This window comes from Dicentrarchus labrax, unplaced genomic scaffold (genome assembly GCF_905237075.1).
Source record: "Dicentrarchus labrax unplaced genomic scaffold, dlabrax2021, whole genome shotgun sequence".
NCBI lineage: Eukaryota > Metazoa > Chordata > Actinopteri > Moronidae > Dicentrarchus > Dicentrarchus labrax.
The window spans coordinates 18,838,627-19,076,834 of NW_026136718.1; the positions used below are offsets into that span (position 1 = coordinate 18,838,627).

At 40.4% G+C, this 238,208-nt stretch overlaps 14 protein-coding genes and 1 long non-coding RNA gene across 24 annotated transcripts; 5 read left to right on the forward strand and 10 right to left on the reverse strand.

Moving 5' to 3' along the window:
* The first annotated feature begins 9,204 nt into the window (after window positions 1–9,204).
* On the forward strand, window positions 9,205–24,426 carry erich3 (glutamate-rich 3). Of its 2 annotated transcripts, none has more exons than XM_051378018.1 (14): window positions 9,205–9,399; window positions 11,214–11,307; window positions 11,914–12,039; window positions 12,134–12,205; window positions 12,427–12,555; window positions 15,034–15,192; window positions 15,509–15,718; window positions 16,222–16,402; window positions 16,684–16,870; window positions 17,478–17,710; window positions 17,797–17,946; window positions 18,294–18,656; window positions 19,844–19,978; window positions 20,070–24,426. In XM_051378018.1, exons 1-14 carry the CDS (start codon window positions 9,380–9,382, stop codon window positions 23,543–23,545), a joined length of 5,535 nt encoding a protein of 1,844 aa, XP_051233978.1. In that variant the 5' UTR covers window positions 9,205–9,379; the 3' UTR covers window positions 23,546–24,426. The 2 variants fall into 2 exon arrangements, with proteins under 2 accessions (XP_051233978.1, XP_051233979.1); XM_051378019.1 differs by having other exon boundaries at window positions 18,312–18,656.
* Window positions 24,427–24,488: 62 nt separating this feature from the next.
* Window positions 24,489–37,587, reverse strand: tnni3k (TNNI3 interacting kinase). 2 transcript variants are annotated; one of them, XM_051378029.1, is made up of 25 exons: window positions 36,806–37,587; window positions 36,306–36,414; window positions 36,107–36,192; window positions 35,725–35,822; window positions 35,327–35,437; window positions 35,131–35,229; window positions 34,864–35,002; window positions 34,486–34,630; window positions 34,302–34,406; window positions 34,094–34,188; window positions 33,847–33,996; window positions 33,681–33,764; window positions 33,541–33,597; window positions 32,906–32,998; window positions 32,743–32,800; window positions 32,209–32,403; window positions 31,156–31,260; window positions 31,011–31,063; window positions 30,195–30,247; window positions 29,538–29,670; window positions 28,721–28,830; window positions 27,653–27,712; window positions 27,167–27,336; window positions 25,447–25,526; window positions 24,489–24,900 (listed from the first exon to the last, which is right to left on the reverse strand). In XM_051378029.1, the coding sequence occupies exons 1-25, from the start codon at window positions 36,843–36,845 to the stop codon at window positions 24,821–24,823; spliced, it is 2,508 nt and encodes an 835-aa protein (XP_051233989.1). In that variant the 5' UTR covers window positions 36,846–37,587; the 3' UTR covers window positions 24,489–24,820. The 2 variants fall into 2 exon arrangements, with proteins under 2 accessions (XP_051233989.1, XP_051233988.1); XM_051378028.1 differs by having other exon boundaries at window positions 28,721–28,848.
* Window positions 37,588–37,720: 133 nt separating this feature from the next.
* On the reverse strand, window positions 37,721–41,401 carry fpgt (fucose-1-phosphate guanylyltransferase). 2 transcript variants are annotated; one of them, XM_051378035.1, is made up of 4 exons: window positions 41,232–41,401; window positions 40,923–41,090; window positions 40,707–40,799; window positions 37,721–39,333 (listed from the first exon to the last, which is right to left on the reverse strand). In XM_051378035.1, exons 1-4 carry the CDS (start codon window positions 41,302–41,304, stop codon window positions 37,919–37,921), a joined length of 1,749 nt encoding a protein of 582 aa, XP_051233995.1. In that variant the 5' UTR covers window positions 41,305–41,401; the 3' UTR covers window positions 37,721–37,918. The 2 variants fall into 2 exon arrangements, with proteins under 2 accessions (XP_051233995.1, XP_051233997.1); XM_051378037.1 differs by lacking the exon at window positions 41,232–41,401 and having other exon boundaries at window positions 40,707–40,819; window positions 40,923–41,009.
* Window positions 41,402–44,063: 2,662 nt separating this feature from the next.
* On the reverse strand, window positions 44,064–54,011 carry acot11b (acyl-CoA thioesterase 11b). The gene is made up of 16 exons (XM_051378034.1): window positions 53,210–54,011; window positions 51,880–52,137; window positions 49,938–50,007; window positions 49,712–49,772; window positions 49,524–49,625; window positions 49,297–49,432; window positions 49,050–49,203; window positions 48,247–48,366; window positions 47,929–48,067; window positions 47,745–47,800; window positions 47,045–47,111; window positions 46,863–46,946; window positions 46,342–46,475; window positions 45,409–45,540; window positions 45,128–45,254; window positions 44,064–44,998 (listed from the first exon to the last, which is right to left on the reverse strand). The coding sequence occupies exons 2-16, from the start codon at window positions 52,067–52,069 to the stop codon at window positions 44,789–44,791; spliced, it is 1,782 nt and encodes a 593-aa protein (XP_051233994.1). The 5' UTR covers window positions 52,070–52,137; window positions 53,210–54,011; the 3' UTR covers window positions 44,064–44,788.
* Window positions 54,012–54,423: 412 nt separating this feature from the next.
* On the forward strand, window positions 54,424–68,228 carry ssbp3b (single stranded DNA binding protein 3b). 2 transcript variants are annotated; one of them, XM_051378050.1, is made up of 18 exons: window positions 54,424–54,604; window positions 55,405–55,477; window positions 55,619–55,680; window positions 55,769–55,853; window positions 61,955–62,044; window positions 63,159–63,233; window positions 63,463–63,525; window positions 63,622–63,685; window positions 63,789–63,862; window positions 64,086–64,150; window positions 64,250–64,298; window positions 64,571–64,606; window positions 64,719–64,773; window positions 64,863–64,927; window positions 66,091–66,169; window positions 66,351–66,379; window positions 66,488–66,589; window positions 66,832–68,228. In XM_051378050.1, exons 1-18 carry the CDS (start codon window positions 54,549–54,551, stop codon window positions 66,859–66,861), a joined length of 1,152 nt encoding a protein of 383 aa, XP_051234010.1. In that variant the 5' UTR covers window positions 54,424–54,548; the 3' UTR covers window positions 66,862–68,228. The 2 variants fall into 2 exon arrangements, with proteins under 2 accessions (XP_051234010.1, XP_051234011.1); XM_051378051.1 differs by lacking the exon at window positions 63,159–63,233 and having other exon boundaries at window positions 54,425–54,604.
* A 3,557-nt stretch (window positions 68,229–71,785) lies between these two features.
* On the reverse strand, window positions 71,786–78,621 carry dio1 (iodothyronine deiodinase 1). Of its 4 annotated transcripts, XM_051378070.1 has the most exons (5): window positions 78,258–78,621; window positions 78,029–78,172; window positions 77,206–77,405; window positions 76,325–76,864; window positions 71,786–72,080 (listed from the first exon to the last, which is right to left on the reverse strand). In XM_051378070.1, the coding sequence occupies exons 1-4, from the start codon at window positions 78,592–78,594 to the stop codon at window positions 76,799–76,801; spliced, it is 747 nt and encodes a 248-aa protein (XP_051234030.1). In that variant the 5' UTR covers window positions 78,595–78,621; the 3' UTR covers window positions 71,786–72,080; window positions 76,325–76,798. The 4 variants fall into 4 exon arrangements, with proteins under 4 accessions (XP_051234030.1, XP_051234031.1, XP_051234029.1 ...); XM_051378071.1 differs by lacking the exon at window positions 76,325–76,864 and having other exon boundaries at window positions 71,786–72,613; XM_051378069.1 differs by lacking the exons at window positions 76,325–76,864; window positions 77,206–77,405; window positions 78,029–78,172 and adding exons at window positions 72,956–73,155; window positions 73,654–73,797 and having other exon boundaries at window positions 71,786–72,613; window positions 78,258–78,527.
* Window positions 78,622–84,402: 5,781 nt separating this feature from the next.
* LOC127350939 (zinc finger protein GLIS1) lies at window positions 84,403–154,736 on the forward strand. Of its 2 annotated transcripts, none has more exons than XM_051378021.1 (11): window positions 84,403–84,553; window positions 84,705–85,031; window positions 111,769–111,961; window positions 113,288–114,845; window positions 133,201–133,362; window positions 136,021–136,119; window positions 138,919–139,060; window positions 142,465–142,639; window positions 151,692–151,828; window positions 152,687–152,842; window positions 152,939–154,736. In XM_051378021.1, exons 2-11 carry the CDS (start codon window positions 84,752–84,754, stop codon window positions 153,073–153,075), a joined length of 3,039 nt encoding a protein of 1,012 aa, XP_051233981.1. In that variant the 5' UTR covers window positions 84,403–84,553; window positions 84,705–84,751; the 3' UTR covers window positions 153,076–154,736. The 2 variants fall into 2 exon arrangements, with proteins under 2 accessions (XP_051233981.1, XP_051233980.1); XM_051378020.1 differs by having other exon boundaries at window positions 84,404–84,553; window positions 136,021–136,131.
* Window positions 139,365–144,078, reverse strand: LOC127350968 (uncharacterized). Its single transcript, XR_007880675.1, has 3 exons — window positions 143,964–144,078; window positions 142,551–142,677; window positions 139,365–141,179 (listed from the first exon to the last, which is right to left on the reverse strand). It is a non-coding gene; the product is annotated as an uncharacterized LOC127350968 (long non-coding RNA).
* Window positions 154,117–158,127, reverse strand: elovl8b (ELOVL fatty acid elongase 8b). The gene is made up of 8 exons (XM_051378066.1): window positions 157,885–158,127; window positions 157,706–157,763; window positions 156,932–157,119; window positions 156,683–156,763; window positions 156,432–156,488; window positions 156,237–156,351; window positions 155,221–155,348; window positions 154,117–155,125 (listed from the first exon to the last, which is right to left on the reverse strand). Exons 2-8 carry the CDS (start codon window positions 157,761–157,763, stop codon window positions 154,961–154,963), a joined length of 792 nt encoding a protein of 263 aa, XP_051234026.1. The 5' UTR covers window positions 157,885–158,127; the 3' UTR covers window positions 154,117–154,960.
* A 2,388-nt stretch (window positions 158,128–160,515) lies between these two features.
* Window positions 160,516–165,336, reverse strand: mutyh (mutY DNA glycosylase). Its single transcript, XM_051378039.1, has 15 exons — window positions 165,112–165,336; window positions 164,498–164,628; window positions 164,155–164,194; window positions 163,999–164,072; window positions 163,873–163,914; window positions 163,719–163,790; window positions 163,452–163,565; window positions 163,201–163,298; window positions 162,715–162,859; window positions 162,472–162,559; window positions 162,212–162,394; window positions 161,529–161,674; window positions 161,260–161,409; window positions 160,966–161,016; window positions 160,516–160,860 (listed from the first exon to the last, which is right to left on the reverse strand). The coding sequence occupies exons 1-15, from the start codon at window positions 165,230–165,232 to the stop codon at window positions 160,732–160,734; spliced, it is 1,584 nt and encodes a 527-aa protein (XP_051233999.1). The 5' UTR covers window positions 165,233–165,336; the 3' UTR covers window positions 160,516–160,731.
* Window positions 165,337–165,818: 482 nt separating this feature from the next.
* On the reverse strand, window positions 165,819–170,259 carry armh1 (armadillo like helical domain containing 1). 2 transcript variants are annotated; one of them, XR_007880674.1, is made up of 11 exons: window positions 169,795–170,259; window positions 169,225–169,293; window positions 168,950–169,116; window positions 168,612–168,808; window positions 167,960–168,044; window positions 167,712–167,822; window positions 167,371–167,449; window positions 167,082–167,228; window positions 166,692–166,769; window positions 166,509–166,590; window positions 165,819–166,403 (listed from the first exon to the last, which is right to left on the reverse strand). XR_007880674.1 is itself a non-coding variant. In XM_051378045.1 (11 exons), exons 1-11 carry the CDS (start codon window positions 169,998–170,000, stop codon window positions 166,381–166,383), a joined length of 1,227 nt encoding a protein of 408 aa, XP_051234005.1. In that variant the 5' UTR covers window positions 170,001–170,208; the 3' UTR covers window positions 165,819–166,380. The 2 variants fall into 2 exon arrangements, 1 of the variants encoding a protein (XP_051234005.1); XM_051378045.1 differs by having other exon boundaries at window positions 167,082–167,211; window positions 169,795–170,208.
* A 1,610-nt stretch (window positions 170,260–171,869) lies between these two features.
* Window positions 171,870–175,978, forward strand: LOC127350947 (galectin-3-binding protein B). Its single transcript, XM_051378038.1, has 6 exons — window positions 171,870–171,994; window positions 173,134–173,206; window positions 173,564–173,752; window positions 173,842–173,973; window positions 174,058–174,322; window positions 174,449–175,978. The coding sequence occupies exons 2-6, from the start codon at window positions 173,149–173,151 to the stop codon at window positions 175,476–175,478; spliced, it is 1,674 nt and encodes a 557-aa protein (XP_051233998.1). The 5' UTR covers window positions 171,870–171,994; window positions 173,134–173,148; the 3' UTR covers window positions 175,479–175,978.
* A 1,646-nt stretch (window positions 175,979–177,624) lies between these two features.
* Window positions 177,625–184,012, forward strand: mpnd (MPN domain containing). The gene is made up of 13 exons (XM_051378042.1): window positions 177,625–177,835; window positions 178,355–178,557; window positions 178,740–178,961; window positions 179,744–179,843; window positions 179,929–180,007; window positions 180,099–180,195; window positions 180,286–180,358; window positions 180,464–180,540; window positions 181,666–181,834; window positions 182,402–182,472; window positions 182,609–182,698; window positions 182,801–182,893; window positions 182,988–184,012. The coding sequence occupies exons 1-13, from the start codon at window positions 177,832–177,834 to the stop codon at window positions 183,072–183,074; spliced, it is 1,365 nt and encodes a 454-aa protein (XP_051234002.1). The 5' UTR covers window positions 177,625–177,831; the 3' UTR covers window positions 183,075–184,012.
* Window positions 184,013–185,180: 1,168 nt separating this feature from the next.
* sh3gl1b (SH3-domain GRB2-like 1b) lies at window positions 185,181–201,537 on the reverse strand. The gene is made up of 9 exons (XM_051378052.1): window positions 201,135–201,537; window positions 194,591–194,659; window positions 193,268–193,340; window positions 193,045–193,188; window positions 192,557–192,690; window positions 192,315–192,473; window positions 191,017–191,120; window positions 190,702–190,835; window positions 185,181–188,054 (listed from the first exon to the last, which is right to left on the reverse strand). Exons 1-9 carry the CDS (start codon window positions 201,177–201,179, stop codon window positions 187,861–187,863), a joined length of 1,056 nt encoding a protein of 351 aa, XP_051234012.1. The 5' UTR covers window positions 201,180–201,537; the 3' UTR covers window positions 185,181–187,860.
* A 1,436-nt stretch (window positions 201,538–202,973) lies between these two features.
* On the reverse strand, window positions 202,974–217,307 carry rorca (RAR-related orphan receptor C a). Its single transcript, XM_051378040.1, has 10 exons — window positions 216,926–217,307; window positions 210,794–210,879; window positions 210,468–210,609; window positions 209,874–210,314; window positions 209,620–209,741; window positions 208,797–208,929; window positions 207,231–207,338; window positions 206,978–207,088; window positions 206,541–206,653; window positions 202,974–206,421 (listed from the first exon to the last, which is right to left on the reverse strand). The coding sequence occupies exons 1-10, from the start codon at window positions 216,930–216,932 to the stop codon at window positions 206,260–206,262; spliced, it is 1,425 nt and encodes a 474-aa protein (XP_051234000.1). The 5' UTR covers window positions 216,933–217,307; the 3' UTR covers window positions 202,974–206,259.
* Between the last annotated feature and the right edge of the window lie 20,901 nt (window positions 217,308–238,208).

Genomic DNA, 238,208 nt, shown 5'->3' on the forward strand with positions numbered 1-238,208 from the left:
TTATATTTAATAGCCTACTCGAAGTACATCTTGCTGCTGATACTTCTTTACTTTTATTTATGTAAAATGTTGAATGCAGGATTTACTTTAATTAAGAATTTTCACAATTAGTTACTTTTTCTCAGGAAGGAGATCAGAATACTTATTCCACCACTGGTAATTACCCCAACATGATACCTACTCTATATCTCTGAGCAGCATGTGATCTGTTTATTGAAGGCTGTCAGTACCTGACCTGTAGGATACTAATATTTATGTTTAATTTACAGTTTGTGCAGATTAATCTGTTACTTGTTTCGTGACCCCTTCAAACACGGCAAAATCTACTTGTGACCATTTCAAAACACAAGTGACTTTTAAATATATATTAATAATTTTCCAAAGGCCAGAAGAGATCAAATAATTTTTAAGCAAACTTTATAGTAAAAGCAGAAAAAAAAAAATTTATGCTGCAGAAATATGTTTTGTTTTTGCTTCTTTATCCTGTCTCCTATCACCTTGTGACCCCATAAAATGTATCTTGTAACTCCAATACTCCCCCAGACTGGGAACCTCTTTGTTAGGGGTCACTAAGACAGCTGCTGACACCCTCACATTAAATTAAATGCCAGTACTGCTATGTTTTTGTTTTTGTTGTGTATCAGGGATTTTGGAGCCCCTCTGGATCTGTTGGTTATAATTATGTTAATGAATTGTGTTATGGCCAGTACTCATATTCACTGTTGGTTTAGCATGAGTATATATACTATATAGTATATATAATATATACGTTACCAATTTATTAAGGATTTAAGGTTATTTTATTGTCATTTACAACGCAGGGTTGTATAATGAAATTCAGAAATAGTTTTCTTCATGCTACTTGTAAAACCAAATAAAACCGGATTAATAAGTCATAAAAATAAATATAAATATAAATATGTATGATGAAGTGCTAAAGGATGAATTTAGCAGTCTCACAGACTGAGGGAGGAAGCTGTCTTTATGTCTGATGGTACGACAGGCTCTGTGCAGGCGCCTCACCTCACCAATATTACTGATGCTGGGTAGCTGAGTAGCAATGATCTCCTGGGCGGTTTTATCATCCACTGCAGAGTCTTCCTGTCCTGGGTCGTGCAAGAACTTGGCACAGGAATTTTGCTTTCACAAGTGTCCTTAAGAAATACAGTTGTTCCTATGCTTTCTTAACCAGGGTGGAGATGTGAGATGACCATGACAGGTTCTCTGTGATCTTGATTCCCAGAAACCTAAAACCTGCTCCAGCTCAGCTCCACTGACGTAAACAGGGTGTGTGTCTTTGCCTCTTTTGTCCTATAATCAACAATCAGCTCCGTGTTTTTTGCTAATGTTGTGCAGGTACACTTCGCTAAAACTAATGCAGTCTAATACAACAGACCTGCAATAAATCCTTCCTTCATGAAGGTTATAATGTTCAGTTTTTGTTCTCTTAGCGAGGCTGACCTGATGCAATGTTTCCATCCATTTGAATCATAAAGCACAGTAAGAAACTCTAACCTTAATGTTATTTTTACTGTCATTTACATATTTTGCCGCCTCCATTTTACACATTGAGTTTTAAGGTTTTCAGAAAAGAAAAACTTAAACTAAAACTATTGGTTGATTTTGCAATTATTATTGTTTTTACACATACAACCGTGCAGTCTCCATTGTTAACGAAATACAAGGGCAACATGTGCTTGAGTAAATGTACTTAATCACTTTCCACCTCTGCTCTTTTGCCCTCTAGTGTTTTTGCATCTTTAGCCACATCAAGCTGCGTTCAAAATAGAAAATCAGGCAGCCCACCTGCTTTGAGTCTGTATGCAAATTATGGCAACTTTCAGTCTGCATCCAGGCAGTGACATGAGACACTAAATATGGTGTTTAAGAAGCAGCGCAGATGCTTTACAAGGATTAGATGTATAGGAGTGACAGGAGTCTCATAAACGAAACACAGTTGCCTACCTGTTTCTTTTTATCTTTTTTCACTCACTCATTCAACCCAGTCGCTCACGCAATCCCACCCATCCCAGCCACCAACACACACACCCTTCCATCCCAGCTGCCACACACACACACACACACACACACACACACACACACACACACACACACACACACACACACACAACAAACAGCAAAAGGCCACTTTCTGTTCTGACGGGATAACAGTCCAACCTGCACCGGCATGAGTCTGCATCCGTATCGCACCATCGCAGAGGGATAAAGGAGTTAGCGTGCCTCCATCGTGATGTGTCCTGTTCCACCTGGTGGAGATGAATGCTCTTTATCAGATAACACATCTCAAGCATTGCAAGCTGTGGAGCAGACAGTTCACCAAAGCAGCCTGTAAGGCCACCACTCTTCCCTGAATCCTCATTCCTGCAGAACTCTGTGAGAACTGTGAAAAAAGTCCTGGAAAGCTGCTTTATTTTAGTTTCTTGATCATGATTTCAGATGGAGAGGTCAAAGGTGAGAGGACAGATGTAACGCAAACAAGACATTGTTACAGTGAAGAATAATACCAAAACAAATAATACTGAGCTATCGAGCATTTTATCATGAAAAACCAAATCCTTTCTCAGACATGAAAGTTTTTGTAGAATACCTGATAGGACCACAGATGTTGGGAAAGATGTAAATCTGAATGTGTAACAGTTGCATGTTTTCATTTTCCACATTGCATGACTGACTTCGTAAGTGTTTTGTGTGATGTGGACCAGACAAAAACAATGTCTCATCTTTCAACATACTTGCAAAAGTGTTGTGCTGCTCTGCTGCTTTACGCCTGTGAGGCTGCTGCGGTATATACACTGTGATCTATAAATACTCCATCATTAGGTACGAGAAATAGAAAGTAGGCCAGCGATTTGCATGCAAAATGATTTACAGGAGCAGACTTAATACATTTAACAAAAGCTAGTTAATCTGTGAATCTTATTACATTTATTCAGAAGTCTTTTAGAGAGATAGTGAATATTAAAATGATGATAACGATAAGAACCTTTCTTGACCTTAATGTTCAGTTTGGGGTCCTGGAGCCCCCGTTTAGCAACTTCATGATCGTGAGAACTGCTAATAAACATGACTGAGTCAGTTCAATGTCATCAGGAGTCGTCTACAGAAAATGACTCATTTCTTCTGTTTGAAGTTATGTTTAAAAACAACAGAGTTCTGTTTCTGTGATTGGTCCAGCACTACAGCTCCCAAATCACAAAAAGGTCTATTAGGATTTCTGTTATTGGAGTTTCATCCTCTATGAACTGACCCCAGTAAGCAACTGGTCATTTGGGAATTTGTCTGCAGGATTTTTGGCAAACAAATGGCAATACATTTGGTCAGGATGAGTTTCCTACGTTTTAGCTTTTAAAAAGGTCAAAAGAAAAAAGATATATTAGTAAGAAAAGAAATGGTTAATTTCACACATACAACAGTGGAGTCTGTGAGGCCCCAAACAAAGAGGAAGTAAAGCCAATGTCAGCAAAACACAAGGGTTCACATAGTTACATAAATGCTTAAACAAGGAACACAACAGGCTTATTAAATTAAGAAGCAGAGCGCAGTGCTTTTGACAGACAGAATTACTCTCACTAATCCACAAAACCACCACCTCCTCATTTCCAGATAGGAAATGTAGTGAGGATGATTGTTGGTAATACTGAAACATGCTTGGTTCATTGCATCAGCAAATTTGTGTCCTTACACGATTTAAAATTGGCACCGTTCAGCATGTTTCTACATCCAAAGTGATCTCGTTTTCACTTTGTAAAAGTTTAATCTAAGAAGACACACAGGAAACCAAAATACAGTAAGAACCAGGAATGTGGGAGACTCTCTCTAAGGGAAGCGATGAGCGTTTGGCCCTGACTTGCCTCTGTGAAAATCTCCTAATTTGCTACTTCCACATGGACCTTTGCTTTCTTTGGGGCTGCACCTACTCATTTATTTCATTGAAATCAGCGAGAATTGGGGTGGTTTACAATTGACACAACGAGTTTGGCATGACCTTTTCTCCTTGCTGTAAATGGGTACTCATCGAATCTGAAGGGGGAGGTGGGAAGCTGGAGGAGGGATGGGGTAGGGGGGGGGAGTTGCGTTGGCTGGGGGCCAATGGGGGGATTGGGTGGAAATCACAGCAGTGAAAATGGCAGTGCAGTGAAAGAGGGGCCTGATTGCATTGGGACAGCATGCGAGAGGGAGCAGCATGCTCAGCCCAATCAGAGCGACATAAGGAAAAAGTGCTCTTATCAACGAGTAATGGCCCACTTGACAATCACACAGGCACAAAACTGCTCTATTTAACGCTGATTGCAAAAACTGCTGCCCCCCCATCTCAGAGCCGCATGACTCCCGACATCTCCCTGCCACCTCCCAGCTTACAGCCAAGACCCTTTCCTGAATGGAATTTATAATCACCCCTCCTCTATTTCTACGCTAATTGTTATTTTAAGACTTTGTGTGTATTAGGCATTTAGTGCTGGTGAAATGCCTGCTTTGATTACTGTGTTTATTGTGAGCACTGAAGGCATATCCGTCTCAATTCCACCAGCTTGACAGGTAGTGAATTTTTAAACAGGTGTCCTCTACCTGGCTGTTCACCTCCATGTTCACGTCCACTGCTTGGAGCGAGAGAGAGAGCTGCGGTGCACAGATATGTAAAGGCTGGACATGATTAAGCTCTGCAAAGCATGTTCTGTGCAGCTTCGGTGATTAATGAAATGCTCTGACAATCAATAGCCATTTTAATTTTAGTCGCTATTAATGAGATGGGCTGAAAAACAACATTTTTGAGGATCTTGGTGTATTTCACATCCTCATACACACAGTATACCACATGTGTATCTTGATTTGGCAGCACACCAGGGGCAGAGCTGCTGCCCCTTAAAAAGGCCTGGCCACCCCAGTTTGGTTTCAGTTCATTTAGATTAATTTAAAAAAAGATAATGTGTTAAACATGGAAATCAATTTAAGGATATTTTATGGTCACATTTCTGACTAAGTGATTGGCTTAAGTTCAATGAAAAAAGACAAAACAATTTATTTCTAATGCCACCTTTGGATATCTTTATTCAATGCATTTCTAATGTGACACAGGAATGTAATGTTTTTGAGTTCAAATATCTTCATTTGGGCAGTTTTCCAAGCAAATATTGATATGATATATGTATCTGACCCTGCAGCACACACTGTTACATCAACCTGCTCTCACCCTGCTCTTGTTTCATTAATACTTACAGTATTACATTACATTATCAGTAGTAGTAGTAATTGTATATTTCTCCATTTTGTTTTTTTCACTGTAAAAACTTTGCTTATTTTACTTTATAGGTATAATAGAACCAACCCTGACAGTTATTTAGCTCATCTCTAAAGACTTCCATTTTGTAAATTAGTAATTGAAAAGATCTTTATAGTTTTCTCAGCATGAATACAGTCAGATATCTTATAGGTAAAACCTTTGTGGCTACACACACACATGCACATTGATTCACAGCTACACATCTCTCAATTTTTTATCTCTCAGTCTTTTAGTTTTTTCCTTCTGGGTTGTGCAGCCTGGTTGGCTCAAATGTCCGCAGGTGTGTGTTGGCGTCCTGGTGTGAAACAAGAGGGATAGAGAGCAATGCAGAGATGCTGGTAGGCTGTTCTGAGTATCTCGCAACCATCATGCAAAGCTCAGCCAGCCACAAGAGAACAAAGAAATGGGGTAAAAAGAACATTTCAGTTTATTATAATTAATGATATTAAGCTCTCTTACTTGATATATTTCTACTTGTATATTTGTGGGATTTTTTTCGCATTTTCCATATATGCCTCCAGAACAGTGGTTCTCAACCTTTGGCATCAAGGACCCCCAGATTGAAACACATCAGTCTCAGGGATCCCAGTCTGATAAGATTTAGTTATTCCATGACTGTTTATACTGTTGACCTATGAACAGTCATTCCTATACATTCCCTCATTGGGCTGACTTCTAGTAAATGAAATAATAGTGAAATTAAAATCTTTTGGGGCCCTCTGGAAACTCCTGAAGGACCATGGGGGTCCCTGGACCTCTGGTTGAGAACCGCTGCTTTAGAAGATGTTTGTAACTTTGAAGCAGGATAGCATTAACAAATGGTAAAAAAAAAAAAAAAAGTCAGCTGTATTGCTTAATCACATAGTTTGATGAAACATGAATCCAAATCATTGTTAAAAGTTCAAGAAAGTTTCAAGACTTTTTTTCTTGGAGGCACTGCCGCAGAGACTTCAGATTACCGTTTATGTCTCTGTATGTTGGTTGAAGTAGTTCAGTGTAATTCTGTTGTGTTTCTACCCTCTAGTCTTTCTGCAAGAAAAACCTCAACCTTGTGTGTTTTATATCAGAGAATGTCTACAGATGCAAATAGTTATGAGTCCACAAAGGATACATTCCTGCAATACCTCCACATGTCAGCGGCTAAACTGACCATCATGTATGCATACACGTTACTATACACAGTACTATAATATACCTTGCTGGATTTTGATCCACTGCGTAATTTGTATACACTGCATTAATTCTGCATAATCACCAATATTGTCCACTTTATAGCCTCCATATCTCACTTTCTTTAATAAAAAACTGATAAAAAAAAAAAAACCTTTCTTTCTCTTGGGTTTGTAGGAGGAGGGCTGGTTAGAGTATTTGAGGTCCAACTTTTGCATGATTTGAAATGTCAAATTACTGTCTCCGAAATGTCCAAATAATGAATGTTTGCACACACAAATTTGAACCAACTGACAAATTTCTTTGTGGCAGGACAGTTTGTTTAGACCCGGGGTTCAACCAGACCTTGAATCACTACCAGCTAAAGAGAGGCTGTTCTCCAAGTGCCAAGTTTAACTTCTGACTCTGCAGTAAGTTTCACTTTATATGTACTGTACGTTATATTACATGTTCCTTTGAAAATGATCAGCAGTTTCACAGTTGTGTATCTGCGTCTCCTGTTGCATATTTGAACAGGAAAGTTGTCCATCAACAGACAAAACAATCTTCTCCTCTTCCGTCTCAATGTATTCATCAGTGATCCTCAAGTGGCAAGATTCCAGATTGCATCTTGAGACAGAAACATGGCTCCTCCTACTGGTCAACTCTGGTACTGACAAAACACTTGAAAATGAGCTGCACTGTTCATGATGTGTGATACCTATACACAACAACAAGACGAGGAGACATTGGAAGATACAGAGCTGCAAGCAAAGCCACCAGTTCGATATCATAAATATAAAAAGATTTGACCAAATATACCATCATAATTATCTGTTGTATGGACTCAGTGTAGCAACAGGTAGCTTGTTTATTGTCCATAAAATCTGAAAATGCTTCTGTGTCCTGACAAAAATAATTTCCCACATTTCCACAAGAGGGCCACAGAGGACCTGCAGCTGGAGCTCATCCTGGTAAACTGTGAATACACTCTGAGGTGAAAACTGTGGGTTTCTGCCACTGACTCAGTGATGTCCTCATTGAGATTCACATATTTTATAACCTTTAAAATCAGGCTAAAACAGTGATTGGATGTGATTCAGTGAGAGCAAACAAATACTGTATATTTATTTTATTTAAACTTTATTGTTTTGTAGTAGATTAATTGTTTGAAGATCCTACAGTTTTATGGATATTATACGGTGACAACATACTATATGAGTACTCCCACACAGCTAGTTTACCACACACACACACACACACACACACACACACACACACACACACACACACACACACACACACACACACTAACAATTGCATCAATCAGCAGTACTGTGCCAGTTACTTTCCATTACAAATCTCTCGGGATAGTAATCACTATTCCGCCTGCTTTCATTTTGCTGTTAACTATTGTTGTTCACGGTTTCTAAGACGCTGACCAATAACTATAGTAAAATATATTATATAATATATTACACCAATAAAATCCACTTTAATCCTCAGTGGGGAAATTATTTATTCACTCAATGTTTTTACATACACGTAGGCCCAAAATACAAACACACTGGGTTTATAGACATGCAAATGCGGAGAGATGGTGGGGTGAGCAGTTAGGGATTCAAGGCCTTGCTCAAGGGCACCTTGGCAGTGCCCAGGAGGTGCATCTCTCCAGCTACCAGACTGAGCTACTGTTGCTGCAAATGTATGGTTATGTATGATACATTTGATGACATTTTATTAGACTAAACAGTGAAAAGTCATAAAAGCCTGTTATAGAAAGTGGATTTTCGAAGCACCTCTGGATTAAATTGTAGCCAGTGGTAGAAAGTAACTAAGTACATTTACTTAGGGGAAATACTTGAGTACAGTTTTGAAGTAAATCAACTTTGGCAGAATATTTCCAGCTTTAGTACTTTTCAGATTATACTTTTCATTCCCTTCCTGTCCATCAGAAAATCTAAATCACCAAATTTGGAGATACGTGGTTTTCACTGAACTGAAGAATTAAGTGTTCCTTTAATGGGTTATATATTAGATATTATAGAATATGATGCATTGCTGTGGATTCAACTATCCAACAGTATATAAAGAAGTATAAGTTACTTTAACCTTAAACAACTACAGCAATTCAATGCAACATATAACAGTAAAACACTGACAGGGACCAGTTTACTGCATCAGGAGCAGGGTTGGGAGGGTTACTTTGAAAATGCAATATGATACAATTAATGTCAATAAAAATTGTCAGTAACGTAACTTGATTACTTTACTTTTGGATTTCCTCAACACTAATTATGCAAATAAAAACAAGAGAAAAGAATTGTCGATCAGAAGTATTGATGCATGTGGATTCAGTAAGACAACAGAACAATTAAACCTTTTGAAAAGAAAATGGAAATTAAAAAATAAAAACTGATTTTATATTTATAATACCACTAAATAATCTAAATTTTTGGGTTACTAAACTGTGATCTAAAAACTTGTTTTTTTCCTGCAACTGTAATGGATTGCAAGTAATGGATTACATCTTATTTCGTTACTCCCAAACACCTTTCTGAGAATACTTCTACATACTTCCATGCTCTGTACTTACAGTGGATTATTTCCACAGTGGGGCTTTTGCTACTTTTACTTAAGGATCTGAACAGCTCTCCCTCCACTGCTCAGATGTTGGTGGGACTCTCTGTAAGTGGAAACCAGCCTCATTGGCAGCATCGTCACGTGATCTCCCATGGCAACCGGCGAGTGTCATCAGTTCCGCTCTGAGAGAAGTGCAGCCTCAGTCCGACTCAACTGAATGTACTGCTGCACTTTATAACAACATTTGACTCTGCATTGGCCTGGACGTCTTCCAGAGAAGTCCACGACCTTTCTTACCTCAAATATTTTTTTTGGGGGGAGGTTTGAAGAGGGGGTGAGCTGAAAACCATGAGTCACCTCAGCCCAGGGTAGGTGCAATTACATGTTTTATATTCAAGAGTGGAGGGAGCTGAGATCCAGCTTTCAGTTTTACTGTGCTATTGTCTGAATGATATTTTTCAGCTGGTTTGTACATGTATGTCAAAGTCATGTGTTTCGTTTTCTTGTTTTTCGAATATCTTGAAAACAATGAAATTAACTACAATACAAATATATTATTGGTGTAAAATGTCTAGCAATATAATCATTTCAAAGGCAGAATTAACTGCTTGCCCTAATGTTAATACTACTGTTAGGCTAGTCTAGGCTAGGCCCATATGAGTAATTTAAAAAAAGACTTTACATACAGCAGTTTCATTAATGCTACTTTTAGGCTACAGCACTGTAAAACTTTAGAAACATAAGTTTGTGTTTCACTGTGAACAACAAATGACATTACACAAGATGTAAAAACAGAAGAATAAACAGCAGAAACAAAGACAGAGGGATGAAAAGTGTTGCTGAAGAGGTTTTTCTTTACATAAAAAAATCAACACCACAATGCAAATGTACTCTGTTGCCAGTAGTGGAATGTAGATAAATACATTGGACTTTTTTATTCCAGTTAAATGCTCCTTCATACTTTATACTCCACTGTGTTAATCTGACAGCTATAGTTCATTTATAGATTAAAATTTTACATTCAGAGCAGTTCATTAAATGAGGTATTGTTCTGGATTTCACTATTAAACAGTATGAAGTTGTTAAAGCTTTTATTTGTATAGTGCCATCTCATAACAAACGTTATCTCAGGACACTTTTTAAAGAGAGTAGGTCTAGTACTCCTTATACAATTATTTACAGAGCCAAAACAGTTCCTACAACTTACACATTAAAAGATAAATATTAATGATCCAGTAATATAATAATATAACACTGTGGTCATTCTGCATAATTAGTACTTATACTTATTATACTTTAAATACATTTTGTTTCTAATATTTATATTCTTGTATTTTTTCTAAATAAAGGGCTTTATTTGTAAACTTTAGAAACCCTGTTAGCTTATTGAGACAATATATTATTCTAGAAGTACTATGTACAGCAGTATAGCCACCACTGACAGGCATAATGAACTACTTTTAATGGACTCCAAACATGGGCCAATGCCAGTGTTTGGCTAGTGTACGATGAGGCCCACTAACAGACAACAACAGAGGCAGAAACAAACATACCTCTAGGAGCCATACATGCTCTCCTTTTTGTCTTTACTGCTTTCACACATTAGCACGATATATAAAGAATTTCTGTGCCACGTGCCTCCTCAAAGTATCACTGTTCAGAGAAACTCATGTATGATAAATGATGAGTGATAGTTAAACCACCATGTTGTGGTTCAATGAGAAATCTGCAGCCAAAGCTGAAGAGCACCAGAGACAAACGAGCCATGTGCACAAAGAGGAGGCAGACAGGGTTAAGTGTGCCATCCCCTCTAATTCCTGCGCGTAATCAGACACCGGTAACAGACTCTATAGTTGTAAGATCCTGTTGTCTCAAACACAAATGCTGGAGGAAATCAAATCTGTGTTGGAAAAACACTTTCAGACGAGCCTGGCTGTGGACGACCTGATGTCTCGTTAATGAGGACAACAAACAAACATGGTGTTGTGCCCCACTAAACCATTTGATTGAGATTCTGGTTTTCTGTGACTGTAATCAAGAACTCTCGAGTTACTCTTGTGTAAGACAAAATCGAATGTCTGGGTGTTCTTCATTAAATGAGGCCTTTTTTTCTAGAAAAGAAACATTTCTGGGATGAATTAATTTAGTCTTGTTTGTGTTTTTATTGGTGTTGTTTCTGTAGACTTATTTCAGCCTACAACAGTCTCACAGACAAACACCTCGCTGGATACTTCAGCAACACTCGAATCAGGAGACATCTGCAGAGAGCAGGACTGGTACGTCAACAGGCTGATGATGATGATGATGATGATGATGATGATGATGATACAGTGAAAACTGGCTAAAACTTCTGATAGCTGCTAATTAAAGATCCACACTATGGATAGTTTTTCGATCTATTGAAATAACGATACCTTCACAGTCGACAGTCATTATGTCTGCTGGTAAATGGGTCTGTTAACATTTATGAAAAAAAATCTTTTAGTAGATATTGACATTGAGGTGAAACATAAAAGCTTCAAGGAAACTTACTGTATCTGGTAGGTTTAGAAATAAAAATCTTAAGTTCTGAAATGTTCAGTGTGTAACATTGAGGAGGATTTATTGGCATGGTGGAATATAATATTCATAGGTATGTTTTCATTAGTGTATTATCACCTGAATATAGGAATCCTGTTTTTGTTACATTACAATGAGCTGTTTTTATGTACAGAGCGGAGTTCAGTTAGCTGCAATCTACAACTTCACCACTAGATGCCACTAAATCCTACACACTGGTCCTTTAAGTCAAAAACTCATCTTATCGTTACTCATTTTTTTGTGACCCCAGTTTGAAAAAAACCCATGTACTAGATTAAACCCTGCTCACGCTATTGTTGCAGATCACCAGGAGTGGGCGTATTGTTCCAGACAAGGAGTACAGACACAAGCTGATCCAGAGAGCCCACCAGAGACACATTCGAGAATGCCTGGCACAGGCCATTTTCCACAAGGTGCTGGAGATGGAGGTAGGAGGAACACAGTCGAAAACACTGTCAGCTAATCTGTGCTTCTCCTTGCATAATAAAGGATGCTAATTTGCTTTGTGCCCACCCCATACAGCGTGTCCATCAAATAGAGATCAAAAGGAGACTGGAGGAGTTTGCAAGAAGGGAAAGAGTGCATAAGATCAAGGTACATCATTTACATTTAAACACTACTTTGCTTTTGTAATGACTCATGATCCATTTTTATAAACTCATTCTCAGTGTGCAATTTTTATTTTCCATTATTAGCATTTACCATTGTTTATAAGTAATTTTATGCAAATGTCTCTCACTTTGGAACAAAACTCTTCACTTAAAGCTACACAAAAAAAAATAGCAACAATATTGATTAATGGTCTTGTTTGGAAGGTGGAGCGCTCTAAAAGGTATGAAGAAGACATTATCCGCATCCTGTCTCCACGGCCACCTACGGGTGCCAGGGGCATCAGAAAGCAGCACTCTGGGCCGGAGGGGGAGCACTCTGAATCCTCTGAGTCTGTGAGTCAAATCCTAGATTGAGTGGCTATAATATCACATTTATTAGGTTGCCACCTGTGAGTGATAAAGGAGATCCTTCGGCCAATCAGGAACGCCACAGCTCCCAAGTTTTTAATCAAGTGCTTTTGGAATTTGACTTTTTATTATAGCACCTTCATCATGCAAAGAAGGTTTTCTTAAATGCCTTGACCTTTAGTAAAAGAACCTTTATCAGGCCAATCAGTTTAAGATGAATACGTCAATCCTGTGTTTAAAAATAAAAAAAAGATAAAAACATAAGGTTTTACTTGAATTGTAATGCCCTCATCAGTAAGAATTTTTATTGCCTGAAAAACACAGTCAACATGCATCACCCCCCCTTTGGTTAAAGGTTCTATAGTAACTTTCAGAAAACTGCTGTTAATAGTAGTAAGTAAGTAAATTGTCTATAAGACCAATAGCCAAGCGCCAGGAACAAAAACACTGAATTTGTCAAAACAGAAGGCTAGTAAGTATGTGTGATTGTTAAAAATACATATTACAGACAGAATTGTTCCCTAAAAAAGTATCCAAAACAGGAACAACTCAGAATTAATCCAAATCACTCATTTTACAAACTCCTTGCAGTTACTGAGTTCACTGTTTGGGTTAATTGTACAGTTTTGAATACAATATGGAATATCCATTCAAATGTGTCACTTAAACGGGGGTCGTCAGTTTACTAAATGATAGAAAAGGGATCCGTTTGAAAAAAGGTTGGGAACCACTGCTGTATCCTGGGCATGAGCCAGAAGAGACATACATGAGACTGAACGTTAAGATAAACACTAAAAATAAATTACAGTCATATTTAGAATAATGTTACTATCTGTAATGTTAATATATTTGATATTTGGACTCCATGATACTTAACTAAGTTGCCATTTGCAAATCACCCTATAAGCCAACTCCACAAATCAATCAATGCCAGACCCACACCGCACAGCCAAACCACAGCCAGCCGGCCAACTCCAGCTTAGCTTATAGGCTCCAGTTACCTGGTTGGATGCAGCTGCCTTGCATCGCTCATTAGTTACACATCTTTGTTTTGTACCGTTTATTGTTGGCTAATATCAACATTGTTTTGTCATAATACATAAGTTAGTAACATTATCAGGGATCATGTTAGCTGGTGAAGTCATTTTGCAAAGCTAACATTAGCCAACTAACATATCCACTTGAACAGTATTTTGGTAGTGATAACGTTAGCGAGCAAGCAAGGTTAGTTAGTCGAAAAAAAGTTGAGAAACCATTTCATACAAAGTCCACAGGCTGTTGTAGGTAACCAGGGAAGTCAGGGAAGGTTACGTACCTGTTCACAAATTGGCAATAAAAAATTAGTAATGTATAAAAATAATATGTAAAATGGTTCAGCTGATGTGTGAGATATTGGATTTAAAATGTTGATGTTTAATTAAAGTAATAGTTATATAAATATTGGGAAATAGGCATATTCACTTTCTTGATGAAAATTAGATGATTAAACTGAGACATCATGGACAGACAGACAGTTTGATCTGCAGCCAAACACCCACAATTTTAATTTCAATGGACAAAAAGATAAAGATCAGTTTTAATCCCTCAAACTCAGTCACAGCCCGGTGGTGTCTAAAACATCCTGTCAGGTGAGGAATGTTTGTAATGAAAATCATTATCTGTGCATGTTGACACTTAAGTTTGAAGAGCTGTCTCGGCTGCTGTCTTTGCTCTGTGTGCAAACAAGAGAGTTTTAAGTGAAGTCGTGTGTGATCTTTTAAATATAAAAAGTCACGGGCCTTGATGCCAGAATAAATAGAGCTGGTAATCCCAGCCTTGATCTCTGTGTTTATCCTGTGAAATCTCTCTCGTCTAAAGTCTACAAACATCTTACACTTCAGCGGGCAGAGGCTTGTTTGAAATACATCAACAGTGATATGTTGGGAAAAATGTCAAGGCACTTCTTGGATTACTAATGTTAATATTTGCAGATGCTAATAGTGTTATTTATCATGTACTAAAGCAAAAAGAGCTTTCTGCATTATGATATAAATGAGAAATAGAACAAGCTACAATTAATTGAAACACTGTGTGTATGTTGACTGTGTGCCTCAAACACCTTTTTACATTCTCTGTAGCAAGAATAATGAAATAAAGAAAAATATAAATAGCATATAGCAAGTAGATTGCATTTAACAGAACCCAACCTAAAATAAAAAAAAAACATATTAAATCACGTTACAACATGTGGTCCAAAGAAACACTTTATTATTCTGAATTATTTATGAAAATAACATATGTTCTGTATTAATTCATTTCAGTTCAGTTTCATTTGTATAGCACTACTACTTCTCAAATAGAGCAGGTCTAGACTGTACTCTATAAAATTAACATACACTTTACTTTATTGGTTTCTATAGCGATTCATATACAGTGTTTGTAGTGAGCAGATTGCCAACTGTATGTGTGTTATGTCCGCTGCAGCCGGGCTCGTCGCGACCCAACACGGCTCCAGGGAAGATGCAGAGGCCGGTGCGTCTGAAGCCGATCCACAGTAACAACACCACGGCTTCGCTCAGACGCAGCTCCCCTTACAGACTCCTCGAGTCCTCCAATGACAACGACCAGCACTTCAACTGCACTGTGAGGCCATGACACACTCATTCATTTATTCTCCCATTCATGTATAGAGGGTGGTGAAGGACAGTTTTTCTATACAGACAAAATCCTTTTTATTTTTGATTAAGCACTGGAGTGAGATCAAGATTATGTAAATCAGTGTTTCCACCGTACTTCTAGAAACTGTTTTCACAGTGTTGAATATTCACTCTGTAGCTCTATGCAGTAAATGGACGACAATAAACTTTCATCTGCACTGAAACTGTTTTTACAAGCACAGACATTGTCACACACACTGACTTTTTTTCCCACAACCTCACTTCGTTAACTTCTCTCCCAGATGGACAAGGAGTCCCGGAGACGTTTGACCGCAGTGGAGGCCTCCCGTGGCATCTCACCCTACTGCCTCCCAGTTATCAACAACTTTGTCACCCCAGTACCTCCAGCCACGAAGAGGAAAGAGAGGGGGGTAAAGGCCACTCCCAGCGGCACGCTCAGAGGCCGCAGACTGCGTCCCACCACTGCCTCCAGTGGAGCTGACGTCAATGAGGTCTTTATCTGTCTTTCTGTTTTTCCCTGGCAACGAAACTTTCCACAACAAACTTATAAACTGCAGTCTCTGTGGATTAATTAGGAACAACACTTAAAACTTAAAGGGAAATGCATTGATTTTTGCACAACTTTGCAAGGCTGAGGTTAAATTATGTCTTTCTGTGTGTCTTTTATGAATTTGTATGTTTAAAAAAATTCCAAAATGCAAAAACAGAACAGCATCACATTTTTTATTACTTCATGTGTAGTCCCAAATTATTGTCAGCTGAGTCCGATTTAACTGGTCATGCTGTATTAATCAGGACAATATCAGAGGTGAGACGACATGAAAAAGTAAATATAATTCAATATGTTATTTCCATTATATATCATTATAGAGTAAATGTCATCCAGACCCACATAACACTCATCTGTGTAGTAGGCAGGTCATATTACATGTGGCATTAGGAAGTTAAAATAATTGGATTAAATTATCAAATTTGACTTGACGTTTCTATCCAGGACCCCCCTATGCTGAGGAGCTCTGTGCACCAGAGCCGAGTGTGTGTGAACATGATGTACTTTGGCAAAACGGTGCATCTCTCTCATGACCTGACCGACATGAGGGATGAGGTCAAAGTGTTTCAGCAGCACTGCGGAGGAGAGAACCTGTGTGTTTACAAGGGCTTGCTCCGCGAGGGAGGTCAGTGTGAGGATCTGTGGCTTGTTTGTTAGATATTGTTTGTGTACACAAATAAGAGCAAACCCAGGGTGGGAGGTCATTTAGATAATGTAAGTGTGTGCAACAACCTTTGAGCAAACAAACCAACTCTGATCAGGGGTCACCCAGTTCATAGAATACCTTTAAATGGTTATTTCAGTATAATTTAGTTGTGTATCATGCAATGCCAGGGTTACAGATTTTATGTTCTTGATCTTGAAAATGTTCTTCTTTCACATCTACATCCTCAATCTTTCCTTTAGAGACTTTCCAGTTCATTTCAAGGCGACACCGAGGTTTCCCCTTCAGCCTTACCTTCTTCCTGAACGGGCTGCAGGTGGAGCGGCTGAGCTCCTGCTGCGAGTTCAAACACAGGAAGGGCTCCAGACTCGGTGGCAGGCACGGACACTTCGGCTTCTCCAGCGTAGAAGGGGCCTCTCCCTGCTACAAGTAAGGTCTCCTTTTAAAGGCACACTGCGTCTTTAAAAGGGGAACTTTAAAGGGTTCATGTCTTGGGGAGTACTAACACACACGTAAAAAAATGTTGCAGACAGCCTTTTATGGCTCCCGAAGCTGACATTAACATAACACACTTGAATGTCTGACTTAGATGTCAGCAGTCACGTTGCATTGTGGGTAAAGGAGAGTAGTAGGCAGGTTTGGTTTCTAATATAACACAACTGTGTCAATAAAAGACAGAAACATAGGTTCACTACTTTACTGTTTTGGGTCACTCTCACCACTCACCCTTTTGCCTGCAGCTGGTTTCAGCTAAAAACTCTATAAACTGACTGTGTTGAGTGGCTAATGAACACAGTGGAGCATTTAGCAGCTGAACAGCCAGATATTTCACTCAGAAATTGGTGCATTTAAAAAACAGTGCTAACAGGAGAGTATGCATTGGACTTGCATTCATCAGGTGGCCAGAATCAAGAATATTAATGTTGCTCTTTGTTTCTGTAATTAGAGTGGTATCCATTTTCTCATCTAACTCTTGACAAGAAAGAAACCGTATTTCACAGAATATCAACCTATTCCTCCGTGCTCATTTTTTCAGGTGCATCATAGCAATGGGATTGGACAAAAAGCCCACTCCTCCACCAAAGAGGGTCAAAGAGGATGGAGTAAGAGAGGAGTCAGTCATCAGCCCAAAGGATGCTCCAGAGATGGAGAGAGAGAGGACTCGAGAGAACGCTGCATCCCATTCAGAGTGTGAGACCAGCCAACCACAGGACATGGAGACTCAAGTCAAAGAAGAAACCGCAGCCGAGGAGGACAAAGTCAAAGACGGTAGGTATAAAGACTAAGAAATAAATATCACAGATCTCTTTCATACAGTATTTGTCAATTCATTTTCTGTACATCTTCCTCCTCAGAATATGAAGAAGACTTTGAAGCAGATGATGAGGGGCCTGCAGAAGATGTCGAGGCAAAAGAAAAAAAATCCCCATCCCCGTCCGGTGAAACTGAAAAGCAGGTTGAAGAGAAAGACGCCTCGGAGACTGAAGACGACGAGAAGGAGGACGGTGGGTGAAATGTCTCATTTGAACATCTTTAAAACACTGCATGGGAAGAAAAATACAGAGAGTAAAAAGCAACATTTATTCATTTGACACCTGCTGTTAACACAAAAACATAATCACTCAGTATCTTTTCCAGGGATTTCAAACCCTCATTTCTGCTTATACATGGAGCCTTGATTTCAATGACTTTATATACCTAAATAACAATGTGTCAGCTAAACCAGCAAACCATCTTTTGAAAAGTTTAATGATGTAAATAAATAAATAAATAAAACAAAAATTGAATTGGAAGTTTGGAGAGGGATTTTCTGTGTTGAAGAATTTAATTCTTCATCTTTCTTGCACTGAAGACATAAAGTCTCGTTCAGGCTCCAGCTCCTCAGGCAGTGACCGGGAGGAGAGTGACGCTGAAGCAACCAAAGACTCCAGAGAGGATGAGAAAGCAGAACAAGCTCAAGAGGTCCATCGAGAGGACACTGCTGTTCCACCAGACGAAAAAGACAAACCAAATCCAGAAGAAGCCGCAGCCACTGAGTCCACTGGGCCTAAAGACTCGGACATACCGAACAGTGCAGGGGACAGCATAGAGATAGACATCTCTGATACCAGTGTCCCCTCAGGGAACGAGAATAAACAGAGTGACGACACTTCGGGAGACAAAGAGGTTGAGAAAACGGTAGATGAGAGCAAAGAGGGGGAGGAACAGGAGAGGGGTGAGTATAAACCTACAAATACAGCCCTGGAGCTTTCACCTGAGTGAGAAAATGGATCCATCTTGTATGGAGGTTTTTCCACTATTATCACAAACAGTGCTGTAGTCAGTGCCAAGAGACAACAGACAAATAATTATCACAGTACTGTCAGTACTGTGTTGTCAGTTTGTGATATTACTTTAAACGTTAAACAACTGAGTAGTGGAAAAATTACTTGTGTGCTATTACTTTTTTTTTCATTATTTTCTTTCGTTTCTTTTGTTTTCGTTGTGTTTGATGATTTTCTGTCTGTCAAAGTTCAGTTTATTCAAAATGAGTATCAAGACTTATTAATAAGAAATTCTCACCTATAAGAGTATTTCGATTGGATTTTTATCACTCATTCAATGTGTGTAGCCATTTCAACTTTAGGTTCTTCGCACTATGTAGTTCTGGTTAAAGCAAAAAAGAATGTGTATCAAAACATGTGAAATGAATAAACATTTCAAAATATAGCTCAGAAAACAAAAGGAAAAGCCTGTGGGGGGTTAGGGGAGTGGGGGTGAAAATGCAATCAGAAGAAAAGGAGGAAGTGCACGTCCCAGTATTTCAAAAAACACAAAATATGCAGCTGTGAAGAGCTACTGCATATTCAAGTACAGAGTGCACAACTCACACGTGTTTAGAAAATGTATTATTAATGAAAGCAGAATTGTAAACAGACTTCCTCAGCCACAGTTATTCCCACATTCCCACTGTGCTCCTGGGATCCTGAAATGTCTTCGCACAAAACACCTCGGCGCCAAAGTTTAGTAATTTTCTTTCTTCCTTTTAATTTTGTATCATCTAGAGTTTAAAATTTACATACAGTAGGTTTAGGCAGTCTGTATTGTGTTTCCATTTTGGTTGTGTACTGAACGATGCTTGTTTATGTGTTGTTGTTGTTGTTTTATTCTGTGCATGTTAATTATCTTTTTGCATGTTGTGTTGCTGTTGTTGTTTGCACCTGGAAAGATTAAAGACAGTTTTTTGTTCTGTTTATGGCTGTATGTTTCTTCATTGGCTCAGTTATCTCATTTCATTTGCATTGTTCAAATACTACCTCATTCCTTTTTACACTCTGACATCGTACATCTCTAATAGAAGTTCATCACATGCTTGCTTAACTTATATTGCTGTGTGTGTCCTGTCTCTTTTTGTTCCCCAAGCCAAATCTGTGCAGGATAAGCTAGCAGAAGCCATACTGCAGGAGTCCCAGTGCAGCTCTGAGCCCGAACTGAGCGACACCAGCACTGAGGAGGAGGAGGAGTCAACAGATAAAAGCCCTGAACAGGACAACAAAGGTACCAGACTCATTTTCATTCGAATCAGCATGAGACAACTTGTAAACTAAAATACATATTTTCTTCAATAATCTCGAAATTATATTTGCAGATGCTGTCCAACAGACCCAAGCTGAAGAAATTAAATGTGAGGAAGGGGTCGTTGGGGAAGCTGAAGTGGTACACGATCAGGAAGAGATGTCTGAACCAAAAGGACAAGAGGACGAAACTGAACAAGAGCCCCACGAGAGCAGTGATGGTACTAAAGATGAGGAGGTTAAAATAAACGAAGAAGATGAAAAGGCTGCATCAGAAGAGGACAGAAATACAGCTGAGAATGATAAATCAGAGGACACAGGAGATACAGCTCTGCATCCTGTATCTGAAGAGGAAATGGCTGAGGATGACAAGACTTCAGAGCCTCAAGAAGATGCAACAGCTAAATCCACTGATGCTGCAGAGAAAGACGAGGAAAGCGAGGAAAACACTGCAGTGGAGGCTGACACACAGCCCAGCGAGATGGGGCAAGGGGCAAAAAGCACCGAGGAGAATGAGTCATCAGTATCAGAGTCGAATAAAAAGACTGATGTGACAGCAGTGCCCGATAATGCAGAGGCGGAGGCGATGACAGCGAGCGAGACAATGGAGTTGAAAGCAGAGCCCTCTGAGGAGCGAGAGGCCCTCAACTGTGAAGAGGCACCTGTACCCGACACAGAGAAGAGGCAGCTAGGAGACAGCGAAGGCAGAGAATCAGAAACAGAAGTCACAGCAGAGAATGCAAGCAGCTCGCTGGAGGGGAGCAGAGGCACCGCAATTGAGAAAACAGCAGAAACAAGCGAGGGCAATTCAAAAGATGAGAACGATAAAGGTATTAAAGGAGAGCAAAGAGAGGAAGTGTCAGCAGTAGAGGCTAGTGAGGATGACAATCAACAAGAAAGGTGTGATATGGAAGAAGAGCAGACAGAAAGATCTGTGGAAATAAATGATAAATTAGAGGAGAAACCTGAAGAGGAAGCTAAGGAGGAAGAAAAGCCAACCAATACAGATGAGATAACAGAAGGTGACAATAGTGAGGAAAGCAAAGTGGATGATAAGGATAAAACAGAGGAAGCAGAGAATAACGAGAGTAAGACAGAAGAAGGTATAGAAAACAAGGAAAACATTACAGAGCAGACTCAAACAGAGTCAAACACTGAAGGAAAATCGAATGAAGAGGAAGCTGAGAAAACTCACAGCGAGGATGATAAAGTTGCAAATGAAGAGAAGGCAGACAAATCAGAAAAGACAGAGAAAGATGAAGACAGTGAGTGTGTCAAGAATGAAAATGACGAGGGAGAATCTGAAGAAAAGGGAGCCACAACTGATAAAACTAATGAAGGTGAAAAGATAAGTGAGACAAACACAGTTGCTGATGAAGAAAAGGACCCTGACGCTGAAAATGAAGAGAAGGATCAGAACCAGAATAAAGCTGAGCAAAGTGAAGTTGTAACGAATAAAGATGACGGAGAAACTGAAGAGAAAAAAGTTACAGAGGGACAAGAAACATCTGAGACTGCAGAAGAACCTGAGAAAAGTGCAGATGCAGCCTTGGATAAAGACAATGTGACAATATCCGAGGAAAATATTGTTGAGTCAGAAGATGTCGGTGACAGTGAAGCAGCAAATGTAGCACACGAGAATAAAACGACTGAAGAGGCACTGAACAACGCGATGGAGCCTGAAGATGTGAAGAAAGAAACTGAAAGGTTTGAAGGATGTGGAGAAATTGATGCTGAAAATGGAGAGATTTCTACTGGAGCAGAGACCAAAACTCATGAGGATGAGGGAGAGGCTCAAACCGAGGGCGAAACTGATGTAAAAACAGCAGACGAGATAAAAACTGAGGAACCTACAGAAGATGAGAGCTCAGACATGAAAGAAGTAGGTGTGGAGTCTGGCGATGGTGCTGAAAAACAGGAAGACAGCGAGGCTGATCAGGTTCCTGACACCGATGTGGTAGAAAGTGAGGCTAAGGTAGCGGACAGAGGTGTGGAAAAGCAAGATGAATCCACTAAAAACTCAGAGCCAGAGACATCTGGTGCAGAAATAAAAGCGGAATCTAAATCAGATGACAGAAAGAACAGTGAGGAAACAAAACAAGATGAAAATGGGAACATATCTGACCCTGATCATGAAAACAGAGATCCAGATTTGATCAAAAAGAACGATAACGTACAGAGTAATGTCATCGTGGTGGTAGTTGCTTCTTCGGCTGATCAGGAGCAATCTGCGGCACCCATAGCTGTGGATTTAGTCCTTACAGCTCACGAGTTAGATGAATCCTCTGCACCGACTGACTCTAAAACAGACAAACATCCACACGCTGATGAAAACGCTGCTGACCTCTCTGCTGCCGATGGAGACAATGGAGACACAGAGGAGGCGAGCAAGGCCTCGGAGGAAGGAGCGAGCGTGCTGCTCAAACCACAAGCTCAATCAGCACAGCTTACAGAAAACAATGAGGCTGAAAACAAAGAGGAGAGTGTTGCTGTAGGCGAAGAAACCCCAGAGGCCTTAGCAAGAGAAGACCTGGTGACAAACTGGGTGAACATGCATCAAACATCAAAGTTTTTTGAGACATTTGTCGAACCTTTAGAGGACTTGAAGGAATCAGACTCTGAAGTATCCAACTCTAACAAAGAAGCTACACAATCAACAGAGCTGCCGAGATCAGCAAGTCCACTTAAGGAGGTGAAGATGTCTGAAAATGCAGAACAAGAGCACATGCTAAAAAATGCAAATGAGGACAAAATCAAAGAGGAAGCTGTAGAGTTAAACCCTGAGAGCAATCACTCTGAAGATGGCGAACAATGTGAGAAGGACCCTGCTGCAGACACACTGCAAGTTGAGGAGGAGACTGAGGTGAAAGACTTAAAACCAGAATCAGAGAGTGAACAAAATGATAAAGAGTCTGTCAAAGGGCAAGATATGAGGTTAGAAGAGCGCAAAGGAAGCAGGGGGTCTCTAGAAGAAGACAAGGTTCAAGAGGGTTTAATGCAGGATCACACTGAGCAAACTGATGTTTCCAAAACTGAAGTGGAAAGCATTGCAGGTACTCATCATTCAGTAACCAGTGGCAGACCTGAGAGCGTCCCTGAGAACCAGAATGAGGAGAAAGCTACTGGTAACGCTCCAGACTTGAATGAAAAACAAACAGCAGTTGAAGAGAACAAAGATCCTCTACCTTCATCCGAAACAGATAAGCATCGTGAGCGTTCACCGAGTCCAGCAGGCCTCTCTGAATCAAAGGCTAATGAACCGAAAGATGAAGGGGAAGCATGGGAAAAAAGTCGAGAAGTTACAGAAATTACTGATTTTACAGAGTCCAAGTCAGAAGATGGAACTCCGGAGGAGTCCCATTGTAAAGAGACTCAACCCAAACTGTCAGACAAGAGCGTCAGCGGAGACAGAACGGATGTGCAGAGGATCCAAGACATCCAACACACTCTCAGTAAAGACCGGTTGAGCACTTTCTCAGTGGATGAAACACTGTTTGGTCGAAGTTCATACCCTTTGCTGACTGCTGCAAGGACAGAGAGTGGACATTAGAGCTGCACATGAGTGGCCCTAGGGTACAGTGGTGATTAACTTGCTTTTTTTAGTTTTACAAGAAAACATATTTAAGAAGCGCAGAAGTGAATATAAAAAGCTACGTTCAAGAGAAAGCGCTTTAGCACGGCGATGAGACAATCAGATGGCTACAATATTTGTAGTGATCAGGAAATGTAATTTGATTTTAGTTTTGACAGAGGCCCTCAAGTGTCTTGTGGTTTCTGTGTTTACATTACAGTGACATCCAAGATAGTCTTCATCCTTCAGTCACCAAACAGAAAAAGCTGCATAATGAGTTTTGACTGCTGTATAAAATGTTTACAATAGACCATCTCTTCCTATTGTTGGTAACAAAGAGGCATAGTTTGTGTGGGGTATCAAGTACAGCTGCTATCACCTATTACGTGTAAACAGATACTCTTCCACTCACACTCACAAGTGAGTGAATAATTCATAGTTGTTGGACTCCCACAGCTTATTTAGCACACGTTACATTTCCACCGACTTTAGCAGTGATCAGAGATCTGTAATTGCACTGTATCTGCGTTAATGACAATTTTAGCAAGAGCCTCAACGTGATTATTTGTTTAGAGTAGACAGAAATACAGCAGGAATGCTAACCTAAGCTAACATGGAGAAATCCTTCATCATTTGGCTTCTAATTAGTTAAATAAACGTAGGCACAGATTTGTGTCATTATTGCTGCTAACACTACCTCTTATATAAAAAAATATACTTAATATTTATTTATATTGCTGGTTCACTTGATTTTAATGGCTGATGTGGGTTTGTGAGGCTTCATCTTTTAATTTGATATTTGTCAATGACTGAACCCTTGTGTGATTTGGCCACTTAAAAAATAAAAACAGTGATATGAATAGTGGCTTTCTGCTTTTCTCCCTCAAATGAAGATGTGTGTACATTCAATCAATGCACCAACTGACTGGCAAAAGCTTGTATTTCAGATTTATGCAAACCATACACAGAAAAACATATGCATACAGTATTTACAAGATCTAAAAGCCCCAGCAAAATATAAAAAATGTTTATATAATATAACAAATACACCTAAAACTACAAGACTAGATATTATATTGGGTGTATACTGTACACAACTCACCCATATACAGTATGTTACAACTAAATACATTTTAGTTAGCAAGTAAGTGAGCAATATCTACTTCTACCATCTATTTAAACAATTTTAATTCAAATGAATTGAGAAAAAGAGGCACAGATGTATGAATCAATATGGTAATAATAAAGAGGGTTTTAGTTACTGTCCTCGAAGCTGCCACTGCTGCTGAAAGACGAGCAGAATCTCATGGTGCTCAATGGATCAGACACATAGCCTGAAAAAGAGACAAATCAATGACAACTGTAACACTCACGGTGGTCAGTTTCAGCTGTGAATAACAATATTTCTACTGCTAATGAAATTCTATATTATTTATACAGTAAATATTCCATGAAAAGACAAAAAACAACAATGTATTGATCCTCCTAACAAAAATGGGCACTATAGTTTATATACATTGTCCTGGAGAACCACCAAACGTGTATTCATCCACTGCTGAAAATAGTCCCTGACAAGTGCACCTTTTACTCCTGTTTAAATAACGTTTGGTTGTTTTTGAAAATGAACCTGTATATTTGTGACTGAATGCCACAGAGTAGGGGAATTATTATTAATAAACGATTCCATCAGGTAAAAAGAAAACTGGACAAAATCGACATTGCATAAGAACAACACGTCAGAGGTCGGTCTGAAGATGATACTGAATCTGTATGCCTACAGTATCTGATCTTGCCAGTAGTGTAAAACTACACCAGCTTTACTTTCAAAAGCAATTACTGTCACTATACAGCACCAATCCCCATGTATTCTGCAAACCAACCATTTCGATCTATAGGAGAAAACTGCATGTTTCTTCTGAGCTCCTCCATTGAAAGGCCTCCCGACGCACGGCGACGCTCACTGAAAAATAAAATGGATAAAATCAACCCTTACTCATTAATCCGCTGCAAAACAACACCGGTCCAGGAATATATACTGCTTCGTTTACATGGAGAAAGATAAGAAGGAGCCAGATAGAAGCAGAGGAAATTCAATATGTATAATATGTCCAATTGAATACCAGGCCTCTCTCACTTCCTTCGTAGGTCTACAAAATACAAAATTGATGAACACAGACGCCTTCATAAAATGAAAGAAAATAATGTTTTAGTAATGATCAATGATATTTATTTAGATTGAATCTGACTGTTTTCTTCATTTGATATTTGGACATCTTGTACCATATGTTTTAAGTCTTTTTTTTTAACATCGAGAAAGGTTGTGTCTAATTTTTGAGTGAGTGCCAGGGAATTACTGAGAAGTCATTGGCACACCACAATAACCCCACCTCCTGTTTCTGGCTTCATGGTGACTGTTACCAGGCTCCAACTCCACACACACTGAGACACACACAGCACAGAGGCTCAAAGCCAGACGTCTAATAGAGGCCTTCCTCCTTGGTCAGAATGCCATGCATGTTTTATTGCATTTGCTTTCCTTTGTTTCCTGTTCAGTATCCGAGCAACTCTGATCCTCACTGTTGCAGTAAGTATCTTAGCTGGTCTACATGTAATGGGCAGTACAATTGTTCAGACGGTGTCACTTCTACAAATTAGGGCAAGCCCAGAAATGATGTTAAAGTGAAAACATTTAATTTAAATTTCTATTGTAAAAAAAAACAACTTCTGATTTCTTGTTTAAATCTTTTTTTGTAACTACTTTGTGAGGCTTATCCACATGGTAACTGTAGAGATAATTAACCATGTAAATCACTTTAAGACATTTGAACATCTGCATTCCTTCTGCATTGACTATAAAACAACATCTGTACATACAGTTTGATCTCAGATTGATTTGGCTTTGGAGAGAAACTTGTTCAACCAATCGAATGTCTGAGAAAAGATCTCTGTAGTTGACTAAAGTCTTATTTGTCTGATATTGCTGTACTAAAAATACTTGACTCATTATGGCTAAAAGCCAGCGATTATGTTGGGTGGGGAATTTGCCAGATCAAATAAGTGATTTAAAGCTAATAACTATGGATCAGTCCATTCAGCTATCAGGATGCCCGTCACAGATAATAATATTGATATGATTTCACATAAATGTTATGTGGGCCACAGTAGGTTTGTTTTATTGTACGTCAAATACTTGAATTGTAGGGAATTCTGCATCGCATGCTGTCCCACCATTTTAAAGAACTATCTGGCAGAGCTTTGGCTACATTAGACATTCTTGTCTTCCAGTTTTGTGTTAAAAAAACATTTTGCATTTTCAAAACTGCCCTGACCCAACTGCCCAATGAGAGAGCACTGTGGTTGTTTAATTGTGTCCCAATGAAGAACCAATGTGTTCTTTTTCTGTTGCTAAGTCATTAAACTAGAAAGACTCAACAGCAGGGTTATCAAAGCATCTTGCAAACAACTTAAGATGATTAAAACTCAAATTCGGCCACAACCAGCTGGGTTTATTGTGCAACTGTGAATGTGGCCAATGTGCAGTAAATGACTGTCACCCTCTCGACCTTCACCTGTCTGTGGAGGTGCTTGAGTTTCTCTTACCTCTGTGTCCAGAAGGCGTAGGCGCGAGTGTTGAGAGCGTACTCAAGCTCAAAGCGGGAGCGCAAGGCGGCCACGTGGCTCCGACCAGGTCCTCCTCGCCCGAGCAGACAGTCAGTGGAGGAAGAGGGTGACAGGGAACCGCTGCTGTTACTGGAAGCTGGAGACATCAGCTACCACAGCAGTAGGAATATAGTTATAATGACAGAATTTAATTTTCACAACATATATGTCTTCAGGGTGTCTGCGGGGTCCTAAATATTCTTAAAAAGCCCAAGTTCCAATTATATGAATTTTTCAGTCTTACGTGTTTTGGGGAAGAAAATGTATTGATCATGCTGTAACAACTACAAAACAAAACTGACATTTTTCCTTCATATCTTTGCCAATCTGGACATAAAATAGGTATTAAATTGCCTTTATAATGGTATTAAAAAGTCAAAATTGAACCTGTTGAAACCTGAAGTGTTAAACATTTAACATATATACCTCAACGTTGCACAAGCATTCCTCCAGGTTGGACACCACCTCAGAGAACTCTGGTCTGTCCTGGAAAATGCAAACTATAATTATTTCTGAACAATCAGAGGCATCAGGTACAGACAAAAACACGGTCCTGTATGTTGTGCTCATTTTAGTCCACCCACACACAAAGCAAAGGTGAACTCCGCTTCAAAAGCAGTCCTTAGATCTCGTGCCTCACTGTAAAAGAACAAACACCGCCACCCCAGAGCTGTTCAATTATACATCACATCCTCAGATAGACGTCTGTTTGAGTACTTCAATACATGAGACCAAGAATATTAAGACAACACAGTAAACAATTTTAGTAAATACTTTTCAGGTGATATGGGTGTCACAGAAGAAAATGTGTTTAAATCTGCGTACACTGCAGCGTTCATTCTCTCAGGCTTTAACGAAGACATTTTACAGTACAAATCCTGTAAACAATGCAGCGTGTCCAACTTTTAAACCCTACAGGAGCTGGTGTACTGTACAGGCGAGGCACCATGGGAGATGCATAAAAGTTTGTGACGGCCTGTTATGGTCACACTCAGGTCCTCAGCTTGCAAAAAGGAAGGAGATGCACCACAGACGGTGTTATAATGTATCCTAATGAGGCCGAGAAAAAAACACGCCTGGCTGATTATTAATATCACAGCACTGAGGGAGGATCATCCAGGCCATGTGTTGCTGTGCAATAATGTATCATCTGGGGATGCACCGCTGCCTTTCATTACTGCTGCACATGTTTGCAGCAGCAGCTGACTCAGCATCAGTTGCTTCTCTCAGTATGTCTAAACAGCTAATGACATGGATTTTTTTTATGGACACAGGATTTTATTTGAGATCGTTTTGCAGTCCGAAATTACAAAGCAATCCCTGTTTGAGTATACGCTGGACAGTACAGCACAAAGTGGATATAAACTACATTGTATAAAGGAAAAGTAAGTAAATAAATGTAGAAGTTGAGAATTAATTGAAGTTATAAGTTGATTATTTTCTATAAAAAGAGCTCAAATTAAACTCAAGAAGAGGTGAAACAGGGTTATTTACCTCTGGGCAGGCGTACCATCCTCTCATCAGAAGTGCAGAGATGGGTTTGGGGATGGAGTAGCCAATAGGAGGACGGATGTGATGGTAAGCCATGTCTGCTGCTGCAGCGGCTGAGGACGGGACGACATCTTAAAATTAAGTTGCAAATTATCTATTATGGTCTGACAGCTTTTTTGTTCTGTGTTTGATTTTTCTTGTATTATTTTGTATTTCTTTTCAAAATATTCTGACATTAAAATTTAAAAGAAGAAAACATTCCTGCTAAATGTCAACACGTTAGCATTGCCATTTTAAGTTAGCATGCTGATGTTAGCATTTAGCTGAAAGCACCACTGTGCCTATACAGCTTGGAGCTGCTAGCATGACTCTGGACTCATTAAAAAATGATCCGGTTCTGCCTTGACAACTAATATACATTTTCAAATGAGGGCCACTCATCCTCAACCGGCTGCATTTACTGCATTCTCAGTGTGGGGTTTCTAACGTGTTGTTGCAGGCCAATGCTGAAGCCAATTTAAAAAAAATAAATAAATCAGAAAATGTTCTCAATAAATGATTTAACAACTTAAATCCAGCTCTATTCAAGCTATGACAGCGTGACAGCGAACCAGCATGCACAATACTGGGACCCTGAAACTGAAGCAGCTAAAAGGAATTCAGCCTTCATTAAGTTCAATTTTACTGTGCTTTTCCTTTTGTGTCAAATTGGCCTCTGTGGAAAAAGGTGCATTGTGTCAGAGGTCTCTTGTGGGCTCCCCTCTAAGTTTGCACACTCAATATCACCATTTGAACCCACGACTGATGTGAATAAGAATACCAGGTTTCAAGTGAGCGAAGGGAATTTCTCCAGTCAGCAGCTCCCAGAGACAGAGGGCGTAGCTGAACATGTCTGCCTTCACTGAGTAGCGCGTACACTGGGTGAACACCTCAGGAGCCATCCAACGCAGGTTCTGCACACACACATATACACACACATACACATACAGTTAAGGCAGTGAGGCTTTCAATTTAAGTGAAACCTGTATTGCCTTGGAAAGATTTTTGATTTTTAGAACGATAATGCTGTGGTGCTTCAATACATCAAGCCATCATACACACACACACACACACACACACACACACAAACAAGGCCCAATTACTGATATAAACACTGTGTCCCAGCAAGGGCAAGTAGTTCCTCACAACAGGCAGCTCCCGAGAGATGTAACACACTTAACACCAAACTGCAGGCCAAGCACTCTGGGTAGTGCTGAGTCAGCACATTGAGACAAAATCTGCATGATGGCAGTTTTTTTTTTTTTTTTTTTAGCTGGTGGGTAATTGATGGCAGAAGCTAGCAGAAGCTCCGGCTTGAACTCCCGCAAAAAAACAGCATACACCTCAATACAACGTGCCGTATTCTGTGTTGTTCCAAAAGTGTGACTGCCTCTTGCGTGTGTCAGCAAATAAATCAAAAAGAGGAGACAGCACTGACCCCCGGCTGCTTGGTCATGTTATCCTCGTCCATGGATTGTAGAAATCTGGATTCTGCAGAGGAAGGAAAGGACATGCAGTGGTCAAACAATGTACATCCACTAGCAGTTAAGTCGTTTAGCTGTATTTTCATTAAGACTCACTCACACTGATCTGAACCAGTGAATAAAATCTTTGATTTACCTTATTACAAGAGATATATAATGGTATTATATATAACTAAAACTTTAAACTATATCACAATATAAAAGTAGTTGATGCTGTTTACACTGAGCTGCATTGTAATGGCACATGACAAAAAAAACTAACAAAAAAAACAATCCAGAGTCTTTAAGGTGGTGAGATGCAGAAGTTGTGTTGCTCAGGACATCCATTTTCAGTGTAAAAAACTCTCTCTGTGTTGCAAAGTGATTCACTATATCTTCAGTTTGTTTCACTACGAAGGAGAATCATGGAGAGCACTGTTTCAGGTCAGGAATGTCCTTAAAGCCATGTAAGCAAATACTTTTTTCATTTAGAAATCCCAAGACAGTTCTGTGTGTATGTCACTGATACACCAATATCTATTCAAAGTTAGCTAACTTTAGCCACCATAAGCTACTGGTCATACCAGACCAAGTGAGGCTGTAGCAGCAAAAGTCATAAGTGGATTTAAGTGAGCAAGGTTGAGTTTTACTGCAATCAACAAATTGTATTTCTTTCAAAAGTTTCTTTCAAAAAGGTACATAGTTTCGTTCATTTCAATTCATTTAATTCAATGTTATTATAAAATGTTTAGTGCAGCTTTAATTGTCTTAAAGCAAACATACCACCATACCTCCAAAATCAGCCACCACTGCGTGTCCGTCCTCATACAGCAGAATATTGTGGCTGGGGGAAACACAGGTATCATAAGTGATCACAACAGTATTTTCAGCCTGCCAATATCATCCAACCACATACTCTGCTACGGTGGCACCCACCTGTTGAGATCCCTGTGGATGATAGGCTGGGTGAGGTTGTGCAGGTACTCCATGCCCTTGGCCACATCGATGGCAATGATGAGCTTGGACTGCAGGTCGATAAGCCTGTCCATTGACACATCATTAAAGCAGCAGCCACTTAGTGCCAGATCAATGGTCCCTGCCAATCACCTACAGCACTTTACACAGATCAATAGGACAGTCTATAAAGACAGCACCTGGCCACACAGTTAGCGGAACACTTCATCTGGATCAATGATGATCCCGGCTGAGGGGGAGAGATGGGTGAGGGGACACTTCCAAGGAGGATAATGAGAACTGAAACAGTCGGTTGGGCTGTGCAAACATGTCTTTGTCAGACACTGAGTAACTCCTTAAGGTAGTTTAAGATCTTTTTCAATCAGGATTTTAGTCACTATCAAAGTGTGCAAGGAATCAAGCATGACATCAAATGAACTGATGTTAACACATCTTACTTACCAGAACAAATGGAAGTGCAACAACATCAAACTGAGTCAATAATGACCACTGACTTGATCGAACACCATTCTGCCACCGTGAGTGTGACAAAGATTTATGACATAGCAGCAACTGTTATTTTCATTATCAATTAATATGGGGATTGTTGTTCGATTCCTTGTTTATATCAGGAAATAGTGAAAACTATCCATCACCTTTTTTTTTCTGATCAAAAGTCCAAAAGCCAAAGATAGTCAATTTAATTCACTTTTTAATCATAAACATAGAAAAGTAGGTCATACTCAAATTTGAGTAGCTGGAAACTGCAAACGTTGACATTTATCTATATATTTTTCCATCCATTGAATAAATTCATTTTCTAATCGTTTCACCACTTGGTTTATATTTTTCAGGTCAGTCTGTTTAAATCTGATGTTGCTGCCTTTTCTGTGTTTACAGTTGTTAGAGGAGATCACATCACATGGAAGTTCTGAAGTTTAGTAGATTATCTGAGTCCGTGGGCCTTAGATGGGGGTCTGTTACAGACAATATGACAAACTGTGAGCTCCAGGGCATAGATGCACCCTTCCTCACCTCTTCTGCTCGTGCAGCAGAGAGAACAGGGAGCCTCCAGAGACGTACTGGGTTACGATGGCGAACTGGCTGGGGTCGTCCAGACACGCCCCCACAAACTGGATGATACAGGGATGATTGAGGCGACAGAGGATGGAGACCTCTCTGCAGAACATGTCCACGTCTGACTTCGAGCAGTACGTGTTGGCTCGATAGCTACAAACGACAGCGGACGTTGAAGGAATCGTCAGTTTTTCCCCATTACCAGAGATGGAATGCAAAATGTCACATTCAGAGGTATGTTATAGGACCAGTGTGTAGGATTTAGTGGCATCTAGCGCTTAATTTGCAGATTGCAACAATTTCAATACAGCTCAGCCTTCCATGCGTGTATGTGGGTATGGTGGCTTTAAAGCTCATGAAAAATGGCCCTCTCTACAGTCAGTTTTTCAGGTGACTATACACTAATGAAAAGATAGCTATGAATATTATATTTCAATCGAGCCAACAGATCCTCCTAAATGTTACACACTGGACCTTTAAATTGACAAGTACCGTTTTATGGCAACTATTTTGTTTCGGCATTTGCCTCTGTAGACCCTTCCAAAGGAGCCTGAGGGGGAAACAGATTTAAAGCTCAATAATATTAACTGATTACCTGAAGCACATTATTTGGAGAGAAAAAAAACCCTAAAACCAAACATGAGAACAGAGTTACCTGATCCAATAATTTCATTAAACTCCAGCTCAGACAGCTGAAGATGGAATTGAGATGGGAGGCTGGCCCTGAGCAGAAGAACTTCAGCTTTCTCTAAAAAGAGAGAAACAATTTCAGAAAACTCTATCTCATTGATGAAGAGCTTTACAGGTGTGTAATGCATCAATACCTCACAAAGAAAGTTGTTCTTTTTAATTTAGTGCCCCCTTACTGAATGCAGTTAAACTGACTCACTTTATTTTTTATATTTTGTATTATTTGAAAAACATGGCTGATGATGGTTATAGTCATATTTAAAGCATAATACAGATTTTTCATCTGAAGGTACTACAGATGTTATTTTTTTCAGGGTAAGTAATTAAAAGTAGAATTAAGGTGCACCACATTTTAATTATAGCAATAGTGAAAGCCCTGTAATTTCCTTTATACTTGTTATAGGCCTCTTTATCAAATAGCTCAACAGATGATTCCTTATCTGAGAGGCTTTAAACGCCGGTTTCATGCTATTCAGATCAACCGTTTCTTAGATCTAAGTATGAATATCACACAGACAGACTGACAGTGTGTGCTGTCATGTCATCTGACACTGATGTGAAGTGTGGGAAAATCTGCTGCGCTCCACTCCACCTCGCTACCTTTAGTCATGCTTTTGATCTTTCCCAGAGGAGAAGGGACAGAAACGTAGGACCCATCTGGAAGAGAGCAGACATGTTCAGACAGATTAAAGGATAAGGGACTTATAGGACAGATAATAGTTTCTCGAGGGGTGACTCACCCCCTCCTGGCTGGGAGTACTCGTTGCAGGGGGACTCATCTGGACGTTTGTAGTGTTTCAGTAGGGTGACGATGGCATCGTGACCTGAGGTGGAAAAACACAAGAGCTAATATTAGCTTTCATTAGATCTTTCCTGACAGCTTAGCTCATCATCATACAAACAGACCTTTTTCATAAGCCCACATCAGACAGGTCTGCTCATCCTTCTCCCCGCTGGACCTGCTGGGGTCACAGGCAACCAGGTTCATGTCTGCGCCACCGTCCAGCAAGAACTGCACCAGGCGGATGTGGCCGTGAAAACAGGCACTGTGCAGAGCTGAATAGAGCAATAAAGGGATATATATATATAAACACACTTATAATTAAAAATACAACTGAACATGTGAGTAAAGGAGTTTTAACACATGAGTCACCTGTGTGTCCGTCTCGGCCCTGATGGTTGATGCTCATAGCATTCTGGCTCAACAAGAACTTCACCATCTCCAGGTCTTTACCATAGGTGCACGCACTGTGACATGCCATATGTACTCATTATCACCTCAGAGCAACATGAATCACAGGTTAAAAGTGATGCTCATAAATCAAACATGTTAAAGCACAATACAGTGTGTGAGACAATACCTGTGAAGTGCTGTCTCGCTGAATATGTTCTCCTTTGACAGACTTTCTGTGCCAGAAAGCTGTATGATCACCTTCGCTGCTTCAAATTTCCCATTATAGCAGGCCCTGAAGAAACACAACATTCAATACAGCACTTCATGACATCTAGCAAAAATGCATAGAAGCCTACTGACACTCTACTTACAGGTGTAAAGGTGTGTCCCCATAGATGTTGACAGAATGAGGCTGTACGTCAAAGTTGCCCTGCAGGAGATAGCGCACAATGTCATGGTGACCAAAGCGGGCACAGAAGTGGAGAGGAACGTGATCTTCATTGTCCTGGGCATTCACTGAGAGAGAAGAAAAGTTAGAAAAAGAATTCCCACCATCATTTTCAGCTATAGAACTGAAGTATCTTCCCTGTGGCTTTTTAAGAAGGAAATCAGTAGGTTTGGCAGTGTTGAAGCAGTGCGTAGTAAGTAAAGTATATAATAACCTGTGCTATTATGTTTAATCCACAGACGATTGACTCAAGTGAATTTTAACTATATGTCGGGGTGTACTCAGGAGTCTCAGGTCTCACCGTTAGTTTTGCTCCCTTCCCCCATCAGCAGTTTGATGATGCAGAGGAAACCTTTGGCTGCAGCCAGATGCAGCGGCCGGTCACCTACCTCACCACTCGCATTCACATCTGCCCCAAACTTGAGCAGCAGCTTTGCCACCTGAAAAGGTAGAGAGAGAGAGAGAGAAGTAGAAACATATAGATTCAGATGAGAAAAGTGTCACTTTTCTTATCAGATTGTTCCCCCATAAGTTATGAATGCAGAAGTGATGAAGATGAGCAACTTACCTGCTCATGACCATTATAAGAAGCAATGTGCAGTGGAGTGAAAAACACAGCATCCTGAACATTCACAAAAGCTCCGTGCTGCAGGAGTATATCTGCTGCCTGGTGGGGAAATATAGCAGATTATAAACGTGCAAAAGCAATGAAAAGTCCACAGGTATTTATCATTTAAAAGACCCAAAGAAATCCCAGCTCTCACCTCATGGTGCCCAGCCAACGTGGCCACGTGCAGGGCAGTGAGGGCCCCGTAGCCCACCTGCTGCACGTCTGACCCTCCGTGGAGAAGTGCAGTCAATAGCTCTGCATTATCCTGTGGTACAGACACAAACAAGGAACACATCCAAAGACAGTGAGGTGAAAGCATAACTACTGTATTACTACCAAACACTCACTTTATATAGCCATGATTGTTCAGCTTTTTCCACATCCCACTTCAGAGATAGTCATGCTGGCTTAGTGTGTACTTGCACTCCACCATGTGGCAAAACATAAGACAGCTCTTCACCGCATGACAACACAAGCAAGACAAAGACATAGATTACACTTGGAAATATATTTAGAATATATCTGTATTTAATGCTCTTTAATTCTCTTCACCTTGTAAGCAGCAAGGTGGAGTGCAGTGAATCCATTCCTGGACAGTCTGGAAGGACGCAGGCCCTTGAGCATCAAGGTGCGGATATGGGCCTTGTTACCTGGTCAGAATATTACATACTGATATTATTAGCTGGTAAAATATTTCACTAAACTAAACATAATGTTTATTGTTAATAACATAACAAGATGGAATAATATACTAAATCTAAGAAACAGGAAAACTGTTAACTCTTTATGTACAATTTATTTCTGTTTACTTTTGTGTCTAACTTTGAGGTTTAAGGTCATCTTCAGACAATAATGTCAGTCAGTCCATAGTAATCCCTCCTTCCACTGTCACAGTTTGTTGAGGTTATTAATAGACCCTAGCAGTCATGCATACCTCCACATACGCAGCAGAGATGCAACAGCGACAGCCCCTTCTCTGTTCGGTAGCTCACGTTCACCTTCTGAAAAGCCTCATCAGAGCTGAGTCACAGAAAATCAACATCACCAGCTTGTAAAAATTAAAACCCCTTGTGTTAAATTACACATGGTATATACTGTGAGTCACACACCTTAAATTCCAATTTAAAACTCACCTGAAAGCCAGTTTGAGATCCACGAGCTCGCTGTCTTTGAGCTGAAGGTCGTCTTCCAACTTCTCAATGATCACGGCGTACGATTCCCCGACTTTCTTCTTCCACTCATCTTCACAACAACATGTCACATCAAAGTCAAATTTTATTTATGTCACAATTTTGGGTTTACAATCTGTACAACAGTCAACACCCTCTTTCCTTTGTGCCTCGTAATTGGCCATAATGTGAACTTATTGTTGCCCATGTGCAGAAAAAAGGCACCTTTTAATTAAATTGCGATAAAATTGAACAACTGTATATTGCACTGTGTTCGGGCACTACTATATATAACTGTCAGTCACTTACTTGTTCAACTTGTGTACATCTTGTGATAGAAAATGATGGCAGCTAACAGTAAAACCCTCCCCTCCAGGCCTTCCTTTTTCCATTGACACCTCATTCTCACCCTGTCGATACATCAGACATTAAAATATCCTCCCACAAACACACCAAGCCATTACCTGTACACGTCTGAGATGGTCTTGATTTGTAATTTCCCATTGATAAGGTCCTGCTCTGGTAATATGTTCTGTGCAGTTTGGTTTACTTGAGTAAAGCAGTAATACAATCTCTCACTCTGCCACAATTGCACAGGTCCAGATAAAGGGGGATCATGGGCTGCGGGCTAAAAATAAACACCTTTGAGTGGAATGCCTAACAACTACGACAACTGATCTCCCTCCAAATACAAGCGGGCGTGTATCAGTGTGACCCAAGTGTGTGTGTGTGTGTGTGTGTGCGTGCGTGCGTGCGTGCGTGCGTGTGAGAAAACAAAGCAGGTGATCAATGCCCTGCCACTACAATCAGTCTGTGATGTATGAGAGGCTGATTGATGGACTGAAATTGAAGTACATGTATCTTTTTTTTTTTTGCCTAATAAACAACGAGCTCAGTGGTTCCCAACTGATTTATGTCACACACAGCAGACATGTTGACTTGTCATACCAGGAAAAGCAAAGTTGGAAACCAGAGGATCTGTAGCATTATTTAAACCGCCCATCTATGTTTAAATTAATTTTATTATTACAATCAGATAAGCCTAAAGTTATTTGTAAACTAGGCTTTTTGCTCTATATTGTGTTTATGCTCCATACCATGTCATCATGGTCCTGAGTTGCAAACAAATTAAATTAAATGAAAAGAACTTTAAGATTAACTGTGCCCTTTGCCTCACATTGTTGTTATAAGACAATGGACATGTCCATGTAGAGACAGATGCTCCAAATACTGACGTACCTCTTGTCGTGAGCAAAATAATTACTGAAAGCAAAGCACCAGTTAAATGCTGTGAGTGAGATCAGATGAGGTAAAAAGCAAAATGCTTCTATAAGACACCAGAATGTTATATTTTAGATTACAAAAAATGTACAAAAACATTTTTAAAAAATTAAGAATGAACTTTATGAAACATTATACCACAATGAATCAGATGACAAAATCCATATCAGATCTTCATATTGCTGACAAAAGCTAATAGTCCTGATGGTTGAAAAATGATCATACAATATATTGATGATTTATAGCACAATGTATTTGATTTCTTACTTTAACAGCATAAAACTGCTTGCATGATCTCAATTGTTCGATTTTCTCCGTGTGATGTCTTCATATAGTCCCTTCCTGAACTTCAACATCTCCTCCAGGTTCTTACACTGTAAGCACTCTTGCATGGACATCAGCTCTGTGTCTTTAGGTAAGGTGAATGTGGACCCACTCAGGACGGCCTGCAGCATTTCCAGAGACACTGAGAATGAGCTTTGTGGATCAGAGCAAACAGGAAACAAACAAGCCTTCCACAAACTACAGCTGGACGCATCGCCCGAGAACCTCAGGACTTCATTTTTCAGCCCCCAGTGGGACAAACACTCTGCCAGGCTGAAACCAAAAAGCTTCAGCTCTTCCATGTACGCAGGGGCTTCCACACTGTGCTTTAAGTTGTCATTAATCCCAAACACGACAGTCACAAACCTGGTTTGGTGCTTGTGATTCACACACAGTGAGTGCATGAAGACTCCATCAGGCACAGAGAGGGCTGCGCTGACCCGGCAGCCGCTGACGATGGAGCCCCGACCTACAGAAACTCCTGCTCCCAGTCTGGAGTACTCCACCACTGATCGAGCTCCCACAGTGCAACTGGAATCGAGGACGCTGTACATAACGCAGTATCCCGGGGAGTCGTCTGAGTTTTCATTCATATGTACACTGAAGGCAGATGACAGGAGACCAAGCTCCCTGTGCAGCGCCACATCCTCAGTGAGGTGAAAGAGGTATTCTGATGTGGTTCCAATGTGATAAAACTTGGAGTTGTTCAGGAGAATGACATTCAAGGGAGTCCCTTTTAGAAGATGGAAGATCTTTTGGCGGATTTGCACCAGACTGCTCTCCTCTTTGGTGACATTTGCGGTGTTGTTGGTGTAATCTATCGTGGCTTTAGAACCCAGTGCTTGGAGGAAGTCCCCGTATGCGTCTATCTCACAGTCCAAGGGGCCCAACTCTCTCAGCAGGTTAAGAAGAGACTTTGCGGTATCAAAGTCGATGTAATAGGTGCTGTCTGTGTAGACAAACTCAGCATCAGGAAGAGAAAAACAACCACTCTGTCTTCTACAAACAGCTCCACTGTCTCGCATCTTATCAACGCTCGGCTTGTGCAGAAAGCACAGGCAGGAAGTGTTCTCCATCTCTGAGTAAGTAGGCTTTTCATGTGAATCCAACACAAACACTCCGTGGGTAGTCCCAATAGACAGTGAGGAGGGGTGTGCTAAAGCTGTAAAGCCAGGTTTGTCAAAACGGACATTTTCTTCCTCTGCAATACTGTAGAGCTCTATGTCATCAGCACAGGTCACCAGTACACCGGGCTTCATCTGGGACGGGAACTCCACATACATGGCCAGTTTGAGCTCCAGCATCTGGTAGAGAGGGTCACCCAGCGGCACAGCGGTGAAGATCTTCCCCAGGGCGCTGGCACTGGGAAGACGCTGACTCAACCCACCTGGATGGATGAGAAGAGAAATACAAGTGGGGAAGATACTAATAGAGATAATAAGTTTTTGGAATTGAAATCGGAATCTGTTGGGGTTAATTAGACAATGATGATATGCTGCTGTGCTGTGGGAGGAAGTGGAAGTTTAATTGAGTAAGGATAAAGCTTGTAGGGAGTGTGTGTGCAGTTTCTAATCTAATGTTCTCTGCAGTGTTGACATATTTTATTTGTTATGCTTAAAAGCAACAAGAAAAGAAAAATATAATAATAATGATAATAATAATAATAATAATAATAATAATAATAAAAAATAAATAAATAAATTAGCCGACATGGATGCAACAGTAATTGTGTTGTTGTGATTTGGACTGTGTGTGAGTCAACAAGCGGAGCCCTTTGTGGTGGTAAAGTTTAAAGACAGGCCATAATATCATGGTAAAGTATTGTTGCTTATTTTTTTAGGGCAGTAATACTGTCTGGAGTCTGACTTTGGCAAATAGCCTTAATAACTCAAGGGCAATAATGGATTTACTTTGATAGTATATAAGCATGCAATCCATCTATCTATTTTCTGCAGGCCCTTATTTGTAATCAGGGTCATAAGGGAGATGGAGGTCATCACAGCAAGTACCTGTAGTGCTGAAACTATCAGTCAATCAATCAAAGAAATTCACTGACTGTAGCTTTTCATCATCAGTTCATCGTTTCTGGGGTTTTTTTTAAGGAAAAATGCCAAAGCTTTTGTAGTTCCAGCCTCCAAAATGTAAACATCTCCCACTTAAAAGGGCCAGTGTGTAGTATTTAGTGGCATCTAGGTACAGATTACAACCCCTTCACCTCACCCTCCCGTTCCAAACCTGTAGGAGAATCTAAGGTGGTCCCATCCAGAGCCACTGTTTGGTTTGTCCATTGTGGACTATTGTAAAAACATGTCGGTTCAACGTGTTGGACTCAGTAGTAGTAGTGGACCCGCTCCCTCTGCAGATAAAAATGCTTTCAGTTTCGCAGCCAGTGGTTTCTGCTACATGCTTGGAACGGGGAGTTGTATTGAGTTTGTTGCTATGTGCAACTTTAACGCTAGATACCACTAAATCCTACACACTGGTCCTTTAATTTAGGCCTGTACGATATTAAAGTGAATCCCTTTGGTTTTGCTTATAATTGTGAACAAAACAAGTCACTTAAAGACGATGTATCAGCTTCTGGAAAATCGTAATGGGCATTTTTTACTACAGTTTTCTGACATTTTATCGACCAATAATTACACAAATACCATCACTGAGAATACCGTATCAGCATGAATTGGAAGAAAAGCAGTGGAAGACATAATTGTAATTTATTTAGACATCTAAGGGCAACAAAAGGTTATTCAAATCTCCAACCTGCATGGATGAGGATGACTCTCAGTCTGCTCAGAGTCTTCCCATAGATGTCATTCAGCTGCTGCAGCGCATACAGAGTGGAGCCCCCGTTCCCTTGAAAACACAAGGTCATACTAGTAATAATTTATAATAATGTGGTGCTTTGTTGATCCCCCTTCAACAACAAACAGAGCCCAGTTAAAATGAAACTGGAGAGTGTCTGTCTGACTCACTCACCTATTTTAGACCCAGGCGGATCTGAGAAGACCTTGTAGTGAATTCCAAGGGGAAGCTCTTTCCTGTCAACTTTCTGTGTGATCTGCAGCTCATACGCTTCCCTCTGGCTCCAGTCTACAGCAGTCACAACCACCACGTCCCAGAACTCACCCGGCTGCACTTCTCGCTCTTCACATGAACAGAAAGGAGACAGTTATGAGGACAGAATCCAGGCACGTTTTAGCTTAATATTTCACATGCTTTCACTGACCTATACTTCAGACAGATACAGATATATAGTATAAGATAGATATATGATATAAAACTCACCTCGCAGAGAGTTAAATTTCCTCAGTTTATCTCTTGTTGCGGTTTTTAACTTTGTGATGTATTCCTGACTCATGCTGTCGCCTCCAATGTCGATTGCTATAGTTATGTTAATAGTTAAAGTGCAGCAAACCTAGTTCAGATCGTCTCCTACTTCCGGGTGTTGTCACGTGGTTACGTTGCCGGCGAGTAAACGGAGCACGTGGTCAGGGTTGACCTGCAGTTTTGTTTTGGTTTTGTTTACGTTGGAAAACAGCCATAGATATATATTTTTATATTTAAGCACGTAATAAATAAAATAAAATAAAATGTAAATATTAATGTTATATTGTCTGTGAGTGAAACAGTTCACAGAAAGAAAATTACTCCAAAAGTATTTCCCTGAAAGATCTTAGTGTTTTGTTTGTGTTATTAATTGGTTTCCATATTGTTTTGTTCTGTGTTCCATAAATTATGTAAAATTGCCTCTCTTTTTTAAATTATTTGTTCATTTAATTATGTTTTCTATCAATTTAGTCTTCCCACATGATGCTCTGAAGAGCCCTTGCTGCACTCTCTCTGGATATATAAATATTCGGGTGGAGAAATACTAAATTACATTAAAATCTTTTGCTGTTTTAATGTAATTTAAAGGCTCTGCACACCCACACAGGTGTTTTCACTGTACTGGATGACTGGCCTCTGCTCAGGCTGAAAGTATGCAGAGCAATGCTGGGAGTTGTGTGTATAGGAATGGCTGAAATAAGTGAATACACCAGTGTGGGTTTATCTTGGGTGTGTACACCATGAAAGTTCATTCTTGACCTTGACAGTAGTTTGACAAAAGAAACTAAGTGGACTTTGAGTATGATTTAATGAACAGTTTTATTGTAATCTATTTATGTTTCTTTTTAATTGTGTTTTTTAACCTAACCTTTAACCTAGTCTAATTTAGATGTATTGAGAATCAACCTTTTATCCCAATTATAAGAATATATTTATTTTTATGCCACATTTCTGAACAATGTTACAAAGTGCTTTACAAAAGAAAAATAAAACCAGACAAGGATGATCATCATAATTGACAGGTCCATGAAACTCCAAATTCCCAGACACAATAATGAAGTACATGACCATGATATCTTCAATAGTGGCTCTGGACCTGTTAACTGCCCTTGCAAGTACTAATGGTGTTTTAGTGGTTTTACTTTACCGCAGTGCAGACAACCTCACAAACAGACCTACAACCTGATGTAAACTAATGAGTAAAATAAATCATTTATTTTTCTGAACATAGCTAAATGCCTGCTGAATAACCTTTGATAATTAATTGATGACAAAAGTGCACTTTACTCCCTGAATGGAGCCTGTTAAATTAATTAATCTATTACGCTAGCTTTTATAATCAGAAATAATCATTTTTAACAAGGTTTTCTGTCACTGTTCACATGTCACCATGGCAACAGATGCTCGACAACATCCTCAGGCTACATGTTTATTTGCATGACATTAAATTGTATATTGTTACAAAGTGTATTCTCTTTCTCTTACACCACATTTCTGGTGCTGTGGTTTAAGAAAAAGCAGATGTAAGGGTCTTAAATCTCCATGACAACAACATGTGGAAATGTCCAGGGATTGGTTGTCTGCTAAATAAACCCTTTGACATCTCAGTGGTGCTAAAAAGGAAAGTTAAAGACACTTAGACACAATAACAGATACTCGAGGAGCGAGCTGGATTGGAAAAAAAAGGGTCTCTTTTGTTTAAAAAATTGGAGGAAGAATTCAGACAATGTCAACAGCCTGGGCTTTATTTAACTTTTAGAGTCTGCGACATAGGCTTTGCTTTCAGCTGTGGGTTACAAGCCTCAAGTGAAATATTTGAAAATGAAAAAAGATAAAAGAAACTGATCCAAACAGATCAGAGATCTTTCTTTAGACCTTGTTCAACATCCACTACTTACTGCTAGTATTTCATATTTGCTGTAAACGTTTTTGTAATAAGCGATTATATAAGACTGTGCAATTCTGCTGCACTGAGAACAAACAACTTTGCCACCTTTAACCACATTTATCCTTCCAGTACTACAAAGATAAGGATAAGCAGTTTCTACTGAAGCTCTCAGAGCTCTGTCAACAAGGCTGCCTTCCAGATGACAGCCAACAGTTTGCAGGCAGACTTTGAGCAGAAGAAGTTGGTAAACCAGCCTATGGAGCTGGATTGTTGAGATCGTTCACAAAGCACTTTGGCAGAGGCAGTAGTTGCAGGACGCCGGGCAGAAGTATGCTGCATTTTTAAAACAGAGGTGAAAGAGGAAGGCTTGGGAGTGGGCACTGATCGAGGCTTTTCACAAGAATAGCACAAATCAGACGCTGTTCAGTGACCTGCAGAGTGGTGTGAACTGGCAACGGGCGTCCAGCCGCAGGCCAAGACACGTAATCCAGTCATCCAGGGATGCTTTGGACAGATTTATTTCACAGGATTACCGACTGGCCTGTACCTGACAGTATTTCATTGTTTTACCTGAAATTTCACACTGTACTGACGATCACATACACTATATTTTTTCATTACAGATGCTGCTGTTATTCGTGTTTGGCTGTCCGGGAAGCAGTGTGAGTACAACAGGATGACCATGGAACAAGCACAATACCTGGAAAGCAGACAGAGCTACGAACTCCTTTAAACCCCAGTCAGAGGCAGCCAGCACAACACTAAAATCACAAGTTACAGTGGGATACAACTGCAAGCTGTGTTTTTCCTTTCTTTTTTCTTCATGAAAAATGGTTAAGGAATGTCAGGAATGCAGGGTGAGGGAGGTGAACACCAACACAACAGCTAAAATGAACATAATCCACTGGTCTATTGTGTTTATTGTTTCAGTTTAATCAAGAAAACAGCTTGGCCGTCGAGTGTCAACATGTTATACGATCAGTGCAAGAGTTGTCCTGTATAATCATTGTCTCACAATAAAAACAGCATCATGACATACTAAATGTACAATTGGCTTAAGTCTTAATCAAATAGTTTAAAAACTTTATTTAGGAGGTAGAAAATATACTATATAAAAAAAAAAGCTGTTTCAAACATCCCAGCTTAGACTAATTTTATCCTCATGTTAGTTTCTGTAAAGACTGGCAATACCATTTAAAATATTGCTTTCTCAACATAATAGATTTCTGTTAAATACTTAAGAATATGTACTAAAATTAATTGATCTATAAATAAAATTGCACAGGAAGTTTTCCATACTATAGCCTAAGAGGCTTAACATATGAGAGACTCTTGCTTCATACCTATTAATCTTGCTGAAAACATGTAGCAAATTCTTACAAAAACCTATACAGTGCATTTCTTTATCCTTTCTCTCTCTCGCTCTCTCTCTCTCTCTCTCTCTCTCTCTCTCATTTACAGAATAAACAAAGTCACCCAGTGCAAACTGAGGTTTAAAGAAAAAAAACAACCACAAATCCATTGAAAAGACGTCTGCAATCTCCGGGTGGGATACTTCTTCAAGAGCACAGCACCTCCACAACAGAAGTGCCATGGAATCAAGACAGAGAGATTATCCTAATCCCTCCTACTGATGCCACTGCTCCTCTTGTGGGGAGACCATGGCGCCACTGTTATGTCTCATTGCAGAGGGTGGCAGAGCAGCCAGGCTGTCCTTGTTGGCCTCCAGGAAGTCGCTACAGGCAGAGAAAGCGCTGTAAAAGCTGGAGGAGAGGCCAGCGATGTCTGTGGAGATGTAGGGGAGGACACCCGGTGTGGCCTGGTTGTAATAGGTGATCTGAAACAAAACACATCACGTCTTGTAACTACTTTTGCTTTAGTTTTAAAGTTGTGAAGCGTTAGGCTGCAGCAATGTCCTCATAGAAAGCGTGAATGCTGAACTGCGTGTCCCTCTCATTTGGCCAACCTTGGTGACAGTACTGGACTCTTCCCAGATTGTGAAGCCAGCACAGAGCACCTCTCCCCTGGTGTAGTCCTCAGTGGGAGGGTGAGTGGGCAAAGTGACAGAACGCAGAGCTATCAGATATGGGTCCCTGAGAGGGACAGAAGAGGAGGGCATCATGAGACTTTATGAAAGAGCAAGTGTTAGTGGCAGTAATGCAATAATTGGTTGCATAGAAATATAATATAAAGGTGTAATAGGAAATCGAGAAACAAAAGGTGAAAAAGTTTATTATGTTACCACACCTGGCATCACATGGCTTCCTCCTAGATGCCAGCAAGATAAAGTCCTTGCCTTTGCCCCTTTTACTGACCGACGGTGTGGCTACGCGATAAAGTGTGTCTTCCTCATCCGCTTGGTTGATCACTTCACATTCCCTGCAGTGGCCACAAAGCAATAAGCATGTGATACAATGCAGATGTTAAAGAGTTAAATAAACTGTATTTCTCACAATAAATTAAGACAAATAACTGGAACCTTTTGATTATTTTATTTGTTACTCATTTTGTACTGTATTAATATGTGCCAACATATGTCATGCAGAACTTTCCCCGTATGTTTGTTTTGTTGGTTGCTGTAATAATATAATACAACTGAGGAATTTAAAGGATAAAGCTGGTGATATTCCACATTTCTCCTGTTGTCAACAAATCGCATGAAAAGACCAAAACCAACAATTAATGTATCCTTATACCTCTGTGCCATAGACGTCCATTGTTCAAAAATAACAAGCACCACTGTTGCACTGGGTAACATGTTGCTTCATTACCATGAATATAGGCACTGTAGTTTATTTTGAGTGCATCCCACATACACCTTCCTGTAGCTGTAAATACTCACTAAAGCACCAAATGTGTATTACTAGCTGAGAAGAGTCCCCTAAGAAACACTCTATTACCATTAATTCCTGTGGCATTTGCTAAAAACTACAATGCCCTGCTGTTTTATGAAATTACTGAGCCTTTTTAAAAAATAAAACTGCATATTTAAAGATTTACATCTTCTATAGAAACAAACTGGCTTGGGGCTGAGCACCAAAGACCTAAAGTATTGAGAGACAGACAAAAACACTGTTTTGGTGTTTTTATGTGATTTTCTGACAAAAATATAGAACAACATCCGAATTATCCTTTAAGCTTACTCTTATGCTAAATGCCAAAAATGTAGACGTTACTGACTCATAGTGCTGGTCCCACTCCTTTCTCCTCCTCAGGTCTGACAGTAGGTGGAACGTTTGCTCTGCTGGTACGCCGACGTGCATCTCCACCTTGAAACACAGCACGTGATTTTCCTCCAGTGTGTACAGCCTGACCTAAGAATGGAGCACATCCACAAAGAGGAAGTGGGCTCTACATGTATAAACAGGTTTTGTTCCAGTTATTTTAATACGCACACAGTTTGACAGCTGTCACGCTGATTGGTGGGTGCATGAGAGATTCTACATATATTAAATATTTTGAGGATTGACTTTAGTCTGAGCTTGTTCTCTCAATCTCTGAAAATTACTTTAGACAAAGTTTTCAGACTTGTTCTGCATTATTCCACCATTTAATTAAAGCAGTATGGTCCTACTTCCAGGACAGCCACTGTGACTGTGCAGCTTCTTCAATATAATACGGATCCAAATGTACGGTGCAATCACAACAGCTGTAACTATTTAACAAGCTATATCCTGGATGCTAATACAAACAATACTGACCTTGTTTTTCTCAGAAGTTAATACCCAGTTGTTTCTGGTATCCATTAGTTTCAGTGCTGATACATTATTGTAGCTCAGGTACATCTGAAAAACAAAGGGACGTCTGAACTCTTGACCACAGTGACAATATCTAATAAGCCTTCCTAAGCATGTGTGCCTCTGTTTGCCAGAAATTGCAATACCTGGTTACTTGGATCCCAGGGAACAGACAGAGGCACTTCAGTTTGCTTGCAGGAGATAATGTATTTCCTGTAAACAGGTAGGGCACAATGATTTACATTCAGGGACAAAAGAAAGATTTGACCGATATGAACCTTTTTTCATTCTAGCAATGATACAACACATTTGGTTATCAAACAGTGGAGTGAAGATTATACTGGAGGCTGGGTATTTTACAGTTGAACAATGAACTTATTATGCTTGACAGACTCTGCACCAAAGTCTGCTCAGCTGTGATATGCTGCTCTGCCAAGTCATGTGCTGCTGCAGAGAATTGTAAACAATAGACAAACTAAGCAATGATGACTCCCAGTGCTTTATACTGCATCATGTACTATAATTTGTTTTTTTTCTCCAATGTATTTGTTGGTTTTGTCATGGTTAATGAGAATCCATCTTGCATACAATGTTGGTTTGTGGTGGACTATTAGTATAATTTCTTCAGTGACAAAAAAACCTGATTCCTCTGTAGCTACTTTTGGCTCAAAACATACGTTTCCTTATGTAATAAATAGGAAAGTAAGCAGATAACAGTGTTAACTAACTAGCTAACTTTTTTCACAGACAACATACAGATCTGCAACAAACCATGTCAGCACTCTATAGATTTATCAGCAGGCTGTACAAAGAACAAAACCTGACAGTTCACAGGGAGATACTAACCTATCCAGGCGAATCTTCTTTCTGGCAATAGCTTCTTGATAACGTCTTTTTCCATCCTGTAAAACATGGTAAAACCCAATGCTGAAATTCTCACAAAAGGATGCTCATTTAGCTTTTTTTGGCTCCATACTTATATGTATATTATGGGCTCCCAGGCACTGACAGGACCCCTAAAAAAACTCACCACAGGCTCAGGTCGTATCCGTGGAAGCGTGCTTGGTTTCCTGTCACTGTCCAGCACCTCAAAGGTCATAAAAGCACTATTTATATGGCGCAGAGGTTCTCCACCCTGGTAGGCCTCAGCACACACTCCCACCTCCATGCTACAGCATACCATGTACGCAGGCGCGTGGGTTCACAAAAGATATGCATTCACACAGACGTATAATGTAAACACACTTAGACTGTAAATGTTAACGATACATTGCATACATTTATTAGATGAGTTGAGAGTTGTTTGTCCCTTGTGCGATAAGAAATCCTCATTATGGGTAGTACTCACCTGTGCTTGAAGGAATTGTTAACAATGGCTTTCAGCACTAGTCGGTCACCAATATGAGATGGGCCACGGAAATGGAACATGTCTATGCTCCTCAGGGTTGGGTGAGCGTTGCACAAGCGACTAGATCAAAATATGAAGAAGAAAGAGCAAAGTGTTTGTAGTTTCTCTTAAGTGTTGATGTTTTTTAACCATTAGCCTCATTACAAATAACATCTTGGCAAATTAGGAATTATTAGGAGTTACTAGGAACATGTTTATTTGTTTTCTTGCTGAGAGTTATGAGAAGATCACTCTTATATCTGCTGATTATTTATGAAGCTACTGCCAGAGCCTGTTATCTTAGCCTGGCATAAAGACTACAAACAGGGAGAAACAGGGTAACAAAACCCATCAGCGATTACCAGGTTTTATCTTGTTTGTTTAATCCATACAAATACTGGAGTGTAAAATAGACTATTTTGTGGATTTATGAGGGGTTTTTCTGTAGGACTATATTGTGGCCGGGTGCAGTGATTTGAGTCTCAGGTGGTTTACTGGCAACCTCAGCCAAGAAATAGTCCTGCACCACTCCGTATAAAACCACAACTTGTCATATTAAACCAATTAGATATAGTGTTTTAATTAGTGAACTTCAGAAGTGCTGGTACTAGGCTAGCCCTTCCTCCTGTATTCACTTGTTATGCTAAGCTAACTGACTGCTGGCTGTAGCTTCATATTTCAATATTTCTTTACATTTATTTTAAGCTAGTTTAACAAAAAAAAATATATAATAACAATGACAAACAGAAAAACTACGTCCACACCTTGCTGCAATTGTAGCCACATTCTCCATCCAGGCCATGATCTGACCCCCAAAGGTGCTGACTTGATGGTTGGCATGTGGCGGTAGCACCAGCTCCACGCTCTCCACTCGTGTCCGCTCGGCTGGCACAGCATCCTGATACTCCTGGCATTCTCCTGGTGAGAGCGCACAAACAAGGAGCTTTAGTCAATCAGACTCCAAATGGTGCCAAGTGCTGTGTTATAAAGCCCTATGTCTACTGCCTGTACTCAGTTGAGCTGTGCTGCTGCTCAGTAGGTCTGTAATGATCTCAGCGTGGATGAGCCTCATCCTCCTCCGCTCTGCTGCCAGGCTGTACTCCATCTGCTCCATTTGTGTGTGAGGAATCACCTGCTTCAGCTGTACCTGTGCACACAAAACACACACAGAACCAGAGGATGTTGAACCAGCTTTAGTTAAATGGTTTTGTGTTCATATTTTGGTTATTGCCCCTTACCTTCCCAGCTTCAGTTCGTCTGGCCACAAAAGTAGCAAAGGCATGGCAAACCTTCCACTGCCTGTCAGTGTAAAGGTCCTCACAAGTGACCAATATACCCACCTGAAAGAGAATCGCCACATTTATTTAATTACTTATGAAATAAAATGAATGCTCACATGCTGAAATCAAAAACAATGTCCACCAACCTCCATACTGGACGTGAAGGCTCTGTTGACCTTTGCTATGATGTTTACAACCTTTCCAACCCTGGAGTAGACAGACACAGATGCTTCTCTTTACTATCAACATGGAGCAGTGATTATAGTATCAACACATTGTGAACCTCTTAACTATGAGACGTAATGTTCAGTTAGTGTCAGGAATGAGTTGGAGATACACCACGGTAGAGCAGCATTAAGGTTAATACCTTACCCTATGGTGTGTTCAAAATGGATGTCGTCCACAGATGCAGTGATACAGGAACAACCTGCATGTCTCTCGGCTGGGAGAGAAGAGATATGCAAATATTTAGGTAGTGCAGCACAAAATCACATCTGTGAACTGGGTCACTGATTGACTGCGAAGACATCATCATCTTCAGACCTAAAAAATAAAACCATTACTCTTAGGGGATTCCTTAAAACAAAATCCTCTCAAATTGGGGTTCTGTGGTCTAATGTGCATCTCATGAAAAAGTTTGGGCCATTTCTGGATTGTTTGTCTGTTTGTTTGTTGTTTTTATAATATATTGTTTGTTCGATTGTATTTTTCCTTTCTTTTCTCTCTTATATTGACATTGTATATTGTTCTGGAGTGGCGACACTCTGTAAATGCACAATCTGGTTAAAAAAAAGAAAAAGAAAAATGAAGAAAGAAAACATTTGGGAACCTCTGATCTATCACACCGAAAGGTAGTTTCAAATTTAAATGCATAAAGTGTTATCTATTGCTTGTGAGAGAGAGTGATTTTGAACCACTCTGAATCAATGAATTGCTGAACAAAGGGGTTAAAATAAAAGTAAAAGCACATTTTACCTTAAACAGTTTCACTATTTATTTTCCAGAAAATCCTACTACATATACATTAATACAGAATATATAAAACTGTGTAGGATTTAGTGGCTCTAGCACTGTAGTTGAAGATTGCAACTAATTTGCTTCACCATCCCTTTCCAAGTGTGAGGAAGAAACTAAAGTGGCTGTAAAATGCACGAAAAACACAAATGCCTCAATCTAGAGCCAGTGATCAGTTTGTCTGTTCTGTGCTGGAGGTCTAACGTGGCGACTGGCTGCATCTGTAGTTATAAATGTCTCATTCTAAGGTAACAAAAAACACAATAATTGTATTTTCAGATGATTATCCACTAATGAAAAAATACCTATAAATACATTATATTCCATATCTGCCTATAGATCCTCCTAAATGTAACACACTCAACTTTTAACTACCTGGCCTCAGGTCAACCAGTCTGTAATTAAACCCATAGTGTCTTTATAAGTGGGCCTTGAAAATCTTGGACAAAAAACAAATAAAAAAGGTAAGAAATATGTGCATTTTATTTATGTAAAGCTGGTTTTTAACATGTTTACACAGACTTACTCCTCAGCCTTTCTGCAAATACATCAAGAGACTACAGAGCGGCAGCAGATCCACCAGAGATCCACCAGAGATCCACCTCCAGCTTCAAGTGGCAATTGCAAACTTCCATTCTGTCGACCATTTTTTGCTCAGACAGCTTTTTCTGTGAGAGAAGCAAAGTCCTGGAACTCGCAACCCGATCACTTGAAATTTGCAACTAACTTCACCACTTTTAAGACGAAAGCTACCAAATCCAACAAATCTGTACTCATGTATAGTTTTTAAATGTGTATTGAAATGTGTTTTATTCATTGTATCCTGTACCCTCTTTTTAACTTACTGTCTTAATATTTTCACAAAGGCCCTTCTAGGGTGATACATGTTAGCATCGGACTGTTTTCAGTCCGTCTGTATCAGTCCCTATTAAATAAAACATAAATAAATAATACTACAAGTGTTACATGAATGCATTTTTTCAATCATGTATGTTTAACACAAACACACATTGGTTTATCTACCTAGCTTAGTTTAGGTATGTAAAAAAAAAAAATCATCAGGATATAATTTTAAATGTCAGTTCACTACTTCTTGCTAGAATATTTCAGCAATGGGATATTCTTGGATAACCATGGTGCATCCTCAGAGTTGCAGATGCTTGAGAATGTTTAAGGCTTTATAATCTCCTGGTGAGCTGTTACATGCTGTGAAGCTGAGACGTAAGAAAACTACTGAGAGTTTCAACGTAACACTTGTTATTCATTTAGCTCATATTGTAAAAGTGAGCAGTTTTCCTACCAGACAAGCAGGCTGTGGAGTCCATCCATTTCAGCAGCTGCCCGACACTCAGCTCTCCACAGTGGTTGGCATGGCATGGCAGCACGATCTGGCTCATCTTCACTTCAGTGGGGTTTCTGTACCCTTCCTCACTCTCCTCAATGAACAGAGGGTCCAGCACAGTGTCTGCATGTTTCCCCTCTGACGTCATAGCTCACAACTACAAAGATGGGAAACACAGGAACCAGGACACTGTCCACTTGGATTTGGACTCACGTACTGAAAGAAAAATATAATGATTACAGCCACATCACCACAAAACATATGATTGGAAGTTGCATCACTTCATACAGCGAAATCAAAAAAATGGACGAATCAGTTGTAAAAGGAGTTAAACAGGGGCCCTTTCTGCACCAAACGTGGACCATGTCCGGATGTAAAAACATTCTGTAACCCAGATAGTAAAAGTACTTCTTGGAGCGAGCACCAGTCTTCTATTTTAATTATGGTTAAGAAAAGCACACTTTATTTGTTATTTATACATTTTGGTCCCTTAAAACACAATATAATCTTTAAAAAAAAAAAAAAAGCAATGAAAACAATAATTTCAGTTGTGATGGAGAGTTGATTCAGCTGACAAACAATCAATTTTGAGTTTAAAGGGGCTGCCACACAGGTGTTTACACCCACATCTAACAGTAATTTAAGTGTTGAGTCAGAAGCACCACTAACAAAACACAGACATTTCTAATCGCTTAATATGCCTTGATTTTGCTCCCCTACTGAACATGAAAAATGCATTCATCATCATTTGTGTTGCAACCTAAGACGCTTTAAATAATCTGCAACTCAAGTTTGTGAGAAATTGCCCAACATTTATCACACCCCCCCAAACACCACTGGAGGATCAGGAAAAACCTGAAACGCCTATTTATGTAATCAAGTATTTGATGGTGCAGCTTCTACACTATCAATGAATGCAATTATACATACAACCTTTGTAAGTGCAGGCTGGGTCCTGTCTTTTTAGAGCGGTTTTAATCATGCTGAGACAGAAACTATTTCAAGACACATGCAAACTATTTTAAGGCATGCCGCTAAATGGGTTACTCATGGAAACTATTTGTTGGGATACAAGTGTTTGCCCATAACTTTTGCTCCAGTGGGACACCTGTCTTTCCTGTTATCGATGACAGGAGCTGCGGTGACCTTTAAATTGACTTTAAAAAAATGAGACATTCACTATTAAACTTCTGTTGCCAAAGCATACGCACAAAAAAATAAAGCCGTCACTGGTAAACACGGCCATGTATTTCACACTGAGAGCAAATTAAACTGGAAAAAGACTCACCTGATTTTAAAAGTCACTGCTGGGGAAGTGGAGATAAAGTCCTTCACGTGGTAAAGACTGTCGGCTGGGAAACATTAACACCGGCTGAGACAGTGCAGCCTGCGACCGGGGCTCTTAACCATGTCACCCACCCGCTGAACAACACAACAACTTGCTGAACACACACATACACACACACGCCATAGATTTACTAAAGAGTTTCACCACTGGAGGGAGAGAGAGGGAGAGAGAGAGAGTGAGAGAGGGAGATCCCCCTGTAGTTGCAGTCCATATTTTTAAGGTGGAACTGTGGTGACCTCATATTTAAGGGCTTTAAAGGCGATATTTAATAGCAAATCAAACAGGAAAAGTATTTGTTCATGCACTTATTTAAAGAAATACAAAATATAAACTCTAGAAATGTTATGGATACTAGAAAAAATTTGTTTCAATATGTATGTTAAAGCTCTTCCATACTCAAGCACCGTTTAAAAGTTTATTAAACTCCAACAATGATCTCTTCAGAGGAACCCATTTATCTTTACGCTTTTATTGATTCGCTATGTATTGTAGGGCCTGCATATTTGCTTCTGTACATGTTAATTTCTTATGTAAGGGAAAAAAGGGCTTATTCTATCCCATATCATCATTTATTTGCTCCTGATGAGGCAAAACTTTATTGTTATTCCTACAGTATAATGTGCCGTTAATTAATATACTTAAAAGCCCATAACATATAGAAATATAAGGCTCTTTTGGTATGGAGCCCACATAATAAAAGTAATACTAGAAAGAGTAGTAAATAATTAAAATGAAGGGTCCAAAGAATAATAAACTTTGCCTTAAAGCTCCATCAGTTTTCAGAGCACCATATTCTGGAGATTTTATTTTTATATTTTCTATAAAATATTTTTTTATTAAAAATATTTCTTAGATATAGATACTTATACATACATTTTATTGTAAAATCTGTTTTGAGAAGGAAAAAATGGTTGAAATGGTTGATTGTTCATAACCAAAATAGTTAATTCATGTCAGAATCAAGTCTTGTAAACAATTACAGAAGAACTATCAATTTCTGCATTAAATTACGCTCATTGATATCGCAGCTATCAACGTCAAAAACAGCAAACTGAAAGCACGAAGAGGCAGACCTTAAGGCGAACGGCGCTCTCTCATTGGCTGCCGGGGGCGTCAGTCACGCCTGGCCCCGCCTCTTCCCCCCGCGGACCAGGCTCGGTTGAGTCGTCGGGTTGAGCAGGAGTGCGGTTGGAGTGCGAGAGGGTCGCGGCCGCGATGATCTGACAGATGAAATAGCGAAAAAAAGAAAGAGAAGGCGGGCGTCCTCCCACACAAAACAATGTTCCCCAAAGGCAAAGGCACCCCGGTGCCCTCGGACGGCCAAGCGCGAGAAAAGTAAGCTCAGAAACGTTTTTTATTGTGTGTTTTTTGCCTCGTAAGTTTTTCCCTCTCGCTCTCTGTTGTTCGCTGGACAGGGTTAGCAAGAGGCGATTTCCTCCTACCGAGAATGCAATTGAATGAACCGCCTTGTCTGCTCGCCATTCCTTCCCCGAGCTTGTGTTTCTCGCTACCTCTGGCTTATTGCTGCCTCTTTTTTACACCTCTACGCACCGATTCCGAGGGCTTGTGTGTGTGTGTGTGTGTGTGTGTGTGTGTGTGTGTGTTTTTTTTTTTTTTTTTAAACCGGCGGTTGTGTCTCATATTTTGTGCGGTTATGTGCAGTCGAGAGCCCGGAGAGGAGAAAACAATAACATCGCCTTGCCACACAGTACATTGTTTTCTCTGTTGCGCTCTGGATAGGCTCCGTTTTTATTTCCCTCAGCCCCATCAGTGCCACCAGGATACTGTACCTAGCTAATACACTGCAGGCTGGTGCTGGGGCTTTTATTTTTTATTTTTTTACCCTTTCACATCACGACGTTAAATTACACTGTTGCTTTAGCACTTTCTTGTGAGCTCCTCATTGTAGTGAATCTAACCAGGTTTTGGCTTGGTTACACAGTCCCCATTTAATTTTTTGGCATAGGCTATTTGGCAGCCATTGTTCAGAGGGCCTGTACGCGACTCTAGTCACTCAGTGTGCCCGTTGAAGAAGATTTAACCTCGTGTTTTTAACGTTTATTTGTTTTTTTTTTTGCCAGTTTATTAAATTAAATTTAAAATCTTGATGTTGTTTTTTTGTCTCCCCCACACAGGTTGGCTCTGTATGTGTATGAGTATTTGTTGCACATAGGAGCACAAAAGTCTGCACAGACATTTTTATCAGAGGTATGTGGAATTTTGGAAAAAAGTTTGTTATTATTAATATATTTAAAAAAATATATAAATGTATCATACATGCTCTTTTAGGAACAACAATATTACCATGTACGTAGTTGACACATTATTAAAAAAAATCCCCTTTCCTAGATCCGATGGGAGAAAAACATAACACTCGGAGAACCCCCTGGATTCCTACACTCCTGGTGGTGGTGAGAGATAATGTTCCTGTGTCCCTTTAAACATGTCCAGGGGTTGGTTGTGTGGTTTTGTTTGCTTTATGACCTGTCTTGTCCACAGTGTATTCTGGGACTTGTATTGCGCTGCGCCAGAGAGGAGAGAGACATGTGACCACTCCAGTGAAGCTAAAGCCTTCCATGATTACGTGAGTAGTGCTTACACGGGGAACTGTTGCACAGATTGTTCTGTCTTCTGCTAAAGAAGACAACAACTTTTCTGTCAAGGCTAAGAAGCGGTGTAAATAATGCGCCTCTAACTCGGGTTGTGCAATGAGTCAGACTTTTTTTTTGGTGGAGCTATCAGTGCAAAGTCCTCATAATCTCTGTTTGTCAACACTCGAGTCCTGACAAAATCTCCCACAATCCCCTTCAAGAGTGATACAGCTGCCATACTTCAGGTTATTGTGATTCCCTTTAAGCTTGAGGAATTGTAATGATTCACCCCAACAGGCTGTCTGCCTTTTTGTCTATGTTTCGCACATTATTTTAGAGATGAAAGTCATTTGTTCCACTGCAGCTTTGTTGCAGTATTTAACTACCTAATGCAAATTAGGACAGTATTTTTTTTTTTTCTCCCCCTGAATTTACGATCGGTCATCTTGCCCAGTTGGTGGGTCGAATGATGCGCCCAACAATGAGCTTTATAGGCTTCTGGGAAAATGATGCTGATGTCAGCATGTCCTGATTCAGACCTGTCGAGTGCTCTCCCTTATCCACGCCACACTAAGGCTCCCTGCCTCAGCTGTGAAGACGAAAAAGAACCTGGTGTGTGTGTGTAGAGCACAACTTCCAGACACTTTATACAAACAGCTTGATATTTGACAGACCTCCAGCAGACCTGATGTGTTGCAGTGTGATAGTACACACTGAAACATATTACCTGAAATGATATGATCCCAATGGAATTGAAACTGAAAACTATAAAGGCAGTCTCGGATCCAAAATCTATGAAATGTCACTGAGTACAGGTGCACCCTCGTATGACAGCACTTCCACATTTGCATGGTATGGGTGTTTTGCATCCTGATAATTATGCCATTTTAGAGATGGGGTGTGTTTTTTCTTCTCTGTGTGCTGCATTGTTTCCTGCTTTGAGTCAGCATTCAAAAGCAACATGAAAAAGAGCCTCATGAGGATCAAAGGAAGTGTGAACTGCTTGTCAGTGGCTTCTGCCGTTCTCATCCTTGTGCTTCTCCGGCCTGATCTGAAAAGATGAGACAGGCATCTTGCAGCTGATGTAAATAAAAGAAAGATACTTTTTCAGGTTTTGCTGTATCAGCACAGCCAAGGAAAGACATTAGAGGTTAAGGATTCCTCTGTGGATGACTGATACACAGAACCACAGTTTGTTGGTAGTTTGGTGGAGTTAAAACAGAGATGCTGGTCCTGCTCTTGGCAGAAAGGGTTGTCAGGGTAACCGGCCTCCTGATCTGGCAGGTGACCTGGGAGCTGGGCTACAGCGTGGCTCTGCCCTTTCAATAACCACATTCCTCATTATTCTAACTCACACAAATAAAAAAGGAAGGTTTTTTGTTTGAAACCAGCCATTATTCACCGCCTGCTTTATAGTAATTGATCGTAATATCGTTGATTTCTTTTGTGTTTTTTTTGTTGTTTGGTCATATCAGTGACGCAGATTTCAGAACTCTTTCGGTTTTGAAGAAATCATATTTCTAAACATTAATTACATACCTCATATTAATGTATTCTTAAAATGTTCTGTTTTTAGCAACAGTGTAATAACGATTTAACTAATTTGTCTAAAATAATTTAGCAGTTTCTCTGGTATTATAATGGGGAAACCACCTCAGACAAGTTTTGAAAGATTAAACAACACAAAATAAGCTGTTAAATTGCAGCCCGTGGTTTGACTAAGACCATTTTCATAACATGGAAAACATTAAGCAAATGAGGGAACAGTGAAACATCAGTCTGGGCAGTGTGCTGCTGTGGTGGGGAGCTTTGAGAGTTTCTGTGTGGTTGGCTCTCCCCGACATCTTGTGGTTGCCCTTCGCTCTGATGTTGGTTCTCCTTGTGTTCATTTGTGGATGTTGGGGGTCAGGCCAGTGTGTGTGTGTGTGTGTGTGTGTGTGTGTGTGTGTATATATGTGTGTGGACAGTACTAGTCCTTGGACCCCCTTGCCTTTGTCTCTAGGTGTGGGGGAGGTGAGTGCAGCTCTGCTAGCCGGCAGCGCTCGTAAAGCCCCGGCATATTCACGCTGGGCCTGATGAACGCTCCCCGAGGGGGCCCCATCGCCATGGCGTCGGTGGCTGATTGATGGCTGTCACGGAGCTGAGGGGCAGATTGGAAAAAAAGAAAGGGGAGTGGCACTGTGGCATATGCCCGGCATCCACCACCGCGGAGGAGCCGAGGGAATAAAAAGAGGAGGGGGTTGGGGAGGAAGAAAGGAGCGAGATGAGAAGTGGAAGGGACCTGCTAGAAGTAACTAGAGAGGGAGAGAGAGAGTACCCAGTCAGGATCCAGAGTGGGTTTTATGATGTTGATTGATGGTTAAACATTTACAAGCTAAACATAGGGGCTGGTTTCTTTTGAGCGTTGGTTCCAGTGGAAGAAGTGAGGCTGTTAAGAGCACGCTAGGTCAGGAGCCGGCTGTTGGGTGGTCTGTGCTCCAGCCCAACCCCCCACACACACACACACATCCCTTCTCCTTCATCCCAATTTAAATATTCAATTTTTTTCTTCTTTCTGTTTGTGTCTCTCTCTCTGCATATACCCTTGCTTTTTCACAGTTACCCCAGTCAACCTCTTAGTGATCCTCACCCCCCCCCCCGCCCCTCCATGTGTTCCCCCCCCCCCCCTCTCTCTTTGTTTTTGTAAAGAGAGCACAAGCACATCCGCCGCCACTCTGGCCTTTTGTAACCTCTTTCAGTGATTCAAGAATTCAGGGAAAATTTGTTTGGCTGGGATTGCTTGTGTGTTCGTAAGTACACACATATACACGCTGAATCATGGTGATGGGGGGTGTAGTAGTCTGTCTTAAAAGAGGTCCCCTGGGGAGTTGTAAGGAAGGCCCCAGACAAGAGCCTCATAGCCCGGGGCAGGGCTGAGACATCTGCCCCTTTCCTGTACCAGTCTGTGGAGAGAGAGACGTGTTTCGTTTAGACCAAAAGCAGCATCAGGCAGTTTGGGACAGTCCAGCAAGCACAGCTGTGGGCTTTAGTGGGATATGATAAAGATCTAACACAACATGCCTGGGAACCCACCATGCATGTTGCTTTTCAGTCTGGCAAACAGTTTTTGACTTTTACAGAGCGGTGTAGATTGTTGACATTGTTTATTACTTTGTGGTCAATACCTTAAATACAGCTTTGCTTTACTTCACTATTTCTTTGCAGGCCTCATTCCAGGAATGAGCTACGTAAGCGTAGAGGAACAGAACAAACTGCAGTTGCTGTTTCACTAGGAAGGGGCCAGACAATGTGGTTACATTATTTGAAACTAGCCATAAACTGTAGATCAATCTAGGAGTAACATCTTCTTCCTCAATGTCCGAATGTCTTTAGGTTAAAATAAAACACACACTGTCCTGAAGTCGAAGAATTCATTACACATCTTGATTTTAAAAAAAAAAAAAAAAAAAAAAAGGGTGAAGTGGTTATTTGTGTGCTGTTTAAATGCTATCAGAACATGGATCATTTGAACTTTAAAACATACAAATGCTAGATGTAAATAAATTCTCTGCGTCATAAAGAAAATGAGATCACTACGACGGCAGGTTTGCTCACCAGGAAGTTGCAAGGTACTAGTTACCATGAATTGTGAAGATGTCAGTTCTCAGAACTATGAATAAATGTATAGCCTTTGTACCATATACTGCAAATGGTGCGAGTGACTCATGGAAGGCTTAGGCTTTGGTGTAAACTTTATGCTACATTCAACAGGGTGCAATGCAAACGGTTTACTGTTGATGAAGTTGACTTCACTGCAGAATAAAGGAAGACCTGTGAAGCACCAGCAGCTCCAAGAAAAATAGACGTTACGAAGGCATAGGGAACTGATCACAATACTTACTTTTATGTATGCTTATCAAAAACGTGTTCCTTTTTCGCAAAAATACTATGACTGGTTTCCCAGTCCCCGACTCTATGATCTAAGAGCTTTTTGTTGCTGTCATAAACCATAAAGCAGTATATAATAGTATAAAACTTAAAGCATGCGAGCACGGCAGAGTATGTCCATCACTACTGTTAAGGAAATCATTCTTAGATATTACAATTCCCCCTGTTTGTGTGCTTCTAAGATGCTTTTCATGGTTTGATTAAATAAATCATGAGTACAGTTAATGTTAAAGGAAATATCTATATATTCAGCCAGAATCTTTGTGTGGTTGTATACCTGTCAGGCCATGCAAGTCAGATGGAGTAATTTCTGGTGACTCCTTCCAAGTCAGTAATTGTGTCAGAAGGCAAGACGGGATCTTTACTTAACTCTTGTTTAACTTGCATATGGATTACTAGTCTGGGTAGTTCAATTCTTACTAAGAGCAGAGATAAGCCTAGTGAATATATGTGCAGATTGGATAAAAGAAAAGGCATAATTGATGTACTGGGAGAACCTACAATGACAATGTGACAATGCTTTATTTGGCCAAAAGAGTGTTGCATCATCCCAGATTCACCAAAATAAAATTCTGGTGTTGACTGGATAGTGGAGGGGACACATTTAAAATCTGTCATCACTGATGACAGTCCTGCGATTCTTGTGCCTTGGTGGTTCACACACCGGTCAGGTCACTAAACATGTACATGTTGCATGCACCTCAGTGGGATCCCATTTTAAGGTTTCATGGTATGTGAGCTATTTTCTTATAGTAGGCACTCAACAGGTTGTGAATTTGAGGGAGTCATTGCAGGTCTAGAAGTATGTGCTGCGTGACATTTGCATCTTAAACTCTGAAAATGAAGTTAGTTAAAATGTATTTTTATACACTGATTTACCAAATTCTAGGAGCAACCAGTTTTACTTGAATGGGCTGGGTAGTTGAGAGTAACTGGTGAAAATGGGTGAGGAAGTACATGGAGTACAAATAAGGTCTGTGGAGCTACTGAGATCTCCAGAAAAGGTTGCCTTGTACACATTTATAGCAGGATATTTTTAAGAACTCCGATGTTTGCTATGTTTGAGGATTTCTCACTCTTGCATCTTACTGATTTTTCTACACCGTCCTATGACACACCACCTAGTAAAGACATGGGATTTACAGGCTGTCTGTGTCTCTGTGTCCCAGTGGTGGTGGGGCCTGATGAGACGTGACTTTTCCCTGTGGCCTCACTTCTCTCCCCGCTGAGGTATTTCACAGTGGCCCTGCAGTGGCAGCCTGAGCAGATATAATTAGGGGAGGTGCAGTCGATACCAGGGAGTGTGTTGGCTATTGACCAGTGATGTCTGTTGAGGTCGAGCATAGACGAGGCGTGTTTATGTGAGTGCGGGTTCTGGTACATCCATCCCCGTTGTAATCATTGCTTGTTTGCGTACATCTACACTATAAACGTAAGTGTGCTTCGCATTAACAAATGGGCTGATGAGCTTCTCTTGTTCTGTAGCTGTTCTTCGGAAGCTAAACCCCACAGCTCTGAGGACATTAGCCCATCTCAGATTGCTTCAGCTACAGGGAAGAAAAACTCAGTCAATTAGGAGCGTGTGACCGAAGCAAATGGCACATTAGTGAATTAGGGCTGCGGTTTGAGCAGGAAATCGGCCCAGCAAGCCCCTGCTGTGCAGAAGCACTTTGGAGCCACTGAGTCAGTGAATCTTACTGATACTTATCTGATCCACTGGATCCTGGATCAGCAGGGTGCAGACCCCCCCCCCAAATAAGGTCTCCATTAACACCCCTTACATACTGGAGACACACAAATGATGCAGGTCTGCTGTTGGTGTTCTCCATTTCTTTTCTTTTTTAGGATGAGTCGAGGATGGGTTAAATGATGTTTAAACAGCAATCTGGTGTCACATAGTGCACATTAACCCATTCAGCTCAAGCTAATATAGAATTAGCTTGCAGTTTAAGAGACTATTTGATTCCTCAGATGTGCTCCTCTTATTGCCAGCTGTGCCAAGAATCTCGGTCATGAAGACATAAAATAGATTTCCAAGAAAACCATTTCATCTGCATGTTGAAGTCCCGTGTGTGCTGCAGTTTGTCTTAACTAGTCAGCCTATCATGTGCAGCACGTTGAGAGGCTGTAATGTTGCTGTTGTGTCTCTCCTCTTGTCCTTTCTCAGAGTGCAGCAGCAGCCCCCAGTCCTGTGATGGGAGGGATGCCCCCTGGTGAGGGCATGCCAGGAGGGCCCATGCCACCCGGCTTTTTCCAGGTTGGCCAGTTGACACAATGATGCCGTGTGTTACTGTTAGGAATACTCCTAAATCACCTTCACCCCCACATTTACTATTAATTTACTTCTTAATCAATTATAGAATTGTGAAAATGTATATGGACTGATAATTTTCCAAGCTGCACCTCTGCAGGCTCTTCTGTCAGGTTTTCATTCAACTGTAGGTCACCACATTGGTGTCTATATTGCTTTTGTCTTTTGTTTTGCTCCGCTCTGCTCAGTGAACTTGTAGTAAACGTCATAGACGTTCTGTCTGCCTGGGCCCCTTCAGTGCTGTAAACAGGCAGGCGGGGCCTGGCCATTTTCCCTAATGGAGAAATCGAAAGGTGCAGCACCTACTGTAAATCAATATCTCATGAGGATAAACTCTTGGCAGGCAACTGTGTGGGACTGGCTCTAAGAGGTGACATAAAATTGCAATGTTGCTCTGCCTCCACTAGACCAAACTATTCACTTTTAATCCACCAGCTTATTATGTACTAGAAGCCACAAAGGCATGACTCATTATGTGATCATGTTAATATGGAAATGCATTTTGACATTGATATATGAACGCGCACACTCATACTTTCCATACCAGGATCCATTGGAGGAAGCTCAATTAGACCCCTCACTCTCTGTCAGATCAGCAACATTAGCGACACAGTGCCAGTGTTTAGTGTTGTTGTACAGCTAATTGCATAGAGCTTAATTGACGCTGTTAATTCAGGGAAATTAGCCCTGATAACATGCTGCATGCAGCAGGCTTCTTAATGTCTTGACTGACAGGCAAAAGAGCACACATCCTCTCCATCTCTCTGTCTCTTCTCTCTCATTCAAGGCTAAGTCATTTGCTTGCTCTTCTCTGCTCAGTCTCTCTCTTTTACTGTGTTCGGTACATGAAAATGAGCATCTTATTTTTGTACATTTTTACATTTATTTGCGCCACTCTTTGGTTCTTGCACTGTCCTCTGCCCTGCAGTAACCCTGCTTCTCTCTCTGCCCCTCTTTTGTCGCTTCTGTTTCTCGCTCCCTCTTTCTTTCTTCGTCTCATCCTCCCCCCTCTCCCTCCTCTATCTTCCTCCTTCCCTCTTTATTTTGTGCGATGCCACAGGGTCCTCCTGGTCCCCAGGGCTCTCCTCACCCTCAGCCTCCTCCCCCTAACAGTATGATGGGACCTCACAGTCAGGTAATACTCCCTCTCCCTCTTTCTCTCCTTTTCTCTGTTTTTGCTATCTGCGGCCATTTGGGAACATCGGTTCTCAGTGCTGATGCTTCATGCTTTGGCATTTATCTCAGCTCAGTGCTTTATGCTGCTTTTAGTATTCACACAAACATGAAGTTAGAATACTTCTACATTTTGAGAGATTTACACTGTTTATTGAAATTTCATGGAACAGTGTTATTTTCTGTTGTAGTCCTTCATGTCGCCTCGCTTCGCTGGAGGCCCAAGAGGTCCCCCCATCAGGATGGCCAACCAGGTAGAGGTTTCACACACACATACACACACATTATGGATGCAAAAGACATATTCAGAACTGCTGTTTAAATGCGTCTTTGTGTTTTATCTGTGGTAGCCACCAGGTGGAGGACCGGGTCCTCATCCCATGCTGCCCAACATGGACCCTACACGACCACAAGGTGTGACTCAGTACTGTATTCACTTAAACCATGTACTACACTTGTAGTGGTGAAATTTATTTCCTAGCTTCTCTCTTCATATGAATTAATTTTTTCCCTCCAGGCCATCCTAACTTGGGGCCAATGCAGAGAATGAGCGGCCCTCGAGGGATGGGACCCATGGGGCCTGGCCCTCAGGTAGGCTTTACTACTTACATAGAATAGTATCACTGTTGCCTTGATCACTCATTAGTGATTAGTCTTTACTAGAGTGATGCTGGTGATAGTGCATTTTGTATCTTCAAAACAAAGCTATTTGTATGGCCATATCAGTGGTTTGTGTGGATTGTACCCTGTGGTTTAAATCCTTAAAATCAATTACAAGACAATTTTATGATTTTTTTTTTGGTTGTCTTTTCAGAACTTTGGGGGTGGGATGAGGCCTCCACACAACACCATGGGTCCTGGTATGCCAGGAGTGAATATGTGAGCCTTTTTAAAAGTTAAAAGAATTAATATAATCTCTCAAGTCTTTCAACCTTGGTGCATTATCAAACAAAAAATTCTGTTGCTCCTACCATCTAGGGGCCCAGGGACTGGACGGCCATGGCCGAATCCCAACAATGCCAACTCTGTGAGTACTAATGCACACACAAACGCACACATACACCCAGAAAAAGGCTGGTTCAGATTGCAGTCCGATCTCCTCTCAGAGCTGCCGAGGTCTAATGTGTTCCAAGGTTCTAGTCGGGGATGTAATTGTAGTATTATGTGTCACGGTTTCCACAGACAGTTGGACAGACAGCCATAATGGTATTAGGATGATCAAATGATGACATTTTGAGGTATAGAAAGGATTTGCACTCACCCATTTCTGGTCTGTAATGTTTGTGTTTTTGGTTTTAGATGCCTTACTCATCACCGTCTCCTGGTGCATACGGGGTGAGAACACATCCTGGCATCTTACACATACTATATGAATTAAAGCATTTAAAGACAGCTTATACTTGTACATTTGTGATGTTCATTTTTATTTTCCTATTATTCTCTGTAGGGTGCTTCTGGAGGTGGGGGACCCCCAGGAACTCCCATCATGCCCAGCCCTGCAGGTTAGTGCTTCCCTGAGCTAAGCTGTCAATCATTGCCCTTTTCATGCACTATCCAGTCCCAATTACATGTATGATTGTCCCCTTTTCAGACTCAAACAACTCTGGTGACAATTTGTACACCATGATCAACACTGGACCCGGCAACCGAAATAATGTGAGTTCCTTTTCCTTTTCATCACTCTCTTCATTCTAGAGGATATTGTGCTTGTTGAGTTAAGTACTATCAGTTTAGTTAACCTAAACATCAGGGTCAGCCCTGTGAATATAATGGCGGTCACTTAGTAAAATAGTGGTTGACAGAGAACAACAATTAAGTGGCTAAGGGTTTTCAGTGTGTTGTGAGCTCCGCTGTCTGTACCAATAACCAAACACCTGCCCCCTCGACCATCTTAACACACTCCTTTGTCTAATGACTGCTTGCAGCTGGGAGGATAGTGAGGATGTCTATCCTCTGGTCTATACATTCATGTTGCTGGGCAAATTCATTTTATTTGTTTTATTCTACTCCTGAATTTATGTCACCACTGTAAAGTAAAAAAAGGGTTTACAAACAATCAGTTTTTTTCAAACTACATTGATTTAAACATTCTTTTATGGATTCTGGTGTCAGCCACGTGACAAAGCTACTGAACCTGCTTTGAAGTGAAATTTAACTAAAATGATGTCCCATACCACCAAATTGCCTACATTATATGATCTAGTCTGGTATCTTTGTCACAGTTAGATATATGTTGTAAGATCTAGTAGCTTTTAGATGTATTAACACACATCAAAGCGAGCTACTGCCGTTAAAGGAAAGAACACCAACAGAAAACTCTGGCTGTCGTCTTTTAAAAAAAAAAATAGTTATTAAATTTTTATGATTTATTAAATGGTTTATAAATCAAATTACACTATATTGTGCATAAATAGAGCTGTCCTGCTTGGAAAACTCAATTTTACTCAACACCAGTATCCTGGCCTTACTAAAGCACTCTTGCATTATTCCTGAGTTGCACTTATTCACCCAGGAATGTACAGATGATTTTTATAGAAACAAAACAAATGCACTTGTTACACTGGTTCCGTTTGTGTGTTATTTGACACTGGAGGCTACTGTTTCAGCCGCTGTCTTGGAGCTGAAATGATCAGAATGGAAGATTTTTCAGTTGAAAGAGGGACTGAAGTTCACAGTAGCAGAAATGAGTAAATACACTGTATAGTCACTATTTAGTCACTTAACCTAGTTGGTAATGAGGACTTTGAGTTGGACGCCATTGCCAACTGTGCTGTGGAGATTGTGGTTAGTGAGTCCACGGCATCTTGTTTCCCTTCCAGTTCCCTATGGGCCCCGGCTCTGACGGACCCCTGGGAGCCATGGCTGGGATGGAACCACACCACATGAACGGGTCACTAGGTAACACCACCCACTATAACACACACAACACATGTGCCAACACAACACACAAATGGTTTTTCTAACTAAATTAGTAAAAAATGTAGGTACTATAAATTGTATTTCAGTCAGAGGTGCTATAAATGGTTCCTTATGGTCATAGAATATAAACATTGTTTTTTTTATATTGTTTCATTTGTAGGCTCTGGGGATATGGATGGAATGAACAAGGTAAATATTGAACCCACACAGAGACTCTTTGCATTTAGAACTTCATCTTGACAAGAGTGAAATGTTATACATAAAAAAAAAAAAACATTGTGTACTCGTTGTCTCCAGAATTCCCCAAACAATTTAAGTGGCATTAGCAATCCTCCTGGGACCCCAAGGGATGACGGGGAGCTGAGTGGAAACTTCCTCCACTCCTTTCAGAGCGAGAACGTAAGTCCTTCCTTCTTGCCTGTTCCCCTACTCAGCTAACAACACTGAACTGCTGGTGACTGTGATAGTACTTTGATGAAGCCAGAGGTAGAGCACTGTTGACCACAGAGTAAAGCCACAGTCACAGCATATTAACGTCACTGACTCCAGTAGCAGTGTTTAGAGCTAGCTGGGCGTCTGACCAAAAAGAACTTGGTAGGCAAAAGGTGTGTAACAATCCCCTCCTCTCTTTGCCTCTACAGTACTCTCCAACCATGACGATGAGTGTGTGACCCCCCCCTCTAGCCCCACCCAACATTATTTGCCATCATTCCGAGGATCTGGACTCACTTATAGGACACGGCCAAACACATCAGCACCGAATCAGGGACAGGCGCCATTTTGGTTCCACACTTAACACCAGAATGCTGATCGGAGAAAAATCTAAATGGCTGGCGACTACTGCTCCTTGCTCAAAATGAAGGACAATTTCTCCATTTATCACAACCCCAAGTGTGACAAAACCAGCTACTGAAAATGCATACATGACACGTTTTATGTTCTTTGCAGAGCTCCTATAACCCTCTCAGTCCCCTCAACCCTAGAGCGAAGAGAAAAAAAAAATGGTTGAAGTTTACCTCTTGTACTTTTTAATTATTGCTTTGTGGTGCAAGATGTGCAGGAAATGTCTCCGCTTTTGTCACTTAAAACACTGGAGAGTGTGTATATGCATTGTGAGCTTGGAAAGTCTTTGTCTCGTCATTTTACTTATCGCCATGCATACTGTGTCACAAAAGTCAGTTGACATAGGACTCAGATTTTGCCTTTTACTCTGTGGCCACCTTCATGAATAATGTACTTTTCTTCCCAATGCCCACCCTTCTATTTAAAGAGGTTCGTAAGGGGGAAGGACTTGTGACAACCCTTCACAGTATGTGAGTGCTCAGATGGTTCTTACAATGTCAAATTGATCCCGTTCGATCAATTTCAGTCTGTTATTGTTGACAGCGACGCGATTCTGCACTCTGCTGTTTTTTAATCCAAACAGCAAAATTGCCGTCACGTTCTGTCAAGGGAAACCAGACTTTGGCATAAGACGTGAGTGCATGAATGCTGAGAATCTGTGTACAACATACTACCTAGTGCTGCTCTTCTCTATGTGGACACCTGCTTTAAGATGTGGTGTATATCTCTTTACCTGTCTGTGCTTAACACTCTGTGCTCTTCATCGTCGTAGCCTTCTGTGTTATTTCCACTTTGGTTGATTATAATGAAACGGCTATGAATGAGCTGCCCATTTTAATCTGTCATACATATTGGTTGTTCATACTTCCCTCCTGTATCATTGGTCGTCCCCTTGGCCCCGCCCCCCTCTTGCCCACCCACACATTTTTTTATATTTTGATACAATCTTTGACTACATATATTGCCCCAGTTATTCAGAGTTAGTCAAAGCTTTCTAAACCAATTCTAGTAGGCATCATTATAAACTTAGCGGCAGTCTTGTAAATGTGATGATGAATTTTTTTTTCTTTTTTGTTTTTTTCCTGTGAACATTACGCATTATACACATCTGTCCTATGTTGCCTTTATTTGCTGATATTTTTTTATTTCAAATTGAGGAAAGATTGCTTGTTAATATAATTTTACAATAACTTAACTACCTGGTGTGAGTTGTTTTTGTTTTTGCTTTGTTCATATCATATTTATAATAAGCTACTGAAGCTGTGGACATTGTTGGTAAATGAACACTTCTGTTCCACATATACAAATTATTCTACTGATGCATTAAAAAATGTTATAGAACAATCTTTTGGGAGGGATCCGTATTCAGCGTACACTCACTACCTGCACAGAATAGCTCATTGTTGTGGCAGGTTTAAAAGTACCATTGTCCAACAGCCAGCAGCTAACTTTACATTCACATCTCCTTGCCTTTGACTGTTACTACACCAGAAACACCACACACACCAACCTGTAGCAGGCAGGAGGCCATCATCAGATCACTGATCTCTTCACTTATTTGTGGCTGCAGTGGAGCCAGGGTTTGTTGTAGCCCACAACCACCAGAGCAACAAGAGGAAGTCCTGGAGCATGAGGGAGACTTTGTAGCAGGGAAATAGTCTGCATGCTGTGACATGAGAAAGAACGAGGTACACTGTGTTTCAGTTGTGTTATACCAGTGGTTCTCAACCTGTGGGATTTGTGAAATTATTTGTGTTACAGCAGGGTATCTAGCCATTTCACAGGAACAATACATATACATATAACACAGAAGAGATTTCAAATCAAATAACCAATGAATTAAAATAGCTCAGTGCAGAGTATAAGAAAAAAAACTTGGCATACTTTATAAATATATCTATATGATATTGAAATATTGATGAGATATACTGAGGAATCTAAAAATAAGAACTTGAGCCGTATATTGGAATCAATGTACTTGTAAAATAAACCCAAAGTAAATGTGATTTTCCAGAGTAGGAAATCAAAATCCAGCTATGGCCCATTAAATGCAGTGCAAGAAGAGGGACACACAGTACCAGTAGTATTACAGGTGTGGAGACATGGGAACTGACCTGTGTTTCACATAAATTGAGGCTCCAGAGTATTGCACAAATCTAAAAGAAGCCATTCATCTATCTCATACAATAGAACACCAAGAAAAGGATTTTTATAGTTTTAAGTAAGACTCAGTGACTAGTTACTCTAAAACATATCATATACACATTTTTTTATGTTCCTCAAATTCCAAACCTATATTTCTTCGTGTTGGACAAACAATTTGTGGAAACTAGATGTTTTGTTCTTATCTTGGTAAGTGTGCTTTCATCACAATTTTGTTCGTAAATTGCTTCTTGCATGAGGCCCAATCTGTCACAATGTTTAAAGGGGAAACTACTCTGGTGGGACTCTTCACAGCCCATACACATCACAGAAGCTGCTATCTGTGATCTCAGGCAGACACTGCTTCAGTACCTTGTGAACTGTTGTCACATTATCTCAGATTTGCCTTTACCTCCCTCCCTAACTGTGGGTCTCCTTTGTGGGACCTTCCTCACTGTACAGTGATTGGATGGAACAAATCTCTGCTCAGGAGGTGTTACAGTGGCAGTCCAATAGGTCCTCCAGGCTTTTGAAGGATAACTTATGAACATTTATTTGGCGGTTCCCCAAAGTGGCCCCTGAAAACATCACCACACATACTTTGGCCTGTATTTCTACACAAGCAACGTGTAGAACATGGCCAGTATGAGAGAGTATACCAAACACTGAGACTGCAGTTTTTCACACGCTGTGAATACGATAGTGTTTGGATGAATGCCTGACATCCAAGGGTTGAGATTGGGGTCAGGTCGAGCCGGGGTCCCTTCAAGATATGGCACAGTGCCATGGAGTTTTCTCTGTAAGGTGACCTTATAACTTCCTGTCATACATTTTCTGAATCAAAGCTGGACTTTGGTTGTGATAAAGACAATTTTCAGAATCTGAACTAAATGCTGAATGAAAACAACCTTACCCACCTTGCTGCTGTCTCTCTGAAGAAAGGGTTTCACTATCTGGGTTTGTCCGTGAGTAAAGCAGCCTAAACCAACCGAGGTTATTACATTAAAGTTAATAGTTTTTTGTAGGCCATTTGATTTTGAGGATGATAAAAATTCAGCTAGATATGTCACTCCAAAGTCAGTGAGCCAAAAAGAAAAAAAGCCTGATGTTTTCCATTTCTGTTGCTCTCCTGTTGGAATAGAAATGGCTTCACATTGCCCTCTGGTGGCCTTCAATGGACTGTCCTGTTTTGTAGAGCCCTCTCACCTAGACAACAGTATTCACCGTTCCTAAAAGCAAATGGACATACTATACAAACTGGCTTTCGCTTTACCTTACGATGCAGACATGAATCTTGACAAAAGCCCATGGTTGGGAGGATCTGACAGTGTTCTGGTTCCTGTCTAACAATAGGAAATGAGGCTGAGCTGCTGCTGGCTGCTCTCCACAGGATGTGGCCTGACTGGGCAGCAGCCAAACCTCCTCTCCAGCTTCAGAGCCACGCAGTTAATGTTGTGAAAGCTGTAGCCACAGAAAACTGCTGTGTTCACTACCATATCCTAGTAGTAAACTTTTAACCAAGAGTTATGATCATGTAGTTTTTTTTTAACCTTTTTGAACAGTCACAGGGTTCGTTTATGCTTTATGTATTAAGATATTACTGTAGAGCTTTTTTCAACAGGATTTACTTTTTAAGTCACTAATAAGACAGGCCCAGGCCCACATTACCAATGATGCTGCTCTTATATTAGTTATTATTGCGTGAATCATGAAAAAATATTACAGAACATATTAAAATGCATGAGAAGAATATTAATTTAATCTCAGTGTGGAGAAGAAGAGACAAAAACTATAGCAAAGACAAGAGGAAAGCCAAATAAACTAATTATAAAAATGCTGTTGTGAATCTAATTGTACTTACATTTAGGTACATTGAAGTATCTGCTTCATCGACAGTATTTTCCATTATCAAAGGTAATAGTTATGGCATTTTGTGCTTATTCACCACTTACATGAATACGTGAATAAAACTCAGACCATGACAACCCAAAAAAACTAATTTGATTAAACTGTTATATAACACTATAGTAGACATTTTAGATAAGCCAAAATCAATAGATGTGCAAGATTAGACAGTTAGGTATTAACTCACTTCAGGGCCTGAATGCCACCCTCCAAAACTCACATGTATGCATTTGTACCCATCGGATTCATTGAACTTGTGCGACCCACATACAGCACAGTACGTTTACCATTTATCGCTTCCAGACAAGACAGCAAACAACAGCCACATTGTCATGTGGTGGAAGACTGCTGTGTGCGTCAACAGCAAAGCCCCGCTGCCGCCATTTTCTCAGAAGAAACATGATTTAAAAATGAGAAACGCTGGAACTTTGCAGGCATTCGCATTTTGAGGAGACAACACAGCTACAGATGTGTGACAAACATCTGGCTTACACGCAATTCTGCTGCTTCCCATTTTAATAATTTACTGTGAGAGCAATAACTTTGATCCATCCATGTTTTTTAGTGAAAAAAAATGTGACTGTGATGTGTCTTTTTAATTTCCATTGGCCCGCAGTGGAAGGAGTATGGAAACTGACAAACTGATCATCTGGTAACCAGTGTCATGATGAAACAAACTAAATGAATAGATGAACTGCAACACACTTTAGAAGTTGATAAAGCAGTCTTCACAGGTTATTCTTTATTATACCATATTGCAATCATTCAAAATACATTTTATTGTGATATAATAACATTTATAGGGATGCAGATGGTTTACATAATTCAGAGAAGGTCTACTTTTAAGTCCTCTTTCATCAGATTACAGTTACCAGAGGTTTTCACTGTAATCATCATATAAAAAGTAGCCTCCTCTGAAATTACCTTGGAGCATTCATAGACAATAGAAACCCATCGGGATTAATACGGATTGAAACACTAACACTTAAGATAAATGAACCTGTAAGAGAATTGGAAAACAATTTCACTGACTTCAATCTTATGGTCTTTAAAACATCTCCTGCACATTATGTGATACCTCAAACACAAACTCTTGACTGGACTGTCTCTCTGCGTTTCACTTCATCTGGTTACAGAGGCCAATGGTTTAATCTGTAGCCGTCACTAAGAAACACTGAGAGGAGAGTTCAAGCTCGGAGATCAACAGTTGAGATACGTTTTCAGTGTACAAGAGAGCCTGAAGGCAACATATTTCTACTCATACAATGGTTGATGAAGCTATAGGACCAACGTAGATGTGACAGTGTAATGGTTTGATTCTGAAAACAGAAAAAAAAAAAACAGTACTGTATTTTGTTATATAATCAATAATATGTTATTTACAATGTTGACACCCCCGGTGTCTCCTCCATATAAGACTGGTCGGACGGCAAATACATGGCTTGACTTGAGACTTAAACAACCTTCTTATTTCATCTTCTCCAGGAACGAACGCACCTCCTTTGGATCGTAACCCCAAGGCCCAATCGCCCCCTAGGGAACACAGAGCGAAGGATGTTAATTACACATAATAACCAACTGTTTCATTTACGAACGCACTTTTATTAGACTCAACATAAGACGTCAAAGTCTCTGCCATGTAATAACATTTAATTCTACATTTCTGACCTTGCTAACATGAGCCTGGCTCCATGCCAAGAATGTGGGTGTTGTTTCTTTCACTCCTCCTTCTCACGCAATAGCATGAGAACAGATAGTGAGAACTTTACACACACAATGCTGGTATTACTTTGAATCAGCTGGTTGCATAAGAAGAACGATCGGAATCACATAAAATGAAAAAAAAACAAAAAATTTGTGGTGCACAAATCTCACCTTGTAGACAACTTTTCCAGCCTGCAGCACGTAAAGCCTCTCAGGCATAGCACCATACTTTATGGCGGCACTGTTATTCATCTCATCCACGACCACTGGACACAGAGGCTCTTTTTGAACCAGGATCTTTGCTGCAGCCAGCCTGTCTTCCAGGCTCTGGTGCTGGTTGATGTCAAAGTTGTTGGTAAAGGCCCAACCATCTGACACAAAGATAAAGAATTTGATTTCACTGGATGCAGTAGAACACCAAAGTTAAGGAGCACATAATACATCCTGATTGATGGCTTATACATAAGTGCATTACAACATCAAGAATTAAAGCAGTTTTATTGGGGTGAATTCAGCCTGTTACAGCTCATGGACTTAAAAGGACTTTTCTATCGTGAACATTGAACATTAGATTCTGATGGTAAAATGTGCCTTTTATAGGTTTAACTCATCCTATTAAGTGATGTAACCATGCAAATGTGCTGATAAATATAGACTCTACTGTATATTTAAGGAGGAAAAGAAAATCAACTACTTTCAAGGTGCACAGCCATCTTCAGTTATTTTTGCCTGATGTTCACTTTTAAGTATTTCAGGGTGCTAATAAACAAAGTTTGCTTGCTTTCTGAGCTTTCCCTTTATAGATCTGCATAGTTCCCCTCCACCAATACATTTCATGATGATGACTTAACCTGGCAACTTTCACTCACCTGTTGAATGTGCCTCGGCGATGTAGACCACAAGAAAGTCAGCTACATCGCTGAAGTCCTTGACGAGTTCCTTGAACTCCTCAAGTTTGTATATAAACGGGGGTCAGGTGCAGCTTCCAAAACTCAACACCAGCGGTCTGTTGTCTGCAGAGAATACACAGCTTAACATTTAGAAGCAGAAGGGAGATACAACTGCACCAAAGCACCGAAGCCCGAGTGTCAAACTCACCTTTCAAGTACCGACAGATACTTGTTTCCTCTCCCTCCATGGTGACTACAGGTGAGTCCGGAGCTTCTCCTCCAACAAAAGCCTCTTGTCCGAGAGACAACCACATGTGCCGAGAGGCGGCTTTGATGAAGTTAAAAGAAGTAAATGTCAGACCCCAGTCTTCATACTTAAAGTTGGGATTCTGGGTCATGGTGATCTTCTCACCCATTTTCAGGATTAACTTCTTGGTGAGGCTTGGTGAAATAAAATTCATGATCCTCACAAAAAGGTTCAGTGATATCATGTAGAAAAACAAGCATACTGTCGACAAATAGACCAGCAATCGTTGCAAAAACATGCTTGTTCCTTGGTGGTGAAGTCCCGTCAGACTTGTGCAGAACTGCCATCTGATTGTTCAACATGTAGGTTAACGCCCACTGGGCTCGAGTTCGTTAAGAGCTGCCTTCAAGGTACCTCTGTGAGCTCGTACTTTTGAATGTTAGCGGTTTCTATTTAATCAGACCGTAGCAGAAATTACATTACTTCAAGGTTTGACTTTGGGAAGCTTTGTCCGAAGAAGAGTAGTCATACCACATGATGCATAGACGTGGAACCGCATCAGTCCCTCTTGGCAAAGGGGGGAAAAATGCGTTTGATTTCCATTAACAGGCCTAGAAGCTGATTAGCCCGTGAGTGGCCTCAGTACCCTGAACGTTACTCCGCGATTCTGTCAAATAAATTAGCTATCTTAATCCTACACAAACTAACTAACTAACGCTAAATGGTCAATAAAGTTATTTTTTATCAGTTATACTGGAGTCAGAGTCGCCATGCCACTAGAACAAGGGTTGGATAACTTAGCATCAGTGACTTTATCCCTGCCTCTACCGCTTTTACTAACGTTAGCCAAAAGACTGGTTATCTCCACCACTGGCTGGTCTGCTGTGATAATTCAAAGCTACAAGATATTTATGCTAGCAGGAGGCAGAGAGAGACTACAAAACAAACTCACAATATTAAGATAGCCTAGCTATGAGATGCATTTCGTCCAGGCTTGAAGCTAAGCCAAGTGAGGGAGTCAGCATTTCTAGCTGATATATTAGCGAACAGCTGCTCAGCTACTTAATTTAACTACACATTTAAGGAGGCAGAGAGACACAGGGATCCCACTTCATTCTCCTCTCTCGCCATACGCTGAACGTAAGTCTGATTTAATCTCCTTGACTTGGTCCACCACGAAGGCCCTTTAGCTTGCTGGCTAACATTAGCTAGGTCAGATGTTTCTTCGCCACCCACTGGAGTTAACAGTCAGCTTTCTGGCACATGTATCCCATGACTATGATCAATAGTAGGTATTTTTATGTAGATGTGTCAAAAAAAATGTCTGCGTTGAAGCTGCAGTAAGGTAGGCCAGTTTTATTTAAAAATAAAACACCCAATCAGAGCCGAGAAAGACTCTTACAATGATTGAATTATAATCTACTTATTGTACTCGTTTTACCTGCTCTGTCGTTATCCATCTTTTCACCGTCAGTTTTTTTATTAGTGGCTGAATATACCCGGATTAAGTCACCACATGGTAACATACAAGGTTGCAGAAGTTGTACTTTCTACTTGCACGAAATTCTGCTGCTTCTCATTTTAATAGTTTACTGTGAGAGCAATAACTTGGATCTGCTAAGACCAGATCAAGAAAACTGGACTCAACAGCGAGTCAAAAGACAGGCAAGGAATCCAAAACAATTAAGTACAATAAACACAAGAGGGAAAGCTGGAACGTTTCACTAAACAGACAAAGACGAACTGGCACAGGAGGGAGAAAACACAGAGACTATATACTGCACAGGTGTGGGGTAATCAGCCTCAGGGGCAGGTGATTAGGGCGGGGCAAACACACAAGGGCAGTAAGTGAAGGGATCTGAAATGAGAGGTAGAGGTAATAAAACAGGAAACACACATGAACTTCAAAATAAGACAAACAATAAAGACACAAACATAAAAGTATCATCCATGTTTTTGAGTGAAAAATAGAACAAAATGTGATTGTGCTGTGTCTTTTTAATTTCCATTGGCCTGCAGTGGAAGGAGTATGGAAACTGACAAACTGATCATCTGGTAACCAGTGTCATGATGAAACAAACTAAATGAATAGATGAACTGCAACACACTTTAGAAGTTGATAAAGCAGTCTTCACAGGTTATTCTTTATTATACTATAGTGTAATCATTCAAAATACATTTTATTGTGATATAATAACATTTATAGGGATGCAGATGGTTTACATAATTCAGAGAAGGTCTACTTTTAAGTCCTCTTTCATCAGATTACAGTTACCAGAGGTTTGCACTGTAATCATCATATAAAAAGTAGCCTCCTCTGAAATTACCTTGGAGCATTCATAGACAATAGAAACCCATCGGGATTAATACGAATTGAAACACTAACACTTTAGGTAAATGAACCTGTAAGAGAATTGGAAAACAATTTCACTGACTTCAATCTTATGGTCTTTGAAACATCTCCTGCACATTATGTGATACCTCAAACACAAACTCTTGACTGGACTGTCTCTCTGCGTTTCACTTCATCTGGTTACAGAGGCCAATGGTTTAATCTGTAGCCGTCACTAAGAAACACTGAGAGGAGAGTTCAAGCTCGGAGATCAACAGTTGAGATACGTTTTCAGTGTACAAGAGAGCCTGAAGGCAACATATTTCTACTCATACAATGGTTGATGAAGCTATAGGACCAACGTAGATGTGACAGTGTAATGGTTTGATTCTGAAAACAGAAAAAAAAAAAAAAAACAGTACGGTATTTTGTTATATAATCAATAATATATGTTATTTACAATGTTGACACCCCCCGGTGTCTCCTCCATATAAGACTGGTCGGACGGCAAATACATGGCTTGACTTGAGACTTAAACAACCTTCTTATTTCATCTTCTCCAGGAACGAACGCACCTCCTTTGGATCGTAACCCCAAGGCCCAATCGCCCCCTAGGGAACACAGAGCGAAGGATGTTAATTACACATAATAACCAACTGTTTCATTTACGAACGCACTTTTATTAGAATCATAAAGCCAATATAAGACAACACAGTCTTTGCCATGTAATAACATTTAATTTTACATTTCTGACCTGATTAACATGAGCATGGCTTGGTTTCTTTCCCTGCTGCTTCTCACGCAATAGCATGAGAACAGATAGTGTAGAGGCCTTTACACACACAATGCTGGTATTACTTTGAATCACTTGGTTGCATAAGAGGAGTGATCAGAATCATATAAAATGAAAAAACAGGGATTTGTCTTGGTGTCAGTGGTGCACAAATCTCACCTTGTAGACAACTCTTCCAGCCTGCAGCACATAAAGCCTCTCAGGCATAGCACCATACTTTATGGCGGCGCCGTTATTCATCTCATCCACGACCACTGGACACAGAGGCTCTTTTTGAACCAGGATCTTTGCTGCAGCCAGCCTGTCTTCCAGGCTCTGGTGCTGGTTGATGTCAAAGTTGTTGGTAAAGGCCCAACCATCTGACATAAAGATAAAGAATTTGATTTCACTGGATGCAGTAGAACACCAAAGTTAAGGAGCACATAATAAATCCTGATTGATGGCTTATACATAAGTGCATTACAACATCAAGAATTAAAGCAGTTTTATTGGGGTGAATTCAGCCTGGACTATGGTAGTGTTACTAACTGGTCTGCAAGCACAAAGTTACAGCTCATGGACTTAAAGGCCTTTTCTATAGTGAACATTTAACATTAGATTGTTATGGTAAAATATGACTTTTATAGATTTAACTCATCATATTAAGTGATGTAATCATGCAAAAATAAAACATTTAATTGTCTGCAGTTAAAACTCCTATACTGCAGTTTTTATGAGGATGTAAAGTACTGAAGGTCAATGATAAATATTGATTATACTGTAAAAGGGGGAAAGGAAAATCAATTACTTTTAAGGCGCACATCCATCTTCAAAACTTGAAGAGAATTTATTTTTGTCCAGAGTTCACTTTTAAGTATTTCAGGGTGCTAATAAACAAAGTTTGCTTGCTTTCTGAGCTTTCCCTTTATAGATCTGCATAGTTCCCCTCCACCAATACATTTCATGATGATGATGATGACTTAACCTGGCAACTTTCACTCACCTGCTGAATGTGCCTCGGCGATGTAGACCACAAGAAAGTCAGCTACATCGCTGAAGTCCTTGACGAGTTCCTTGAACTCCTCAAGTTTGTACATAAACGGGGGTCAGGTGCAGCTTCCAAAACTCAACACCAGCGGTCTGTTGTCTGCAGAGAATACACAGCTCAACATTTAGAAGCAGAAGGGAGATACAACTGCACCAAAGCACCGAAGCCCGAGTGTCAAACTCACCTTTCAAGTACCGACAGATACTTGTTTCCTCTCCCTCCATGGTGACTACAGGTGAGTCCGGAGCTTCTCCTCCAACAAAAGCCTCTTGTCCGAGAGACAACCACATGTGCCGAGAGGCGGCTTTGATGAAGTTAAAAGAACCAAATGTCAGACCCCAGTCTTCATACTTAAAGTTGGGATTCTGGGTCATGGTGATCTTCTCACCCATTTTCAGGATTAACTTCTTGGTGAGGCTTGGTGAAATAAAACTCATGATCTTCACAATAAGGTTCAGTGATATCATGTAGAAAAACAAGCATACTGTCGACAAATAGACCAGCAATCGTTGCAAAAACATGCTTGCTCCTTGGTGGTGAAGTCAGACTTGTGCAGAACTGCCATGTGATTGTTCAACATGTGGTTAAGGCCTTATATATACTGTCAATGGTTAACTCCCACTGGGCTCAAGTTTGATAACAGCTGCCTTCAAGGTACCTCTGTGAGCTGGAGATTTGGTCAGACCTTCCCAGAAATGACATTACTTCAAGGTTTGCCTTTGGCAAGGTTTGTCCAAAGAAGAGTAGTCATACCACATGATGCAGAGACGTGGAACCGCATCAGTCACTCTTTGCAAAGGGAAAAAAAATGGCTTTTGATTTCTAAGGTCAAGCCTTGCCTTGGCTCGAAGTTGATTATCCCATGGCCAAGTAATTTTTTTTAGCAGTTATACTGCAGTCAGAGGGGCCATGCCACTAGAACAAGGGTTGGATAACTGATAACTGACGTTATCACTACTGGTATTCTCCATCACAGCAAATTAACATTTTGTCCTCAGAGTCGATGTGAAGCAGGAAAAATGGGCAGTGTGAGGATTTGAGCCACTTTGACAAGGGCCAAATTGTGATGGCTAGACGACTGGGTCAGAGCATCTCCAAAACTGCAGCTCTTGTCGGGTGTTCCCAGTCTGCAGTGGTCAGTACCTATCAAAAGTGGTCCAAGGAAGGAAAAGAACCGGAGACAGGGTCATGGGGGACCAAGGCTCATTGATGCACGTGGGGGGTGAAGGCTGGCCCGTGTGATCCTATCGAACAGACAAACTACTGTAGCTCAAACTGCTGAAAAGCTTATTGCTGGTTCTGATAGAAAGGTGTCAGAACACACAGCGTATCACAATTTGTTGAGTATGGGACTGCACCAGGGTGCCCAGGTGGTCATAATGTTATGGCTGATCAGTGTAGGTCTACTGTGTATATTTTTTAAGTTTTCTTGCACGCCTTAAAATCAAGAAGGCCCCTCATGAGGCTTTGGCGACACCTAGTGGGGGTCCTGACCCAAAGGTTTGGAATCACTGGTCCGCTACATACTCAATCAGTATGTACTGCATACTGCCTACTAAATGAATTAAATTAAGTATGCCGACTGTTCACACTGGAGTATATTCAAACATACGTCTTCTCTTTGCACATAGCTGTATCTAACTTTAGCTGAATCTGAGCTGAATGAAATGAAAATAGTTTATCACTAATGTAAATCAACATTGACTCAATAGAATATTCTCCAGTATTATTTTCTGGCAAATTAATGCAAAACAGGCACTAAAGACACCCAAGGGCTATTGTTTGTGGGTCATTTGAGGTGGTTTGATTAAAAGAAGAATTATGGTAAGTATTAATATCAAACACGGAGGTGGGCAGTATTATTAAGAGGAGGCTGCTGAGCTGAGGAGGTGACTGCAACTGAGAAAAGCCAGGAGGAGGAAGAGCATTGTGCTATCTTAGTGTTTGTCTCTGGGTCTTGCCAGCTGCCCCAGTTCAATTAACATGCAGGAAATTTGAAAAGATCTGACACAAAATAGTTACCATTTGAAAGTAAAAAATGTGGATTATATACATTTCTTTCACTTTTTAGCAATATGTGAAAAATAGAAATAATATGTAAAACAACCCTAAAAAACTCCTCCTTCAGTGGAGGGGACAAAGGGACGTGCCAATGAGTTTTTCAACAGGTTTGACTCACCAACTCATGACGAAAACACCCTGTTCCAGCATTTTTCCGACCTCTCCCTGAGGTTGAAGAAGGTGCCAAAGATCTGGAAGACATCGTGCATAGTCGCAATGACTTCAGCCCTATGGCTTTAACATTGCATGTCATAAAGACCTTTGAGAGAATGGTTCTGCAGCACCTCAGAACCCTGGTACGCGTCTGCCTGGACCCACTGCAGTTTGCGTATCAGGCTGACATCATTGATGATGCCATCATCTACCTGCTTCACAGAGCTTACACTCATCTGGAGAAGCCACAGAGCACCGTGAGGATCATGTTCTTTGACTTCTCCAGTGCATTTGACACCGTCCAGCCTCTCCGGCTGGCAGAGAAGCTTTCTGTGATGCAGGTGGATCAGGACCTAGTGGCCTGGATGACAGACTACCACACTGACAGACCACAATATGTCAGGCTGCACAGCTGCTTGTTAGACATGGTGACAAGCATCACAAGCACACCCCAAGAAACTGTAATGTCACCGTTTCTGTTCACCCTCTACACCTCTGACTTCTGCTTTAACTCAGGAGCGTGCCACCTACAGACATTCTCAGATGACTCCTCCATTTTCGGCTGTATCACAGATGATAGGGAGGAGTACAGAGACCTAATCGAGAACTTCATTGTACGGTGCGACAGCAACCACCTACAGCTCAACACAGGGAAAACAAAAGAGCTGGTGGTGGATTTCCCTCACAGCAAGAGCCCCCCCTCCCCTGTTGTGATAAGGGGGGAGAGGGTAGAGATGGTGGACACCTAAAAGTTCCTGGGGGTGCAGTTAAGCAATAAACTGGACTGGATAGACGATACTGAGGCTCTCTACAGTAAAGGACAGAGCAGGCTGTTCAATGTGTGCACTCGGCTACTACGGATGTTCTACCAGTCTGTAGTGGCCATTATCATCTTCTTTGCTGTGGTGTGGTGGGGAGGAGGCATCGGGACTTATGGCACTAACAAACTGGGCAAGCTGGTGGAGAAGGCCAACTCGCTGGTGGGGATGGATCTGGACAATGTGGAGGCAGTGACTGAAAGGGAGTATGAGAGGGACACTGAAAGACATAAGGGACAACCCCTCTTATCCTCTCTACGCTGAGCTGAGGCAGCTCAGGAGCCCTTTAGCCACAGACTGATCCAGCCCCGTGCCTTAAAGCGCTTCGGAGGCTCATTTTTACCATTGGCCATCAGACTCCACAACGCCACAGCACCCAGTACCCAGTACTGTTGTACCCACCCACCCTGTAACATTACACATGTACAGTTATCCATTCCAGTTATCCATCTAGGTATATGTTATATATTCTAGATTTCTATAATATATTTTTATGATATTATTCATGTTTTTTTAAATAATATTTTGTTTTTGTTTTTATTTTATCATATTTGCTGTTTGCACTACATTTCCCCTGTGCTACTGTGCCTCACTTGTATTTCTCCTACGGGGGATCAATAAAGGAACATCTTATCTTAACAATGTGTGTACAAGGCATATGGAAGAGGCTAAGATTACTTAACCTACGGCCTGCATGTGAAGGTCATCGTGTTATATCTCTAGATTTTCTTAACTGATATAATAATGATTTAACAATAATCTCATTATTGTACTCTATGTTTTGATCTGTCGTTATCTATCTCGTCACCATCAGTTTTTTATTAGTGGCTGTTTATATAGCCGGATTAAATCCCCAGATGGTAACATACAAAGTTGCAGAAGTTGTACTTACTACTTACACGTAATTCTGCTGCTTCTCATTTTAATAATTTACTGTGAGAGCAATAACTTGGATCCATCCATGTTTTTTAGTGAAAAAAAAATGTGATTGTGCTGTATCTTTTTAATTTCCATTGGCCTGCAGTGGAAGGAGTATGGAAACTGACAAACTGGTAACCAGTGTCATGATGAAACAAACTAAATGAATAGATGAACTGCAACACACTTTAGAAGTTGATAAAGCAGTCTTCCCAGGTTATTCTTTATTATACTATATTGCAATCATTCAAAATACATTTTATTGTGATATAATAACATTTATAGGGATGCAGATGGTTTAACAAGAGGCTTGAATGTGTCCTACATAATTCAGAGAAGGTCTACTTTTAAGTCCTCTTTCATCAGATTACAGTTACCAGAGGTTTGCACTGTAATCATCATATAAAAAGTAGCCTCCTCTGAAATTACCTTGGAGCATTCATAGACAATAGAAACCCATCGGGATTAATACGGATTGAAACACTAACACTTAAGATAAATGAACCTGTAAGAGAATTGGAAAACAATTTCACTGACTTCAATCTTATGGTCTTTAAAACATCTCCTGCACATTATGTGATACCTCAAACACAAACTCTTGACTGGACTGTCTCTCTGTGTTTCACTTCATCTGGTTACAGAGGCCAATGGTTTAATCTGTAGCCGTCACTAAGAAACACTGAGAGGAGAGTTCAAGATTCAAGATTCAAGATTCAAGAAGCTTTATTTATCCCAAGGGAAATTAATGTGCAACAGTTTCAATACAAGTGGTAAAGTAAAGTACTACAGGGTTAGAGTAAAAATAAGCTAACATAAATAAAATAAAACAAAATAACAAGCTCAGAGATCAACAGTTGAACAATGGTTGATGAAGCTATAGGACTACAGATGTGACAGTGTAACGTTTGATTATTAAGACAGAAAACAGAAAAAAACAGTACAATATTGTGTTATAATGAATAATATATGTTATTTACTTTCATGATTACTTTACCTACGACCTGCATGTGATGGTCACCATATTATATCTCTAGTTAATGATTAAACAATAATCTATTTATTATACTCCCATGTTTTATTTGATCTGTCGTTATCTGTCTCTTCACCATCACTTTTTTTAAATTAGTTATTTATATACCCAGATTAAATCACAAGACGATAACATAGAAAGTGGCAGAAGTTTTATGTCAGAGTTGAGATTCCAAAGTCCAAATGTAACAGTTTTTGGCATTTTGTTCCAGAAGCAATTTGGCCAGAAGTAACATACAGCAGAATAAACAAGAGTGAAATGAATGAGATGTGTTGCATGTGGTTTCTAAACTAAAAACAAAGCAGCATGACAAAGTCACAGTGAAGGGATATAAAATGCCAAGCCTAACACAAAACTGCCTAAACTATCAACAGACTGTCAAATTTCCAAGAGCACGCAAAAGCACCATCAGACCCGGTTATTCCAGTCGCTCATTTCCGCGTTGGTACCACTGGCAATATTTATAGATTTATAAAGACCAGACTGTACTGTGCATCCCACCACACTTCCTACATAACATTTATAAACTTTAACTCGACAGTTTCTTGCACCCGCCTTTCGTTTGCATGATAATACCCACAAGTGTATGTTGTTCCTGACTGTCAACTCTGACCTAGTTAGGGCTTCCCCTTCCCCGTATAGGCCACTAGATGGCGCCGTAGAATAGCATTTCTCACATAAAGACTGCTCTTGTAAATAATCTCAGCAGACTTTAATTCTATAATGAATTCTTTACTTTTTAAACATAGCCTGTTTCAAAAGAGAAAATAAATCATACAATAATTCTGCAGTATTACTAAGAGCTTGGTGCATAGGTTACATTGCTTAATTAAAATCGCAATGGCTCATATTCATCTTTAACTCCAGAAAGAACCGTGCGCTTTATTGCATAAGTCTATGTGGCATTAAAACTGAATTTGAGCGATATTTCATGAACTGGTACTGTGGTCGAATAGTCTCTCTATGATATAGGCCTATATATTTCTGAAACAAAGCAGAACAGTTGCTGATATGATCTGATCAGTGTGACAGTATACCGCGGGACATACTGCACCAAAACTTGGAATACCTCGTTGTTGAGTAACCTGTTTTACATTTCTTAACATCAAAATTTGAATGCTGCGCAAGCGCCAAGTATCGTACACACATGCAGGAGCTCGCAAAAACCTCACATCCAAGCTCAGAAGTACAAACACAACCGTCCCGATCCAGATGTTTATCCTCCCACAGAAACACGGACACGGTCTTCATTGGTGCTCCTGAATCCTGCGGAGCAGTGGTGGAGCTGTCAATCAGAGAGAGAGAGAGAGAGAGAGAGAGAGAGAGAGAGAGAGAGAGAGGGAGGGAGGGAGGGAGGAGACGCATGGGATGCTGATGACTGATCCGCACTGAGAGGATGCTATCGATCAGGCTTGCAGATGCTTTCCCCTCCAGTTTGATAGACATGCCGATGTGCGCGATTAGACTGTTTCTGCTCTTCATTGGCTGATTGGATTGAAGGTAGGTGTTCTCTAAATGCCTGAAGTATCATCGTTTTGTCCAATAAGTTGATTATTTTTGTTCAAATGGATGCACCGGCGGGGGGGGCAAACAAACAAACATTCTGTCTTCGTGTTGATGCAGATTGAGTCATTTTAGTCATTCCTCTCAGGTAATGTGAGCAGCGGCCGCACACTGCATGGGAAAGTCGAGTCATCAATGCAGAACCCCTCAGCGCTGTTCGGAATGGTCAGCCACTGTCAGACCCCGACTTTCACAGACTTCACCGGCCTGTCGCTCGCCGTGTACGGCAGCAAGGCGGACATCTGTATGCGGAGAGCCGGCAGCGGTGGTTTTGGATCTCAGATTTGCCGGAGCTCCCATGACACCCCGACTCACATGGACTGCGCGAGCCCGAAGAGACTCATCGCGCCCGAGGAAAAGGCGCATCTGTCAGCCAAAGCCCCGCGCCCGTGCCACCCTCTCCCACCCGCGCAAGGTAGGCCGAGTAATGTGCAGCACGAGCCCTCAATTAAGTGTTTAATTGATGCTGTTGAGGCGATTAGAGTTTATTAAATTGATCAACAAAGTTTATCCGCCAATTTGAGTGATTTCTGAGCATTGTGGAGAAATTGGAATAACATTTAATGTAGTAATGGTTCTTGCTCTCATTAAAACAAACTATGAGGATCACAATAACAAATTCAGTCAAACAGCAGCTGTGTCAGTCTGGCCAGTGTGAACAATCAGCAGTCCAAGGTTACTTGAGATTGTCAAAAGCCGTCATTTAAAATATGGCCTCCTCAATAGCATCCTTTGATGCAGCTGTGCTGTGTATTTGTGTTTAGAGCCCTGTTTGCAGTTGTGGATCGGGTCTGTTAATTAAACCCAGAGCTGTCTTGGATCCGTGGCCAATTCATAAATAACAGCAGAATCAAAGTCTCTGTTGCACACGAAGGCCATGTGAAGTGATGTGCAGTGTGTGGAATAATGCCAAGTAAGTGTGCATTTCCTATGGATGTTAACAAGCCATGGCAGAGTTTAGTTCATGGGAGGATTAGTGATGTTGGCTCATTTGGTTAAATACTGAAAACTTGGCAACTTCCAGTGTTGACAGTTTAAAACTATATTTTAAACAGTTATTAATTTAGAAATATTACTTTAGTTTTATTCTCTCAATTTTAGAACAATCTTAATTTTAAAAATGATAAGGTCTATCAAAATTAATTTGCCTAAAATGTATATTTGAACCTCCTTGGGTGCCTTACTAAAATAAATCAAATAAACTTTGACTTCCTCATCAATGACAGTAAAAACTTTACCCAGTTACATTAGATGAAATGAGCACTGTCATACAGATAGCATCCAGAGTGGAAACTGGGCTTTGCGTCTCTGTGGAAGCCTGCTCCATCCTGTTTAGACAGAGTGTTGTTGTGAGAGGGCGGAGGTAATTACAGCCCCATCCTAAATTATGATTAGACGGAACAGACTTTTATATTAGCAATCATCCTTGCAGCAAGAAGAGGATCAACGGATTTGATTATTGTTTCTTCTTGCTAAACACAAACCATATGTCTGCAGAATGTGTCTCAGCATTTATGAGTTCTCTTGGAGCACAGTTGTGCCCTCAGCCCTCCATCCCCAGCATCCCGGACCAGAATGAATCGTCTCATTGTCTTTGCGACGCTTTTGAACTTGCTTCCCGTAAATTGTGGGAATGCAAGATGTGTTATGTGTTATTGCGTTTGTGGATTATGTTGTGCAGATTAACACTGAGGCGGACACACACAAACACACATCTGTTTGTTTGGTTCTGACTGGTTGAGGCAATTGAGTGACATTTTAATAAATTCAGTATCTTTTGGTTTTATGGATTAAAATAGTTTTCAGCCTCCTTTAGGAGAGCACATAGTAATTCATTTTCCCATTATATTTGTTTGTACTATTTTAGTAATGAAGTTTCCCTTTAGTTCAACTTGTACTTCTCATACTGCTATCTCTATCCTAGGAGGAATATGCGCTGTATTCCAGGCATTTTTGTGTTGTTTTATAGGCTCTTATGGTGAGCACGGAGTATGAAAGTGATCTCAGTACTCATCAGTCTTTTGTATCATGCCTCATTTCAGGCTGATCGTATTACATACTCCCATTTGGGGACAGAGCTGGAGTTTAAACTGCATTCTCAACCATTACTTTAGATTTATATTGAAAGGAATCTCTGAACAAACACACACTGTAATATTTATCCTGATGGAAATGAGACAGTGGAGGAGGAACTTACCTCAGACGGGAGATTTCTGACCTTTTATTTTTACCTTGTGATTGCAAAATGTGAACGATTACTCAGTGATAAATGTGATTAAATATACTACCCTGCTGATGTTTCATCTCATCCTCACTGTAGGATTTTGTGCGATAGGGACACTGTAGTGTATCATGATATACTCTGAGACATTTGCTTTCAGTGCTGCACAGCTGTTTTTCTAATTACTCCTAAAAATACAAACCTATCTCTCTTTTTATTGTCTTTTTTATTGCATCTGTGTGCTGTGTGTGTTTACACATATATTAGTGAGTGAGAGAGCGAGAGAAAGATTGACAGTGAGTGAGAGAGCTTGCGTGTTAATGTTAATGGCTGAGGTGCCGTTGTGTCAGAAGAGTCTCGATAGTATGATTTTTTACGAGCCAGGTATCCTGAATGAAAAAAACCCATAACTCTCAGTCAAACCCGTTGCTGTTTCTGTGCAACCTCGCCATTGCTGCGCTTTGCATTTTAAGAAGTGTTCCCAGCATAAATCCAAGGAAAATTATTCTTTATTTTTCTTTACTTCAAGTTGAATGTAGCACAAATCACAGCGACTTCTGTCACACCTGGTGCGTCGGTTTGGAAAACCTTGTATGTTGCTCATGGGTGGAAAAGTGGCTGATCATCCTTACACTGCGAGTCCACTGTGCTAATATTGGTGCCCACCAGCAAAGAAAATATTTTGCTTGCAAAGGAAAACACTTGACCCCTCTTGAAAAAGAATATCAGGTTTGAATGAAGTGTGTACTCTAGCATCATTCGATACCTTACTAAAGTTTCTTCTGGCTGGGACGAAGCTGCCGAGTCTGTGAGCTTATTTGAGGAAAATGTTTGAGTTGCAGGGCTGTGCTGGAGTCCCGCACTCACTCTCTCAGATAAATGCAGAGGTCTGGCTGTTGATTCAGCCCGTAAAGAGATGAATAATGGACTTTTAGATTTAATCATTGTCAGGACTTTTTACATTTCTTTGGCTCTTTCATGTTGTCTTTTTCTATAAACCTGTATATGCGGTATTTATTCATGCAGTATGCGCACCTGTATACAAGCAAACAAACCCACAAGAATCCACATACTGACACCGTTCCAGCACATGCTGAACACACACTATGCACACATGCCTCATATTGACACACTCACACACATATGTATACACACACACTTTTTTGTGGTGAAGTGGCATTGGCACCAATGTTGAATTTCCTCAAAGTGACTTTGAGGTTCCTGTGTTTTCCCTAGCAGCATTTGTAGACGTCAGACTGCGGGGCGATAATCTGACTGTTATGAGAAACAACCGACCATTACAGCCTGATTTGAGCCTCTGCTGTGTCAAGCGCTTAATGACAGCTTCCCAGTGGCTTGTGAACAGTTTTGGTTGTGTGCGCTCAGAGAAACACATTAAGAGCTTTTAGTGAAGTCACTCATTCTAATCTATCTGTGGGGTTTATTTATTATTATTCTTTATAGAAAAAGGAGTGTGCAGTTGGTATTTATTCTCTTAGACAGTAGAAATGCTGCATGTGTTATATTTTATTAAAGCCTGGAAATATTCTATCTTCATACAAATTCTGATATTAAAATTGATTAGGCCAAACATGTGCATATTATTCATCATCAAAGTAATCAAAAAGATGGTGCTCAGCTCTAACCTAAAAGAGAGCTGGATTTCACATTTAACATGTTTGTGTGTTCTGCTGCCTTCTTCTGGGATTTGTCTCGAGACTTTCTTCTCAGTAAATCTTCACATTTGTGTCAAGAAAATGTTTATACAGCTATAATTCTGGGGGTTTTGAATTTCTTAAATTACCTTGGATGTCAGGCTTATAATTGCTTTGAGTCTGACTATAAATTAACCACAGACTATATTATTTATTCTTGTTGGATCTCAGTAATTCTTTGGGTTTTGACTTGTGAGCCAGTTGTCATTTGTGACACTATTATACCCATTTTGCTGAGTCAGTAGAGTAACAGTGGTGGTTAAATAGTAATAGTAATTTGTTGACTTGTTGCTTAATGTTGAAAAGAACAAAGAGATGGTACTAGATCCTAATCAGTGAGCAGGTGACTGACCCTAATATGTCCTTTACAAAGAAAATGAGCTTTTGCCATTTGGTAGAAGGTAAAGGCTCACATTAAACATTTTCTTTTCTTTTCTGTTCATGCAACAGTAAAAATTGTGTTAATAATCTTTTATGCTGTATCCAATTGAGATTAAATTGTCTTAAAGCTGTTATTCTATACACTGCTTTTTATATATTTATTTTAGGTACTTTTTACGCAAATCCTGTCACACAGGCATCTAAAAATGTTTGTTTTGTGCCACTTTAACTTTTACATTTGTCCTTAAAATGTTTGGTTAATATAATATCATCATTCTTTTCTTACCCCGAAGCAAATATTATTTTTTTCCTTGCTGAATCGTAAGCTGGAAACACTAAAAAACATCTATCTATGAAGTAATTTTGAGGTTTAACAGAGTAACTGAGGATCTCAACGTCACCGTCGGTCAATATGCTAAAAAGTTGCAGCAGCGAGGCGAGGTTATAACAGCTATTCCTCCCAGATGTTGTGAAAGGCTGATCAACCCTCAGAGGAAACATTTCGCTGTTACTGCTGCAAAAAGAGTTTTGACCTTTTATTGAACTTGTGGTTCGCTTAGTTTCACGGCCGAGGTTAGCCGAGAACATTTTTGTACCAGATTATGAAAAGGTTATACAGTAAATTTTTTTGGTATTACTTGTCAGTTTGCATCCAGTGATATATAACAAATAATAACAGCCAGACATCCTCTCTTTCTAACAAACAGACGGACATCCTCTCTTTCTAACAAACTGCCAGACATCCTCTCTTTCTGCATTTTCTGCTTCTAAATCATGTGGAACCATACACGCGGGCCTATTTATGTGTATCAAAGTAGTACAGTGATAGTAACATTCTTTTCACAAGTTTTCTCAGCAGTCAGTACATTCCCAGGAGCCAGAGTGAGCGCCTCAGCCCACGTCTTTGCGTCTCCTATGAGCTCAGCAGTGAGTTATGGGCAAATGCGAGGGTGCTGCCTGGGAAGGGTGTTGCAGGGTGTAATGTTTGCAGCATGTTCCATTGATTCATAAAGCCGAGGCCCGGTGATGATTCTGCAGCGGTATTCCCGTAAACCTCTGTCTGGCTGAGAAGCTGACGAGGGAATGCTGGGTAATGGAAGGAGAGCGCTTCCTGAGTCACAGCCACTAGAGAGAGAGAGTGAGAGAACACCCCTGGTCTGGCATCTGCTTGGCTGAATCACCTCAATCAAACTTGGCCAGGAATACACATGACGTGTGTGGAAACAGGAGATAAGTGGCAGAGGAAGAGCTGAGTGTTGCATCAACTTCACTGAGGTTGATTCAAAGAGAGAGCAGGGACTTTGTGGGAGGTTGTGACTGTCGTGTCATCTGTTTAGTCCTCTGAAGTTGCAAATGTATGTAATACAGACACAAAACTTTGATTTTAAGCACTGCCGCCTATGCGCTGTCCTTTTCCTTCTCTGTATTCTAGTGTCAGTCAGGTCAAATGTTCTCATTCTTATGTGACCAATGTGGTATGACTATGGCATCTCACTGTAACCAAAGGCATTCTGACTTTCTTTCTGCCAATGAAGTCAAGTCTCACAGCAAAAATATGATCTGGTTTGAGTAAGTGTCGAAATATCACTGGAATACCAGAAGAAATGTGCCCTGGGCCTCAGTTTAATCTTGAAAAAGCTGCAGAGTTGGCTCAGATATGTCATCATAAAAATTTATTTTTAGCCTAAACCTTGCCTTGAGAAGTACTCACAAAGTTTCACGCGCTACACTTTTGCTGATGAGGGGAATAAGCTGCCAGGTCTTGTAAATTAGACCAGATTTGTTTTACCTTTTAACTATTTGTAGCAAAGATAAAGATATGTCTTTACTTCTGTCTGATTCTTTTCCCCTGGACAGACATACCACAGCTGACCACATGTCTATAGAGTCTGTATTACTCATGCATTTTCAGACAGCAGCAACTCCTCTCTGTGTATGACTTAGCACACGGGTGGGTTTTTGATTTACATCTCGGCTGTGCCACTTGCTGTTCTTGGCTCGATGCTGCTGTGTTTCATCAAAGAAAAATCCGCTCCACTCTGACTGTGGCAGTTAAGATGGCCGTCCGCCGCTGTGTTGCCTCTGCCAGAACGGGGCCGAGAGCTGACTGGGCCCTCGCAGCTGTCAGCTGGAGAGGGAGGGAGAGAGAGAGAGACAGAGAGAGAGAGAGAGAGAGAGAGAGAGAGAGAGAGAGAGAGAGAGAGATGGCAGGAGAGAGATGTGGCCATTAGGATCAGGGCTTCACTAACCTCCCTAAACAAGCTGCAAGAACACAGTTTGCTTGAGTGTGAAAGGGCAGTTTTGGACATCTGAGTCAGTCATGAGGAGGCTCCCATTCCATCTTTTCCACCAGAGAGTATGCCACTAATGTATCAGCAGTTCATCTCATTTCAAGTGTGATCACGACGTGAGTAAGATTCACAACACGTAATAGTTGCTAAGTATGCATCACAGCTTTGTAAACAGATCACCATTTAAAAACTGCTACAGCAACTTTTCAAATGCGCAGCCTCAACTTCTTTAAATGGTGTCTGAAATGGCCCTTTTTACAAGGCTGGGCATGTTGGAGATTAATCAGCCAGCCAATCAAACATTGGCTTCAACTGAGTGGTCAAAAACAAATGGGCAAACATGATGCGAACCAAGGCTGTTTTAATGCCTTCATTAGAGCGGAGGAGAAAGCAGCCAAAAAGCTTGAGTTTTATCCTCTCTCTTGTTCTCTCTCCGTCTCTGCCAGGAAGCTGCCATGGGGCAGTGCCCAGTCAGCTCAGTGCACCATTGGCTGGCGCTGCCCCAGAGGACTATGAAAGACATTATAAAGTCTAATAGTGCAGTTTATATACTTTATTAGTGCTTGTTAATAGAAGCCCGGCATTCTGGAAGAATTACTTATTCTCTAGTCATGTGCAATGCAATCCAGCCCCTGTTAACTTGCTCACCAGGACTAATAAGTGCACAAAGGAACGACGGAATAAAGGTTGCCCAGAGAAAAAGTACTCTTGCTTGTCTGTGAATGATGTGGGTCGACATCAATCACAAAACCTGAGCATGACAACTTGCACTTCTGTACTCTGCTGATTTAGACTCAGATATTCATATGTGCACTATGTCTTGGCAGATATAGATCTGTACGCATTATTGTCCCAGATAAAGAGCCAAGTTTCATCACACAGAGTCAATATCTATTGAATGATTCTTTCGGTGATATAAAGCGCTGGCAAGCAAAATCTTTGAGTCAAAATTTATTATAGCTTATGTATTGCTTGAAGTCAAAACCTCCAAGGTTCCATCAGCTCAGAGAGTAATATCCCATTCATCCAATGTCAGCACACAGGCAGCATTGTAGCACAGGTGGACGGGTGTTTTGTCAAAATATTTCTTTTTTAGTAGCAAATCTGGACAGCACAGTGCTACATGATGAGAGGAAGTGGAGGGTTTTGGGAAAGTGAGGACGGTGCCCTGTTCAGGTTAATGCTTGTAAGTCCAACTTGCAGGGAGCTGGGAGCGTCGCCAGGCCGATTCTAGATGTTAATAGAGTTTAGAGGCTCGATGCCAGCACTGTGATCTGTAATGCTTAGGGTTATTTTTACAGACCTTTTCTTTTTCTTTTTTTTTTTTACAGACAATTATATTTGAAAGGGAAGGCTGTTTTTCAGTGGGCTAATATCAGAGCAAAGAGATAAAGTATGTGATAAGAAGATGCAGTTTCCCATGATGTGATGCTGTGGAGTGAGTTTTTTTTTTTCCATTGTGTGGGAATATCTTTTGTATGAGAACTCCTTATGTAGTACTGAAGCACCAAACAAGACAATAATACATTTTAACTTGAATTGTTTTAGTAAAAGTGAAAGTTTTTTCCCAGTAATGCGCTGCTTCATAGCCACTTACCCTTAAACCTGGTAGTTGTCCAACTACAGCCACAGACAGATGGAGGTTGAGTGCCTAAAGGCCATCCTGACAACATTTTTAAAGGGGAGAGTGAGCGCTGTTGATCCATACTCCCTGATAATCCAAAGATTGTCTGTTTATCCTCTCTGTCACATGTCCGTGTAATCATCTTTGACAGACCAGTTGCCGAACACGGAGCTGAAGGAATCTAAGATGACATTAGCTTGTAGTTGCTGTAGCGATGTCGCTGCCTACCGGAGATGTCGGCCCGATTACACCCTCTAGTACCGAAAACCACATCTCACAGATGAGCTGGATGAACTGTCCAGAAGTTTCCACTGGAAACAGTAGAGACATCTGTTATCTTCTGGCTCCTGTAGTATCTGTCTGCTTTAAATTCTCTACATCAAATGAAAGCTGTGCAGTTTTCGTTTGACAGTGTTTTCCTGTAATCCCAAATGAGGAAATAGTTCTGCTAAAAGTAGTTTTCTTGAAGACAATGAGTTCCGGTCTTCTTTAGTTTACTATTGCCAAATTAAATGTAAAACCCTCTTTCTCCATTTGAACTCATATGGGCTGTGCAATAAGTGTGTTAAATGGATCCATATACACTGAGTAATAGCCTCAGTATGCACTCTTCATTAACATGCTTAACATTCCCCCCAAGACCTAGAAGCCGGCTTCTATAATACACCGCTTAACACAAACATCATGTTGGACACTTAAGATCTCTTATGGGGCTCGTTTTTGGCAGTTTTAGTAGAGAGCAGATTTTGGACAGCGTGTGTGTTTGTGTGTGTGTTTGTGTGCTAAAGTTTGGGTCAAAGTGAAGGGACAAGATGGACACGTTCATGAACTCTGAACATGAAAACCTTGAAAAGTTAATAAAGGATACACACACACTTTGCCAGCTAATTAGAGCAGAGATCCAACAGAAAGGACCAGTGAAGAGGTTAATATAAAATTATATTGTTTTTAACTTTTTTTTGGCCGGAGGATGAAATCTGTTGCAACACTGGTCAGCCACTTGTTGCGTGTTTCAAAAACAGGACACTCAACTTTGTTTTTGAAAGTAAGAAATGTCAATACTTGGCAAAGTAAATGCTGAGCCACTGATATTTTTCAACAACTGAACCAATCACCAAAGAGATATTACGGTTATTTTAATGCTTTGGGACAGTTGAAGACATACTTTATATCTGAGTGTGATTGCGCATGCATATGCACTCACTGTATGTGATTAGGTATTCGTGCGTTTGTGGGTGTATGCGTGTAGATGTCTGTTTTGATCAATACATGAAATGTTTGCTTTGGATCACCATCTGTTGGACCTTCCAAACCTTGATTTCTTTCATATTTAATAAAGATGGTGGTGCAGGGCAGGTTATGTTAAAAAGGGAAGTTAAAAGATTTGAGCCTAATGGGAACCAGTGCGTAGCTGTCCTAGCTGGCTTGACATTTACAGCCGTTTCCCCCAGGTCAGCGCTCAACCTTTACGACAAAGCCAAAACCCATCAAGAGGAACTTCACTCACCTTAAAGCTGATACGCAGAGATTCTTGGATCCACACAGACAAGACACATGGGTTCACACGGTTTCAGTAACCAATAAACTTTCCCGTAGCAGGAAATGTCTCTTATATATCACCAGGAGTTTTTGACAAGAATATTTAGGATGAGTACCTGGCTTTTCCCCCAGTATGTCCTCACTGAAGCTGAGTCACAGATTTAGAGGACAGATAGAGGGAATGAAGAAAGGAGAATAAGATTTCTCTCTTCTCTCCTTTCTGTTTATCTAACTTTTGCCCCTGAAAAGTCAGCTCACAGCGCATGTTGACTAATACCGATAAAAAAGCCTAATCAGGGTCTTTCAGCTCGTATCGTCAGTGATCTAATAGGCATGTGTTTGAAAGTTGAAATGAATTAGGCAGCGTCAGAGCCGTGACAGCCAGGTGCTGAGCACTTGGCTCAGTGTACCCGAACCTCAGCCAATTGGAAAATGCTTTGCTGAATTTATCTGCACCCTTCTCCCTTGACAAATTATTTTATTGTTCCCACACAGTTGGTTTTCATTTAGTCTTTTGGCTAATGATAGGCTGAGAGCATGTGGTCTATTGTTATTCCTTTATTCAGCATAGATACTCTGACTGGAAGTGTTCACATCTGATAGTATGTAGTATATCCCAGAAACCAACCGAATATGACACACACACAATGTATACAATTGTACACACATGGTAGGCAGAGAAGGAAACTTTAGATAGTGTAATAAGGACAATCTTGATATGCTTATTACTTAGTTAATGCTGTAAGTGCCTCTGTGGCATGACCTTAGTGACTCACTGTCAAAACGGGTAATGCTGCTTCCTGAAGGGACAACTTCTGTACAATCTCCCCTTCAGTGAACTCTAAAACCCCTCGTTCCAAAACATTTAATCACATTATTCAGTGATTCTCATGTACTCTGAGCAGCAGATATGCTGTGTGAGAGCTGCAGATGGGAGAGATAGGGTGAAACTCACGTCCGAGCACTGCACTCTGCCTGACCTGAGCTCAGTACAGCAGGACTAGGCCGCTAATCTTTAACAAATGCTGGGAGTCTCCATGACCAGGCCCTCGCTGAGATGGCTTAGTCAAAACAGTCCTGCTGCTCCTGAACACAACCTCAGCCTCTAGCTTAATTCAAACGCTGATTAACTAACAAATACCTGCTGCTTGTTCCACAGCATTACACAGCCTGCAGTGCTCCATGGAGTTTGACAGTGTGTTTGCTGTCCTGTAGAGGAACACACTGGCCTACTCTGTTACAGGCTTTTCCAGATTTGTTGGTATAATGATGCAAGATATGTTAAGTGAGGAAAAAGCATAGAAATACAGCACCGAATGATGAGGGTATTACGGTTTAATCTGTCATTATATTTTACAGGATATAGTGCTTTGTTGTCTGATTTGGAAAATAACTGTATGAATATAGGTTAAACACTGTTACTGCACTGCATTGTGAAAACCTGTGGTATTTTACATAACGCGATACAAACAAAGCAGAAATATATTGTACAACAAATTGACATGTTTTCTTTTCTCTCTGTAAGCATTTGTTACACTCAAACTGTGATTTACATCTACTGTGAAAATAAATCACCACCATCGGCAAGTACCACTTCATACTGACAGCCATAAACCAAACAGCCAAGATTTTGACGGTCTGGCTTGAACTGAATGATTTTGCGATTAAGATGATTGCCGGTTCGGTAACAAAGTTGCATCATTGCAGCGTCTCCTGCCAAGTAAGTTGATGGGTAGAAAACAAAACAAATATTTTTAGCAGATGATACTGGTAAAAGTGGTGAAATACGGCCTTTTTTTGGGTCCAGTTTCAAATTTCATTGGTGTCCTGTTCTTAATCACCCTCAACCTCCAACCTCTCTCACTTCCCATGTTTCCGAGAAAGCCATTTGGTTTTACTGCCGAGCACATTTCCCATTCCACCTGATCACAACAGCACCACCAACACTCAGCGGACACGACTCTGCCTTGTCCTCTCAAACACTGTCGCTGTTACTTTGTGTCCAGCTAGCCACATTTTTCTGACCATTATGGGTTTCAAACAAACACCATGCAGCTCGACCCCCTGCCAGGATCGGGCACAGAGTCTGACTTTGTACATGGAACAGTTGGCACGCTGACATGTTGAATTAAGCGTTACCACTCGTGCTGTTACTCGTCGGCTTTGAGAAATATTGGAAAGTTACAAGTATGTTTTGAGTATGTAAAATGACATTGATGCAGAATATATTGTGAGGTTAAACCGAACTACAGTTATTGTAAGTGATGAATAATTCAAGATTATTTTTGAGTCGTTTTTATGCATCTGTGGTGCCTTGATTGTCTAGGTTCTCATATCTGATTGAACGTAAATGGCAGTATAGTACTGGCGTCCAGCATAAACTGCCAGTATGTGTTTTCTTTTCGCTATTTGTACATTTTTGAGAACGATTTGATACACTGGGAACAATAAATCTTCAACAATTTTTGCAATAACAGAGTCATTATTGTTCTAAAGAATGCTGGTTTTTATTCCAACTAGAAAATATTGAAAGTTCAAAAGCGACTATAAACTGAATAGAATGCATTTATAAAAAATGAAGGTTAGCAAAGATGTACTTTAATTCGTGGGCTTGAAAAAGCTGCATTTAAAGAAGTATTTAATGTATAGCCCCTCAAAACCACAATTTAACAAAAGTCAATAGGACTTGTTAGCAATGCCCTTGATAGATTTAGCTGTAAATGTAAATGCACAGTTCACCACAGCGCCCACTTTACAGGGCCAGGCCTGTCATTTGACACGAAAATATGGCCAATCTAGGCCACTGTAAAGATGCCAGTCTTCTACAAGCCTCAAGAGCTCTGAGCCATGAAGGAGTCCAGCGAGAGAGAGGCAAAGCATCAGTATATGTACACTGCAGCCTGCCAAGATACACTCATTTAAGAGCACAAAAAGACTTGCACTGAGAACCCGCATGTTTATGTTAGGGATGATGTAAAATGGCCAGAATTCATATTTCACATCAAATTTCTCTTTTAAGATGGCTTCTCTCAATTTTTACGTGCAAGGAAACAAACATTTGCATTTCAAAGTTCTTCAAATAAAAATAAATGAAAAGCAAACCCTTTTATGGGTTTGGAGACTATATTGGAAAACAGGTCAGGGGCGAAATGAATATTTTTTATGGTTCGTAAAAGAGCTTCACAATGAATGCCAGGTTATGTGAAAGGCTTGACACATGGTACAGGCCAGAGCCCTTCGAGGTTCCCTCTTTATTCAGTCCTTACACTCTCTGGCCAAGAGCAGCCAAACAACACATATGGCAGAAGCCAGGATGATGATGAAGAATGATTTCTTTATTTCTGCTCGTTATCGTCTGATTAGGCTCCTTCTCACCACCGACACATCCAAAAATCTATCAACTAACAACCTTCACTTTTTCCTTCTGTGTTTATCAAACTTGATGTATAATCAACTCAGTACTCAGAACCATTCCTGTTCGTATTTGCTGTTTCTTTATCTTTTACTTTATTTAAGGGTGGATAGTAAAGAGATGACAGCAAGTGAGGGGAGAGAGTTGGGGAATTATATGCAACTATTGTCCTTATCAGAATTGAACTGTTGTAATCCCAGTAGATTGTATATCTATACATATGCATAAATGTGCATACATTATGATTTAATGTGAACAGATGTACTTTTATTAAGTTTAGTTGGCAATGTTTATACATATCATACATTACTGTAGGAAGGGGACTAACCTCTATGTGACAAACTGATTATGCACACATACTGTATACTTAAATATATGTGAACTACATCAAATATAAATGTCATGAGATATGTCTATATTGTTTCCAACATTATTTTGGTCACTTTAATAGAGACTTCATGTAGTTTGGCTTGTTTTGTGTAACCTAACATGTGTTTTTTTTTATATGACATAAATGTACTGTCACGTACAAAACATATTTTGGGAACTAAATTTGCATGTCTTTATACCGCATGTGATATTTTACACTGTAAAGCTTATACGTTCTTGTTGAAGCACCAAATTCAGTTTGTGAGGTTACTGAAGGTGCTGGCGCAGTCAGACAGAGTGACAGGTTCCGACTGGTTTCACTACTGAGACAAAACTCGTGTCTCACTTTGGCTGTAACCATCGGCTGACTCACGTAGTGAAGGGACGCAGCGAGAGCAGAAATCATAATAAAAGGAATCTTATTACAGCCATTAAACAAGAGAAGGGAAAACACAGGAGGGCTTTAATGCCTGGACATCTAAAATGCTTACGCAGTGAGAATATATTTGCTCATAAAGCTCTTTGATGGTGGCCCTGTCTGTTCCAACACACAGCGCTGCTGTCTGTGTAAATAGCTGTGTATTGACCTCCCACCGCACAAGATTGAATGTGTTTCCATAGGTGTCATTTGGTACCATTTTGGGTTTTTACAGGCCCCACTGTGCCTTAGTCCCTGTAACCGCGGGGGTGCAAGAGTTATGCTATCACAGCTCAAACAGTGGGCTCTTCCCGAGGTTGTAGAGAGATGAGAGGTTGACTATGAACTGCTGCCCCCCCCCACTCTCCTCATCCTCCTCACAGCACCATTATGGAGCTCTGTTTGATGTGGAGTGATATATAATGTCTGGTGGACTGTCCATCTCAAGTTACCTAGAGTGCATATTCCTCTCGCAATGTGTGATCTGTGTTTGTGAGTGTGTGTGTGTGTGTGTGTGTGTGTGTGTGTGTGTGTGTGTGTGTGTGTGTGTGTGTGTGTGTGTGTGTGTGTGTGTGTGTACGGCTGTGAAGGGGGGTGGTCCTCTGTGCCAAAGCTTTTGGTGAATGAGGACTCCCCACACAATAAAAGAATGGTATTGCTGACTTCCTTAGGTATGTGTGGTTTGAAACCTAACACAGGTTTTGCTCAGTGGGGCCTCTCTTATTTATTCTGTATATCTATGAAAACCTCAATACTGTGGTGCCCTCTGAGTCAAGGAGGAGGGAGGTCACTTTTCAGCCCCGGTTATGGTCATTTTTCAGCCAGGTTAATTCCCTTTGGTGGCAGATTTTCACTGTTGGTTTGAATCAGTTTCAGAATATCAAACATTTTGCTATGTGTGTCAAAAGTGTCAGCTACAGCAAAATGTTGATTTAAACATTTAGAAACATAATCGAGTCTTACAAAATATCGTTTTTCTTGGAATATTTTTCATTTTTTATTGTTTATCATTATTCTTGAAACATGTTTACTGATCTCCCTCATTTCAAGATAACTTGTTTGAAGAAAAACCACAGTGTCATAAAGTGAAGTCATCTCATTTCAGCTGCAGTGCATCGTCAGATAATAATTTCTCTCACATAGGTATAGCGTACTTTCTCTTGTGTCAAGTGCCCTGTGTGTAACATAACATTTGTTTTGTGGATACTCCGAAGGATTTAGTCCCTTATGTTTGAGTAGATCAGCTTACTTTGTGAGCTGAAATGTAAGGGGCTTAGAAACCGGTGACATGAAACAACACCAATAATCAAATCAAAATAAAAGCTTCCCCTCTGTGCCTCCGCTGTCAAAGCAAATTGTGGGGTTTTGAAAAACTAATTTTCCACAAAGAGCTCCATTTTGGGGGTGAGTTAACCCCTAATCACCCTGACTATCTAATATTCATTGTGGAGACTGTGGAGAAGCACTGCCCTCAACTTTAACCGGAAACTTCAAAAGCTTATGCTTGCTTTGAACGTATCCTTTTCACAAAGTAACATTCCATTATTCTTCCTGCGCTAAAACAACAAAAAGTAACAAAGAAGTAGGAAGTGAAATTGGATTCCTCTTTTGGTTCACAAAACATCTGGTTTGGCCCTTGTTTTAAACAACTAGCATCCCCTCTGAGAATAACAGAAGGTTATGTGCACTGTGTGTAGGTAACAAAATAATCATTTTCAAATGTTGCTCCATTCAAATGTGATCTAATTACCAACTTAAATTCAACCTCTCAGTTGGACCACCGACCATCAAGGGAATTTTCCTCCAGACGTTTTCCTAACTATTCATTTATTTCTCCCCCACTGCTGCCTCTAAATCATTCAAAATATACAGTAATTGCTGCAAATTGATCACTTGTTTTACAGAAGTCATATAAATCTCCACTCTTGTCAAACTGTAATCGATGGCAGGAGGCGGTGCTGGGCGAGAAGAAGAGAGAATATCTGTCAGATGGGCCTTGATGCGTCTGCTACATGGAGATACTCTCATGTTCTGTGGTTGAGCTTGGCCACTGTCATTTCCGAGGAATTTCCTGCCATCTGTGTTCAATCGAATTCTCTCACAGATTTGGGATTGCTTGTAAATATTGGGTGCTGGCTGAAGAGGACTGCGAGTTTTGTACCGACAGCCTCTCAGACCAGAATGAACAGGCCACTGGTGCATGAATGAGCTGGGTTGACAAAGCCTTATTAATGGGAGTTACAGCAAAACAGCATAGTGTCTGGCTGCTCTGGGAAGAGGTGCTTCTGTGTGGAATTACTTACTACAAAACCAAGTGAATCTTTGTAGCTCAGTGCTGACTAGGTTTTTGCCCTGGCTATTTTTAGTCATGCTTGCAGCATCAATTTAAGGATGGCAATAATTGTCGCACCACCACTTTGGTCCAAACTGCCTCTAAAATGTCTAAACTATTGGGTGGACTGCCATGAAATTTTGAGATACCCATGCTGCCCAGAGGAGAAATGTTTTTTATGATCAGCTGACTTTTCCTCAAGCACCACCATCACTTTCACACATGTAGTTTTCAGTGAAATGTCTCAATAATATTGGATGGTTTGAAAATTGGTACAGATGTTCATGTTCCCTTCAGGATTTAATTTGCTCATTGGCAAATGTTAGCATGTTCGTATGAAACACATCAAACTATGATGGTGAACATGGTACTCTAAACACTAAATGCTAAACATCTGCATGTAAGCATTGTCATTGTGTGTGTTTTTTAGGATTATTTTTGGGGCTTTTTATTGTCTTTATTGGATAGTAGCAGCTGAAGAGTGGCAGAAAAGTGGGGGGAAAGAGAGAGAGAGAGAGAGGGGATGAGATGCAGCAAAGGGCCACAGGTTGGGACTGAACCCAGCCGCTGCGGTAAGGACTCAGCCTTTGTATGCCGCCCCTTAATCACGTTTTTCTGTTCTGCTAATAAAAATTACATACATAGATTTTGGAATATGAACGTAGCCAAACATCAAAATATGCAATTCCAGCTAATAATAAAAATAATCGTCATAAAAATCCAAACCACAAACTTTAAAAAATATACATGTAATTACAAACGTAACTAATTATTTATAGTCCATTTTGGCTTTTACAGTTTTTTATTTCCCAGTATTTAGGAACTTTTAAAAATAAATTTTTGGGGTGTTTTACCTATGGCATTTCTTTATGCCATTTGCATTTAAAAAACAAAAAAGAAGTAAAGTTGTGCCATTATATATATAATTGAGAATAGAGACCTCATTACAAATGGCCACTTTTTGACAAAAGTTATTTTCCTAACCCAGCCGTTCTCAACAGCACAGATTTATTGTGCTATTATAGACATTTTGACAACTAGAGGGCCATGCTGATGTTTGACAAATGGATCTGATTTCACTACAGTTTCAGAGGGACGTCTGCTGTGTTTTGATACGACTTGAGCGGGCACACGGACAAACAGGCCTATTGTTCAGAAGGGGAGAACGCTGCTTCTGCACTAAATCGGCATGTTTATTTTTTACAGCAGATTTATATACACTGGTTATTCTCATGAGTGTACGTACACACACACACACACACGCACACACACAAGTAGACACACAGACAAAAACACAGGCACTCACAGTAACGTATCTAAAACCTTTCAAATAAACACTGATTTAAAATGTTTTAAAGCACTTTCTAACACTATTTATGTTTAGTTGTTGCAGGAAATAACTTGATTTTGTTGAGAAGTGTACCAGTCTCACCTTTAACACTTTCTCTGAGGGTGTGGTGCGTCGAGTGCTCGTCAGTCCTTTGGACTGGCTGCATTACTCCCGCCTCCCAAAAACAGAGCAGCCTCTTGTCTGGCATTGAAGCACCTCCTGATCCCATGCCGAGGTTTCAGCACTGTTGGCCTGGCTCCGGAGTCTTGTTGTTCACCAGCCCCATAAAGGTGTCTGTCACTAAGCCAGACGTCCCTGTCGCGTCTGCCAGCCAAGTGCATCACGTCTTGTCAGTCTGCCGGTCTATCAAGTCAATCCACGGGCCTGACTGATGCTTTGTGCACTGTTTCGCCTTTACAATTATGTGGGTTTTTCAGTCAAATTATAGGATGTGGTTTGGCTGAGCACTCCTTGTAAAACTTGTGATTGTCTGTGATTAATCCTGGCAGTGTACAGATTTGTGGGCAAAATCTTGTTATGATAGTGATCGTCAGGATAGAGTTGTGGCTACTAGTGGCTTTAAAGTGGTTTGTTGACTATGCACATTTTTGTTATATTAACAAATGTTCTAAAAGAGTTTGACTTAAAGATAGAGGATATGCTTATTTTTGTGATAATCAATCATTGCTGTGATGTTTTTTTTACTGCCCTTCCCAGAGGTCAGTGTGCAAACAGTGTCTTGGAGTACTATGAGGTCTTTTTCTTGGATTTCCTTGTGATTAAGTCGAGGTTTCTGTATACCGAGGTCTGTTCTTTCTCTGTTCAGATATCATCATGTGGTTATTGTTGCTTATATTAAATACTCAATTCTGTTGATTGTGATTATCTTGCTGTTTTAGTTGTTGGAAAAATAAGCACATCACTTCCCGGGCATCAGATAATTATTTAAAGACCAGCTACTTGACTAGCTCACTTGGCTACTACTAGAGTTTAGAATAGAACATGTAAAAGAACTGGGGCTCAATCTTTGTATTAGTTTGCAACAGAGAGCAAAATGGGGACTGCAAATTATACATCAACCTATACACTCACAAGTGAGTTTATTAGGGTGACCTCTTAGTATAATTCAATAGAATTTAACAGCACCACAAACTACAGTAGAGCCTCCAAAATGACCATTTAGTTGAATTAACACAGTTTCAGCAATAACTAAAAGTTACAACCTTCATGAACTTAGGAGGATTTATTGCAAGGCTGTTGTTTTAGGCATAACTTTTACCTAGGTCATTTTAATAAACTGGCTACTTAATGTAAGTCTGTTATTTCTCCAGTTTTTACAACCATTGCACATTTTGAACACAGTTTTAACCAAAGGAGCTCAATATCCCAGAATGAAAAATGACAACAAAAAGATAAGGGTTAAAAATGTTATCAGCAACATTTATGTGTGTCAGGTGACTGCCTTTTGCATCAAAAGCACTGTCATTGAAGTTGAGTGAAATAATATTTGCAGTCCAAGCAACACATGCAACAAAGCTGTTAATGAGCTACATTCATTTTTTAGTCTTTCTCCCACTCACCTGTTGACAAGTTTGTTCTCTTAAGGGATGGCCTGGAGGGCACAACCAGTGACAAGGTGCTACCACCAGGTGGTGACATGCACAAATTTAAAGCTTTAATTATGTTAATCAGAAAGGACAGCAGAGAAAATGATTGGCTGTGAGCGGTTAGTAGGAGGTTGTGGGAAGTGATCAGGAATGACCACAACCATTCAGCGCATCTTCCTCAGTGTGTTCAGTGTGAGTGTGTTTTGGGTGTGTGTGTATATGTGTGAGAGAGAAAGAGAGAGAGAGAGAGAGAGGGGTGTGTGTGTATGTGTGGATCTCACCCTCCTGTGTTTGGGTTTTGCCCTCATTTTAATCCATGTGGTAAAGTGGTTGGTCTTTGGGACTCGGCAGGCACCAAGCCTGGCACTAGGATTGGGTGGGTGGGGTAAATGGATGGGGTTGGGGATGGGAGGGTTGTTGGCTGCCAACTATTTGTTTGTGTTCATGACTGCGGTTAGCACTGCTCCATTTGAAGAGTCTGGTATTATGAGGACGCCTGCTTCCCACAACATGTGCCCTCTTCTCTAAAAGGCAGGAGAGCTAATCATTTACCGACCGCCGAATTCATCAGTACGACTTAAAACTTTGTAGCCACTCAGTGTGAACAACCAGACGCATCCACAAAGAGGTTCGCTTGGACGACTGGGCTCATAGCCGTTCTAAGTTGTTATATATGCTAATGACTTCTTTAATATTATTACTCTCTTGTTGCTGAATTAAGATACTTTTGTGCCGTGCCCATAAATAGTCGAGGCTTGCAGCCACATGAGTCCCTCCTCTTCACTTTAGTATTTGACCTTCTGGAAGCTAATCTGAGGTTATTGTGTGACCAAGCTGACCATGAGAAAACGGGGAGGAACAAAGATACCTGGTTTGGAGCGGCTAAAATCAGCTAGAACAAATTGATTTTATCCTCATGAAAGTTCTCATGTCTGCTGGTACTGGTAATCCTGCTACGAAAACACTGACATTTCTGTGCTCCAACAGCAATTTAATAGTTTAGAGTTTTTCTTCTTCCCTCGCTCCGCACCTGCTTTAAGAGGAGCTTTCTCCGTAGACATTGTTATTTTTCATTTACTTGTGCCCCCAGGTTTTTCAATCATACATCCATTACTAAGCAAACAAATAAGTTCCGGGCCTATGCCGCAGACACAAATATAGACATGAGTTATGAGATTCAGAGAAGCCGGGAAAGGCTTTGGACCCTAATACACAACATCTGCACCGGACAAGACGCACAACCAGAGCATCCCTCTACAAAGTCCCGCTGCCTGCTGTCGCACACTTGAATCTGTTGACCTGTCTCATGTTGAAAGAGTGTGAGGGGCAGAACGTTGCCGGGTGGGGGTGTTGGGGCAGACGGGAATAAAATGATCATTATTAACTGTTTAAGTGCTGAATGTTATGATTTATGGAGCCAAAGTGGGGCCAGTTGAGGTGTCACATCGGATTTCCAGAGGCATCTGTCTTGCGGTTTTGGCAGCTTGTTGTACCTTGGGTTCAGATGTTTGCATCACACTCCTGACATCCCGTTCCTCTCTCCAACAACCCCCCCTCCCAACAGCCTCCTCCTGCTTTAAGTACAGTACACCTCTGATCGGTCCCCTTTCCTTTCCTTAAACCATCTATCCATCTGAACATCTGCTTTTCATTGAGGCCTGCATGTCTCTGAAGACTTGAACGCATTAAACGCTGGCACAAGCACAGACTCAATCTGGCACTTAACACAACGCTTAGGTGACTTAAAAGGAGAGGCGAGAATTATAGAAAATGAAGTGTCACAGAAATAAAAAATCGCCCCAGATTACCACCAATTACACTTAATAATGCTGTCCAGACCATCTGCTGATCAGATGGTAGACTGGTTTTATCTGTGGCGAAATAATGATACCAAAGAGTGCGAGAAAGAGAGAGATTCATTGAGGGAGACAGCGACACAGACTTTCAACTATGTGATGATGTGGTTTGATCTTTTCAATACTGTATAGACTGGAATGCTTTGTATGGTAATGCAGTCATAACTGCGTTTCTTGGGATAATAGCCATGTTGTTTCAGAGGGGTTAAGTTCTGCTAGATTGGAGACATGTGTCTGCTCTGCTTTATTAGTCATTTATTAGTCACTGAGGTCAGGGGAGAGTTTTTAGCCAAGGCACAACACTGCTGAACTTGAACATGACTCTGATCATCAGCCCCTGAGGCAGCCTGAATAGGTGTACAATTATAGCGCACCCTAACTGGCTGTGATCCCCAATGTGAAATTCATCCAGTATGTGAAGCGTGTTCAACAATCAATGTAATCACAGTCACAGTGACCGCAACCTTCCACTAAAGAGTGAGTTGTGCCCTAATTATGAGAATTATCAAGTCTGCATTCATTCATTGTTCCTGTCTATTGTCTTATTTTTCAGCCTCCATGGTCACAGCGGCTGCATTCATCAGCAGGATAAGGATTAGAAAGCACTTTCCACTCACGATCATGAGGCATCTGAGTTTTATGGCTTTGTGCGCCGTGTTCCCAAAGAATTTTGACAAGAAGGAAGCATGACAAATAGATGACATCAGAGGAGGCGTATTGCAGGGTGATTGGAACCTCGTTTCCCTCCACGAACTCAGCCAAAAAATAATCATACATGTCCCAAAACAAGTTCTCGAATAACCACCTTTATCCTTTTATAATTACACTCTTGTAGGAAGCATTCATTTTTGTATTCATGTGCAATGAAGCGTACAATCTGGCATACTGTTCCTTTATTTTAACTTCTCTTATACCTCTCAGTGAGCTCCTCAATTTACTGTCATCCTGCAGTGATGCTCAAAGAAAGGAACGTGCTACTTTAATCATATAGGAGAGGAGAGGAGGCAGAGCGAGTGAATAGATACCATGTGATGACATTTATGGAACGGAAGACACCACTTTAGATGTAACAGAGTATTATTAGACAGCATGTTATCAACATGAGTTGTTTCTTGTCCACAATCCATGTTCTAAGAGGGATTTTAATTTATTTTTTGAGGGTGGTGTTTTAAGAAGCAGATAACAATAGAGTCCTTATTTGTGCCTGCATCTTTAGTTGGCAATGCTAACGTCAGTGGCTCTTTGTGAGGATGAGTCAGCACATCTGTATATGGTCTCTGTACTGAACACAACATTTGCCCCTGGTGCTTCTGGCACCGTCCTACCTCTTTCTTTCTCTGTCTTTCTTTCTGCCCCTGTGTCCCTGATCTCACGCCCTTATAGCGTCAGTCCTAATTGGGTCTGAATGCTTGCAACTGTGTATATCAGAACATCCTCCCACCCTGCTTGTTCTACGGTGGTCACACAGTACTGAACTCTGTTTCCATAGGTGATCTGCAGGGATTAACTGTATTGTGCCTGCAGATTGAGGTCCATTGAAAAGTTCCACTTTTTCATGTGAACAAACAAAAGTTGTATTTACATTCATTTTTTAAAACTGTGTACATCCATGGTTTCTTGATAGGCGTTTTCTTTGACACCAACTGTTGATCAGTGGAATAGCATGAAACCAGTGGTAGGAATGTGTATCGTATCGTTTGTTCACGTGTGTGATACTAACAAAACAGGGACCCACTCGTAAAAACAATTGTCCATAGCGTTACTAGTGGTCAAAAACCACATAGTATGTTGAATTTTTGTTTGTTAATTATATCAGTGGATTACACAGGGAGATATGTATTATTTTTTTAAGTTTTCCCCAGAACGTAACATGGAAAAAATTCTAATCCAGAGCCAAAGGAATGTAAAGTATGATGAACACACAGCTGCCTTACTCAGCAGACCACCCATAAACTCGGCACATTTAAAAGAAGAATGGTAATCTCTCTCTCTCTCTCTCTTTTTTTTCTCTCTCACGGTCACTCCATTCACATAAACACTCACAAACACACAAATACTCTCTACTGTCTCTCTCTCTCTCTCTCTCTCTCTCTCTCTCTCTCTGTGTCTCTCTCTCTCTCTGTCTATATCTCTGTCTCTCTCTCTCTCTCTCTCTCTCTCTCTCTCCCTCCCTCCCTCCCTCCCTCCCTCCCTTCCTGTCGCTACTTCTGGATGGTCTTACGTTTCACCTCAGCCCCCGATGCTCTCTCTGGCCTCCACCTCCTGATCAAACTAGGATCTAACACACAATGAAAAGTTCAACGCTAAATTACCATGGCACATTCAATATAAACTGAATTTACTGTTGGGTCCCATCCAAGCCACCATATGTTGAGAAGCCTGTTTCCCCAACCTGAGCATGACTGATAATGTAGCAAAGCTCTAAATCACTGCAGCGCTAACTTTCTGCAGCAGGGGGGATCAAGACCTTTAACACTCATTTAACACTCTTTAATGTCTTGGAGACACTTAGAAGGTGTCTCTTGGATGAAGACACTTTAGTCCACTTGAGCTTTTGCAACACAATGCAACACCCATCACATATATTTATTTATTTTTAGCCCTTTTTGGAAGTACTATTACCTGTTTGTAATCAAAAGAGTAAATTGAAGTCATGCAGGAAGAGTTTCAGTGACATACACTGTCTTTCTCCAAACTGGTTGATGACTGGGCCATAAATTGTCAGGCAAACTCCTAGATGCAATTAAAACACATGTGAAAGTGATATGCTCAGAGGAGGTAAAAAATCCAGAAAAAACACTTCCTTGGAAGGAACATAACAAGAAAACATCTTACAAACAAATGTGACTTTAAAGCTGCTGTTTTGCATTGGTGGCTCCAAGTGGCAGCAAGAGCCATTTTGAAAATCCAGAAATTAATAATGATGCATTTTTACTTCTAATGGTTAATCTGTCCATTCTGATCCTGGTTTGTGATTTAAAGCAACTATAATCAATATTTTTATAGTAACAATGGATCACATGACTGCTTGCATGTGAAAGGAGTCGCTCGTTGTGACGAACCCTCAGGTCATTATCACATCCGACTCTGCAGTTTCAGCTCTATAGTTCAGGGCAGTTATTTTTAGTGAAAAAGCTCTAAAACTGACTTGTGCTACTCGCCCAGCAGCAAACAGCAGGCAGACAAAGTTATTGACTAACTGAACACACTGGAGCATTTAGCAGCTGAAGAGTGAGATGTTTCCCCCAGGAGTCAGTGACAGCTGACTGAGAGCTAAATGGAGAGTGGATACTGGATTTACATTCATCAGGTGGACACAACACAACTCCGAATGAATGCTAATGTTGCTATGAAGAAGGACTTTAAATATTATATTATATTAACACTGGCAAAAATGTTTTTTAATCTGAGACTATCTGAAGTAAAAAGGTTATGAATCTGACTAGAAATTAGATTTTAGAAGTGGTTCTACAGACACAGTTTGTGTGTTTTGTATCCAGTATTGAGGCTCAATAGAGAGCCCAGTACCAGTACATTTTACTTAAAAAACAATAAATTGAGTATCAATATAGCTGGCGATTTATTTATTTATTTATCGATTAATCGACTTATCACTGCGGCCCCACTCTGTTCAATGATTTCTGGCAAGACTCTTTCAAGTGATATTTCCAAAACATTGGTTGTATTATCAGTCTGTTTTAGTTAAATACTTTGCAGACAGGTAATCAGTGATCATGGATCATCTCTGTCTTTTCTCTGTTTCTAACTCATTTACAGAGCAATACACTTTGAAAGAGTATAGTCTCATAATTGGGGTTACATTTACCGGGCTGTCTGGCTTGGGTCTGTGTTTTATATGGTGGTGACTATGATATGTGTGTGTGAGAGAGAGCATGTGCATCCAGTCAAGGCCTCATTGACTGACTGCCAGTCCATCCAGGGCTTTATGATGATAATGTTTTTATTTGGTTGTTTGTGTTTTTGTGTGCATGCATACGGACAGTCAAGGCCTAATTAAAAGATCTCTGATGATGTTAGTCATCTCCATCCTGACTCATGTCACTTCTGGCCATCCTGATTGAATTACTCCTGACTCGAGGCAGGGAAACACTTGGCTTCATGTCAGCAGGCCTTGAAACTTTCATACAGAAAGTTGTACATGCTCGGCCAACAAGCAGTGAAAAAAGAAAAGAAGTAAAACAAAAAAGACTGAACAATCCAGAATTTGGTAAACAGAACGATTTGTATTGCTTGAAAACAGACCAGAGCTGAAAGACATCTTGCCTTCTGTTAACGGCCTTGAGTGAAACCAGCGTTGTTCCTACGGTCCCCTGGCGATACTGGGCTGTTTGCATTGCTCGCTTTGCCTTTTCTCCACTTCTTTGTGTTTTTGCTGTGACCCGTGACAAGACAAATGCAAAGGAGATTAATGATAAATCAGCTGTAGGCGGGATATGTGAAGAGATGTTCCTTAAACCGACGATAACATGGCTCACAAAGTTCCCTTGTTTTCTCTTGTCTTTTGTTCGTCCTTGTAACTTTTTTTCCCATATTCCAAAACACGTCCTCCTTTTCTCTCTTCTACTGTTTACTCTCCCTCTCCATCTGTTACTCATGTTGTAATATCTTTCTCCTTTGTTTGTCTTTTTTTCCCTTTTTCATCTGTAGCCCAAATCCTTATTTTTGCTGAATATTTCTCACACTATTTTGACATTTAGTTCATCTTTTGCCCTTTATATTCTGTGCATTCGTTTCCTGTACCTTTTTATGTTTTCTCTCACATACAGGGTGTTTGGGTGACTTTATTAATAATAGCTCATGGTTTGTGATAACATTGTCAATAACATCATTAGGAGAAAATTGAATTTGAGAAATCGAGTTAGGAAAGTTGGAACAGGGGATGCGTGGCCGCCTACACATCAGTGTGTGGGGATATCGGCTTACCCTTCACAAATATTACTTCATACACCAAGGCCCTCTCTTCCCTCACTTTCATCTCTCTTTCCTATTTTTATTATGTTTTTCATTCATAAAGTCTTTGTTTCCTATCAGATATTATATATTAAATACATAAAATAAATAAATAAATAAATATAGCTTGTGCCTGAGGAATAAAAGACACTATAGTTGATTTTAAAAAGTAAATACATATGAAGAAATAGCAGATTTGAATTTAATAACAAATTAAATTTCCCCATGCACTGTAATTCACAAACCAGGCAATATGCAGATATGAAACATTAGTTATGAATGATTACTCCACCACATTTACTTTTTTTTTCATGTGCGTGCAAGAAAGGGCATGAAACCTTAAATCACAAAAGAGGCATTTTGAATGAGCGCGGTGAAACATCTTTAAGAATAGAAAGTCCAATTGCCCTTGGCGTAGCACTTCTAGATTAAATCACTAAGTACTTCCACCACAGTCTTATTGCAAAGTGTTTTTTCTAAAATTAATAATTCACCAATTAAATAAATAAAATGACTAAGAATTAAATCAATTAATGAGGTCACCATTTTCGCAAGATGATTGATTGCACAACATTAGAACAACAGATGATAAACTTAAAAGGACAGTATGTAATTTAAATTATTGATTGATACAACGGTTACACTTTTACTGGCTGGATCATCCGGACACATTAATTTGAGTTAGTTTATTTTTCCAAAATGGACGCATCACCATTTGGAATACAATTCCTCCATTACTCCAGCAATAATATTTGGTAATAAATCTCTCCAGCGTTATTCTTACTGTCACCAGTTGGATTTTGCCAAGGAGCTCTCCATATATCACAAGATACTACAGTTGTGGCAGCCAACTGCTATTCCTCAAGAGAGTATATACTCTAATAGGGTTTCAACATGTCACTGATGGCATGGATCCCACTATGAACTGATTATTCTTCCAGGGTAGTTAGTAGATCATTTGGTCCAGTCGGCTTTAGCCAGTTTTTTAATTTGAGAGTGACACCGGGTCACTGCTCTGCTAGCCAAAACAACACTCATATCAAGAATTTAGCAAGTATAGTGATATTTCTCCTGCTCTTCTTTCAGTGAATGGTGCCTACTGCTCAGAGAAGAATGTAGACGCTGAGCTGGGTGACGCTGAGGGCGCTCTGATGCGATGTGGGCAGAGCTTGCCACTGCTGGTGGGGGGTCATTTAGGGGGGCTTTATACCCAGAGCCTCCCCTGCGACAGACCTACGGCTGACCTCCTTATGCAGGACGGCCCTCACCAAGACACCAGGTAAACTGTCGCTATCATTGCTGTTTTAAAATGGTTTTATTCCTGTTCCAGTTTTGAATGTTTCCTGTTGGATATTGAATTACTAACAATTTGCAGGTACAATGTGTTCTTCATTATCTTTGCTATTTTGAATCAGATGCATACATACAGTATGTAGCTGGAAAGCTTTACCTGCTCTCATAAAACATATCAAGTGATCCAAAGTGCAACATTTATGTTACACTAATGCGATTCTTCTGTTGTGCAACTACTGTTCGTGAAGTCAGAAAGAATTTCCATTGAAGTTCTTTGTTGTGGCGTTTGTCCTTCTTCCCCCTCCTCAGTTCTTTCCCTCTATCCTTAGTCATCTGACCAAAAGTGCTTCTGGAGAGACATTCACTCCTCTCATATTGTCTCTCAATATTTTCACTACAGCCAAACAGGAAATGGTGCTCCTGAATAGAAAGAGAGGGGGGGATCAAGTCTTTATTAACAACAACGATGACAAAGTCTGCCAGTGGCTCTCTTCAATCCTAGCTAGCGTTAGCTCAGTTTTTCCCCAGCGTGCTCAGGGGAAGGGACAAAGACAATTCCTTCATGAGACAGCCCGGAGAAAAGAGAGCTCTTCTCACATCACTCAGGGGCTTTGGACAAAATCCATAATGAGCCAACTGACAGGAATGATTATGTAGGAGATCACAGCAACGCATGGAGAAATCTGACCTGGGTCCCCCATTCAGCAGGGCAAAGATTCCCACCATAATACACAGTATTGTAAACGCTGACCCTTCATAGGCTGCAATTATGCCACCAAAACAGGTGACTCCCTATTTATCTCCAATGTTGGGTTGGGTTTAACCCCTTTGTGTCATCAAAGCCTGTCAGATGGACACACTAGCCAGTGGCCTCTCTGTCTCAGTCGCCATCCATCCCTCCCCCTCTCTCTATTCTTAGTCATAAATGCCCATTCATATCCTCTCACTACCAGAAGATTCTGTTTCATTTATTCATAAAAACACTTGGGCTCATCAGCCGTGGATACTACCTGTTCTCCAACATCACCTTATGTCACTGAAGCTTTAACATGGCCTCAACAGTGTTAATGTTTGTTCCATAAGGTCCCTTGCGATGAACGAGAGACTTGGTTAAAATATTTTAGGTCAGTGGGACTTATTTAGAATTACATGATTTCGATGTAAACTGAGATAATGATTGGAGGAGGAGGGGTAAGCATGAGGCTCAACTCTGACAGTGCTGCTGGTGGGAAGGATCAACCAGCCAGTATCTGTCATCAGCCTGTGAGCTAATAGCGCTCATATTCCCCTCTGTGTCTTTTTCTCCTTACAGATCTTCCTCTGGCTTCCAGAGGACCCTGCCGGGGGCCTCACCCGGGCTGTGCTGCGGCAGTGCCAACGGGGCTCACTCCTCTCTCCCTTACCCAATCAAACAGGAAAGCTCAATGGGATACAAGATCTCCAACACAGGGTCCAGGGTCCACGGCACATCTCAGGCCGGGTTTCAGAACTGTAGAGCAGGCCAAGTTTTGGGGTTGACAAGGGACGAGATAGTTGGAGCCCCGCACGTTAGCAACAACGGTAGTGGCGTGTGCACAGTGAACGGTGTAGGTAGTGCTGTGTCAGGGGACGCAGTGCAACCGTTTAATAATGAAGATGGCTCCTCCCCGCTGGCTTTGTCCCCAACTGGCTCCCGTCATTCAGCGCGGCTGCTCAGTGCTAGCAGTCTGAAGAGACGCTGCCTGTCCCTGGCCTCACAGTCCACCGCCGCTGCTGGCAGCATTGCTGCCACAGGTTCCCCATCAGCTACTGGCGCTTCTTCCGAGGAGATCAATATCACCGCCATCATCTGCTCCTCCTCCCAGATGTCGATGGTTGCTTGCGTCAACGGGTTCCGCACTAACCTTTCGCCCAACCACGCCAGTAGTGCCGGCTTCTCCTCCTCTTCCTCCTCCTCTTCTACATCCCCACCCTCTAACTCCTGCTCACGGGAAGCCCCCCAGAGGCCCCCACCTCACGGCAGCCCCAAGCAGGCCACGCTACAGGAGAGCTGTCAGCTGTCCTCACCTGCCACCTGCCTGCTGTCCCTTTCCTCCTCCTCGTCCTCCTCTTCCGTGTCATCAGTGGAGCCGGAGCAGGGCCAGAGCCAGGGGCTGTGTGAGGAGCAGGGCTCCATGCTCCAGGGGCGTGGGGCTGGAGGAACAGCTGGGGGAGGTGTGGGAGGAGGAGGAGGAGGAGGAGGAGGAGGAGGAGGAGGAGGCCCGGACGGGTTGGGGCTACTGATGAATGGGGCCCTGATGTCTGGGATGCTGCATTCGGGGCCTGAAGCTGGGGCTCTTCTGGACGGGGGCCAAAGATCTGCCCTCAAGCAGGAGCCCCTAGACGATTTTTCTCCCAGTGAAGACGAACTCTTTCAGCACCACTATCATCATCACCATCACTTGAGTGGTCGTAGCGGGCACCTTCGCCACCCTCACCACCCCTCTCGCCCCACTATGCCTCCGCCCTATCACCTGCACCAATACGTGGGGCCCAGCCCTGGGGGCCTGCTGCACCACCAGAGCCAGCAAACAGCACCACCCTCTTCCCTGGGACTCAAACAAACCTCTGGGGGACCACCGGGGTCTCACACAGCCCCAGAGCGCGAAGAAGTCGGAGGAGGAGCACTGGGCGATAAGCAAGTGTGTCGCTGGATTGACTGCAGTGCTGCTTACGAGCAGCAGGAGGAGCTTGTGAGGCACATTGAGAAAGTCCACATCGACCAGCGCAAAGGTGAGGACTTCACCTGTTTCTGGGCTGGCTGCATTCGCCGCTACAAGCCCTTCAACGCCCGCTACAAGCTGCTCATTCACATGAGAGTCCACTCCGGAGAGAAACCTAACAAGTGTATGGTGAGTCATCTTAATCCTGTAAGATTATCCACCCAGCACTGGTCAGACCCCAAAAGAACAGCGGTCAGTTATATACACAACACATACACCCAATATTGTTGAAAATCCCCTCATAGTCTTACTTTTAGTCATTTTTGCTTCTTAGGTATTAGTATTAGGTTGTATTTATTGATTTAATATGGGTCTAGTTTGTCCCATAATTGCAACCATCTGTTAAAAAAAATGTTTTTTTTGTTTGAATTAAACACAAGCACAGAGCAATACAGTCCCTCAAGATGATTTTTCCTCAACAAGATACACATCCATTTTGTCCAAAAACAAGACTGGACTTGCTTCACTGCTGATTACTTTTCAACATAAACTGTTATTTTGTTTTGGTTGAGAAACAGTTATGATTGTAATTCCTGTATTTTTAGTGGAACATGTAAAAAAGAAAAGAGGAAAAAAAAGAAGAAGATATTTTTTTCCACTGAAGATGTGAGCTGCTGTATGAGCAGCACTACCATGTCAGTATAAATAGATTTGTGGTTGTATTCTTTACAGGTAAGGCTCCAATTGCACAAGTCAACACACTAATCAATGTCAAGCTGTCACTCCCCGTCGTCCCTTAGCAAATGGAAAAAGCCTTCCAACCTTAAGAATGATTTAGTCCAAATACACAATTAGTCCACAATTTGTGTAGGGCGAAGCCATGTTTATTTTCACGAGCACTCTGTTTTTTGAGAAGGGATTCAGATCATGAAAAGCCAACACATATGGTTAACATAACCAAACAATGCCTACACTTGATCCTTTTAAATGGGAGCTTTAAATGTTTAGCTGTCCCACAAGTATTAAGTGAATTGGCTTCATATCCAAGCCAAACATGAGGAGAAATGTAGTAGTCTGGAGAAGGGAGCCACAGAGGGATAGTCGGTAACATTTGCTAGTCTTGCTCAATTCACGGCTTCACCCAAAGCCCCTGTCAGAAGTTGTCCTCTTCAAGTTCAGGAACCCTTCCAAATTCTAATTATTGAAAAACTGAGTCTGCAATATTGCTACAGCACCTGTTTTATCTCAAGGCCTGAAAGAAAAACAAATCCAGGGCTTGTTTATTTTTCTAAATAACAGTGGCTTGTAAAATTAGCTGAGGTGAGGGTCTGTTAATAGAAAGTTATGTTTTATGGCAGTTTTCTGTGGAGTTGGATAAGAAATTCATGTTGATTCTGACTGATTCTGATACTTGTTAGTGCACATCTGAGCTGGATGCTGTAGCCAAAAAGACACAAACTCAACTGTTGCTGCTGTTCTCCCTGCTTTGCGTCACTCCAGGGTATTAGTGTTTCTGCTTCCTTGGCTCAGCGTGAACGAAAAATTTGGAAGTAATTTGCTGCTTTGTTCGTTCCCCAACTGTTAATTCTTTAGGAGTGTATCGTATTAAAGGCTTTCATCCGTCTTTTTTTTCACCGTTGTTTTGCTCTTTGCAGCATTGTGCTGTTGTAGCTTTAGTTCAACAAGGACTAAAGTCACATTTTGGGTGAAACAGAAAATATACACTGAGTGAACGTTTGTATGTGCGTACAGTATAGGTGTATGCATGAATGCGTCATTGTGAAAGGGGTGTGTTTATGTGTGTTTTTTGGAGATGTTTACCATATGTGAGCACTGGAACAATTCGGCTCAGTGTGGACAAGCCACTGGACTCTGTCTGCGGACATGAAGCAGTGTGAAACTCTGCTACACACACTAACCTGCCCATCACCCTTATTTCAAGCACACACACACACACACACACACACACACAAACACTCTCACACAGCTATGCAGTAATGTGAAAATGGGGATATTGTTTCCATTGACTCTCTCTCACAATAGGAAGTATTGATTCCATGTACAGTATGTTGGGTTGTAACACTCCTGCTTTTCCGACAGAAACATAAACAGAAATGTGAAATGTTTTCAAGCTTGAATCAACACGTCTAATCAGCGGGGATTGAATGTATGTTGATGTGGGACTTCAGCAGATAAACTTGGAGGGCCAGAGAAAATAAACGCGCTCTCTGTGTGTATTTGTAACCGTGTTTGTGTTTGCATATAGTCTATACGGATTTAAGTAGGTACTATGCACTTATAGGATACCTAGTGTCTGTGTGTGTGTTTTAAAGAGCGTGCATGCTCATGTATTTTCGTTGTGTCCATCCCAAATCCTTTTTTTTTTTTTTTCGTCTGAGCTTATGTGCTTTTTGGCCACTAGCACTGATGCCTCTTGTGTTTGTTGTGCTCATGCAATAGACAAAGGCATTCAAGAATTCAAGCAATTCTTAGCAGAGGAAGCAGATGAGACATTCTGTTTTAGGACCAAATGCTCTAGAAAAACCAGAGCTAATCCCTTTATTATCTTTCCAGCGGCAGATTCCAGCAGGCGGTCATGAAACAGGGCTCTCCTCACGTCCAAACACAACACATCTCTCTCATTCTCCCTCTCCCTTTCTCTCTCTCTCTCTATGTATATACTGTATCTCTTTTTCTTCGTGCAGCTGCACAGCATTTGCTTCACGCTGTGTCTTGGCAGGAAAAGGTCATTATCACAACACACAAGTCCTACCCCGACCCCTGCATGGGCCTGTCACAGTCTGTACCTGGCTAATATTTTAAGAAATTACACCGAAAAAAAGAGTCAGTTCCTTCCATATGTAGATGGCTATTTCATGGCTCTTAAAAAGTTCTGCTACCTTTCAGAAAATATGTTTGGTTCCCTCTCCCTGCCAATTAAAGTCGGCCCTGGGCTGTTGTGTAGGGCAGGCAAGCGCTGAAGGACACACGGCGAAAAGGAAACAGCATAATCTCTTTGCAATATCCTGTTGTGTTTCATGCCTAATTCGCCTGTTGTTTTAGTTTATTACATTTTTTTCTCGTGTCTGCATAAAATATTAAAAATATATCCAGCAAGAGTAGCCCTGACATGGTCCCAGACTTTGATATTGTTCTGCTTTGTCAGAGGCCGGCCCAGCGGATTTCAAGCGTCTGTAGGCTGGACTGTGAGCTACGAAGGTCAGAAAATATCTCCCTAAACCCTGGAAGCTCTGTGTGTGGAAAGGAAAGAGCGCTTACATGGCAGAGTGACTTCAGGCAGGAATACAGCCATGTGCACTTTATTTGGTTTCTTTGGCATAGTTTTTTTTTTTTTTTTTGGTCGTATTTTTTTGGTACTATTCAAAACAATAGTATGCTTTGAATGTTATTAGAGGAGGTTATGTTGTTGTGGGATAAAGGATTCAGTGAGCGGTTTAAGGCATGAAACCTGATTCAGTGGTTTTGTTACGCTACTGTCTTTACATTTCAAAATTAGAATCTTTTGGAAAGATGCAGTATTTTTAGAAATAAGACAGTTTTGGCTCGGATACAGTATAAGGCTTCATTTAACAATTTATTTTTGCACCAGAGTGAGAACACAAATTTGTTATGGCATGCTTATTAAGTTTTATGTAAGTAAAGTGATCTTAATGGTGACAGGTTTTCATTATGCATCATGCCTATGGTAGTTTGCAACATTACTATTTTTGTTATTCGATTAAAGGTCCTATTTTTTTCTCGCAAGGTTCATACCATTGAGATGATGTAACTGACAAATTATTGAAAAACAAAAGAAAATTCCGCCATAAAAGGGTAGATTCACATACTTTAGTGTTACTCATCTGTTAGAGCCACTTTCCCATTTCACAATGATAGAACACAGCCAGCGTTAGCTGCTTAATGGGACACTGCCCAAACACATACACATGTGCACACACAGACAGACAAACACCAAAACACACACCCCTGACCACTCAGTCAAACCACTTGTTGAAGGAAAGTTGGATGTCGAAGCCCGCTGGAAAAAAGTGTAGATCATGGAATTTCCTCTTTTTTCACTGGTGTGAAACCAGCAAACATATATATTTAGATTTACTAGACTGATTTTTGGAGGAGAGTGGCAAAATCCCTCGGCAGCAGATGTTGAGACATAGAACGCGGGCTGATGCCAAGATGGCGTGTGTTTTCAGGGGTAAATGGAGTCTTTTGTGAGCAATCAGCTCAGACGCAGGAGATGAAACAGGGAGTGCCATTAGCTAATTAAAACTGAGGTTCAGCACATGACCCGACTTTTCCTCTGAATGCAGCCTGAAACTGGAGCTGTCTGGGCACTGGGTGCAGGCGGCGAGTGACGTTGATATTAATGTGTTTGTACCCATATGAGCCTCTGACACTCCGGCCTGTCTGGACAACTTAGAGCCCACAGTCTCTGAGTATAGTTTCTGAACTGCCGGGCCCCAAAGCTACCTGTACTGAAGATGTATGGAGCTCGGTTTACTTTCAGAAGATCCTAAACAGCACTTAGAGAGACATATATACATATAACTGCAAAATGTTGGCTTTTCAGGAACTAAGCAAACTTTTTTCTCATTCTTTTATTTCACAGTTAATAAAAACATGAAAAATCTTTAACTACATGTAGACATTCAAACTGACCCAAGGAGCTCAGGCATGCATGGAACCCAAATTACCGACACAAAATATTGTGGATCAGCCACGCCAACTGGTTCTTCAGGCTATACACTCACTCAAGTGTATACTGGGAAAGCAGAGGTCTGTGTATGGCTCATTTAAAGCAATCAGGGCCAATAGGCGAGAAAGGGCATTGATTCAGCATGTCAGGAGTAACTGCATGCTTAGGAAACAGAGCTCCTCAACCCTGTCAGGTTGGCACTAATGCAAAGACCTAATCAGGCCAAATAAAGCCCTGGCAGAGATCAACTTATAGCACTTTATCTGAGGGTCTCGTACCTCTGCTACCCATTAAATCATTTTCTGAATTAACTTTGTCAGTTCTTCCCCAGGCAGTGGAGTTCACCAGGTAGCTAGATAGTCTAATTTCTTTCTACAAACCCATAATCCTGTCCAGTGGTTACCCTCTGCCTTTTCATCAGGTCTGCTGTGCCGCTTGGCAGTCCGACCGTCATGCTAATAGTAACCCAACACTGTCCACATGTGATATTTGTATGATGAAACTGCTGGCAGAATGGTTCTTGAACTGATGTTTTGGCAAACAAATGAAAGCCCTGGATAGATGGATCTTGCTTGTTTTCCTTATTGAGCGGGCCAGGCCAACTTCTTGTCAGGCCCAAAAAAGTCTTGCAGTCAATCTTTTGCAGTAATCTGGACCAGTACTCTACAACCCCTCCTCCCCCTTTCCCCTCTCTTTCTTTCCCACTATCTATCATTTAGATCTGAATTCAGCGCTGCTTTGATGCACTCAACACTTACTGCACATACGCAACCACAACATACGCCTCACTGTCCCTTTTGGATCTTTTTTTGTTTAGCCTGAAACACTCATGTAACAACTAATCTAACGGTCGATTTGTTTTGTCGTTGGCATTAAATATAGAATGTTGACAGAATTATTCCATGATGCTTGTAGAACATATGTTTAATATTTAGCTGTTTATTGATTATTAAGTATTATTTTCATATTAACATTAAACCTGTGGGATGTTTTATGTTTTATAGATAAATTAAGAGTGACCTTTTCACAAATAAAGTGAGTATTTATACGTACAATCAAAATATTGGCCTGAAAGGCAAAAGTTAAAGGCAAGTTAACAATAACAAGTTGAAGATTGATCTATTTCATATATTTATTCTAAATGCAGACATTCAATTCTTTTAAGTGTTTAAGTGAAGTGAAGTTTTGTTTCTTTTAAGATTTAAAACTTTTACATTTTAGAATTTGTTTACATTTTTAACTCAGTGTTAAAGTTCTCTCTCTTTCTCAGTCTTTATTATGCACGGCAGTATGTCAACAGTTGTGTCCTAATTCCATGCAAATTTTTACAGCTGACAAAATTAGGATTTCCTGTAGGTACGAAATGGTAAACTATGTTGATTTCTTGAATAGTTACGTCTTGCGTAACTATTCAAGAAATGGCAACTTGTGCCAAAAAGGGTCACAAATTGGCGTGTCTGAAACTGCAGGTGTGGAGCTGTTGGTTCACGGGTTCTACAACTGGATTATAATCATAAGTCACAGAAACGTTGTTCGCATGTTCACTTTTAGCCTTATAAATTAAGCTGGGATCAAGCCGCCAAATAAACTCTGTCAGGCAGAGCTTAAGGGAGAGAAACTAAAATTTTTACAGCATATGTGCAGCTCTCATTGGAGTGACTGTGCTGTCATGTGATTCCTCATCCATGGTTTAAAACATACATGACTGGGATGAGGTGATGGTGTAACCTTCCATCATTTGGGATGGCTGTACATTTTTCTCACTGTGGTGCCATTTGAGTAATTATTGCTTTTAGAGCTACAGCCAACAATCAATATTTTATGCTAAAACATGAACAATACACGCAGTGGAGCGGCATTTCTTGAAAATATTGTGCACTCCTGCAATGAACTCAAGCAAAGGTCAAACAGCTACAGCTCCCTTGCTTTCAACCTCATCACCAGGTATCAAAGCATGCAGGATTCACTACATGTGTTACACTAATTGCATTTGTCTGGAATGCAATATTTTGAGTTTCCCCATTTCCTCTGCATTTAATCATGCTCTGGTATCGGAAACCTGAAGACCCAGAGCTGCGGCTGGTTATACATTGCACAGAGATTGTGTCATAATTGTGTCCCATCCAAAACCGTAATCAATTTAACCTCTCTACTGAGCCAGATCAGTTTACTAATACATCAGATAGATGAAGCTTGGGTGTGTGTGCAGGGTCTTTGTCTTGTTCAGGGGGCTGTTGCAGGGATGTAAACCCTGTTCATGCAGTACAGAGTATGAGGATGGCCATGAGCTTTTTTAGACTTTATTGTAGACTCTTAAAATCTCCCTCGGTTGTTAGTGCTCAATAGCTGTGCTTTTTGGCTGTGTACTGTCATGGATCATGTGCATTGTGGAGGCGTACTTAACCGTTTCTTTGCTACAGTCAAACAGATAATTATAGCCAAAGTATGTTTGTGGCATTTTCTGGGGGAAAAAAACACAACAGGTCCTTTCTCCTCTGAGGCTACCATCCTCTCCCACTCCTCACATTCACACACTGGCCTTGTTTTGTGCCCAGGCACAATTTGTGCCGCAGCAGCCACTCCGCAAACATACCCAACCAAACCGGTCAGTCTGTGTGTGTGTGTTGAACAGACGTAAATCTCTTGGAGCATCGAGATGTTTGTTTTTGTTTTTTGCTGACTTGTCTATGTGGCAGAGGGCACCGCATAGAACTGAGTCCAGAGCAACATCTACTCCCGACCAGCCTTCACACTGCCCACCAAACAAGCAAACAAGAAGGACATTTATACACACCGGGACCACTTCTGTCTCAGGGCCACGCCACAACCCCAGGACGACAGTATCCCTCCACCCAGCCAGACCCACACAGCAGACTAGGCTAGACCTGCAGCTAATATATATGAGAAACTGAGTTGCTACCGTGCAAAATAAACACTAAGAGAAGTATGGATAAATTATGTAGCGAAAGACGTGTTTACATTAAGGGTGTCAAGTTTAAATTATGCACTGTGGTGTTCTGTGGTTAGAGTGCCGGGTTTAATTTGAATGTTTGAGCAGGGAAGTGAAGGCTGGAAGAAACGGAGCCAGACAGGCAATTCAGCTCCACTGATGTCATCCCATACAGCGACATTTATGCCAAGAATTCATCACAAGGCATTATGCATGACAAGTGATTTGGTATGCACTGAATGCAGACCTGACAGCATTCTTGAAGCATTAGCAAAGCCATTGCACACACAACTCAAGTGTTTGTTACAGGTCGACCAAGCTTTCCAACCTGAGACTTTTGTGTGTTTACACTGTTGAGACCTTCAGTGTTTTTTCAAATGCCCGATAGAGAGCAAAAGTGTGAAGAGAGATCCAAATGGAAAGATCCAAGTAGACTATTGAGGCATGGGTTGTGGTGTTAAATGGCACATATATCAAAACAGTGAGCTTTTACCAAAACCACATCTACTGTAATGATTGATAATGAAAGAGGGGGGAAATTAGAGAGAGAAAGAGAGACAGTACCCGAAACTCTTTTGCAGTGGGACAAATAAGGACACGATACACACAATGATCCAATTTGTTGTTACCCTATTTTATGATTGTGTGACCCAGCTGAACTGGCACTACAGAGACTGATATTTAAGCTTGGATTTACCTCTCCCCCGTAGAGTTTTACACCCCAGTGATCTCTAACTGTCTCCAGAAAGAAGCCCTCTCGCTTTCTGTTCACTTCTAAAAACATCTGTTTCACATTCAGTCGGTTCAGCTTTAGAATTAGTTTAACATCGATGTAAAAAGGTTTATGCGGGGTTTAGAACCAGATTGGTTTAGTTATTTGGGCAAAATTACAGTAGAACTAAGAAGCCTTTAAGTCGGAGCATATCCTTTTGTTTTTCCTCTGTTCTTCCAGCTTCTCATAACAGCAATCTTTCTTACTCTGTCACGTAGCAGCTGTCATTTAGATCGCGCTGCATCCTTGTCAGGGGCAAGACAAACAAAACATCAGTATCACCAGTATGCCAATTTCATTTTGAAAGGAATAAAGCCAAGAAATTTAGATTAGGTCATGCATGATTTAAAGTACAGCCAGGAAATACGTATTGTATGTGGGAAAAATAGTGTATTATAATGTGCCTGTACTTCAACTGGCAAATTGTGTGAGGCCAGTGAGTACCAGGCTGGGACTCATATTACGGCTAACATAAATATATGTCTGATGAGAGATTTTAAGGAAATATTCCATAAATATGAAAACGTTTATCAAAGAATACCAGTGAATAGTGGAACCTCAAGATATTTGCCGTTGGTGGGTTGCTGGAGTCCATCGTAATTGCGCAGGAATGGGGAGTGGTGTTGTACTCAAATAAATGTGTTTTCCTATAGAACAGTGGGCACAGAGATGTTAGTGTGGACTGAATTATTGAATATGACTAGAGGACTATATACTGAAATGTGGTGAATTGATTTATTGAAATGTGAATGAATGGTGATGTGCTAGCTGAGAACGTTTGAGCTGTGATTTGACTTGACACACTGAATGTCTAGTGCAGTCTGATATATTGCAACCAGCCGTATCCACATAAATGGAAACTGGACCCTGAAACCCACAGAGAGCAGAAAAGAACGTAACCTTGGCATGCTGAGGAGTGAACAAATGTAGGGGCACCGTGGCATCTCAGTTGCACCACATTTCTTGGGCAGCTGCTTTTTTACCCAGAGGGCTTTGTGGTCTGGTCCCCCTCCAGAAGGTTGCATAAATGCACTCTCTTCCCCTTACACCCTGCTTGAGTTCCTGGGCTGGTGTTGATCACAATGCCATGTTGACCTATTGTTTAATTTTTCTGGCATGTTTTCTGTCTGAGTACTATAGTGCCTCTGGCATCAAGGTATTTGGCTTGGCCACTCGCTGGACTTCTGCAGTGTTTATTTGTTGTCACGTCAGAGTTATAGAGTTGCACAGTGTATGCTACAGTAGGCGTTAGCCTTTAGACAGCTGTGTCAACTCTTGCCTTGTGTGGGCAACGAATGGTTTGCCAAAAAGGGAGAGGGGCTTTTATTTCTTTACCTAACAAGTCTCTAAGATACAGGAACACTGTGACTTCAACTTTGGCATTCAATATATCAGGTTGTCACACAAGAATTTAAAGCCAGTAGGCAAGAATGAAAAATACATTCACCTTACGAAAATACAAAGTGGGAATGTAATGCAGAGAAAAATGCCCCTATTTGCATTTAATAGAAAAGAAAATTATGCTGTTGGGTATATTAGCATGAAATATTCTCTGACCACAGAAAGAAGTCATACTTAAAAAAGAAATACACCCTGAATTACTTTCACCCTGTTTCCACACTGAAATCAACTATTTTGGTTTTCTGGATTGATGTTGTGGTTTAGGGGTGGATTTTTTTTCTTTCCAAAGTATAAATGGTTAATGTCAGGAGTTGTTGTCAGAGCAAGGGCATCTTTCCAGACCTGTGGCAATGTCCAAAGATGCCAATTTCTCCATTACAAGCAGCCTCAATAGACCAAAATGAAATGCAATCACAAGACATTTTGAGCAAGTAAAGTGACACATTCTCTTTTTGGGGGGATAATTTTCTCTCCGGGAAATAAAGGAAATTACAGCATAAGTAGACAAGGCAGGTTGAAATAAAAAGAGACAAAAAGAGAGAGCTCTTTTCTCTCTTGCGATTTAGAGCTGACAGCATGTAAAGCTTCAAAAACATTTTTACGAGTAAAAGAGGTACAGCTATGGAGGAAAGTCAAACAAAATGCTCAAATACAAAAGTCACAATGCCAGACAGACTGAGGGATTGGAGGAAGGAGAAAATGATAGATGATGGGGATGATCCAATAAAAAGATCACTTCAGAGCACAGGACAATCATCGTGTTGGATTATACAGTATTTGTCTAATAGTCTAACAAAAGAGCGATAATGCGGATCAATTAAACATAACATCATTGTCATTACTGGCTGTTGCTGAATTGGTGTCTGTCATCCCGGAGTAGCACTGATATAAAATGGAGTCATGGAGCACGTTGTAGGCATATAACACCCCATTGTAGGGCTGGAGCGAGAGGAGCTTATTGGCCAAAGGGGGTAAAAGAGAGAAGAGAGAGATGGAGAGAGAAAGCGAGAATGAGAATAGAGGCAGGTGTGAGTGAAAGGTGCTGGACAGATTGAAGCCCGGGTGTCAGAGGACGCCGTAGCTCATGGGCCCGTCAAACAGGATCCTGCATTGACTGCCAGTAACATCAGTCCAGGCGCCGGCTCGGAACACAGATCATGTTTAGGATTTTCATTGCGTAACCCCCAGTCTGTCTTTTTCATGACGGGTTCGGATTTCGTGAATGGGTTTATAATTAATGCCTTGATGGTTACTAATGGCTGTGGCACTGGAAGCTTTGTATTGCACTCTAATTAGCCATTATAAATGGTTAGGATTGGTAGTGAGGATAAACACGCTGTCTCGAGACAAAGTGGGATGGCTCTTTTAGAAGCCTTTCACTGAATGAGAGGTCACAGGATCATGTGTCTCCTCTCTATAGTGAACACCCCAAATCCCTCTCATATCCAGTGGTTATTGAGCCAATATTCAACTGTACAATAAGTCTGTCTAATCTTTCAGTCTTTCTGTTTTAAGAACAGTATCAAGTACTTGCACTGTTGCATAGGAACATAACAAGCCCCTTTCAGATGTGCACTCAACACTGTAAATGTGATGGCAGTTTAAATGTTGGTTTCACGTTTAAATAACTGCTCTTGTCAATTTTCTTTAAAAGGCATGACAGCAATCTTGTCAGACCCATTAACATTGCTGTAACACTTACAACACAACTCAAGTCTAACTTAAATATCATCGCATTCATGAAAATACTGTTGTAAATGTCATTTAATAATAATTTCCTATGCTCCGAGAAATAAAATCACTTGAATAAACCGTGAAATTGTGTCAATAAGCCAATTTTACGTTGTCACAGTAAATAAGCAATGAGAAATTTGTTTTCATAGGGGTTTTTCCCCCTTTGTGGTGCAGGGATAAAGACAAAAGAACCCTTATTAAATCATATTAATCAGCCAAGGCTGTGCTTTATATACATACAGACATAACTACATGTGAACGAGTTGGAAATAAATGAGAAACATGCTATAGGGCTGCATAAACTAAACAGCTGAAATATATATGTCATACCTAGTTAATGATGAAATTCATGCATACATTTATCTGGAGGATCTCAGGGCAGCTAGTAAAAAGTAAAAGAGGCTTTTGCACTCCTATATAACGACACCAGGGGCCAAATATCCTGCAAACACTACAGCTCTGTCCATAACAGTCCTGTCATGTTTGAATACAGCCAACACAGCACATTGTTGTAAGGAGACCTACAGTATGTTTTCAAACGCCAAAAAACTATTGTTTGAACAGATAGATGAAGCCAGCAATGTGACAGATTTTATGTCTGGCTTAAGAGCATCAGTTGTGCAATCTTCTGTTGTAGTTCTGGTTTTGTTGCGTCCAAACATTGTCCTCTTTCACTGAGGAGCATTGATATGGAAGCGATCACAAATATGATCCAATGTTTGTTAGAAGTAGAGTCTGTTTCAAAGGGAGATGTACAGCTGACCTGTGTTTATACAGTTGAGTGTTAAGTACGTCTGTGTGAAAGTGATTTCTTGACACCCTGAGCCTTTGCCCAGAAGGAAAATTTAATATGCTGGGGCAACAAAGAAATCAAGCTGGAAGCCGGTTTGGTTCCCTTCTAACACTGCATGGTAACACACAAGACATATCCTCTTCCCCGTCAGTCCGCTTTATCTCTTTGAGAACGTGACCCTGTTTTCCTTTTTCGCTCAACCTGGTGAACCGGTAAACCCCAGGCTGCCCGGTTAAAGAGGAAATCACATCTTAGCTCTATAATCTGATGCAGGGCTGCAGAGCTGGTAGACATTTGAATGAAGGCCCCTGAATCACAGCAGGTTAAGTGCTTCCATGAAACCTCACTATGTTGTTGTTCAGCCAGGCTCACACTGTGCCAGGCCTCCACTGCAGGAACAGGGGTTCAGATCCATCACTACACTTCCTCCTCAATCTCCAGCAAACAGTCTGCGAGAGGAACAAAACAGCTGGGCCGGCTCATTATGTGAGCAGCCTCATTTAGTCATCATAGGAATGCTTCCTGTTGTGCCATCCACATAGTTTTTAATCTGCCCCCCAAACTATTCAGGCATGAGTGCAAAATGGCTGTTAAGAACAATTTCTTTAGTCATTTACATGACTACTTCCTCCCACCAATTTATCGGCTGAGCTCTGTTCATTCGCATCTGGACAACACACTCCCTCCCTTTTAGTCATTTACTGTGTGTACTCATATCTCACCATTCATAAATCAAAGCTTCCCAAAATTAGGCAAAGTGCAGGAGATGGGGGAGAAAAAGATGCTTCATGGAAAAACAAAGCAAGTATGTGTGAATTCATTTGTCTCCTGCGCTGAGAAAAAGAAAAAAAAAAAAAAGTCCACTGTTATCTTCGATCCAAATGAAAGCCCTACTCGCAACAGATGAGGCTGGCTGCTAAAAGGGTCCCGCTACGCAGTGGAAATGATATATGTAAACTATGTAATGCGAATGTTTTAGCAAAGCTGTGTTTAATTTTGTATCCTGACGAAGCGCATGAGAAACCTGCCTCTCCTTAGCTGTCTCGTTGAATCATATGGATATAATTTCATCCATTTACGTTTTTCTGCTCTTTGCTGTGGTTGCCACAGGGCATTTGGAAGCCGGCAGATTAAATGCACATGTTCCTCCCATCCGCAGCCGGGGCACTCTGCTCCACAACCTCCCCTCTGAACAGATCCTGAAGTGTTGGTGGTTTTCCTCGTTGGTCAGGGCAGAGAAAGACACCTTGTGATAAACCAACGCATTCCCCCAAACCCCTTTTTTCATACTTATAAAGTTCTACAGGCTGCTTTTGAGCATTGGCACTTTAAACATGTTTTATTTGGCTGTGTGTCTTTTGCCACCAAAACTCGTTGCCCGACGTCGTGTCTGTCAGGCTTGGCTGTAAAGGAGCCTGGATGTATTAGGTAAAACTAATCACAGTGGAGAAACGGTGGAGGCTGTTAGGCTCTGAGGTCCTTTTTTCCTTTTATGGGGGGCCCTCTGAACATGAGTAATAGTGAATTTCATGCTAGTAAGGAGCAGAACAGTTGAATCCCATCTCCCCATCATTAGTCAGAGGCCTGATCTACAATTACTGCCCCGGGCCAGAGAGATATATCAGTGCTGAAGGAGATTCCCTTGCGTCTGTAGCAACCACAGACAAGCTCGACTGTCAGGAGTGAAAATCCCGGAGCTCATGCTTGGGGGGGGCGTACTCCTGTAGGTGATGACCTTGGCTGCAAGGAATGTAGTCAGATAATTTTTTTCCAAAAAACCTCTACCATACCTCTGATTCTCTCCTCTCTCTGCATTTCTCTTCTTATGCCATTCATTAAAGCTTTTAATCAGAGTTCTGTCCTGCATGTCAGCAGCCATATTTCCTCCCGACACCCCTTCATAACGGCTGGTTTGTTTCCATCATACACAGCTCCTGCAGGTTGCTAATGAGCCGCCGCATGTGAGGAGGGCCGCACACTGCTGCCTTTTAGCCCCGACACTGTTTGGCCTTTTCCCTGCCAGTCAGGAGTCATTTCCCATGAAGGCCTCAGGCGCGCCGCTCCTCCACTGGCCTGCATGCTGGGCCCATAATCTGTCTGTTGTGATCAGCTGCCCGTCCAGCCTTTCAACCCGCTCTCGCCCCCTTCAGCCATGTCAAGACCCCGCTGTCATCCCGAATGTTTACCGAGCTACTGAACCCCCCCACTCAAGAGTGAGATGGTGTCAAACCGGGCTCAAATCCCTCCATGCTGCCAGCGCCGCTCCCCTCGTGTGGTGATCTGCCGGTTTACCTTAGACGGAGGTTTCAGAGGAGTAAACTAAACATGTTTAAAGCAATTAATGTGATTAGCGCTGTCTAAACTGTTTTCATAGATAATATCAAAGGTAAAATCAATCTTGTGTCAGAAGTTTCTGCCACCACAACTCTCTGTTTATAGCACTCTAACCTGATGTGTTCATTACTTTCTAAACAGTTTATCTTTAGGCAGCTCCTTATGGACCACATAGGGAACCTACTGACATGTATGCTTTTTATGGTTATATTTTTTTGTAGGAATTAAACCCAAAACCTGGGATGTATATCCCATTTGTTTTCCTTTTTACTCCAAAAAAAGAGCACATACATGACTATATATTGTTAAAAAACATTCACGTCCTTCAATAACAGGAGCACTGCCGGATTTGAACTGCACAGCACTGCATTCCCCAAACATCCAAACCTAAGTGGGTTTTTGACAATCCATGAACTTGCTGGAAGAAAGCATTTTAACCAGCAGATTGGCTTCGCTTTAACTTCTTACTGTAGCATAAAATTTTTCATGCAAGGTTCTGGGTAATGTCCATGCCTAGAGGTGGCAGTGCCTTTTGGTTTCCCAGCAGGCAGGAAAACCTCATACTCAGCCGTCTCCCGGCTAGTCCAGCTTCCAGAGTAATAATACGCTCTACACGATTAACACGGTTTCCTCCACGGACCCGTAACTATAATTTAGCCTCAAATTTGTATTGCGGAAAAGAAAGCAATGAAAGAGTGATTATTCCCTTATACATAAATACACACATTTGGCACGTCAATAATAGCCGTGTTTGTTTTCCAAACTCAAATGTTCGGCGCCATATTTCAGCAGTCAGCATGGACCGTGTCTGTCATGACTGGTATGGCAGTGTGGATGTTCCTCTGCACTGAGATTTTTATTAAACTTTCCCACCCTTGCTGCGTCTCTCGTTTCCATCCGAAACATTTGATTGGCATGACTTTAGAATAATATGTTTCCGCTGTACAATTTTGTGCGATGTGAACTCTTAAAGACATTTTCCATGGTTGTATGCTGAGGACTGGGCAGAATATGTGTGTTTTAGAATCCAGGTTTTTTTTAATTTATACTACATTCCAATCCTCTGCCTCATTGTGACTTTTGTGTCGGTGTTTAGTCGGGACGTCAGTGATGTTGTCATGCATTTCTCCTGATTATAAACTCCAGCAATGTATTGGCATCATTGATACCCAGACCTACTTGGACAACATGATAAGATTTCAAGCTTTGTTCTCTCTCCGAGACCTCGATAACCCACATCCTATGTTTTGGTGCACATATGTTCCAACTTCACAAGCTTGATTTGAATTGTTAGTTCGCAGCTTGCTGTAAAAACTCTGACAATGAGAAACATGTCTGATCACGTTGACATGATGCTTTTGTTTCCAAACTCATCGGCTCAAAGGTCTTACAAGCTTCATGAGGAGCTGTGCGTTATACAGCCGTAATCGGGCAGATTAAGACTCTCTTACTGAGCCACACACACACACACACACACACACACACACACACACACACACAGACCCACAGATCAGCCTAGTCACCCAACACGGCTCTACCATGACTGGCTTAGGTTTCGCTTATATTAAATGGAGCCTCAGTGAATAGAAGGCCCTGCCTGTACTGTGTGAGTGAATGAAGGAGGCCAGGGATGAGTATTGAGCCTAGATGAAGCTGAAGGCCCATTAGAAGAATGGTGTCACTCTCTCCTTAGCCGTAACCTGACCTGTTGTCAGCTGGCTTCACTAAAGGTCAGGGTACAATGGACAGTAGAGACCGCAGCACCTCAGCAACAGTTTGTCTATGAAGTCGTATTTGCATTAAGGTCAGTATAGCCCTTGGCAAGTAATTAAATTTTAGGTAAGATTTAAGAGTGGGAAAGCTGTTATTTCTGAAGATATTGTCTGACATTTAATTGGAAACTTCAGAGTTTAAAGTCAGAGTAGGTGCACCATGTTTTCTACAGACTGAACCCCTGGCTCCCTTTTTCTTAGTGTTGGGAATCTCATCTTTTTTTTTTTTAATGTATATATGTGTGTTAGAATCATGGCGTGTTTCAAATTCTGCACTGCTGAATGCCACTGTATCTTTTTTTTGATACTACAACCTAGAGGCACCAGAGTCGGCGTATACAGTACTATACCATGCATACCCTAATATGGTGTTTCCACAACAAGAACTTCCCCAGGGGCCCGAGAACCTTTTGAGGAACTCAGGAACAAAACCTGTGTTTTGACTGGATGAACCAGGGATTGAATTTGGTTTCTGTATGGTAGTTCCAGGTGTAAAACATGTTGAGGATTGGATATTTCTCTTTTTTTTTTCAAGAAATCAAAACTAACCATCAAACTCTCAGCAGACCACCTACTGTGGAGACCTTCTTTTCCACCTGTGCATGTCTTCTTTTCAGTCATTACATTAAACTCAAACATTAGAAAAACACCAGGTTGACTCTGTGTTGTATATTTCTCGTGTTTGGAAGTTGTTTTTTAATCTGTCATCTGTCTAATTTGTCTAATCTTCACAGTTACTCAGATGTATTCAAACACAAACAGGATGGGGCAAAAGGGAGTTTTATTTCCTGAGTGTAGTTTTTCTGGTTCCATAGATCCTAGTTGCTATAATGTACTTTCCTAGTTTAGACAACCTACTACTCTTTGTGGAGCAAGCGCCTTTTCCATCTCCACCACCGCTTTTTGTTTCTGTACTCCCGCCTTAATGCATCCACCTGTCCTGTGCCCCTGTCATACAAACCGTGTATGTGAGGTCCTCAGATAAAAGAAGGATGCCAACATGAGCTCCTCACTATTGTACCCTGTGACAAGTTCAGCCTCAGTAAATTGATGTCAAGGTGCTGCTGAATACCTCAATGAGATTAGGTAGATATAAGTAACATTGAGCTATGCTTCCTCCATACTACTGTACACTCATACACTTGGTGACTCTTTACACAGCAGCCAATGTAGGGGGTCTTGACATGGACCGCCTCATCAACCGTGTTTTCTGCGTAAGCGCAGGAGTGGACATGCGAGAAGCCTCATGAATCATTCACATGTTAACAAATCTGTGGCCTTCATTGGCTGAGTGGTTTGGACCAAATGGGCCAAGCTGGGTCGGATATGAGCTTGTTTACAGTCACTGTCACCTGTCAGTCTAATGCAGTATACACAGCAGAACACTCATCTCATGCTATGCATTACAGCCTATTAACTGCTGCTGGACGGCACACTCCAGTTTCCCCTGCAATTTAGATGCAGCGGCAGCCTTGAGGCAGGTGTACTGTCACGCATGCTGCTGTCTTTCAAGTGGACGCGGTTTTAAACAAGGGTCCTTGAATTGGCCGTGTAATTCAAGAGCCTTGAAAAAAAATTTCTACATTATACCACCCATGCTCTTAAGCGTCTCTCACTTTTCCGTAGCTGGTGAATATGCGGTGTAGAGTGAACTCCTCCAGCTGTGTGAGTGATCAAGGGACTGAGGGAAAGAGTGGGACAGCTTCTTTCTGAGTCACAGATGTACACATATACAGAGCCCACATTGTACCAGAATTTGCCAGCTTTACAATGATTGATTTCTTTTTCTGTGTGTGTGTGGGTGTGCTTCTTCATGTATATGTGTGTGTGTGTGTGTGTGTGTGTGTCTGTGTGTGTGTGTGTGTGTGTGTGTGTGTGTGTGTGTGTGTGTGTGTGTGTTTGCATACATGTGGGCAATTGTTTATTTCCTTGTGTGGTCCTGTGCATACCTGGCTGAGTGTGGTTGTCTTTGTGCGTGTATCTGTGTGTGCATGCATTCCTTTGTCATGTGTTTGTCTGTATGTGTGTGTGTGTGTGTGTGTGTATGTGTGTGCTTCCCTCCTTTCGTCCACAGTTTGAGGGCTGTAACAAAGCTTTTTCGCGTCTGGAGAACCTGAAGATCCACCTGAGGAGCCACACAGGAGAGAAGCCGTACCTATGCCAACACCCTGGCTGCCAGAAAGCTTTCAGCAACTCCAGCGATCGCGCCAAGCATCAGCGCACTCACCTGGACACGGTCAGAAACTAAGTCTCTGCTCTGTCTCACCTCCCAATGTTTCTCCAAAGTAGATTAATGTTTAACCTGTCTTGGGCCAACAGTTAAAATGTGGGTGGTCGCTGTGTTGCAGAAAGGAAGGAATTATAGGCTATAAATGTTTGCACGTGCCAGATACAAGCTGTATTTAGTTTCTAACAAATCCATTCAGAGATTAGATTTTATGCAAAATTAAAATATTTGTTTTCGAATAACTAGAAAAAAAATGTCCGGTGTGTGTGTCTGCTGTGTGCTCATACTGCATCCCTCCATCACTTTTACACCCACATTAAAAACTGCACCACCGTCCAAGTCCCAATGCCTATTTCCACATCTTGACAGTGTTAGACTTTAATTTGCTGTCAGTCAGGGAGCAGTGTGGCATTCTCACTCTCTCCTCACTGGCAGTGACATGCCACAGATCATTAAATGATCAGTTCCATTAGGCCGAGTCGCCGCTTGGGCCGTAACAAACTTGGATGGGAGCTGCAAGCTCAGACAGAGCTTTGCCTGTTTCTCTGACCTGTGGAATGGGAAGGAAAGGTTGAGTCAGCCATCGCTGCCATTCGTCATGTCTCAGTAACCCCACCAATACTTCACTTTATCACACCAACACAGCTACGGAGTAAACAAGTTGTTTTGCTCAAATTATGGACTTAAGTACAGGTATTTGTTCTTTCTTACACTGTTTTCTCCTCTACATTTTAAAGTAATTTCAGTTCTTATAACTATTTCAATCCAAACACCTCTTGTCAATATCTATATGTTTGAGATGATTACTAGATAGTTTAAGATCATCTGGGATCAGTCTCTGTAATATTAGCTTCAAGCTAACAAAAACAGAAGTCAACTCTAGCCCCAGAAATCAAGGACATTTTGAATAAGTCTTTGAAGCAGTCATTTAAGAAACATTTTATACTGACTTTCTAACCTGAATTCAATCCTGTCTGTTCTTATATAAATCCGAAATCTAATTATTGGTAACGCTGATACTCTGCTTCCATAGAGCTATATCCCTTCAAGTAAAGTCAATTACATTATATTTATATTCCTCAAAATCACAAATCTATCTCAGAGATGTTTACAATCCAAACCACTTATGACACTTATTATTCTTGAATCCTCGATTAGGTCTCGTATGTACATTTCTGTGACAGCTCTCCACTCTCCAAACGACTCAACTAAAATGATTTACAAAATTATTAACAATAAGGAACAAAACTCCTTCCTCAAAAACTATTTTCCGTCTTTAAATCTGTTAACATTTTAATCTTAAATCGTGTAGCAGCATGGTGGAAAGAACTGTTTCTCCCTTCACTCTACCACGTCAAACAGTTGGTTTCAGTTTATATGAAGTAGTTGTAGTGACACAGGTTGAGAACTTTTTAAATCAGTAAACTCTCAAATTCACCACTTTCTGCAGAACTAAATTGAAATTAAATTGAAAGAGATATTTCATTTATTTAATAATATTTATATTTCCAGAATGTTCTCCCCCTGTGTTCCTGGATTGGCCCACCACCAACGCTTTTGGTACACATAATAGTAAATCATTCAGAACTTTTACTTGAGTCGAGTCTTGAACGCGGACTCGTGTTATTCTATCATTTAAGGGTTTTCTTCCACCACCCACTCTTTCCACAGTAGGACAAATGATACAGCTAATCTGGGACCCCGATGCTTATGGCTTCACATTAACACCCCGCTAAGGCATTCACTTTGCCTGCCCAGCTGCCTGCTCTGCCAAAAACACTTTGGGGAAAAATCATTTTCTAGCTTTAATGATATTTATTCTACACAGAAGTTGTGCTTGATTTTTTTTTTTTTTAACTCAACGTTCTGCGCTGTATTGGGTGCATTGCTTGGCAAAACAAACATGGCGGAGATGAGTGGCACTGTAAGCGCCTTGCAATAACAATGGCTTATTTACAGAGAAGGTCAAGGTATGGAGGCAGAGTTAATAAAGACGTGTATCCCCTTACACTTTAATGGGCAACTTATATTCCTGAGGATGAAAGAAAAATTGCCGTGAGGGGAAAAATCCCTCAATCAGCTAGCTACATGCTGTATTTGCTTGGTTAGTGAGAAGAATGTGAAATGATGAGGAAACTCCATGACAGTGCAGCCGTTTTACAGATGTCACGTCTGTTACTCTAATCTACCTACATCTCCATCCTTACAGCCAGTCTGCAGATCAGCACTAACCGATGGTATAGAGTACCACTAAACAGCTAAATATAACTCTTTATTGCTTATTCCAATGGAGAAATGTCCCCATTGTTTTATGAATCATGCCAAAACTAACCATGCCCAACTATATTTCTACTAAACTGCAGAACATACATAGACCAGCTTTAAAGTCCTGAATTGGGAGGGGAGAAAAATGCTACAGGGAAATAATTTAGTACTGAAATATTTTATAATGGATCTTTTCTTTTTTCTTTTTCATGCTTTTATATTCTTCTTCCTCCTCTTCTTCTTCTTCCTTCAAATTCTGTCATTCTCAGCTGAGAGGTAGGACTTTAACTTTACCTTTACCTCAACAGATTTCAAACTTACTGTGTGTGTCCTTATAATGAAGTGAATTTAAATGCATTTCACACTTTTAACTGATGTGAAGAATTTTCTCTCTGCTTGTAGAAACCGTATGCATGTCAGATCCCCGGCTGTACCAAGCGCTACACAGATCCCAGCTCCCTACGCAAACATGTCAAGATCCACTCGGCCAAAGAGCAACAGGTGCGTAGAAAGGTAAGAGCCCTTCTACAGGAGAGGGATGGAGCGGATAGAGACAGAGGTTTGAAGAGTAGCAGAAAGCTACTATGTGTAACCCTGTGGTCTCGTCAAGTATTAAGTAATTTTTTCTTCTGTCACTTGACATTTGTAATTTCCTTGTTTTTAGCAATTAAGAGCAACTTGATCTCTAACTTGAAGCAGACAGAAATTAATTTGATCCTATGAATTAAAAAAAGGAGTTTTATGTATCATGTTTAATTTTTCATAACAAGTCCTAGTGCACCTACATACATGTGGGTGGCTTTCCCTACTTATCATGTAGATTACATTACTTTACTCTGCTCAAGAGTCACTGTGGACCTTCTTTATTCAAGTTAGTACAGTGGAGCAACAGACCAATTTATGTAATCTCTCCTGTTCTGACGTGCATTATCCACAGATCCATCTAGTTGGTTTAATTGAGGGGTTGGGAGGCCGGGGTGGTGGAGGGGTGTCTTTGAGAATCGTTTCCCCTACAATAGATCAGGTCTGACCACATTTCATCGTGTTCATGGTCAAAAGCCCATTCTTTCCCTGACTGGAAGTGGGTAAATAACAGAGAATGGGCTCATTGTTGTGGAAGGGGCTGGATAGTGGCAGGCTGGATGATGTGTTCCTTTGCTTAGCGTCGTAAAGGGAAACACATGTGTGCTTGTAGCATTGTTAATAAGCTGTACTGTGGAATACCCCAGTGGCCAGATGTTATGGACAAATGTCAAACAAACGCTCTTACTCCACTCTTGGAGCAGCCCGGAGAAAAACTGTAAGGAGTGTCGCTGTGGAGAAAACAGAGCCCCAATTACATGTGATGAATGTTTTGCAGGGCACTCATAAGGATCCCCAGGAGGACATGCATATACACATTTACTGACATACAGTATGTAAGTGTGAAATCATAAGGTGGTTGATGCCAGCTGTAAAACTGTTGAGTGAAACCAAGCTGAAAGGTTCAATTATCCTTAATTTCACTGGCCAGATAGGTCTTTAAAGATATAACTCACATGCAGATAAAGTTGTTATCTGTCCACTTGGCTCATTGCTGTTGATGAATTCTTTGGGAATAATCAGAGGTTTAGAGTAGATTGTTGTGATAATACTGAAGAATGTTTCCACCCACAGTCCAACCACAAAATCTAAATGTGCAATTGATTTTCATGGAATATCAAAGGGTGGATTTGTGGATGGATGGACAGACAGGCAGAGACACAGGGAGACAGATGGGCAGATTGATAGGGTTGGAATGATAGTGGAGAAAAAACCTTTGGTGAACAACATCAACCTTGTCATCTGTAACTGGAGCACTTTCTTTTAAAGACACACTAAACTTGTATTGTTCCTAATGACTCACAGTAACACTGCCAGGTTTTTATGCCTCTTGGCATCATAAAGTTATCACTTCTTACTATTATACACTCTGCTGAAAAATATGTAAAAATACAAGCTTGATTTAAAATTGGTTTACGTGTTGATTTCCTTAACCAACATATATTGGATTCAAATGATTAGGAGACAGTTATACGAGTTCAAACTTAACTTAATTATAACTCAAGTTTTACTTAAATAGAGATTTATGTATAACTGAACTGAAATGAGATACATGTTTTTTGTGAATAAAGAATAACAATGCCAAAACACAACGATTCAGGTGGTTATACACTAATATAAACATGTATGAATGTTATATTCCATTTCTGTAAATAGATCCTCCTAAATGTTACACTGGACCTTTTATTGAAGAATAAAATAGGTAATTCAGTGTGGACTATCAGTTGTTGTTTAATAATAATGTAAACTGGGTAGATTTTAAACAATTATCAGGCTTTTTATGAATGAATAGTAAATCTGCTATAGCAGAGGTGTCCTGGTAGCTCACCTAGTAGAGTATCTCATGTACCTGTCACTCTTCAGCTGTTTCTATCAATTAAAGGCAATAAAAGCCCCCAAAACATCTACTATAGCAGATCATGTCCATTTCTTTTGTTTGTCCATAAATGATTTTGGAGCCAAAGCAGATGTCAGATTCTGCTTTCTCTAGTTAGTGTCTTGATTCTGGCGCACCATGCTGCATTACACACAGTTGATTTAAAATGTTTTTCTACCTTCTGATAATCATTCCCGTCACAGTCCCTGTGTTGAATTTACTAAGTCTTTGAAGGTAAACCTCCTGAGTAAAGGAGAGATGTGGTTGTTAGTCCAGTCCTTGTGTGTACCTCAGAAACTGTAATGTTTTATTACAGAGAAATCCACTGATGTGCTCAACAGAGGTCAGCTGTTCCACTGATCCATAAGGCAGATGTCCCATTTCTTCAACTGACACAAGTTTCTTTAGGTTTAGGTTTCTCCTGCGTGGCGTGTGATCGACTCTCCAGTTAAAATATGTCTTTAGTTGCCTCCATTACTGCTGGCAGTGAGAGAAACAGAAGCAATCTTGCGTTGGCTCTGAGTTGGTACAGTGATCACAACCACAATGTCCAAGGCCAACGCATGACTCAAAAAGGAGCGTATGATCTTCCCCCTGGTTCCCCCTGACTGAGAATGTATTCTCATTTGCTGAGTTACTGTTTCAAATTAACATTACAATCACGTTATAGCAAAAAGAGAAAACAAAACACACCCCACATAGGATCCAACCTACAAATAGACACAACTGAAGCTGTGTTTTGTTCTTAGGTTGTGTAATCTTGCAGACCAGATGGAGTTCTCTTGAAATGACTTAACATCTTGTAAACATTTTCTGTTTATTCTTATGTTTGTGATTGACAGCTTCGGCCTTGTCCTCATCTGGAGCAGGACGTCCTGAGTGACTGTCTATCCATGCAGCACCTACCGAGCTCCACCTCCTCGCAGCACCTCTACAACGGCAAAGATGGCCGTTCACCTGGACTGGGCCAAGATATCTTCACAGGTGCACACTGCATGCTGCTCTTTGGTCTAAAAACCTGATAATGTAACCTTATGAAGGCCTTGAGTAATTTAGTACTTCTGTCAGAAACAGCAACACTCTGGTCTCAGTGTACCTTCCACCCTTTCTTTTTTTATTTATTGGTACACATTGCTACTTGCTATTGTGTAGCACTTTACATACCATTTATCAATACACATTCATTTTATGACCTATCTGATGTCTATGTAGCTATTTAATCTATATTGATTTTAAGTTTCTTATAACACCTTCCTTATGTTTTTCACAAAACATGCCAGAGCATAAGTTAATTATAGCATTAGATTCCTCAGATAAACATTTTAATGAGTAACACCTCATGAGTGCAATACAACGTGTAATTTGACAACAGTAGTAGCACCATTCTCTGTGGTTGAGCAATTCAAAATGTGAATACAAGAGGCTGGCCATGTCTCAAAATATTGATGGCCAGGGAGTATTTGTTCCAAAACAGAAGAACAGGCCAGCAAGTGAGGTCTGACCGCCAGAAATCCCAACACCTGGCAAAGCAATCACCGAGTCATTGGTGGTAATCAACAGCCATGTCGACATTTCTGCAGATGTATTATGGTAATTTTGTGCTTTCAGGCAGTAAAAATCATAGTTATGGCGCCCTTGGTCAAACATAAACAAATTACACCACTATAATTTATCTTTAATTGCTTATACACATTTTATATAAACATTTTAGCTGTTGGACTCTACTTGGATATTTAAGTTTAGAAGGAAATGTTACAATCGTGCACTTTTATTTGGTTTGTGTTTCATAACCATATCATGTTAACCTGTCATCTTGTCATGCAAAGACTGCAAAAACCATTACTAACAGCTACAAACAGAAAATTTTATTCATCACATGTGGCCTTTAAACTTAAATTTTTCTAATTGATGAATTTGACCGTCACCAAATGTCAACACTACTTTGGATTTGGAACAAGAGAGAGATAAATAAATGATTATAACAATTTTAAAGACAAGAGAGATGCCCCGCAGCTTCCTCAGTTTATGGACACATCTGTCCTTGTTTTCTGCCTGTACCCCATCCAGGCTCCCCGTTGCTTTCTGTTGTTGTTGCTGGAACTCCAGCGCACCGTTGACGACTGTGAACGCTCAACTTGTCTTTGAATGTTGAACCAGGCCTCTGAGTCTTGGCTTTTTCCCCTCGCCCTCCCTCTGTTTCTGAGTGGACGTTGCTTACTCTCTTGTTTTAAATGTTTTAAAGCCCGGAGGAGCTCACTCGTGAGCCGATGCCAAAGCGTTCAGGGATGCAGTGTTATTTGAGGCCAGCAAAGATGTTGCAGGTTGGCATGCAGGATCCCTATTTACATGAGTTTCACTTTGTTCCAGGGCCAATAGGATGCATGGAAAAGGTGGGGCAAAGTGGGCAACCATCCCATCATTAACACTTGTGAAGCAGAAAATGAGTCATGCTTCCAGTCAGAGCTAAACTTGTTTTCCTGTTCGCCGGTTATAAGTCTGCTCTTATTCACATGGCTGCAGCAAGACTTACGAGAAGCCCCTCTCTGTTTTATAGAGCATAATTAGAGTGTTCTCTGATTAACCATAGGAAGGACTCATCATAGTTTTAGTGCAGAGGTTTACATGCTCCTGCTGTTACGCTGAATGGCTGATATACCGCTCACACAGAGATATCTTCCTGAACTCAACCAGAAGCATTTCAGAGCCAATCCACAACATCTTCAGAATGTAATCCCCTACTAACCCTTAAAGAGTGCCACCAGATCCTCTCTCTCTCCCTCCACAAGGAACTAGCAATGAAATTGAGGCAATCACAGCCATTATTTGTCGACTGTTTTGCTGGTCTTGTAGCAGATGTTGGGGCTAAAGGGGAAAACATTTAAGGTCTGTGATTGATGATTTGGGGGTAATGAATCAAGCTTGTAACCATTTCAGAGTGCTGTCAGATCAGGCCTCGGCATGCTTCCACTTGAGAACAGCTGGGCCTGGAAACGGCAAAACCAGGAGCACCGATCTTTTCTCGTCCTTTCATCTCCTTCTGTCTTCTCCTCTCGTCGCTGGTTAACTGCCCCAGACAGTCAGCGCGCTGCTCTCCTCGTGGATGCTGGGAAAGAAATCAGCCGATGGAGAGAGCAAATTTATTGTGTTGCGAGAACAAGTGCAGATCCAAGTGTAACTTCCCTTATCAAGACTAGGTGTGCACAATGTCTAGTTCTTGACTGAACATAAATTTCACTATGATTTGTCACAAGTCTCTCTCTGGAGCAACATTTTTAGATTAAACCAGTGGAAACTTGTCAGAATGTCAAGTCATGTCAACTGATGGAAAGGTCGGATGTATTACAGCGGATTTGTCGACTGATATGTGCAAGTGCAGCTCCAAAGACTAGCAGATATATGGGCAATGTGGTGACAAATTAACAGGGATTTCAGGGAGCATGTAGTCCAGCAAATATGGCTGAAAACCTGCTGCTTCCAGCTTCTAAAATGAAAAGAAGAAAAACTTATTTTCTCAGTTTTATACTGCAAAATAAATACCTTTGGGTTTTGGGCTATTAGTCAGACAAAACAAGACATTTTAAGATGTCACCTTAAGCTTTGGAAGCATTTTTCACAAAAAACAAATGAAAACAATCTATAATCAATAACTATTTGTTGCAGTCCTAGTTTGCAGCACATTCTGAGTAGGAAAAAATCATCAATGTTTAATTGGAGTCCACAGCTTGAAACTGTAGAAAAAGTTGGCAGGAGGCATCTGGCTTCAGTATAAAATAATGCACCCCCGCCTCCACCTCCACGGACCATTGTGTCAACAAAATGTTAATCAAATATGATTTAGAAATACTCAGTGATTGAATAGTGAAAGGCATATTGGATGTTTTGGAACAGAGTCAGGAAATGACACTATTCTCTTTTTTTTCGGTCCATTTCCAGCTGCCTGTTTAAAAAAAATGACACTGATACAGTACAATGTAGATGCAGATGTAGAAATACATCACTGACTGTATACGCCTGCATGTATTCACATAACCATAAGCATGCACACACACCTAAAACAGAGGCTATCCAGTAACCCTATGCCCCTTTTAAACGTCCTACTGTTCAAAGTCACTGTGCAAACATATGTAACATTTTAGTTTATTCTTGTGTAATAAGAACAAACAAGGAAAGGACAAACAAGGCCAAACCCCGTGGCAGCACAATGTACCGTAAATCACAAACAGCGCAAACACAGAATATTTTATTTTACAAAGCACTCTGATTGGATGAAGGTTGTCAAAACAAAGACCCGTTGCCATGAAATGGCTTTTAATTTGCTCACAATATGAAGCACAGGGCCCTCAAGTTTATTCGCCACATTTACTCAATTAGCTTTGTTTGTCTTTCAGGCCTGTACACTGGCTCCAGCACACCCCATCACAGCGCCTCAGTGGAGCTCCTCTCCCCTACCCCTAACCCCACCGCTGCCACTGACCTGCCCTCCCGACAGCACCGACTGGACCGGGACCTCGGCAGCCCTCACCACCTGTCCCCGCTGGCTGCCATGGACGGCACGAGAGACGGGTGAGTCCTCCGGGGATGTGTAACATGGATGTATTCAGCTGTGGAGATGTGTCATACTTACTCTGATGCTACAGGTCACTGTTAAGGGAGGTAAACTTTAAATATGTGCCAGAAGGGCGGGAAATACAAACATTAAATCTGGTAAAAGTGTACATTTCCTGATTAATGAGTGGAAAATTCGACGAACAGTCATGTAAGGCTTTGTCACACTCCTGTCACACAGCCAAATTGTCTTCTGACTGGCCTCTTCTGTAAACTCAAATATGTCATGTGACATTGCAGTCTAGTAAAGTCAAGCTACAGTTACCAGAAACTCTCAATGTATAAAGGTGAACAAGAGCAACATCTTCACTGAGAAAAGGGACCACTTTGTCTCAAACAAAAAATTAATTATTGCAGTTGACCATAGATTTACCATTTACACAACTATACCAACACACACAGGTCAGTTGAACTTTCTTCCTCTATTAATCACACTGATGGTATTATGGTCATCACACAGATTTTGACCCGCTGAGTTTCCATTGTTTTTCACCTATTTATCATCCTGAATCAAGGCAGAACCGCAGGGCGTACCCACTTAGATCATGCTAGGTTAAGTCTCTCACTCCTGCTGACAAACCTATTTGGCCATCTCACTGGAAACAAACTCAACTCCACAACCCCTAAGACATCCCTCATGGGAGGAGGGGCCGTGCTGGTTACCACAGGGTCAACGTGACACATCACCAGCTCTATTTCTGGCACCGGAATCAGTGTTCATAAGGTCCCCCATCTCCACTGGATACGACAGCATCAGCGCCATGACCAAACTGCTTGGCCGGACATGATTCACACTTTAATGAGAGTATAGTGTCAAAGCAGTGTGATAGGATCATCGTTTGGTGTTTATGTTGTGAGCTGTTTTATCCTCCAGTGACAAGAATCAACAAATTCTTTTTGGAAAAAGAAAACATTACCAAACAATTCATATTGTACAAATCTACTAGTAATCATGTTTGACGGACCGTCATATACTGAATTAGACACTTGATTTATTGAGGGATCATACAACAAACACAAACAATAAACTTCATTAGATTATACCATCTTAGAAGATGATGCATCTGCCAGATAATTGTGAAAATCAGTACAACTGGGGATACTTTTAAAGGGAAAGCAATAAAACTGAAGACAAGTTCATGTTATTTAGTTAGTGTGCCAGTATTGCTACATCTGAGTTTCTATTCAGTACTGTTTTAAATTTCATGAAAAAGTTATTTGACCTTAACACGAATACATTAATTACTGTACTAAAACATGTTTTCAGAAAGCAGCCTCTTACATTAGGTACACCAGGAGTGTCCGAGGGCGCACAGAAAACCTGCAGCTCGTAGAAGTGCAGCTATCTTGCTCAAGGACACTTCAGCCGAAACGGACGGCTTTTCCGCGTATCTGTGTTGTTCTTTGTGTGTTAAAGGCACAGCATGTTTCCTATTAGTGCCGATGATTTCCCCGGAGAGCCAGCAGAGCAGAGTTACAGAGCCCGAGTGTCGTCAGGAGGCACAGCGTGTACTGTACTAAACAATGTGCCGAAAACCAGGGAGGTAGAGAAGGAAAACAGTCTTTTACAGTTTAATAACATTGAGAAAGAGTGGATGGAATCAAGCATCATAAACCCTGTGTAACAAAAGTGATCGTGTTACGTAAACATGCTTTCTTTTAACCCTGTGGTCTGCTCTTTTGGTGTCTGTGTGTGTATATATGCTTTTATGGGAGTATATACAGCATAGGCCTATGACAGAATGAGGTTTGATGGCTTTCTTACTCTACGGGCCGTGCATGCATTTGTACTCATGTGTGTCTCTGTGTGTGGGAGTGTGTGTGAGTGAGAGGAGTTTACATATAGTAATCCAGGAAACACACATGATTGCGCGTGATTGGGGTGTGAGGCACAGCAGACTTCCAGCACAAACAGTGCAGCAGGCCGGCGCGGCGTAACCGCCTGGATGTAAACGTCCGAGCGCCGCTCAGAGACGTCAGGTTGGCCTGGAAGCATCTGGAGGGTGATGTGTTGTTTCAAGCCTTGAAAGCAGGAGGAGAGCGCTGTTGAAATTACCTTGCGGTTTCAGTGCCTCTCTCTCAGCAGCATGCACAATTACCAGCGCGAGGAGAGGAATGGAAAGTGAAAAGGACCTGAGTAGGGGATGCTGCAACAGCAGTTACACAGGCAGGGTGACATATTGGATGTGAGATGTGGGCCTGTTACTTTGGGTGCTTGATGAGGACCATCTGAACATTGTGTGTGTGGATGGATGTGTGTGTGTGTGTGTGTGTGTGTGTGTGGTTGGTGGTGAGAATCCCCTTTTTTCTCAAACGTAACTAAAGTGCCCATCATGCAATATAAGTAATCTCCCGTGTTCATGTATATCTTCGCCACCTTAAGCTCCTCCATACTTGTGACGTGATGACAATGCTGCACTCAAAAATTGCAGCAATTTCCAAATTTGCAGATTTCATCAAATCAAGATGTTTGACCTAAAAGCACTCATGAATGCACACACACACACACAGAGCGAGACACAGACATACATACTGTAGTGCCCTATCTGTTGATCACACAGTATGGATAGAGGGTGGGGTGAGTAGTCAAAAAGCGAGTTGTGGCAGGGACCTACAGTGCAACTAGCCGGGCATGAAACGTCTACTCACATTTGCCTGAAGATGGAGCATTTGATTTACATGTTTAAAGCCTTGAGTATACAGGCTGCTGCCAAAGTCAATATCAGCGCCGCACTTGTTTTTCCCAAACGGTTTAGCAGGACATTAAACATTTTGACAAAATTATCAAACTAACCTGCCTCTAGTGTGGCAGCCTCTGACCTCATAGCTAAATGTGTTTACTCTGGCTCAAATGGGCCATTTAGACTCCTTTTACTTTGTAAATATCAGTGTCATTTTTCTGAAGCTAATATTAAAATATGCCAGTTAAAATACATTTGGCGATTGGCGTAGCACGAGCGCATGTGTGTGAGTGAGAGCGTGTGTGTGTGTGTGTGTGTGTAGAGCCTCTCTCATAGAGATGGCTGTTCCACCATGGCGGCCTGTGCTCACAGAGAGATGGGTGGTAAATGTTGTCATTCACTGCTTTCAGCCATATGTGGTTATATAATTGCGGAGCGGAGAGTCTACTGCCTTTACCTGCGTATTGATATTAGAGCCCCTCTGCAAATATTAGTCTGAGGTGGTTTGATACCTCAGCAGTGATTGACACGGGCTAATTGAATTAGAGTGGCGGCAGAGACGGCACAGAGCTACATTAAGAGTTCCTGCTCTGAAGGGGGACGTTCACGGCTCGTAACTCGACACTGTCTGTCTTCCAGCCATTATCATTCTACAATGATCCAGAAAATGAGTGTCAATCTCACAGTCCAAACAAAAACATTTTTGAGGTAGCCGCTCATGGCAGCATGTGGTCAGTCACTCATTTTGTGTCTTCAATTAAGCCGTCTACACAAACAGTTACGTCACAGAAAAGATTTACTGTCAATATTCCTCCAAGACAAATGGTGATTAAAGACGGATCCTTTGTGTTTAGGGCAGTTATCTTTCTGGGACTAACAGGGACCCAAAAATATCCCGATGTGCTCTTCACACTGGGGCCTGCGGCGCTGGCTTAGCTTTAGCTTAGCTTTAGCCAGGATGCTGTAGTCTGTCTCTCAAGCACAGCTTTAGCTTGCTAACCAGAACCAGAAGTGTTCCCACAAGTCTGCGCCAAAGAAGCCCCTGTCATCCATCAGAGGAGCTTAATGGTCGGCTACAAAGGGGGGAGATGAGAGGGGAGGCAGAGGGTGTTTGTGGAGAACGTAGGGTCTGTGGAGGACAGGGTCTGATCCCCACTCCCTAGTGGGACAGTTAGCTGCAGGTGAAGGAAGACGAACGAGGAGCAGAGCAAGACTGCTCATGAATCTTCAGGTTTCTTTCCATCCCATCACACCTCAGTACAAAGAGCGAAGCCTCCGAGGGAAGATACTCTTTAAGGCAACAAGAGCGCATCAACTTATATTACTGGTTCTGGTCGATAGTTACAGTCGACGTACCTGAATACAAGTCATTTAGCCTGGACTTCCATGTTAGAAGTCTTTTTCATCTTATTGTTGTTGCATTTCTATGATCAGTGTTAGTCATGAGCCTTAGTGCTGAAACAAATCTCATTCCCACAATGACATCAGCTTTCCCATATTACTCAGAAAAATTCAATGAGCCACTCAAGTCAAAATCACTGAGCTGTGCTCTCAGTGAGCAAAGAGTGAGGTCTCATAAACCATCTAGCTCATCACTTTATGTTGTAATGTTCATATAAACACCATCTTTATGTAGCAGAGGTCACATCCCTCTGCTATGGTGGACAGCACACAAGGGTATTTTACATATCTGCCCACACTCTCCCGAAGCTCTCATCCTTCTTAATATTTATGAAATTTAGTTCATCAATCTGATCTGCCTCACCTTGAAATCCCCTCCAAATCTACCTTCAGGAATCAACAGGTCAGTGGTCAAATCCCTCTCTCACTGCAGTGGGAGTGGGTGGGCGAGCTGGAGAAAGCAGAGTTGTGCAGGATGGTCAGTGAAGATGAATATCAGGGGAGAGATTAATGTAGCATATGAAAGATTCCCCTCATACCTTGAGTCTGAATAGCTAGCAAGTTAGAGACTAGTGAGAGCAGGGCCGGGGGCAGCTGGCAGTGATTAGCTTATGATTCACTTTAGCTGCACATAGAGGCAGCTTGTAAAAATATGAACAGTATAACTGTTTCCTGAGTTTGTGCTGACAGCAGCTCCTGGGGGAATGCTGCTCTCTGCAGGAACACATGGCCACGCACTGGGCCTGTGCCAACCCATGGATTAGCCACGCTCACTAACAGCTAGCTTCTCCTGAGCTGGACTAACACAAGGTGCCACACAAGCTTCCTCAATTTTGTAGAGGTAGACATGGAGGTCAAGTGCAGTCCATATGTGTTTAAACACTTAAATTTGATACCCAGATGAACATGTTGATGAGTAGAAGGCCCTCTCCGTAGAAGGTATTCATCTATCGAACCAGCTGTTACCCCCAAAGGCATCAGTAGTACTATCACCTAAATCTCAAATTGTATCAATGTGCTAATCCTGCAAGATGTTAGATCAGGAAAGTCCCTCTTTTTGTTTGTTTCAAAGATATTGGCAGTGATGTAGGACATAGCAAAATGGCCCCTCTCTGTGTTATATTGCATTATTGGATTATTAGACTTTGGGGCAGCAGTAGCTTTGTTCATAGGGACTTAGTTTAGGAACCACTGAGTTGTTGGTTCAAGTCCCGTAATATGGAGTGTGGATTAATACTATTATTGCAGAAGTACCTTGTTGAAGTGGAGATCATTTTACTACAGAAAAATACAATGTTGAAACAAGTTGCATACAATGGAAGTACTCAAGTAAACCTCAAGTAGTACCTCAAATATTCACTTAGTTACTTTCCACCACTGGTCCTTAGTATAATGGAAACCCCAGACACAGATGACCACTGAAGTATAATCATATGTTCTGTCTCTCCACCGAATTTCATTGGATCCATTTATTCGTTTATGAGACAGGCAAACAGAAAGAAGACATCAGACAGCAAAAATAGGACCTCTCTCAAAGAGGCAATAAAAAGAGCATGCCAAAATATGTATTTTTTATACACAGTTTTATGATGATCTCTATTGATAAAGCCAGAAACAATGGGGCAGCCTAGAGCTGTGTCCCACAGCAAAGGAAAATGTAAAATTAATTCCGCATTGGCAGGAAATTCTCGCACTTGCGTTGCGTTTACCATCTCCCTTCATCAGCCACTCTCTGCCAAATGCCCTGCACAAAGCCACTGCCAGCCACTGAGTGCTGTGTGGGACGTCCCGCATGCAGTAGGTCATATAGTAGGCTCCAGCCAGGCCAGCAGTGAGCAGTCATCTGAGGGCTCGGCTGCCTCCAGCAACACTCTGTCATCACATTCATATAGCGCTTAGTGCAAACCATATGCTTCCAGAGCACAGCGGCACATAGTAACACAGCAGCAGTTTATGTGTTGGCATTCCTGATATGCAGTCATGAGAGGGTACTAAGTAGCTGTTGAATATTTGGGAGGGTGATTGGCCAGCTCCGTTTTTAAAGGCAGGTCTGTTGGCTATCAGTCTGGATTTGGACCAGATTGCTGTTCCATTAAGTTAATGTCAAGTGTATAACATTATGTCGTTAAATTGGTGGTCATTTTGAGTTTCTTGTTAACTTTCACGTTTAACATTTAAGTGTCTGAATAAATACCAGACATGGTTCCCACTGCTCCTGGGTACATTTATTTAAGTGATCTTATGAAGGCGGAACAAGACGCACATTAAATATCTCCCTCTTAGCATAAAACCTTGTCAATCCACTCACCAGCATCGCCACGGTTCACCAATTAACACATCATATCTGCGCAGGCTGTTTGTATCTTTGTATGGATTAAATAAACAACATATACCATACTGATTAATGAGTATTAGTGGTGCTGGTATGCAGATTTGTATTACCTTCAGACAGAGCCAGGCTAGCTGTTTCCCCGTTTCCAGTCTTTGTGCTAAGCTAAGCTAATTGTTTCCTGGCACTAGCTTCAAATTGATCGTACAGACATGAGAAGTGGTATGAATTTTCTTTTTTGTCAAACTATTCCTTCATAGTGATTCAATTAGGACTTGTGCCATGTTAACGGAAACCATGTTACTTGGTGCGACCCAGTAAGACTGCAGTTGGGACAGTTGTGTCTCAGGCACTTACCGTATTTAGTAGAGATGTGCAGTAAATAGTAGATGCTCAGTACCGGTATCGGTCCAATATTGACAGACATGTGAACTTGCCATCGCATTTATGTAACACGAGGCATCAATCTATCAATCAATCAATCGATCAATGAGACTTTATTTGTAGAGCACTTTTCATACAAGCAAAATGTAGCACATTAACCCCCCACCCACCCCCAGGCAGATTTAGAAAAAGGAAAAAGACGAGTCAGACATACAAATACGTAAACAAAGAAATAAAACAGAGTAAGATGTTGAAATAAATAAATACACAAAGTAAACAGAGTAATACAAAGAAAAAGGATTAAAACGTATAAATAAAAAAGTGCATAAAACAGATAATAAATAAAAACATAAATAGATAATAACTGATCAAATCCATTAAAAGCCAGACTAAAAAGATGACGTTTTGAGGTTTGCTTTTAAGAGTGTCAACACTCTCAGCTGCCCTGAGGTCCTCAGGAAGGCCGTCCCAGAGAGGAGGACCAGAGTGATAAAAAGATGCCTCACCATGGGTCTTTGTTCTGACTTAAGGGATAATTAAAAGGCCACTTGCTGAAGAACTGAGGGTTCTAGACTAAGGCTAAGACCCCTAAGAGCTTTATAAACCAAAAAAAGGACCCTAAAATCGATTCTGAAGCACACAGATAGCCAATGCAGCGACTTTAGGATTGGTGTAATGTCTCTTTCTGGTCCTTGTCTACACACATGCAGCTGAGTTTTGAAGTAATTGTAATTGAGCTATACTCTTCTTGGGGAGACCAGAAAGTAGAGCATTATAGTCAATCTATAATTAATCCTGCAGGTAATGTAAGCGTGCATTACTCTCTCTGTATTGGCTTGAGAGAGAAATGGCTGCACTCTGGCAGTGTTTTTAAGATGATAAAATGTATTTTTAGTTATGTTTGTAATGTGAGGTCCGAATCAAAGATTACTCTGAGTTTTTTTACTTGTTGACATTGATTTAATGCCAGTGCTTGCAGTTTCACATTGAGTTTGTCTCTCTGAGCTTCAGTATTGATGACCAAGACCTCAGTTTTATCCTGATTGAGCTGGAGAAAATGATCTGCCATCCATTGCTTGATATCTAAAATACAGTTAAAAAGGGCATCTATTGGCCCTGAGTGATGTGGAGACGCGGCTATGTGAAGCTGTGTGTGGCATGACTGAAAGAGAAACATTTCTGCTAATGTTTCTACAACTTTGATGATTTGAGGGTGGAATTCCCCTAAAAATGCATGATGTCATACTCCAAATATTTAGAAATCCCTTGGTGTGCACATTTTTACAGCAAAGACAAAATTAAAAATAAATAACCACCACCATGACAGCAGCAGATTTTTCCTTTAGATGATATGATGTTATACAGAACTCGGTCTCAGATGCTGCTGACAGCCTCTGCACAAACTCACTAAAGCATGCTGCTGAGCTTTCCTTTCAAAACCTGCAAGTTTTAGAGGATGAACCAGTTTAACTGTGACGCTAAACTGGGGAATTACCATGAGCTGGTATGGTTGTAATATTTAACCAATTGCTTTGACCTCTTTGAACTCCAGATTGTTCCATCACACAGTGTGACTCTTAGATTCTGAGGCTGAAGAAAAGGTGGCAGTAGTTATGTATGTTATTATGTCCTTAATTGTGATTTGAGACTTGCTGTATCATACCTTTTTATTTGAATGATCAATACATAAATAAGTCAATGTGGAAACCTCAGTTTTTCTCCAGGCTGTTAGAGTCCACACAGTCACAAACATGTCATCTTAATATTTCTCTTTCTCAAAAGTCATGAATGTAAACACTATTGTGCTTTCTTCTCTTGAGGCCACAAAGCCTGGGGTTACTGTAATGGTGGGCAGTGTGTGTGTGTGTGTGGTGGTGGTGGGGGGGGGGGTTGGTTTCACTTGAATGCACACTCTGCTGTTTGTTGACTTAAGATCATAATATGTGGTAGGAGGACGATTACGTGTGGGGAGCCCAAGTTTCCACACGCCTGGAATGTTTCTTCTTCTGTGTGTTTAGGATCACTAGCTGCTCCGCTGGGTTTGTCGGATCATGTGGTTAGCGGGCCGGCATGTAGCTCGGGCTTTGATTCGGATGTCACAATGCATGAAGCATTTTATTGAGAAATTATTGAGACTGTCTAGAAAGGGATGAGTACTAAATCGAGAGGTTGAAATATATATATATCACCCCACTTTTCTGTGGCCCCCCTCCAGGGTGTCAGGTCCCCTCATGTCTCCAGGGATGAAGGGAACAGGGACGCCTCCTCCTCCTCCTCCTCTGGAGAAACAGCACGTCCATCCTCACCACAAATCCTACTCTCACTATCATCACCATCAGCCTGCCAACGACGGTAAGACTGACCCAGAGACATCTGTAACTTAACTCAAGAAATCTGTTTTGACTTGAATTTGGAGATTGTTCAGTGGCGTTTCAATTTAATATCCTCAAATCTTTCCCCTTGCAGGTGATTCAGTAACATGTAGCCTGAGTATTACTTTTATAGAACTTCATATGAGAGAATTTACAGTGTCACCTCAATATAAGAGCACCCCTGTGTCCGTTTTGAAACGCTTACTGTACCAGCAGACCCACATGAAAGGCCTCAGAGAGAGGAAGTTGTCTCTTAAAGCAGCGATACTGCCCTGTGGCTCTGTCAGAGCATTTTTAGGACAGAGAGAGATTAGAGTCGTAGAGACAGAGTGGGGAAAACCACATGCCGGAAGCCTTTTCCCTGCGCTGAATTATCCAACAAAATGCTGGCTCATGTATTCAGCTGTCTCTCAGCGCCCTAACATGGCAGGCTCAGCTGTCACTCCCGAGTCTTTTTCCTAATGCCTTAAACACTGTTTTCCCTGTAAAGATCTACACATGGACGTCTCTCTAACCACGCTGTGGTCACAGAGTTGCGTAAAAGCGCTCCAGGAAAGGCTGCTTTCCCATTATCGTGACTCCTGCGGTCGATTCTGAGTACAAACTGAGACGATGGGGACAAACGTTACATACTAGGGGGCTGGCACAGTTAGCACGAGCACAAATATAGCATTGTCATAACTTCAGATCCACATCAAGTTTCAGCCGGATGGAGTGGACGCTTACTGACCTTGGAAACAATCATCCTTAGACGCTGGTGGCAGTTGATCAAGTCTGGCTTCTATTTTTCTCCTCTCTTTCTCCTCCCCGCTCCTCTACATCATCCCTCATTTCCTAGAATACCAAGGCAGCTTTCAGAGCTGCTTCCATTTCGGAGACTCCTACAGGATGGAGCAGACAGTCGGTGGCGTCCACGTCCCAGGAGATTCTCACGCCTACACTTCCCATCAGCATAATGGCTTCCACATGTCAACTAGCAACACTGGCACGGCAGGTGTGGACAATTAACCTAGAGCCTATATGCCAGAATCATGAATGTTTGATTTCATCAGAATGTTAAACAAACGCCACTTTATCTCGTCTGTACCAGGCTTCAACTTGACCCAGGACCTGCAAGGTGGCGCAGGGTGCCAGTTCTCTTCCAGCCCAGAGGAGAGCATTTTTTTCCAGGTGGGCAGCTTCGATCGCAGCCTGAGCCACATGTCCTCTGTCTACACAGAGACATAGAGCAACACTGGAGCAGGGCACGCTTCACCACACCTACTCTACTACTATGCAGTCCAACTCCTTCCACACCCGTCTTATCACACTTGGATCACCTCTACTCTACTTCCTGTTCTTTTTTCATACAAGACAGGAGTCACATAGTTAATCAAAATATTTTTTTTAGCTCATTCTTAGCTTACTTAGCTGCTGGATGGATGGGAAACCAGCAAGATGAATCCAACATAAAAGTTTTGAAGGCAGTTTAGTATACTAAAATGTGTTTAACTGCATACCTGACACTGTCTTACTGGTCAAGACACTTATCTAATAGTCCAAATACGTCAGAACAGTGGTTCCCAACCTTAAAACAAGGATGTGTAATCACCAGTTGCATACGTCAGAAAGCAAATTTTGTTAATCATTTTCCCAGAAGAAGTGTATCTGGTAATAATAAGATAAAGGGTTACTCATTAAGCTGATATTACAAAAGATCAGTGAGTTGTCTTGCAGATTACTACTCAGCCTGAAAGTCTTCTTGGAAGTGAAGAGTGCTGAGAAAATAACCTTAACAATACAGGAACTGAGCTTGAGACTTTTTTTTTTTTTTTTTTTTTTACAGGAAGCCTGTGTTATGAACTTGGAGTGGACTTGGAGTTTAAAATATTTGGGAATTTACCAGGCAGGGAGGATCTAATGAAAGACACTGCATTGCATTATAGGAATTGTAGGATCCAGTGCTTTTGGAGCTTGACCCATATTAGAGACTAAAAGTCTGGGTATCTCAACCTCTGCTGCATAAATTTTGACAATTCTGTTTTTAATATGTCCTCCAAGTTAATGAAAGTGCCCCGCTAAATCACTGGAAGGCCCCTTTAATCGTGTTGTGACCTCTCAGATTTGTCATTTGTGATTGCGTGTGGAGGCACTGAAGTCCAGGTTGGGAACCACTGGGTTAGAGGGGCTTTAAATACTGAAGAGGAAAGATTAAAATAAAAATGGAATCTGGTTTTAATTTCTGATTTTTACTCACTTAAAATGAAGGAATGCCCTGAGTCAAAGAAATTACAAGAAATCTTTTATTATTATTAACGTAAAAGAAAGCTTAAGAATAAAGATTTTTGTGCATGTGCCCTTCAGTTGTTGAAAGATTTATACGCTTTATTTCTTAGATTCAGAATCACATATTTTGGCCAAGTACTCATGAACATAACACTGGTGCAAAGACACTTTCAGTACAATCAGAGCAACATTTCTTCAGCCATAACATACAAACTTCAAGCAATACAAAACTCCTGAATGGAAATGAAATGCCCTCCTCTTTATTTTTTTTCCTCTCCTATCTACACCTTTCTATCAGTTTTAGACTGAAGTGTAGAAAAGAATATATCATTTTGCAGTGTTTGTTTTAAAAGTGGAAAAAAAAAATGTGTTTGCATTTCCATATTTTGTTGTTAAGTGTTTTTTTTCCCCTTTTTCTTTATGGATTTATCTCTGGAGGAGGGTTTGAACTCGTTAATTCTGCAGTAATGCAGAGAAACCAACCTACTTTATCATTATTATTATTATAATTATTATTATTATTATTATTATTATATGTATAAAATGTACAGTTTGTTTACAGCAATCATTTGAATGTTTGTCATTTCTCAATTTAAGAAATAAATAACTGAATGATAACACAATATCTCTACTTTGGCATGTATGTGACATTTTATATAAAATACAAAAAATGCATAAAGTACTAAAATTGTTCACATTAGTTCTATATATATATATCTGTCTTTTTTTTTTAATGTTTGCCTAGCAGTTGATGATGAGCACCATGAGAAAAGCCTCCAGACTGCAGTCATGTTGTTCCCTCTAGTGGACGCTTGTCAGTACTGCAGACACAAGAAACTTAGGCATCTTACTTCTGCTTCTTCTTGTTGAGGTAGCTCTGATAGTAGAAGTTACTGAAGAGGATGATGAGGGTGATGCAGTAACAAAACACCAGTATGTTCATGGAGGTGGGGAAGTCGCACTCTACGAGCAGCTTCTGGCCCGTGTACAGGATGAACAGCACAAACTGCACCTGGAGAGGCAGTCGGGGAAAAGATCAGATCGCCTTATCTACGCATATTGTACGTACGTTCACAGCTGTTTTCATACAGAGCGGGAGACGCTCACCAGCTGCAGAGAAGTGAGGTATCTCTTCCACCACAGGTACTTCTGCATGTGAGGGCCGATGGCAGCCAGGCCATAGTAAGAATACATCACAGTGTGAACGAAGGTGTTGAGCAGGCCGATGAAGAACGCTGCAGGATGTGGCACAAACAAGGGATCATTCAAGTACTGATAGTGAATGAATTAAGTATCAGAACTGGTACACTTTGGATTTTTTAAGAATATAGAGTGCGAGGCAGGAAAGACAGATTTTTTGTTAGTATTACGGTTTAGTTTCAGAGCATTTCACATTAGATGGTGAATTAGGTGGTCATTTGCATTTATGAAACATCTATGCAAGGGAACTGATCAGCTTTTGGCCACTAAGATGATGGAGAATATGAATTATGATTTTGGCAGGGAAATAACTTGAAATGTTTTCTGATCAGCACTTTACGTTTGTTCTTTTTATCAATTATTACAACCGACATAAATTTTGTTGGGTTGTTTTGTAAACATCATCCAACCATCACACCTGACTTGCTAAAAGGCGTTCAAATGGGGAGAAGACAAATCCTATAATTAAAGGTGTTACTCTATAGCTGGCATTATTCTGTAGTTTGGTTAAGAAAAGCCCAAAACCAACAATATGTTAAATCTGTCTCTTAATCATTTCCAACTTTCCTAACCTGTCGGTGGCACCCAGTTGTTCCTACTGAAGACGTACATTTTTAAAAATAAATCACAAATGTATAGTTAAAAAAAAAAAAGACTAAATGTAGACTAAAACAAGAGGAGACTGTAGTTTTTAACTAATGTAACTCAAACAGGAGTAGACATTGTATCTGTTGGGGACTATTTTCAGCTGTGGATTAATACACATTTGGTGCAGCAGTCCAAGACAATGAGGGATTAATTAAAAATAAAATACAACACCTAAATAGGAACATGTCTCCCAGTGCAAAAGATTGGCTCAATCTTGTGTTGTGCTGTAAAATCATTGTAGTAAGTAAATATAATACAGTAAATATTTGACTTACACTGTCCGCCCGCCACATACTTGACCCCCGCCCACCAGTTGAGGATCATGGTGGCGTGGTGGTAAACATGAAGGAAAGTCAACTGATTGCTCTTCTTCCTCAGGATGAAGAAGATCTGCACAGAGAAATTGTGAACTTTTCATTGTTAAATGTCAGAGTTTCACTCGTACTGATAATGTTTGAACAAATACTTACCGTGTCACTGAGCTCGATGACCTTGGAGAAGAAAAACCACCAGCAGACTTTGGCCATCTGCAGTAGGGAAACAATGGAGGACGGTGAGCTTTATTAATGTAATAATTGAAGGTTTAGTTTTCAAACGGCTCTGTGAGCTGTGTGGTAGGATTATTTTACTGTGAATTATGTTCCGAATATAGGTTGTGACAGGCCAAACACACCAAAGTCATTAATGGTATCTTGAGTGTAAGTGTGTGACATTTGCTTACCCTTATTGCGAGCGGGCTGCTGCTGTAATCTACAGGCTGGCAGAGGTAGCTGTAGTTTGAGAGCCAGGATGTGACCAGGAACTGGGAAATAAATATCCATACAATTACTGAATGAAAGAATACACCACCAATACAACCCCTTATATCAAGAAAAAAAGGAGGAAACAGCAGCAACAAAAACTGGAAGTGCTGAAACCTGAACATTTCCACCATTGTCGGTTTTCCTCTTAAAAAGCAGTACAAACACACCTCATAGAACATGTAGGCAGACAAGCCGACCATGGCAAAGTTGTAAATAATGAGAATGACTTTAAGGTCCACGGGTTGTCTGTCTTTCATCAGACGAGGTCCGGCCCAGACCACACACAGGTAGAGCAGGATGATGATTGACACCGGGACGGGGGAGTAGATCAGCAGCCACGGGTCCGTCCTCTTGTCTGGAACACAACAGAGATCTGTGTCAGGGACTTTTAGGCATTATTTACAAATTAATAAATATATTACAGGACACATCTCTGGCTAGAATTCAGCCTTCATTAAACTGTCATCACTGATTATAGACTCATTATAGATATATATTATAGGCATTTTTATAGTAGTCTGCTGAGGAAACGCCAGGTTTTTACACTTTGTCTTGATCCAGTTCTGCACAGATGACTTATTATGTGTGCAGCTTTGTGAATGTAAACCAAATCCTGATTCAAAAAGCACATAATATTTATAAAGTTGCAGTTGAGAAGAATAAAAGGCAGTGTTTGTCTTACAATGACTGTGTCTCCCAATCCTATGTGTCCGCCACTGTTCCAAGATAATGCAATGTAAAAAGTAGCATGGTTGCAAATCATGTGACAAGACACAAAGCGGTCATTGTGAAGCACATCTGCAGCTCCCACACACTGAACACACACACACACACACACACACACACACACACACACACACGTACAGACAGTACAGACTTGTTTCATAGACTTACAACACATGTGAATTTACTACAATACTTAAAAATAATCATCATCATACCTCCATTGTCCACTATCCTCTGGTGCGCGGACAGGACACTTTGCCAAACAGAAGCCATCTGCACACATAAAGAGAGGGAGAATGACTAAAAAGAAGAAACAACACACACACACACACACACACACACACACACACACACGTCTGCAGCCTGTGAAGACAAACCGGTCACCTATGCGCACCTTGCGTACGGTGTTTCAAATCTCGGTTCCACGCTGGTTAACCTTTGGACGCTGCCTGCCAAATACCAAAGTACAAGCAGCAGAACGCCCTGCTGCCAAATCCAGGTCCTGGCCCTGCGATGGATGAATGAAGACCGACACCGGTCCAAAATAAGTCCGCGCACAGGTTCACCGCGGAGTGGTTCTTCCACCTGAGGAGCCCTGGCGGCGGAGAAAATACTTGGACCACTTCCTGGATTTCTTCGCTTTGGTGTTGGGCTCTTTTTTTTTTTCGTTTCGTTCCTTTTTTTTTTTTTCCTTCTTTTTTTTGTTGTGTGCAGATTGTGACATGTTCAGACCAGCTGGGGGCGCTCTTGTTGTTGGTTGAGGTGGAGCTGATATAAACTATTTTGTGTGGATTCACCTATTGTTTCTTTTTCTCTATTAATTGATTGATTGGTTTTTAAAAATGTGAACATAGTGAGACGAGTGACACATTCACAATGCTCATGTCCAAAACAATAGATCAATGATAAGAAAAAAAGCTGTCAGTTAATTTTTAAGTTAACATTTTCTGTCACTGATATTAGTCATTAACTAATCATTTCAGCATTTAAGCTCTTCATATATTTTGATTGCAAAAATCTGTAAAGTAACTAAAGCTGTCAGATAATTGTAGTGGAGTAAAAAGTACAAATTTTCCACTGAAATATAGTGAAGTACAAGAAAATATTCTAGTTTTTTGTTAAGTACAGGATTTGAGTAAATCTACAAAACAGACCTGAGGTTAATTATTCAACAACTGTCTTTACCAAGAGTGCAAGAATGTTTGGTCTGATGTTACAAATTAGTTTAAGATATAAATGCAGTTATACAGCATGTGACATTTGTACAGCATGTGCAGTATTATGCTCTGTTTACCCTATTGCTTGTTCAGTGCTAAAAACAATCCTCAGTGTAGAAACCTCACAGACAGTGGACTTTAATCCAGGACTGGGACTCCAGGTTCCTACAGCTTCTGTAACACCAAGCACTCAGTTTCAAAATCCCTCTTGGTTTTCACACACTGTGTACGTACCTAAAACCAGCCGTCTGTTTCATCCTAAACACTACCTGAATCTAATTGGGATACACCAGGTTATTAGAAGCAATTATTCTATAAAATGAGATGTTGCAGTCACAAGAAAGAACGTCATTGTAACATGAAAGCGTTTTAATTGCCACCGCCAAAGGCATGATGCCTGTAAAGGTGGTGTGTGTCTGTACATGTAGCTGTCCAGATAATCTATTGTTAAAGGGGCATGCCACGGGTCTGTCCTCTTGTCTGGATTTGTCTTTTCAGGGACATTTTTAGCCATTATTTACAAATTAATAAATATATTACAGGACACATCTCTTGCTAGACTTCAGCCTTTATTTCATCAAACTGTCACCATTGATTAAAGACTATTTTTGTAGAAGTCTGTAAAAACCTGGCATTTCCTCAGCACTTTGTTTTGATCCAGTTCAGCAAGGTTACCTGTCATGTGTGTAGTTTTGTGAATGTAAACCAAATCCTGGATCAAAACGCACAAAATATTTATACATTTGCATTTGAGAAAAATAAAAGGCAGTTTTGGTCTGATAATGACGGTGAAAACAACCTTTTAATTCTGTGCCTCCCAATGTGTCCGCCACTGTTGTAAGATAATGTATCTGTCCAGTTAATCTTGCATACTACTGGAGCATCAGCATCCTATTTTTTGTGCACATTTATGACTGAATGCTCAAGGACCTCTGGTGGTTGTAGTGATTCACAATGTTCAAAAAAATCGGTTTTAGTCTATTTCATACCGACTGCTGACACCTCCTAGCCACAAGTGAACAACAACTGATAAGCCAAAAACAGGTCTTGTTATCTTCGACCACCATCTTGACTGCAAGGGTGTCATCTTCTTTCTTACTAAAGGTGCTGTCTGTTCTTTTGTCTGGACTTGTGCGCACAAGATAAAAAAAACTTTGCATATATCTATGAGACAATTTAAACTATACTAAACAAAAACATTATTGAAAACTTTGTAAATCTCTGCTGGTTTCATCGGGTAGTTGTAGTTTGCAGTAGGCACTTAACCATCCGTTTTTGTTGACTCGTAAAAAAAAAGGCATAGATAAGAGTTTTTTCAGTTCACACATGCCACTGGCTGTCATGAAACCTTGTGTTCGTCGTGTGTGTCGGCTTTATTATCCAAAGTTACATCTAGACTCAACTCCCTCCCTGCTCTACCGCCACTCCCCCCCACACACTCTGAATTCAGGGACTGCACATTCCACTTTCCCCTGTTTATTTGCACTACACCCACCACCTCACCTGTTTAAATACTTATTTATTTATCCTATTTTACTTCATGCTGTAAATACCCAAGTGCCTTGATTCTTGATTATTAATTGTTTATTTTATGTCTTGTTAAATTGTTGATTGTTTATTTTATGTCTTTTCTATTTATAGAAAATTTATTTTATTGCCTGTTTGCACCATGGGTCCGAGAGGACTGAAATTTCATCTGTGCTGTATGTCGTGCATGTATAGCATATTTGACAATAAAGCTGACTTGACCTGACTGACTTGACTTGAAGTCGCAAGGTAGCCCCTGCAGGAAAATCAAAGGAGCAATATACAGATCTCTTTGTTTTAATTTTATAACAATTTAAAAACCAATCTTGTAAAAATAATTTGATAGTATCCATAGTAAATAATACAGGAATAGTAGTACTAGTAAAAAAATGTGATTGTATTTTGTTTCTAATTCCCTTAATGTGGCACCACAGGGGTGATGCTCTGACAGTAAGGCATGAAAAAGGCCCCATGAAGGACTTTTACATACAATCCCATCAAGACTCCTGTTTAACTGTCTTGAAGAAGGAGCTGAGGGAGAGCTGTCTGCTGCTGCTGTTAGCCGCACTCAGTCTGGGTTTTTTAGAGTTCTGTGGCTTCTTGTCATTCTTTTGCCTTTTTCCATCCTAAATGAGAGACAAGTGATAAAGGTGGAATCTGTTATTAATACAGGATTAGAAGAAGAATAAGGTATGTTTTTGTAAAATATAGAAATATACAGAAGTACTTACCTTTGAGGTTTGTTCTTTTTGACTGTCCACAGAATCACAAAGCTTCACGATCTGCAGGAGAGTTAACATGTTGGGTTGTTCACACAGACTACAGAAGATTTTAATTTAACGGTTTAAACTCAGTATAATACTGTAATGTGACACAGGGAAAATAACTGTCTCTATACACCAGACTGCTGTTACAAAAGCATGCTTTCTGTGAGTGATAACCAAGTCCACTCCTGGTGCTGCCCGTACTGCTGACCTCACACAACAGGGCTTCACACACACGCACTGTGTAAACAAAACAAAAACCTTTTTCACTCCCGTGGACACAGCAGCCTCCTGCAGAGCAGATCTGGTGAGCCACTGTGCATTTTCAGTCTGTGTGTGTGTGTCACCATCCTTCAAACACACACTGTGAACCACATACGTCTGGTGGATGTGGGAGAAGATGTGAACCACCTGCAAACAGCCAATCAGTGATGCATCAGAAGATGATTACACAGCCACAGAAAGAGTGTGTGTGTGTGTGTGTGTATTAAAGTGTGTATGAGAGATAGGTGGGAAATCATCAAGCTAACCTCTCCCACATACTGGAGGAGGCTGACAGCCAGCTGGGTTCCCAGTATCCTGCTGATCTCGGCACACAGCGCCTGCTTCTGTTTCATCTCAGAGTTCTTCTCCTCTAGCAGGAGACTCGGAAACTCCCACAAGCCCGCCAGCAAACCTGTCAGCGCACACACACACACACACACACACACACACACACACACACACACACACACACACACACAGGCAGGACAACAAAACAACAAATGTTTATTTAAAATATAAAATCTCAGAACATAGGATTGTTGAATTGCATATTAAATGTAGTTTAAGCTTTATTTTCAATCTGTTTATATTATTGACATATTTAGTTCTTCAAATTCAAGTTCTGACATTTCCCATATATTGAATTTATTCATGCACACCACCCAAATAGATGTACATTAACCGGTTTTTGTTTTTTGTATTTCTGTATTCAGTGTTTCTTTAAGGTTTGCCGGACATGTAGTAAAACTACAATGAAAATTCCTGCTAAAATTAACACTGACAAACTGCAGAGTGATAGAAAACTGTACCTGTGCCTGACTCTAGACCTATGAATCTCTGTTCACATTCCCAATTTCTTCAGACAGGGAAGTGATAATAATAATTAGGCTGAAGACAAGTTTCAGCACAAACAGACCCTTCCCCAGTGGGATCCACTGCAGGCGCTGACCTTTGTTTGGTCTCTGTGTGAGCAGGTACTCGTCCCCTCCCTCCTCTCCAGGTCGGATCACCACGCAGGTCAGAGTTCGCTCCACTCGAGGCGGTTTCTTCGCTGGCTTTCTGGGGAAGTTCTGAACACCCAACTCATCGTCCCAGGGCTCCGAGGGACACAGCAGACATGTCCCACTATTCACTGAGGGACAGGAGAAAGTGCTTTAAGATAATATTATGACTACACGAAGGTCTGAAAAGAGGACTCAGGACACTTACTACAGTCTTCTATATCAGGAAGCGTTGAGGGTTTCCTGTTCGGCTTCCCCAACAGCTTCCTTGAGTTTTTCTCCTGCTTGACATGAACCTGCACATCCACACACAGTATAAGCACAACACCATGTACAGAATCATCCATACTTAATAACCTATGTTAGCGCTGGCTTCTTCTGTGTTTAAAGGAGAGCACAAACCATTACCATTACTAAGTAGCACTGGTTTAGCACTTAAGATGCTGTCTACCTTGTGGTACGAGTGGCAGTGAGACTGCACGGGACACTGACTGCACAGCGCTCCTTTAGGGGTGCAGACTCGTGCTCCCAGCTCCATCATGGCTTGGTTGAAGTCCCCAGGTCTCCCAGGGTCCACCAGTGTATTAGCTAGACTCCTAAAATAGAGAAAAAATTATATATCTTAAGAGAGTATTCTTACTTTAATACCAGTTACAAAGACTCACTCAGGTTTTGAATATATCTTTTTTTCCCCTGTGTTTTGATCACAAACGCTGATCTTCATTTTCAAAGTTCTGAGAGCATTTAGACCGGGAATGGAAAAAGCTGAAACTTCCCCCAAAAATATGACATATCTAAATATATATCTATATGAAACTGTTCAAAAGCTGCTCAAACCAAGAAAAAACAACATGTTCATAGTTATTAAAGTGGGTGCTTCTATCAAACTCAAAACTCTGGTTCCTCCTCAACGACAATGTTTGAGGTCTGATCTCACCAAAGTGCCTCTGTTACTGCAGGACTTGTGCTGTCAGCGCCGATGGCCCTCAGGCGACACAGCACCCGAATCAGATTGCCATCCACAGCTCCCGTAACCTAGGTAACAGAGATTTTTTCAGTCATCGGTGATAAACAAGGCAGTGCAGCTATCAAGTGTGGCCTTTGAGTTGACTCTGGAAACAGAAATAGAAACACTTACAGCTGTGGTGCAGATGTGGGTGTCTCCAGTGTGTGTGTGTGTGTGTGTACCTGGCCCAGTGCAATAGAGCCTATAGCTGCAGCAGTGTAACGTCCCACCCCGGGCAGCTGTTTCAGCAGGCCGTCAACTGTGCGAGGCATCTGTCCCTTAAGCTCTGACACCACCTGCAGTAGAACAGAGCAGTAACACAATTAACTCTGCATATAATTAATAGTTATATTTCTGTTGGTCAATGGATTACATAATTGATAACATAAACCGTACTATGTAATTATTACACGCAATGATGCAGATGGACACAAACGTTTGATGCAGACCTTCTGAGCTCCTTCATGCAGCCTCTTTCCTCGGGAATAATAGCCGAGGCCCGCCCACATCTGGTTCACTTCCTGCGAAATCAATACATTTGATTTAAGCTTAATACTATTTTAAAATCACCGCCATGTTCAGTGGCGTATTTTTAATAATCACCTCTAGTGTAGCAGCTGCAAGATCCTGCACAGTAGGCCACCGCTGGAACACAGTGGAGAGTTTAAATGACACATAATGCACGCCATGTATTTAATATCACCATGACTACAATGTAATGACGCCTACCTTCATCCATTTGTTGTAGTAGTCTATTACTGTGGCAACTTGTGTCTGCTGCAGCATGATTTCTGAAACCCACACTAAAAAAAAGGGAGAAAAGTCTTGTAAATGTCAGCAGATATTTAATAATTTATTTAACATTGACCCAAAAAAGAGTCTTACCTGCGTATGTCCTGATGTTGAGGTCTGACTCTGTCTCTGCCTGTAAAAGAAATACATCACATGAGTGTAATTTCAACTGAAAAAGTCAAATATTGTCAATGAGGATATGATATTTTGACTGTATTAGTATACGTTTGTTGATTTTTACTTTTAGAATATTTTTGTCTATCTGCACAGTGACACACGATAAAACCGGTTTCATGTACGCTTACTAACTTAGTAAAAACACCTCCTGTACTTTCATAATGATATCTAATTAAAGTTTCTGTTTAACAACCAACTACGTGTCTAAAAAAACAAAAACTTTCTGGTCAAATGCAGTGAAAGAAAGGTCTCTCTTTACCACAGTCCTCCATGGCAGCTCCCTCTTCTCCTTGTCGTACCAACTGAGGAGCTGAGAGCGCAGCAGCACAACATCAGCAGCATCATGAAAGGTGTGGTATGTAGACGGAGAGGAAGCACTGCTGGTGTCCTCTGGAAGACCAAAAACATCATTTCTGTTCAGAAAGGGCTAATTCCACCGATCTTCAAGCAATCAATATATGCTGAGGGGGAGAACATTAGCAGAACAGATACAGAGGGGAGGTTCCTAGAGCTTCCAGAGCTCCATTTTATATAAGTTGGCACAGACATTCAGAGTTTATTCCTGGAAAAAGTGAGACATTTATCATAATACATGAACCCGCAGGATAAAGTTTGGTGTTCTACATGTACCTTAAGACTGCTGTGGTAGTTTTTAAGGCTGTAAAATTCACTACTTAAATAAAACCTGTTGTAACACCGTTTCTACAAAAAATACTGACATTTAAACATTACAACTATTTATTGAGTGGCTTTGCTTGACACCAGTGTTGCTTTTATTGCTCTTACATGTACGCTACGGGGCTGGTTCATATTTACTGCTATATACATACATACATAACGCATTAGGTTAGGTAACATCACCGTGGTAACTACCTTCCTTCACGGCTGTATGTGACCTCTTCCGCTTCGTTGTTGCTGTCTCTACCACCTCCAGTCCGACTCTCTTGCCTTTGAGCGTCGCTGAACGTAACCTGCTCATGACCAAATTAAACATGTACCGACTTATTTCATTTCTCTGCACACAGCACGAGCGCTGTTGTTTACTTCACGAGCTCATTTGGGCTCCCGCCACGTTCAGACCGAACTGCGGCTGCTCGTCCAATCAGCTGCAAGGAAACAGTGGACGTACGTGTAACGTCATCTCCGGTGGGAGGGTCAACGATAACATGACGTAAAGGCGGCCTGTGTAGTTGTATCATTTCATATCGATTATTCTTGACTGTCATTGCCCCAGATTAGAGGATGCATTGATCATATCAGTGCCAGTGATGGAAAAAGTATTCAGATTATTTACTTCAGTTAAAATACTACACTGTAAAAATACTCCAGTTCTGTACTGAAATAAGTAAAAACACTTAGGCCTATAGAAAATAATATTATTAAATTAATAAATCTTTTATCACTGGATTATTGTTATTATTCATGAATAAATAAAGCAGGATTTTTAGTGTTGCATTTGGTTCAGGTGGAGCAGATTTTTAACTGTTTTGAAACTAATGATTATTTTCATTACTATACTCAAGTGATTGTTTGTTTGTTTATTAATTATGAAAAAAGTTAGGAATGCCATCACAACTACCCAGAGCTCAAAATGACACCTTCACAATGTTTATTTTGTTAAACCAACAGTCCAAACCTCAAAATGATCAAATTATTTAAAATAATAATGACTTATCTATCAAAATAGTTGCCAGTAAATTCTATTCCAATCAACAAATGTTTTAATTGAATCACATCTATAAACTGTTGCATAGTCTCATGTATAAGAAAGCATCATATATCAATGCAAACCTATAACTAGTAACTAAAGCTATTGAATAAATGTAGTGGAGTAGAAGTAGAAAGTGGCATTAAAAAAAAGTACAACTACAGCAAATGTGTACTTAAGTACAGTATGATGTGTATTTAAAATAACAGAAATGTAAAGTAGTAAAGTAAAATGCTGAACAATCACATCTCTATGATTGTTCCAAATCACATATTGTGTTCAGCAAACTAATAACTCTATAAAACTGTATTAGATAATAACAAAAAATAATATAAGGATGAAACTTTTAATAACATACAAACAGTATTTATACTAAAACAAATATACATTTTCTTCATCTGCATCTTGAAATGATTATTTCCAATTGTCCTATTTCAGAGTTTATCACCAAACGAAACTGAAAATCAAAGACAAAAAACAAAACAATTATTCTCACATAGTACAGGCAACTGAGGACAAAAAGACAGACTTTTGACTGGCCTTAAGATGAAACAATCATTACCTTCAGTTATATTCACCCTGTTAGTTAAAAGGGTTTCTGCTTGTGCTTCATCCATGTTCATGTACAGAGTGTCAGCTTTGTGCTGTAGAAAGAGGATCATAAAACCTGTTAGTGCTGCCTTCTAGCAGCTTCCACATCCACCTTTTAACCAACGCTATCATGATATATGTCATTAAAACTTACCATAAAGGCCGCAAACAGTGTACTGCCAATGACTCTCTGCACGTGTTCCTCAATAACTGGGTATGAGCGGACAAAGTGCTGGGCAGAGATGAAAGCAAACATTTAATGTTAGCGTGTGTGTATGCGTCTGTACAGTATGTCTGAGAGCTGTAAGCTGTATAATAAATCAATTTATATCTATCTTATATCTAAAAAATGGCCATTTTATTGGAAGTATGCGTCATTACTTAAGCTCACAACACCTCTGTGGCTATTTAAAAAACACACAGGTTGTGTAGAAGACATCATATGATGCAGTGGACTGTCTCTGGAGAGTGAACGTGTGTGTGTGTGTGTGTGTGTGTGTGAACTGAATTGTGTTCATTGAATCATATGAAGGCATGTATGTACCTCCAAGGCCAGACTGGCTTGTTTTTGGGCATCAGTGTGCTCTCTGTTTCCCATAGCGCACAGAAGATGTTGGACCACTCCAAGAGAAAGAAGCTCCCGGGAAACCTCTCGACTGTCCTCGGCCAGCAAGCTTCAACACCACAAACACTGAGATAAGTCATCAAAGCAATATAATAGTAATATGAATTCAATATATATTACCACATCATATTTCTGACAATGTATTTGTGTTATAGGACATTCATTACATTATATTTACTTAAAATAATTTAGTTATTTGTGCTCATACCGTATAGTTTTAGCTGCAGCAGCTTGTTGCACAAACACAGGCAGAGATCCAGTCGTCATGATTATCTCAGACTCAGATTCTGTGTATCAATAACATATGTTAATGTAACAAATTAGGTCACATTATGTCAAAAAATGACAAAATGCTAACACATGAATTGATTGGTTTGGGTAGATTGAGAGTTATGTATCTTGACATTGCAGACATATTATCATAGGAACTATGTACTTCCTGTCTCTGATCAATCTAAAAGAGTTGCTGCACTATATCAGTCTTTAGAAACAATTGTATTACTACTACACTTAAAAAACAACACACGTATAGAGCATAATAGGTGTTACCTTCCATATGCTGCTGTACTTCTTCTTTAGCAGGTCTCAGCAGAGCCACCAGTCCACCGAGCAGCATTGGCCTCACATCATAACACTTCAGGTCCAAGATCAAATTTATAGCTGTCAGAGTTTAAGAGAGATCATTTATTACAGGATTGTGGATTCATTTGCCACTTCAAAGCAAGTTTCAGCATATAAAATGAAAAACAACAACTCATCAGCCACAGCAAAAACCACCATGTGGTTTTCAATCATACCTTCATCCTGAACCTCCAGGTGCAGGGACCTGAGTATATTCAGCAGAGGCTCTACAATGCTGGGATGTGCTGTTTTCATTTTGGACTGTGGGAGAGGGGAGTCAGAGAACTATTGTATTTCCTTTCATATGGTATATATATATACACATTTTTCCAGGCTATCCCTTAAAATAAAAATCTGTTCTTCAGTACCCTGGTTAAAGGTCCAGTGTGTAGAATTTAGTGACATATAGCGGTGAAGTTGCAGATTGCGACCATTTGAATACAGCTCAGCCCCTAAGCGTGTAGGAAAAAACAAGGTGGTGAAAAATGCGAAAGCCCATGTTTGGATTGTCCGTTCTCGGCTGCTGTAGAAACAAGGCGATTGAATATAACGGACTCCGTAAAAGACGACCCGCTCCCTTGGTAGATAAAAGCGTCTCACTCTAAGGTAATGAAAACATGAAAGCATACCTATCAATATTATATTTGTGTCAATAGATGCTACTAAATGTTAAACACTGGACCTTTAAGTAAAGGTAAAAAAAAATATTTTAAAAAGATATGGTCCATTGTGGAAGAGAGAGAGAATGAGGGCACATGCATGCTCTGAGAATGGTAAAAGTACATACTTGCATTAATAAATGGCTCAGTGTGCACTCTCTTGCTTTACCTGCACAGTGTGTAAGGTGTGCAGGACCAGCTGCTGGGCCTTCGGGGAGGTACAAGTCATGAGGGCAATCAGACCTTTGTAGATTTGGTTTTGATATTTGGGGTTTCCACGGGACAGGGACTCCAGGAGGGCCCATGCTGTCTCTTGGGTTTCATCTGTGTTTGACTTAGCCAGGCACTCTGCGATGGCTTTCACACCTGCAAGGTAAAAAAAAAAAAAAAAAGATGACAGGCTCCTACAGTGCTGCACAAATTATCCACATGGGAAAGCAGCTTATTTGTATGCCAGGTATGAAACTGTATTAATATACAGCTACTGGGTGTCTTTATAGAAGTTACCATGGCTTTCACAGATAATCTCTTTGTACTTGCGACCAGCATTTGAGACAGTGAGCAGGAGACGAAGGGCCTCTGCCTTGTCCTCCTCTTTGCTCTGATAGTGGCTCAAGATCTCCAGGAGAGTGAGAACACCTCCATCCTCCAGGAACTCCATTAAGTACTGATCACTGAGGAATGTAAGAAATGTGACATCTGACAAAAAACTAAACAATGCAGACACAGAATCAGATACAATAAAGTTTACAGATCAGGATGCAGTAGTTCATCACACTCACTGGCTTGATGCAGAAAGGAAAATCCCAACTGCTTTAAGCTGCAGTCCCAAGAATGTCCCAAACATGTATCTGAGTATTCAGTGAAGGACTGCGTCTCAGGTGATCACATAGTCAGTCCAGAACAGGAACCAGGAGTAGGACTACTCCCTTTAGGACTCGAAACTTTTATTTTATTTATGTACGATTTGATTTCAGCCAAGATACAGTTAAATGTGTGCATGTACGCAGTAAAAGACATGATGATATTTGGTCTTGCATTAATCCAGCTCCCCATCTTCTTAAATTGTTGTCCTGTATAGATCCCCCTCCTCATCACAGACTTCATTGCACATAAACTACAGCTACAAACTAAATAAACAATTAACTACAATTTGTTCATTAGCACAACTTAAGTTGTATAAAATGTGTAGATAATATTGAAAGTACTAAATCAAGATGAAACTGAAGATATATCGCAAAACCAATGTTGTTTTGTATTTGCTTTTTTACAGGTTTGCACACATTTAACAGGGCTATAAAAAACAGTGGACAGATGTTTGAACATCCATGGTCAGATTAAAGAAAGGATACGTGAGTCTCATCCAGGTGGTGAGTCGAGCCAGGAAGAGACTGGCAACCTGTGCAAACTCCAGCTCCAGCTCATAAAACGTCTTCCCAGTGTTTTGAGTCAGGAAGGTGTTCAACATGCGGCAGCGGACCGTCCTGTCGCCACGGTCCCATTCTCGAAGAAAACTGAGTACTTTGCCGATATTTGCTTCTTCTTCCTGTGCTGACATCGTGTTCTTCTTTTCACATTGGTGAACTTAAGTTTAAGTCTTTTTCGCTGCTATTGCAACTTGTTCGTTAAAACCTTCAAATGAATCCAGTTACTTAGTTTTTGGCTTAATAAACACTCACTTTTTGCGGGTTTGATTTGTTGTTCTTCCTCCGCTTCGTTTGTAGCTGCTGGCTAACGGTTGCCAAGCAACGCCCCTACAATCTTTTTACAGTCTCTGAGTGTGTAGCCAAATTGATCAGGACTGATATCGATCATTCATTTATATATAGTTTTATATAAACTTAAGAAGGAGTTGTCCCACTCTGATCATTTGTTCAGTAAGAGTTACACAAAAAATACACAGAAATAATTACTCTCTCTCTCTCTCTCTCTCTCTCTCTCTCTCTCTCTCTCTCTCTCTCATATCAATACAGAATATTTATAGCTATAGGCTATTTTCTGTGGAGGAAAGGTGGTGTGTATGTATATATACATATGACAGTTGGATAGACTGTCAGTGGTCTGACCCAAGATCAACTTTATCCCCCCAACATTGTCAAAAGCAGCGTATTATCGATCCTTACAAACCTTTCACAATAAAAGCATAGACATATACACTGCATAAAGTCCCCCTCCACCTCCCCAAAAATGTGTTTCTTGTTCCTACAGTTGAATGTTTGAGCTTCACTGTGCAGAATTATTTTCTTATGGTAGTGTGTACAGCACAAATCTGATCTTTTCAATTGTATTTCAGGCCACTTTCATTTGTTACAATTTTTTATTCAGCCTAGAGACATGTCATGCGGGTCACTTCAGGACCATGACCTGTTCACAGTTGAATCTGACATGGGCTGCAATGTGGACAGCCAAACACAATCTGGTGAGAGCGTGCAGTGTGAACGTAGAGACCGATCACAGATTATCTTAAAGTCCCTCTCCACTCAAACATATATTGTTCCTACAGCTGGATGTTTGAGCTTCACTGTGCAGAATGACGTATGTACAGAGTTTGACACTAGAAGGATGATTTCACATTCATCTGCTGAAAGTTGAAAGTTTCTCTGTGCTCACTGAAAACCAGCTTTTTAAGTATGATTTGTGACATCACAAATAGATTGGAAGTCAAACCTGATCCAATAATTCACTTCTACATGTGTGATGTAGAAACTTGAAGCCACCAGTACACAGACACTGAGAATGGACTTTACAGTGAAGACATCTTGTGTCCAGCAGGAAAACTTAGGAAATGCATAATCATACATTTTTGAACTTCTAATGAGGTTGAACAAGTGTTTGTCAGTTTAAAGGAGCCATATGTAAGATTCTGAAATATTTTATGTATATTTTATTTATTAATCACTTTTTATGTGAATGGGTTGTAACATAACTTTAAAAAAGAGACCTTCCCCAACTTTTCCAGTTGTCTGCAGACTGATTTAAATGTGTTACTATGTGGGGCTTCAGGTCAGATTTGCCATTGAAATTCAAAGGATGTGAAGTTGATGCGCATTCCTGTGTGCTTTCTCTCTCCGCTACACTGTAGTGTCAACAGCAAGCAATACCTAATAGTTATAAATAGAGTCTGCTTAGCATTATTGCTAGCAAAATACTATATGAGTGGATATGTTATTTGGATAATCTGAGCTTGCAAAATTACTTCCCTAGCTAACGTGATCTATTATACTATCCTATGTATTATGACAAATGTTAATTTTTCCCAACAATAAATAATGTAACAAGGATTAGGTACAATGCAAACGATTGCTTACCAAGAGTGATGCAAGGCAGGGACATGGTGACTAAAGTTCACTTAACGGCCACTGGTGCCACTATTAACAATGGTTTTCTGAAAGTTACATATAGAACTTTTAGGATTTGAATGTGGAAGTTGCACTTTTTTTTACTCAATGTGGCATCATATTTCAACTATATTTCTGGGAGACACCCATTTAATAGGTGTGGTAGTTCCTGGAAATAGAAACCGTTCTTCAGTTCACTTCATTTTGAGTACTGGTAAGTTCATTCCTATTTTTATTCAGAAAAATGTATGTGGTATTTATAACAACCTTAAGGTGTAGAGAAAAACGTGAAACTGATTTGTATATTGGGTTATATGTAAGACAAAAAACAATATATCTTTGTGTCTCTTGAAAAAGAACTAGTGTTAGGCTATATGTTGCTCTCATGTTGATCTTATGTATGACTTCATGAAACTTCTTTTGATACTAAAATGAGCCTTAAAATGAAAGCAATAGGAAACCAAGAAACTGGACAAATATAGCTCTGCTATGTCTGGTTGCAGTGGTGGAGGAAATATTCAGATCCTTTAATTAAGTAAAAGTACTAATACCACACTGTCTGTTAAAGGAGAGTCCTGCACTGAAAATATTACTTATGTAAGAGTATGAAAGTATAATCAGGAAAATGTACTTAAAGTATTTAAAGTAAAACAACTCAATGCAGATAATATAAATTAAATATAAAAAAATATCCCCTCTGAGTGTATACTTTTATATATTAGATTCAATTAGAATATCATTAGATTATTATTACTTGTGGATTCATGTAAAAGCAGAAATGTAATGTTGTTGGTTGAGATGGAGCTTATTTTGAACTATTTCCTATAAGACTAACTATTACTTTCATTATAGATTAATCTTCTGATTATTTTATATTTGAATCAAATTCAATCAATCAATTGATTTTTTGCTTTTTAAAAATTCTGAAAGTGACACCTACACAATGTTTGGTCCAACCAAAAGTACAAACCACAAAAAGATTGAAATAAATAAAATAAGAAATAAAATGAATATAAAGAAAAACTGAAAGCTGGAATCATCAAATGCTTTTGCATGAAAACTTACTTAAATATCAATCAGCTTCATTGTTTCAGTTTTACTTATGCATACTGTTGGTTAGTATCATCTACAATAAAGCATCATATATCAAAGCAATGATTAGTGACTAAAGCTGGCAGATAATTGTAGTGAAGTAAAGAGTGAAATAGTTCCCTCTGAAATGTAGAGGCAAGAACAGAAAAGACTCAAGTAAAGGTTCTTAGTTACATTCCACTATTGCCTGGTGAAAAGAGGCAGATGTAAGTGGTCACTATTTGACAAATGTCCTGAACTTGTTTTCTTTTTTTTCTTCAGTGTACTGCAATCGAAATGAAGGAAAATACTTTATTATTATGCATACTTTTCCTGAACGTCTGCTTGTCTACTGGTGAGTAATCTGTCCCTAATTATAAGCCTGCTTCACAAAAAAAAAACGTTAGTCAATTACACCAATTCTCAAAAAGCCTGGCCTCGAACCTGAACCAACAACTACAGACCCATCTCTAATTCCTCCAAATCTGCAACCTCTGTGTCATCTTTGATTAAACCTTCTTCTTTGAATCACATGTTAATCACATTACAAAAACTGCCTCCTTCCATCTTAAAAACATCAGATCTGCTGATGCTCACATCTTTCAAAACTGCACTCAAAACCCATCTATTTAGATCTGCTGGATCTTCTTCCAGTCGGAATCATTCAGCACAGATGATTAAACTTGGTCATTACTTTACATGTTTTCTTTAGGTGAGGAAGATTTCATTAGGCTGACTGGTGGTCAAGACCACTCTGAGGGCCGTGTGGAGATCTTTTATGATGGAGCTTGGGGGACTGTGTGCGATGATGACTGGGACATAAATGATGCTCATGTTGTGTGCCACCAGCTCGGTTTCCCTGGTGCAACAGAAGCTCTGGCATCATCTGCATTTGGCAACGGTACAATCATATGTGTGCCAAACACTAAAGATGTAAACCTGTAATTCTGAACAATATTTGGTACAAATGGCTGTATTATGTTGTGTTAGGGGATGGAAACATCTGGATGGACAATTTAGGCTGCATTGGAACAGAGCTTAACCTGCTCTACTGTCCATTTCCTGGTTGGGGGATCCATAACTGTGGTCACTCTGAGGATGCTAGTGTTAGATGCAAAAATGGTAAGGCAACTAATGTTTAAGAAAGAAGTATGCATCTTCCATCACAATGAAATCACTCACTGTGCCCATATTGATCTCTATCAGAGCCTACCATCAGGAATCTGAGCCACGAGTATGATTTGGACCACAATGCAAGCCTCTCTCATCAGCTGGGGGAGCTGTTTGACAGTGGACGTGACTGTGACTTGAACATTGCAGTGGTGGTGGACAACGACACCATTGAGACAATCTGTGCTCACAGGCTCATCCTTTCTCTGAATCCAGACCTCAAATCTTCACAGCCAGACTTCAGCAGCCTCAGCATTGATGTCACCTCTGATTGCAGTCAATACGTCAACAACTTGGTCAGGTAAAAGCAAACCTGTGACTGGCACTATTTGTCACGTGGTTTGTCATGTAAACCTGTACCACTCATTTTTATCCTCACTTTCTGTCTTCTGACTAATGAAAATGTGATCAAATCTTTACATTTCAGATACATCTACACAAGGAAGATTAAAGTCACACTATCCTCCGCCCATTGCATTCTCAAGATGGCATCCAACTGGGGTCTGACAGAGCTTCAGAATAAGGCTACAGATATTTTCAGGCTGTTTCTTCCAGAGGATCCCACTTTCCAGAGTCAGAACTCTTTATATGAGTATTCAGTTTTTACAGGGGATGAGGCACTGCAGGAAGTTTGCCTTCGCTACCTAGCGTGGAATTGTGAGGCGCTGATCCGGTCTCCAGCCTGGGAAACTCTTCCTTTTGATCTGGTCGAAGCTCTTCTGTCTCGCTCAGACCTTGTGGTAAGTGATGAAACCGTCATCCTGAGTGGACTGGAAAGCTGGGCAGCAGCCCAAGGAAACACAACTATTCCTGAGGTGCTTCTGAAGCTCATCCGTTTCCCAATGATACCAGCTGAGGACTTATATACACTTGACCGCTCACAGTACCATGCTGGAAAGTTGCAGGGCTTTCAGTTTAATGCACTGCCCTTCACAATGTTGATCAACGACCTGACAGAAGAACAAAATGTCTACAGCCCTAGGATTTACACTGGCAGGCCATGGACCTTTACCTTCAGCTACTTCAATATCAAAGCTCACAAGGATTTTGGGTTCTATACTTTTCATGGCCAGCACATCAATAATCTGACATCAGATTTTCAAACACCTATTCATAACAGTGCCTATTTTACTTTTCACAACATATTCTGGAGAACAAGGTTATTTGTCAGTGATGAAGATTGCTTAAGTGAAAACATGACCTGCCCTTCTTTGCCAGCCGTTAGTTTGAAGATTGAGGTAAAGAGCAGGGATTTACCCAGTGAGACTGAGGAACGTATTCATTACAGCAATCGGCTTGTTATTAAGTGTGAAGGGAAGTACGTTGTCCACGTTGATGAATTTAATGCTGTTGATGGTGAGAATCTTGTTTTTGTCCCAAGCACCACAGAACATCCGTGCCACTCAAACCTGTTCTCCTACAAAGTGGTGGTACGTCCTCAGTACTTAACAAATTAGTTTGTATCGGCATATTATCTTTAATAGTAATGTAGTAAACATGACCAGGCTTGCTCTGTATGCGAGCCTGGCTACAGTTTCACAAGTGATATGGGAAATGTGGTTCAGCTGTTCAGAGCTGATAATTGTGTTTGTGATGGCTGCCTTGGTTTAATTTCTCTTTGCTTTGGCAATTGATGTAGTGAAAAGCCCTTTTTTGTGTTACAGCAACACTATTTGTAGTAGTAGAAAAAAAGTGTTTTTATGGTTAGAGTCTCAATAGAACATTTGTTCTAATAAACAACGGGACAAGTCTGTCCATGTTTAACACGCCTATTTCTACCAAGTGGTTACATCATAGGTTTGGCATCCATAAAGAAGAGGTGGAGGGGGATAAAGAAGCCACTGAATGCATATTAAAGATTTTTAATAAAAGTTAAGGTTCTCTAAATGTATAATGTTGACAATCATTTTTCCTGCCATTTCTGTAAAGACGTTTTATAAAGGACTTTAAAAAATAAGATTGTGTCATAAAAATACATTCAGATGTAGCAGTATAATAATTGTTACAGGTATTATAAGTCCAAAGAATGTAATGAAATACTTGATTCAGCAATAATCTGTTATAAATTGTGGGTTTAAAACAAGTACTTATACAAGAATGTGTGTAAAAATACTGCCTGTGTGTCTATGTATTCTCAATTATACTGCTGAATTGTGTTACAGTACATCTGAACCTGAGCAGGTTGGTAGATATACCTGACCTCTGCTGGGGCTCCTGACTTGGACAACGGCTCCATCTCCTGGCAGCACAGTCCTGCTGTTTAAAGTACTGGCCACCTCTATTAACCTTTAACATGTACTTAAAGAGATCAGACACAGCCACTGTATACCTGCCTGCCTGTAATCTGAATCTGACGATTAACTTTTGTCACATTGAATCTAAATTTCCCCTAAATTCACTTGAGATTTGAACTTAAAATTGAAAACAGAAAGAGCGCAAAGTCAACATTTCTCCAGTGCAACAGGATGTCACTGTCAAGTATTGAAAGTAAAAGGTTATTCAGTTAAACAAGACTGCCACAACGCAGTTTTGCCCCTAGGTCCAATAACAGGTAAATCCAGCCATGCTGTTGTTAATCTGTAAATATGGATCATATTTAAAAGGATTATTGTGGTAAAATGAACAAGTAGACTAACTGTAGGCATCTCTGTCAAATTACTGGTGAACATGGGTGGGGGATTGACCCCCTGGTGCCCCATGTTTAAAAAAAAAACGCCCCTATGGAAGATAAAACATGATTAAGTTCCCTCTAGGGTGCCCTTTAGACAAAACGTGGAAAAGTGCTCCTTAGGGTGCTAATCCTAAACACATTTTCAGCTGTTTCACCGTAAATGCATCACAACTATTTATTTATTTCCCCCTCTGCCCCTCAAACAGTCCGCCACTGTGTGAAACACATGTCATCTGCGCCTGATAAAGAATCATGAAATGTAAACAGAAGAAGTGTGCAACAACACTGTACAGCATTTCATTGCTTTTCCACTGCTGTTGAACTGTTGGTTTGCTTTAGCCTACAGAGGTTTTTGATTGCTGTTGAGTGAACACAGGCCTACCACCACATGGGGGTGAGAGGAACTGAACCCAATTGAGACACTGCTGGAGGTTTGCTGCCCTCCGCAGGCTGCTTCCCGGTAAATGTGCTTCGTTTCGGAGATAAAGAAGGAACATCTCGGTGTAGAAAGACAAAACCACATAGTAAAATAGTAAAGTACGGGGGTCATGGTCGTACTATAACACCACATACATCACCGGTCTTGTTTACTGTGTAGTGTTTATCAAATACAAAGAGCCCATAATCTTCAGGATGTACTTTTAATCTGCCTAAATGCCAAATAGCGGTTGGCTGACGCGCACGGGGCGACACATCTTTCCGGTGTAAACGAAGATTTATCACTACATTTCAAACATTTTTAGTAACATTTAACACATTCCCTACAACCCCAATCGATTAATACACCTTATTAATGCTTGTGTGGTTTAATGGTTGCGTGAATAATGGCAGATAGACCGGCATGGCACGCCAGACGAACCCCGCTCAGGAGGAACACGGCAGGGAGAGTGACAAGGACGGGGAGAGGGAGAAAGAAAGGGGAGGGGAACTGACATTAAAGCAACACAACAAGGAAACTAGACTGCAGAGCCACAGACGCCTTCATTTTATGTTTTTGAATAATAGCCGGAGCTAGTGTGGCGAAGTGTATCTGTGAAATCTGCCCGGAGCTCAACCCCACACAGCGTCAAGTGCCCCGGAAAGGAGCAGCTTTTGGAACCGAGTTGGATTTAAAGGCGCTCTCCGACGCTTTCAGAAATATGGGTGAGAATAAAGAAAGAGGGGTTTAATTGTAATTCTGTGGGAAATTAACAGAAGGGGGGGGAACAGGCCTCTTCTTGCGGAGAGAGCCATGTCCTAATGGGAGGTGGAAACAAAGGCCAACCGCATATAGCTTAACTGTAATTAAGGAAATGCCAATTTAGATTATCTTTTGGATATTTGGCCCCTTGAGATTCCTTTCACCGTGGTAGGACTGCTATCATTTCACCACGCTGCAGTTATGAATGATGTTGGCTGCCATTACAGTGGGGCTTTCATTATAAAGTCATTGTAATCAAAATAATGGGGCATTTGCATTGGATTTCACCCTGGAATACAGATGTTTAACTGGTATCCAGGTGTTTTGACTCATTTTGAAGAAGTAATAAAGCAGAGCATGAGGTAAATCCACGGTTATGGATTTTCAGCATTAATATTACACCCACATATCACTCCAGCAGACCGGAGCACCTGGAGACCTATGATGTGTGTGTGTTTGTGTGTGTGTGTGTGTGTCCTCAGGGTCAGAGCCACCCAGCTCTCCACAGGTGGTGGAGGATGGAGGAGAGGAAGATGAGGAGGAGCTGAGTGGAGGGGAGGAGGCAGACCTGAGGTCCAGCTCCGGCCGGGGGTCCCTGCTGACCCGGAGAGGCATCACCCTGAGAGTGCTGCTCAAGGATGGCCTGGTGGAGCCGGGGGACGGAGTGCTAGGCATCCATTACCTGGTAATAACACACATTACAAACTGGGTACAGTAAGAATGTTGTTATTTATTATTTATGTTAGAGTAGTATCACGTGAGGTTGCACTTGTTATTCAGGCTAACCTGGTATGATACACTGGCAATGAAATGCACTATGCGGTGGCTGTAGGGTTTAAAAACGTCTCTCTTCTCTGCTCCCCTCAGGGTAAGAACTTTGTAGGGGACCTGTTGAATGATGGGAAAATCCGGTGGGTGGAGACGGGCCAGATCTTCAACTCCCCCAGTGCCTGGGCGACACACTGCAAACGTCTGGTCAACCCAGCCAAGAAGTCTGGCTGCGGCTGGGCATCTGTACGCTACCGGGGACAGAAGCTGGTCCAGTACAAAACCACCTGGCTGCACAAGTACCAACCCAGCGCAGACATGGTGAGAGGAGAACACTGGAGTCTGTAACTTAATGTTTTATTTATTTATTTATTTAATATGTGTCAAAGTCAAACACCATGACCCAAAATTTGACTTAAACAATGAAAAGACCAAAAGGTTTCTCCAAACAGCTTTTTTTTATACAGTTCAGTGCCAATGAAAAGTTGTTTCAGGTTTCATACAGTTGGACAGTGAGTTCAGTACTGAGACTCGACTTTTGGTTTTTGACCTCGCATGACTCCTAACATGCAAAAAGAAGACGAGAAACAAGATACGGGCTGATAGGTAAAACCCAAAAGAACAGTGTTTTGTTAATGTCAAATTAAAGTCCTGGCCTCAGTGTGGATATGAGCTGTGAGCAGGTGTGCCTCTCAGACTTGGTATCTCTGGTGTCCTTGGTGAAAGTTATATTGTGTTTTCAAAAGAAAGAAGTCTTGTTTTTTTTTTGTTTTTTGTATCTCTTTGAGATCATCATGGTTAAAAATCTTTTCCAGAAACTGCTGTTTTTGTTTTGAAACAAGAACAAAGAGGTTTCTGCTAGAATATAGAATAAAAAAGTTGGACTTTATTTAAGAAAATACTTGAAACAGATTTGTTATTTGGGAAACATGGTATATTCTGGAAATATTCTCACTGCAATAAGGACTGAAGTTACCAACAACAGTGTTAAGAAGCAATGATCACTGCTGTAGGGTACATCTTACCTAATGTGTAATACTGTTTATAGCACTGCATCTACATTATCCTATCCCATATATTGTGCTTATTTCTTGTGATGCCAGAGCCTGGTGAGTGAGGAGGATGATGATGAGGACGAAGAGGAAGGGAAGGCAGCTGTGCAGACAGATGAGAAGAACAAGAACAACAAACCTGGATTACATGGTATGATTCTCCTCTCGATTAAAATATACACGTTTGATAATCGCGTGCTTTCAACAAACTAGAAAACCAAAGTCAACTCTTACAGACGTGATGGTTTCCCGGAGAACCGACAGAGAGAGAATTCCCGTCAGATATTGCACGCTGGGCACCAGAGATGCTACCAGGTACTGACTTTTAATTCAGAAAGATGGATGTAGTTTTATGCGACCGGTGGAGTGAATTAGAGTGTGATAGACATTACCTTGTGTCCCTCAGAGATCCACACACACTAGTGGAGCTGTCAGCCTTCTCAGCCATCAACAGGTTCCAGCCTTTCAATGTAGCTGTGTCCAGTAATGTACTGCTGCTAATGGTGAGTAACAACCACAACTGAAACAGGGTAATTGAATTCAGATGAAAAGTTAAAAGGCAAAGCTGTTTTTTTTTTTTTAATCCTCATCAGGACTTCCACTGTCACCTGACCACAAGTGAGGTGGTGGGATACCTCGGAGGACGATGGGATACTAATACACAATGTGAGTGTCCAGAAATAAAAAAAAAATGCAAGAAATATACTTAGTAAGGTAAAAAATGCCGTGTTTAACCTCAGCACCTTCCTCTCTGTGATCGATGTGTTTCAGTGCTGACAGTCTTAAGGGCTTTCCCCTGTCGGACCAGGTTGGCAGACAGAGACTCTGCTTCTGCTGTTGAGGAGGAGGTAACACATGGACAGTGAATCAGTAGTCTGCACTAACTGCATGTATGCCTTCAGAAAAGACGAAGGTGAATGACACCCGTTTTAAAAATTCACAAGTTCTTTCCGTGCCCCAGGACAGTTCTGCAGCCAGCACTTGTCAGCATGCATCTCTGTTTCCAAAAGCCAGAAACCAAAGAACCGAGTCTTGAATTTCCATCACTGAGATGTTAACGCTGACTGCTGTGCGAGAAAATGTGTTAACCCCAAATAGTTTTGCATTGTGGTGCTTAAATTAAGTTTAAATACTACATCATTTATAACTTCTCATACCAATCTTAGAGTATAAACTTCAGCAAAATCAAAAAATCTAGTTTTTTTTTTTAATTTCCAGTTTCACCAGAGTGTTTTAAGATTACAAGAACTAACAGAACTGTCCTGGGATCAACCTTAAAGGACCAGTGTGTAAGATTTAGTGGTGTCTAGCGGTGAAGTTGCAGATTGCAACCGTTGGAATACAACTCAGCAGATTGCAACCGTTGGAATACAACTCAGCCTTCCAAGTGTGTAAAAGAAACTACAGTGGCCCTATATAAAGCCAGTGTTTGGTTTGTCTGTTCAGGGCTACTGTAGAAACATGGATGCTCAACATAATGGCCTGCATAGAACAGGACCTGCTCCCTCTGTAGATAAAAACTCATTCTAAGGTAACAAAAATAACTTTTTAATTACAGGTCATTATGCATATTCCATTCCTGCCAGTAGATCCTCCTCAATGTTACACACTTGCCCTTTTTTTCCAACTCTTAAAACAGTGTCCTTCCCTTTAGGTTCTGTGTACTAATATTAGCACATTTATAGCAACAATTTAGGCACTAAATGTGGACCAGTTAACAGAATAGGAGATGCAAAAATGTGAAACTTTGCAGTTAGGACCCGCAGTTAAAAGGATTTTACATTTTCTTTCAAAATCAGTAAAATGTTTCTCCAATAATTAGAATTATCCTTCCAGTTAGTGCTGAGCTTCTTCTGTGAAGTGTCCATAATAATTATGGTGGCAGTACAAATTTATTTACCTCCACTAAAGTGGAACAACATTAAAACAAAGTTTTTTTCTAATCAGCATCTGTCATGTTGACTCTGCTCCAGATCTGTCAGAACCTGTTCATGCGCGGGCTGTCATTGGTGGGCTGGTACCACAGTCACCCGCGAGGTCCGGCTCTGCCGTCGCTGCAGGACATTGACTCCCAGATGGACCATCAGCTGAGGCTGCAGGGTTCAAACAACGGCTTCCAGCCCTGTCTGGGCATCATCTGTGGTAAGTGCCTGCCTTTATATACAGTGTTGGACTTTGAATACCTCTTCCACGGGACACTTTATTGATCCCATTCCAGGACATTATTCAATATTAATAAAATAATACAAAATACATTACAGAGCTGGAGATATAGAGGATATATCTATAATATGAGTATAGTAATTTATTTAGCAGCTTATGCATTTGGTAACAGAATACAAATATTGCTTGAATGAGGGTTAATATGTGGTTAGGGTGAATAGCAGCAGTTCACTGATATAATGGAAACTTTAATAAATGTTTAACAGCTGGATACCCTGAAGATACCCTCTCCAGTTGTTGTGGACCGCTCTAAAGAGCATGGACAAAAGACCTGAAGTATATTTTAGTATATTATCAGTTTACAGTTGTGTACACTGTGTTGTAGCACTTCACAGCTGGAAACATGGGTAATGTCAGGAGGATTCATTTTCTTTTTCTTTTCTTTCTTTTTTTGTCACTGATATTGTAGTGTTGTTTTGCAAGAAATAGATTAAAAAAGACACAGTAAGAAGAGTCTTTTAATGCAAAAGTCATTTTCTCTTGCAGGTCCGTATTACCATGGCAATCAAGGTGTTGCTTCCACAATAACTCCATTCTGGGTCGTACCGCCGCCTGAGGTGAGGACACTTGCCTAACTAACAGAATTAAAACTACTCACCTTCATGTTTTGTAGTTATGTGTTACTTGGTTCAGTCTTTTCAGATAATGTTATTTAGACACAACTCAACTCATGCATCATCTGCCTTCCTGCAGCAACGGCCTAACGACTACGGCATCCCAGTTGCCGTAGAGGTCACCTACGTACAGGACAACTTCCTCACCAGTGATGTTCTTAATGAGATGGTACTGATACTGCAGGCTCAGTCCTATTCAAATACTGCAGAGGAGTTTGCGTTGTAAATACTGTAAATTGTTCTAAAGAAAGTCTGTTTATCTCCTCCACAGATGCTCCTGGTTGACTACTACAGGGCAGCTCCCGACCTCGTCCAGTTCAGCCAGTACTGGTGTCCTGATACGACCATGATGGACAAGATCAAGGTGGGATGAAGCCTTAAAACTTTATTAGGTGATGATCCTGGCATTCTCACTCTTTCAGGACCGAGCTGACCTAACTTTCTGTCTTCTTCCTCAGGGCTCTCTGAGTTGCCATGCTCCCAAAGACCAGGCCTACTCTCAGATCTTAGAGCACGTCTACAGTCAGCTGAGCAACATGAACTGAGGGGATCTGCTGTGCATGCGTGCATGTGGCCGCTCTCCGTCTGAAGTCTTTCCAATTGTTTTGTGCAGAGCTGACGGGACTGGAGTGACAGATGTACAATGTAAAAACCTGCTTGAAAAACATATAGATGCCTTGAATTCTCTCATGCTAGAGTGATATTTAATTATGAAACAGCATTATTGTGAGTTAAAAAAAAAAAGATTTTAAAAGTGCTAAATCTGTGATACTAGTAGCCCCGGGTGCTTCTATTTACCAATGATGAAAATGTACAGCTGATACACAAAACCAGACAGCGTTGGATCAGGGAACATGAGACGAGTGTTAAAAAACGAATATTTTACAGACACTAAATAGAAGCATTTCACGGACCAGAAATCAGCCTGCCCGACTGGCCTCTTACCTTTTACACATGGACCTATGTGCCTATCTGTGCCAGTGTCCCGCCGTATGAGCAGACATTGCCAGATATGTACAATGTAAACTTATAATGTGTTGTAATTGCCTTTATAGACTAAACCAATGGAGCAGTGGTTTGGGGGTCGGGGGGGAGTGAAAATGAGTAGATACATTAGCAAAGTATGCAAATTCTCTGCAATAGGTTTTGTGAGTGTTTGTGTTCCTCAAGTGAAACTGTATGGTTGCAATGTGGTGCAAGTAATTTCCATTGTGCCAAGCAAAGTTTTTTTTTTATGAACCTGTGTGTGTGTGTGTGTGTGTGTGTGTGTGTGTGTTGTGAATGTGCCCCTCTACTGTCTCCCTGTCGGGTTATATGAGACAGGAGTCCTGTTGGTTAGGACAGATATTTGCTTCCTCTTTACCTGTACTGTATTTATTACTAACTGTGGATTGTGTGATGTATATGTATGAAGACAGAGCAATGCCTTAAGCCTGCTGATGATCCACAAAGCATTAAAATATACACACTGGAACTATTTAAACATGACTGTTTGTTGTTTGTGTGTAAGAGTCTGGTCAAACTAGCAGCTCTGTGATGGTATTCAGGAGCAATGGTCCTTTAAGCTAAATGCTTACATGCTCATAATGACAATGGTAACATGTTAGGTTGGTATACTGTTTTCTAGCCTGTGAGCATGTTAACATTTACTAACCAGCACTAAAATACAACTGAGGCTGTTGGGAATGTACTTTATTTTTACGGTATTTGGTCACAATTGGTAAAAGTTGCTAAAACAAAAGTCAGAAGGTCCACAGTCATTAGGATTCATCCTCTGGGGCGCGTGAAGGTTTGTACAAAATGTTATGTCAGTTAATAGTTCCCAACAAGCTGACCGACAGCAAAGCTCTACTCACATTTATTTTCAGGGGCTCTAGTGCCATCAAACTAAAAAAGTTTATTACATTAATAGAGTTTTTTGAAACAATGAAAGCATACAGTATGCATAAGACACAACTAGGAGATTACTGAAGAGTTTTGAAACATAAGATGTTCTTAGGACCTAACCAAGGACAGAGACGCCTCATCAAACAGCACAGTCCTTTAATGTGAATCCCTTCAAACCTCTTAGTGGACCTATTTCTGTGCCTGTGTTAAACTTTTTCAAGTTACTTGTAGTGACCTTGAAATAGTTTAATATTATTTTTAATATTATTTCAATTATTATTTTAAAAAAAGGAAATTAAGCAATGCAATTAAAAAAGGAATACATTCAGAACAGGATATCATTTATATATATACATTTCTTTAGAATATATATAAGTAACAGCAATGTTTTCATCAGTAAAGTCACTCAATATTACCCTGTAAACAAATATAAATTCTAAATAAAAAAAACACTTAAACTGACCCTGGGTTTTTAATAGTTTTGGACCAGTTCCAGTTAGGAACCGGGTCCTCGGGAACATACCCAGTTTGAAGTCAGAATCACTCGCTCCGGAGGGTTCAAATAATTTTCCAGATTCATACAATCTAATTTTCACTTGCATATTGCCATCCCTAGAGCCAGGCTGCTTAATACTGAGCTCTCTTATAGACAGCGTCTGGTTACGAGTATTTTGTGCACAAAGATTTCAGATGTCAGTTCAAATGTCTTAAATACAATTTTAACACCAGCCATTATTTAATGTCAGAAGATCACACCCAACACAAACGCTTTTTTTCTTTATTTATTGTAAGAAGGGGGAGGTGGGGGACAAGACAGAAGCACGTACAAATATTTTGATAATAAAAGACAAAATATTGCGGTTAAATTCTGTACTCATACCAAAAGTAAAAAGGCAACTTAAATCTAAGACATACACATTTACAAGGTGTAATATAGGACTACATGCAAAGATTAATTTAAATGTTTAAAGGCCTTGAATATAAAAAATAATACTATAGAGAGCCAGAATGATTTAATGTTGTTCGAAAGAGCATTTAAGACTGATTAAACAAATACATAGCCCTTAGAAATCAGTGGGACATTTTTTTTTCCAGACATTGATTAAAATCTACATAAAAAACAGTTTCCACTGGCAGTCTGCTGATAAACCTCACATTAGTCTAAACAACACACATCCAGGAAACTGCCTGTAGTGTCAGAAATGTGCACACACGTGCACACATGCATTAAATCTTTACACAGGAAAGTGCCAATGGCTAGAAATAAAACCAAAAGTAGAAAAGAAATTCTTGACCATTTTCTTAAGTAGCTAGGTTAGGTTTTGGTTGCTGTATTAGTTGCGGTACTTTCCCCCTTTCTTTTTCAAAGGCACTAAAACAAAGCTATCAAGGACTTTTTTTTTTTTTATAACAGTGGGATCCAGACAGCACCTCCTACAGTCCTTAAACTTTGCCCTGAACTTGATACAAGCATTGAAATGTAGTAAGATCAGAAATGTAAACATATTAGACAAGGACAAAACTCAGGAGAGGGGGAAGTGTTTGGCAGCGTGGAGTGATGGACAAACACAGATATAAAGAGGGGAAATGTAGCAGAAAGATACTGCAAACAATGAAAGAGCACACATTTGTCATTCACAATTAAAACTTGTCCCCCTGCCAAACAATTCAAAATCAGCAGGACTGACGGTAACTGTTTGGTAAGGATTCGTGTTTGGTAACAAACGTTCTCCAAATGAATCAAAATGGACAACAGCTTACACTTATTTTTCCCTTGATGTTTTCCCTTTCACTCCAGGACTTTCCCTCATACTGTACAGTGTATGTTGGATAAGACTCCATCTGCAGGTGTGGACTGTGGCTAAATCCTCAACAAGAAACCAGCCTTGTCTAAATAGATAAAAAGGAGCAACACCTGTCTACATCAGCCCAAATGTACTAACAAATAAATTGAATCAGAGCTGCTGTAAATCATCAGAATCACAGGGTCAGAATCAGTTTCAAAGCACAGACGAGTTTCACATTCTCAAAGACACGAGGGCAGACAGAAATAGCGGGACAATTATTGATGAAAATGAAAGACTGAGTCGCTGCCCGCAGCGTCATCTATTCAGGTACTGTATGGAGTTAACAGCCGCCTAAAACGGGGTCAAGGACCGAATAAAGGAAAAGGCTTAACACGTTAAGACAAACAGGCCCAAAACTAAATGAATATATGGCTATGTTACAGAACAGTTAGCAGTTTAACAAGCGAGCGATATGTTTCTATTGCATTTCATCAACTTTTTGGCTCTGTCTCCTCTATTGAACAGACTAGCAGACACCACTACACAACTAATCATTCTGCATCTCTACACAACAAACACACACCTGCATTAAGTGACAAAAAGGTGCAACGTCTGCATTTAACTTTGGGGTCTGTGTGTAATGGTGGAGTAAGTCACACACACATCAATCTCATTTGAGGACCAAGGTGCAATTACAACATTTTCTCACATATTCAATAAGTAGTTCTACTCTAAACTATTCTAATAGGTTGAGACTAACATAGATCGAATACTGAAACAATATTAAAAGGAAACCACTGTATCAGGCCTGTTGTCTTTTGAAGCTAGCATCAGTGCACAGCTTACACTTAGATCTTTAAAAAGAGCATTACAAATAGGCCAAAACCTCAAAACGGTCTAAAACACAGATCTGAGGCTAATTTTGGCTCATTATTCTCATTAAAAATATGAATGAAGTACTTTGTCATTTTAGATAGACTAAACTACATTTAGTTGAGTGTAGTTCCATTTTAGTTTAGGTATAAGTAATTCTCAGTCCTGCCAGCAGGTGGCAGAGATGAGCTCCAGTCCTTAAAAGGGGGCACAAACAAGGTTTTGGGTTTTGAAATGAGGATAATAATCAGTCAAGTTACACATTTACTGTGAGGTTTGAGTTGGCCTCTCCAGTCTGAAAACTGACTGTTAAGTTGGTGACCAACCTGAGTTTTAAACAAACTGCAGTCACACAAAAAAGGATGACATGAATGTGCCACACCAGTCATCATAATCACCAGACAATCACCAATTGGCTTTTACTATATCAGGAATTTCTAGTTAAAGAAAAATATTGCTTATAAATGTGTCATTAGTTAGTCCTCAAGAAATGTTTCTGACTGCCAGATAACGAGTAATGACGTTTTGTGTCCATCTTAGATCCTTCTACCTTTGGGTGGAACAGGTTGATATTCTGGTCTGGACTTTGAACTCTGACCGTCTTCTCCAGAACTCCAGTTGACAAAAAGTGCTCGTCTGTGATGATGGCGCTGGAGCTGAAGGTGAAAATGAATATTCTGCGGACCATCCCTTGGCTTCACTTTCCTCCCTCTCTACTAATTCTACTCTCCCTCTCCTCCTCCTCTCCATCAGTCTCCTCCATGGCTCTCTTGCTCTCTTTATATTAGTGTGGCAACGGAATGAGCACCTCGACATAGTTGAGGGGGAAGAATCCCGACTGGCCGTTCAGCATGCCCTCGTACCAGTTCTCGTCGATCTGATTGGTCAGGGTGATGATATCGCCCTCGCGGAAGCCCAGCTCTCCCTCGTTCTCTGGCTCAAAGTCGTACAGCGCCTTACAGCTCGGCTGCTCCGGGGCTGACAAAACACAAGGAGAGGAAGAATGAGGAAGGCCTCCAGACACAGTAGGGGGCAGTGCTAGTTTCAGGAAAAGGTTGTCACGCTGCACACATTAAACATGTAATCTACTGTATATACTGTAGATCATACTTATGCTTATATATGTGTGTTAGTATAACATTAGCACGTAGTACAGGCAGGTCAGCGTCCACACAGCAGGCAAACAAACTCAAGACTGCTGGCAAGTTACATTTTTGACCACAAACCACAACATCCTATGACACCAGATTTCTATATCCGTTCTCCTCCCTCCATCTATCCCTTTCTCTGTGACCTCACATAGATCAGCAGAGGAGAGTGGAGCTCCACACACAGACAAACTAGGCTTTTTTGTCTCCTAACAATTTTCTCATTGTATCAAGTTTACCCCACAGACTGCAGGGCAGGCTCGAGATGGGGAAAGCTTTAGTCACTCACTCTCTGTGTTTTGCAAGATACTGTATTATTATACAGGGGAAGAAACATCATGTAAACACTTAATTCAATAGAATCAAGCTACTTAATGACAATGACAAATATTTCTCTAAAGGTAGGAGAATAAATGCCATTTGGTGGCAAATAAATCTGATGTGCAGTTTGATAAACTGACAAATAGTAAAATACAGCTAATTAGCTTTTAAGTTAATATGATCCACTTTTCCATCAATATGTGTTTCTTTGAAGATATATTGATATTTTGTTCTATTCATCTGTGTTTTGACCTTGCCATCTACTCTAAACTCCTATACTATAAATTATTAACTGATTTATTGGCCACTTGAGGGCAGCACAACATTTACTGTCATATCAATGTTGAACTCGTAGCAAACAGTTACTTACAGCTGTTATGGAACATTATCATGTTGTGAGTCATTTAAGTCCAATATGCACTCTCTTTTAGCTCTGTTTATTGTTCCCCACCCAACTCCTGAGGGAAATACCCATCTTTTTAGCAGGTAAATATTCTACCAGCTAGGCTTTAACTGTCTCTACTGTTTGGTGTTGAGCAGTTAGTGTACAGTGTGTTTTTAAAGAGTTTTGTCAGAGTGGTGAGACTGAACCAAAACAGTGAAGTTGCAGTCAAACAGCTAAACAATGAGCTGAAACTCACTATAAGGCTCTGTAAAGCCAAGGACAGCGGCAGATTTAGCCGAAAATGTTCTGGTTCTACAAGCGAACCCGTTCCATACTGTCATCTGATACATTGTTATATATAAACATAATTTCAGCTTAAAGTAAATAGGAAATTAATTGTAAATAGAGAAAAGCTGTTGCTCCTTAGTTCATTTAAAGCAAGTTGTTTACACATTGACACACAAACTCAAACAATATGGTGTTGGGTGATACAAACTAAAATGTGCCCCATACTGTCTGTATTCAGAACTTACCAAGCAGCTCTCTGTTGTGCAAAAAAAGATAAATATTGCCTGATTCAACAGCTTACAGGTGACCTTATTAATCCTAATGACACTGATAATAATTCTGATACTTACTAAAATATCACTACAAATAATAATCAATAACTTATTATAACTCTGGCAACAGTTTGTTGTTTGTTTTCTTCATGTTAATTAATACTCCTGCCATGAACCAAAGCACTGGTTTCATAACTTTCCAACAGTAGTAGAAAGACCTTGGCTGTCCTTTTAGATAACAGCATTTATAACAGCATCAGTTGTAGAATGAGCCAGTGATGGCAGATTGCAGATGTTAGCAATTTTTAGTAAGGTTCCAGTATCTAGAGAACAGGATGTGGATTTCATACAAAACCATAGTCACACTGTTAAACTATACATGCACCATACACCACTGGATGTGCTGAACCTGTAAGAAACAACCTAAAGTGCTTCCTATATTTCACACAAGTCGATGTGCAAGCACACTCACTGCGTTGTTTCAACACCAAAAACGGCCCACACTATCTACAACTCACGCAATCTGGGTTTCCGAAAGGACAATCTGGCCGAGTGAAAAGACGGCTCTGATGATGTCATAAGGAAGAGGAACAAGGTCAGCTGGAGAAAGGCCAGTGAGATGACAGGACACACACACACACACACACACACACACACACACACACACACACACACACACACACACACACACACACACCCTCCCCACACGCAGAAACAGACGTCCATTTTCTCATGGTCAACAACTGAGAGCATTCGAGAGTCAAACATCCAGTGCATGCCACCATTTACAATGCTTCAATCACACTACAGAGAAAAAGACTGTTTCACATATTTCTGCTCAGTGGTACTAATTGGTAGCAGGTCTTGAGCAATCATGCTGGCAATCACACGCTACTCTGGCTTAGTCCATCTTCTGTGCGTGTAGAAACAGCTGGATGTTTTGTTGTTGGAACTCAGCTCTTCTCTACATAGCTTACACTGCCCTCAATGTGGCATCCAATGTGATGTAATTGCAAGGATGAATACAAAATAATTCAAGGCAGTTTTTTTGGTTCTTTGTTTTGTCAAGACATCATCTGTTTTCTGGTGCCAACAGTACAGTCAGCCACTTCATCATTTTGACATGATGGTTAGTTCAAATTTATTTTAACCAAGTGTTCGTGATAAAATTACAACATGTTGTTCTTCACTAACGTATATTAAAAACGTACCTGAGTTGCGTGAAGGTGGCAGCGCCATTGAGGTTGAGTAGCCGCCATTTGAATGGTTATCATCCCCGAAGTCAAAGATTGGCTTGGGTTTAGGTGTGTATTCACGTCTTGGTCGAGTCTGAGCCTCATTCATCCTATTAAAAAAGATTAACTGATTTAAGTGCTACATTTCTAAACCTCCACAGTAAATACAAAATGATTAGTTATTGTGGCTGAAACAGAACCAGACCTGAAAGGCTCAAAGGAGAAAGCTGCACAGCCAGATATACTATATAGTATGTTGGTATTTGTGTGCATCAGGTTTCATTACTGCACCTGTCTCTGAGTTTGTCAGAAAGCTCCTCCAGCACCTGCACAGCCTGTCTGTGGTACTGCAGCTGGGACTCCACCAGAGATGACAGCTGGCTCACCTGCTCTATCTACACACAAACACATGTAAGAATGCATTTAATACACAAGATAATCAATGCCACCTGGCTAAGTAATAAAACACAAAGCATTGCATTCCATATAACAAAACTATGACTTCCCGCACCAAGGTTTGCACCTGCAAAGTGATGTGTTCCACAGGGACCAGTATGCAGCCCACTCTTGTGTCAACTTATTGCCATTTGGTCACATTCTCAAAAAATGTGACCTCAGCTGGTTAAATTAGAGGTTTTTTTAGAGAGATTTTCTGGAGTATTCAACCTTATCTCAAGCTCGTAAGCAGACCTTGAGTTAAGATAATTAGTGACAGCCTCAAATTTATGATACATAGTTCTTAAGTAGTCAGAGGAAACGACATAAAAGAGGCTGACACAATAGAAATAACAGGAAATATGGAACAATCAGACTTCCCCCCAGTAGCACTGGTCATATTCACACTGTCAACCAGTCCTAAATTATTAACACTAACTCCTTAACTTCTGTGCTGTCAGATCAATTTAGACCTACAGTACATACACTCAGATATATGCTCCAAGCCGTTGTGTTCTCCTCACCTACAAGTGTGCACATCCACAGTTATGTCCAGGGCAAACAAATGCTCCAACTCAAATGATGATTAAATGTCATAACTGCAGTTATTTAAAGACATGTTTATCTCCAGTGTGAGCGTTATTGTGCTGAAAGGGCGTGTTCCATTAATCTTTACAGGTGTAACTATTGGTGTGTGTTTGTCCTGCGGGTGTGTGTTTGACAGCCGCTTTCCAATGCAAATGTGAAGCTTAGTCAAATTCGACAATGAAGCAACTGATGAAATGTTACAGTGGTGGTAATATTTATCACAAGAAGGCCCAGGCTGAAAATTGAAAGTTATTTTTGGAAATGTTTTTGATTAATAGACACATACTAGGACTTTTTAAATTTGATTGCAAGGACCTCAGAATCAGTATTTTTTAGTCTGTATATTTGAACCAACATTTTTGTACAGCCTTTTTCACTGTATTCATAGTAGATAAAAGTAAGACTTTCACCCATCAGGAAGCTGCTGTTTATGGCTGAGGAAAGAGACAACAGCATGAAGCCTGATTTTAAAGATCAACTGCACAGGGGCAGCATCAGGCTTAAAATTAAGCATCAGATGACAGACACTAACACCACACACTGAACAGTAAAGAATAAGTCCTCACATCAGTCTCCAGCAGGTTGTACATGCTAGTCTCGGCCACTTCCTTTGACTCATGAAACTTCTCCAGGGCCTGTCGAACCTCCTCATCTGGGATCTTGCCCTGACGCTTTTTCTTGTAATCGTAGTCCAGGCGACGGCCTTCCAGCTTCTTCAGGTGGTGCTGAGGTGGTCGGAGACATAGTTAGTTTAGGAGTGGGCACAGAAGTGATCACTATCTTGCATTGACAATTCATGTGAGTGTACCTGTATCTCTCTGAGGTCCTTGTCACAAAGCCCTTGCAATGGATCAATGAAGTTCTGTTTGACATCGATATCTAGAGAGTCTTTGACTTCTGCCAATCTCTTCATGGCCTCTCCAACATCTACTAGTGCTCCGCCTGAACCACAAAGATAAAGATTAATAGCTCAGTGAAATTAGATTTATAGTTTGTACCACATTATTAGTTATATCACAGTTATGTCACCATCAGACCAAACACAAAGAAACATAGTATTCTCACAGAACCACACACAGACACAAATACCAAAATTCAGTACTTAAAATAGTCAAAAAGCGTTTCATAAGCTCTGTAAACAGTTTGGGTGCAATCTATCAGTCGCTAATTAAGTATACCACACACACATACACACTATGCACACCCAAAAACCCAAAATAACAAACTCCAACCAAACCCTCTTACAGTGATTTACTATCCTAAACCACAATGCACACACAAACACACATATCTTACCAAAGTTAGTGTCCTCTCCAAGTTCCCGTCCAAACTTGCCCATACACTCTCCTAGCAGCCCCTCGGCCTGAGGGTAGCCTGGATTTTTCACCTGACCACGGATCTTAGACATGGTGTTCAACATGGACAGTTTGGCCCGTGACGCTGTGGAGGGGAGTTGAAATGAATTTAATCAAAAGGTTCAAACTTTAAATAAATGCATGAAAACAGGTTTTGTTCTCACCTGGGTTGGGCTGAAGGTACTCTGATGTTTTGGAGATAACCTCCACTACCGCTTTACTGGTCACATCTACTTTCTAGAAAACACAGCAAGCACAGATACATCACAATTGCCCAGCAGAGCTACTGTAATCACACCGACTAAAATAAAACAGTGACAGGCAAATGAGGAAAGTGGTTAAGCCCTTTGTAACCACTGCTAGCTCATAGGCCTCTAAGCAGAGTCAAAGTACTTTTTAAAATACAGTAGGTTATTTTCCATTCCCATCATGTTTACTTTGTATTTTATAGTGACATATACCTCAACATGCTGGTGTGACTGAAAGCTGAAAGCACTGAAGTTATTTCTTTTGTGGACTTGTTTATGTTGTTGATGAAGAACAAAAGCAAAAATGTAAACTAGGGCTAATCAATGAATCTGCTGATTATCTTCTGCATTACTTAAATGAATGATTGATTCTATAACAACTAGAAAATAATGAAAAATGATCAGCAGTTTTTCCTAGAGCCCAATATGATGTCTACAAATAGTTTGTTTGCCCAACAGTCCAAACAATTACAAAGACCAGCAAATATTCACTGTTCAGAGGCTGGAAAGCTGACATTTTTGCTTAAAAAAAATTACAAACAACTGTCAAGGGTTGACAATCAAAATGTTGACAGATTTTCTGTCGTTCAACTAAACAGTTAATCAACTTATCGTTTTGAATCTTAATGGGGAACTTGGCAACTCTAGCCATTTCTTCGCTGGTTTTCACTTTTGTCGTTGCATGTTTTCTCAACGATCTCCCCGTACAGCTCTGGGACGTATATTTCAAAACACTGTCGTAAAAAAACTCACTTGCGGCAGCCTCCTCCCCCTTACTACCGCTGCTGATGTGCATTTGTTGCCGGGCAACTTTTTCGTGTGGAGCAATGTCTACCGAGGTGGGTAATACATTCATCGTCGCTTGTTCTTATAGCCGGCGTAGCTAACCGGTATTGAGGGGGGCGTGTGCGTTTATGTGGAATTGCCGTAAAGCAGTTTGTGTTTCTCGCTCGTTCTTGCTTCTCGCGATACTTCCTATTTTCAATTTAACGGGACGATAGCCCCAAAGTTGCAAGGTTGGTTTTCTGCCTGGGGACGCTAGGGGGAGCGGGGACAGTCACCATTTTCACCGGAACAGGCCATTTAACCATCCAAATGATTTCTAAACGGGTTTATTAAGTTGAAATAGTTGCCAAGTTCCCCTTTAATGTACACCTAATGGCAATGAGGTTTTTATGTCAGATTTGGCCAAAGTGTTTGTGTTTATCTTTTAAGACCACAGAAAGATGCTTCTCTCACCCGTTCCAAGTCTCTGAAGTCATCATCTAGTTTAGTTCCTTCAGCACCTCCGACTTTCTCACTTACCATCTAGAGGGAGAGAGAGAGAGAGCGAGAGGGCACGAGAGAGAGAGAGAGAGAGAGAGAGAGACACACACACACACACACAGGGAGACAGAAAGAAAGGGAGACCGAGGAAAAAGGGGGAGGAAAGGCAAAGAGCGTGCCAATTAATTAATGCTCCTCATAAGGTTTTGATTCAAGTGCGGAACAGGCCTGAGCTCATCTCTAATTTACACATTCACATGCCTCCTCTGTGGAGAATATGTGATGATGAACATTTCTTGCCCTGTGTTCTACAAATAACATATAAATGTATACTAACAGATAATATTGTAGAAATCACACAAAGAACAACAGAACAAACAGTGTTATGCAATCCCTTTTCTTTACACTTTCCAGGATGAAAAAATGTTGGAACAGCTAACTCCATTACTTCTATTTCAAAAATGACAATATGCTACAATTTAAGTCAACTAAAACATGTTGATTGAAAGCATATGTATTTCCAAGTGAGATCTCTGAGCATGTATTTAAGCCACAGACAAAAGCCTAAGAAATGGAAAACATTCCCTTTCCTGTGCATGTACAGTACAAGTATTTTACTTAACATCCTTCTTGGCTGATTCCTTAAATTGGGAGCAGGGTTTGTGCTTTTTCAGAGACACAAGTCAGTCACAGAGAACTGGAAAATAAATATAATCCGGCTTTGTAATGAGTCTGTACTGCTGTGACTTCAAGATAGTTAAAAACTTGACTGCTGTGTCCATGAGCTACATGGTTCCATTTCTGAGTTTCTCAAAGTGGAATGGGCAGAAAAACAACTCCAATCACCACCAGTCAGATAATGAAAATGGCACACAACAACAGTCCTTGGTTGCAGAGTAAATTGTAGACCTATTATCCTGCAAAGACAAAAGGGAACCACAATAACTACTTTGTGTTTTTGCTTTGATTTCAGTAACAGTACAGTACATTTGTAACAGCCCTTTTGTTAATCTTTAATTCTTTTCCCCACCAGTATTAACAGAGAGTGCATTTCAAAGTGACTGGATAGTTAATGAAACACCGCAAGAGAGGCCAGGAGAAAGGGATAAATAATTTAGAATTGCTTCTATAAGATTCAAATGTTATTCTCTATACCACTATAGTAGATGTTATTAGTGTTCTAAAATATATGTTAACAATATGAGTGATGTTCAGTCAACTGTATATTTGTAGCATTGGTCTGTACTATATAGAGTAGGCACGTATAATTTAGCACAAGGCTCCTGACACCCTCACAGATTGGCCACGATCGTTTAGGTGGTTTACCACTCTGAACTGGTTTATGAGACACACACAACTGTTCTTATAAGAGCTTCAAGATCCCCTCCACTTAAAAATGTCTGACTTGTATCTGTGCAGTTTTTCACTAGTGATGTGTTTTCATATGTCTTTACTGTAGGGGGAGATGTCTGTACACTTTCCTAAAATCTGAGATTCAAATGTCCATCTAGATTTAGCTAACAAATTTAAAGGCTAATCGCTGTCAAGCAAATGCCACCAACAAAGAAATCTGAAACCTCCAGCGCAGAGCAGTTTGTAAGTTTGCATAGTTAGCATAGTGAAATATAGTGAATATTGAAGACTGTGCCGTTTTTGGATGTAAACTGGACCCTTCTACTATGCAGTAACAACGTGAAAATGTGAACACACTGTAACATCGTAGTAAATATTATTTTATGTTTCACAACCACTAATGCTGTCTCAGCAACTGCAAGTTACAAAATAACAACCAACATAACAAATAAAAGATGCTAAGATATTTTTAGTGCCAGTGCACCGGTACCGTTTATACAGAAGATATTTAAAAAACAGAAGGACAAAATAATGGTTGATGACATTAAAGAACGTTCTCACACGGCTATTTCATTAGACAGCTCAGACACTAAAAAGATCTCCACTGTGATTCGGTCAGTTAGATACCAGTTGTATGACCGGTGCCATATGGTCACTGTGTTTTGACATTACTGCTAGTTGCTGATTTTGGTGCACAAACGTCTTCAGAGCGTCCTTAAAAAGGATACAAAACGGCATGTTTCTCCGCTTAAAATCTCCTCTAACCTGCATCTGACAGACTTGACTTCTGGTCTGGTACCACATTGTTGATCTAGTGTGACATTCTATCCGCAGTCTGCATGCGGTTTTTTATTTTTTTAAATTGACCTGATTGTCTATACCGTTTCTGTCAGACTTCCTGCCAGTGCAATCTACTCTGTGCTGCTTGACGCGAGTGGGTTGTGGTTTTCGCTAAAATTAAACCAATATTCTATGCGGAGCAGAGCTGCTTGGACCCGCTCCGGGGGAAATTTTGGGGTCTGCGTCTGGCTCAAAGACTATGGCTGAATCTCTTGTTTCCTCTAATGCTAGCCACCTTGATGGGCACTGCTCTTTCACCGGTCAATCTAGTGCAAGCAGCGGTGGTGGGCGGCGCATTCATAGATCAAGAATATGTCGATGAGGGAGAAAATCTTCCAGACAATTTATTATTTATTTTTTTTTACTTTTCATGTGGGATAACCATGTTGAAATATAAATTATAGCAGAATATTTTCATATATTTAAAAAAGGTGTCTGCAAGGGAACTTGCAACTGCCATTTCCCTTTCAGTCAAATTTCTCACAAAACTCATCTGTGTTAGAGCGACAGCAGTTTGAGTCATTTCCTACAAGACTGGTTACTAGAATTACTAAGAATGACCGAACTGCTTCTCCAAAGAACATAAATGTGTGGGAAAGCAGTAGTTTGATATGTTGTCACAAAGTTTAACATCATAGCTTCAAGTCTGTACGTTTAATAAATAAGAGCTTGTTTGTCCATTTCTTGTTCTAACAGACAAACATGAAAATACATAATGGTTACTCTTCCCTTTCAACAGCAGCTGACACCCTTTTGCTGAACAGTCTGGGACCCACAATACTGTATCTATACTGCAGAATCTCTGCTGTATGCAGAAAGCACATGACAGGGGGCCTTGGGAGATTCGGGTCACAAGTAAAGATACAGCCTAAACTCTAAGCCCACTCAGCATTTCACTCCCTACCTCAGGGGAAAGATTGCAGTCTGTAGTACTAAACCTTTGCTATCTTATATTTTGTGGCACCCTAGTCTGCCTTACGAGACTTTTTAGAGGGGAAGAAGAATTTTATTCATAGTGCAGTATGTCACTATTTTTGTAGTTACTAAACTTAGTCTTTCCTGATTTTGGATAGTAGAAAAGTGCATCTTGGGAGTAATTTGTAAGCCACTAAGCACGGTTGTATTTTCTTTCTCCTGCTAATGAAAACATCAGGTTCTTGTGTCAGAGTAACATTACTATTTACATGCACACAGGCTCAATGCAATGAAGGCCAAAAACATCCACAAAAGGTTATGATCTGGGAGTTTTGGTATAAACACACAGAGCTACACAGAGGGATCAGTCTATAACAGGTATCCTTTTCATCATAATGACTAGGTATTTAAGCTACTGGTAGTTACTTCAGTGCTACTGCATTATCACAAAACCTATTTCAAGATCTTGTTGGGCTAAGGATGACCTGAATATTGCAAGGCCCGAAAAGTTGCCTTATTCAGAGGCCAAGTTGCTAAACGAGTAGCAGCTTAATGTAGATTTGTATTGTTTCCTAACGTAGCTTGTCAAAAATCTGCTGATGAAACAACAGTTAGTGCAGAAAACAACATTACTTTCAGTGGGTTAGTTCTCTTTCACATCAAACTTATCTTTTTTTGCTGTAGCCTGATGATGACATGCTACTGTTAAAGCAAACTGATGTAATAAAACATTTTCAGTGTAGAATTAAAAGGATAAAAGAAATTTGTTTTACAGATACAACATTGTGTCCTGAAAACTAGATCTGCGTGGTTAAAGATCTAAAATATAGATATGAAAAGACAGGCGTGTCACCTAGAGGAAATTATATGTTATATGTTGTATGTATAAGAAGTATTCTCAATACATCAATTAAGAGTGTTAAATCAGGAAAACAATTTGATTCATTTGATAAAATCTCTTCCTTCATTCTTCCTTCACTAAGATATGCCTCAAGTTGGTACTTATGCTTTTGCAATTTTCCCACCTCCCTAGATTTAAAATTCAAACTGCAACCCACTCCTCGTTACTTCCAGTAAATCAGAAAGTCAATCTCTGCAATCTTTCACAAGGATTGCCAGCACCTGTATTACGGCTCATTCTAGATTAGGAGCAATAATTTCCCAGATTTATAAAGGAATTATACTGCAGACAGATTATTATCAATCCTATAAATGGGGCATAATCCCAGATGAAGTCTGCACCAAACTCTAATCTACTTTCTATCAACTAATCTCTCCTGATTGAACTGGGTCTTAACACCCAATATAATGAACATATTAGGCAAGAAAGAGCCCTGCTTGCAAAAAACATAGCTTCCTCATTCATTTCCACTGGACCGATTCATTGATGCAGCAGGGGTGTTGATGCGGAGACTACTGGCAAAACAACGCAGGGTCACCGGGCAAAAAAGTTGAACCAGACTTAACTTTTGCTGCAACGTAACGTCAAAGTGCTGTGTTGGCCAACCAATGCATCAATGGTACTTTGCAACATGAACGCTGTATTTCCACTGTTTACCTCTCTATCGCTGTGATAATCCAGAGCTCTAAAAGTTTTGTGCAGTGTTTTGGACTCTGACGAACCTTAAATGCATAAATATTTTGCTCCAACTGGACTTCCTGGATCGTCATCTCCGAGCATAGTTTCTCCACTGGATATCACAATTTATACTTTATTTTATTGCTACTTGGAATTCATGAAAGTAGTTGGCTGGCAGGTGTTGTACATTATTTTCAGGTGACCGAAGAGTATAACCGGACACCTCTGCACAGGTGTTTGTCTGCTGTTGTTCGGGACTGCTATTAAACTAAGGTAAAGACAACAACAGTGAGGTTTATCTACAGAGCTGGGAGAAAGTGCTATTGGTGTAATCTATACAAATTTGATAGATATAAACATGAAGTCAAATATGTTTCATATTTGCTTTGCATCAGCTGGTTCTTCATGCGTCATCCATTACAAACCAGAAACAGACATCTGGTTATTATCCCTTACTTAACCTTTTTATGTCCTCCATTTAAGTATTTCAGAAAACCAAATAACAGGGAAGGGGAGATAGTAAAGGAGGACAACAAGGGGAAAACACAGGGCACAGATTTCATTTCTACAGCCAACTTCCTGCATGCTTTCAGTGAAGAAAATCTGAGCTATGTCAAGTGTTATTGACTCTCATGGAGTTTTGGCAAGAAAAGCAGCTGCATTGCAGTCAGATACAGGGAAAGCACACTCTTTTGCCTCCTCCTACTCCACATCATTCCTTGGTTCACTTTCTAAAAAACTACTCCACTTAATCCACCGCAAACACCTTTACTATTCCTTTTCATTACAGTCACTACCAGCAGCCCTAACATGACAGCTTCTAGATCGTGTTAAAAAAAAATTTCACAAGCAAACCAACAGGGATCTGACTCTGTTCCTGACAGGAAGCTGCTGCAAAAACCAAATGTCTTTCCTGCTTAGATCAGCAGGGGTAGGAAGAAAAATAGACTCAAAAATCCTTTTAACCGTCCCCGCCCATGACTAAAAGAGCTGGACAAATTAAAAACATTCACACCAAGGTTCAGAGACGAAAAGACAGCAAGACTTTTATATGTCCCTGGTAGGCAGTTGCATTTCTAACGCAATGGTATTTTAGCTCTCCCCCCTGAACAGCCCTATAATATTGATCTGGCTTGGCTAAACAAAAGACTGAACAAAAACACAGCTGGGAAATAGGTGTCTTCACTCTGAAGAAGCACCAGTAAAACCTGATACTGAGGTTATAATGCCTCACAGATGAACAAGGTCTCTCAGTGGAAACTGTTCACATAAATGTGTCAATACTTGGTAGGATTATACTGCAGGACTTTTTCATGTATTGTTGTTTTTTTTTGTTTTTTTAAACTGTAGGAGCTCTGAGTCACCCGGACAGTCCCTTGGGCAAACAGCTATAGCTAATGTTTACCACAGGATGTGTACTTTGTGAATCTCAATTGGTGCACCGCCGGCTAATGTAACGTAAAAGCACAAAATGTGAAACACCTGTAATTAAACCGAGAACAGCATAATAACGTTGTTTAGCATTAGCTTAAGATAAGTTAACGCTAGTTCAAACTAACGTTAATCCAAAACGTCCGAAAGATGCTCATTAACTTTACCGCTAACGTTAGTTAGCTGTAAAAACACACCGAGTGCCAGATGAAACTAACAATAACAGTGACATTTTACACACTGACACAAAACACGTCTAACATTAGCTCCCTGCTGACACAACACAACGCCTTATTAACATTAGCCAACTAACTACAAACCGCTAGCTGAACAATGCTAAACGAGGCTAACTGCTAACGTTACATGACAGTCGCTAGCTTAAAGAAAAGTTTTGCAAACCTGGCTGGCTTTATAAAACTGCTTCTTCAAGCCCGCTACAGACATCTTGAAACCCCGGCCGTCTTCAGCTTCCGACGAAGGTGTTAAATAGGTCACGATATAACTAAAGTTAGCGATATAGTTAGTTTAAAAAAAGGGGCCAGTGCGAAAAATGTTTAGGAGGAATCATAGGACTGCACAGCCGTCACTCCAAGTCGGGACACGCCAACTGACCACGTCCACGTCGAGGGTGATTCTTCCCACTGTCACCGCAGATAACGGAACGAAATGTGCTAAATCCACCACAATGTACACTATTATCTCCCCGGACTGGAAGCGCACACAATCCAGGGTATAACTTGGAGGTTATTACAGAGCACCAAATCTGCACCAGCCACTTTGAAGAAATCAGTTTCCCGAGTTTACACAGTAGACTCTAATGGGTTCTCGTGTTAGTGCACACTGCCCCCTGCTGGATGCAGCGGGCACACACCGTCCACAAGCCAGGTGTTCCCATTCTCAGACAATATACTCATAGCCCTGTTATGCCTGAAGACATAAAGAAAAGGAAAAAAAACAGACTTATTGTGGTCGTCCTAATAGGTAAAGATAAATGAAAATGAAGTTGTTATATGTATGTTACGGCTTCAAACACCACTGCATTGCTAGGGTGCCCCAGGGCAACTGGGCCCCTATATTAACCCCCCTTCCTCCCACCCTCTGTACAATGTGTACAGTTTTTCTATACTGCACACATCTGAAAATGGTCAGGTTTTGGACACAGGCACTCTCCTCAAGATAGGACGCTCCAGATTAGGTAATAAAGCAGTCATTTTCTAGGACATTATAAGGTTTATCATGTCAGTTTAGTTTTTTTCTGTATTTTAGTGGTTAATATCCTCAAATAAAATTCAAATGAAATCAGCACAAACCGTTTGACACACAATAAGCGTGGAGCTCTCTGGGACCCATGGAGATCTGGTGCCCCAGGGGAGCTGGCCTTCTTATCTAATCAGTAATCCAGCCTTGGCTTGAAAACATCCAACTGTCCCATCTTTTCTTAGTTTTCCTGAGCAGGAATAAAAATGTACTTGTGTCTGGTGTCTGAACAGCTACCATATGGTGCCAATAATGCACTACATGTTCCCAATACAGGGTATCATTAACCTTTGCTTTTATGCATATGGAATGGAATGACTAAAGCAGACGAAAATGCATATATAAATAAACCTTATTTCTATACATGCAGCTCAAAATACAGTGCAATGCAATATGGGCTGTTTGAGTCCAATCAAATTGACGTCAGAGGGCTGTAGTATGGTAATTACAGTGCATATACTACATAATCTAATCATGTCCCTTTTGACATAAAGTAGCAGAGTAAACACAGGTGTTACTAACAATACTAATTAAGGGTCAGTTCCATTTAGTGTAATAAAGCCTTTTCAGTGAGCCAACATGCACAATGACACCCTTACTCTGTTTGACCTGAATGGAAGAGAACTTTATTATATTGGTTGGCAATTCACATTAACTGTACTATTTGAATTTTCCAGGAAATACAATATTATATTTGTCTTTGAATCTTTTCCTTAGCTGTAAAATTGACATTAAATGGCCAATTAAGATTTTCTTTTTACCCAGATATATTGTTCATATTGTATCATCTGATGAAAGTAGAAATCCCTCAGATGTAATAAATATTAACTAAACAAACAGTTTATTTAAAGAAATGTGAACTGTGATGGATGTATTCTTTTATGTGATAATAGAATATAACATCTTAATTTATAAACAATAAAATTGGTCCATTTGTGTAGATGATTTTGGGTGCAGTCAGTTTCAACAAACATACAAAGATAAAGCCATAACAGTTTTTCTTTTAATTGTAAAAAGACTTTTATTACATTCTTAAATCCACATATTGTATCACCATTGTGCAATAACACTTTACTGTGTTAAAACCTCTTGGGCTTTATATCCATGACATATAATAAATTATTTCTTATTAAAATCTATATTGATTTAATAATAATAATCTTAAAATAGAGTGAACATATAAACAGAAGGATCATGACAAAAGAGAAACTTTTAGGGAGACATCTTTAAAAACGCTCTTTAAAAAAATAGAATTACATCTCTCCAAGACAAAAAGGACACTAAACTGATGAGAAAAAACAGTACATATAAGGATAAAAATTGAGAAACAAAAGATCACAACAAAACCAACACAAGATTCAGAGATTATAGTCCATCTTTTATATTTATATTTTACTATCTTTACTTTTTTTAATATCCTATTTCATCTATGACTCAAACTCAAAAAAAGTCTTGCAATAATGATATTAGACAGGGGTAAAATCTTTGATACTTCTGAAATCAAACATTCACAAGAACATGTACTGTACACAGTGATCAAGGTTTTAAGGTCTTCTATGTTGTTGGTGCAAGGTGTCTTGCTAGCTAGACTAACTTCAGACACTGTAGGACAGAGAGCCCAGCTATCTCCCTGAGTAACTCTAAACAGAAATGTAAGTGCAGATCTCCAGTACTGCCCCCTGGACAGCTTTTAGGCCTGCAAAAACTATAAAGTACACTGACTCCTTTGAAATCAGCATGTCTAACATTCTAGGACTCGACACATAAAGTATTGCACTTTGTTACAATCTCCAAATGTCATCTGGCCATATCAGCTGATAGCTGACCTGTGTAGTGGTTGGCTGTGTATTTGGTACATTATATTCTAAATAACATTACTTGTTGTGCTGCGAGGTTAACTGTGCTGGAGTGCTTATGAAAATATTAACTGTAATAAACGGCAACAAAGGCCCAACATAATGAGAACAATGGGAAAGACATTATTGCACAATCCCATCATGCCACTGTTGTACGTACCCAGAAAAGGGCATTACCCCTTCATACTATGTCAGACAATATAGTTTATGGCAAATAGCACTGTCCCAGCAGTGCAAAGCAAACCTGGCTGACATTAAATAGAGCTCCAACATATGTCATGTGATTGTCTTAAAATGCTTGAGATAACAACAGCAATGTTTTCTCCGATTACAGCTATTCTTTTTGAGTAGCTGCTTTAGGATACTGGTAGAAAGATACTTAGTTTTTTCTACAGCAATCCAATATGTCCCCCTACATAGAAGAAAAAGGTTTAATCTGGACACACCCCTGTGTGTCTTCAGAGACCTTTCTACTCATAGATCTGTATCTGAGTAGGACTTCCTGGACCTAAAGGCATGAACTGCTCTCAAATGTCAGAAAAGCAGTCAGAAAGGATAGGTAGTATAAACAGATCCAGCAATTCAGTTGTGTCTTTTGTCCAGTTTTAGTAGCCTGATAATATAATTTAGTATCATTAATAAAAAAAATGTAATCAAATTTCTCCACTAATTGTTATATTTTTAAAGAAGCTCTCTAGTATAAATGCAGAAATACTAACTCAGGGGGGTAGCTGATGGCTCTGTCAACCCTTTGCTGTGCCATGTAGTGTTTAAGTAGGGTGAGGTAGTAAGGGAGTGGAGAGGAACAGAGGATTTAATTGTCCAATCAGAACACCTTGGCTGGCTGCGACAGTGCAGTCCGCCTGACCCCGGATCAGTGAGAGTTGGCGCAGACAGTAAATCCCCTCTAACTGATGTCTAAGGAGCTTAAATAACACCATCATCCACCTGCCCACCTGCCCACTTTCTATTCTCTGCCCCTCATACAACCATGGAAACATTTCAACGTCAAACTCTCAGTACATTTTTTTGTCTTTACTCCAAAAGTCTTTTTGAACCTGCTGCTGGATGGTTTGGGGCGATGGCACTCTCAGGCGGGGCTGAGGTATGACAGTTCCAGATGCTCCTCCACGAGAGCACATAACCGCCGCAGTGGTCGGCTGCTCAGCACCTTGTTCATACAGATTCTCTACAGCGGGAGGGGGTATCTAGCATTTCTGACTGGTTTAACATAAGTTTCACAGATGGCAGTCTGAGTGCGAACCCGTAAAATCTTGTGCCAAGAGTTCGTTTTGGATTCTAATGAGGACTCGTAAGTGCTTATCATCCACTAGATTTTCAATTCAGCAACAAAAATCTTTCCATCCCAGAACCACAATGTTTGGACAGGCAGTGTCTGTTTGAGAGACCTGAGCACAAGCGTATTACCCTGCTCCTCACCCGGGATGAATACACGACTGCTCCTCTCTTACATGATTATATAAGGTGTTGTTATATATGTATATATCAAAAAGGAACATCTGAAAATACTTTCACAACACCTCTCACTCTCTCTCTCTCTAAGTGGCATTTGCAAAGGGAAAAGGTATTAGGACTGAGGTCATTGATTGCATTTTAAAAAAATAATACAATAAAGAGCTCACATCAGTGTCTGAGAGTGCTCTTGTAAAAATACCTACAAAGATCAGGATAAGTGCTGTGTTTTGTGCTCTGTGTGCAAGAGTTTGTAGGTGCATGGTGGCAGACGCTCTTGAGCGTTTACCAATGATTCCCACAGTAAAAAAAAAACCCTGTCTGTTTATGAGTTTGATCATGGTCCCTTTAAACAGTTTGTTCATACGTTACAAAACTGCAAAATACGGGCGCTACCAAAAATATTGAATAAGACAATAAACTATTACGAGACTGACAACGGAAACAGGCATCATTACTGCAAATCTCCACAAAGTGGCTGAGGATTTTAAGTATGTACATTCTATATCAAGCCTAGGGCTGTGCTGAATGGTTAAGGGGAAAAGGGGTACATTCAAAAATAGCTTACAGGAACTGTGAGAAAGGTGAAATTTATATTAGAAAGGAATTCAACATGAAGAGAGTCTTATGGTCTCGTCATAGAAAAATATTTTTGAGAATACAAATTATGTAGGCTACTCTTTAATAATTTCTTTAACTCCGTAAAAAAGAGGTAACATGCACTGAGTACCCAGCAGCAGTTCCTGTAGTGTTACGTCGAAGCTGAATGGACTAGCTTGCAGGGCGGGAGGTGAGAGGAGTGTGTCCTAAAGTGTAGCGTGCAGGATTGTCATTGAGCTGCTGGTTGGTTTTGCCCTCAGCTGGTTGCCACATTTTTATCTCCCCCTCCCTACGCCTCAATGTCTCTATTTGAATCAAGCTGTTTTAGCTAAATGGTGCTAGCCCTCTGTGGAGTCTGGGAAGGTGATTTCACTGCCAAAAACCTCCCGATACAGAGGAGGAAAGGTGTACGCTGTCTCCGGGTGAACCAGACGGAAAAACTCCAGTTTGTCGATGTGAAGGTTGCAAATGGACTTCATTATGGGAAGCTTAGACACCATCTAGAGGGGAAATACAGAACGGCATAAAAAGTTAAAAGAAGAAATAAATACCAATTTAACATCTTATTAATATGGTAGTTGAATAAAGTATCAAGTCAGTTTTTTTCACCAAACTGTACCTTAGCTAATTTCTCTTCTGATGCTCCCTCTTTTTGTAGGCAGCGCTGCAGAGCCACATAGACCTTCTCCTGCAACTTCTGGACCTTCTGAACATCTGTCAGCCAGGGTCGGTCTGAGGAAAATTATAGTGACAAGATGTGATTAGTGATTAGTGCTGTCATGTTGCCAGTTTGAAGAACCTGCATCTGGTTTACAATGTACAAATATCTAGGAGAAGAATCTAAAATGTACCCAGCAAAACAGCTATATCAGCAAACACATTTCTTCTCCTTTACTTGTAGGATGTCTGGATAGGATGTGTGACATGTGTGAAATACTGTGCAGTGGCCTCTACAGGTTCATTTCACCAGTTTAGTATGAGTGTAAATACTACAGTGAGCAGGCGCGTAGCTGTTTTCACAGATAAACCCATTCACTTAAAGAAATATAATCTCACCTGGTGAGAGCAGCACAGCAGCACTGAAGAGAGCCATCTCTTCCTCGGACATCTGTATGCGGCTCAGGCTTTTAGCTAAGTCAAACACTGCATTCACAAGGTCGTCACAACCTAGCGGGAAGGAGAAGGATAAGAAGAAAGTTATCATCAAAAACTGAGACTGATGATTTTGACACAGATCAAACAGATAAAAATGTTGACCTAAATTCCCGTTCCTGTGTATGTGTAAGTGTATGTGTATGTGTTGACTCACCAAGGGCTTTGAAAAGCTGAGCAGTAGCAAACTTTCCGTCAAAGAGCAACGTATTATTGATGGGGTTATAGGCCCGACACATACGGATCAGAAGAACATCCATGCAGCCTGTGGACACACAAAAAAGTAGAACGTTTAGCAGCATACACACACACACACATCTAAATAGTTGCTTGGCTCACTCCTTGTTATAAGGATTGGGTCAAACTCATGACTGTTACAGCCTCATGTGAGTTAATTCAAGCCAAACTGAAAGACTTCACTGGAATTCACTGAAATGTGGAGTAGCTTCTTCAGATTCATTAATGGTGGAGGTCATTAGATAGCAATATATAAGAGAACGCCTTAATGGTGTTTGTTCTTGGTTTTGTGTACTTTGTCACTTGTGGACCACCAAGTGAATAATATGTTTAACATTGTAAAGTTGCAGGGAAAAAAGTAAATAAAAAACTCTAAATGAAAAAAAAGAAAAAGTTGTTGGAGGAGATGAAAAACAAACAAAATTCATATATTAACAGTGCTTCTTTCAATATTCAGTAATTGGAAATAATTTACTGATCCATAATTTGTACTGCTGCAGACTATTTATTCAACAAATGTTAAATGTGTGCTGTCACAATTATATAAAGTAAAACATTCTTTAATGATAAGGTAATTTTATATAATTTACTATGGATGACAGGGGAATTGTCACCTGCAAAACTAAGGGTGTGATTAATGTAATTGAGGCAGACAAAGTTCATTGTCATTAAGTCACACGTTCACACCTGACATAGAAGATGTTTTTTTTTCTATGCTTCCTGGTTGTTTTTAATCAAGTAACTTTTGCATAATTACAGTTGATTATGTTGTGCTGTGGATTTGACACCTTAATGGTGATGATACTTAAAGGAAATTCTGTGCCCTACAATGATAACACTGGAATCTCTCTCCACCCTTCAGGTTTCACTGATATGTATGGGTGTGGAACCTTTTCACACCAATTAAGTATTCTGACTGATCATCTAATTGGTCTAAATGCCTTGTGATAACACATTTGTGTGTCCACTCATTTATTTAATCTTCATTAAGGATTACAAAAGAAAATAACTTGGCTGCCACTTAAAGCCATTTATTGCTTGTTTAAACCAATTAATAGTTTTGCTTGTCACTGAAACCCATACATCAATTTCAGATCTCCAGTACATGAGGAAATAGTTCACACACAGGCCTAATTTTAGTTGAGGCACTTATGATGACCGGAGTAGGAATTGTAGAGGGAGCAGCATGATTGAAACAAGGCTAGCCATTCTTCAGAAGCAGAACAACCAGGCACCTTTTCAAATCACTCTGCTTGCATGTGATATCTGAACTCTGTGGGGTCAGCTAGCACTTGAGGGTAATACACTGTTCTTATGACAACAGCTATCTGTGTCACAGCTTATTTTTTTCAAAGTAACAAAAACATACACACAGCACACCAGTTGTCTTGCTGGAGGCACATCTGTTGTAAAAACATGATATATATATATGATATATACAGATTTTAGACTGTGGGGTGTGTGTACACTGGTGTCAGGCACTGACCTGCTTTGAGGAGGATAATCTGATCGTTCTGACAGAGGTCCATGAAGCCAGTGATGCGCTTGGCAAACTCCACCACATACTGGATTGCATTGGTGATGTGAATGGCACACTGTTGCCACATCACCTCAGCTGACTGAAAAGAGAAAGAGACAGGAGCACTTTTATGAGAAGTGTAATAACTGAAAGGTATCAATACAAGTTGTATTGTTCTCTGTTGACTATGGATGGGTATTTTTAGGATTTTATTGATACTGATATCGATACAATACCAATACTTATTGATGGTCTTATTGATACTACTCTCCATAATTTGGTGTGAAAAATAAAGAGATGACATGAAAAGATTCAACAATGGCAGCTGTGTTTGAATTATCATTACATAAATACTGATAGCAGCACCATTTGTCACAGAGCTTATCAATATATTGGTGCCAACCAATCAGGAACCAGTACCAAAAGACGTCCTGACCTACAGTTTAATAATATTTGCTGCATCTCCCGCAGCAAACGTGTGATACAACTATTTGGATTTACAAACCCGACTGTAAGAATCAACTATGGTGATAAGCACTTTAATTTGTTTTAGAGGAACTTCTTTCCAGAAGTGTTACTGCTGATTTCTGTTCAAGGTTACAAACTGAAACCAGTCCTCTCTGAACCTTGTACAAGAGAACAAAACAGCATGATGATACCAAACTGTAGTGATATGAAACAATGTTTTATGTGTGGCTTCCACAGTTATCTTTTCATAGATTAAGACTGTACAGATTCTTGAAAATGGCATGAAGGCGGTTGTATTGTCACATGCTTGTGTCACACATACCTTGGTCTGGTACGAGCGTGTCTCTTCTGGGCTATACAAGGTCCACGCCATTCTCTTCAGCTCCTCTGTGCTGTACTGGCTCGTCTCAATATGGGACTTCACCACACTCTGAGTTATACGCTCTGAACAGAGGGAAAGTTTTATTTAATTTTCTTCTTTGAAGTTTGCAATGAGATTCATGTTTTTTTTCAGGATATATGTGAGATTCAAACACACATTATACAGCTGCTAGGCATTACAATTGTTGTACTGACCCATCTCCAGCAGGGAGCAGCCCTCGGGCAGTGGGTTGAGGATAGCATGTGAGAAGAGTCCAGAGTCGTGCAACAGCTGGTACTCATGCTTGATGCTGTGGTTGCCGTCTACAAAGTCCAAGTTGGTCTGTTCTGGTGAACTCTGAGAGGATGAGCTGCTGCCTGCACTGCCGCCCAGCGTGTCCAGGTTACAGTAGTCTCCACCTGCATCATCTGGGGTCAGTGGCAGGTCAAAAAGCAGGCCTTCTGGCAGCATGGTAATGTCATCCAGATCACTGAGTGCCGCACCGGAGCCTCTTCTGTAGGTGCGGCCGTGGTCGGCCATGTCAGTATTCTCCTCTCGGGCACCAAGCCCCGCACACTCCTGGGACTGCTGGTGCTTCTGAACCTCTGCATACAGGCTGTCACGCTGCTTTTTGGACATTCGACCAAACTTGACCGCTGCAACAGGAGGATGTCGAGACAAAAGTCAAACATTGAAGAAGATACAGTCTAGGTCAAACAAAGATTGCATGAGTCATTCAATGTGAAATGCAAAAAGTGGGAGGTCGAAACTCTGAGTTAATTAAATATAGATCGAGTAGCTGAACTCACCATCACGGCTCATGCCCAGAGCGAGACACTTCTGCAGCCTGCAGTGCTGACAGCGGTTACGGTTGGTCCGGTCAATAAGACAGTTCCTCTGTCGTGAGCAAGAGTACATAGCATTGTTCTGCTGGCTGCGTCGAAAGAAACCCTACAGACAAAGAGACACACAAAATGTGAATCAGTGGTAAACAATGTGACCATCTAAATGCTTGTTGGGTGTTCAAGCATTTACACTATGGTGATAGCAATACCTTAAAGCTCTTGGATATTAATTTTTACCTGCTTTTACGACTGTAACTAACAACCGATGAGGGAAATGGAGGATAGCTCACCTTGCAGCCTTCGCAGGTGATGACACCATAGTGGATCCCTGATGATTTGTCCCCACAGATTTTACAGGGAATCACCTCTATTTGAGCTGGAGAGAGAGATAAAAGGAACCAAATCAGTGAAATAGTAAAAACATTTAATTAGGTACCTTAAACATAGAATAGTTAAATGATGCAGTTAGTTACCTCGAAACAAATAAATACATGAATTTTTTTAGAAAGAATATGATTAAATACTAATTGCTATCTTTGGATAATGGCAAACATAACACTGTGTAGTTATTTCATTTGGCACAAGTAGTCAATCAATAGAAAATGTATTATTGTAAGAATGTATGTAAAAATGTGCTGCTTTTCTCTGTTTTACATCATTGAACATTTTAGATTGTTTGGCTCTGAGAAACTGTGAGAATGTGTGTGCATTTTCCTTTTCTGACATTTTATAGACAAACTAATTGATTAGTCGAGAAAATTGCTGGCAGATTAATCAGTAAATAAAGATAAGTGTTATAGCATATTATGATATATTGTTGTTTGTAAAGCACTTTGTAACTCTAAGTGCTATAAATAAAGCTTTACTTACTTACTGGCTTACATAGAATGTAAGGAGATCTATTTCAGTTGTTATGCAATTGCCATCTACATAAACATATATAGAAGACCCCCAGGCCACAGGTATGTAACAACTAGTAAACATACTATATTTGGCCAACATCCAGTCACATTGCAATATAGAGGCAAGTTACAGGAACATTCAACATTTGCTTTTTAGGCCTATCATGCTGAGTGCAGATACTGTCAATAAAACACCTCAGTCCTATCAAATAAAGAGGGCAACCTGTAATAAATCAATATTTACTCCAGACAATCCTGATTTTTCACTCAAACTGAACTCAAACAAGGAAGCCACCACCTTGCATGAGATATTTCTCAGTGCAGGTAGATTTCTCACAAAAAATTCCTGTTATTTAATGATGACAGTCAAATGTTATCTGCAAGACTTGAAATGTAGCTTATAATGATGACAAAGGGACACTGTTACGGGATTGTGAAGAAACAAGAGAAGTGTTACGAAGACCGAGGATCTCGTGATTGACAAAGCAAACTGCGTATATATTGTACAGCTTGTGTTCATTGTGAAAGCCTGAGCCTTTTAACCCAGGAACAGCCTGTCCTTTTCATTATGTTGTTTATCTAAGTAGCTGGGCCTCCTCAAGCCCAGAATAGCAGGTCAATTGCATTAGCTGAGGCCCAGGGTTATAAAGTTTCACGGCTGTCTCTCTCTCTCTGTCTCTCCATGATGAAAAAAATGTTAGCAGGTGAACAAAGGCATATTACTGTGCTCAACCCTCCAAGGCCTACGATTGTAACCCACAAAACAACTGCAATTGACTGTTACTGTGTAGACTGTGTGCACGATTTTATTTGGCTCTGGCTGCACGGTGTGCCAAACAATCCCTAAACCACTTCTGTTGGGTCACACAGGGCATTAGGTAACCTGTAAATCGCAGCAGCGGCTTGAACCGGCCATCACAGCTCTTCGGAAAATTGCTGTTTTCTAAAAGCTCTTTTATAAACTACTCAGAACCAACCAATCCCGAGTCACTCTGTGTTGGGACAGATATGCGTCACACACTGAGGCAAAGCTAAAGACGTTAGTGACTGACATTATCCTGAAAACCCTTCAACATTTTCCTTCCACAAAGACGTTCTGTGCAGTGCAGGTGACATATTTGAGTGTTTTGGTCCGGTTGGCTAGAATTCCTACTGGCCAACGCAACTCAGGGATATAAATATATAAAGGGCAGTGGAAAAAAAATCCCCTTCTCCACTGCTCCCTTTATCGCTCCCCCTCCAGCGCCTCACCCCGCCCTTCAGTCTGTTATATAACTGCTGTCTGGCCGCATTCCACGAACACACTCATTCAAAGGTGGTTGCCTCGGCAACGGTGTGACGAACCTCCCTCACCCCTCCTGCACTCCTATTGGCTGCCGAGCAAGCAGCTTTGCCTGTGACTTGCCGCATCACCTGCCAGTCAGCTGAGCAGCGCTGTCCGGCCCAGAGAGCAGGAGCTGCTCCACTGACACAGTTTCCCATTCAGTGAAGGGGGGAGGCGCCTGCAGTGGCAACCCCACAAGGAACACAGTCTGGTTTCTTACAGGTTTTAAGGTGGAACCAAATCTGACTTAAGTAAAGGGAGGATGGAGGGGCTAGAGCCCCCCTTTTTGTTTTCGAGGTAAAACAATGTAAGGTTTGATGACTGATGGATGAATGACCAGTTGAAACTTAACTGCCACACTGGAGACTTTACAACTTGCGCAACATCTGGAAATAATTCCGAAAACATCCAGTACAGTAAGCTGCAGCAGGGGGAACAGACATAGCTAATAGTAGCTCTCAACTTGTTGCAGCATGTCAAGTATTTGAGTGAAATTTCAGCTGTGTTTGAGCTAGACCATAAATCTATTTTTATTCTGGTGCAGTTAGCTGCCCAGAGATTCCTTCTGCCGTTCTGATCTGCTGGCAAATACATGTTGCACAAATCACAACACAGCACAGAAGTGTACACAGTTTAGTGTAAATAACAGTGTCTGGAGCAGTTATTAGAGCGGTCTCACACAGTCTACTCTGCGAAAATTAATTTTCTGGTATGTTGCATGCAGCATGGGCCCGAACAACAGTTTCTTTATTCTCCTCAATATATTTAGAGCGTTTCTTTGAATCTTTGTTCAACACAAAACGTCCTCACACAGACGAGAAAAACCACAATTCTGTTTGTTTAAGTGGTACTAGCATCTGTTAAAAGCAGCTATGCGTTTTAACACAATAATCTCTATGTTGTAGACAGATGGTAATCATAGTAGAATATTTTTCATTATATAACTTGGCTCGGTTAAATACTAGCTTTAAAGCTTAAATGGAGCTTAAAGAACATCCAGTATACATGTTAATGACACAACAGTAATTCTATATACCTCAGAGGAGTTGTGTTGTGCAGTATCTATGCCAAAGTGTTGAAAGATCCATCATAATTTGTATTACGTTTTTAGAAGCTGCCACTTCTTACATAAGAAGTTACACTAAGAACCTTTAGACTCAAACATATGTAGTGATTTAAAAGCCATTTCTTCATCAGTGCTGTAAAGCCTCTGCTTGGGGAACTTTGTCTTCTCATTCCAGCTAATCAAACACAGTCCAAGGTCCTATTTACTTTGCACTTTACATTTACCTGACATACTGTATACATAACCTACATTCTAAGGGGCTTCAGGAGGGATATATGGTGCATTGCGCAAAGCACTGTAAAGTTGGCTACTTTAATAACCAGTAATGTCCTGTCATTCTCTCTTTGTACATATCTCCCAACTCAGCATTAACTACCACGCGTTTGCTATGCAGTTACTGTATGTGAACATTAAGGACTGCTTTTTCTCGCGTCCCATTAACCTACCTAGAGAACGCTGATTGTACAATATGGCACGACACTAAACCCAAACTCTTTAAAAATGCAGTGCAGGTTCAGGTAATTACGCAGCAGATGCAATAGTGGAATGAGAGGTATTAGTGTACACTGAATCTGTAGCCACTGCTGTGCAGTGTTTTTAGAGCAGTAGAGTAACATTTAATAGTAACAGTGTTTTACAAAACTCTGTATTATGTTTTCAGCCAAAAACAGGGAGAAGAAATTGGACATTTAATGTATAACTGGAAGCCAACAATAGAAAGAGTTTTCTTGTTCCTCTTTGCAGGAGTAATTACCTTTCCTCTTCCTATATAGTCGGCCCAACCAGGTGAGGATACTGCAACTGTTTCCCTCCTTTTTTGTTGCATACCTTTCCCTTTATGCTATAGATTATCCCACTATTAACGATTACGCCTGCCAAGGTGGTCGTGCTGTTTATGCTGCTCAAGCCCTAAACCCAAGTGGGCCTCTGCAAAACAAGCGAAGCTAGACTGAGGAATTCAGTTCACAGCGTGTAATTTTGCATGCTGCTCCGAACCGCAGGAACAAATTTAGGACTACACTGCAGCAATCACAGTCGCCTTGAATTAAGATCTTTTTACGTCTTTTCAGATGTCACTTATCCTCATGCATACTTGGTAAACAGATATAGTCTATCAAAAGGACTTTGCCTTAAGATAGTCTAAAGAAAAATATTATTCTTATGTAATCACTGTGTACAGCATTGTGCTGTAGAATCAACTGTTTGCAAAGATCCACAGATACATGCTCACATTTTGACACTTTGCCTGCATACTAACATGCAGGCAGGGTTAACGCTTTAGATAAGGGGAATGGAATCTTAGCATGCACTTGTCAGAGAGAAAGGGCACCTTGACACATACTGTGCCTCGCTGTGAACTTGCCCAAGGCTGCACACTCAACAGATAGTGGCTTTGGGGCTGAGCTCACAGTGGCCTTGCAAGAGCAGCCTTTTCCTCTTTACTGCTACCGTACCTTTGATCCTAACTGAGCTAACTGAGCTCCAGCATGGTCTTATAAGGTTTCAGCTCTGCACGCCATTAGTGCACTGAGGCACGAAATCTAAGAGTGCTTTAACAAAGTTTGTTATCTTGTTGCATCTTACCTGCCTAACCTGTTTGTGTAATTTCCAAGAAACAAGAATAAGAGACAGTACGACAGCATTGATGATTGAAATCTATCAGGTATAGATGAAAATAATTGGGGATTACATTGCAAATCGTGTGTTATTTTTTACAGACTCAGATTGACAAGCTGTGACTGACTGGAGTGACACACACTCCGGTTGATGTAAGTAACCTTAGCTGACAGAGGAAACTAAGCTTAACTGAACCCTGCTGTGCTTCATGGTTACATGTGGGCTTGCTGTGCCCATATCCTGCTTGTCACAGCGGTGCATGACAGTGACATCAAAACACCACAAAACTAATCATTTTTAACTGTGAAATTGTAAGTAAAAGAAACATATAAACAGGTTTATATATATATATATATATATATTTCATAATATAAAATCTTGTGTTTTCTACAAAAAAGTAATAGAAGGCAGCGTGCATCTTTCAAGGTGAATTCAACTCAGGGTCTTCCAGTGCAGCTCATATCTACTGTATTTTAAAGAGAGACACTGTGCTCTGACAACTGATTGAAATTATCAGCCTTGTCTCATCAGTGATGACGAAAGACCCCCTTCACCCCCAGGCGCGCGCGCGCGAACACACACACACACACACACACACACACACACACACACACACACACTTGCTGTAATCCTCAATGACAGAACTAGGTCAATGGAGCACCTCCTCTCTTTCTCTATGCCACCCCCTCACACTGGTCGCCATACTGCTGACGCTGAAAACAAAAACAGGCTGTCCGATGAACTAACTGTGGTAAAACACAGTCAAACACAACCATCAGTGCTTCAAAACGCTTTAAAAACACTAAGGAATAGCTCAAAAATGGTTTTTTAAAGTAATGGCTGTTTCATATAAAAGTCATACGAAAGTGTAATAAAATACAGCAAACAGAAAGGGGAGAAACATATAAGAAAAGGGGGACTATTTATTCACCATGAACAATCCCTGCTCAACAGATTTTCGTGCGGCTTGACAGCCTCTGAATCACTCCGCTCACTCCCTCCCTTCCCTCTCTCTTACATAACTGGAGTCGCTCACCGGTGATATAGAGTAACCGCAGCTACAACACAGGCACAACTAAATAAATGCACAAAACCTTCATAGTTTATAACAAAAAGGCGAAAAACACACATGCTTTGACAAATGTTAGAGAAATATGTGCTATAATTAAAAGAATGCGCTTTTTAACACCCTGATGTGCCGATTAGGAATAAACGTATAAACAATTTTAAAGGTGCGAATGGTAACATATTCACATTTTACATACAATCTAAATATAGCTAAAAAATAGCTTTTATTTTATTTCCCTCCGTGATGCAATCTGGTGTTTATTCCAGTGCGAGCGTGCAGCCAACTACGCACTTCGGACTCTGCCTCAAAGCGGTGTCTTCATGGCACTAAATGCAACTCAGAAGTTATTTACAAACAGCAGACGTGTCCGGCTGTAAAAAAAACAAACAAACAAACAAACAAAAAAACAACGTCTATTAATTGTAATAATTCTCACAAACTCACCTCTCATGTCGGCGGTGAAGTGCAGCCAACTCTTCAAGTCATGCAACTCCAGGTGGAAATGAAGCCAAGAAACACTGAGACCGACGCGCACTTATTTGCTCCAAACTGGAGCAGCTGAAAACTGTCACAACAGCAAATCCTCATATGGATTTTCTACCTTTTTTCTTCAGACGCACCGACTTCAAAAAATAAATGAACGCAAACGGTGTGTTTCAGCTATTTACTTTCTGTCCGCTCCGCGCAGTCTCAGAGGTGTGGTTGTGATAAAACGCGTACAAAATATTAAGGCTGCAGCTCCTCGTCCCTCAGCTCTGTCCTGCTCTGCGGCTCGCTGTAACCTACTTTCGGCGCGTGGACTACACATGATCCTCACCCAGCGGTCCGCCCGCCTCGTGCCCCGTGAGCTGACGCGCGCGCACCGCCCTCCGCGCGCTTTAAGGAAGCTCTCGCGTGCGTGGGAAAGTGTGGCAGTGTGTCAGTTCAGACCGACGGTTAACAAGCGTGGGAACTGTTTATGTCCCGGCAGATTATTTTCCTTTATTAAGAAGCTATAGTGTTATATATTTCTACCCAGATATCCCCCAACTATGGCGCACGTTAGCGTATAAATATCGCAAGGAAGAGGTCCCCATGACAACCCTAACATACAGTCTATACATTTTTGGATTGGAGATCAATTAACATTGACTTCAATGGTCATACAAGTGTTTTACATGTTTTCATACAACTGCAGAAATCAGTTCACAGCCTAAACCAAGCTTTATTATACAGTAGGTATCACTAAGTTGTGGTTATGCAAGTGAAAGTACATGACTAGTCCAATTTTGGCAAACATTTCAAGCTCTAAACATGATGTTTGCTCTAATATATGTTGAGTAATATGTAGCCTATTGCAGATTACAGACAATTCCAGCAGGCCTATCTAAAAACAGATTTTTGTTACATAGTGAAATGAATGTCAAGCAGTTGTCACATAGAAGATATAAAAACCTGCATGTAAACAGCTATTTGGTATCATTTTATAAAACATTTCGGGGTAATGAAAAGTAATGGGCAAAAACTTCCACCTGAATGATCCTTTATGTTACCATAACACTATAAAAGGTGTATTTTAATATCACTTTTAGATGGATACAATATACACTACCGTTGCTATCTGAAACACAGATAATTAAAGTGTATTTCAGTTTTTAAAATTTCTTCTATATGGTGATTATAGTGTTTCATAGCTTTCTCTAAAAAAACCCCCAAATTTCTGTCACTTTCAGCAGAAAATATGAAGCACGTTTAGTTGTTAGTTTAGTGCATTAGACAAACATGAAATAAGAAACATCCTTACAATGGACCAACATTATAGCCTTTACTCTACCAATAGGGATATATGAGATAATATAGGCTACATTTGCTGTGGTATTATTTTGTTGTGAATTAAATTGCCATATCTTTTAGGAGAGAAGCTATTGTGTCCCCAGTTTCCCTTTAGCTGGATGCAACAGTGCAAGAACTCTGCATTATATCATTGGATTAACAAACACTAATCTTGGTTGAGGAATTAAGTGTGAACACAGATTGTTGTTCTGTTTGCTTGTTTTTTCTTTTGTTCTCCAATTCCTGAAATGTTGAAATCCAGGTTCGACTTAGAACTTTTAAAGCAGCGAGGGGGAAGCTTTTAAACCAACAGAGTATTAAGATAAATTAATTATGATGTTTAATTGAACCACAACATCCAGTGTATTAAACAGTCTATCTCTCTTTAGATTATTACAGTTCACTGGGTTCATTTTCATTCCTGTCGTGTCCCTTTGAATTGTAGGTGTGTGCAACACAAAGTAAGCTGGCACACCCTCTGAAACTGCAGCATGAAAGCCTGTGACACAAACCACGACCATCAATAACAGTGCAGATGAAAATAATTGATTTGCAAGCGTGGGTAAGATGACGAGTGTATCATGTAACTTAGGCACAGTTATGAAATGAGGAGTAGAGAGATTATGGAAAGTAGGTTAGTGGAGCAACACAGAGCTTTCACATCCCTCCCTCTCTCGTCGTTCTTGTGTGCATGCGTGGTGAGTCTCCTCCCGTCTTTCTGTCTTTTTCCACTGTGAACGTTTTTTTGTCCTGAATCATGTCTAAATAAAAGCTCATACTTTTACATACAGTCTCTCAGCACCACCTACAGTATGCATGCTTTAGGTTCTTATCCCTGTCTATTGTTCCTCCATGTTTATGTGTACATGAAGTGTTTTTCCATAGTTTGCTATATATCCTGCCTCTCCCACTTGTGCAAATCAGTAAAATAAATAACATGTAAACATAAATGCGAAGCAGTAATGTATTGCTTCTTCCCGAATGCACAGTTTAAAAATACAATGCTGGGAAAAGTGCAGTAAGACTGTTATGCTTTACTATATTCTCTAGCTGTAAACTTCCTCTTCCTCCCATTTAGCTGGTTTTGTCATTCTGATGGTTTCCTTCCTGATCCTCATCTGCTGTTTTTCTCTGGTTCTGTCCTTGAGCATGTCCCTCCATCGCCATGAAGCAGCCACACATCCATCCAGTGTTTGCCTGCAACGTCACTGACCTCCTGACCCTCAATCTTATGTAACCATGGCAATACCCAAATTAGAACATGGAGCGTGGAAAGTAGGAGGCGCTTAGAGCCTCACATACAAGCACGTAGCTCCCAACCAGCTTTCCAGATTAAGGCAAATGGAATGAACTCGCCTGTCACTGTGCGTGTGTCTGTGTGTGTCTGTGCACTGTGTGTGCGTGTGTTCGGCCAGAGTGATAGAAACTAATGGTAAAATCAAACACCTCCTCTAAAACAGAGGTGGTGGTGATCGCACATTCGGAAGTGTTTTCTGCACGTTCAAACTGCCGTGCATGAATGCAGTGACAATTTAATATCTCAAACTGGCCTCTGCCCCACAGAACATAAAGCCCAGTATACTGAGAGGATTATTTTGGGATCCAAGCTCTGGCTTCCATAATCCTTCGTCCTCTCCTCTCCCTCATCCTGGTAAATCCTCTCCCTTCTCCCCTTTCAAATGCCCACTAATCTCTCTCACTCTGACTCTCTGTGTGGCTGTAATCTGGTTTGTACCTATCTTTCACCTGCAACAGGTTCACATCAATAGGTCAGTGTGCCAAACTATAGGGTGCTTCTTCTTCTTCTTTCCTCTTCTTACACTTAACATACTAATTCCCTTCTCCTTTACAACCTGAATGATGTCCAGACTGTGTGTTTGAGGGCCATACTGTTACCAATATCTGCAGAAGGAAATCACAAAAATTACTTTTCAAGATTGAAAGTTCATTCTGCACTATTTTACCACATTGTCTGTTTAGTAGCTCTTCTGGAGCTTTTAATTGTATCACATTATCTTCCCAGCAGATGCAGTTGCCCGGTTGTTGTATCAACTGCATGGTCCTCATCCCCAGATTGAGTTTGCTCAGTCACCAAAACAGCTGAATGGCAACTGAGCAAAGTTTTTCTTAGAAGGTTATTGCCTTTATGATAGTGACAGGGAAAGGAATAGGCAGAGAGAGAGGGATGACATGCAGCAAAGGGCTGCAGGTTGGATTCAAACCCTGGGCCACTGCAGCAAGGACTCAGCCTCAATACATGGGTTGCCAGCTCTACCCACTGAGCTAACCGGGCGCTGAACTGAGCTAACTTAATCTGCTGATGAGGACCATGTGATATAGGTGAAAGCTCCAGAGCAAGCGAGTAAGTGGACATGAGTTGAGATTGTTCTGTTGTCTGCCCTTGTCAAGATCAAGAAGGAACTGTCAAGCTCACGTTTGTACTGTATTTAAAAAGTGGATTCCATTTTGACTGCTACTGTCTCTCATTCATCCATTGACAGCTGATGACAACAGAGGACCAACATGCCTACAGCCAAAATGCTAATGCTAGCATGCTAATATGCTCACATTGACAATGCTGATATTTAGAATGTGTTATATGGCAATCTATCCAATAGTTTGTGGAGACATTTCATTCAAAAATACAAATGTCAGGGGGCCTGGATAGCTCACCTGGTCCTTGCTGCAAGGTTCGAATACGACCTGTGGCCCTTTGCTGCATGTCATCCCCTCTGTCTCTCTCTCTCCCACTCTTTCCTGTCGCTATTGATTAAAGGCAATAAAATCCACAAAAAATGATATTACAAAAAAATGTCAACCTCCAGAGGAAAAGTCAGGATATCACCAAAATCAGTTTAATAGCTATCTAGCCCATAGTTGTTGAAATATTTAAGTCTGGACCAAAGTGATGGACTGACCTGACATGTTAACATCAAATGCCTGTCTGTGTATCTACCCACCAACCCACCTCCTGCACTCATTGCACATGACCTGAGTCTTTACCAAGTCAGCAAGGCATATATTACTAAAGCTACCCAGCTAGTTGCACAAGAATGGCAGAGAAAGACCCACCAAAATGTATAGTTTCACCTGTAGCTACGACAGTTTGTGCTGCCACAACAAACACAAAAAGAAACACATACGGTAAGTAGAAAAGGCTACACACAAAAAGTTCTGATAAAGCAGGTCAAACCAAAGTCAACATTAGTGCAGCTTTTCAACTAAGGGACAGGTAATTTATCTGTCTTGTTTTGGGGGGAATTTATTATTTTCCTCTACAATGCAGTACATAGTACTATGTAGGAATGAACATGATGTAGTTGGATACGATTAGCAATGACAACGATGTGCTGTTGGATACTTCAGAAATCCAGCCATCTCTATTGCTTGTTTCTCCTACGTTACCTACCCCAGCTTAAAACGGAAACAGCACTAATGCTGCTGCTTTAGTAGTCTGCTGCTTACCTAAATCCTCATCGAGGTATTCTTGTGGCAAGGTGAACTAGATGTGACATGGGTAGCATGAGATAATGAGCTAAACAAACAACTGGGAAGCAATGTGGAGTGCCCTTCAGTTCACTTTTGACTGGTATTTGTCCTCCCTCAGCAGCTGTTGATACCAGAGATGGCTGAATTTATTACCCTCAGGTTCACATTAGCTTCAGATCCTGTCATCAGGAGTCACGCTGTTTATTTGGTCTTGACGGGCAATATTTAAACGATAGGCATCCAATTAAAGCTGACATTTACCACGGTGTATCTGTCCATGCAGCTTCCTCACACGGTGTTCGTCCTGTTGTCTGTCGATAGTGCTCTTCCTCCATCTAGTTAATATCGCATCTGACAGTCATGACAGGAAGAAGCGACCACAGGCATTTGCAGAGTTGTGACAGGGGTTTTATAAAAGGATGGAGGAATAAACATCAATTTAGACAGCCTAATAGATAATACTGGGACCCAAAAGAGATTATGGCAGAGATTATGTCTGTGAGATAAAAATTGAGTCTTAGAGGAATATTAAATAAGAATGGATCTGGAATAGGGATAGCAACCTACTGGGACTATGATATTTATCCTCTCAGTATGATATTAATGATCTAGGCTCAGATGAAATTGTGTATTCACAGGCGCTAAATCAGTTTCCACCTTTAGCACAATCATATGCCTATGAAATGTTCTGCAATCACAATGTGACTCTAAACCTGATTATTACAATAAGTCTCATCATTCCCAGAGTCGTCTTTGAACAACCAGTCAGTCTGTAAGGCCTGAAAGTTCATTACCTCATATCTCATTCCTCCCATCTGCTGTTATTTTTCCCACCCTTCGCTTTATTGCTAATTAAGTGCTAATCCTGCCCTCATTTCTATGGTTACAACAACACATGTCGTTAGAGTGATGTCATCTTTCATTTTTACACTAATGTGAATGAATGATGAAATATGTCCACTGAAGAGAACATGTCAACATCATTTGTTGTCTGTACATGTCTGTACATGCCTTTGTGTATGTTCAGTGTCCTCACAGATGGGCAGGACCAGAGGGGAGAAAGACTTAACACATTCTTACTTCTTTAAAACTGCAATTTTACAATGAAAAGTCCCATTTTCTTCATACCCACCCTCTCTGATATTTCTCTACAAACCAGTTTACCAAGGCCAGCTTGGGTTTCATCATCAGAGAGGACAGAAGAGAGACCAATCTGAATAAAGAAAGATAATGTAGAGAAATATGACATACAGCTGGGTCATGGGGTCTCAGTGTGTGACTGCGTGTGCAGTGTGCATGTTATAGTGTGGAAATGAATTGCAGATTCTCTGAGAAAAAGAAGATATGTGCATGTGAGTTTGAGCATGACCTGGGGGTGTGTCCAATGGGGAGCTATTTTAACAGTCATGTTGCTTCATTGGAAAAGACAAAAATGTTACATTGCATAATAGCATGTTTAGCATTTTTTAGCATTGTAGTAGAAGTAGTAGTCTGAACATAAATAAAGGATACTAGATCATTTGTTTTTATTAATTATTTTATGTCCAACAAAAAAAAAGAACTCATCAAAAGCATGAGCAAGAGAATTAAGATGGAGAGACACGGGAGTTAACACAGAGAGACACAACAAGAAGAAACAGAGAGAGAAAGAAAGCCAAGTCGATGTCCCAACAATCTGAAGATGATACTGAAAGGAGATCTGCTGTTTCCAACGCTCGCTTCCATGACAACAGCCGTTGACAGGGCCCCCGACCCCATGGCTTGCCTGTAATGAATCATCTACCCTGTAGGTGAGATAACACCCACAAATGCACACATATGCGCATGCAAAGACTCACACACAGGCGTGTAGCAAGACACACTGATGTGCGCGCACACACACACACACACACACACACAGACACAGAGCCATGTTCTCCTCTCATACCAGATTGGTTTTCAGAGAACGCCTGTTTACCTCTGACCGAAGTGGAGTGGAAAAAAAACGCACACACTTGTTTACATCAAGAGGATTGTTTTTCAGCTGCAGCCTGTTGAGCAAAGACAGAAGTTGATTGTACATTCAGCCATAAGAGCAGTTAACACACTACTGCTGATCAATGACCAACTCTAATTACTGGCTTTGAGCCGCACCTGGAATCTGTGTGTTTATACACACATGTACACGTATGTGTGTCTTTGCATGTATGTGTGTGTTTGTATGTCAAGCTATAATCCTGTAACACACAGACGCATGCTTGTATGAGTCTGTGAAAAAAATGCTTGATCCATTTGCTCCTGACAGCTGCTCTGGAAAAAGAGATAGAGCACATATGATGACAGTCAGTTACACCTTCCAAGAGGGAGCTGTAGAAACACCTACAATCCCCTGATTGGGTTACATTTGGAAAACATTGGCCTTTGAATTTATAATGGATGACATGTGTTTTGGTCGAAGCCATCAAACGGAGGAAAGGTTCAAATTTCACACATGCTTGAAAGATCTTAAATTATATCCATGGCTGCTCTGCGTTCTTGGCCTGTGGCAATCAGAGTGTTTGACAAACCATCGATCACTCAAGTGCTGTTAAGGGCCTACCTGGGGCCCCATCTCTCTCTCTCTCCATTTCTAGTGCACACCCTCTATCTATCTACCTCTGTGTGGAGAGAGATTGAGAAATACAGCCCTACCCAGCAAGCCATTTTTCTTCCTTTCTACTCAATATCAATAAAATCATAAAATAACACTTTACTTTAGAAGATCCCCTTCTGACATTTATTAATATACACATACATTACATATAGTCTGCTTGGAAAGATAATATGTGTCGGATATATGTGTTTTTACACAAAAAAAGTATAATTTCCACATAAAAATCCTTCCAGAATCTATTAATATGCATATTTGTTGTTTTCCTGCTGGACACAAGATGTCTCCTACTTCACTGTTAAGTCCATTCTCAGTGTCTGTGCACTAGTGGCTTCAAGTTTCTACATCACACTTGTAGAAGTTGCGTACTGGACCAGGAAACTATTTGTGATTTTAAAATCTGATTTTCGATGAGCACAGAGAAACTTTCCACTTTCAGCAGATGAATGTGGAAACATCCTTCTAGTGTCAAACTCTGCACATACAGCATTCTGCACAGTGAAGATCAAACATCACACTAGGAACAAGAAGAAAAACATGTTCTGGAGGACTTTTCAAGTGTTGATTATTAAATGCTTTCAAAATGAAAAAACACAAATGGAAAAAAAACTAAATCTATAGGCCTTGATGTGATAATTGGAGTGACTTTTTTTGTGGAGAATTAGTGGAGGGTCTACAGGTATCATCAAATATTGCATATTTATATAAGTTTCAAAACACCAGTGTTTGCTGTGGTGTTAAACGGCATTTGCTGTTACCACTAGTAACCATAGGTGTCATCAGCCAACCAAACCTCAAATCAGAAAGGTCAGAAAAATAACTGCTTCTCTGATTTCATGTCGCACGCAGCACAGGTAGTTTCTCCACAGCTGCTTGTTTTGTAGTTTTTGATGAATAATCGCTGTTAGGGCTAACATATAGGTGACGAATACATCACGTTTCTTGTGACTGCTACACAATAAAAGCCATCCCATGCTTTGCCAGTTGAGGTCTTTTAGTGTAATCTACCAGCAGTAGGAAATGCTGGGTTAGCATCAAGATAACTGTAGTTCAGTCAGACAACTTACGTTAGAAATGTTTATTACAGCAGTATAGCATATTTAGATTTTGCAGTCTAGGCTTCGACCTCATCATTCCGAGCAGATATGTTTACTGAAGATATTGGGGAGTGATGAGCAAATACCTTAACCCCTAGCTAGAGCCTACAGGTGAATGCTGGGGTGGTGGTGGGGCTTACAGCGCAGCACGCAGCAATAGCTTACAGAGTAGCAGCAGCAATACGGATGCAGGGCAACAGCGGCATTGACATAGCAGAGGGAGAGATGGGAAATTGTGCAGTTTAAATAGACCGCCAGATTGGAAGGGTGCGCTTGGTAAGTGATCATGGAGTGAGGCATGCCATGTGTGTATAGCAGCGCAGCTCGAGTTGACTGCCTGAATTAGCTGCAGGCTTCACTCCATTTAACTAAAATAAAACTACAATGTTTTTATCCCTTTGGTCAAATTTATCAACACAACAAGCGTGCGGAGGCATTGGTGTGTATTTTTATTGAGACTGGGATGTCTACATGACTGAGAGGCAATTTGTTTGTATTGTATACCTATTCTGATTTCTTATAATAAATAAAATAATACTAAAACTAATAAAAACTAGCCAAATTAGCTAAACTCAAAAAAATTCAACTAAGCTTAAATGAGCAACACCACTCTGGAAAATAACTAGACTAAACTAAATTAAAAAACATAATAAAAATACAAAATTATAATAATTTTGGTTAGCATTAGCAGAAAACTTCTGATACAGATGTGGGAGAGCGAACAATAAAATGTGAGGATGATCTTAATGAGATAAAATTACAACAAGTAATGCAGGATTACATGTTGCATCGTTCCCTTTGGATCCCTTGTGCAATTAGAATCCAGTGTGGGAAAGGCGGACCACTAGCAATGAAAACTACTATGAGAAACTACTACTATCTATTACTGACAAAATGCTGTTGTTGAAAAGTATCACAACTGAAATTTGATTTAAAATAATGATTATAAAAAAGGATTATAACATAACATGTTGAATGTGTGACCCCGTAAATAAATAAGTGGGAACCAGACTGGTGAATCCAGGCACCATTTTACTACAGAATTTCTGTCTTTAATGATTACCACGAAGTAGACTAAAGTAACCAAAATGACATTTATGATACGCATGAATTACAATTAAATGATATGTGCACATATAGACATTACAACTTATCTTTTCACTGCACAGGTTCCAGTGAGGCAGTGATTGTTATTCACTCCTCAAGACAGACAGAAGGCATTGTCCCAAATTTCTATTGTATCGTTAAAAGGTTAATTAAGATGAGCGTGGTGTGTTGTATATGGGCCACCGCCATGCTGTTGAGGATTTACTTATCCCTGATGAATCAGCATGATATGCCATGTGTTTCTGACCTACTTACCAAAGCATGACCCATGTATACATGAACCCACAAGCAGGTATGAGCTGCATGCACACGCTTAACGAATCAGACCAGAACACACCCTTGGTTCTGCCATACAACAACATTAAAGTTTAACATCTCATTCCAGCTTTAGTTGTTGATGCAGCCCCCTCTTTCTTTTTTCTGTCTCTTTTTATCGGTCCTTTTCCACCTCTGACATAAAAATTCATAAAAATTAAAAAACAGAACAATCCCCGATATAACAAATTAAGTCTAGTGTGAATGAACCTCTGGATTCCCTTTGTTTGTCTTGTTTTTCAGTGAACAAGCTCTCTTTCTCCGGCCTGCTGGCCCACTTTTTCTAACCCTATCATCTTCATCCATCAGCCCCTCGTTTCTCCATCCTTGAGCCTTCAAGGCACTCTGGGGTCATGTCAGATAAATTAAGGTCATCCACTTAGCCTTGTGCCTCTCACCTGTCTTTTGCAGAAATCACCTTCTATTGTTGTGCTCAGTTTTATAATCTTTTGTTGCCCTTAAAAAAAAACACAGTTTCTCTTTACTGGCCTGTATAAGACCTCCATGGTTGTTTCAGAGAACAACGTAATTAACCTTAAAGGTCGTGTATGAAGTAAAATTGCCTACATTTTTTGTTACTTCTTTACTACATAAGTGTGTTTGCTTATGTATGTATGTGTCAGTAAATTTTACAAGAAACTCAATGCTTCTTCTCTCTTCTCCACTATAAAAAAAACATGTTGTCTCTCTAGGCTTCCTATAAGTGCAGTAGATCACTCGATTATTTTCTTTGGTTACGCCGGTCACTTTAAAACAGTCTTCTCTCTCAGCAGGAAAGAGATGTCTTTGTATGTATGACCCCCCCTCCCCCTCTCTGGTTTTATTAGAGTCATGTGGTGAGGATTGTTTTGAATAATAACCCACTGCAGTGAAACAACGACCCCTGGTGATAAGAAGTGTGAAGGCACTTTGGGTTCCTTACATAATAGACATCAGCACAGCACTTTTGGCGCAGCTGCTCCCTGCATCAGATGTAAATGAGAGCTCATAGAGCTCAATGATTATAAGGAGGACATTATAATTCTATTCATGTGTGTTTGGGAACTCAGGCATTAATATTCTCTCTGAGCCAGATTAATCAGTTGAACACAGAATTAAAGGAGCTCCTATTATGCAACTGCTGTGGTGGAGAGGGCTCAGTGCAGGGCTTTACGGGTTGTTTTTATGACCTGAGGCATCTTTGTCATACAATCTTAGCATGTGTTTTTGACACTTTTCACAACTCCAAACAGGTTTTGGAAGCACAATTTGATACGCATCATTTCCAGTAGTTGAAACCGTTCCAAATCCCAGTGCAAATCTTCAGTCTGTAAAACCAGTTAATCAGTAAATCAAGCAGCTCCGTGCTGTCTTCTGTCCCTCAGACTATAACGAAGATGAGGCTGAATGGAGGGTCACAGACAAACCTTAAAGGCACAATTAGTATATTAAATCATTTTAGAATTATTATATTAATTAATTGTCTGTTCACATGTTGATTTAATATAAGAAAATACTTCATAAAACTCTGCCTGGTCTAGCACCAGCCTGTTTATTTGATATGTCTGCAATGTATGAGCCAGGAAGGCCTCCCTGTCCAAATTAATATAAATGATTTATAATAATTTCTCATTATTATTTTCTTATTTTAAATCATTTTATAATTTTATTGTCTTTACTATGTCACGTTTGTCATTTCTATTTTTTGTGTCTCCAGTTATTTTACTATTAAGATTTGAATTTCACTAAACTGTATAACAAATGTTTTACCAGTAATTGAATAATTGATTGAAGTGTAAACCAAAAGGCAGTCCCATAAAATGAAAAACATACGATTGAGACCCGCTGTCACTCATGTTGATTGATTGGTCTTTTAACACATGAAGGAAATCACCTGACAAAAACTAAATCTAGGTTACACATGTAATTTATAGGTTAAAAACATACCTGCCTTCAAAATGACGGACCCTTATGCACAAAGAAGAAAAAACAGTTGCTTTTCTACACAATAAACATGGTATTATATTTGATCTCTGACAGGTAATGCATACCAAAGAGGCTAAGACATGAAATGTGGGAGAAAATTCAGAACAAATGAGACAGGAAGTGAAAGATGAGGAAAGGTTGAAAGGGGAAGCAAAGTGGGAAGGGGGAGAGGTAAAAGGAGAGGGAGAACAGGGAGGGAGGGGGACCTACATACAGCTCAGGGCTGGGAGGAAAATTACTGCATAGCTCCAGGCACAGCTACATTTTGCATTTACATTCATATACAAAGTCATCACATTTACATCAGTAAAGCATTGAATGTGCCTGTTATCACTGTTCAAATTACCTGCAGTGTCAATATATTTTTTGTAAGTGGCAGCAGGAGAGCAGTTCATTAGTTTTTAGACGATTCAAGGATTCACTCGGAGCTCGCCGGTATGTGACGAATCTGTGGTTCATACTCATTATTGAATAAATGATGCCATCCTTCTTTCAATACAGTTGTGGTAGCGTAATGAAAACATTCATAGCTGCATCACTGTATATAGTATATAAATAATATATAGTACCAGGAGTTTTAAAAAATATACAGTATAACTGACTGTCAATTGTGTAAATTGGATTGCAGGAGGAATTTGGCTATGGATTTATTATTTCCTGCTCATAAACCCCTCAGTCATATTCAGAGACATCCCCAAGAGCTTTAATCTAATCTCTGGCCAGATTCAATATAGAGGCATTAGAAGAGACACTTTATTGTTTTTCTCATGAGAGTTTCTAGGTTAGGTTGAGAAAAGCCATTGTCTGCACAAAACTACTGTGTAAAGTTTTCATATGTTGTAAAACACACTGGTTTCTTAAACTGTAGCCCGACTCAAAACAGCCGCTCATAATTACTTCTGGTGGGAAATAGAATGTGTGGTTAATGATTAAATTGGATTTGATACTAAATTGTACAAAGTTCACATTTAAATACTTGAAAAGTAAAAAAAAAAAAAGAATTGGGTTAAGTAAATTACTCATTGAATCACACAGCATTCTCTTTACCTCTATTTTAAACAATTTATCAAACTGAATTACTTTAAATAGCTGCCCGCTGATATTGAATTGTACATCGGCTATGTATAAGCTGTACATCATGTCTTACCTCAGTAACTGCAGCATTGGTTTTTATTTGGTACACATAATGTTATGTTGGCATTACTTACTTCTCTTAGTGTGTAGGATTTCTCATTACATAACAAAGTATCAGTAAACAATCCCCAATTAGTCTGACCTGATGCTAATTGTGGCAGGAGTTGTGAATAATAGATCAAATGTGGCCCCAGGATAGTTCAACTGACCTAGATCAGGGTTTTCTTGATTTATTAATTTAACATGACTTTTTTTTTGTCTCTCGAGTGTTAAAGACAATCTACACGCACCTGAAGAACCTGGGACATTTAATCAAACTGTTTCTGAGAATGAATTGAATTTGTAAAAAATGTGGTGCAGCGTGTCAGCCTCAGAAACGAGGACACAAACAAGACAACAAAGATATTCCTGTTTTCCCGTCCTGTTTCACAGGCTTTGTGATTGTTCCACATCTTGTGATTGCAACTTGTGATCAGGTGTGTAATCTGTGGATAAAAACAGTGAATGGATTATGGACAGTCACAGAAAGACACAGAGAGAGGTTTTTGAGGCTTGTAATCTTATAATTAGAAATATTATGAGTCAAAAATCCCTTTTTTAAAACCCATTTTCCACCTGTATTCAAAAACCCAAGAGGAAAAAGAAAGAAGAATCCTTTACAGTGTCACTGCTTCTTCTTCTTATTTTTATCTATTAATTTTATACATGACAGTTAGACGGAATGATGATTGGTATTCATCATAACACTTTTCATTGGAAAAAGAAATTCTCACATGAATGAATTATAAATGGCATGTTGGGTAACGCTCAGTTCCTTTCATGCTGCTTGACAACCATCGCAGATGAAAAAGATGATGAAATGCTTCATTTCTCATTGGGTTATTAGAGAATAAAGAGTCTTATATCATTGAACACAAAGTTCTAGGGAGAAGCATACACGTACAACGTACACATACACATATAACTGCTAATCTATTGTCATGGGGACCAATTGTTCTCATGCAATGTGACGTGGGTGTGGCTACAGGAAAAAGTGGGTCTTTTTCTATGGATTTGAACAAAAGGTGCTGAAATGAGGAGATGTTTTGGTTACTCATCTGCTCTAACTGGGTGTGCGTGAACAGAGGCAATCAGGGGGAAATTGTAAAATTACACCTGGAGCTAATCACATTACCGGTGGCTGTAATCAAGTAAATTAATCTCTTTAAATAAGCAACAGAGCTCTCTGACTCTTAATGTACCGTAGAAATATTCTTAATATTATGCAGGGAACTACTTTGCAGCATTCTGAATCTGCAATATTGTGCAGTATACTTGTCATTATCATCTGATCACAGAATATGTTTGTGTTAAGCACAAACACAGGTATTGTGCAGAGGTTAAGTCTGCTCAAACATGTTTTGTATCAGTCTGAAGGTATATTTCCCTCTTCATCTTATATATGGTGAAAGGCTGTGGTGTCTCTCATTCTCTTGATTGAATAGCATATTACAGTGATGAATGGAAGAGTAAATAGGATGTTGATGACACATGATAATAGAGATGCAACAAGTTGTACCTACATATTGTGCACATATGGATATACACAACCAGAGAACTACACAGTGAATAAAAGAGCAACAGTGGGTCTAAACACAAATGTACACATATACATATATTTGTATTTACAATACAATACAATTGTGAGGATATAATGCATTTAGTATAGCCAAGTGGTTCTCAACCTTTGTGGCTTGAAGCAATACTTGTAAAACACACCCTAACAGGAGATGTTTTCCTTCTTTTTGTATTTTCAGTTCCCTCGGTTCAGTGTTTTTTTTTAAATGGGGTTTTAGTTATACGTCTAAAAAAAGATACAGAGATTTTCATGTTTTGCTTTGTGACATAACATATGTCAGTAAATACCCCACTTGTGAATTTTGAAGTATCTTACGTATTTTACGTGTCTTTAAAAAAGGCGGTTGCTAACAAGTGGCTACATGAGACCACAGATGTTGTGTGTGACATTAAACATCAGCGAGCCAAACAGAGACTTATTTACTCAGTCTGACTTTACAGCCTCTTTGTGTTTAAACTCGGGATCTTGCAATTCTAACTCAAACTTTCCACCTTGTAGAGTCTAATTACAAGATTTAATTACAAGTTGGAAGTTTAGTGGTGGTGACCTTGAAGTTATAGCCTACAAAAATACGCTATCCCAGCCGCAGTCTATAGTTGGCAAATATGCATATGTGCAAAAAAATCCGTAAAAATGACCCGTAAAGACCATGTTTGTGACCTTTGGACAGAAGCAGGCAAGCTGTTTCCCCCTGTTTCCAGCCCTAATGCTAAACTAAGCTTATTAGCATGAATTGTACAAACATGAGAGTGGGAAAAAAAAATGTCATCTAATTCCCTGAAGGAAAGCCCATTTCCCAAAATGTTGAACTACTCCTTTGAAATCCAGAGTCCAGAGCAAACGGCTCTTTGTGAAAATGTGCTCACTGTCAAGATATAAAGCTCAAAAGACTACACAGACACCCTGTGTTTATAATCTGTGTTCTGATCTTCACATACATACTCAAAGAGTTACTGTATCTTTGCTCACAGACATTCAATGTCTGGCTGTACACAGAATACAGACTTTAAGTCTTCAAGTACTAAAGACCTATATCATTTCTCTGCATCAACTCACACGCTAGTATCTACAGACGTTTTTGTCCAAAGCAACAAACTACTGTGACACTGTATCTTGTATATTATTTATTAAAGCATGAACTAAACCAAGCACTCACAGTGGATCTGTCCTTAAACAAATGGTGATCTAGAAACAATTGTTTGACTTTCATGTGAGCGATGAAGCTGAGCTGACCAGGTCAGAGACAGAGAGTGCTGTTTATCCGTCCTGCCTGTCTCGCTTTCAGTCTTGCTGCGGTCGGTGGACTGTGGTAAGACAAGGCACAAGATAAGACGTATCACAACGAATGATCTATAATGGCTTGGAGGAGGCTCAGTTTTCAATTAATCCAGGCCGCATTGTGTTACAGCGCATCAGTGCCACAGCTAATCACCAGGACAGGCCTGACACACTGACACAAATATATAGCCACAGCACACACACCCATCTATAAACCTCTAACTAAACGCACGAGTAATGTACTCGTTTTTTGGTTTTGTGTCAGTCTGAGTTGGTGTATATTTGTAGGTGAAGTTAGAAACATATCTTGTTAAACTCAGCATGTAGATTTTAGATTGTCACAAACTCTGAAATATACATCAAATATGCATTTCCTTATGCAAAAGCAATACAAAAAACTTAATCTACAGCATTTTATTGCACAAAAAATAAGTTAAAAATTAAATGCATAGATTAGGATTAAATAGGATAATATATATATATTTTTTAATTAAATTGAATGCAATAAAAGCACAGACACAGTAAAGAAGGCACAGGGATATATGTGGATATGCTTTAACACAAACAGGAAACACCACAGCATGGGCACCCATGATTCACTCAAAGTCTAGTCACAATGCATCAATTTACAGCATTTTTACATCGCTGCAAAATGCATCTGCAATATGCTGACCCATGAACCTGGTTTCCGTGGAAACGCCTGGTTGCCTCACCAACCCACTCAGCTGGACAATGGCAGAAGTAATCTCGCCATCACACAAAGCAGGCAAACACCTTTGTGTCCAGGAGCAAAGAAAAAATGAGGGCAGTTTACTGGAAAATTGGGAGATAGATTGAGGCAAAATGAATGTTGCATTGAGGAGGGTATAGAGGGACAAAAGACATCACAGATAAAACAGTGTTCTGCTCTACTGCCCCAATAAACTCTGACATCTACAAATTGTTTGTGTATTATGTGTTGTGCAGCCTCGTCACACATGCATCTCACATAACAGACAAAACTCTGAATTAACACATTACACAAACATTGCCCTACATATAGAAGTTTGGCAAACACTGGGAGTAAATAAATGAATTATAGTAGTTAGCGACATTCTGATTATTTTCATTTTGTTTTAACCTTAGTGATTACAAAAGTATAAAGGCCGTTTTTTTTCAGTATACATGAACAGAATCTGTCTTTTTTACCACCGACAAAACCACCCAGGATAGAGACTATTATTCTCATGAAGAAATAGTGCAACTCATCAAAAATATCAAGACTTTTTTTTACAAATCCTTTTTTTTTTCAGACCCTGAAGTTCACTGCAGTGTACTAATGATATAATATCAGACTGCGGGATAATTGGCCAATTTACGCACTATACGCTATTGTCTGTTGAATTTCTGAGGCCGTTTTACTGCCACAGACACTTTGATATGCAAAACCCTCTGTTCTGTCGAATCCGTTCATTTTATTCTGTTGTCTGGGTAAAACTGCACTGTGTGAGAAAGTGATCAAACTTCTGCAAATAGTGTCACACAGCTGGAACCTGAGAAGGTGCAGACAATTTCTAACTGCAAATAGAAAGAAATGTCTTCACTATGTCTCATCACTGTCTTCATTATCATCATCAAGAATAGGTTTTATTTTTTACTATTGTATTTATTCTGCTCTGGATCTGTGTCCAACATTTAGGCATTTTTGTTTGTTGTTTTCAATGAATGCCTCTCTTTTTCAAAGACTCTTAAAGACTCCACAAATTACACGCCTGACAGTCCTGGATTTTGTGGATTTTTCCAAAACACAGTTGTGCAGACAGCAAAAAAACATTGTTTTTTTCCCAAATGGGAGAGAGAGGGTTTCACTTAATAATTATCTTGTGTTTTAGTGATAATATTCCTTGCCTGTAAATATTTATAAATATTTATATTTAACAAGAATTTCCTCAAATGTCAAGAGCCAAGAGTTGTTGTACAAATCAATAATAATAGTAACTCCACTTGCAGCCCATTTTCTAAATCCAGGGACATTTTATAAAAGCAGAGTGGAGAGTGCATTCTGTTAAATCATTAATCAGGGATCCACAACATTGCAGCTTTGTATTGTGCAACATAATTGTACCACTCGAGGCTGAGAAACAGGAAGCAACAAATTTAATTGTATTAATACGTCCAATAGATACATTTATTTGTAATAATAACATGTAATATCTGACATAATATAATAATAATATATAATAAAAATAACCATAGATCCTTTTCCATTTAATCGTGGATGTTGCCATGGCTGCAGTCTGTGAAAGCTGCTATTTTTTCTAGCCATTGAACCATTTGCTGTAGTAATGATATTATGGCTGAATTGGGTGTTTCTTGTGCACCATTAACAATATTGAAAACCATTCTAATATTATGGAGGGTTTGGCTTTTAATGAAACCTAAAATAACTGTAAATATCTAATATGTCAGAATGAAGTGTATAGTTGGAAACACTGTATGGTGGTATTTATTTTACTCACCATAGCTGCAATAAGACAGAAAAAACAGCCATCAAACACTAAATCAGGAAATGGTTGTTGGTATTTCAATGTTTGCTATCACTGAATATTATATTTCCATATATTATATAATATATTATATAATATATTTATTTGCATACAGAATTTGCAGAGAAATCTGCACTGCAAGCTGTTCGATGTATCCAGAATGCCAAAGATTTAATCTAGCGGCTCTGTGATGCCATAATGTCAGTATGCTACCATGCTGATAATGACAATGCTAACATGCTATTAGCTGTTAGGTAGGCTGTATTGTTTACCTATGTTCAACATGTACAAATCAAAGCCTTGGATAAAACTGAATGTTTGACCTGATGATGGCACTAGATCAAATCTGAAGGGATCAATGAAACATCCCCTTTTCGGACTGAACAGGGGACACTGCGATCACAGCATGAGGTGGGTTTGTGGAGGTGTGATGAGTCTGGATGGCAGAAGGTGCCAATGTCATCACACACTACAATGCACTGGAAGGATAAAAATGTTTACCTACCGCTCACATACTGTATCTACCCCTCCAATGAGAATCTTTTCTCATGCATGTCTTTGCAGTGATGGGTACTGCAGCGACAAAATCACAAATAATCCAAACATCAGTGGTGTTTGTGTTCATGAAGATGTTTGTTATGTCACGTCTGCACTGTTTGCGCGGGGTGCAGCTATACACCCTGCTGACTTGCCAATTAGGCCTTTACATTTACTTACGAACCCTGCTGATTTTCCAATTACACCTACACAGCCACACATGCTGCTGACTGTAATTAGGCCTACGCACTGTGTGCGACTCACAGATGTGCGTATCATGTACGACTGCTGGGGTTATTGTTCATAATGTACAGCTCTCAAAACTCCAGTTAGAGTTAGTTTGTGTTTGGATTATAAAATGATGAAATGTAAAAGAAACAGCAGATTCTGGAAAGCACTGGTGACAGCCACACTGCAGAGCTTCCAGTCTTTGAAGTAAGCAGTGATTTTCTGTGTCCATACATAGCTGAGTAACTCCCATAAAGTGAATTAAATATGTGGTCAGCTGAGACTAACTACAGAACTTACTGCAGTGAACCGAACTGACCTACTTATTTACCTCTTAAATACAAGACTGTTAGTTGTTGCGCAGAAAGTAAATAAGGCTGCAGAGTTGGCATTGGGCAACACATAAAGAAATACGATAAGAAAATATTGAGTCCTTGAGACATCTCTCCAAAACATTGCGTGGCTCTCCTTTAGCTGGAAGAGCTACATTTAGGTCCACAGCTCTCAGTTCTCTTCCAGCTGTTTGGTAGTTGTCCTCCGTCTGACCCCCATGTGGACACGCCAGCAGGGATTTTCCCCACATAGACCTAAATAAGAATCACTAATTACATAAAGTGTACTACAGACTCCAACACATGTACACACAGCACGCCACCAGCTATATGTGTCTTTAAAACTCAACATCTTTCATCCATAGAGTGCAACATTGTCATACGCCTGTCTTCCAGTCCACATAGGAACAGTCACCTCATTTTAATTTAAGCAATAATGAGTCATAAACTCCACATCTTCTACTTTGAGCTTCTCACTATACAATATGTCCACCTGGGGGCTCTCTGCTCCCACTCCAGCTGCCAAATTAGATTTTATGGACCTGTCTGTCCACACAATTTTCCCTTCATCTCTCCCCTTCTCATACATTGTATCCCTCGTGGTTCTTATTTCATTATCTCCCTCTTATTGCTGTACTATTCTGTTCACACTTTCCCACATAATTCTCAATCGGTTATTACATTCCAGTCATTTAGTGTAAACTATTAAAAACATTATCGGTATTAAATTTGAAATAATCCTGAAAAATATGCAGTGTGCTTTAAATTGGTTGGATTTGATTTGTCACTGAGCCAGTTGGAAATAAAAGCTGGAGGACACCAAAGGACAGACAGGGAATAATTAAATTTACTTTTATGGATTTCAGCTCCACTTTTTTTTTTTTCGCAGCTTTCACTGCCCCTGGTGGTCGAGAGTGTTATTACAAAGCACTTCAATATATATATTTTTTGGCCTCTGACATAACATGCTCCTTTGCACACTGCGTATGTGACAGATGTTCATCAGAGTCAACAAGTCTCTGTTAAGACTGTCTAGTGAAGGTGTCGATGCTGAATCAGAGTCTGAAAACATCTGAGAACATTGTTCTGCTAAAACAATAATAGCTCTCAGTCTTATGCTAGTTAGTGTGTGAGGAATATCCAGGCTTCGGGAATAAAAAAATATACGTTTCTGAGCTATGTTATTAGAAAAAGGTAACTGTAAGCTATTGCAGTTACAGAAAAAAAGACATAATAAGATTACGGGGAAATATAGAAAAACAAATAGGATTAACATTTTTAAATACATCTTTCTTTAAAAATACACTGAGCAGAGGACACATTTTTAATGCCAGAAATCTTAGTATGCATTTTCTTTTCTGAGATTATATTGTTCTGTTGTCTTATATCTTATAGATATTTATTTCCTCTTCACATGCATTTTTGGTGTTGAGGTAAACCAAAAGTGACAGAAAGGAATCAAGTTCGATACTTAAATTTTGTGATACTGGTCTAACAAGTAATTGAATCAGATTACATTTTTAAAGTAACCCACCCAACAGTGGAAATATTGTCTGATTTATGAGCGGTGTGTTACATTATGGACAGATATAATACCAGAAAACACCCAGCTTAAATATCCCCATAGTCCTTTGCTGGATGCATTGTTTTCAGGTTTACCA

Coding starts and splice junctions, on each gene's coding strand:
- LOC127350947 (XM_051378038.1), top strand. CDS start 173,149: ATGAAGGAAAATACTTTATTATTATGCATACTTTTCCTGAACGTCTGC. Junction 173,753..173,841: donor ATCATCTGCATTTGGCAACG/GTACAATCATAT, acceptor ATGTTGTGTTAG/GGGATGGAAACATCTGGATG. Junction 173,974..174,057: donor TAGTGTTAGATGCAAAAATG/GTAAGGCAACTA, acceptor GATCTCTATCAG/AGCCTACCATCAGGAATCTG.
- ssbp3b (XM_051378050.1), top strand. CDS start 54,549: ATGTTCCCCAAAGGCAAAGGCACCCCGGTGCCCTCGGACGGCCAAGCG. Junction 63,863..64,085: donor CCATGGGGCCTGGCCCTCAG/GTAGGCTTTACT, acceptor TTGTCTTTTCAG/AACTTTGGGGGTGGGATGAG. Junction 66,380..66,487: donor ATATGGATGGAATGAACAAG/GTAAATATTGAA, acceptor CGTTGTCTCCAG/AATTCCCCAAACAATTTAAG.
- elovl8b (XM_051378066.1), bottom strand. CDS start 157,763: ATGGCTTCTGTTTGGCAAAGTGTCCTGTCCGCGCACCAGAGGATAGTG. Junction 156,764..156,931: donor CTGCCTACATGTTCTATGAG/GTGTGTTTGTAC, acceptor TTTATTTCCCAG/TTCCTGGTCACATCCTGGCT. Junction 156,489..156,682: donor GCAGCCCGCTCGCAATAAGG/GTAAGCAAATGT, acceptor TCCCTACTGCAG/ATGGCCAAAGTCTGCTGGTG.
- rorca (XM_051378040.1), bottom strand. Junction 210,315..210,467: donor TCTGGGCATGAGCCGTGATG/GTGAGTTCAGCT, acceptor CTCCTGTTGCAG/CGGTCAAGTTTGGTCGAATG. Junction 208,930..209,619: donor CACGCTCGTACCAGACCAAG/GTATGTGTGACA, acceptor TTCTCTTTTCAG/TCAGCTGAGGTGATGTGGCA.
- sh3gl1b (XM_051378052.1), bottom strand. CDS start 201,179: ATGTCTGTAGCGGGCTTGAAGAAGCAGTTTTATAAAGCCAGCCAG. Junction 193,341..194,590: donor ACTTCAGAGACTTGGAACGG/GTGAGAGAAGCA, acceptor TGTGTTTTCTAG/AAAGTAGATGTGACCAGTAA. Junction 190,836..191,016: donor TCTGACAAACTCAGAGACAG/GTGCAGTAATGA, acceptor CTTTTTTAATAG/GATGAATGAGGCTCAGACTC.
- mutyh (XM_051378039.1), bottom strand. CDS start 165,232: ATGTTTAATTTGGTCATGAGCAGGTTACGTTCAGCGACGCTCAAAGGC. Junction 163,299..163,451: donor GCTCTATTGCACTGGGCCAG/GTACACACACAC, acceptor TCTGTTACCTAG/GTTACGGGAGCTGTGGATGG. Junction 162,860..163,200: donor GCAGTAACAGAGGCACTTTG/GTGAGATCAGAC, acceptor TCTCTATTTTAG/GAGTCTAGCTAATACACTGG.
- mpnd (XM_051378042.1), top strand. Junction 181,835..182,401: donor CTGTCTGGGCATCATCTGTG/GTAAGTGCCTGC, acceptor TTTCTCTTGCAG/GTCCGTATTACCATGGCAAT. Junction 182,894..182,987: donor CCATGATGGACAAGATCAAG/GTGGGATGAAGC, acceptor CTTCTTCCTCAG/GGCTCTCTGAGTTGCCATGC.
- acot11b (XM_051378034.1), bottom strand. CDS start 52,069: ATGACGTCAGAGGGGAAACATGCAGACACTGTGCTGGACCCTCTGTTC. Junction 48,068..48,246: donor AACAATTCCTTCAAGCACAG/GTGAGTACTACC, acceptor GGTATGCTGTAG/CATGGAGGTGGGAGTGTGTG. Junction 46,947..47,044: donor CCTGGGATCCAAGTAACCAG/GTATTGCAATTT, acceptor TTTGTTTTTCAG/ATGTACCTGAGCTACAATAA.
- erich3 (XM_051378018.1), top strand. CDS start 9,380: ATGAGTCACCTCAGCCCAGG. Junction 15,193..15,508: donor ACCAGCACTTCAACTGCACT/GTGAGGCCATGA, acceptor CTTCTCTCCCAG/ATGGACAAGGAGTCCCGGAG. Junction 17,711..17,796: donor GGAGGACAAAGTCAAAGACG/GTAGGTATAAAG, acceptor CTTCCTCCTCAG/AATATGAAGAAGACTTTGAA.
- armh1 (XM_051378045.1), bottom strand. CDS start 170,000: ATGTCAGCACAGGAAGAAGAAGCAAATATCGGCAAAGTACTCAGTTTT. Junction 167,823..167,959: donor CCTGGAGGTTCAGGATGAAG/GTATGATTGAAA, acceptor AAACTCTGACAG/CTATAAATTTGATCTTGGAC. Junction 167,212..167,370: donor GCTGCAGCTAAAACTATACG/GTATGAGCACAA, acceptor GTGGTGTTGAAG/CTTGCTGGCCGAGGACAGTC.
- tnni3k (XM_051378028.1), bottom strand. CDS start 36,845: ATGGGAAATTACAAATCAAGACCATCTCAGACGTGTACAG. Junction 33,997..34,093: donor GGGCCGAGACGGACACACAG/GTGACTCATGTG, acceptor TGCTCTATTCAG/CTCTGCACAGTGCCTGTTTT. Junction 28,849..29,537: donor CTTCGCTCACTTGAAACCTG/GTATTCTTATTC, acceptor CTTAATTTTAAG/ATGTCGTCCCGTCCTCAGCC.
- fpgt (XM_051378035.1), bottom strand. CDS start 41,304: ATGAGTCAGGAATACATCACAAAGTTAAAAACCGCAACAAGAGATAAA. Junction 41,091..41,231: donor GAAATTTAACTCTCTGCGAG/GTGAGTTTTATA, acceptor GTTCATGTGAAG/AGCGAGAAGTGCAGCCGGGT. Junction 40,800..40,922: donor TCCGCCTGGGTCTAAAATAG/GTGAGTGAGTCA, acceptor TGTGTTTTCAAG/GGAACGGGGGCTCCACTCTG.
- LOC127350939 (XM_051378020.1), top strand. CDS start 84,752: ATGCAGAACCCCTCAGCGCTGTTCGGAATGGTCAGCCACTGTCAGACC. Junction 139,061..142,464: donor GGGCCAAGATATCTTCACAG/GTGCACACTGCA, acceptor TTTGTCTTTCAG/GCCTGTACACTGGCTCCAGC. Junction 142,640..151,691: donor ATGGACGGCACGAGAGACGG/GTGAGTCCTCCG, acceptor GCCCCCCTCCAG/GGTGTCAGGTCCCCTCATGT.